The 266242-nt window shown below is 39.6% G+C and overlaps 4 protein-coding genes and 1 long non-coding RNA gene across 9 annotated transcripts in view; 3 read left to right on the top strand and 2 right to left on the bottom strand.

Moving 5' to 3' along the window:
• Window positions 1-25931, top strand: part of WDFY4 (WDFY family member 4) — a 395486-nt gene extending 369555 nt beyond the window's left edge. The window contains 6 exon segments of the mRNA XM_078150902.1: window positions 3120-3278; window positions 7690-7869; window positions 14757-14939; window positions 18671-18752; window positions 23992-24103; window positions 25422-25931. Of these exon segments, the coding sequence (XP_078007028.1) occupies window positions 3120-3278; window positions 7690-7869; window positions 14757-14939; window positions 18671-18752; window positions 23992-24103; window positions 25422-25488 (783 nt within the window). The 3' untranslated portion in view covers window positions 25489-25931.
• A 3848-nt stretch (window positions 25932-29779) lies between these two features.
• LOC110215492 (RNA polymerase II-associated factor 1 homolog) lies at window positions 29780-35181 on the top strand. The gene is made up of 2 exons (XM_078150903.1): window positions 29780-32037; window positions 33936-35181. The coding sequence occupies exon 1, from the start codon at window positions 30392-30394 to the stop codon at window positions 31973-31975; it is 1584 nt and encodes a 527-aa protein (XP_078007029.1). The 5' UTR covers window positions 29780-30391; the 3' UTR covers window positions 31976-32037; window positions 33936-35181.
• Window positions 35182-52576: 17395 nt separating this feature from the next.
• VSTM4 (V-set and transmembrane domain containing 4) lies at window positions 52577-214282 on the bottom strand. 4 transcript variants are annotated; one of them, XM_078150904.1, is made up of 9 exons: window positions 214086-214282; window positions 193603-194001; window positions 165317-165385; window positions 155684-155791; window positions 133096-133129; window positions 125690-125796; window positions 123725-123786; window positions 68817-68881; window positions 52577-56583 (listed from the first exon to the last, which is right to left on the bottom strand). In XM_078150904.1, exons 1-9 carry the CDS (start codon window positions 214138-214140, stop codon window positions 56490-56492), a joined length of 993 nt encoding a protein of 330 aa, XP_078007030.1. In that variant the 5' UTR covers window positions 214141-214282; the 3' UTR covers window positions 52577-56489. The 4 variants fall into 4 exon arrangements, 2 of the variants coding, with proteins under 2 accessions (XP_078007030.1, XP_020852738.1); XR_013485216.1 differs by lacking the exons at window positions 52577-56583; window positions 68817-68881 and adding exons at window positions 93650-93737; window positions 123509-123591; XR_013485215.1 differs by lacking the exons at window positions 52577-56583; window positions 68817-68881 and adding exons at window positions 93653-93737; window positions 107157-107277.
• Window positions 214283-222340: 8058 nt separating this feature from the next.
• On the top strand, window positions 222341-231795 carry LOC110215512 (uncharacterized). Its single transcript, XR_002326545.2, has 3 exons — window positions 222341-222489; window positions 229180-229234; window positions 231295-231795. It is a non-coding gene; the product is annotated as an uncharacterized LOC110215512 (long non-coding RNA).
• A 145-nt stretch (window positions 231796-231940) lies between these two features.
• FAM170B (family with sequence similarity 170 member B) lies at window positions 231941-242704 on the bottom strand. Of its 2 annotated transcripts, none has more exons than XM_078150616.1 (4): window positions 242374-242704; window positions 240090-240783; window positions 237915-238041; window positions 231941-232254 (listed from the first exon to the last, which is right to left on the bottom strand). In XM_078150616.1, exons 1-3 carry the CDS (start codon window positions 242489-242491, stop codon window positions 237948-237950), a joined length of 906 nt encoding a protein of 301 aa, XP_078006742.1. In that variant the 5' UTR covers window positions 242492-242704; the 3' UTR covers window positions 231941-232254; window positions 237915-237947. The 2 variants fall into 2 exon arrangements, with proteins under 2 accessions (XP_078006742.1, XP_078006741.1); XM_078150615.1 differs by lacking the exon at window positions 231941-232254 and adding an exon at window positions 232345-232416.
• Between the last annotated feature and the right edge of the window lie 23538 nt (window positions 242705-266242).

A 266242-nucleotide genomic window follows, 5' to 3' on the forward strand; every position in this document is an offset into this window, starting at 1 on the left:
CTGCTGGGAGGAGCACACTGGTTTGTATATTTCTACAGCTGTGAAGACTTAAATCCTTATCTCCCAGACATCACATTATCATAACTATTCTACATTTTATTTATGTACAAAGAAGACTTAAAAGGGACTAACAGCTAATCCCCAATGGAATGGTGGAGACTGGGAATAAATTTAACTGATGGTTATACTTTAGGGTTTGATCTTAAGCTCCTAGGAAATTCTTTCCTTCTTTATATGTAATTCTAGTTATAGCCATGTGAGATGAAAGTAGCTTCTCAGTCATAGATAGCATAGAGGTTAAAGTGTTGGGCTGGGAATCAAGAAGACCTGAGTTTGAATCTTGCCTCACATCCCTACCAGCCTCAGTTTCTTTTTCTGTAAAATGGATATAATAATAACCCTCACCTCATAGAGTTGTTTTGAGGATCAAACATAGTAATAGCTATACAACATTTTGCAAGTTTTAATGTTATATAAATATTAGTTTTTAGTAATAATAGTCATCATAGTAGTAGTATCTGGCCAAATCAAACCAAAATATTATTGGCTGATGTCTAGAAGCTAAAGGAACATAAACGATCATTAAGTACAGATAGCAGTCATTTTTCTGATCTGTGCCATTGTCTTCAGTTACAAATGTCTTTGACTTGCTCCTATTATCCTTTGAGGATTCGTTGATGTGAACCTAAAGTGACTGGGTAGCACACATCACTGAAATGCCTTAACTGATGTTACAGATAAATATCAGAAGTAGAGATTCTATTAACACTGGGGTTATGGTTATTATATTAACAGTGACTTCTGTGGCAATGCCTGAAACAAACACATTACAGTGAAAACTACAGCAGCCCTGGAGTGAGAAGCCTGGGTTTGAATCCTGCTTCTGAAGCGTTCTACCTGGGTGACATGTTATTTAACCTCTCTAGGCCTCAGTTTCCTCATCTGTAAAATACTTCAATCTCCTTATTTTTATAGAAGACACTCTCTCCTCTATGTGTCTGCCCTTCAAATATTTGAAGATAGCTAGTATTCTTCCTCAAAGTCTTCTTTTCTCAAGGCTAAAATTTCCCCACCAGTCTATACGGGGCATAAAATCAAAGATCTTCACCACGCTGGCGGCCGTCTTCTTGCCACTTTCCAGCTAATCAATACCTTTCCTAAAATGTGGTGCCCAGAACTAACTTCAATGTCCAGAACATTGATGGTGGGGGAGTTAATTAGTCCTGTAGACCCATGACATCCACATTCCTAGACACCAGGCCTCTCAATGTAGCCTGAGATTCCATTCGCTCTTCTGGTCGCCATGTCAACGTTTCTCAAGTCTACAATCTGCTAAAAGGCCTAGGTTGCTTTCAAACGAGTATCTGTCTAGCCATGCCTTCCCAATGCAGCATTTTTATACTTGATTCTTAAATATGAGACTTTACATTTATTCTCATTAAATTCCATCTTATTAGATTTAGTCTTGTTCTAGCTTATCAAGAGCTTTTTGGATTCATCCACCTTGTTTGCTATCCTGCCTACCTTCATAGGAACGATAAATTTGATGGAAATCCCATCGGTGCATTTGCCCAAGTCATGGACAAATATATTAAATTGCAGAGGGCTAAGCACAGGTCCCTGAGGAGCTCCGCAGGAGTCCTTTCCAAGTTGCCGTCTAATCATTAATGTCGACTTTTTGAGCCTAGACATTCATCCAGGGCCAATCCGCCTAAGTGCACTAATTACAGCTAGCATTAATAGAAAGCTTTAAGGCTTACAAAGCACTTTACAAACATGATCTCATTTCATCCCCACAATTAACCTAAGAGGTAGATGCCATTGCTAGCCCCATTTTACAGATGAAGAAACTCGGTCAGACAGAGGGTGAGTGACTTGCCCAGGGTCACATAGCAGGGGCAGCTAGCTAGGTGGCACAGTGGACAGAGTGCCGGCCCTGGAGTCAGGAGGACCTGAGTTCAAATGCGGCGTCAGACACATAACACTCACTAGCTGTGTGACTGGGGGCAAGTCATTTAACCCCATTGCCTAGCAAAAAGAAAAAAAAAGTCTAGGGTCACATAGTTTGTAAGTGTGTGAGGTAGGATTCAGACTCCAGTCCACTTCTCTATACACTGCTCTGGCTAGCACTAAACTAGGACCTTGAAATTTAGATCTGAAGATTAGCAATGACATTTTAAAATATCTTAATCTATTTGTTAGTTCTGAGTGCCATCAACAGTGACGTGGCACAGTGGATAGAGCACTGGGCCTGGAGGTAGGAAGACCTGAATTCAAATCCAGCCTCAGACTCTTATTAGCTGTGTGACCCTGAGCAAGTCTCTGTACCTCTGTCTCAGTTTCCTCATCTGTAAAATGGAGATAATAATAGCACCTGCCTCCCAGGATTGTTGGAAGAAACGAATGAGATAATATTTGTAAAGCACTTAGCTCAGTGCCTGGCACACAGTAAGTCCTACATAAATATTGTTGTTATTATCAACAGGCATTATACAGGGCCACCATAAGAACTAAAGCACAAACAGAGGGGAAAGAAAAAGAGGGATTCTGAGACAATAGGAGAAGAAAAAGGAGACAAAAAGCAATCCATTTATCCTAATAGTTGCTGTTTCATGTATGTCATATCATTCACATTTTTTTATATCTGGCATATGCATGTACAATCTTTTCTTTTACAGCTGTATTGTAAGCCCTATGAGGATGAGGAGGAAGGGGAAGAAGAAGATGAGGAGGAGGAGGAGGATGATAGTAATATGTTGATATGTATTAGCATGTCACTGTATGAAGAATGCTTTATCCCCGTATATCATACCATCCTCATAATGGCTTTGTGATATAGCTCTTATAATTATTATTATCTCCATTCTGCAAACAAAAAAACTGAGTCTCAGACAGATGATTGCCTATGATCCCATGAGTGTCATAGTATTTGAACTCGGACTCTCCTGATTCCATTTCCAATGTTCTTTCTGCTACATTCAGTGGCCTCCACCCCTTATGCTGGGAACTGTCCTCGACCACTTTGCATTAGGTCCGTCATCCCTCAAGACCTCATTGTGCCACCCATAGTAGGTGTTCAATATTAGTTGATGGACTCAACATGTGTTTGTTTATAACAGAGCCTGACAGCATTTGAAAGCACAGCAGATTGGGGGAACTGCCTCTGCGCCGTGTGCCCCTCACCTACCCTGGTTGTAACCTCAGGAGACAGTGCTGTGGTTTGCATCTGGGAGCTTTCCATGTTCAAAGACAAAGCGAAAGGGCTACACTTGAAACAGGTACCTATTCTAGCGGCACCCCTAGACCACCCTCCCGGCAGCCCATGGCGTTCAGGGATGCTGACAAATTCTTTGAGTCCTTGCCTGGTATCAACCCTCTGCTCCTCAAGTGGACAGAAATGTCACATGGGAAAAAGGAGGTCAACTTATGACCTTAGGTTAAAGTGACTGAACTTTCAGAGTCTCATTTTTTCACGTCCGAGGAAATAGAAGCCTAGCAGAGGCACCTTCTTTTGGCCAGACCACAAGTGTTAACTCCTATGCTAACCTGAAGGAAAGGCTTTAAAACTATATTTGTGGCATTATAGGAGGATTCACCTCCTTATATTTATGGTAGGTCATTGGAGAATAAACAGGAAAAAAACATGGAGACTTTTTTAACAACTGCATATAAAAAGAGACAACTAATGAGGAATGACTCTCAGAGAGCCAGGAGTTCACGCTTGGGTCAGAGATGCTTTCTTGTTGAGAAATTTTTTTTCTAATCCTCAGGCACATCAGTAAGAACATACGGTATTTCAATGTCTTTACCTCTGTTCTCTCATAGGCTACAGAGAATAAAGCTATCTATAATTTTAGAGTTAGAAGAGGCCTTGAAGACTGTCTAATGGAAACTCTTTGGCTAATGCAAAAATTTCTCCTACAACAATCTATAGTTGTCTAACCACTATTTGGATACCTCAAAAAAAGAGAAACTCATCTCCTTGTGTGGCTCAATCCATTTTCAGATAACACCAGGAAGCTTCTTCATAGTGGGTTGAATTCTGCCTCCCATAACTTATATTCATTGTTCCTAGTACTCCTCCTTTGGTTCTCCCCATCCAAGATAAATCTAATGCCTTTTCCAAGTAACAGCCTCACAAATGTTTGAAAATAGCTAGTACGGCCCGGTACACCTTCGCTTCTTTAAGTAAAACATCCCTAGTTCCTTTTATGATCTATGTAAGAAATGTGAAATCCCAGAGAAATCCATTGAATCAACTTTTCCAAACCATGAAACATGAAATTTTATGGCAGATTTGGTTTCCATAAAAGCAGCTTGGCTTATTAATGCTTTGCTAGGCCATGTTCCTCTCTCCTAGACACTCATCTTATGTTGTGCTTGGTCCATGAAAAGTAACATGATGACATGTGATAGATTCCAAAATGAACTGCAAAGTTGGCATTGCCCAAATACTAAAAGGAAGCTTTGGAAAGTCGAATTAGAAAATGTGTACTCTCTTACTAGCTGTGTGACCCCGGGCAAGTCACTTAACCCCAATTGCCTTAAAAAAAAAAAAAAGAAAGAAAGAAAAAAAAAAAGAAAATGTGTACTCTCAATGCTCCCTAACTTGTAAGTGAATAAGAATATTCCCAAAAGACTTCTTTGTTCCTTTCAATTGCCTCATGTTGATGGGTTGTTGTTTTTGATGTTGTTATTTTTTTTTTTTCCTGTCTGAGAGAAGCGGCCATGTTCATTACCTCCCAAAAACACTTGATTTCACTAAGATAAATCTGACATACTGTATACAGGTTGAGATGAGATACCCATTTATGGCTGTCTTCAAGGATCAAGTCAGGTCTACCTATCAGATCGCAGTGACCCTCTAAGTTATGTACTTCAGTGGAAAGGTAGAATCGTCCTCTTGCTATGCTCACCATTTTGTTCAGTATTGAAGAGGCCACTCAAAAGCACCAGTATTGATTACATAAAAATGTTATTAATCATTCTCTCTGTTGCTTAGAAAGAAAAGAAAATGGTATGGAAGTATACTAAATAGCACTATTTTCTGAGCAAAATAAAAGACATTTTATTACTTACCCATAAAGACTTTCATGATCCTATTTCTCTTAGTGACCACTAGCCATTCTTAGGGATGGCTGAAGTCACCTTTGGGAGTTTGAATGGCAATGTATAAGGAATGCTGACAGAAGTGAGCATTATTCATTGTTTAGAGTGGGAAAATCATTTGTGCCCCTATTTAAAGCACTCCCTCTCTGTTCATGTCTCTTGGCAAGCCAAGGAGATGGAGAACATGGCTCATAAGTTTCTCTTTCTGAGATGAAGATGGAGCCAACTTCTTTCCATTGGGCCTTATTTAGTACCTTATAAGTTCATACAAAGAAACAATTACCCCTTTCCTTCTGAAGAGTACCTGCTCACAACTCATTGCAAAACTTCCTTACAGAGATGGTATATCCATAGATTGGATTCCTCTTCCATGAGTCATGTGTTTCAGTTGCTAGGACCCAGTTTTTCTATACTTGGATAACATTGAATTAAATATCCCCTGCTCCTTGTGTCCCTAGCCAACCCATGGAGTGAAAGTTGCCATCTTTGTCTTGGTGTGAATTTAATGACCAGACGGTTCATTTTGGAAAGAACGTACCAAAGATTTTGTTATGAGGTCGTTGAGTTTTTCCCCCCTAATTACAGATGGACAGTTTCCGTTTTTCTAAATTTATTTGTGCCTCCCTTTGCTGGATTTACCAGCTGTTCCCAGTTATTTGCCAGTATTCTCAGGTCAGGTCAGTTCAGAATCCCCAGAACAACTTTTAATTAATGGCATATCTCCTAATTACTATAACCATTAAGAGTAGGTTCTAAAGGAAAACACTGGAAAATTGTATTAAGCCTTATTTTTTTTTCCTGTGGGATCATAGGATATAAAGCTGGAAGGGACCATCTAGATGAGATTATCTAGCCTATGCCCCACATTTTATAGATGACCCAGGTAGTAAGTAGAAATGCTGGGATTTGAACCCATGGCTTGAGTCCAAATGTAGTTATATTTCAAGTGTAGCATTATGAAGAGCAGGAGTTCTTAATCTTTTATATATCAAGGACTCATTTGGACCTTTTCTCATAATATTACTTTAAATGAATAAAATAAAATACATAGAATTTGAAGGAAACAAAATATTGAAATACTTTTGTCAATTAAAAAATAAAACCAAGTTCACAGACCTCAAGAATCCTTGATATAGAAAATGATTGATATCTTAAGAGTAAAGGTCAAGGTAGGTTTCTCTAAATTGAACCAAGCATCTGTTGCTTCAGGATCATACTTCAGCTACATTTGATTCCAGAGAGAATGTTTTGGTGAAGTCACAAACTCTGAAAAGGTAAAGGTCAGATTTAGGCCAGGGCAAGTGGGGCAGCCCTGGTGATGATGTTAGTGTTTAAATGCTACTGTCATAACAACCCAGGTAAACAGCAATATCCCGCATGTCACCGCCCATCCAAAACCACCCAGGGAAGACACCAGCATGACATTGGATACTTGGCTAACGTTCAGCAAGGCCGACACTGGAGATACTCTTATGATTTTATGCAAATATAACTAAACAGAGCAACCCCCATAAATTCAGCTGTGGCAAAAAAAAATCATTTGCACGCTAAGAGCTTAAAAGAAAACCAACAGAAGGATTCAGGACCATCCAGGAACAGGGCTGATGGAAATTAGACTGTAGACCTATAACAAATTCACAGTCTTTTCCTGTGTGTGTGTGTGTGTGTGTGTGTGTGTGTGTGTGTGTGTGTGTGTGTGTGTGTGTGTGTGTGTGTTTGAAGAGGATTTGTGTTAATTGAGGATCTTTTAGAAGACACATACATTCAATCAGCCTGGCAATATTGGAGTACACCACTTATTCCCTCTGGGTTTCCTGTTTCTCATCTGTTAAGTGGGCGTGATGGTCCTGTTAACATTTTGTACAGGGTTGCTCCAAAGAAGAACGTTCTCCCTTGCCGTATGTACTCCTGGAAATAGATGGAGGCTAAAAATGCATATAATGTCCCTCCTTGCTGCCCTGACTCCTTTCATTCACATAAACCTCTGATTCTTATTCCATCTGTTTTTCCTGGGAGTGAGCCAGCCAGAGGTTAAATTAAGAACTCCTGGGCAATAGTTCCTCACCTTCTACCCAAAGTGTAGAGGAAGACAAAATGTTTTCTCCTGTCTTCACAGCAGACCAGTAAATGCACCAGAAAGACACTAAACTCTTACAAAAATTTAACACAAATAATCTTTTTCAGAAATTCCATTCTTTAAAGTTTCCTCCCTGGGTTTATCTTCCCAGCTAAAATGGCTTTTCCAGTATAATATTAGCTCTTTGAAGGTGGGGATTATTCATTTTCCCCTTTATATTCCCCAGAGTCTAGCATATAGAGTAGATAATTAATAAGAATTAACAAAAGTCTTCTCTAAAAAGCCTTTCTTCTACTTTCTCTTCCTTCATTCAGATGTATACCTGGTAATTCTACCCCTTTCAAGACAAAGTGAGATTTTTTTTTTGTTTACATCAAGTAGATTGAGTTGAGTGTAATGGTCCCAAGAAGTGGGAAAGGTTGTCTGCTATCTATCTGGGCAACTTCATTGGGGGCCATGGCTGAAGGACTCCTCTCGTGACTTCTTGGCTTCGTCTCCCCCAGGCACTCTATGGACACACAAAGTCTGTCACCTGTTTGGCGGCTTCAATGACCTACAGCCTCCTTGTGAGTGGCTCCTGTGACCAAACTTGCATCTTATGGGACTTGGACCACCTGATGTATGTGACCCAGCTCCCCACCCACCGGGCAAGCATCTCTGCTGTTGCCATCAGTGATTCCACGGTAGAGTCTTCATTTCTCCTCTTTCTTTTGACATATCCATGAAAATTTCATGATAACTTAATGGTTGCTCTTTCCAAAGAAAAACATTTCGAGACAGTGATGAATTGATTTGGTTTTCACAGGGATTGCTAATAGTATCCTTAATGATGACAGGCTACATTAAAAGCAGAGCTGTTGGTTGAGAGACGAAGTAGAAGCATGGAGGCAGCCTGATTGTTATTTTTGATGATTTGAATCTTTTTGGGGGGCATCATGTAGGAGAAGGAGAGATGAGAGCAGTGAGCCTCATGGGCACCAGAAAGTAGAGACAGGGATATCTAGCATTTAGTAGCTTTTATATGACTTCAAGATGTATGGGTTTTATGTGACCTGGTTTGTCTTGGTTGGGTTTCTTTCACCCAACATCGATGAAAGGCAGAAACACCAGATGTGACTGATTAGGTGGTTGGCCACTCGCTGTCAGCAAGGCGTGTGTGGCCTGACTCAGCAAGCTCTGGGCTGTTTCACATACCAGAAAATTACCCACTTCTCCATTCCCCTTCCTCTGCATGCTGTTCTCAGAGAGGGGGTTCTTTCTTGATCCTTAAAATAAGAAGCATCATTCCTCAGCTGGGCAAAGAAAGAGCTTCAAGGGGTTAAGAGATTCCCTAGCTAAGCTGGGTGTCCAATTAGGTAAGGTAAGATTCCACCAAGAGGAAGACTTCTTCCAAGTTCTCAGGTTCGGCACGGAGTGTGCAGCCGCCGTGCTTAGCCCTGAATTGCACTGTACCTACACACAACATAATGGCCGTTAGGGTGTCACAGTATGACATGTGTTGCTCCTAATTCTAGTGCCTTTCCTCTGTTAATTATTCCCTATTTATCTTGTATATAGCTTGCTTTGAATTTATTTGTTGATAGTCTTTTGCCTCTTTTTGTATCCCCAGTGCTTAGCAGAGTTCCTGGGACAGAATAGGCACTTAATAAATATTTATTGATGATTGATTGATTGATTTTAAAAAAAAAATTTTTAAAGTACAATTTCAGTTCTGCTTGTATTCTTGTCACGAGTTTGGTGGCATGGCTTATGCTAAGAAACAAGTTTGGAAGTGAATACGTTAATGTAAGAAGATATTTGTTCCAACTGCACGGAAACCTTTCTGAGCTGACTCTGAAGTGACTCTGCGTCTCCCCTCCCCAAGGCTTTTGGACAGCTTCCTGCACTGGCTCTCCCTTTTTCCCCCTTCCTCTCCTTGACTTCCATCTCCTCAATCCCATAATTTCCTAAGATTTTTTTTTTCCTTTCTGCTTTTCCTGTCTTCCTAGATTGGACTTGTACATAACTTACTCCTTATCCAGAGGTTCTAGGTTCCTAACTTTTACTGTCATAGACCCCTTTGGCTGTTTGGTGAAGCCAAGAGACTCCCTTCTAAGGCTAATGTTTTTAAATATATAAAATAAAATACATAGGATTACAAAGGAAGTCAATTACATTGAAATGGTTACTAAAATATGAAATAAAATTTCATGACCCCCCCCATTTAAGAACTCCTGCGCCAACCACTGTACTATTTTCTATTCACCATGACACAGCCGTCATATGAATTCTTCACACAAAGCTCCCAGATGACAGTGAAGTCCCAGTAAGAAACACGTGGGAGATAGCAGTCTATTCTAAGGTCTGCTATTTTATCCCAGACTGGCTTCATTCATTCAAGCATGTATTCATTCAACAAATATTTATTGAGGGTATTCTATATACTTAGACAGGAGATCCTCTTTTTAGTATTATTATAACATGGAAATCCCCTATCACATACCTGTCAAGGGCTGTGGCTCCTACCTGTGTAATATGCAAATTAGATATGCTAACAAGACACCCACATAGACTATGAGGAACATGGCAACTGGAGCCATCCCTAGGACCCAAGAAGACTGCCAAAGGAAGGACAATAACTCACCACTTCCATGGTTGTAGTGCATTCCCTCTTTGACTGAGGAGAAGTAGCATAAGACATTTGGATAAAGAGAAAGTAGCTATATAGCGAAGAAGTGTGTGTCTGGGGAGAGAAGGAGACTCTTGACACTTACTAGCTGTGTGATCCTGGACAAGTCACTTAACCCTCTTTGCCTGAGCTTCCTCATCTGTAAAAGGAACTGGAGAAGGCAATGGCAAACCACTCCAGTATCTTTGCCAAGAAAACCCTAAATAGGGTCATAAAGAATCAGTCAGACACAACTGAAAAATGACTATACAACAAGTAATTGAAGACAGCCCTCATTCCCTCCTTTTCCCCAATCCTGCCCTAGATCTTTCTTTTCCAGGTTAAACATTTATGATTTCATCAATTGATCCTCATATGATATAATTTCAAGGCCCCACACCATCTCTTTGGCTTCCTCTGGACTTATTCCAACTTGTCAATATCCTTCCTAAAATGAGACATCTGTAATTAAACATAATATTCCAGACTTCTCTGGGCCTCAGTTGCCATAGCTGTAAAACAGATTCTATATTCTATTTATTCTAAGGTTCTAAGGCTACTTATTGCAAGTTGTAAGTCATTCTCGGCCTCTTGCCACATATACTCAGATCTGCAAAATAAAGATCTGCCTTATGACAGGTTTCCACTGTGTTTTAATAATGCTTGAATAAAATAACAACTGCAGATAAAACTAGTGTTGGTTTTATTCATTTCTTTTATTCATATTCCGAGATTCCTCTGAGGAATCTCTGTTATCAGGAGGGATCAATTAGGGCCTTGGCTACTGTGCCTGTTTTCAATAGAAACAGGATAGCAGACTGAAAAGTCATAGCTGAATTGGGAAGAGGAGGGGGTATGTAGTACCCTGCCTTTTTTTGCATTAATTCTGATCTCTAAGTAGCAAAGTATTTCTGGAGTAAATTTATCGAGCTGTATTCTTACCAATACCCAGCCAATCTGAACATCTTTTGCCTCTTGCTAATTTTTAAAGGCCAAAACAAGAATTCTAAACCTGTCCTCTACATCCCCACCCTACTCTTTTGACCAGGTCTTAATGAGAAGGTTCAAAAGGCAAGGTCATGGATCCATATTAAAAGACTAAAAGGAAGTCTGCACATATTAAGACAACAAGCATTTATTAAGCACCTACTATGAACTAGGTAATGGACCAAGAACTAGGGATTCAGAGAAAGGAGAAAAGCAGTCACTGCTCTGAAGAAGCTTACAATCTAATGGGGAAAACAACACGAAAACAACCATGTACAATCAACAGGATAATCACTAAGAGGGAAGGCACTAGCATTGGGGGGAGGGTGTTGGGAAAGGCTTCTTGTAGCAGGTGGGGTTTTAGCTGGGTCTTGGCAGAAGCCAGGGAACCCAAAAGATGAAGATGAGGAAGGGATTCCAAGCATGGAAGACAGACAGTGAAAATGCCTGAAGGTGAGAGATGGAGTATCTTGTGCAAGGAACAGGCGGAAGGTCAGTGTCACTCCATCACAGAATAAATGGGAGTAAGGAAAGTGTAAGAAGGCACAAAGTAGACGAGGGCCAGGTTGTGAAGGCCTCCAGCATTTGGTCAGGTATTCTATGGAAGATTGATAGGATGGAGTATATGAAGTATCACCCAGGTGTGGATGGGTTGCAGTCTATCCGCATGGGTAGAGGTAGAAACTCACCCTAATGAGAGTGCTTCTATGTTCCGAAGTAGGGTAACCTTAAAAGGATGTTGTCTTCAGACCTCTCCCTTACCGATCTGTAACTGCTGCTTGAAATTCTACTCATATCCCTTTGGATTCAGATGTTGCTCCATTTTAGAATTAGGAAGGAGGAAAAGAGGTAACACTTAGAACGTAAGCTCCTTGAGGGAAGGCACTTCTTCATTTCAGCCTCCATATCCTGAATGCCAAGTATAGTACTTGGCTTATCAGTGCTTAATAGATGAGTGTGGATTGATTGATTGAGAAGCTGAAGAAGGGAAACAAATAGGTTATATATAGAATTTCAGTTCAGGGAAGGGGCTATTTTGTTTCTGTCTTTGCATCTTCAATGCCTAGTACAGTGTCTGAAACACAAGCGGGTGCTTAATAAATGCTGTTGCATTTCTGTCTTTGTATTCCCAGTTGCTAGCAAAGTGTTTGGCACGTAGTAGGTGATTAATAAGTGTCTGTTGATTGATTGCTCCATCATATCCAACCATTATCTACTAGAAATATTTTATTGTGGGTTAGTTGATCTGGATCTTTGCAACTCAATGAGAACAAGTTTTAATGAGGAAAGGGAAGAGGAAAGATTGATCCAGAGCACAAGGCACTAAGCCTTCATAGAGGTCCGCCCTCACTGTCTAGTACAGAAGGCCTATGCCTGGAGGGGAAAGTCTGGGATGGGAGCAACAGGTTGTGCTGAAGGAAGCTCATCACCAATGTGGAGACAGGCCCTGAAAAAGGAAATGGATGGAGACAGAAGCTGGCCTTTGACTGCATTTTAGTTCTGCTCTAGGGCCCAGTTTGCTTTTTCCTTCTATATAGATATGATGCCTATTCCTGGCCAGTCACACTAGTTTGGAAGAGATCATTTCTGTGAGTGAAAGGAACATGCCATCTCTCCAATCACTTTGCTCCATAAGCCTTCAGCTGACATTAGCCAGGAATTGACAGCTGCTGTGGTTCAATTGGTAATGCAGATCTATCGGTATGTGGAAGGAGGCTGAGCCCAGCCACCATTTTTGTCTCTGGTCATTGAAGGAGGCAGCATGTGATACGGCTGCAGGTAAAAGAGGCGTGGGGGCTCAGTGCCTCCCTGTGCCCACATCCCAACCAACTGAAGTCCGTTTTCAACACTGGCAACTTGTTTTAAAGAAACCTTTGCTTCTCTGGCAGGAAAACTCTCCCCCGTGATATAGAGATCCCTGGTCCAAAAGCAGGAATGAGGACATGCTTTTTTTTTTCTTAATTCAGATCAGATGTAGGCAGTTAATATAGTGAATGACAGAAAAGTCCCATCCAGAGCACAGCAATGTGCTTTCTCCTCATCCACGTTTGCCAGTTCCTAGAATGCATCTGAGTGAAAAATTCTGATGTAAGTCCATGATAAAGGAGCTTGCGCAAAGAGTTTAATCAAAGGTCAGATAAAAGCCAACAATGCTTTTTGTCTGTTTACACATTAATAGCCTGAACAGGGTATAAAACCATCCTTTGCCATCAGAAAGAAGGTATATGGGCTGAGACTAAGCAGTCCTAGTCTCTGTAGGGATAGTTGTTTTCCCCTTTCATTGTGTGTGGTTGATTGTTATTACTGGTATAGAGTTAGACAAAGTATCAGCAGCGGACTTGAAGGTGTTTTAGGATCTTTGAGGGAGGGGAGGGTCTATAGACTCTGACTCATCGATTTCAGTGGCAAGGCAATTCCTGGTGTGGAAAATCCATTTCCCAATGTAGATTGGTAAATTTGCCTATAACTTATCTTAAAGAGCTGCTTAGGACACTTAGATGTTAAATAATTTGTCTGCGGTCACTGACGTGTCAGAGGCAGGACATGGATCCAGATCTTCCTGAAATCAAGGTCAGGGCTCCATCCCCTACGACATTCTGCTTCTCAGGATCCTAAAATCCTAAAATTAGCATTGGAAAGGACTTCAGAAATCATGTCATCCAACCCCTCCATTTTATAGACATGGAAATGGAGGCCCAGAGAAATGAACGACGTTTATTACATGGGGAAATAAGTAGCAGGCTCAGAATGTGAGTCCGCTGATTCCAAATCCAACTCTCTTTACACTGCTCCATGTTCCCTGGTCTCCTGGGTCCATGAAGTGGATGAACAGAAGAAAATTCAGTGAAACGCAGTGATGACACCCAATCCTATCCAGCAACATTAGGGGCCAAACTTTCGGTCAGTGGCCCTTCCTTTCTTCTTGACTGTGATCTCCACACTCTCTGATGAATACTTCTGGTATCATCAACTCAATAAACATTGGGGTTTTTAAAAAAAAGTTAGGAAGACCTTAGTTGAAATCTGTCAGACACTTACTAGCTGTGTGACCCTGGGCAAGTCACTTAAACTAACTCAGCCTCAGTTTCCTAATATGTGAAAGAGGGATAAAAATAGCACCTCCCTCCTAGAGTGTGAGGATTAAATGAAACATATATGTATATATACATATATATCAAACCTTAAAGCACTATATAAATATTTATTACTAGTATCATTATTATTATTTTTATTATTATTATTATTGTTATGTTATTATTCCAGCTCCAAATCCTATGATCCTAAATATTTGAAGGATTCTGTGGAAGAGGGATTAAATTTACTACATTTTAAGTCTAAAGGAGAAAATTAGGACCACTTGGCTGAAGTTAGACATGGATAAAATTTAACTCTATTTCCTCAGTAGCTTTGTTGTTCAGTCATTCACTTGTGTCCAGCTCTTCGTGACCCCAGAGACTTGTCCATGGGTTTTTCTTGACAAAGATACTGGAGTGGTTTGCTATTTCCTTCTCCACTGTGTCCCCATTTTACAGATGAGGAACTGAGGCAAATAGGGGGTAGGTGACTTGCCCAGGATCATATAGCTAATGTTTGAGGCTAGATTTAAACTCGGATCTTCCTGACTCCAAACCCAGTGTTCTGCACACTGTACCACTCCAATGATTAGAGCTGTCCAAAAATTGAATGGAATAACAGGGCTAGGAAGGGGGTTCCAGAGGTTGGATGACTACCAGTCAGGTATGTATTGGAGATAGTAAATACTGCACATTGGGGCTAGAACAGATGACCTCTGGAGTGTCTTCTAACTCTAAGCTTCACTGGTCCTGTGATCCATGCATCTGGCAGAGCCCCCCAGGACAATTCTAAAGCAGGCACACTGTTTCAGAACTAATAGTTGGCCATTTTGAACAATTAATTTTCATTTTTGTATTGCAGGGAGATATTGTCTCTTGTGCTGGAACCCACTTATATCTGTGGAACATTAATGGTCAGGCTCTGGCAAGCATCAATACTGCCTGTGGGTCACAAGCAGATATCCAGTGCTGCTACCTAACAGAAGGAGTGGACTGGGATGCCAGCAACATCATCATCACTGGGAGCCGGGATGGCATTGTCCGAGTAAGTGTGTCGTGGGAAGGACTTGGTATCCTGGCTGGAAACATTTTCGTCTCTGGCCTGTTGATATACATTGGCTAGGTCAAACTTGTGTTATACATTTAAAGTGCCTGTTTCCCTCCTGTGTTCCCAAGAGGAACAAAGTACACAATTTTGACTTAGGTGTTGAAACACAAACATGATTAATTATACAAGGAATCATAGGCGGGCAGGGCGTGCCATACTGAGGGAGGATGCACCTAGGTGCTAAAAAAAGCTTGATTGCATCATTGGGCTATTTTAGTACCTTTGCACGCGTGGTCCCCCATGCTGGAATGCCTTTCCATCTTCACGGTTGCCTTCTTTGATCCCTGGCTTCCTTCAAGGACACAAGTCAGATGCAGCTTCCTTACAGGAGGTCTTTCCTCATGCTCCCAGGGGTCCATGTTCTCATCTTCTTGAAATCACTTCGTAGTTAGCTTCCATAGTGGGTAGAGGTCTAGACTTGAAGACAGGAAGACCTGAGTTCAAATCTGGCCTCTGATACTTCCTAACTGTGTCACTCTCAGCAAGTAACTTAATTACCATCTGCCTCGGTGTCTTCATTTATAAAATGGAAATAATAGCACTTACCTCCCCCAGAGCTGTCAGGAAGATAAAATGAAATAATATTTGTAAAGCACTTTGCAAAATTTAAAGCACTGTATGTCAGATATTATTATTATTAACTATTATTGTTACTTTGCATATACGTTGTTTGTATTTGTTTGTGTACATGTTGTATCCTCCCAGGAGAATGTAAGCACCTTGAGGACAGTGATTGCTTCATTTCTCCATTCCCATTCATTATTGCTTAAGTACATCATTGCATGTAATAGGTGCTTAATAAATATTGGCCAAACTGGATTAAATTGACACAAGTGAAACGAACTGAGACCAAATTTTCATTACACGTCACACTAGCCAGGGCAAGGCTGATATTAATTCCCTAGAGCTTAAGACTCATGTCTTAGAGAGATTGCTATAAGCAGAGGCTAGCACACTGACACGCATGCGCATGCATACACACAGAGATACTCAATGTGCTAACAAGCGTTTAGATAATGATGAATCATGCAGAGTTGCTTCATGCTGCCCAATAAATGTTCCTGTGATGTCTTTTCTATCTCCTTGATTTGATGATTCAGTGAAATCTAATACATAGCAGTCTTACTAGCCCAAGGAGGGATTTAATGGCAAAGGTCTCCTTCATCTAATGCTAGTTAGAGCACATTTGCCCAGCACCTTCTCTCTGTATCACCAAAAAGATAACGAATATCGAAGAAGAAAATCCTATCAGATTTGTGATCTCACTGAGATTTTGCCAAATGTTATCTCTGGAACTGAGCCACATTCTAATGCTAAAATGAAGAACACTGTGGGTTTTAACCAGACTCACTCTTTGACCTTTTTGACTTCTTTTCTTTGTTATGTCAACTTTTTTCACTTGAAAATATGTGCCTGGGACTATATGACCTGAGATAAGTCATTTACCCTTTCAGGGACTCTGTTTCTCCCATAGGTAGAATGTAGAGGATAGATTTTTATTAATCATATAAAGTAGTCTTTTTCCTCATTGAACAGTGTGAGCACCAGTAACAATCCATCAGTGGTTCCTGGGAAATTTATTCAGACTTTCAAATAACAATAAACTGATCCTTAACTTTAGTTGTAGCTCCATCCTTAGCTCATAGCACCAAAAATTGGTCTTCATTGGCATGTTAGTTTTCACAGCTGCTCCTCCCAGCTCTGTGGCGATGCTGGAGCCTGAAGAGCATAGGGTTTTCAATCATAAGGCCTGTGTTACTTATCTCCTGTGTGACCTTGGATGAGGTGCTTTCCTCTATGCATCTCCATTTCCACCCCTGTAAAATGAGGAGATTGGACTAGGTTAGCTCACATCCCTTCCACCTCAGTGACAGAATAGCATGAGACTTCTCCCTGATTTGCAGAGATTTGCTATTGTTCAGTCATGTCCAACTCTTCGTGAGTCCACTTGGGTTTGTTGTTGGGGTTTTCTTGTTTGTTTTTGGCAAAGATACTGGGGTGGTTTGCCATTTCCTTCTCCAGCTCATTTTACAGATAAGGAAACTGAGGCAAACAGTGTTAAATGACTTGCCCAGGCTCACTCACCTAGTAAGTGTCTGAGGTTCACAATTCAATCTGCTGGCCACCTAGCTGCCCCCAAAATACAGAGAGATACCACAGAGCAATGGAAAGAGTGTTGGATTTGGAGTCAGAAGACTTGAATGTGAATCTTGGTTCTGCTACTTTCTACTTGTATGCCCCTGGGCAAGTCCCTTAACGTCTATGAGCCTCAGTCTCCTCATCTATGAAGTGGGAAGAAGGAGGTGGAATATGGGCTAAATAATTCACTTGTATGGTTATTTTAACTAATAAATCTATGATACTAAAAAAAATCTTCATGAAAACTGAAAGACAAAAATCATATCTTCACAAAGGGTAAGCACGTTTGTGCTGGAATCATGAGGCATCAACTCTCCCTACACACACATGCACACACACACATACATACATACATACATACATCTTTGGTGCAGGTTGTACTTTCTCTCTCTGGATGCAGAAACAGAATGAATAAATTCAATGACAAGCATCCATTAAACCCACAGATGCAAAACAAGATCAAGTCATAGAATTTGGGTTTTGGAAGGGTCCTCAGCACCTATCTAGTCCAGAGATGTCAAACATGGGGCAACAGCTATGGCGAAACTCTTAGGGAAGCAGGTTAAAATGTCATTGGCAAATGCTGAACAAAAAAGAAAAATACAACACGATATCGCGAATGTTTGTTTGTGGTTTTCTGAGTCAATATGGAGTCTGCAGGGATGCATTTCCAATCGAGTTTGACCCTGCAGCTCTAGTCTAATTCACAGAGGAAAGGAATCTCTCCCGTAAGATACTCAACAAAGGGCTGTCCAGTCTCTGCTTAAAGAGACCTCCAAAATGGGGGATCCATCACCTCTTGAGGCATCCCATTGGACAGCTGTAATTGAGAGAAAAATTTTCTTGAAATCGAACCTCAGTTGGTGGCTTTTTAATGTCTGCCCATTTCTCCTCCTGGTTTTGCCATTGGGGCCAAGCTGAATGCTAGCCCCTCCTTCACATGACAGCCCTTCAACTATAGTTACTGTGTCTCTCCCTACTCCTCTTCCCCATTTACTCTAAGCTAAACATGACTAGTCCCTTCGCCCATATCAGGTGAACTCAAGGCTTTTTGCCATTCTGGTTACCCCTCTCTGGACTCTCTCCCACTTACCAATATCCTTCTTAGACCATGGCACCTAGCATTTATAAAGCACTTGAAGGTTTGCAGAGCACTTTGCCTATGTTTCTCATTTAATGCTCATAACAAGCCTGTGGGCGAGGTGCTATAATTAAACCAATTTTACAGATGAGGAAACTGAGGCAAACAGAGGTTAAGTGACCTGTCCAAAGTTATACAGCCAGTGTCTGAGGCCGGATTTGATCTCATGTCTTCCTGATTCCAAGTCTAATCTTCCATCCACTGTATCACATTCATTGAACTGTCTGTGCAAATAGGGCTCCACCCCCCGAACTCAGGGCTCCAAACATGAGAAGGATGAGTGAGTCAGGCCTCCCTCAGTATCCCCTCAAACTGCATTGTAGTTGCAGTCTAGGCTGCTAAGCATGCATTGCCCCCTCACCATGCCTTTTCTATCTCTCCTGTACAGATATGGAAAACCGAACATGTGAAGACATCTGGTCACGGGGCAGGGCCCGAGTCACAGACAATGGAATCTCCAGGCCAGAAAGGTATTTGAAGTGCTAGGGCCAAAGAGCATATTCTCATATTTCCTGCTCAAATAAAAGGTCAGTCTGCCTGCCTTTGGGCTGATTCAGCTGAAAGAACAGCGCCAAATGTGAATTTAGACACCAGGTGGGCAGTGGTGGAAGCCAGCCCGTTTCCGCTCTGGGACAGTCACTCACTCTGCACATCTCAGCCCTCTTCCCTAGCCACATGGAGTGCAAAGCACAGAGTGAATCGGGGAAGAACAGACAAGAAGCCCTTTAGCATCACCATAAATTCTTAGAAGTGCAGAGAAATATTTTCTTAATAGGAATTGCTTCATGCACATAAGCATCAGAATCTTAAAAAATGTATTTTATTAGCAAGAGATTAAATCAAGCTGCTGGAATAACTCACTGTAGGTCCCCTGTTCCCAGCAGAATGCAGGATCCAGAGCTCTGGAAATGCCAGTTTGGCTCATCTGTTCACTGTCAGTAGGAAGGGCACCACTGACTCTGGCTTGACATCCAAAGTCGGCCTGGGTGTACTCTGTCTCTCAGTAACCCAAACTCACCTACACAATGTTCTGTTTCCAAAACACAGGCACTCCCCTAGGGCTAAAGCTGCTATTTAATCCAGTATGCATGCTCTCCTGGGGCCAGGAGCTCTGGCCTCTCTCAGGAGACAGGTTCCATCCAGCTGGCTGCTGTCTTGTGCAGCTGGGCTGCATACATTCATCAGGGAACCAGGCTTCAGAATTCCTAGTTCCCTTAAAGGGCCATCTCTTCCTACACAGAAGAATCATTTCAAGTCCTTTCTATGGAGAAAATATATTTCAAAGCCTTATCCTATCCCAGCCTGGCACAATTTGCCAGCTGTTATACTACACCATTCCCTCTAGGAAAGCCACCTGTGGCTTGCTATGCTGGGATATTTTGAGTGAGGCAATGCATTCAAAGCAACCCCCACCCCTGCCCCCATGCTTTTCTGCTCATTAGCTCAGATCCATAAAATCATTTGTTTTAATGACAACAACCAAAGACAGCATCTTCATAGAAATAAGATACCTCACGCCACATAACATACACTGAATACATAGCTGTGGATTTATCCTTTATCAAGAGGAAAAGGGATATTCTGTGTAGGTGAAATTCCCAGATAACCAAATCATACCCGTTTGAATGCTCAGACTTTTAAAGTTTTCTGCAGTTGTCACCAATTCTTTTTAAGCTGCGCTACATATATTCCTTCATTATAGCAAGCATAATAGGCCTAATCTAACCTTTTTTCTTGATTACTTAGAGTCATTGTGAATATCACTTACTGCTTTGGAGGGGCAAGAAAGTTTGGTCCTGACTTTGCATCTCTTTAGCAGTGAGGAAATGCTTTCTACAAACGTGTATCAGCTATTACCCTGCAACTTAGAATCTCAGAGCAGAGGTTCTTAACTATTTTAGTGGCCCCGTTTCTATTTGGGTTTGAGGTCATTCCATGAGAATATCAGCTGCAGTGAAGGTGATGCTGTGCGTGGTCAAAGCAGCTGCTCATCAGGATCTCCCATAACTCAGATTACTGTGATTTATTAAATCACAGGTCCAGTTTCTTTTCCTTATATGTTTATAAGATTTTTTTATCTCACTCCCTTTTCCAATCCTTCCTCCACACACCTGCAAAAATAGCTTTCCTGATGCACAAATCTGACTCACTCAGAGTCAACTCTGTTGTTTAAAAAAACAAAACAAAACAATAAAACTGTATCTTACCCAGCCAGGCATTTAAGACCCTTCCACAATCGGCTCTGTTTCCTTTATAGTCTTATTTCACATTTCAGGAACGGATTGTAGACCCTCCCAACAGAAAGAAGAATTAGACTTGGAAAATAATGCAAGCTTTGTTTAGAGGCATCACCCGGCTGAGATAGGAGACCAGTTATCCAGGTGTCTTCCAGAACTCTCTGTCAAAAGAAAAGCTGCTGATCATTTGATTGGTTTAATGACAAGTGCAGCCCACAAAAGGTGGAGGAAGGAATCAAGGGAATTGCTTTTCTATAGCTGATTCTCAGACTGGTCACTGGGAAACAAAGGAGGGGACTAGTACTTGGTATGGAGGAAAAGAAAGTCAAGCACAGACTGGCATGTTTCCTAGGTTTGGGAAATCAATTTACCTGAAAAGGGTCTGCGAGTCAACCGTGTGATGTGGCAGCCAAAAAACCTATTGCATCTTTTGCTTTTCTGCAATCTACGGCTATATTAAAGAAGTACAATATCTAGGTGGGGTGAGGAACATGTGGCCTCCAGGCGGCAGACTCCCCGTCCCTTGATTCTAGGACAAGGAAGAGGGTAGCCCCACGTCTATAATAATGTGTTCAGTGCCACATTTTGGAAAGTTCATCGATAGGCTGAAAAGCATCCAGAGGAGGGCAAACAACATAGTTGGAGTTGTGCGACAAAGTTGAAAATAAGCCAATTTAGCCTTGAATTAAGAAGCTCCCTAACAAGTAACACAAGTGGAATTATTTCCTCAGGAAGTGGGGGCTCTGCTTTGTCAGAGGTCTTCAAGCGCAGCCTGGAGGACCACTTGTTGGGAGTGTCATAGAGAGGATTCTTGTTCAAGTATGGGTTGGATCCCTTCCAATTCTGATGTTCTGCCTATCAATTGATCAGGCCAAATGGTGCTTCCCTGATGTCATTCTGTGTACTCTTCCAATTCTGTGCATTCATGCAGCCATCCCCATGTCAAGAATCCTCAATAGAGAGAACACAGAGAACCAGGGTATCACCAATCTGCTGCCATCATTATTTATCTATCTACCTGGTTTCTTTGCCATGGAATATATGGAATACTGTAGAAATGCCTTTTGTTTATCAGCCCATTGCATGACCAATAGTCCCAAGCTGTATTGCTTTTTATTTTTTTAATTATTTTATTTTATTTATTCTACTTCACCTTTTGACTAAATAAGGTCATAAGTTCATAGGAGTTAAAGATGACACGGAGCTTTGGGATTATCTAGTCTTACCATTTCATTTTTATAGATGAGGAAACCCAAAGGTTAAGTAGTCAAATTAATCTCTTTAAGGAAAAAAAAAAGTACCGTATTTATCTTTGTATCACTGCCCCCCCCACCTGACTCCAGTGGTGGTAGGAGAGGAACTAGTAAAGTTTATTGGCTTCTATTATGGAGAAGTAAACAATGGGATGTGGTTATAGTGTTGCAGTCAGCAGTGCAAGCTTGTGGCACCTTTTCAGGGCTGGAAGTTGGGCCAGGTTAAATCAAAACAGGCTGTTTCTTTGTGTGCCCTTTCTGGTTCTCATCAGTTTCCTCAAATGTCAAAATGTGGATAATAACTCTGTACTTATCTCACACAGTTGTGAAGATAAAATTATATCTGCATTGAAATATAAAAATTATATCTGCATATGAGACAGTATGAATTAGCTAATTAATTAATTAATCAACCATTTGATGAAAACATGATGTCATTATCTTCTCAGGCTTTCCTGGGTTTCTATAGCCTGACCACTTAGGCTGTCATTAAGCTGGTCCACACCAGCAGGGGGCCTCAGGTACACACCTTTCCTCCCTGATTGTAGACTCTGAGGTCACAGATATTCAGATGTCACTCCTATTAAAGTGATTAGTGACTGGGAGGATTTTGATGTAATGAAAGGAGGCCAATCACAGGCCAACGAAATTCAACCTAGTCAACAGTTTAGAAATAAGGAAACCAAGAGCAGAATGCCCCAACTTAGCTAATCAGGGGTCTTTAAGGTTTTATCTTAATGAAAGATCTTGCTACTTTTCCCTTAATGAAAGATTTTGCTACTTTTTCCCTCAATGTGTTGTGCATATAACAACAACAACGATGATGATGATGATGAAATAATAATAGTTTCTAGGATTTATATAGCAACGTGCTTTCCATATATTATTTCATTTGCTTATTTGATCTTTATATCAGCTCAATCCGAAAATGCAATCTATAAACAATTATGCTTGTAGCCATTCCACATATGTGCTTTTTATTTTGTGGTTATTTACATATGTGGACTGGTTGTACATTCTGTAGATTTCATCAAAGTTATGCTACAAGTATTAAAATACCATCCTTGAATCATGCATCATACCACATCCAGGTACAAAATAAGAATTCAATTACTACATAACATCCCTTAATGTATAATTCAAGGCAAGGACCAATGACATCAAGCACTCTTTCAGATTCCTTCCCTCCTTTCCCTCCCCCTTCCCCCTTATAGTAGCATTATATTCACAGTAGATCATCAGTAGGATGGGAGATGGAACTGGACCAGTGGTTTCATTAGTACTGGGAGCTCCCAGGTGAGAAAATTCACTTCACCAACACATGTCAGCACCTTCTCTGAAATTTATTGTCTTAGAGAGTTGCCTGTCACTGAGATATTAACTATCCAGGGTCATAGAACTAATATGTGTCCGATGCAGGACCAGGACCCAGATCTTCCTGACTTTGATGTCAGATAAAAGTCACACATTCTCACAAACACACAGCTCTCAGCAATCCCCTTATCTGTTATCCATTTAAATGCATTTCATAAAATTGGATTCCCATTCACAGGCTTCCCTGCACACCTGCAGATTAGTGCATGTGTGTGCTCACATCCCTGACAGTACAGCCATGGTCTAATCAGAGCAAGGATTAAAATGACCAAAATGACTTCTGTATGATTTTATCCAGCCGGATGTACCCACATCTCACTCTTCACATTTAAGAAAATAAAATTAATCCCCAAATGTAGTCATTAAAAAGATTGAAGTAACAATTATTGAGTTACATTTTTAAAAAATGTTTTCTGCATTTAATTATTGGTTCTGTTATGAGAGGATTTAGATAAGTTGATAATGCTGGCTTTATGTAATTTATTTTTACTAGGCAATTATGGACTGCATTATATCCTGGCAGCAAGGTATTGTGGGGCATCTTATTAAGCACAGAGCCAGTAAACACTGATGAACAATTTTGCTGAACTAGGCATGCAATTTAGAAAGCAATAATACACAAATCCAATTTAGGACACAATTGATACAGCAGCACGTCAGCACATGTAACTATCATAGCCCACAAATTAAATTGGGATAGCCCTTTTTGCAACAGCACAGGCCAAGATTAAATATACTTTCCCTGCCTCAATTTAACAACTTGCTGACCACAAACATAAATATGGATGTGTGAGCATGGGGATACACAGTTGTTTCTAAATGTGTGTTTTTAAACCACCCAACAGGTAACAAGTGGGAAAAGAACCTGGCTTTGTGTCGAGAGTTGGACATCAGCGTTGCTTTGACAGGGAAATCGAGTAAAAATAATCCAGCCATCACAGCGCTGGCCGTGTCCAGGTAACTTGGGGCTCTAGCAGAGGGAGTCTTTGCTAGCTCTGGGATGGCAAGTAACTTGTATCTTCTGATGATCGTCTGCGTCATCCATACAAACTGTAGGCAGAGCCCACTACTACCCCCACCCTGAAAGGATCACAGATTTAGAGCTAGAAGAAGCCTCTGAGGTCATCTAGTCCAACCCTCTCCCTTTTACAGAGGAGAAAACTGAGTCAGTTGGCTAAAGTCACAAGGATAGTAAGTATCAGAAGTGGGTAAGATTTGAACCCAGGTCCTCTAAGTGGTCCTTTCATTGTATTACCCCACTTCCTGTGGTCTTGGTTGTCTCATATTTCTTCCTATGCATGGTTGGGCTTGTTGATTTCAAGGGGGCTAATTTAGTTTTTTTTTATTCGTATGCATATATATTATTTACATATATGATATACATATATATATTCACACATACATGTAGGTTTTGTTGATTTTTTCTATTTCACTGTCAATTCCCAATGATTAAACATACACACACACACATAAAAAGAAACCAAAAAAAACTAATACACTAAACATGTTGGACAGTATATGCTTCATTCTGCATCTATGATCCACCACCTCTCTGCCAAGGGCAAGCAACTATGTTTTACCTTCAGTCCTTTGTAGTCAGTATTATTTTTTTCATTGATCAGAATTCAGAGGCATTACCTTCAGGTTTGACAGAGGGTGTTGAGGGAGAGGGTTCCCATCCTTCCTTTGGGAAGGCCTTTCATTTATCTTGCTACTGAGTAGGTGAGGACCATTTCGGAATGAATGTCTTTGACTTTTTTTTCATAATTCTTCTTATAGATTTAGGAAATAGGAAAGTAGAGGGGAGGGAAGAATAAGAGACTGGGAAAGAAAAAGAGGAGGGGGACATTATTCTGTGAGTCTATGGCCCTATCTCTCAATATTTCTCCAAAGAAAATCTATGATTGATAATATTTATGAGGCAATCAGTGGGTGGAAGTCACTATTTCATATGACGTAGCTCTTTCTGCTACCATTTCCTAAGGAGATATGAATCTGGTCTTGACCATTTCTACCACTGAAAGTTTTAAATGCTCCAGCAAGTGGCAGGAGACTACCCGTGGCTTAAATTACCCTCTATTATATACCTGTTTATCATATACCTAATTTACCTGGTAGGTATTGTGGAATGGATGAGAATCATTGGTCTCTAGGACCTATTGATTTGTGTTAGGATGTGGTAATTGACTTTGTTCTTTTTAATGTGCTTATAACCAGCAAAGAATATCCTCAGAGACCTACCTACAACTCTATAATCTTTTCTTTTCTTCCCAAGAAATCAGTCTAAACTCCTTGTTGGTGATGAGCGAGGGAGAATATTCTGCTGGTCCAGAGATGGGTAGGAAAGCATGGTGAGCATGTGGAACTATTGGATGAAAAAATTAAAAGTGATACAACCCAGAATTACAGCATGCATCGTTTCAAGGGACTAAAACAAAACCAGTGGAAGCCCAAGTTGTGTGTAATATATGACTTCCATGAGTTAGGTATTGTATTAGTTCTTTTTAATACTTGAAGAAAATCACACCATGAATATGAAGACAACATGAAATCTACTGTCTTTCCCCATGCAATACCAAACTATTTATAATGTTCTTACTCCAATAATGTATATCCTTGGTGGAGGTGAAAGTGGAAGGTGAGTGTATAAATTTTTGTGTGTTATACAATAAAACCTATGGTTTACTGGAAGCGAGAATATACAACTGGATTGCATATAAGTTATGTGGCCTCTGTAAAAGGGTATATCATAGTGAATAAAATGATGTTGCTTTCTGAAAACTAATTGGAAAATGTGGAATTGTTTTTACTTTATTATTTTCCCCCAAAATGTAGCAGTTGCATTGAGTGGATCTCAGTTGGTTTGCAGTATCCTACAATTTCCAATCCAAGTGGACCTGCTGCAAGTTTAATAGTGGCAAGGAATTCCTGAGGAATAAATCTGGCCTTCCTTTGATCATCTTTGCCAACACTGTCTCACCTCTGTCCCCAGGCTTTCCTTCTGGAACAAAAACCTGGGGCAAGTTCAGATGAGCCTATGAATCACATGAATGAAACAATGAATGAATGAAAAAAGCATGTATTGAGTGCTTACTATGTGCAAAGCATTGTGCTAAGCACTGGGGATATGAATAGGAAAGTCAGACAATCCCTGTTTTCAAGGAGCTCACATTTTAACGAGGAGACGAACACATATGGGATTTTTCAACTGTTAAGCAGATGGAAAGGTCCCAGGGTCTTTAGGGTACTTTAACAAAACATATTCTTTAATGTCCTTTTTCTGAATAAAGTCATATCAGATTCTGATACTGAACCATTTTGCAGTTCCAAGAACTGTCATTTTAGGGTTTTCAACAGATGTGACTATAGTGTCTTGCAAGAGCAGTTGTCAGGCATGATTTCCCAGGGTGATGGCTGCAAACCCTAGGCTGGAACCATTACTATTCCAAAGGCTCTTGGGGTCAGGGTCCTCGGTTGTCTTTATTAGGGTCTTGGAGAAATAGTAGTCAAGGTGGTGGGTGACCTGCTGTCACATGCTGTCTCCAAATCTTCCCCTCAGGGTGCCTTGATGCTTCATGTAAGCTGTTTGCCAACCCTATGAAAGGCAATTGATTGACAGCGGCTGAGGAGAGTTGGCCCCTTCTCTGCAAAGATTTCTCTACTTAATGATGGCTTCAGGGTCTGGAATGCAATCAAGTATGGTGGCCTAGGGCCACTGCTATTCCTGAGGCTCTTGTACTGTCTCCATCAGCATCTGGAGGGAGATGGTGTTCAAGGTGTTGATTTGGTTAATTTGGTTAAAAAATCAAGGTTAATGATTTGACTTGCCTGCTGCATGCTGTCTTCTATCCCTCCCCAAGAATGTCTCACTGCTTCAGCTAGCCTGGCTCCTCAGCTGTCCAAGACAGAATCTGATTTTACAGGTTTCATCGCTGATTACTCAATGTTGATGTACACTGTGTGCAGGGTACAAGCAACCAAATCATAGGCTTTATACCTGTGTGCTTGCACGCTCTCTCTCTCTCTCTTTCTCTGTCTGTCTGTCTCTCTCTGTGTCTCTTTCTTTCTTTCTCCATCTGCTCTCTGTGTGTCTCCTTCACTGCCACTCCTATGCATATGCACAGTCACTGCAATTTCCACCTCTCCCCCAGCATTTCCCTTAGAAAGGAAGGCAGTAGCAGATGGTAGAGGAGAGGATAAAAAAAAGGATTGTGGGAGACAAAATGAAAGGTGAAGAAGAGGTGGGATTTGAGCTGAGTCTTGAAGAAAGCCAGGGATTCTGTCTGAGGTTGGAAGGGCAAGTGCTCAAGCATGGGGAACAGCAGGTGAGACGGTGGCCTGCATGAGGAGCAGCAAGCAGGTCAAGGTGACTGGATTGTAGGGTGTGTAGACAGAACTACATCCTAAGGCAAATGAATTTTTGAAAAGCTTTAAATGGCAAACAAAGGACTTTATATTTGATCCTAGAGGCTAATAGGGGACCACTAGAACTCATTGAATAGTGGGGTGACAGGAGCGGTTCTATACTTTGTAAAATTAAGAGATCTGAGTCAGGGAGAACAAGGACACTAAAACAAGCAGGAGGTGATAAGGGCCAGAACTAGGTGGTGGCTGTGTGAGTGGAAAGACAGGGATGTACGTGAGCAAGGATGCAAAGAAAGAAAATGCAAGATTTGGTAGCTAGTTGGATATGTGGGATGAACAGAGAGAAAAGAAGAGGACAGCATTGAGGTTGTGCACCCAGGTGACTAGAAGGATACTGGGCCCTCAGCACTAATGGGGAAAACTCAGAAGAGGAGAAGGAACTCAGAAAGGAGATGATGAGTCACTTTGGGGCACGCTGCCCACGGAAGTGATAACTGAGCCCATGGGAACTTGCAATAAGAACACATTAAGGTTTTCAAGATGTTACATGTATTATTTCATTTTATTTTCACAACAAACCTGTGAGGTAGGTGCTGTTATTATCCTATTTTTTAGATGAGGAAACTAAAGCCGAGAGAGGTTTAGGGACTTGCCCAGGGTCACACAGCTAGCAAGTGTCTGAGGCAGGATTCCAATTCAGGTCTTCCTGAATACAAGTCCAGCATTCTATGCATTGCATCACCTAACTTCACCTGAGTTGAGGTTACCAAGTGAAAAAGTATTTGGAAAAAAGAGAAGCATGTTTAGGATAGGGCCTGGATGAGAGAGAAGGGAGCACACACATTTAGTGGACAAGTGACAAGGAATGGTCAGACAAGAGGAGAACCAAAAAAGAGCAGAAGAAATACCATGGTTACCATATTTGCAGATCAGGTTCCATTTTTGAGTCTAATGAAAGCTGCTGAGATACATACACACATATGTACATATATACATACATATATATGTATATATACACACACACATGCACGCACACACACATTAAGGAACAGTTTTGTAATACTGGAAAACTGCAAGAAAGAGGCTTAAAAGAGGTCAGCTTAAAAATTCCTATGCAATTGGAGGAAATAATCCAAGAAAGAATCCAGAAAGAAAAGGATTTCCATGGGCAGAGTAGAATCAGAACCAAAGCCTGAGCATTGAGAGAAGAATGCATTATGGAAGAGAAGAGCTGGGGGAGAATCAGAACTCATCACCTCTCTCCTGGACTTATTTCAATAGCCTTGATCTCCCTAACTCAAATCTCCTCATTCCAATCTATCCTCTATGCAGTGGCCAAAATAACTTTTCTGAAGTGTAGAACAGATCGTATTGCCCTAAATTCAACCATAGAATCCACGGAAGATATAAAAGAAAATCCTAGAAAATTATAAGATACAGGGACAGAGAAGAATGAAACCACCAAGCCACTCTCCATTACCCTATTCCATTTTATTGAGTTGTGAATTCAGGGCTATTAATCAATTAATCAATCAGTAAGTATTTGTTAAGTATCTTCTAAGAGTCTGGCACAGTGCTAAGCTCTGGAGAAAGTGAAAAGTCCCTGCCTTCAAAGCTTACGGCCTATCTGGAGAGACATTTACGTAAATAAGTATACACAAAACAAGGTGATTTGGGGATAGGAAAGACAGTAGCAGCCAGAGGTGGGAAGAGGGAAGGAGGTGGTCCAAGACAGGCCTCACATAGAAAGTGATGTTTGAGTTGATGCTGACGGGAAACAAGGAATTCTGAGAGTTGGTAAGTACATTCCAGGGAAGGGGTGCAGGAGGACCCAGCTCCAACCACTATAATTTTAGGGTGGAAAACCCAGTGAAAAAGAAGTTGTCGTCTTGAAGGAGTGAAGGCGTCAGATCGGATTCCCTTGTGTGAATGCAAGCTCTTTGAGAGCAGAGGCTGGTCCAGGCTTTGTTTCTGTACCCCCTATTCCTAATTTAAAGGGGCGTGGCTCAATCCTTCTACTCTCACCATCCAGCTGCGCAACATGCCAGAACGTGGCTGATCAGCTGACAAACAGCTGGTTGTGGTCTTCACTTAATTCAGTGTAATTCCCCCCTTGCTATGTGCGGGGCACTGCGCTGCACACTTAGGTTCGAGACAGATATGACCCATGAACCATGCAGTTTAATAAAGGGGAAGGACATGTACACCGGAAACCGTGATGCAAAGGAGAGGTCCGGGCACCAGAGCGAGGACCTCGCGGCCAGGACACAGGAGCGAGGAGGAGGCTCTGGGCGGGAGCTGGGAGCTGAGCGGGACCCTCACTGCGGGAGGTGGAGGGAGGCCACTCAACTCTGAGTCAGTCAATTAACGAGCATTTTTAATGTGCCAAGCACTGAGGAGGGATACAGAAATAAAAATGGACGCCTAGGACCTCGGGGCCGGCGCAGCAGCAGAAAAAGCGACGACGTGCTGCCGGCGCTACCGCCATCTTCACCAACAGCTTCTATTTGGTCACAGCCTCCGCCACTCAAGGCAATCCCGGATGTGCGTCACTTTTAGGCCTCGCCTTCCCTAAACGATCAATCTCAAACTCCGTGTTGAATTGGGGCCGCCTCTTCCCTCTCAATCATTCCCTTTCCTGCAAATCGGACCAATCATAAGCTTGGTCTTCGTAGAAGACCCACCTCCTCCCGCTCTGGCGAATCCATCGTCAGAGGGCTAAAAAAACCCAAAAAATTAAGCCCGAACTACATTTCCCAGAAGGCATTTCGCCGCGGTACTTAGTTCTGCCCTGGAGTTTGACTGGAGTTGCCGCTGCTGCCTGCTGCTGCCTGCTGCCGCTACCTTGGAGCTGCCCGCAGGAGTCCTTGTCTTCTGGTCATGGCGCCTACCATCCAGACCCAGGCTCAGCGGGACGACGGCCACAGACCCAGCACTCACATGACTCTGCAGGAGAGGTCCGGTGTGGTCTGTCGTGTCAAGTACTGCAACAGCCTTCCGGACATCCCTTTTGATCCCAAGTTCATCACTTATCCCTTTGACCAGAACAGGTTCGTCCAGTATAAGGCGACGTCTCTAGAAAAGCAGCACAAACACGACCTGCTCACAGAGCCGGACCTGGGAGTCACTATCGATCTCATTAACCCCGACACCTACCGAATCGACCCGAATGTTCTTCTAGATCCTGCGGATGAGAAATTACTGGAAGAAGAAATTCAGGCCCCAACCAGCTCCAAAAGGTCCCAGCAGCATGCAAAGGTGGTACCCTGGATGAGGAAGACCGAATACATCTCTACAGAGTTCAACCGTTATGGAATCTCTAACGAGAAGCCTGAAGTCAAGATTGGGGTGTCTGTGAAGCAGCAGTTCACCGAGGAGGAGATCTACAAAGACCGGGACAGCCAGATCACAGCCATCGAAAAGACTTTTGAGGATGCCCAGAAGTCGATTTCTCAACACTACAGCAAGCCAAGGGTGACACCAGTCGAGGTGATGCCTGTTTTCCCGGACTTCAAGATGTGGATCAATCCCTGTGCCCAAGTGATCTTTGACTCAGACCCAGCCCCAAAGGATACCAGTGGTTCGGCAGCCCTGGAAATGATGTCTCAAGCCATGATCAGAGGAATGATGGATGAGGAAGGCAACCAGTTTGTGGCCTACTTTCTGCCAATGGAAGAGACCATGCGGAAACGGAAGCGTGACCTGGAAGAGGAAGTGGACTATGCCCCAGAGGATGTCTATGATTATAAGATTGCTAGGGAGTACAACTGGAATGTGAAGAACAAGGCTAGTAAAGGCTATGAAGAAAACTACTTTTTCATCTTTCGGGAAGGTGATGGGGTCTACTACAATGAGTTGGAAACCAGGGTCCGCCTCAGTAAACGTAGGGCCAAAGCTGGAGTGCAGTCAGGCACCAATGCTTTACTGGTGGTCAAACACCGGAACATGAACGAGAAGGAATTGGAAGCTCAGGAAGCTCGGAAAGCACAGCTGGAGAACCATGAGCCAGAAGAGGATGAGGAAGAGGAGATGGAGATAGAGAAAGAGGCCGCAGGCTCAGGTGAAGAACAAGAAAAAGGAAGTGGCAGTGAAAAGGAAGCAAGTGAGGAGGAGGAAGAGGAGCAGTCAGGAAGTGAGAGTGATCAGGAGGAGAGTGAGAAGAGTGGGAGTGAAGAGGACAAAGCTGAGGAAGAGAGCAGTGAGGATGAAGCCCGAGCAGCCCGAGACAAGGAGGAGATCTTTGGAAGTGATGCTGATTCAGAGGATGATGAAGAGGAAGAGGATGGTGGAGGCCAAGACAAGGGCAGTGGAGAGGATGAAGAAGAAGAGAGTAGCAGTGATCCAGGGCCTGGACAGCACAGCCCCAGTCCCTCCTTCCTCAGTGCCAGTGACCCCTCAGCCCAAGAGGATGGTAGTGAGGGGGGCACTTCTGATTCCAGCGAGGAAGCCAGTGACAGTGACTGAGGCTCAGAAGCCCATTGCAGGCCATTAAACTGGCCAGAAGGGACTGGACCTCTCCAGCTCAGGTACCATTCTCAGGACAAAAGGAAAATACCTATTTATTTTTTTTTCTTCTTAAGCTTTTTTTGTCAATAAAGGCAATATATTTACAAGTTGGAAAAATACCCAAAATGAAAATGAGAGTCCCTGTCCTCAAAATGTTACTGGGGGAGCTATACATGTACGTTCTATCAGGAAGATAGCCTAAATGTATAAGTATATACAAAATAAATATAAGGTAATTGGGGGGAGGGGGAATCACTAGCAGGTGGGAGGATTAGTCATAAGTATGAAAAAAGACAAAAGGATTGCATAGGGCAAGAAGGGAATTGAAGATGGAGAGTGATCCAAATGTAAAGGGGAATAATAAGAGATAAGGTTGAACAGATAGATTAGAGATCGATTATGGAGGGCCTTGGATACTAGATTAGGGCCTTCCACTTTAGTTCACAAGCAATGGAACACCAGTGGAGGATTCTGAGTAGAGGTCTAATGTGATCAAGAGTGTGTGGATGAATATCAGATTGCAAAAGATGCAAGGGTGAGTGGATGATTAAGAATTGGAGGCAGATAACAGGTATTTGGCTGTAGATATTAAGGTCTCTAAAGAAAATCACAGTGCAAAGGCTGTGAGCCGAGTGCCAGGGGCATTGAGAAATGTGGAAGTGTGTCCAGGTTCATGGGAGGGTACTACAGGATGAATTTTCCAAGGTAAGCTGAAGGACTTGTAACTTGACCTTTTTGTCTTATTGAATGGGGGAGGTCAAGATTCCCTCATGAGAACTCTGAGGAATTCATTCCATCTTTCATCAGTCATTGCTGTCATTACTCAGCTAAGAAGGTTGAGAGCCTTAACCCTCAGAGACATTCACTGTCTTAGCACTTCTTTTCCTATTTGAGTTGATTCCAAGGGTATTGAGATATTTTTTGAATCAATCAATTGAGTTTTGGATATGGGATAGGGAGTTAGCTTCTTAACTGGCATGGGACAAGGGGCAGGTCAATTCCACCATAGGCCATCAATAGCTTTCCAAGAATTAGTTCCCTTTCTGAACTAAGGTTTCCTGAGAAATGACCTTGACCCAGGGTTTACTTCTTAGTGTTCTCTATAAAGAAACAGCTATCTTCAGCATGAAGTCACTGAGCCAAATAAAGCTCATTCTTCAACTACATAATGGTTGGAACCCACCCACCCCTCACCTTGTGTCCGGTGTCATCATTTTCATCATAACTTCAGGCCCTAGACCTAGCTTTATTTAGCAACCAACTCCCCTTCCTTTTATCCTACTATATACTTAAGACCATGAGTATTCTGTTTCTTAGCGCATTTATTTACAAGGAAAAATGAATATTTTAAAAAAAATTAACAGTTTCAGCAATCAAAAGTACACGTAAAAGAATTCTACCAAGCAAATAAACAAAAAAAGAGGTAATCCCAAAACTTCCTAAACCCATCCTAATCACATTTTCATAGGCTAGTTTTCTTGTCACGATACTCTATAAGGCAAGGGTCCTTAACTTGTATATGGACCCATTGGGGAGTCAGTTGAAGCTTGTGGACTCCTCAGAATAAGGCTTTTAAATATATAAAATAAAATATATAGGATTATGAAGAAAACCAATTATTTTGAAATACTGCTGTTAAAAAATTTTTTTAATGAGTTAACAGACCCCAGGTTAAGAAACTCCTGTCTTAGGGACCTACTTACAGTTAACCCAAAAGGAGAATTAGAGTTCTCCTCCAAAATACCTACTTTTCATCAGATTTGGTTTTATAATTTGAACAAAGTTCATTGTCTAAGCTGCATTCCCAGATTTACTCTCAGCTAATCAGGAAATTCTTAACAAAAGTGTACTTTGGATATGGCAACCACACAGTCCCTTTCAACTGCCACGTTAGTAATTTCCATTTCTTTTTCCCTAGGGAAAAGTATGACATGACCCAGGATGCATTCTTACGAAGATAGAGGGTACACAATTCCAAAGGAACAGAGATCATTCCCACTTCTTCCCCCAAATTACAAAGACCTTGTTATTTTTGTTGTTACAGCAACCGGCTGGCTATCTCGGAGATGTATGAAATACTTTTTCTGCCTGAGGCACTAATACACACACATCTCTCTCTCTCTCTCTCTCTCTCTCTCTCTCTCTCTCTCTCTCTCTCTCTCTCTCTCTCTCTCTCTCTCTCTGTCTTTCTCTTAAAACCAAAATCTCTAGACTTGTTCTAGATAATAGTATGGGTAGGGGCCCTGTAGTGGGTCTGCCCATTCTGGAGATGCTATTGCCCATTACTAATGGCACTAGCCTTTTCCCACCCATTCTGGCAGCCTTTTGAACCCTAACAGAACTGAAATTTTATAGCCTGAAGAAGTTTTTAGGGGAGATGTGATGGTCATCTTCAGGTATCTAAAGAATTGCCAGACAGAAGAGAGTTTATACTTATTTTTAAGTACTTCCAGAGAACAAAGATAGAACAGGAAAATTATGGAAAGATTTTAATTAAGTGTAAAGAGAAATGTCCTAATAATTTAAATTGTCTGAAAGTGGAATTATCTACTGTGATAGCTTTGTGTTTGCCACCACTAGAGGTCATTTAGCCCAGAGATTTAGTGATTACTGATCAAAGGTAACATTTCTGTTTCTTATGATAGGTTGAATGAGATGACCTCTGAGGGTCCTTTCCTCTTCCAAGCTTCAATGATTCTATGATCTTCTTTGTTTAGGAAGTAATGAAAGGTAGCATCAGTCTGGTTCTGGGATGGCCCTGCCACCAGACCTTCAGCACAGCCCAGACCTTTCAAGTGAGTGCCAGTGGTGCATGAAATGTTCCCCAGGCCAGGGAATCCTAAAACCTAGTCTTCTGAAACACTCACTTGTCTCCAATTTTGTTAATGGGTTTCACAAAACTCTTCCCCCAATTCTCAAACCAAAGGTAATTTAAGTTCACTTCAAGTTACAATAAAAAGCATGCCAGGCAGCATTTTTAGCACGTTGTTTTTTTTCTTTTGGCTGGTAGGAGGGAGGGAATGTTGTGAAATCAAACAAAAAGTTGTGGGAGGGCTGCCCCAGAGGATTGAAAGAATTTGTCCTCTCTGAGGACATAGCCAGTATGCTGTTGTAAATAGTGTGTGGCTTAGGAACAAAGGAAAATAAAATTGATTGAAAATGAACGTCCTGTATAGTTCTTTTTTGGCTACATGGGATGTCCCAACAGACCCTGAAGCGAGAGGGAAAAAAAAGCCTCTGTCCATTAATAGTTTCTTCAGGTACGAAAGTTTCAGCTTATACCACTCCAGGGGTTTTCTCCCTAGGTACATGAAAGGCCAACATCTAAAGTGCTGGGCCAAAAAACTAGGATCATCATCATTTTTATTAGTTTAAATTCAAAATGCTAGCAAACTCCACACTTGCTAGATCCAGTTCAATTCTACAAACCTTTATTAATATACTCATTATATGCCAGCCACTATTTGTTCAATTTTTCTTTTAAAGCTTAGACCTGCTATTTTACTTGTATGAGAAACTCATGATGGAGAAATTCCTTCTACTAATGCAGAAGAGTACATGATCTACAGCTTACAAGTCTTTGAATTGCCTAGAGGTGTCAAGAGGCTAAACAGCTTTCTTGTGGCCATCTAGCCAGGATGTGTTCGAGGCTAAATTTGACTTGGGTCTTCCTGATTCTGAGCCTGACCTTCTATCCTTGAGGCCTCACAGTCACAGGTTCCCCATCCCTGTTCTATCCAATAAGTGACACTCTAATGCTCTGTAGCACTAATAATGATGATAACAATAATGATAGCTAACATTTTTGAAGTGCTTTATGTTTTACAAAGCACTCCACCTATGTTATCTCATTTGACTATCACAAAAATCTACCTTGTGAGGTAGATACTATTATTATACCCATTTTATAGATGATGAAAATAGTAGTTAAGTCCTTGCCTAGGGACACACAGCTAGTATCTAAATCAATATCTGAATTCAGGTCTTTCTGACCCCACATCCAGTATTCTTACCTCCTACCTGACATATCCCCCACTAGGGAAACAAAACTGTCCCTGCCCTCGAGAAGCTTACATTCTCCCAATTTCAATCTGTAAATAAGGGAATCAATCATGAGATTTAGAACCAGAAGGATCTTAGTCAAACCTCTTATTTTGTAGATGAAGAAACAAAGGCCCGGGAAAGGCCGTTGCTAACCCGTAACTGTGCATCTCATTTGTGACAAACTTACCTAAGGCCACACAGGTAATACAGAAGTGGCAGAGCCACAGTTTGTACCTAGGACTTCTGACCTCAAGCCCAGTACCATCTACTAGGAAAGCTGAGTAGGAAGTGTAACAGTAACTAGCAAGAACTATTGCCTACAGATAATCCTTTAAAGGATAGACTTGAAATATTTCATCAGTGTTGAAGGGCCTTCTATCCAAAAACCTGGTTGTCCAATTGTATCCCAGTAGAGAAGTGCTATGGGGGCAGCAAGGTGACACAGTGGATAGAGCACTGGCCCTGGATTCAGGAGGACCTGGGTTCAAATCCAGCCTCAGACACATAACACTTACTAGCTGTGTGACCCTAGGCAAGTTGTCCAGGACCCATTGCCCCCCCAAAAAAGAGAGCAAGAAAGAGAGAGAGAGAGAGAGATGTTACTAGGGCCATTGCCTGATACAAAAGGTAGAGGTGCAAACCATTTTAGTAAATGAAGTATAAAATTGATATATCAAAAAAGGGTTTGGGTCCTATGTCTTAGCTGCTGGGCTCTCAATCACCATGGCAAACATGTGCACAGAATTCTTTAAACTGTATTGTAAAGTAAGAATCTTAATGAACACTATCATCAAGATTGTGCCTTGTCCTAAAATTAAAAGTCTTCTGAGCACCGCAAAACATTCAGGCTGAACAAGGAAACCAAAGCAGAGGAAGAGCAAAGATGTTGAGATGCATTTCTCTTCAAGATAATGTTGCCATCTCCTTTTTTCCATTCTTCTCATCTTTTCCCACAGCCTCTGTCTCCACCCACTCTGACACATACCACCAAAACCACATTACCACTTCTGTGTTTTCTTGAAGGAACAGAATGAAGCAAAAATAAAAATAAAGTGATAGAATCAGTTCTGAGGGTAGTGGGTGAGGGGGCTAGAAAGACTTTCACTGGAACAGCAATGGGGGAAGCTTACCTAGAATAAGATGGAGTGAAGAACAAGGGCCTCTATCTAGAATGAGAGTTCTGTGGAGTGCTGTTGGACCTGGAGTCTGGCAAGCCTGGATTTGGAGACATCTAAGTGTTGTGGAAGGGGCTCTGGATTTGGATGTGTGGGGCCTGTGATCACTTTCTGACTCTCCTAACTTACCTCATGTATCTTTGGGCAAATCACTTCATCTTTCTGGCTTCAGTTCTATTATTTAAAAAAAAATAATTAAATTATTTTTTAATTTATGGAATAAAACAAGCATTTTCATAACATAGTATAATAAAAACAATGACTGCACATGAAACTGCCGATCTATTATGTACAACTTGCTATTCCTTTTAAATAAGCAATACAATTATCACGTCAAGTTCTCCTAAACTCTCCATTTTAAGGGAGCTGCCCAGGCCAGCCATATTTATTCTTCTTTGGGCCTTGCTCCTGGCTCTTCACCAATGCTTTCTCCTGCCCCTGCCCTCACCCCCTTCTCAGCTCCCTTCTACATGTTCTCTTCTTGCAGTGGAATGGAAATTTCTTAAGGACAGGGACTATTTCTTTTTCCTTATATTTAGATTCCCACAAATTACTACAGCACCTGGTACGTAGTAGGCACTAAATAAATGCTTATCAACTTGGCTTTACAGCCCTTTTCAACTCTAAATCCTATAATCTCTAATTCAGGGAGGTTTTTTATCTTTGTCGGCTATTTATTTATCTTTCTATACATGCATTTATTCATTTATTTGTTTATTTTGGGTAGCACAGCCCCCTTTGGCAGTCTGGTAAAGTATGGAATCCTTCTCAGAATGATGTTTTAATGCATAAGATAAAATGCATAAGATTATAAAGGAAATTAATGATACTAAAATACAATTATAAAAATATTTACAAATGCTCTCAGATCCTATATTCCTCACAAAATTGAGTTTAGTAGTTTTGTACCCTGTGTACAAGCCTGTTCACACTCAGTGCTTTGCAAATAGTGACTAGTTTACCATTGTTCACTTACGAGAGAAAAATCCATGTAGAAAAATGTGCTTCAGACTGGGAGTTTCAAAACACGAGGCTATTCCTATCATCAACACTGGCTCTATATGGAGTTTGTATGACACTGTTCATTCCTGGTGCTTCTCTTTCTGTCTGTCCATTCCTCAATTACCTTTGTTGGATTATTTTTCCACAAATTGTCACCAAACCATCACAGCTATTCCTCAACACTCTACTTCAAATACTCTTCTTTCCCAATATTTTATTTCTTGGAGATTCCCATCAACTCCTGTAGATACAATTATCACCTCTGTGAAGATGAATTCCAGATCTATATATCTTGCCCAAGTATGTCTCTTAAGCCCCAGTCTCTCATTATTAACTGCACATTGGACATCTCCAACAAGTTATGCTCTGTATATGTCTCAAGCTTACTAAATGAATAGACAAATAGAGACATTTGGAAATCTATTCAATATCATTGAAATCTAATTTTAAAAAGAATGACATCATTCACTGATGTGAATATATGAGGATAAAGGCAGTGTGGAGTAAGCCAATAGAAAGCTGGCCTGAGAGTCAGGAAGCCCTGGGTTTGAATCCTGCCTCTGATACATATTGGTTGTGTAAGCCATGGCTATTCATTTAAGCTCTCAGCTTTCCCAGGCAACTCTCTGTTACTTTAGATTGCAAAGCAAGAACTGACCTGCATTTGGAGCATGCTAATTGGGGACTCCCTACACTAGTGAAATCAAAGGTCTAGTTGTATCACCTTACCTTTTACATATCCTTTTACTTTTAAAGCTATTAATATCTGTGATTTTATTCTCTCTGAGTAACTCTCTGTATGGGAACTCCCTCCATCCATAAAGATTGTAAACTATTGGTGACCTTGTACATAAGTCTTAGGGGTTCCCTGGAGAAGAGAATTGAATTAAATTAACCCAGTTCATTCCCACAGCCAATAATTGTCAGAGGGGGGATGTGAGTCTCAGTGTACCTGACTACAGGCTTAATACTCTATCCACTACCCTACATTGCCTCTACACTAAAAATTATCCACTGATCTATTATCCACTAATATCATGCACTGATGACCATTATGAAAAGCTTTCATATCCTTGAATAAATGCTCCTTAACTAGCTAATCACTCAACCTATATACCATACCAGTGGGTGAGGTTCAAGCCAGAAGAAGCTAACAACTCCTGGTTAATTCTAATTCCGTAATTCCCTCTGCATCAATAACATTAGCTTCTAAGTAGCTTCCTAAGCAGTTGGTGCCATTCTTCTGAGAATAATTTTTGAATGCCTTTGAGAATAAAAGAGAAATTACATTGAATGTGGCATCTTGAAAACATACAGAGATACTGGGGTGACTCAGAGAGATACACATAGGACTCCCCATCCAATGAGGCAGTGATTTGGCTGTCAATGATCTATGAATAGCGTGGCTACTGAGCTCTTCAGAAGAATTCTTCTGTGGGTTCCTAAGACAGTATGGAAATAATAACAAGAATGATAGCAGCCAGATTGTCAGGGGTGGAGGAGAGATTGAGTATTAAGGAAGCAGAGACTTCATGTAGAACAGTGTTTCTCACATTGTGCTGCAAAGAACCCTGAATCACCTCAAGTTTGCTTTTAATAAATAGTTTATGTTGTTTGTTAGTTGTAATTAAAAGGAATACTTTTGGAAGATTTTACTACTATGGTACTGCCAACCTTAAGTTCAAACTGTAGGTCTCTGCCACTGTGGAAAAGTTTGAAACCACTGATGCATAGAAAATGTTTTCAAGAATTTTAGCATGGAAAGAAAGGAGACTTGTTATGATAACCCTCTTGCCTTCAATTCCTTCTCCAATTCCTTTCACACAGCTGTTAAAATAATCTTCCTTAACAGGACCAATCACATAAGTCCCCTGCACAAAAATACACATACAAACGCATGGTGTGTGTATATATATATATGTGTTTATATTGTAGACATATATAAATACATACATATATGATAGACATATATGTATGTATTTATTATAAACTATATATATATACACATATACATACATATATGATAGACATATATGTATGTATTTATTATAAACTATATATATATATACATATACATACGTGTCTGTCTGTCTGTCTGCCCATGTTAGACAGTATATTAACCCCCAATGAAAATAGACACTGAGTTAGGCTCTAGTTGAGCAGGAAAAGGATAATGGGACATGCTGCACTTCAGAAATTGCAGTTATTCCAACAATACCAAGTTGATTCATGAAGTAAAACTCCATAATTTTGATACATGTATTCCTTTGTTTATGTAGTACGGCAAATATCATGTAGGACTGCAATCTGCAAAGAATGAGAAGGACCAGAGTAGATATTAAAAGGCTGTAGCATATTTCCAAAGATGACTATATAGAAGAGGTGATATAGAAGTCGTTATTAGAGGAACAAAAGGTCAAGGACTTCAAGAGAAATAATGAAAAAATGTAAGAATTAAAACATTAGCAGATCTCAACTCTACTAAACAGTAGTCATTACAATTATTTGGTACTTGTTAATCAAAAAGTGCGCCAAAATAGAAAAGCAAGACCTAGAAGCAAGTGAATTCAGTTCCCAGGTGTTTAATAGATGCAGGATTCCAAAGTCCTTGGGAAAGGATTCCCTGTCCAACAAGAATAGATGAAAAAGTAGAAAAGAGTTTAGCACAAAATAGGTTTAGATTAGCACCTTAAACCATAAACCATAAACCACAATGAGCTGCAAATAAGTAGGTGGTCTAAATATAAAAGGTCCCATCATTTTAAAAAGTGAAGGAGAGAAGAAAGACCTACTTGGGAGATCTTTAGTTATGCTTAAGCAAACAATGGATAGAAGACCACAAAAAAGAAAAAAATAACACAATTTTGATTACACAAAATTTAAAAGTTTTTGCATGAACAAGTTGATACAATTAGAATAAAAAAGTCAAGTTGGAAAATAGTTTTTAATATTTTATTTTTTTCCAATTACATGTAAAAACAATTTTTGACATTTGTTTTTCAAAAGTTTGAGTTCTAAAATCTCTCCCTTTCTCCCTCTCTTCCCCCTTCATTGAGAAGGCAAGCAATTTGATATAGGTTATACATGTGCAGTCATGCAAAATGTATTTCCGTATTAGTCTTATTGTGAAAGAAAACATAGACCAAAAAAAAAAGAAGAAAAATAAAGTTTAGAAAAAGTATGCTTCAATCTGCATTCAGACTCCATCAGTTCTTTCTCTGGAGGTAGTTAGCTTTTTTCATCCTAAATCCTTTGGAATTGTCTTGGATCACTGTATCACTGAGAATAACTAAGTCATTCACAGTTGATCATCATACAGTGTTGCTGCTACTGTGTACAATGTTCTCCATGGTAAGCCATGGGTCACACAGCCAATATGTGTCAGAGGCAGGATTTGAACCCAGACCTTTCTGACTCTGAGGCTAGCTTTCTATTGGCTTATTCCACACTGCCTTTATCCTCATATTTCCACGTCAGTGAAGAATGTCATTTTTTAAATTAAGTTTCAATGATATTAAATAGATTTCCAAATGTCTCTATTTGTCTATTCATTTAGCAAATTTTCTACTTTTATCCCATTCACATTCACATTATGATTACTGTGTATTTCCCCTCCCCACATATCCTGCTTCCTCTCTCCTTCCATCCTGTCCCTTTTCAAAGGTGTGTTTTGCATCTGACTACCACCTCCCCCAGTCCTTCCTCACTTTTATCAGTTTCCCCTTCTATTTTCTGCTGCCTCTCCTACTTCCCTATATTCAACTTAGCCTGTATGTTATTCCTTCTTTGAGTCAATTCTGATGAGTAAGGCCCAGTATACCCCTCCCAATTTCCTCTTCCTCTATAAAAGCTCTTTCAGCCCTGACCAATTTAACAGGTTTTCTTTACTTCTGGGGGCCATGGCCAGAAATAGTTATATAACTGAGTATGAAAGTCCTTCCAAAGGTGTCCTCCTGAGGTCAGGGGGAGAGATGTCAAATACAAGAGAGGGGAAGCAGGCAGGGAACCCAATTTAAATGTAATTGAGAAATATTTAACAAAATAAATAAAAACACAATAGAACATAGATAATGTTAATATGTGGTTTTCTAAGTCAGTATGCTGTCTGCAGGGATCCTTAGGTATTTCTATTTGAATTTGACACCCTTGATTTATGGTATTACCAACAATGCCACAGGACATCTTATCTCAATATTTAATAGTATATTGGTGCACATATAGGCCATGCTTTTTTTTCCTTCTGAAATTTGGCTCTGACAGTAGCTGACAGCAGACTAGAAGAAGTGTTTTATTTGATTTTCTTTTTTCCCCACTGTACACTTTTCAAGTTTCTAGGGCTACACATGCTCACTTGAACATTCTGCCATGACTGATGGCCCATTTGGACCCTTCATCTATTCAAACCCATTCCTTATAATGTACCACTCCATTAATTTCTCACTCCAAATCAGAAGACATATACATTCAAACTAGCATTTATAAAACTGAACATTAAAGTGAATACAAGGGATAGAATTCTCCAACACCATCTTCCGCAAAGGGGTCAATCTCCCCCAAATGCCAATCCTAAAGTTAGGAGAGGTCCTCATCCTCAGACCTGTCATGATCCTGGACTTGTGTTCCTGTCATGTTTCATTGCTGCTTCATTTTGCCTCATTTACCACTTCCCCCCAAGAACTGCTACTGCTGTCTGTTGCTGGCCCACTTCTCTACTGCTGCCATCAGCCCGAGTTTTCTTTGGCTGCCCAAGCTTCTCCTCCTTGGGAGAAAACTTTACTGTTCTTTTGTAAGGAAGATCATGTACTGGCCTATTTCTGACAGCAGTCACCATCTACATCATATCAACAGCTGTCTTTACCTGACCTCATTCCCCTTCAAAGGGAGCTACCCCAGGCTCTTAGGTTGGAGTAAGTTCCTTTCATCAGGCAAACTACACTGAAGCTTTGGCATATTTCAAGGACACTCTTAACAATCTTAGCCTTGCATTTATGCCCATTTACCTAGATCACTCACCTCCCTATACTTATATGTGGGTTCTTTTTTCTTTCATGCAGTCATATTTCAAGGGTGCGGTTTATATTCGGAGGCAGTCTATTTTCAAACCAATAGGGTAATCCCAATTTCTTTGCCCTTTCTAAACAAATCCTATTTTCCAACCCTTTAATTATGGTAATTGCTCTCTTCTGGACCCCATCTAGACTTTCCACATCCTCTGAAAGACTAGAAAGGGGAAGAGTGGTGAAACATGAAACCCTTCCAAATGTGATGTGCATGGAAGGGAAATGAATTTGCAAGAGTGGATTTAAAAAGTAGAAAGTGGGGCAGTAAAAGAGATATGTTCTCATTTCTATTTAGCTGTGTACCATAATGAGAATAATACTGGCCTAAGAGATGAGAGGCCTATGTTGCAGTCCCGGTTCTGACAGTACCTCACTATGTGACCTTAGGCAAGTGGCTTAACCTTTCTAGACCTCAGCTGTAAAACAAGGGGATTGTACTAATTCCGGGTTCAGCAACAAGCAGCTCTCTCATCATAAGCTCTTTAAATATAATATTGCTCTGAATACAGGCTACCCCCTTGAGATGAGATCTCTGTGGCTGGAAAATGTATATCACAGAATCATAAGCGTAGTGTTGGAGCACTGGAAGGTATCATCAGTACCCATATGGCCCAGCCCATGCCCAAAAGGAATCTCCACTCTAACATACCTGACAAGTGGTTGTCCTCCCTCTGTTTGAAGATCTCTAAGGAGGGGGATCCCAGGACTTCTCTAGCCATGCCATTGTATATTTGGACACTTCTAACGTTAGGAAATTGTTCCTCTTTAAGTTCAAATTTGACTCTTGAAACTTCTACTCATTTTTCTACGTTCCTTTCTCAGGGGTCAAATAGAATAAATTTATGCCCTTGTCCACGTGACAAGTCTTCAAATAGTTGAAGACAGTTATGATGTTTTCCATTTGGTCTCCTCCAGGCAAAACATGCCCCAGTTCCTCCAAACAATCATCATATGATGTGGCTTCAAGAGCCTTCTTGGTTGTTTTCTTCTGACCACAGCTAAGTGATACAAAGGATAGAGCACTTGGCCTGAAGTCAGGAAGACCTGAGGTCAAATCGAGCCTCAGATATTTATTTACTAGCTGTGTGACCCTGGGCAGGTTACTTAACCTCTATCTATCTCAGTTCCCTCAAATGTAAAATGAGGATAATAATAGTTCAAGATTAAATGAGATAACAGTTTGAAAATCACTTAACACAGGGCCTTGCACATAACAAGTTCTTAATAAATGCTTTCTTCCTTCCTTCTTGAAATATGACATACAGAACCAAGGACAATTCTCTAGAACAATGTCTGATGAAGTCAGAGTACAAGGGGAACTATCATCTCTACTGCTGGAAACTATACCACTTTTGATGAATCTCAAGACTGTATTAAATTTTGGCCTGACACATCACATTACTGATCCTGGAATCCATGAAACCCTCAGATTTTTTCTCCAGAACTACTATCTATCCATGCTCTCCCATCTTAGACTTGCGAAGCTGATATTTTATTCTCATCTTATATTTAGTCCAGTGCTCTAGCTTGTCAAGATCCTTTTGGAGCTACACTTTGTCTTCCATTATTTGCTATCCTTCACAGCTTAGCATCATCTGTAAATCTGATGAGCATTCCATCTATGCCTTTACCCATAACATCAACAAAATGTGAAATAGCACAAGGCCAAGCACAGATGCCTGGAGTATTCCACTGAAGATCTTTTGCCACCACAAAATTGAACTAAAATTTGAACTGAGGTCCACTGACTCCACACCAAGTGTTCTTTCCTCAAACCATCCTAACTCAAGTATATACTAAAAAATGCCAGTTATAGGCACATCAAGGCTTTTATACTCTGTCCTCATGGAAAAAAAGTACATCTATTATTGATCAATGCAGTATATCTGTATAGCTTTTTGGTCAAAATTAATGAATAGGGTATACTTGTATATTGATTTAACTCATGAAGCCCAAATATGTTATGTATAATAAGCAGTGAATTGATAGCTTTAGAGGCAAGTAGATTTCAGGCATAGAGTTTTCATTCTTTCTCTGTGCAACTAGAAGTACCTTGCTTGACCTTCTGTCCTTAGTTGTTGACTACATTCATTGGATCACTTTTTCCAGAGCTTGGAGGACCACACATCCTTCTTTTTACTAATTTTACTCATTCTTGTCCAGTCATTTGACTTGAGTCAAGTGACATCTGCCTTTCAAGGGAACCATTAGCTACTCTGATAGTCTCATTATACCATTACGTTAATGTGCTTTGGTCCATCCCTCAATTTCTGGGGCAATGGTAATGTATAAGAACTGGGGCCTCTTAGAAACAAAGATAGACAGATGGATAGATAGACAGATAGATTCTATTACATATTATTCAATACCTCAAAGATCTGTGATTTGGTTGGTAAAGATATCCCTTCTACATACAAGTCATTCCCCGATTGATAAATAGTCAAAGGATATGAACAGGTAGTTCTCATAGGAAGAAATTAAAGCTATCTATAGTCATATTAAAAATGCTTTAAATCACTGTTGATTAGAGAAATGCAAATTAAAACAACTCTGAGGCACCACATCACACCTATCAGATTGGCTAACATAACAAAACCAGAAAATTATAAATGTTGAAGAAGATGTGGAAAAATTGGAACACTAACACATTGTTGGTGGAGTTGTGAACTGATCCAACCATTCTGGAGAACAATTTGGGACTGTGCCCAAAGGGCTATAATAGTATGAATGCCCTTTGATTTATCAATACCAGTACAAGGTCTGTATCCCAAAGAGATCATAAAAAAGGAAAAGGACCTACATGTACAAAAATATTTATAGCAGCTCTTTTTGTGGTGATAAAGAATGGAAATTGAGGGGATGCCCATCATTTGAGGAATGGCTGAACAAGTTGTGGTATATGAATGAAATGGAACGCTATTGTTCCATAAGAAATGATGAGCAGGTGGATTTCAGAAAAAACCTAGAAAGACTTACATGAACTGATGCTGAGTGAAGTGAGAAGAATCAGGAGAACATTGTACACAGAAATAGCAACATTGTGCAATGACCATCTTTGATAGACTTATCTCTTCTCAGCAATGCAATGATCCAAGACAATTCCAAAAGATTCATGATGGAAAATGCTATCCATATCCAGAGAAAGAACTATGGAGTCTGAATGAAGATCAAAGAATACTATTTTCTTTTTTTTCCCCTTTCTCATGGTTTTTCCCTTTTGATCTGATTCTTCTTTCACAACATGACTAATGTGGAAATATGTTTAATATGATTATACATGTATAGTCTATATCAGACTGCATGCTGTCTTGTGGAAGGGAGAAGGGAGAGAGGGGCAAAAATTTATAATTCAAAATCTAATAAAAGTGAAGTTGAAAACTAAAAATTAATTAATTAATTTTAAATGCACATATCTATATCTATATCTATATATCCCTTCTATTTAAACAGGACAGAAACACTCTATGTGTGACTAAATAGATGATCTTCCCAAATTAGAGAATGTCAGTGACAGAAAATATGACCACTCTATAGTCAATCTGGCCACGATCCAAATTGAGAAGCTGAGTTAGTCTGATTTTTAGACAACAAATAGTTCATCACTGAATCATATTTGAAATCTTTTCAACTTGTTAGGAACCTATAAGAGCTTGTATTGCGGTAGCTTACCGTTGAGAATCCAGGATCACTTCTATGCCATCATAAGGCATCAGACATCATGCATTATGTTGTATTATACACAATATGAATTAAGCTAATAACATGTATAAAAGCACACAGAACACGGTGGTGTAAAATTTCTCTGGCATTAACTGAAATATACACACATATTTCAATGCTTCAATGCATCTGTAATTCCACTGTGTTGTCGACTTCCTCCAGTGGAACTGATTACAACTTGCCCATGCCTTCTTATCCTAGCAAACTCTTATCCTTGTCTTCCTGTAGACCCTTTCTTCACAAGCCCACTCAAAGTGTTGGGGACCTTCTAGATACTGAATAGGTATCACGGTTGTATATGTTCTGTGTATTAGCTTTCTCTTACTTTCTCTACATGATCTGTCCACTTCCCTTTACACTCATGCATGTCTTTGATATTGTTTTTATATAATTACCCTTGTCAAACTATTTAAACCCAGGCTGTTTCTCCATGGTCCTTTGCTTGATCTGCAACATTAATTTTGGGGGGAATGTGATTGCCTATGCTTCACAGCCATATACCATCACTGGGAAAAAATATTGGTGATAAAAAGATAAGCTTTTATTAAAGGGAGAAATTGGAACTATTAAAAACACTGAACAATTTCCAAAATTCATCCAGCACACTGTCCTATTTAATTGTGGGCCCAGTGCATTGCCAAACCATAGTACCTCTCTAACATATTTGTGAAAAATTTGCCTATTCCCTTCTGATATCTCCATCAAAGATGTCCTGAATATGTGTGTAAACTATTCTCATAAAAGTTTTAGAGGGAGAGGAAAATGTAGATCAATAATTATTGGTATTTCTCAATCTTTTTTTCACTAATGATATCTGGAACTAATTCACAAGCATTTGCTATCCTCTGCTCTTTCAGATGGCTAGTTAGTCAACTAGCATTTATCAAGTGCCTACTATGTGGGAGGCACTCTGCTAAATGCTAGGGATACAAAGAAAAGCAAAAAATAGTCCCTACTCTCAAGGAGTTCTCAGTCTAATAGGGAAGAATTGATTGCTCATTACTCTCCAAATTATATCATCTCTAACACAGACCTCCTCTGATTATACTGGATCTGGTCCAACTTTCTTCCCATCTTGTTTCCTGGAATGCCATTTCTAATCCCTCATGTAGTACATAGGATCTATGATGTTAGAGTCCAAATGTGGTGAGGCATTGTCCTTGATGGAAAGAATAATTTACTATAGTAATTGTGACAATTTTTTTCTGATTTTTCATCATGCTTTCCAGAAATAGGAGTCTTCCTTAGAGCTTCCATTCCATTGTCACTCTCATAGCCCTGGTCTGGGCCCCCATGAGGGGGCTCGGATTTCTTTGAAACAGCAGCTGTTGCCATAAGAGCTGTCTGGGAAACCCCCCACTCCTTGGTGACAAGATCACTAGCTTAGAGACCGGACCATAGAGAGTAACAATGTCAGACCAGGTCAGAGAGGTAATTAAGGAAAGACCAAGGAGAAATGTAGTCTTACCATACCTGTCCTGGAAAGGGATGCTTTAAAAGGAATATCACATCTAAATTTATAGTAAAAAGGGAACTCAGTTATCATTTAGCCCAACTCTTTCATTCTGTAGTCATGAAAAACTGTCACAGTCTAAGTGCTTCACTCAAAGCCATACAGTTAATAAAAGAGCCAGGAGCCTAGCTCAGGTCCATGAACTCCAAATCCTTCCAGTTATATTAGGTTGGTACCTGTAGTATATGATGCCATAGCATCATTGTTTGCTATTTTTGTCAGGGATCTGTACCTGAGGGCTTTACTTGTCTCCTTACCTTCAGAGTTATAAGTGAGAAAATTGTCCTAATTCCATCTCAGCTATATCTCCTTATGGTCCAGAGACTTGCTCTCCAGTGGCAATGTCCCTGGGAATTATCCATTCAAAATTAAAATCATAGAGGAAAAGGCTTTTGAGACCCTCTGTTCAACCCTACTCCCACTCTTCTTTTTTTACACAAATGAAGAAACTGAAGGTTAGAGTGTAGAAATGAAATTGTCTAAGGTCACAAAGCTAGCGAGACCAGAATCCAATACTCCTGACTGCTAGACTAGAACTCTTTCCAGAACAACATGATCTAATAAAGAAGTCTTCTTTTCCCAATTTTTCATGGACACCCATCACATCATTTCAATTCCTGGTCGGCAAGGCAGTCTCCACAGTCTCCTGTGCATAGATATTGCTTCCTAATCTCCATCGCTACAATGTAGCTCTTAGAATCCAGCAAGACAACAGAGGTCTGAGAAGGTCCAGGCAGTGCCTCTCCCTCCTAATTAAAAACAAATTTGCAGTACCCACCGCTAAGGAATAGCCACTAAATTCGGTAAGCTGAGAAACTTTCTCAAGTCCTTCAATCTAGATGCTCGAACAGTTGCTGCTTGAAGACTAGCAAACAAAAGACCAGCAGAAAGAAGGAAAGATTTGATTTGAAGGCATTAAAATGCAGCTAGGCAGCGCACATTTGTAGAAAAGCAAAGCCTTCATATTAAAAATCTGATGGAATTTATTTAGCATAAAATCAAATTTCCCTAACACAAACTTGGTTTTGCTTTTGTAAGTTCTCTAGTGTATGTCATAAGACCAAATCAGGCATCCATATGTGTGTGTACATGTGCATGAGTATATATGTGTGTTCCACATATATGTATATATACACACATACACACATATGTATGTGTATATATGCATATATACATACACATATACATATGTATGCAAATGCATGTATATGCATATTCACACTTACACACATATATACATTCACACATAGATATGCTTTAAAATTTCACTTCTGCCTTACCCTACCCAAAATATGTTTACATTCTTTTTAATGTGCAAGAGATATCTCATAAAGCAGCTTTGTCTTCTCCTTGTTGTAAAAAGCCCAAAAGGGACAATGGGCTTTCTGCAAGTATTACTACTTTGGAGTAATTTCTTTACTTGCGCTTTTGACAGTGGCATTTTCTTACTAATATCAGGGTAAATGTTACCTCAAAAATGTATTTTAAGGTAGGTACTTAAATACCTTATTTAAGGTGTTTCAGACCAAAATGATAAGAAGGTAAGCATTTGCTACCTGTCTCATCTTAGATAATTTACTTGACCCTTTGTGTCTTAGTTTCCACATCTGGAAAAGGAAGTATTTCCCAACCCCTCTTTAATTCCAGTGCCTTCCATCTGTTCATTATTTCCTATTTATCCTGTATTTAGCTTATTTGTATGTATGTTTGTTGACTGTCTCCTCCTTTAGATTGTAAGTTCCTTGAGGGCAGCGACTTTTCTTTGCACTTCTTTGTATCCCCAAAACTTAGCACAGTGCCTGACAAATAGAAGGTGTTTAATGAATGTTTACTGATTGATCAGTTGGTTAGATTGGACTAGAAAGCCTCTAAGTTCTCTTCTGGTTCTATAGCTATGATCCTATAAGATTTGAGGGAAGCTAAAAGATGCAGAAAATTTCCATTCATGGATTTCCATGACTCCCAAAATTCCTATTTTGTTTACAGGAAGCCACTGTTACAATGAAAATACATGACCTGAAGCAGAAGCACAGGGCATCAATAACATCTACTAATACATCAATTTGTTAAGGTTACCTAAGAATACATACATCAAAGCCCTTAAGTGTAATGAAGGACAGGTCGGTTTTGGTTCAGGAGAGGAGAAAGAGATAGAATCAGATTAGTAGCAGTTCAGTAGGGGAGGCTTGCATAGCCTATAGGGAACCAAGTTTATCGGGGGGAGCAATAGGTCTTAGGAGACCCATTCGATGAAGGGGATGAAATTCCATTTGGAGGTCACTAACTGTGTAATCTTAGAGGTGGAATTAGGCTCATTTGGAGTTAGAGGGAGGCAGATTTAAGCTTCATAAAAGGAAAGCCTTCCCTCAAATTTGAATTAAAAAAATAGAATGGGCTGTTTTGCATGGTGATGAGTTTACAGAATCCCAGCGTTGTTAGGGGGCATCAGAGGGTATCTACTCTAATCAGTACTTGAATCTACCCTGAAATATCACCATTACTCATGCAGCCTCTACTTAAAGATGTCCTGTGAAGGAGAAACTGTTCTCTTGAGGCAGTTTCTATCTAGAAAAGTGAAGTATCAAAAAAGAAAAAATAAAAATGAGACTTCTTATAATTAAGATAAGTTATTAACAGATTTTTGAGGTAGTGAGCTTCCTATGATTCACAGTGTTTGGCACCATCCCAGGCCCCTTTCCCCACTGAGGTCTTGTAATTCTAGGTCTGACTAAAGTGAGGGTGCCCATCATGGCCTATGAGGTCATTGAGCTTCACCAAAGTCAGAGGTCCGTGGGTCATGCTGGAGGATTCTGGGATAAAGCTCAGAGTGTCCCTCCAGAGACACTGCCATAGTAACTAACCTCGCATGGATTGATAGCTTTAATCACATAAGCAGAGTACCTTTCCTAATGATACAGAAATTAGTCTTAATGGCACTTTAGAAAAGAGAAGTGACACAGGCCTGACACAACATTCTTATCATACACAGCACCACATGCCCCACATTTGCCTTTATTGCATCTGGAAGTTATGAATCCCTGCAGCTGTGGTGGCAGATGAATCTGTAATGCAAATTTCCTCTCACTTTCAGTGATAGGCAGACTAGGGAAATTCACAGTTAGTGTGTGGGTGTGGATGTGTGGGTGTGGGTGTGTGGTCCCTGAGGGAGGGCACAACAGGATTCACTGAGGAGCGAGGACACTAGTACTGGGACCACTAGTACTGGCTCATGAAAGCTGATTGTTAAATATTCAGCATGAGCACTTACCCCTGGGGAAATTGACAAATGCTACAAATCATGGCTTGGTTTATTGTTTTGTTGGTTATCTAGATTTAAGAAAGTGATGAGGAAAATGCTAATAAAGTAAATTAAGCTTACAAATGTATCCTGTGGATCTATTTATTTATTCATTTATCTATTCATTCATTCATTCATTTATCTATCCATTCATTCATTCATTCATTCATTTATTTACTTATTTATTTATTTTATTCATTCATTCATTTATCTGTTTATTTATCTATTTATTTATTTATTCATCTGTTTATTTATGCATGTATGCATGTATGTATGTATGTATGTATTTGTATGTATGTATTTGTTTGAGAAACAATATAGTAGAGGATAGAAGGCTGGCCTTGGATTCAGGAAAGTTAAGGTTGAAGTGTTGCCTCTGACTCATAAAGTTTGTGACCTTAGGGCAAGTTACTTAACTGTACCTCTTCCACACTGGAAACTTAGACTCTACCCCTAGGTCTACCCTGGGGTATGATAGGTGGGCTTTCACTTTATCTTGTTTGGATCTAGGCTTTCACGCCACTCTAACCTTCCTACCCTTCCCCTCCCTTGCCTACTTTCTAGTACCTCTTTATACCTTGTCTTCTCTAGTATTTAGCAAAGTGCTGACCCATAGTTAGCTCTTAATAGATGCTTAGTAGATTTGTCTATCAGTGCTCCAAACAGTTGTCTAAAAGTTGTTGGAAAGGCATTGGGAGAGGAAGTCCATTACTGAGAACTCACACCTTGATGAAAACAAAGGTCCAGTTGAAAAATAGAGCAGATACGGATTTATCTTGAACTCTGAGGAAATGTTAATTGACACTTTGAAATAAAGCCAACTCTGTGTTAGAATTAGCATGTTAAAACCATAAGACACCCTACTACAGAGGGTGGAAGGGAAAAGACTGAGATTTTGTTTATATGGCAGATAGGGCTGGGAAGGGGGACAGACCAGTGACAAGAAGATTAGTGGTATCATAAGTTCATCAAAAATTAATTTCTATCCAAATCAACATGTAAAAGTTATCATGAAATTCACTCATTGAATTCCCAGTGTCTGAGCTAGAATTTGAAAGGTTTTACTAACAACATAGAAATCAGTTTTCCTTTATAGTTGTATTACCAAGGATGGTGTTGATGCTGATGGTTTTGATATTGGTGGTAGTGGTACTCTAGTCATCTGCCCACATCTGTTATCTGTTGTTTATTTACTTGGAAAAGACCCATGGAGAAGCCGTTCTCCTGCCCCCTCCTCCTTTCCCTCCTGGTGCATGCCTAATGTGATGATAGTAGGTCAAACAAGAGCTATTTCCTAACTTCTGACCTTTTACCCACAGATCCATCTCCAATGAAAACAGCTGTTGAGTTATTTGTTTCCTTTTTTTTTTTAAACTACAAATAGTTTAGTGAATGTTTTGATTTTATTTTTAGAATTGTCCCTGTAGTTTGGGTTTGAGGTGAGGACGAGAAGTCTTGGTGCCTGATTGCTATAATAAAAGCAACCTCATCTTTATTTTAGTCCCAATGAGATTATTCAACTTCTTATGTTACACTGTGTTTTAAAGAGACAGCCCAAACAGTCAAAGACCACGAACCTCCAGGGAGGAAAGAAGTGGTTGCTTATGGAAGAAGGGTAAAGTTTCCCAACCAATGTGAGGTTTTTCTAACATGTGGGAGGAGAATTGGCCTGAGGCAAGAGTGGAGGAAGCAGCTATCTATCTTGGGTTTATCTGTTCAGCTTTCATTCCCAAAAGATGACGGATGACATCACCAGCTTGATGAATTGTGGTAAATTGGATTTAAGTGAGGCAGAGCAGAGCAAAGTCATTAGCCTCACTCTCTTCCAGAGTCATCGAAGTCCAGTGGCAAGAGAAAAATCAAGATGACTGGCAATGGTCCAGCAATATCACGAAGCATGCTCTCCTTTACCCCATACATCTCTGACACTAAGTGCCGTGGTCGGGCACATAGTGAAGGCATAAGCAATGCTGGTTGACTGATTGATTGAGTGACTAATTAGGTAGACTAAAGATTTGTCATTTGTGCTATGATGGGATGCCATATAGGCCTGATCCACCTTCCACACATCTCCCCTTGTTTCACCTTTAACTCTACTTGCTATATCAAATAAATGAGCTCTTATAAACTTGTGGGAGAATACCCCCTGAAGGTTTCCATAATTTTGAAAGACCATGTTCCTCTATGTCTCAGTTACATAAATAAACAGTAACCCAGAGCCAAGTGCACTCTGGTTATGAAGTCCATAAGAGGAAGCAAGAAAAGAATCTTGTGTGGATCTTGACACAGTGAGCCTGTCCAAAGTTGACTTTCAGACTGACCTCCCTACATCTGTCCGTGTGGTTTCCCTTAGACCCTGTTTCTGGGTGTATCTCCTGGCCCTCATTGAACATATCTTGTGCAGTTTACTCTAACACAGTTCAACATACTCTTTGAGGTGAGTCAATGAAGGGGAGCCATGGAATAATCATAATTATATATTATTATAGCTCATATTGTACAGCATTTTAAGGCTTGCAAAGAGTTTCCCCACAACAATCATAGGAGGTAGGTAGTGCAAGAATGATCAGTTCCATTTTATGGGAAAAGACACTGAGGCTAAGAGAAATCAAGTGACTTGCCCTTGGTTACAAAGATGGTTAAGAGTTGGAGCCAAGAGTCAAATACAGGTCCCCTGGATCCTCCTTTCATTCTGCTCCCATGCAAAACACTATGCCTGCCACCATAGTGGAATAAGCAATAACGGCAATAGTAAATTTCAACTCAAGAGGCCAAGTCTTGGCTTCTAGCATAAGTTCTTTTGCCGTAATTGGCCAGCAGAGCTCTGACATCATCACTCCAACAAAGAAACCAACCAGTCAACTCCAGCCAGAACAATGACTCAATTTCTCCCTAAAATCAAGCCCCAGCCTACTATAGTGGAAGGAACTGTGAATTTGGAGTCTAAACTGTGACTCTGCTACTTACCAACTTAGTGACCATAGACAGGTCACCTAACTCCCTTAAGCTTCAGTTTCCTCATCTATATAATTCACAAGTTCAAGTAAATGATCTCCCAATAGTCCTGCTAGCTCTAAAATCCTAAGGTGCAACAAAATTTAGGATACTCATGCAAAAGTCATTAAAAGCCAAGTAAATTCTGGAACAGGATGTGGAGTAAAGAGGAAACTTCAAAGTAAAGGTAATCATAAAAAGCACCTTTGCCTAAGTCCCTGGTCAACAAACAAGAACCATGGGGTAAATGGGTGTGTTTGGAGCCATTTGTGATGATTTCAGAGGAATCTATCCAGCTCAAGCTATTTTGAAGCACATTTCCCCAGAAAGCTAAAATACAGTATTGATCTTTGATTCATGGCACCTCCCAGACAGATCGCATCCATTTGTAGCCCTTTAAGTGTGAAGGGATTTTAGTTTCTTGCTAAATGAAATCTCATTGTCTCCTTTCTTGGTCTACCCCTCCTCCACTACTAAGTAACAGTAATTACCCAGCCATATCTTCTGAGGATCCGCAGTGCATCCCTTGGGGTTTAGGAGAGCAGGCAATCTTGATTCTGCTTTGGGTTAAGTACGCTGGCTGAATTTCTCAGGCACCTATTTGGAGATGCACACTGATGTCCTTGGGGATCCCCGTGTTGTATTGACAATTTAATTAAAATAACTTCCTCGGGAGAACCACACTTGGTGGTATAGGCAGCTGGTTAGCACTACTCTAGGGCCTGTCTTCACACTCCACATAGCAATGCTGGCTCAGGATTTTATTCTTCAAATATTGATCCCTTATGCTCTTGAGGGGAGATGAGAGCTATTGTGTTGAATGCAGAAAATAAAAGAAAATTGGGAAATTCAAATTATCTGAATATTGATAATCACACTGGATATTTTCTAAAGGAATAGGAATTCATTCTCTTTTGTTCTAGCTTATAGGCTACCTCATGAAACTGGAATAAAGCCACATTCTTATCCCATGTTCTGCTATAAGATTTGTTCGTTAGGACACTATACAGTACTATAGGCATCATGGGAAAAATAGTGAGTAGAGAGTCAGTGGGTATTGTTATGTGGTGTAAAGAGCATAGGACTGGGTGTTACAAAACTTGGATTCTAATTCAGCTTCTTGTACTTCCTATTTTTCTGTGACCTTGAGTAAATAATGTAATTTCTATGAGTTTTAACTTTCTCTTCTATAAAATGGGCACAATAATACCTGCCTTCCTGCCCTACTGTCTACCAGACTCATTATAGGGGAAAAACTACATTTCCCAGAATACTTTGGCCTAGGGATCAAATTCTGATTGTAGAAGAACAAGGACTCTGTTGCCCATAAGGACATGTGCCCATAATGAATTTGTTGGTTGGTGAGGAATTTTTGGAAATGTGAAGGAAGAGGAATGAAGGTCTCTATCAGGTCTGTCACCCCTTGAGGCAACAGATTTTTCTGAGAAGAGTAGTGATAACAGCAGAATTTATACTGTTGGGCTTTAAATGGAAAATTTGCTTTTGAAGTAGAGCAACCAAATGACACGTCCTGGTTACAGAAAAGGTGAAGCAAATAGTGCCCAAGAAAAGTCAAGCTTGTAATGACATACGTAGAGATGGCAGCAGCTGGGAAACAGGTCATCAATGAGGCACAAATTTAGTCTTTCAGTGATGCTAAGCCAAGTCAGGATTCTTCCAGGAAGACACCAAAGCTGCTCAGACTTGGCCCGTGACTTCTTGGAAACCATGATTCATAGGGAGTCTTGTTCCCTAAAATCCTGGAAGGAAACAGGATTAAGATTGTCTTCATTTTGTTGTGGTGAAATATTTGACTCTTTCAACAATCTTTCTTACCTGCCTTCCTTAGCAGAGCGAGTCACTAAATGCCTAGAATAGAATCACCTTTAGAAATTCCCAGTTCTTAAAATGAGTGGATGGCAAAAAAAAAAAAGTGAGCCTGAAAGGCTAACTACCACTAAAGATCTGCCATACTAACCCAAATCCTTGGGGGTCTAGATATGGTTGGACCAATGAGGATTCAATGAGATCATGGATGCAAAATGTTATCTAGTTATGAAGGATCATTATATAAATGGGCTGAAACCCATTGTTTGCTGAGACGCTCAATCAGTTTAGCAGATATGATTACATTTGAGCATTTTGTACATCATTAGACCTTAGCCTGAGTCTCTTTCCATGAAAGCTTAAGTATATTCTCATTCGATATTTATTAATCATTGGTGTTACAAATTGCAACTCTTCATCAGTCATCACCTCTCATGAAAGAAAAAAAATAGGAGAGGGGAGAGATGAGCTGCTGCTTCCTCTCAGATCAGCTGCAAACAGAACTCGTGAGATGGAGGGCGACAGATGCTCCTCAGAGTGATTTGTTCCTTGCTTTTCTTAACCTCGGCCTCATATTGCCAAGGGAGCAGACTAATTGTTGACTTAGTACTCTCAATCCATAGATGAGTGGAATGCATAGTAATTGCTATCATTAGAGCAGGAGAGTCACCCTGGAAAGGGAGGGCAGAGGCCCCAGAGAGGGAAGAAGACCAGCCTCCCACAGCTTTCTACACTGGTAATTATTAGGTTTATTGAATAGAGCAGCCGGCAATGCTTCTGAGACCCGAAAATTCGGGGTAGCAGGTGTCATGCTCCATGTTTCCAGAGTTCGCAGGAACTAAAGATTATGCACCCCAACAAACATACCAGCTTACAGCACAAAAGGGTCCTTGCACAGAGTAGGCATTTAATACATGCCTGTTGAACTGAATTGTATTGAATGATGTGCTATGCTGGTATCTAAACCATAAATGAAAGACTACTGGATTTAGAGCCAAAGGACGTGGATTCGAGTCTCATATCTATCACTTACTACCCATGTGACCACAGGCAAGTTACTTCACCTCTGAACCTCAGTTGCCACATTTGCAAAAAGGATAATAATCAGAACTGATTTTAATATAGTGTTAAAACTTTGTAAAGTTCTTTACAAATGTCATTTCATTTGATCCTCACAACCTTTGCATAGGTGATCCCCTATGCCTTGAATGCACTCCTTCCACAACGTCCCCTCTTAGTCAATAAGCATTTATTAAGTGCCTACCGTATGCCAGGCCCTGGGAATACAATGGTACTTTCCTTCAAGGCTTAGCTTTAATGCTCCCTCCTTCAGGAGACTTTTCCTGAACCCCATACATGGGAGTTGTTGTTCTGTAATTTTTTCAGTCATTGCCAATGCTTTGTGACCCCGTTTGGGGTTTTCTTTGCAAAAATACTAGAGTGGTTTGCCATTTTCTTCTTCAGCTCATTTTAAAGATAAGGAAACTGAGGCAAGCAGGGTTAAATGACTTGCTCAAGGTCATACAGTTAGTAAACGGTCAGATTTGAACTCATGTCCTCTTGACTACAGGCCAGGAGCTCTATCTCTTGCATCACCTCGCTGACCATGCGAAACTCTCTCCCAAAACTATATTATATCTATTTTGTATATATTTATATGCATATAGCACTTAATCCAGTGCCTGGCACAGAGTAGGCACTTAACTAATACTGACTTGACTACTTGTTGTCTCTTCCAATAGCATATAAGCTCCCTGAGGGCAAATACTGTTTATTTTTTTTTCTTTTTATCCCCACTTCTTGGCTCATAAGTACTCAGTAAATGTTTGTTGGTTGATTAATATTAACCTAATCAGGAAACTGAGGCCAATAAAAGTAAAACAACTTACTGACAGTCACAGTTAGTGTCATAGGCAGAATTTGAACCCAAGCTTTCCTAACTGGCATATCCAGCACCTCACAATGTTGTTATGAGCATTTTGTCAACCAAAACACTGGTTGGAAAAGCATTGGAAAGCATTTTGTCAACCAAAAAGCACCATACCAACTTAAATTCAGTATTGCTTATAACTTCGTACAAAATAATTTTAAAATATGTGCTGCAATGATTTCTGTAACATGGCTGAAATGTGGAGCTATAACTGCAAATTTAAAGGCCCTAGGATATTAAAAGGACCATAATGGTCATTTAGTGCAACTCTTACCATTTTACAAATAAGGAAACTGAGGACCAAGAAAGTTAAGTGCCCTACCCAAAGGTCACACAGCTAGTAAGTTACAGAATTGGAATTTTAATCCTTATCATCTGACTCTAAATCAAGTGAGTACTGAACAAAATGATAAAATTCATTCACAGCCCTTACCCCTGCTGAATCTCTGCATGGCATGCCTAGTGGCTCAGCCATCACTAAGACCACAGCTGCTGAAAGATTAAAGACCTTACATCCTACATCTCAAGCATACACACACACACACACACACACACACACAACACACACACACACTGAATGCAGTTAGGCTTAGCTACCTTTCAGGATTAAGGAAATGACAGTACTATGGAACTCTGCTTGGGCCAGAGCACATCCGGAATATTGTGTTCTGCTGAGTTGTGGGCACCGCTGTTTAGCACCAACATTTCATTGATATGCTGAGGAGCATACAGAGAAGGAAAACAAGATGATAAGAAGCGCATGAGGTCACTTCTTATAAGAATCCACTGATGGAATTAAAAATGTTTAGCCTGGAGATGAAAAGGGAGAAAGGATAGCTGCCTTCAGGTACTAGGAAAATCTGCCACTGCAAACAGGAATTAGACTTGTCTTTCTGGGCCAGGGGTACTTAACCTGGGTTTGGTTTTTGTTTTGTTTTGTTTTAACGGTCTGGGGTGGAGGGAAGTGTCTTTGGGGTCTGTTGATAGATTTCATTGGGAACTGTAACAGGTGAAATCTGATATAACTGAGGATGGGAACATTTACGTCCTTATCCTCACTAAATTCTAACTGAAATTTAGCATTTCTTTCAGTTATTTAAAAGCATTATTCTGATGTATCCATACACTTCACCAGATTCTCAGAAGAGTTCCTGACACAGAAAAAGGTTAAGAACCCTTGTTCTGGTCCTTAAAAGACAGAACTAAGAGCAAAAGGTAAGGTTGGAAAGAGGCAAATTTAGGTTTAACAAGGAAAAAATTATTAACAGTTAAATATGTCCAAAATTCAATTCAACTTGGTTCAAGGAGTATTGATTAAATGTCTTCTATATACCAGACTTTGAGAATAGAAAAAAATAGTAAAATAGTCCCTGCCCTCAAGGAACTTGCCACCTTTGGGTGGGGGACAGTCTAAAGAGAATGGGGTTACAAAAGGTCTTCAGGGAAAAAAAAACTAGGGGCAGCTAGGTGGCACAGTGGATAGAGCAGCGGCCCTGCATTCAGCAAGCCTGAGTTCAAATCCAGCCTCACATAACACTTACTGTGTGACCCTGGGTAAGTCACTTAATCCTAGTGCCTGGACAAAAAAAACCACCCAACTATATATAATAGAGATTAGTATTTTCACATATGACTCTCAGTTTTGGTTCTACTTTGTATGTGAAAATGGGATTTGGGAGCTCATTAAATTCAGAATAAAAATACATTTTAAAATCAAATTAAAAATGTCTTTCTGGAGCTCTGAGAGAATCTATTCATTTTTGACTTATTTGATCACTGCCTATGTCTGCATCTGCTGGTAGCGTCGTTCCCTCTGGATTCAGAAATTAAGGAAATTAGAAATTTAGAATGCAGAAGCAAGAAGGCCTTAAAGATAAGGCCTTATGGAACGGTCTTAGTATAGGAGGGATTTTTTATGAAGAATGGTCAGAGTCTCTTTAAATCACCTTCTTCATACTCTGATCCAGCCACCCTGGACTCCAGAATTCCTTGTTTTCCTCTGTCAGCCTCCTATGCCCATATAACACATGCCACCTACCATGACTGAAAGAATTTCTCCCTTCCATTCCAATTTCCTCACCTCCTCATGGTACATCTGATCCTGTCAGGTTTAGAAAATCTCGAATTTTTTAGACCACTCTGTTTGAGGTCTTCTATGCACTGAATCATTTCCTAACATACTGTTACTTGTGTACATGTCTCATTCTCTCAGCTAGATTATTAACTCCTTGAGGGCAGGCACTATGCCATTAATTTTTTCCCAGTTCCTATTCCCTACATGCCTTGCATGCAGCAGATGTTTCATAAATGCTTGTTGTACAAGCTTTATGTAAGAGACTCTTGTCAGGGATTTTCTCACTTCTCTTGGATAATATCGCCCTCTGGGACTTTCTTCATGGTATCCCTACCTCTTACCCCTCCATAGACTGAACCCAACTTCTCACTTTTCTTTTTTGGAGGCAATCAGGCTTAAGTGACTTGTCCAGGCCAACTTGTCACTTGTAAACTATGATTAAATAAAAAAGAAATTGTTAAAAGAGGGAATAAAAAAAATAGAAACACTTAAATAAGGAGGCAATAGTGTCAAAGACCTACATGAATTCACAGAGTCACTTAGGAGAGCCAAATGCAAAGGCCCTTTAACTGATACCCTCCACCCCGCCTTCCCCACCCACATACATCTTGGATTTTCTCACTGTTCTCTGCTAGTCCCAGGGATGTGAGGATGGCTTTCTCTCTGTCTCGCTAGTTTCCTGTCATGTCGGCAGCACTACTGTCTGAATTTTACAGCATGGCTATCCAATGCATTCAGTGTCTCAGGCCAAATGAGGAAGAATCTCTAGGGTTCTTCAGGTTTCCATAGGATATGGGGGACCACACCTCCAGAATTCTCTTGTCTCATCAATGTCATTGCTCCTTTCTTTCTGATTCTTCACTCTCTTCTTCCTCTTCTCTATTCCAGTAAGGCTTCTAAAGCAAATGAGTTAACACATATAAAGTACTTTGCAAACCTTAAAGTAATATATAAATGATATTATTATCATTATTATTATTGTCACTTAGAGATACTGTAGAGGGAATTCCTATTCAAGTAGGAGTTGTTTTAGAAGATTTCTGAGGTCCCAATTCTGATATTTTGTGATTCAGAGTCTAAATTGTAGGTGATGCAGAGGAGATTAACTGGAGACAGTGATGCCCAGAGATGACAAATATATTCTCATTTCATAGCTCCATTTGAGCAAATGTGATTTAACAACTCCCAATCAGTAATGGAGAGTAGTCCTTTGACAGAAGCATATTCTTCATATGGCAGTTCTTCACACATGGTTACAAAACATCTTTTTTTCCAAATGTCCTTAGAGAAAGCTTTTAGATAACCAATTTAGCTTCAGCTTCAAAGAGAAGCTCCAATCAGTACCTAGCCCAATCAATCAAATAATTGAAAAGAACTTGTTAAGCTTCTTTTATGTGCCAGGTACTGTGGGAGGTATTACGAAGACAAAAAAAATCCCCAAACTCCTGCTCTCAGGGAGCTTACCCTCTATCACAGTAATGATATCACCGATAACGATGATCATTCTTGCACCACCAGATTCCTTCTTCAGACTAGAAAGCAAAATCATCCATACTGTAGCTGGTCCTACCATACCTGACCAAGGATTTTCCCCAAGGCACTGACAGTACATATATTACAAAGACTTAGAAATGGCTGGTCTTAGCATCCAATTAGCAATAATTGTTAGTTGAGAATGAAAGATACCAGATGGTTCACTACTTCCCCCTACTGTTTATCCTCCAAGGAAGAAGTTTCTCAGCTGACCTGGCCCTGCTCCTGACCCCTACCATAGATTCTCCATTAGAGAGCTGTCCCAAGGTGTCTCCCCAACCCCACTGAATGTATCTTTAAAAGTTCATTTGAGGACATGCTTTTCTGTTTTTTCAAAGTGTACTTGATAAATCTTGCCCCCAGAACCAAAACTACTAGGTATAACTCAAATACAGAGTTTGTCTTTTGGACTTTTCCCTGACATTGTCAACAGAGTTTGGACATCAATGAAGGCAAAATAAGTGGGTCTTCGGGATCCAACATTTCCAACCAGAAGTCCAGGAGGCATCTCATACATATGTCCAAAACAGGACCAATAGTCTTTCCCTACCAAACCCTCCCATCTTTCTAACTTTTTTTTGTTTCCATCTAATCATCCAGCTACAACCTCAGAAGTATACTGAACTCTTCACTCTCTTATCCGTCTTATACAATCAGCTGCCAGGTCTTGTGGATTCTGTCTCTACAGATCCCCTCATACCTGTCCTCATTTCCATTCATATGGCCACCATGTTAATTTAGATCCTCATAATTTCTCACAAGGTCTATCATAATAGGACCTTAATTAGTCTTTCTGGCTTAAATCTTTGGCTTTTCCAATACAACCTCCACATAGTTGCTAAACTAATATTCCTTAAGCACAAGTTTGACCAAGTCACTCCTCTCCTCAAAAAAGCTCCAGTGGCCCCCTTTTGCCTCTGGAATCAAATACATGCAAATTCTTTTGCTTGGCATTCGAAAGCTGGCTATCACCCGCCTTTCCAGACCTATTGTATGTTGCTCTCTTACACACATGCTATTTCCACACAAACTGGCCCACTTGGTGCTTCCCACACACAACATTTTATCTCCTATCTCCATGCCTTTGCACAAACTGCCCCTTCCCATTCCTGGATCACACTCCACTCACCCTCACACCCCATCTCTGCTTCTTAGAATCCCTAGTTTCCTTCAAGGCTACTTCAAATGCCACCTCTTATATGAGGGAATTCTATACTAATAACCTCAGTTGTTAGTGACTTCCCCTTAAGCCCTCAGAAATGTGCTCAGTGTTCACTTTGCATATGTTAGTACTGACTAATTCAGGTACATGCTGTTTCCTTCAAATAGAATGCAAGCTCCTTGAGGTGAAGGACTATTTCATTTTTACCTTTGTATCTCCAGCTCCTAGCACACAGTAGTTATTGAATGAATGAATGAATGAATGAATGAATGAATGAATGAAGCAAAGGGAATGGTTTGGTCACTTCTAACAAAATCCCAATAGTATTCAGCTTAGCTATTTGGTTATCAACAAGAAAAAAAAAAAACACATTGTTTTCAAATCATGCCTACAACCTGAAAAGATTATTAACTTTGTTTTACAACTATGATATAGCCACCTAAATAAACCTGTTGATGACCTTAACCAACGGAAGACAGCATCAATGAATTTTGAGTGGTGTCCCTCTCATTAAACCCACTTGGAATTTGACTGGATTCTACATACATGGAGCCTTTGTTATCTCATAATGAACTGGATATATATCTGATGCACAGAATGTCTATTTCCAAGAGCTGCCTTGGGCTATTGCTATGGGCATGAGAAGTGGGAGTAGCCCCTGTTGGAATCTGCTCGAGCAGGGCTAATTGTACCAAACAGAACAGTTCAGTAGAGTGGAAAATAATCTTCATATATCTAACTGAAGAAGATAATGACCTTTTAAATAACAGAAGCAATTTTATTTCAATACCTCAATTACTCTGAACTCTCAAATGTCAAAGTGCCCGGCACTTTCAAAATAACTTAATATAGACATTTATAGCACTTAGACACAGCTAGTTTCTTATCTAACCTAATTATGTGTTGTTCAGGAAATTGCAAAGCATCACAATTAATGTTATTTTTTATAGTGAAACACAGAAGCTGCCTTTGACTTTGCCCATTGTCTGACAGGCTGTGATTCATGTGGAAGTCTTAGATTCAAGCTTACTTATAAAGAGACAATGGGGCTCCACTCTCCCTATTAGAACCATCAGTCCCCAGGTTCTTAAGGGAAGGTTCCCAAATGGTGGATTTGGTGAAAAACAACAAGCCATTCCAAAAATGCCTTGTTTTGGGTATCTTGTGCAAAGAGGATCTCAGAGGCAAAAGAAGTGAAAAAGGACCTGGGTTTGAATTTAGACTTCTTAGAGGCACCATGGCATAGTGGATAGAGAACCACCTTGGGATCCAGGAAGACCTGGGCACCTATCTTGCCTTTAACACATGCTGGCTATGTGACTATTAGCAAACTGATTAACCTTTCAATGCTCCTGCCCAGACAGCTGTCTGATACTATAAATTGCTGAGAAGTTGGGAATTTCTTCATCAGGGTTCCTTATACCAATGAAATAACAGTCAACCAGTCAGTCAATGTGCATTTATTAAGCATTTATATGTGCCAGGCACTCTGCTAAGCACTGGGGATAGAAAGAAAAGCAAAAGATGGTACCTGCTGTCAAGGATCTCACTCAGATGAGATGAGGGGATACAATTGTATCTCCATCCCCCAACACCTACTTACTTCCTGTGTGACCTTGGGGAAGCTATTTACCTTCCCTGGGCTTTGATTTTCTCACTTGTAGAATTGATTGGTTGGATTTAGAACAATTATAAAAAGTCAGCAAACAATGTAGACACTCTGACCCAGCAATACCACTACTAGCATATAACCCAAAGAGATAAAGGAAAGAAAGGAAGGACCTCTGTGCACAAAATATTGAAAGCTGTATTTTATGCTGTACCAAAAACATGGAAACTAAGGGGATGCCTACCCATTAAGGAATTGCTGAATAAATTGTGGTATATGATATAATGGAAAATTAGAGCACCATAAAAATGATGAAAGGAATGGTTTCAAAGAAACTTGGGAAGGGTTATATGAGCTAATGAGTAAGAATAAAGTGATCAGAACCAAGAGAATAGTGACCCAACCACTGTAAAATAATAATAATAATAACTAGTATTTATAAAACACCTACTATGTTCCAGGCAAGTGCTTTACAAATGTTATCACATTTGATCGTCGCCACATCCCCTGAGAGGTAGATGCTATGATTTCCATTTTACAGTTGAAGAAACTGAGGCAGAGATTAAGTGACTGGCCCAGGGTCATACAGCTAGTAAGTATCTGAGGCAGGATTTGAATATAGATCTTCTTGACTTAAGTCTGTCTTCAATCCACTATACCACCCAGCTGCCCAACTTCGAAAGAACTACCATCAATGAGATAACCAATTATGGCTATAGAGGACTGATGGTAAAGTTCACTATGCACTTCCTGAAAGCGAGATTATGGATTCAAGATACAGAAGGAGGCATATTTTTGGATACTGACAATGAGTGGATTCATTTCGCTGGACTATATTTATTTGTTACTAGGGAGGGTTTTTGTTTGTTTTTTGAGAGGACAGAGGAAAATTGAAAGACAGAAGGGTATTGGTAGTGATGCTAAAGAAAAAGAAGAAAGGAAATAAAGCTGTAAAATTGAAGCATTGTTTTAATGCACGGTATAGATGAAACTTCAGAGGGAGACAGAGAAGAAGGATAGCATGGGAACTAATGTGTTGAATTTATCACATACTCATGGTTCTCGGTACAATCCTCTTTTTCTCTCCTCTTTGTATAAGGAATATTCATGTTTGTTAGTAGTTTCGAAGTTCAAGGCAACATTAACAAAATAAAAAATAAAATGAGTTGGTAGAACCAGGTGACCCCTTTAGCAGTTCTTCTTTATTCTAAGGTTATGGAGAAGCTATGATCATAGATTTAAAGTTTGAAGAGACCTTTGTTGGTCTAAAGTTGGTCAAGACCTTGACCCCTAAGGTCTCTTCCAACTTTAAATCTATGATCATAGCTTCTCCATAACCCTAGAACAAAGAAGAAATGCTAAAGGGGCCTGAGGTTGAGATATGGCATAGTCATACTATAAATTCAATTTAACTGAATTAAATACAGCTTTGTTAAGCTCCTATCACTTTGCTAGGCAATAGAGATGTAAGAACAAAAAAACCAAAATGGTCTCTACCCTCATGTCCCTACATTATATTCTTATGAATATCAAGGTTCATCCTGTAAGCTCCTTGTAGGCAGAAACACTTTTTGTGTTTGTCTTTATAACCATAGTGCCCAGTTGAGTGTATGCATATGTTAGATAATTGAATTTTGCTGTTGTTGTAGTTTGTCCTTCATTCTTGAAGAGAACTCATGACGTCATGAGGGTGATGTCTTGACTTGAGAGCGATTTGGATTTGAGTGAAACAGAATTGTGTAAATTTGTCAGCCTCACTCTCTCCTCCAGAGTCATTGGAATCCTGTGGCAAGACAAAGGTCAGGATGACTGGAGATGGCCCAGGATGCAGTGGGTGATCCCAGCCTTTCTAAATTAAGGCCTTTCTCATGTCTCAGTTTGTCTGAGGCCATACCTATTCAGTGACTAAGGGCTATTTAAGAATCGAGACAAAGATGGCCCAATTTACCATCCCAAAGATATCAATCAGGGAGGAGAAGACCTTCAGAGTTTCTTGCCACAATAGAAAACAGTAGCTATTTACACTCATTCTAAGCCATTAAAAGCTAAAAAAAGAGCCAGAAAAGCTTGGGCTGGGCCTACTATTGGCCATTTGACAGAAGCCAGAATGGTTTGGGTCTAAAGGTATAGTCAAGTAGCTCCTTTCAGTATACAATGGGCTTTTTTAAAGCCTGTTTTTCAGAGCTATACTTCAGGAAATCAAAACTGAAAATTGCCCAGGACAAAAGGAAGTTGTCTGAGCTTTTTGAAAAAAAAAATTTAAGGAGGAGGAGGAGAAAAAGAAGAATAGCATTTCTCAACTTCTGATGATTAATAACCACATGCTGAAATGAATTAAATTAAGATGCATCATCATCAAAAGAGACCCCAAAATCTGAGCCAGAGTTATTGACTCTTCCTTCTGGCTTCATCAAATCATCTTCTTTTGGGTGTTGACACCTGCCATGCAGCACTATGAATGCAGCCCCCTCCTCCTTCATTGCCCCTGTCCTATAGTAGTTACCTTTGCATTGGGGAACCATTTACTCTCTGCTGTATGAAATAATAGAGGGATGCCAAAGTAGCTCCTTTTGCCTCCCCACTCTTTTATGAAGAGAGAAAGAATCAGGCTAAGTGCTAATAACATGTAAAAGGAGGCAGACCCTGCTAGGTGAGCAAAAGACACTCCAGGGTGTAAGGAAGGCATTAGAATAACATTTAGTGAACTCAGGCAGTAACTTACTAAATGGTGCTGGGCACCTATACCTCCCCAAATGCCCAACTTATATTACACGTTTAGCTTATTGCCCTGTCAGGATTTGGCTTCATGAAGAAAATAGGAATCTTACGATGTCCCTATGGATATTGGCTCTATGCGCAGCTGTGGCTGAAACAACCAACAAAATCTTGGGCATCATCAAGAAGGGAATTGGATACAAGACAGATGTGGTACCCAGCCCTTATGTCTAGTATCCACCTTTGGAATTTGGTGGGAGATTTGGGTTGCTGAAGCTAAAAGGGGGCATAACAGACCTAAAGAAGGGACAAAGGGGGCAACAGAAGTAATGGGAAAGATAGAGGTACTACTGTCTACAAGCCCAGATTAAAACGTTGGGCTCATTCTTCTTTCTGGAAAGAAGAAGGCTGAGAGAGGACCTGATCATGGACTATAAAACTGAGGATGGTACAAATGAAGACGTGTTTGCCAAATCCTGAACAATGCACTTCCTCCTTAGCTTGGCCACTGCGAACCCTAGTTTCTTTCAAGACATAGTTTAGCTAAGGAAAACTTCACACTTCCACAAACCTCATAAACCTACACATTAAGTGTAGCTCTCAGTAGGGCTCTAAGGATGGGTAACTTTTTAGAATTCATGCCTAACATTCTTTCTGCTAAGGGGCCACAGGGGAGAAGGTGTATGATGTTCTTTCTGAAGCTCATCTTCACCATTACATGTATTCTACATAGGATAATAAATCTGGAGTTGGAATGATTCTTAGATGTCATGTGGCTCAACCCCTTCACTTACAGAGGTTACATGACTTGCCCAAGGTCACATAAGTACAAAGCAGAAAAGCTGGGAATAGGACCCAGGTTTTATAAGTCCAAATCCAGGGTTCATTTCCATTGTACTGTGTTGTCTTCTTGCTACAAGCCCCCAGTATAATGTAACTTGTGAGAAAGGCTGCTGACTTCTTGTCTTTAAATTCTAAACCACTAGAACCATGCCTTCCATATTTCTTTTGGGGATTAGATCTGTGATTTCATTGGCATAGGTAACTTGCAGAGAGGAAATTTCCTCTACCAGTGTAGATCAGCATCTTTCTTGCACCATAGTCTTAGCATTTCCTGGGACACTGAAAGGTTAAATTACTTACCCAGAGTCACATGCCTCCAAGTAGGACTGGAGCCCAGATCTTCCTGAATTCATGATGACTCTTACCTGGAACATGGTAGATGCTTAATAAATATTTTAAATAACAAATTGAATCAGAATACCAAAATAAGAAGGGTCCCTTTGAGCAAATTGAGAAGAATGAAAGAAGTACCACTTTACCAATGGGCACTATGCTCCTGGAGCTTATTACCCCAGAATGCAGATATGTTTCAAGTATATATTCTTCATATAGACTTCTTAGATCTTTGGAATATGTTGCATTATCTTTCTGATGATATTCCCTCTATAAACTTGAGAACAGAAGTTGCCAATTTTAATTCCTATGCTAGCTGGGCTCTTCCAGAATCGAGCTCTAGATCTAGGATGGTGCCTATGACCCCAGTAAGTGAATACATTTTATATGGAAATAAAACTAACTGAGTAGAATAAAAAAAAGTACTCCTTCTTGACCCTTGCCTCTGTGGTTCTCAGTGACTCCCTATCACAAAAGAGATAACTGTTTGTTTACCCAACATGGAAGTCTATGGTATCCCAGGACAGAAAACAGGAGTGTTGGTGGATATACCAATAATATGGGGAACCCATGGGTGCCTCTTGACCCTGTGAGTTAAACCTGAAGTAAAGACAAGCTCCAGAGCTTGAGGTTTCATTCTGAGGACACTTTGGTGTCTCTACCATCCCCCTCATTAGGATAAATAGTGTTTCTCAGGAGGAAACAAAGAAAATGACTGAAGAATCTCTTCCTGTTTGTTATGTAGTCCGTAAACACTCCCTGGGGCAGAGAGCGGCTGGGAGCCAGAAGTGTTCATGGTAAAAGACGTGTGTGATACCAGACACAACCCACACAAGCCTTTGAAACAACAAAGGAAGTCAGGGTGTTCATGTGGTGTGGTCTTTTTGGCAACCCATAATACTGAGATGATGTCAGTGCCTATTTAAGCTCTTCTGAAGGCCGCAGTAGTGTTGAGGGCAGGGAAGTTCTCTGTTGGCGAGCACTATTGTTCCGGGGAAAGAACCCTGAACAGGACCTGAGTTTAATTCACAGCTCTGCCTCTTCCAACTTATGTGACTTTGGGCTAGTCACATCATCTTCTAGTGGTCAGTTTATTCATTTGTAAAATGAAGGGGGTTGGACAAAAAGACCTCCAACGTGCCTTCAAGGTCTCCATCTCCAATATGATGTCATCATCTTGATGCTTTTCATGGACTTCTTTGCCCTGAATTTTCCTTCTCAATACTGACTCGTCTTCTCTCAGTTCAGTGCAATCCAAGGCCTGTTGTGGGTGTATGCGGTTTGTCCTTAAGGCTGTGTACACCAATACACATGTTTTCACCAAAGTCAATCCTCCCCCACATGCCCACACCTACATGCACACTGCCACAGAGCTTCAATTACACAAACTGTTAGACAAACTTGTTTTGTTAGGCTGGTGTTTGATGGAAACTAGTAGAGGGCGGCTACTGAAGGGATAAATATAGCGCAATGTCTTCCCTGAGCTGAAGGAATTCTGTAATGTTTGGGTCTGAATAACAGATTTGAAGATCTCACTTCTATTCCTACTAGAGAGAGAAGAAATGCCTAAGAAATCAAACCACACCAGAGCCAGAACTAGAGTGGGACAATAAGGCTTTGTCCCAGGGCACAAAAATTTATAGGATGCTGAAGTTATTTATTTGATCCTACTTTTGAAACTTTTAAAAATTCCTTTTATTTTGAAATTTTGAGGGTGCTATTAGAAATTGCACATTCATCAACAGAGAAATAACAGAACTTAGCATCTCATCAGCGATAATAGTTTAAAAAAATTAGTTAAAAATAGGAAGCTACAGACAGAAGGCTGGGGTGAAGTTCTATCCTGTCCCTCTTAACGTCCACCCTCCACTGAGATGAATTTTGTGCACCTTGGCAGCTGGCGTGATGTGCGACAGAGTGGTGGAGAAAAAGGGGAAGGGGAACTGGAGAAAGAAAAGTCGGGCTAGGCGAGTCTGAGATTGATTCTCATAAGACTGGTTTATTTTCAGAGGTTACAAGATTATATAGAAAACGGCATTGTACCATGAGAAATGATCTACAAGTGCTAATTGATAACAAACACTCTAAGCAGCTAAAGATCCTCATTATCTCATGAGAAAGTATTTCAATGCCAAATTTCATATCTATTGTTTCCCTGCCCAGTTCTTAGTATTGTCTACCCAAGTCAGCCACCTGATCTCAAGGCTGGGCATGAGTAAGAACTTAGAATCAACAAACCACAACAAATGGAGCGAGGGCAAGAGTCATGGGAGCATTTATGCCGAGGCAAGCCTCTATACGTACTGACCCCTGAAGTCTATGAGTACTTAGAGATTTTCCATAAGGACTCACCTCCCACAGCTCCAGGCATAAAGGCTTCTTGTTAGTGCTTCGAATGACTTCAAAGAATGCATCAGCTCATGCTGCCAAGTCACAAAGTTTTCCCAGATTTGCTAAAATTATATTATCATCATTTCTTCTCTCGTATTATCTCTGTATCTTCTCTCTCTCTTGCCCTACAGGTATTTCTTTAACCATTCTCTGCTGGGCTCCCTACCATAGATCAAATGAACATTCCAATAAACTTTTCCTTCTTTCAAGATCTAATTTAGAAGCCCACTTCTCCATGAAGCTACCTTGATCCACCCTCAGCTGGTTGTGATCTTCCTATCCTCAGATTTCCCATAACCCAGCACATATTTGCTTAGCACTCCTTTATCCCTATTTTTTTCCTCTGTGTACCATACTTATTTGTCTGTGTATACACATTTATACACACATATATATGTATATGCATATGTATATATATTATATTATATGTATGACTCACAAATATACCCGAATGTGTACATGTATGTATATACACATATGTGTATGTGTGTGTTCCTATGTGTGTACACGTTCTATCCCTAAGCATTAAACTGTAAGCTCTTTGAAGTTGTGAACTGTCATTTTCATCTCTGTATCCTATTGGCTAGTATAAAACACAGCCTCTTGCACATAATAAATATTTAATGGACTCTTGTTGAATTAGTTTGAACAGCACATAGGCTGTTAGGTTAGGGAAGTCATCATCAGTCCCCAGTAACTTACATATCCAGAAACCATATGCCTTTGGAGGAAAGGAGAGTTTAATTTAAGCCACAAAAGACTGGGTTTATCTAGACCAAGAGAGTCCTAAATCACGATCCTGTCCTACACAGTCATTCTCAGAATCAAGAGATTTTTTAAAATGAAATTTAAGCCACAGGAACATCCAGAGAGAAAACAGACATTTGGAGTTTGGATACAGTCATGACATAGGATCACAAAAATTGCCCACTTGATTTAAAGTGAAATTGAGTCTAAATTTGAACTCTGGTGCTCACATACAAGAACCAGAGAATCATAAGATTGTAGATTTAGAGGTGAAAAAGATCTTAGAAGCCATCTAGTCTAATCCTTTCATCTTATAGAGGAGGGAACTAAGAGTCAGAAAGGTCATCGTTTGCCCAAGGTCACATAAGTAATAAACTATGAGTGTATGATGTCTCTTCCATTAAATGTAAGCTCTTTGCAGGCAGGAAACTTTCACTTTTGTCTTTGCATTCCCAGGGCTTGGTATAGTGCCTAGCTCATGATAAACATTTAGCAAATGCTTGTCAATTGATTGATATAGTGTTCTCAGTTTTAAAAATCATTTTATTCCCAATTTTGTGTAGTAGTAGAGAAAGTATTATTAGCCATGTTATACAGATGATGAAACTGAATGTAAGTGACTTGTGCATTAAATATTACAGCCCAAATTTGAAATGAGGAGGAACTCACATCAGTAAGGGTACACCTTCCAAATATATGAATGGCTACCCATACCCACAGATTAAGACATGCCAGAGGAGACGTCCCTTTTCATTTGGAAGTGGCCATGCTTTAGTGCCCATAAAACCCACCACAGGAAGCTTCTTTGTGCTGATTATCTGATCTGGTTTTCTCTACAGCTTCTCTCGGGAATTATTTGTAGAGCTGTGGTTCTGAGTAAGATTTTGAAGTCTCTGGCCCCTTTGAGATATGTCCTAAGGGGATAAGAATGGTCTTGGAGAACAGTATCGGATTCAGCTTGCTGTGTTTGAGGCAAGAAATCATCCTAGACCAGAGGTGGAGAACATTCGGCCTCAAAGCCACATGTGGCCCTCTAGGTCCTCAAGTGCGGCCCTTCGACTGCATCCAAACTTCACAAAACAAATCCCCTTAATAAAAAGTTTTGTTCTGTAAAACTTGGACTCAGTCAAAACGCCAAACCCAGGGACCTAGAAAGCCACGTGGCCTTGAGGCTACAGGTTCCCCGCCCCTGTCCTAGACCAAACTTCCAGAAACTTGGAACAACTGATAACCCATCTGTAGGTACAAAACGTCACAAGAACACCTATTTAGGATGAAACCTCCTGACTGCCTTTCTAGAACAAGAGATGCTCTAATAGGACACATTGATACATACAGAAAGGAAAGCTGCTAGGAATCTCACACTAATAGCCATATTGCTTCAGAGCCATGAAAGTCCCAACTGACTTCTGTCTCCATCCCAGAACTCAATTGCTCTGTGTCAATCAATCAATCAATCAATCGATCAGACAACAAATACTCATTAAACATCTAATATATGCCAAGCATTGTGCTAGGTATTGAGGACAAAAGACAGAAAATAGTCAGTGCCCTCAAGATATATATGTATATATATGTATATATATGTATATATATACATATATATACATACATATATGTATATATATGTACACACACATACACACATACATATATACACACATACATATATGTATGTGTGTACACATGCATATGTGTACATACACACATATGTATTTGTATGTGTAGGATATATATGAAGAAGAGATAATTTTGGTAAGGGAACCCCTTATGAACTTCTCAGGCAGTCATTTTTAAATGCATGAAACAAAATACTTAGCATTTCAAAAGAAATAGCTGGGGTGAGAAGAGGGGATCAGGAAAGGTTTCATGCCAAAGATTCTCCTTGAGCTGAGCTCTGAAGGAAACTAGGGATTCTGAGAGACAGACCTGAGGGCTAGGTGCATGGAGGTGGGAGATGCGGTGTTGTATCTAAGGAACAGTAAGAAGGCCAGTTTGGCTTGGACCAGAGAGTGTGAGACTAGAAGTAATGTGTAATAAAGCTGAAAAGGCAAGCTGGGGCCTGGCTGTGAAGAGTTTTAAATGCTGAATATAGGAGTTTTTATTTGGTCTTGGAGCCAGTGGAATTTATTTAGTAAGGGACTGCCATAGTCCTGTGCTTTAGAAAAAGTGGCTTTGGCAGCTGTATGAAGGATGGCTTGGAGAGGGGAAATAATTAAAGCAGCGATACTAATTAGGCAAAGTACAAGTGAAAGGTTATGTAGGCCTGAATATGTCTTTAAGTCAAGTCAAAAAGTGTTTAAGTGACTCCTGTGTGCCAGGCATTGAGCTAAGGACATGTGTCCAAAGTATCATGAGGGACATTCTAAGGCCATCATGAATGTTCAATGGTCTCCATTGCTTTATGTGCTTCAGATTCTTCTGAAGAGCACTGGGGAACCTGGGTGAGGACTTTTCCAGGATGAATTATATGGTGAAGCCTGCTTTGCTCCTGTGTTCTGAGCATGTGTCTTTCCTTTTCCTAGGATCAGAATGCTAGGCAATGGGTCTAGGGGAGCTAAGTCTTGTCTTTTATGGTCTGGAAGAGAAGGCTTCCCTGGAGGGACCCCTCCAGTCTGTGTATGCCCCTTAGGGAATGGGGTTTGGGAAGAGGTCTAGAGCTGCTCAAGCTGAAGGGAAAGGTGTTCCTAATGAAGGATGGCTCCAGGTTAGTATGGATAGATTTGTGGACAAAAGTGTGATTCTGAAGCTTCAGCTATTTCCAACTGAAATTCAAAACTATCAGGAGAGATATAGTACCTTCATAAGGTCTGTAAAACCAAAGGACTGGCTGGAATCTGAGGAGCTGCAGCCAGATCCCACCTGTAACCCTTACTACCTATGGGACTTCGGAAAAGTCACTTAACCATTTTGCACCTTACTGTCCTCTTATGTGAAATGAGAGGGCTTAAATAATTGGTTTCTGATGTCACAAAAATCTCTGGAGCTGTGCTTTAATGTTACTGTGATCTCTCAGGTGGGGTTCCTGAAGTTTTAGAACTTCTTAGATGAGTATACTAGTTTGTTAGTATATTAGTTCTCTCTGTCTCTGTCTGTCCATCTGTGTGTCTCTCACTTTCTCTTTCTCCTTTCCTGTCTCTCCCCTCCTTCTTTCTCTCCTCTTTTCCCCCTACTTCCCCCTTCTTTCTCTTCACTTTACTTTCTTCCTCTCTCTCCTTAGAAGTCTAAACCAACCAATTCACCTTGAGGGGCAGCCCACACTACTTTAAACTCCTCGGAAGTTGACTTTGTCCCTCCAACACAGTCTAGAGCAGAGGTTCTTAATGTTTGGCAGTGTGGACCTCTTGTCAAATTAATGTTTTAAATACATAAAATACAATGCATAGTATTATAAAGTATAGTTCTCAAAACCTTAAACACTCCGAGTTTACAAATCCCAAATTAAGAACCCCTACTCTGTAGAGGGAAAATGTTTGTGGAATTGATCTGGGGAACTCCCTTGATCAACACTCCCTACAGTGGTGATTCTCAAACTGTGGTCCAGGGACTCTTGGGGACCCTCAAGATTCTTTCAGAAAGTTTTCAGGATCAAAAGTAGTTCCATAATAATACCATGGCATTTTTATTTCTAATACAGTAAATATTGATAAATATAATTCACATAAAAACTCTTTGGGTTCCTCAATAATTTTTAAAGTATAAGGGAATCCTGAGTCCCAAAAGTTTGAGAACTGCTGCCTTACAAGTGTTATTTAGCTCTGTGGGCATTTGTTTGGGTCTTTGAAACTCCCATGCTCAATAAAGCTTTAAAAATCATTGGACAAAAGTAACCATGGCCACTGAGTTCCCTCCCAAGCAGCGCAACTCTCCACATTGTTGGCAGATTCGAGAATCTAATAACTTTAAGTGTGCAAGAAGATTTCTTTGTTAAACACCCTCAATCCCTTAATTACACCCACTTATTCAAGTTCCACCCCCTGGTGCTTGGTTAAATGATCCTTTCCCCTCTTTGAACACTAACATATTTGAAATACACCGCAGCCTGCTCTCACAAAGCAGCCAGCTTCAATCACTACTTTACCAAACTGGCCAGTTTGGGCTCTTTCAACCTCTTCCCATAAATCCTTCCCTCTCTCCCTCCCTCCCCCCCCTCCACTGAATCATTTTGTCTCCTTTCTCTCTGCTCCCTCCAAATCTCCCCAGTCCATTTTGTCTCTAGGCAGCCAGGACAAGGCACGGTTCCCCAGATGCTGTTTAATCAACATGAGAGACCAGGCAATTCTTGATTCCTTCCTTTGGGATGCAATGCTTTTTCTTGTGGGTCTCAGAATGATAGAGGATTTTTTAAACTTTTTGGAGATGCCAGGCCATCCATGCCCCATGATCACATGGAGACAAGGGGATGTAGTAGATAGTAGATGTGCCAGGCTTGTAAAGAGTCAGGGAACATGTGGGTTCCAATCCTACCTTCAACACCAATTCCCTGTGTGATCTCGGCCATGCAAGTCACTTCAATTCTTTGGGCCTCAGTTTCCTCCTACGTTACATAAGGAGGTTGGATCTGATGGTCTCTCTGCTTCCTTTCAGTCCTAAATATGTGATCCTGTGACTACTGCAAAATTAATATTTCCCAATTTATCTGACCTGATGGGCTTTTTAAAATCAAAAGTGCCATTGCTTGATTTATCTGACCCAACCTTTAATTACTTCAGCTTCTAGTTTACCAATGATAACTTTTAATTTGGTTATTTCCTTATCAATACCCCCTTTGAAAGAGTTTGCATACGTAATTTCTATTGAGTTAGAGCAGAATGGAACAGATTCTAAATAGTCTTGGAAAATATTCCATCAGGCCACTCAGCAGAGTGTCCAGTTGCTGGCCTACTGCTGTGTCCTCTTACCCAGAAAAAAGCAAAAAGCAAACTTAGTCTATAGTGGAATTGACAGTAGAGTTTTTTCCATCCACCTCAAACCCTGTAGTATTTCTCCCATAGACTGTGTCAATCCTCTTGCCTACGATAGCTATCCTGATACTCTACCCTCTTCCAGTGAGACTAGATATAGAAGCATATGATGTAGAACTGAAAGGAAGCTTAGGGGATCCAATCAGAGCAGAAATGGATTTTTATTTTGCCCTATATACCATCATTTCCATACATAGGGATAGGGTCACCATTCTGTAATTTCATTAGAACACTGAACTCCCAGCTGAGGGAGATCTCTGCCAATGAAGGTTGGCACCTTTAATAGAAATAAGAAAAGATGTAAGGGTGATGGTTTGGGGAGAATAATAATGGGTTCTATTTGGGACATATTGATTTCTAGATGGCTCAAGGACATCTAGTTTGAAATGTCCAATAGGCAACTAATGATGCTGAAACTCAGGGGAGAGATGGGAGCTGGACATACAGATGTATGAGTAGTCATCCACAAAAAATTAAAAATTGAACACAAGGAAGTTAATGAGATCAGAAAAGAGAAGAAGAGAAAGAAGAGAGAGTAGAGAGAAGAGAGGGCCCAGGATAGAGCCTTGGAGGATAGCCATAGTTAGAGGATGTTATTCAGATCCAGCAAAGGAGACAAAGACTGAGCATCCAGACAAGAAGGAAGAGGGAAGGAGATCGGTATCACAAAAAACCAGAGAGGAAATACTATTCAGGAGGGTGAAGGTAGTCAACAGTGCCAAATGCATCAGCTAAATTGTGAGGAATGAAGACTGATCAAAGACTATCAGATTTGGCAATTAGACATTTGGTATCTTCAAAAAGAGCAGTTTCAGTTCAGAGACAAGTTCAGAGAAGTTCACCATATCGGGTGATGCCCTATAGTGAACTCTTGAAAGAAGATGGATGAGAGCTGCATAGGATAGGCTGACCCAGATAGGCTGAGATCTTGGGGCAGCTAGGTGGCGCAGTGGATAGAGCACCGGCCCTGAAGTCAGGAGTACCTGAGTTCAAATCTGGCCTCAGACCAAGCACTTGACACTTACTAGCTGTGTGACCTTGGGCAAGTCACTTAACCCCAACTGCCTTTAAAAAAAAAAAAGATAGGCTGAGATCTGCCCTGTTGAGTGAATCTCCCTAACTGATGCGATCACAAGTCCACTTGAATCTTTGAGTGAAGGATTCAAACTGTCCAATTAATTGTTAGTAATCAAAGCTGCCTTAGTGTTGGCAGCTGCCCTAGGAACCTGGAGAGGGGAGAAGAAATTCTGAAAGTTAACATCAGAGGATCATAGGAGGAAGGGACCTTAAAGTCCATCTAATTCAACTCTTCATTTTACAGAAGAGAAAGCAGAGCCCAGACAGGTTGTTTTAGTGACTTGCCCAAGGCTGGACATATAGTAAAGAAGCGGAGCTAAGAGAGTAGTCAAGAGGCCAGTGGATATCATAGTGGACAGAGTGGCAGACCTGGATTCAAATCCTGCCTCTAACACTTACTAACTGTGTGACCAAGGTCAAGTCACCCTATCTTTCTGATCCTGAGTTTCCCTGATAATAATACCTGTACTCTCTGCCTTAAAGGATAATTGTGATGATCAAAAGAGAAAATATATGCATAATGCTTTGGAAACTTTGAATCTACATAATAGTACCTTATTCAAGCTTGACTCCTCCCACAGACAGTGTATGTACATGGGAGAGTTTGCCCCTGCTTTTGGAGGAGGATGGAGGGGGGATAAAAAATGCCCCAAAGAGAAGACATAGTAAGACATCTTCCTCTGCTTTCTTTGGAAGTAGGGGGACTCTGGATGTGGGATGCTACATGTAATGTCAGACTATATACATACATTTATAAGTATATGTATACGTGTGTATATATTTGTGTGTATAGGTTGATTTTATAGAATTTTTTTTCTTTCTCTCTTTTTTGTCTTTTTGCTAAGAGATGGCCCTCTGGGAGAGAGTGGAGGGAATAAAACCGTGAGAAATGTAAGTAATTTTTTTTAAAAAAGTTATCAGTAAAGATGTATTTTTGAAAGTAAATTCAGTGCTCTTACTAATATGTATACCACAGCTGACAGGGCAAGCCTATTTCACAACATTACTTACATCCAGGCTAGCCAGGGAGACTGGCACCCTGCCTGAGGAGTGGGGCTCCAAGGTGCAACACACTGGAACCTCCAAGACAAATAAAAAATAAAGGCATTCCACCCACATCTGCCAATGAGAAACCAGTAATAGCGCATAATAAAATGCCTGTTTCTTGAGCAGCAGTCAGGACGCCCACACATTCCCTGCCACTAAAGGCATTTTCTCCTGTTTGCTGATGGAGGGCTCTTGTAATAAAGTTTAATGTGGAAGAACCAGGTGCATTTAACCAAAGCTGTAAACATCTCTAATTCTATTTAAAACCAGAGGATGCAGCACATTAACAGTTGACAAGTGGACACTTAAGCGGATGTGAACCTTAGAGAGCTTCTGGAAGGGACCTGGGCATCTTTGGATCAATGACAGCAGGAAGAGGGGGAAACAGCTCCACTCAACCCCTTGCTCCTCCCCTCCACACTAATGAGTTAGGTGCTCAAAATCTTTTCTAAATCTCCTGACACATAAAGAGACAATGATTCTTTGGATTAAAAAAAATTGACCACCCGTGGCCCAGTTTGGCCTAGTGTCCATGAAACATAGATATTAAGTAATTTCCCTGGATCCAAAATTAATCCCTTCAAAGAATTCTACCTCTTAAGATCATACATCTAGAGTCAGAAGGAACTTTCAAGGCTCTCTAGACCTACCTCCTTATCTTATAGATGAGGAAATCGAGGCCCAATAATATTACATGACTTACCTAACTTTGCAAAAGTAGTAACTATCAGAAGCAGAATTTGAACACAGATCCTCTCACTCTTTTTTTGTTTGTTTGTTTTTAGGCAACTGGGGTTAAGTGACTTGCCCAGGGTCACACAGCTAGTAAGCTTCTCACTCTTTACACTATACCATGCTGCCCCCCAAGGTCTCAGTTTCCACCTATAAAGAAGAGGTGATCTCTCAAGTCCCTAAAGTCAGAGGCAGCTGGCGTTACAGCAGATGGAGCACTGCGTCTGGAGTCAAGAAAACCTGAGCTCAAATATGGCCTTAGGCACTGACTAGGCAATCAATCAATGGACATACATTAAGTGCCTATTATGCACCAAGCATAACTGGGCACAAAAAAGAGGCAAAAGACAGTCCCAGCCAACAAGGAGTTTATAATCTGGTGGTGGAGATACCACACAAATAAATATATACTGGATAAATGCTAAACAACTAACAGAAGGAAGGCTCAAGAATAAGAGAGAAGGCTTCCTGTAAAAAGTGGGCCTTTAGTTGAGACTTAAAGGAAGCTTAGGAGGTTAATAGTTGGAATGGTGGAGGGTTCCAACTGTGGGGATAGCCAGAGAAAATATCAGGAGCCTAGAGGGTCTTGTTCATGGGTCAGGAGGTCAATGTCACTGGATCAAATAGTATGTGGTGGAGAGTAAGGTTTTAGGAGCCTGGAAAGGTTAAAAAAAAAAAGGGGGGGGGAAGAGGCAGGTTATGAATGGCTTTGAATGCCAAACAAAGGATTTTGGATTTGATCCAGGAGACAATAGGGGGCCATTGGAGCTTGCTGAGTAGGGAGGTGACATGATTGGACCTGCTCTTTAGGAAAAACACTATAGTGGCTGAATGAAGATGGGTTGACATGAGGGTCTGGTCCAGAAAGAGACTTGAGGCAGGCAGACCCACCAGCAGCTTGTTGCAGTCATCCAAGCATGAGGCGATGAGGGCATGCACCAGAGCGGTGGCCGTGTTAAAGGAGAGAATGGGACATGTATTTGAGAGATGTTGCAAAGATGAAATTGACAAGATTTGGGAATCCATTGGATATGAGGATGGAGAGGGTGAGAAGTCCTGGATGATCCTTAGGTTATGAGCCTAAGGGACTGGGAGGATGGTGTTGTCCTCCACAGCCATAGGGAAGGCAGGAGGCAGAGAAGGTTTGAGGGGAAAGATAATGAGATCTATTTTGGACATATTCATTTTAAGATGTCTACTGGGCATCCAGTTTGAGATATCTGAAAGGAGATGTGAGATTGCAGATCAGAAGAGAGATTGGGGCAGGAAAAGTAGATTTGAGAATACTCCGCATAGAAATGGTAATTAAATCACTAGAAGCTGATGAAACCACTAAGTATAGTAGTGTAGAGGGAGAAGACAAGAGGGCCTAGGACAGAATTTTGCAGGATACCTATGGTTAGAGGGCATGATCTGGAGGAGACTCCAGCAAAGGAAACAAAGAAGGAATGATCATATAGGTAGGAGGAGCACCAGAAAAGAGTGGTATCCTGAAACATAGAGTGAATCAAGGAGGAAAAAGTGATAGGCAGTGGGAGAGTCTACAGAGGTCAAGAAGAATGAGGATTAAGAAAAGGCTGTTGGATTTGTCAGCTGCATCATTTTGGATCATTACTAAGTTTGGAGAGAGTAGTTTCTGTGAAATGATAGCCACTTAACCTCGGTCTGCCTCAGTTTCTTTAACTATAAAATGGGGAATAACACCTACCTCAAAAGGTTGTTGTGAAGATCAAATGAGATAATATTTGTAAAATTGCTTAGCCCAGCTCCTGACACATAGTAGGTACTATTTCCCTTCCCCTTTCCTTCTAGCTCTAAATTTCTGGTTGTATAGTCCTATGAATACAAACTTCACAGTGAATTAGGGTAGGTACATAGGTTTTTCTTCTCAGTTCTGAAATCCTTAAAACCTTGGGAATGCCTTCAAACAGATTTTCTCATTATTTTTATTTTTCCTGGAGATTTCAAGGGTACTTGGAAGAATGGGCTGCACTCCCCTGGCATCATCTGCTCTGTCCGCTTTGCAGCTTAGACCTGCCTGTTCCCTCCTGACTTATTTCTTCATCTGTCCCAAAGCCCAGGGCAGCCGGGAGGAAATGAGCTGAAACCATTTGTGCTTCATGCATCTGCAGGGGAATCTTCATCCCCGCCAGTGAGGCAAGAGACGTCCAAATGTCCCTCTTGGCATCTGGAGCCAGAACTAGTCACATGAGGCCGTCTCCCAGGGAACCAGCAGGGGAAAAAATGATGCCATTTGGGTTATAAGACAGGCAGCATATTCTAGATCACTGGCTCTCACTCTGGTCCACAAGAGGCCTCCAGGTACATGAGGTTTCCCATCCCTAGTCTATTGTTTAGAATGTAGGATTATAGATTTTGAGTTGGAAAGACTCTGAGAGGCCAATTAATCCCAAAACTATCTCATTTTATAAGTGAGAGACTGAGATTCAAAGAGGTGGAATGTCCCACAAATATCAAAGCCAGGCTTCAAACCCATGGCCTCTGACCCCAAATCCAGCATGCTTTTCATTATACCAGGGCACTGTTATATATGGCAGAATCTAGCTTTGTTTCTGTTATGAGCTAAGGGAAGGAAGGGAAAGAAGGAAAGAAAGAAGGAAGGAAGGAAGGAAGGAAGGAAGGAAGGAAGGAAGGAAGGAAGGAAGGAAGGAAGGGAGGAAGGAAGGAAATGAGCATTTATTAAGTACCTACTATGTACCAGGCACTATACTAAGTGTAATATAAATATCTCATCTGAACTTCACAACCACCCTGGGAATTAGACACTATTATTATCCCCATTGCACAGTTGAGGAAGCAGAGGCAGATAGAGGATTAAGCGACTTGCCTGGTCACAGAGTAACTGTCTAAGGCAAGGCTGAACTTGGGTCTTCCTGACTCTAGGCCCAGCACACTACCCACTGTCTCATCTAACTGCCATGTTTTATGCACAGAAGGAAACTACAAGTGAAGGGGGTGAAGTGCCTTGTCCCGGAGTCACTGAATAACTAAAACCACGGGAGAGAGGTTGAAGAGGACTGGAAGAGTGAGGAAGGCAGGTAACGAAAGACTCTGGAGGCCAAAGAGATAGCTTTACATTTCATCTTAAAGGTAATAAGGAGCTCCTGGAGTTTCTTGAATGGGAGGAGGACGGGTAAGGGTGGAGTGTGTCCCCCTTAGATGTCAGAATATAATATGAACTGGAGTCGGAGAGGCCAGCCATCACACTACTACAATAGTCCAGGTACAAGGTGATGAGGGACTGCGCCAATCACTCAATCAGCATTAAACACCTACTATGTGCCAAGCACTGTGCGACTGCTGTGGATACAAAAAGAAGCAGAAGACAGTTCCTGCCCTCCAGGAGCTTATAGTCTAATGGAGAGGTGTACAATTTCATGGACCAGGATGATATGTGAAATGAAGGTAAGTATACACAGTGTATGGAAAACAATGACCTTGCCTCATTGCTTTATTTTGGTTCAAATTCATTTGCGTACTAAATCAGAGAGGATTAGGGGAATGTCTTACCATAAACAAGATAATTGTCTGGGACAAACAACTGGGATCTGCCTCCAAATATAATGGTTAAAAAGGAAATAATTAAACTTAGGGAGCATTCTGTCTAGCTTTTATTAGCTGAGATTGATGGCTATGATTAAAGAGCTATCAGCCTGGCCTTATCAGAGAAAGGTTTTCTAGCCATTGCACCCTAGATATTCATTCATTTAACAATAAAGTGACTGTCACATGGTAGACATCGTTCTAGAGGAAAGAGAAAACAAGTGTTTATTAAGCACCTACTAGGTATCAGACACTGCTAAGCACTTTACAGATATCTCCTCTGGTCTTCACAACTCTGAAAGAACTCTGAAAATGATTATCTTCATTTTACAGTTGAAGAAACTGAGGCAAATAGAGGCTGAGTGACTTGCCCAGGGTGGTTGTTGTGATGGCAGTGGTGGTGCTCCTTCCTTCTCAAAAAGGATCAAAGACATCACTAGGATGATGCCTTGAATTGGATTTAGGTGAGGCAGAGCTGCACACAATTGTCAGCCTCAATCTCTTCTAGGGTCATCAAACTCCGGTGACAAGACATAAGTCAAGGTGACTAGCAATGACCCAGGATGCAATGAGTATTACCTCAGACAAACCTAGGCCTATAAAAATATAGTAAGCTACTCAAGGACAAGAATGAAGTCTTATAGTTTGCTATAGGCCCTATAGGCCTAGACGGTGCTCAGTACATAGCTACTAAGCATCTGAGAGCAGATTTGAACTCATGGGCCTAGCCTCTATGCACTATGGTGCCCCCTAGCTGCCTTTGTACGTAGTACTCTGTACTAGACAATGAAGATAGAAATAAAACAACATTAACTTGTTGTCCAGGGCTCATGAGCTATGAGTCTAAGTGAATGTGGACCCACAGAGGACTTATAACCTGATGTTTTAAGTTATTCTGATGGCTTCCTAGGGGAGAGGGGAGTATTCTCACCCTATATGGAAAATAAAGGAGCTATACTATAGACCCCTAAGGTCCCCTCTACATACCTCGGCTGGGTGAAGGGACCACATGCCTAACAAAGCGTGAGCCAAGAATCTAGTTGCCACTGTATAAAGCCACCACTGAGGGACAAGTTTCCCTAACCTATAGCTTTTTTTTTTTTTGCTTCATAAGAAAGTGGTGAGAACTAATGACATAATGCCTCTAAAGTCATTTGAGCTCCATAGAGAAAAATTCTCTGCTCTTACTGTCAATTGAGACAAAAACCTCAGAAAGATCTTGAGAAGCAATAAATACAAAGCCTTAGTTTATACCTTCTTTTTAAAACAAATTGCTTTATATATTAAAAAAAATTACTCTATCGTTATGTCTTGGTAAGGAAGCACGGGGAGGAAGAATTATTCAGCGTAAGATCTACTTCCCAGCAGCTTTCCAGGTTTGTGGAAGTTTTCCCAGGTGTTATTATAGGGCTCGCATCCGTAAAGCTGCCTGAATTTCCTTCCGTTAGAAAGCACCTCATGGGAGTAAAATCTTTTGCAATGGTGCGCCCAGAAAACAAGGGAAGGGGAACGTGACAGCAAAGCTTGTGTGGGTTCTTAGAGAACTAGACTGCAAACTGGCCACATAAAGTGCTGTCAATGGGGACTCCCAACAAGGAGGGATTGGGGTTCACCAACAGTATGCTGTTTTTCTAATGGGGCTATTTCCTCTTATAGATTTTCCCAATATTTTATAGAAGGGTAATATATTTTTCTACAGCTTTGATGGTGATGCTCACTTTCGATAATTAAAGTGTTCCTTAACTCTTTGTATCTTTTGATCTGTCCTCATTCACCACAGTGAGGAAACTCATTCCTTCACTTACAAAATAAAATACTCACTTTAATCTTCTGTGTTGTTGGCTTTATAGCGAGCGTTCTTACCCTAGGGTCTGCGAACTTAAAATTTATTTTGATAACTATGTTTCAATACTATTAGTTTCCTTTGCAATCCCATATATTTCATTTTATGTATTTGAAAACATTCTGAGAAAGGGTTCAGAGACTTCGCCAGATGCCAAAGGGGTCCAAGATATAAAACATGGTTAAGACCCTCCCTGCATTAGAAACTCATTGAGTCACAAAGTTAGAAGGGATCTAGGAGACCATCTGTCTAGTCCAACTCAGACCTGAAAAGGGATCCCATCTTCTCCATGTCAGGCAAGCGGTCAACTAGCCTTTGCTTGAAGACATTCAGCTAGGGGAAACCCATGACTTCCCCAGTTATTCCCTATTTTTGCTCTGTGTATTTTGATATGTATTTATAAGTTCCTATGAGTAAAGATCGTTCCATTCTTTGTACTTGATCCCGGACACCTACCGCAGCACCTTGCACACAGTAGGTGCTTAATAAATACTTGCAAATGGATTGATGGCTAGTTATAATGATTAGGAAGTTTTCCCTCTCATCAAGTCTGAAATTGCCTCTTTTCAATTTACACTCGTTGCTCCTGGTTCAAGAGGCTTCAAGATAGATGGTCCCTAGAATTTTATATTATTCTCCAGGTGTGACATGACCAGGACAGAGGACTGGGGGACTGCCACTTGCATAGACCTGCATAAATATCCCTGATGCTTAGCACTTTGCTCCTATGAATACAGACTTAAGATCACATTGTCTCCTCTGGAAATTGTGGTCATAGCTATTAAGAAAGCTATGTTTCCTGTCTCCATTCTAGAATCATAGCACATTTTAGGACTAAAAAGAAAGGAAGATTCAGAAAGATGGAAAGGGAGTTGATTATTGTTTGTGCAATTGATAGTTCACTTCAGGAATCATTAAGCAAGGGGAACAAACATTTGTTAAACACCTACTATGTGTCGGGCACTATGTTAAACACTTAAAAAATATCTCATTTGATCCTGATTGTTGCTTAACTAGACTATCTACTGATCTACTTTTCTATTTTTTTTACAAATATCAAATAGTTTTGATGATTAGTATAAATTGAGATCTCTTAGTACTATTACCCTTTTGTTCTCATTTTTCATCATTTCTCTTGAGAGTCCTTTTATCTCTCCAAGTAAGTTTTTTTAATTGTTAAGCTCCATAAATAACTCATTTAGTAGGTTGATTCTTATAATACTAAATCTGTAAATTAATTTAGATACAATCACTTTTATTCCACTAGTGCAGTCCAATCATAAGCAATAACTTACCCTTCAAATATTTGTCATTTTTATTTCTTTAAAAATATCTTATGCTCTAAATCACTATTGATTAGAGAAATGCAAATTGAAACAACTCTGAGGTACCACATCACACCTATCAGATTGGTTAACATGACAAAACAGGAAAATGATAAATATTGGAGAAGATGTGGGGAAATTGGAACACTAATGTATTATTGGTAGAGTTGTGAACTGATCCAACCATTCTGGAGAACAATTTGGAACTATGCCCAAAGTGCTATAAAATTGTGCATACACTTTGATCCAGCAATACCACTCCTAGGTCTATATTCCAAAATGGGAAAAGGTCATTCCCTAATTGATAAATGGTCAAAGGATATGAACAGGCAGTTTTCAGATAAAGAAATTAAAGCTATCTATAAATCACTATTGATTAGAGAAACGCAAATCAAAACAACTCTGAGGTACCACATCACACCTATCAGATTGGTTAACATGACAAAACAAGAAAATGATAAATATTGGAGAAGATGTGGGAAAATTAGAACACATGCATTGTTGGTGGAGTTGTGAACTGATCCAAACATTTGGGAGAGCAATTTGAAACTATGCCCAAAAAGCTATAAAAACGCGCATACCCTTTGACCCAGCAATATCACTTCTAGGTCTATATCCCAAAGAAATCATACAAATGGGAAAAGGATTCACATGTACAAAAATATTCATAGCAGCTCCTTTTGTGGTGGCAAAGAATTGGAAATTGAGAGGATGCCCATCAATTGGGGAATTGCTGAACAAGTTGTGGTATATGAATGTAATGTAATATGAGTGTGCTATAAGAAATGATGAGGAAGTGGAATTTAGAAAAACCTGGAAGACTAGTATGAACTGATGCTGAGTGAAGTGAGCAGAACCAGGAGAACATTGTACACAGTAACAGCAACACTGTGCGATGACCAACTTTGACAGACTTAGCTCTTCTCAGCAATGCAAGGATCTGAAACATCTCCAAAATTCTCATGGTGGAAAATGCTACCTACATCCAGAGAAAGTACTATCGAGTTTGAATGCAGATCAAAGCATACCATTTGATCTTTTTTTGTTGTTTTGTTTTGTTTCTTCTTTCTCATGGCTCCTCCTTTTGGTTCTAATTCTTCTTTACAACATGACTAATGTGAGAACTTGTTAATAGGAATGTATATGTAGAACCTATATCAGATTGCATGCTGTCTTTGGGAGGGAGGGAGAGAAAATTTAAAGCTCAAAAGCTTATGGATGTGATTATTGAAGACTAAAAATAAATTAATTAAAAAAATAAAAAATGGGAAAAATGGAAAAGGACCCACATGTACAAAAATATTTATAGCAATTCTTTTTGTGGTGGCAAAGAATTGGAAAATGAGGGGATACCCATCAATTGGGGAATGGCTGAATGAGTTGTGGTATATGAATATAATGGAACACTATTATTCCTTAAGAAATTATGAGCAGATGGACTTTAGAAAAACCTGGAAAGACTTGCATGAACTGATGCTGAGTAAAGTAAACAGAACCAGGAGATCACTGTACATAGCAACAACAACATTGTGTGATGACTGACTTTGCTACACTTAGCTCTTCTGAGCAAAGCAACAAATGATCTAAGACAATTCCAAAAGACTCATAGTGGAAAATGCTATCCATATCCAGAGAAAGAATTGTAGAGTCTGAATGCAGATCAAATCATACTATTTTCTCTTTTTTTGTTGTTTTTTGTTTTTTCTTTCTCAAGGTTTTTTCCTTTTGTTTTGATTCTTCTTTCACAATATGACTAATGTAGAAATATGTTTAACATGATTGTACATGTATAAACTATATGAATTTGCTTGTTGCATTGGGGAGGAGTTGGGGAGCAAGGGGAGAAATTTAGAACTCAAAATCTTATTAAAAGTGAATGTTGAAAACTAAAAATAAATAAATTAATAAAAATAAAGAATATTTTATAATCAAATGTATGTGTTTTAAGTGTGTCTTTAAAGATTGACTAACAGATCTTTATGCATTTGTTATCATTCCTTAATTATTTCTTCTTGAATTTTATTTTTGGTATATAGAAATCCTGATGATTTGTGGATTCCATTTTTATTCTACCATTTCATTTGTTTATTTGCTAATTCTTTGGGGTTTTCTAAGTAAACCATGATGTTAGAAAATAAACAGGAATAATTCTGTCTCCTCTTCACCAATGCTTATTCCTTTAATTTATTCCATTGGTCTTATTGCTGCCACTAACACTTTTAGAAGTATGCCACCTAATAGTGGGGAGGGAGGTGGTTCTTTCTTTTCTACTCTCTATATTGGGAAAATATCTAGTGCTTCATTACTGCAAATAATGTCAGCTTTTGACTATAGACATAATGAAATTTTTTAAATGATTGCTTTCATTTTTAATATGACCATGTAAAGTTTTTTTCTCATGTTGAAACATCTTTGTATACTGACTATAAATGTGACTTTGTATTAAAAAATAATTTCTTGGATATAAATTTTTGCATTAATATCCATTAGTGATATTTATTCTGTAATTCTTTCTTTGCTTTATCCTTTCCTGGTTCAAGTATTAAGACTATATTTTTATTATAAAAGAGTTTGGTAGCATGCTTTCTTTCTCAGTTTTTGATCTTAATTTTGTTAAGTGTCAATTGCTTTTTAACATTGGAAAGAAGTCACAAGTAAATCCATCTGCATCAGCTTCCTCCTCATTGCACGTTAGCCCCCGTAGCTTTGGGTAGTTCTTTTATGGCTTATTTAATCTCATTTTCTTTAATTAACTTGTATGCATTTTCCAAATCAAATTATAGTGATCTGAATATTAAATATTACATATGTGTGTGTTAACTCGATATTTCTTTTAAATTCCTAGTTTCATTAGAACATAACTCTGTGTTGTAGTTTGTGATAATTAGTTCTCTATTTTATGATTGCCTTTGCTTTTTTTTTTAAATTTTGGCCTTTTGATTTTCTCCTCATAATTTTCTTGTTTTTCAATTTATCTATTTTCCTCTAATTTTCAAGATTTCCCCTTTTGTATTTATTTTGGGTTTCTTGTTGTCTTTTGAGTTATTTTTAAATTACACATTTACTTCATTAATCTTTTATTTTCCTATTTTATTAATATATGTTTTCAGGGAGATCATTTTTCCTCTAAGCACTATTTTAGCTGAATATCAGAAATGGTATAACATTAGGTAGTATACGTATATATATATATATATATATATATATATATATATACACACATACACATGTATACACATATGTGCATTATACATGTATATATGTATATATACATATGCACATATACATATGTATATGTGTGTATATACATGCATATGGGGCTTTAAAGTTTTCAAAGTTTTATATATCTATATATATAATCTCATTTGAATAGTTGATACTGTCTCATCACTGTCATTATTTTTCAAATAATCATTTGTTGTTTCTATGATTTTTTCTAGGTATTTCCAGACCATATCATCCTCCTCACTCCTCTCCCAATGGAACCACCTGGAACCTGCCCCTGGCTTCTCATATGTGTACTTTCATTAAATGTTGCCCAGACCAAGCCTCCACATCACTTTCTAGCCATTTTCAGACAATGCTCCCTCCCCCTTTGACTATCTTTCTCAACTTTTCCCACCAGAACCACGTAGACTCTGTCCCCTGAAATCTTTGGCTGTGCTAGGTGAGTATCCCCCTTATCTTGCTTGGAACCAAGCATGTCATTTTCTGGCCATTTAAAAATTACACGACAATGTTATTTACCCTTTCCTGCCCAAATTACCCTCTTCCCCTTTCTAGCTCTGGTGCTCTTCTCTGTGTTAACTTACTCAATTACAATGTAAACTCTTGCTTTCTTGTATTCTTGTGTAAGCACCCCTGATGCTTAGTACAGTTCCTGACACTGTGCTTAAAAATGCTTTTTCTTTCATTCATTCAATTCATAATTTATTTTCACTTTTTCTTGCTAACACCTATTGCTGGAGGCTGAACCTTATAGTTTAAATGATGCTTTAAGGTGATCTGTAGCTTTTAATTTTCTAGACCAACTTCTTTTATTAAACACTTAAGAATTAACTCCTCTGAATTATGTGATCAGTTCCCTATTTATAAAATGAAATTAACTATAATCAAGGTTCATAAATATTGGAAAAATGCAAAGGGTTATATAAATGAGACAGTTTTTCAAGGGATTAGAAATGTTAATATAGCTTTCAAGTTCCTTATCTAAAACTTCGCACATGGCTGCAAACCCTTCACTTTTTTTAAGGGAGATGACTTCTATATAGTGACAGCAAATTGAATCCAACCTCATAGTGCAGTCCTAAAGAATTGTTTTGTTTCTTCAAAGACATTGGGAAGCCCAAAAGGTGTCTGAATGCTTATATAAATGAAGGAATGCCACGGAGAGTTTTTAGTACTGTGATTATAAAACACTTGTCTGCTAGGTTATATCAAAATCAGCTCTTTATACCTGATTCATTACAAATGCATACTAACTAATTTCAATGAACTTCAGCTGGTCTTTCTCCTTGTTTCCTAGCATTCCTTTGATTCTTCTCTTTACACTTCCAAGGTTAAACTCAGCTGTTTCTGACATCTTCTATCAAACTCCCAATCACCTCATTTACCTGGCCACCATTCCCACACTTCTCTGATAACCATTTGACCTTTTATTTTTCTTTCCTGATGAGGAAAGATGTGAAGCGCTGGCTTCAACTTGCCTTGTTGAGGAGGAAATGGTGATTCTGAAGATAACCACGCAATGTGGGACCATTTTTATTGAATATTTTACTTTACCTGAGTGTGGACAGGGGAGGTGAACATCAGAGTATCTTCTGTTTAGCTAGAAATTGATTGAATCTCAGAATTGGAGAATTCAAAGAGAATGCAGAGTTATCTAGTCAAACCGGGGAATAATATACATCCTTACTATAGCACAACTTACAGGTGTTCGTTTAGTCTCTGATATAAGGCAGGGGAACACATCAGTTCTTCAGGCAATCCATGTGTGGAAAGCTTAAATAGTCAGAAAGTTGTTTTTGTTTTATTTTTTTTGTTTCTGGTATAAAACTTAAATTGTTGTCCATGTCCTCCACCCACGGCTCCTGGTTTTGCCCTTTGAGGCCAAATAAAACAAATTAAGTGCTGCCTGCATATGACAGCCCTTCAAATACTTGAAGGTGGCTATCATGCCACCCCTCAGTCATCTCTTTTCTAAGCTAACCATTCTCAGTTCCTTCAAATTTCATATTTTCCATTTTCATTTTATTCTCACAAGGGCTTTATATGGTAGATAGGTCAAAGAATAGGGCCATTTTCCTTTCCCTGGCTACTAGGCTAATGAGGGAAAGAGTAAGGACCAGATCCCAGAGGAAAATGTTTAAAATATATTATTTACATTATATACATGTTCCATGATGTAGCTCCCATCCCCAAACTTGTACAATGTTCATTCTACAATCCCTCACAACAAACAAATGCATCAGAAAAAGGTCACATTAGGAAGTCAGTTTATGCAAAGGGATCCTTCTCCTGTGAAAAATCTTGGATCTGATTAGCAAGTCACAGATCTGTGTTCTTTCTCCTTTCTGTGTAAAAAAGGATGTTGGTGTCAGGTCCAGACACCCCTTCAGCACTTGGTGAAGTACTTCTCTAAGACAGCTTGGCTAGGGTGGTTTCAGTATCGTGTCCTTTTGATTAAGGGAAATGGTCAGAGGAACTTTACATATTACATATTTCAGTTTATAACCCCAATCAATGTTGACTGTGCTCCACAGCTGAAAAGGGAAGCATGCCCCAAAGTGGCAAGAGAAAATGGCAGTGATGACTTATGTTGAGGGGCATAGCTAACAAATAGTTACATTGTATACTCACATAGACTGTCTCAGCCAAGGGGTTCCAGTCCCTATACCTATACCAATATCTCCACATCGTGGATTGGGATTGGGGCAGGGAGTATCCAAAACTATGATCCCATCAGTGTAGGGATCTCCAGGTATGAAAATTGTCTCCACCAATGCAGATCAGCAACTCTCCTGTAACTTAAAGTCTTTGAGAGTTGCCTGGGGGCGTTCAGAAGTGAAAGTGATTTGTCCAAGATAACACAGCTAGCTAGTGTGTGTATGAGCCAGAATTGAATTCAGGTCTTCCTGACTCCAAGGCCTGCTTTCTATCTGCCATAATGTGCTGCTTCATTTCCATTTTGCATATAGAAAAATAGAAGCACCAAGAAAAGCCAAAGTTCACAGTCAGTTTGGGAATGAAACCTACCCCACCCCAAGCCCACCCCCCCCAGCCCAGGGGTTTATCCACTTGAGTCCTTGGGGTCTTGGAATCAAGGGAATTATTAAGCAGTCAAAACAAAAAGATGCTTACAAAATGGATTTTTAGCTTCTAGGTGCTCTATCCACGTGATTCTGGTTCTTTGAAAACCAATTATGACATAGCTACCATCATATACTTTGCACTATAATGGCATTTCCTCTAGCTATATGTTATAGGTTTGATATCATCAGTACAGGAAGAGTAAAAAATACATTCTCTAGGTTTAAAACAAAGTCCTGGGAAAAAGGAAGATATCAGGGGGTCTGGCTGAGCAGAAGAATCTTCTCTATTGCCCCCAGAATTTGAGGAGTAAGATAACATCCTGATTCAGAAAAATGAAAGAAGGAAAGAAGGAAGGAAGGAAGGAAGGAAGGAAGGAAGGAAGAAGGAAGGAAGGAAGGAAGGAAGGAAGAAAGAAAGAAAGAAAGAAAGAAAGAAAGAAAGAAAGAAAGAAAGAAAGAAAGAAAGAAAGAAAGAAAGAAAGAAAGAAAGAAAGAAAGAAAGAAAGAACAAAAAGTTGACAGATCTGTCACGGATTCCCTTAGAGAAAAGCCTGAGGGCTGGGGCTCCTGTCTCTTTGTCAGGAGCCAATTCTGTGCCTCCTTTAAGCCCTGGGGATGCTACTGGGGAACAACTCAGAAGTGTAAAAGTACAAAGTACAAAAACAAGGACTTTGTTTCTGAGGTTTCATAAATAACGGGCCTGATGAGTATTAAATAGGACGTTGAGAAAAGCCCTGGGAGGCAGATGCTGGGAGGCAGGTTTACAACTTGTTCTCCTCAAAGAGGATCTGGGCATAGACCGTGCTGGTGGGGAGGCCCTTGGATGCCTGGTGGGGTTTAATCAGCTCCAGCTCAGCATATGTTAAGCTTTCCTCCGTGATTTTTGGCTGTAAGACAAGAACAACAATAGAGTTACAGATGACTGCTTTCTTTTGGAAAGTGCACCATCACCCGAAGAGATCTCCCTTACCCTGAAAAGTGGGGACGTGGGGGTAAGGTTGGGGAAGTGAGGGGAGCTGTATATTTAGAGGTCCTTAATACCTAATGCCTTTGACAGAGAAGTGAAGCTTGTTTATGAACCGAGACATCAGCAGTCACAATTGCAGATGAATTGATGGGAGTAAATGATCTGGCATCTGACCAGCTGACTACATAACATCTGGGCATATGACATGAAAGCATGCTGATCTCTGGAAGCGTGTGGACTGGTCACAAGTCAAACTGATCGATCAAAGTTTCTTAACCCTTCAAATGCTTGTCACAGACATTTCTTTTTGGCCTTCATTCCGTATATGAGCCCTGCCTCCACGAATGAAGGTGGGGAGGGAGTAAACATTTATTTCGTGCCTACTGTATGCCAAGCATTGTGTTAACTGCCTTACAAATATTTAATTTGATTCCGAATGATGGAGCAGTTTGGTTTTGCCTTAGGAATTATGGAATCTTAGCGTTGGAAAAGACCTTAGAGAGGTCACCTGATCCAACTTCTCACCCAATTCAGGATGAAGATGATGATGATGATGATGATGGTGAGAATGATAGCTAGCACTTAGATAACACTTTAAAATTGGCAGCCTACTTCATATTTCATTCAATTTTGTTGGAGTCCTTCCCCAACAACATAATGGGTCACATTTATATACTGTTTTATAGTTTGCAAAGCTTGTTCCTTAAAAAATCCTGTGATGGAGATAGAAAAACTGCTATCCCTATTTTACCCATAAGACAAATGAGGCTTAGAGAGTTTAGGCGATTTGGCCCAGAAATCACTCAACTAGCAGGTGGCAGAGCTGGGGTCTGATCCCAGGTTTGGGCACTGCAGTTCTAGTTCCTTTCACTCTTTCACTCTGACTTTCTGGTGACATCTCTGATAAGTGGCGAACCAACTTCTCTTGAAAGCTTCCACTGGCAGGGAACTCATTTCCCCGCAAAGTAACCTATTCCATTCCAGGGCAGCTCTAAGCTGGAAAGTTTTTCTTTGTACTGAACTGAGATCTGCCTCCCTGCAAATTCCACTCACTGATTTCATCTTCTTGATCCAGGCAGAGCAAATAATGATGATTGAATTCTCTCCTGGGTTTTCTGGGTGACCCCTAAGAAGTTACATGACCTTTGAAGTTTCCCATGTGTTCCAAGAAGGCAACAATGCTGATTCTAGCTCTAAGGACTAAGATTGCACCTCCTGTTCTTGATCTCCTTGTTCAAGGCTACTTTGTGAGCCATTCACCCAAAATGGCCCCAGAATTTGATCCTTCTTCCTCACTATCTTATGCAACAGAGCTTTCTCTGAATCGCTGTTTCATGGGTAAAATTCACTCTCAGGGGATAACAATTTGCCACCATTGAGGAGACCCGGAAGAATGGGCTGCGGTTAGATTAGTTCTCAAAAGATATTCCAAAGCTAAATATTTAGAGCAATGCAGTAAATACATGGTACCCCATTCCAATCCATCCTCCACCCAGCTGTCAAAATTATTTTCCTCAAGGGGAGGTCTGGTCATGTCATTAAACTCCAGTGGCTGCCTATTACTGCTAGGAAAAATAAAATAAAATCCTCTGTTTGGTATTTAAAGTCCTTCCCAAGCTGACCCCTACTGTCCTCCACATATCCTAAGATTCAGTCACACTGACCTATTTGATGTCCCCCACACAGGGCACTGCACTTACCAATTATAGTCTTTTCACTTGCTACACCCACTGCAGGAATACTTTCCCTCCCCATCTCTACCTCCTGCTTTCTTTGAATTCCTTTAAGCCTCAACTTAAATCCCACTTTCTACAGGAAGCTTTTCTTAGTCTTTCCCACTGCTATTGCTTTACCTCTTAGATCATATTCAACATATATTTAATTTGATCCTGAATGATGGAGTCATTTGGTTTTGATTTGGGAATTATAGAATCTTAGAGTTGGAAAAGACTCTAAAGAGTTCATCTAGTCCAATCTAGATAATTATGTGTTTATGGTAGCTAGGTGGCACAGTGAATGGAGTACTGGGCTTGGACTCAGGAAAACTCATCTTCATGAGTACAAATCCGGCCTCAAACACTTACTAGTCGTGTGACTTTGGGCAAGTCACTTGACACTGTTTGCCTCACTTTCCTCATCTATGGAATGAGCTGGAGAAGGAAATGATCAACTATTCCAGTATCTTTGCTAAAAAAAATCCCAAAATGGGGGTTATGGAGAATCAGACACAACTGAAATGACTGAACAATAACAAATGTATGAATATGTGTGTATGTTAATATGCATGTGAATATATACATATATATACACATACACACATTCATGTACATGTGTTATTACAAGTATATACAAGTGCACATATGCATATAATATTACATATTTAGGTATTTTGTGTATATATAGATATTTGAGTGTTGTCCCTCCCATTAAAGTGTAGGCTTCTTGAGGGCTATGCTTTTACCTTTCTTTGTATCCCCAGCACTTATCACTATGCCTAGCACTTAGTAATTGTTTATTAAATGCTTGTTAACTGATAAACAGACCAACTATTTGAGTTATGGATTTGAGCCTCCTAAATGAGGTCTTAGGCTGAGTGGTACAGAGAGAGAAGCCCTGGTTTTGTAGTCAGTGGACGTGGGGTCAAATGCTGGCTCTGCCACTAACAAGCCAATGGAGCCTCAATCTCTTCAACTGTACAATGCTCAGGGGTTGGGGGGGGGGGTTGAGTCTGAGTGAGGTGACCTTGAAAGACTGTCTCTTCCATCTCCAAATTTCTGATCCCATGATTCCAAGAGGCAGTGTCAGAGTTCTCAAATCCATTTGATTCAACATTTACAAAGTATCTACAGTGGGCCAGTCACTGCCCTAGTGACTTGGGGTATGAAGGAGCAAAATGCCGTAGTCCCTGCTCTCACTGAGATTATACTCTACAAAGAAGAGAAAGGCATATTCATTCATACAGTGTATAGTTCAGTATCCAGCTCAGTGTATAGTAAAGTAAGATGGGGCAAAGGCTAGGTCTAGACAAAAGGCTCCAGGTAAATTGGAGAATGAAAAGAATGCTGGGGACAGAGAGTGAAGGGAAGATGAGAAAGTCTTCACAGCGGAAAGTAGCATCTGAAAAGAACCTTAAAGCAAGAGAGGAGGATTTGGAAGATCTCCTTAGCAATTGTCTTTGCTCTTTGTGACCCCCATTTGGAGTTTTCTTTGCAAAGATATTACAGTGGTTGGCCATTTCCTTCTCTAACTCACTTTACAGATGAGGAAACTGAGGCAAACAGAATTAAGTGACAGCCCAAGGTCACACAGCTAGTGTCTGAGGCCAGATTTGAACTTATGTCTTCCTGATCCCAGGCTCAGCACTCTATCTACTGTACCATCTAGCTGCCTCTTAGCAATTAGAGCCTTTAAAAAGTGGAATGAGATGGCTCCCCAAAAGCCAGTGGGTTCCCCTTCCTTGGAAATCTTTAAGTGGAAGCTAGGACACATAATTTGTCAAGTATATTAAAGTGGGGATTACTTTGAGTGAGGATGGTTCTAGCTGGCCCCCAAGGTCCCTTCCAACTCTTAAATTCAGGGACTCTGTGAAAGGGAGATATGAAGAGAAATTACAGTCCAGGGATGAGATGGGGGTGGAGATGGGTCTACATCAATGCACTGGCTGGTTTAGCTTTTTGTTTTTGCTTGTTTCTGAGGTGCTGTCATTTTCTGGCTCATGTTCATCTAGCCTGGTGTTCTTGCTAAAACTCAGGACACTCAAGTGGCCTTATATCCTCAACATATACATGTTTTCATCGAATTATAGGACATCAGGAATCTATTCAGTGAAGTTTAAAAAAAAAAGTACTAAAATCAAAACCCCTCAAGGACTAAAAGCTTTCATTTTTCTCCTTGCAATAGGAATATAGAGCAAACTGTGTATCAGAATGCCACCTGGGTAAGTGAATGAAGCCCAGACACATAGAAATTGAGGGCTGGGGGACCAACAGCAAGATTTCCCCATCCAACCAGCCAGCCTACAGTTGTAAATTTCTGAAACTTCACAGGATGGGATCATTATTCTTTCTTTCTTCTCCCCGCTTTGCTTGTCTTTTGTTACTAAAACCATTTTCCATTTTTCACTCACCAACTCAAGCCTGTTTACTGCCTGCTTTTTGGGTTAATTACATCTGATATTATAATGATTCCATTTAGAAATACCACGTGTCCTAAAATAACCACCTAACACCCAACTCATGTAAATTTTAGAGCCAAGATTTATGAAATCATATTGTCCAGGTGTTTTATTCTATTACATGGAAATTGCATTGTTTGGTAGTGGAGATTATCTGTTTATTCTTACGTTATTCCATTATGTTTGGATATGAAAAATAACACTAGATTTCTCAATACAGGTCACTGGGCTAGCTGGGCTGATGTGTTGTTTTCATACATTTTTATGATGTTCCTATAGTAAACATAATTTAATAAAGCCAAAGCACACTAAATAAATAATTGCATCTGGAAAAGCAATAAAAACAAATAAAATTAGTACTTTCATAAGTGGGAAAGGTACTTCAATTACCGCTACCAGCAACAACATACCATAAAGTGCGTAGAATAATTTCCCTTATGCATATTTCTAGTGTGTAATAATTTGATTGAAAATATGAGGAAGCTCACAGGAGGTTCACAGTTGTGAAGTGCATACAGTTTCCAGCAAAAGATGTGTAATAACAATCTCTGGAATCTTGGAAGCAACAATCATTTTTCTGATCGGCACCCGTGGCTATGGTTATCAACCATGTGTTTAATTACATTTTCCTAGCATGGTTAACTGCAAATAAATTCCTAATGGCCAATGAAAGACAATAGAGTTACTTCACTGCCTTTTACCCACTTTCCTCCTTTTTCATTATTATTTTGTCAGTGGAAGATTTGGACCAATTGGGATGTCATTTACAAAGGACCATTGCCAAAAAGTGAGTCTGAACTGTATACAGAACTGTGGATTAAAGCAAGAGTTAGGAAAGAGAAAGGTCAATTATGAAGGTTATCTAAATGGAAAAGCCAATGTCCCACTTTCACTTACCACCAAGCTAGGCCGCACAGTCTAGTGTATCAAATGGGTCTTTGAAGCCAGATATTGATTTAGAAAACCACAAATTAACCTTATTTATGTCATAGACCTGAGTTCAAATGCAGTCTGAGACACTAGCTGTATGACCCTGGGCAAGTCCCTTAAGTCTATTTGCCTTAGTTTCCTCATCTGTAAAATGAACTGGAGAGGGAAATGGCAAACCACTCCAGTACCTTTCCCAAGAATACCCAAATGGGGTCATGAAGAGTCAAACACTACTGCAATGACTTAAGAACAAAGAAAGTTTTTGTTTATTTTGTTAAACATTTACCAAGTACGTTCTAATCTGGTTCCAGAAGCACTGGAGAGTTTTGATGACCATAGCCAAGAGTCTGATGCGTCTGCTCTAATGGATACAATTGAAGGCCAGACTAAGCTGGATTTTATGATGTCAAGGTGTCATTTTCATCCATCTAGCAATCTAAAAGATAGATAGATAGATAGATAGATAGATAGATAGATAGATAGATAGATAGCAAATTGGTCCATAGAGATGACTAGCAGTTTATGTGAGTTCTGATCTTACCCATCCATGACATTCATAACACCAGGTTCACCTCTCAGTGCATGACTTAGGAGCTAGTTTCAGTTGTATCTGATTCTTCATGACCCCATTTGGGGTTTCCCTGGCAAAGATACTGGAGTGGTTTGCCATTCCCTTCTCTAGCTCTTCTACAGATAAGCAAACTGAGGCAAAAAGAGGGTAGGGCTGGGGTCACACAGTTAGCAAGTGTCTAAGGCTCAATTTGAACTCAGGAAGATGAGCCCTAATTCCAGTCAGGCCTGGCACTCTGTCTGCCGCACTACCTAGCTGCTGAGCTAGTGAATAAGACATTTCTAAACACAGACTACAAAATTACCTAACTCAAAATGACCGTTCACTAACCCTCTGACCTCCTAAAGACTGCGGATGGACAGAAGATCAAAATGACATACACGCCAAACAAGTGATGACTCCTAAGCTATAGTCTCATAACAAAATGCTTTGTGGTTTTCATTATACCCCCTCACAGGGCAATTTTAAAATGGCAAAGATGTGTCCTCAAAATAAAAGATGTGCTCTCCTATACAAAGCACTAGAAATGACCTATTTGGTGATAGTTCCTTAAAGGAGGTGCCTTATCATCATAGGTCACTTGTACTGACACAACCCCATTTCCTTCATAAATCCATGAATCTTAGTGTTTTCCTTTCTCTTAGCTTTCAATAGAAAGAAAGCAGAATGTTTTTAGTTAGTTTCATTTCTTATTCCTCATATTTACAGTTATCTCACGGCAATCCTGTTTAGCCTTACATATGATCTAATTCTCATACCAAATCACATTTTGTCTTCATAAGCTCATAGGTTAAGACTTGAAAGGGATGCCAGAGGTCCTCGAGTCTTTCTTTTGACAAATGAGGAAAGCTAGGTGGAAGAATGAACATCTCTTCGTCGGAGGGCTTAGAGTCAGGAAAATTTGAGTTTAATCTTGCCTCCAATGCTCATGAGCTATGTGATCTGGGTTGAGCTACTTAATTTCCCTTGGGCCTTGGTTTCCTTTTCTGTAAGCTGGGAGGGTTAGACTTGATGGTCTCTAAGAGCCTTCCTAGCTCTCAATTTATGATCCTATGAAACTGAGACCCAGATTGGTTAATGACTTGCCCAATGTCACACAAGTGGTAAGTGCCAGAGCTGGGATTCAAACGTAGGTCTTCTGATTACAAATCCAGTGTTCTTTCTACAGAACCATGGGTTTTTTTTCTAATTATTAATGCATCTTTGTCAAGAAGGTATAATCAGGTCTTCAGTTTATTTTTATTATTTTTTTTAATTTCTTTGGCAATTGGGGTTAAGTGACTTGCCCAGGGATCCATAGCTAGTAAGTGTTAAGTGTTTGGTCTGAGGCCAGATTTGAACTCAGGTCCTCTTGACTTCAGGGCTGGTGCTCTATCCACTGTGCCACCTAGCTACCCCTAGGTCTTCAGTTTAGATAGAGAAACAGAGACAATGAAAAGGGAATCACTTGTCTACAGACCAATGAAGAATCTATAGTGGATTCAGGAACAGAGTTCTCCTAACTGCTGAGTTCAATCCAATTTCAATAGGTGTGGAGACAATCCCATAATCAACTAAAGAGTCATCTGGCTAGTGGTTGATTGAAAAGGCACCAAAAGGCCCCATAACAGGCTGTAGAATCTAAAGCTATTGTATTTCTGGATGGCTCCTGTAAAAATGTAAATATGTCATTCCACTAATAAACACATTTCCTGACTCCAAAACTGAAAGACAAAGTTTCCATATTGAGAGATGTTAAATCCTCTCATGCAGACATATGAGATAGATAGACAGACAGACAAAGAGAGACTGATACCAAAGGAACAGAGACACAGAAACTGAAAGACAGAGACAGATAGAAAGCTAATCAGAGACAGAGTGAGACAGAGACATAGATACAGAAAAAAGAGACAGAGAGAAAGGAAGAGAGACAAAGAGAAAAAGAAAGAGGCAGTGTCTGAGAGTGACAGAGAGACAAGGAGAAAGAGAGAGAGAGATGGAGATACAGAGACAGAGAAGACAGAAAGAATGAGTGAGAAACAGAGAGAGAAAAGAGAGGAGGAGGAGAGGAGGGTGAAAGAGAGATGGAGAAAAGGAGAGAGACAGAGAAAGACAGAGACAGAGAGAAGGATGGAAAGACAGAGACAGACAGGAGAGAGGGAGAGAGAGAGAGAGAGAGAGAGAGAGAGAGAGAGAGAGAGAGAGAGAGAGAGAGAGAGAAGGAGGGAGGAATGGAAAGATGGAGAGAGAGAGGGAAAAAATAAGTTTTTCTTAAAGAATCCTACAAAATGTGCAAGTTGAATTAGGCTTCAAGAATGAAAGCAAAATACAATTGCTGGCCCATGCAAGTCTTAAAGCATTGAGAGTTCAGTTGGATAATACCATTATGACAGCAACCGATCAATGAATAGGACATAGGAATGTTGATGTAACATCACCCTCATATTTGAAAACGGGATTCCAATTCTACAGAGTTGCACTATCAGGGATCTATGTACCCAGGAGAGAATTGTATATTATCTGAAGTAGACTTCCCCTCTCTTCCCTTCCTCCCCCACAAGATAAGTGCTCATTTTTTATTCAACAGAAAAGCACCTGGTAAAAACCACCCCTCTGACAACAGCCACTACCCACAAAACCTGCTGCCAAATAAGTCCACTTTGGGCAGCCCCTTTCTTGATAGATGGACCTTAATAGACTTTCCTAAAAAGCTCTCTCAGACACCACTGAGAAAGCCCTCTCATGCTCATTTATCAGTCCAATAAGAATCAATAAGAATAAGGTATTGATATACCTTGATTTAGAGTTCCAGGTTGCTCACCTTCCTTGCCAGTCTCTATTTGGTTGAAAGAAGGAACATTTGTCTTTTATATGAGAAGGTTTTAGCATCAGGGAAAGGAAGAAGGATGGCGATAACAGTAATGTTAACTAACATTCAAAGTTTGCAAAGTGCTTTGTAATTACTCTCCCCCCTTCCCACCTTAGGGGTAGGAGATATCCCTATTTATCCTAGGCAAGCCTGGATGCAGACATGGGGCTACAAGCACACAGGTGAAGGGAAAACTGTTCCCTCAGAAAGGATGAGGTGACAGTGTTCTTAAGTGCCTTTAAGTCACAACAAGTTTCTGGAATGTATAACCATTGAATCAGTTGAAATACAAGGTCCTGCCATTGATAAACAAGCATGCCACCTTCAGTATCTAGTTTATTGGTGTTCGCTGCTACAGAGTATTCAGGGAAGTATGGCACATAGATATCTGAATATAGATAAGGATGATTGTAAGTAATTCTACTCTGTGTGATTCATGAATCTTATGCTATATAAATTAGGTAAACCATACACACGTGCAATACAAATTTGGTGTCATCTGCAGGGACTGCAAACTTTTTGACTCGGGGGAGAATATAATGAGGTATTATTTCTCCTTCCCCACCCTACTCGTGTGTCATAGGTGACTGCTCCAGGAACAACCTCTTTTCTGTCCCTTCCCTCTTTTATTTTTCCCAATGATTTCTTAAAGCTGCTAATTTCCACACCACGGCTCAGTAGTTGTGAAGGAACATAGGGAATGAGGACAAAGGGATAAAGGGTATCTCTAAATCTCAAGACTCAGTGGAAAATGCAGAACAAGTAGAAAGCACCCCATTTGGGAGTGGGGAGAAATTCACCCTAACTTGTTCAGGAGTGGAAACAGAATCTTGTTTGAACAGCAGTAGTAGTATTTGCTACAGTGATGGCAAAAATCCTTTGTTTAAAGGACGGATTCATGCTATTCTCTAGGGAGAAGGGGCAATTGCTGAGACTAATGAAAGTAAAGAGCCCAAGCCCATAGCCATCCTAACCTTGGAGGTTACAGAACACTAATTAGCTAGACCAGCTGCTTAAGAACTGATCCTATATTTGGGGAGGATGGACAGTTGCATTTATGGCAGGAGAGATAAACAGCCATGAGCAATAAAGGTAGGACCATAGAAATTAGTAAAGAAATAGAACCATGGCAATGAGCCCTGAACCCTGCTATAATCTCACCCAGGGCCATACTATGAGTTATTGAGATTATAAAGATCTTTATGGGGAGAAGAGGAAAACCACCAGAAAAAGGAAGTGGATTCTTTCACCTCTATAGACAAGCTTAAGTGTGTCATTTATATGTTCATTACCATGTAAATAGTAGCTGTTCTATGATTTTTTGTTTGTTTTATTAGCCTGAATGTTTGTAAGGGAAGCTAATGGACACCCTCAGGGGTGGGTTGGCATATATTGATATATACAGGTGTGTCTCTTTTCCAGCTAGAGCAATTTTAGACTCCTAAGAGTACTCCTCTACTTCCCCTCCCACCCTGATGGGCTGCTTGGCTGGGACATGCAAACTAGCTATTTTGAGAAAGCATTAGAAAACCGTGAGCCCATGAAACCTGGGTTGGCCCCAGGCCCCAGGATGTCTATGTGCTAAGGTTGAACCCACCCAGAGACCTGGTTTCTCCTATATCCCAGCAACGTTACCCAGTGACACAGGTAGAGTTCAGTTTCAGTCCCCTGACACTCATTCCTGGTTCCTTATTAGACAGTTCAGAGAGGGCTCTCATTTCAGTGGTCCTGACTGAATAAAGTCCCCTTTATTGCCAATTTGACTCTGACTAAAAACTCTATATAAGTATCAGCACTGAGTGGCTTTCAGCACTTCAATTAAAATATAAGTGGGGATACTGAGTACCAAACACGTCTGTGGTGCCCTGTTGGCATCTCTTCTCCACCCATAACTGCAACACCTATATAGAAACGTTGCCCTTTTGGAATAACGCCACCCTCTTTGCTTCTGTAAAACTGAACAGGGGTGTTGACTCTGTTCCTAACATCCTTGTCATATGACACTGTGAAATCAGAGGTAGAGGTAGGATAATAGAGAAAGGAAGAGAAGGAAGGAAATAAGCATTGAATAAACACCTACTATGTGTGGGACACTTGTTACAAATATCTCATCTGATCTTCATAGCAACCCTGGAAGGTAGGTACTATAATCATCCCCATCCTATGGTTGAGAAAACTGAGGCAGAGAACAGTTAAGTGACTTGCCCAGAGTCACCCAGCTAGTCTGAGCCCAGGCTTGAATTCAGATCTTCCTGACTCCAGGAAGCACTCTGTCCACTGTGACACCAGCAAGCTCCCTACTAGTGAAATTATGAATCCGTAAGAAGGTTAGTAAAGCCCATCTACAGTAGAAATTAAACACAGTAGAAAGTTTTAGAGCGCTGGATAATTTAGCTTGAAAGGGACATACGAAGTATGTCAAACTGTAACTTGTGAAAACCATAGGCAGTAACTCAATTCAACAAATATTTGCCAAGCAGCTGCTATGTGCAAGAGAGAAAGACCTAAAGGAACTTTTGAGGGTAAACTTAGCCATTTAGAGCTTTACAAGTCATCAGCTAAATGGATGTTTTTGAATAGGATACCAAAATTCAATTATATATAATGTCATTAAGCAAAGTACTGATACTTGAAACCCTTCATAGTCCCACTGTGATAAGTCGGATGATCTAATACCATAATTCATTTTTTCTGTATCCAGTGAATCTGCGACTGATATGCTAGATTTAATTCCCAGATGCCCCACAGAAGCACTTTTACTGGAAGCATCATTCAAGGGGATGTTTATGTTTAGGAAGATAGAAATTGTTTCTTGATTACCTAATTCTACATAAGGTCTGTGCTAAGTGTCTAATATGAAATACTTACCTGCATCAGTGTATCTCAGAGGAATCTTGTTCGTATGGGGAAGTTACCTGTAAAGTTTAATCTAAGTCTAAATAAAGTTAAAATAGCTGTGTCGGGTATTGTGATCAAGTTATTTCAAATCTCCACCATCTTCCAGTTTCCTGGTAATGAAACAAGTTAGTTCTGGGAGTTTGCTTCAGACTTAGATTCTTAAGCTTTCTTGGTTTTCTAAGCCCTCTGGATTTCACTAAGTACATGAATTAAGGAGGTGATGATTTTTCTGTATTCTACACTGGCCAGACCATGCCTAGAGTATTGTATTCATTTACAGGTATTTACAATGTATGAAGGACATTGGTAAACTGGCAAGCATCCAGAGTAGGGCAACCAAGATGGTGATGTACCTCACATTCACACCATATAAGATTAATGGAATGAATTGACTTTGTTTGCTAAGGAGAATACTCGAGGGAGATATGTTAGCTATGTTCAAGTATCTGGAAGGTTTTCATGTGAGAGTGGTGGACTTTTCCTTGGCTCCAAAGGAGCAGAAAGAGCTATAAATAATCAGTCAACATGTATTTATTATGTGCCAGGCATGGCACTAATTACAGGGAATACAAAGACAAAGGTGAAAATGGTCCCTGACTTCAGCAATGGAGGGAAATCTCAAATCAGCAAATTTAGCCTTGATGAAAGAGGGGGGAAAACTTTTGTACAATTAAAGTAGAGTGGACCACCTCAGAAGGTAATGCATTCCTCCTCACTGGAGGCTCAATGACTTCTTGAGCATGTTGTAGATGGGTTTTGTTTCAGAAACAGTTGGTGCAAGACGGCAACTGAGTGTCTTTCCAACTCTGAAATGCTATAGTTCTATTCTACTAGTGAATCATTTCAAACTAAGTAAATTAGCATTTATTAAGCACCTAACATGTGTCCAGCACTGTGCCAAGTGCTGGGGATACAAAGAAAGGGAAAAAAATGTCCCTTCCCTCAAAGAGGATCTCCCCCATTAGACAGTGAACTCCTTGAAAGCAGGGATGGTCTTTTGTCATTTAGCTCAGTGCCTGGGACATAGTAGGTACTTAATAAATAAGATTGATTGATATTGATTGATTGATTGAAAGAATTTGCAATCTAATGAAGAGAGACAATATGAAATGACTGTAAAAACAACCTATATATAGAATAAATTAGAGATAATGGGGGGGGAGGGAGAAATTAGCATTAAAAGGGTCTGGGAAAGTGAGGTTTTTAGTTGAGACCTGAAAGAAGCCAGGAAGAAAGGAAAAGAGAGAGAGCATGACAGCAGTGGAGGACATCCAGTGACCAGAGTCAGGAGATGGAATGCCTTGTGTGAGTAATAATGAGAAGGCCAGTCTTCAAAAAGTACACAGAGGTGAGTATGGCATAACACTAGAAAGCTATGAACAGGCCAAGTAATGGAAGGCTTTGAACGCCAAAGATAGTATTTTGTCTTAGAAGTAATAGGAAGCCAATGGAGTTCAGTGAAAAGAGAGGTGACAAGATCTTAGACTTCTTTCTCCAGTTAGATTCTAAGCTCCTACTGTCTCCTTCTTGGTTAGATCCCCATCCAGAGTTGACCATAGTATTGAGCTCACAGTAGACAAGCAATAAATAATTGATTTTTTTCTGATTAACAACCAGAAGTTACATAAAAACTGATAGATACCTCGTTCAAACACTCAAGTGGCTATCTGATCTTTTTGACTTAGAAGTTTCCTGCATATGTGCAAACTACATCCCTGGTACAATGGAACCCCTGTGGGATGTGGAGTCAGAGAAGACTTTGGTTCAAATCAATGTGCTTTTGGACAAATCACTCAAGCTCTCTAGATCTCAGTTTCCTCATCTATAAAATAAAGGAATTGTAGTAGATAGTCTTTTAAGGTCTCTTCTAGCTCAAAAATATATGGTTCTATCATCCTGGCAGGAAGAGATCACTCACTTGTTTGTGAGGCATGAGCCTGCTTCTGCGGAAAAGTAGTTGCAAAGTTGTCTGCCTTGACAGTTCACTTGTCTGACGCTGAAGTCTGCTAAGAGTTTCTAAAAGAAGCAGTTCCTCTGACCTAGAGTTATGAGACAACAGTTGGTCACCTTGAATGTGGCAAATAGTTGGATGCTGGAGCAAATAGAGAGCTATAGAATGCATATATGTTGTATATATTCTATATATTGATGCCTATATGAAGACTTGAATAGATGGTGAGCTTTAAATTACCAACTAGGGAAATACAAAGACCAGAACTTTTCTAGATTGTGGGACAAATGTAATTTATTTGATAATAGACAGAAGATGAAAATTTTATTATTAACCATAAGCTAAGATTAGATAATTGTCAGAGAGAACACAGAATCTGGGAGGCAGGAGAATCAGAGAAGTCATTGAAAGCTCAGTGAAAAAATGAGTGAGAAGCAGAGTGGGAATGAAGAACTTAGCAGAGGTAGGATCAATTCAACTCAGAAGCCATGTTTAAGGAATGTTTACAGATGTTTCCTGAGATAAAGAGATGATACTGAAATTTGCGGATCCAGAGTAGTGGGTTACTCCAGGTGTGTGGGTTTTCTTCACTTGTGTGCCTTTTTAGCAAACCACCGTAAGTGGATGCCTACTCTTTCACAGAGATACTGAAAGTATGGATGGGAGAATGTGACCCAAGTTTATATGTGAATTGGGATGTATTTATTATTCCTGCATTTCCTTCCATATAAGAACCCTGGCATTGTAATGACTTCTTTTTTGCCTTACTGTCAAGTCAATAGCAACAATGAAGACCCTCTAGACTGGCCCCATCACTGGAATGCTGGAATCCAAGCTGGTTTTCTATTTAATTTGTGCCCTCACAGTCTCTTCAACCAATCTGAACCCGATTTTATGGAATGTCACTTCATTTCATCTAGAGCTTTGAAGCACTTTACCCCTTCCTTAGCTGTATCCATCTGCAGTCATCCTGATCTCTGTCTTGCCACTGGACCCAGATGGCTCCAGAGGAGAAAGTGAGGCTGGTGACTCTGCACAGCCCTCCCTCACTTAAATCCAATTCACTTGAAAGTCATGGCATCTCTTTGCTGATGTCATGGTCCTCTTCATGAACAAAGGACAAACAGCAACTGCCCTTCCTTACCAAAGGCACCGACTGCATTCTGGAGGGCTAGACCAAATGAGAATACAACAGCTAAATGCTATTAAACACTCTATGTTGTAAAGATATGTTTTACCCTGTACATGACTAAGTTGTTACTTGATAGGTGGAAGGATTTTACATTTTTGTGAAAAACAAAAAAAAAATTCATATAACATGTTCTTTTTTTTTTTTCCATTCTAGAAGGTTCAGGAGCAAAAAAGTCCCTCTAAAAATCCATGATATTTGAGAGAACAGAAGAAAAGGATATGACTACAGAAGCTACAGTTATAATATTTAACAATCTATTACACATAATTACACATACATATATCTGCAACTATGTATATAGATATGTGTGACTCTATACACACATAAACATGTATGTGAATATATGCATATGTGTACATATATACACACATACATGAAGTTTTCACAGAGAACTCTTTACATCACTGAAATTACTGATCAATCTAGGCCCTGTCATTATGTCCTTATCCATATATATGTATGTATATAAATATGCAACCATACATATATATATACACATATATGCATGTATATACATACACACATCTATGTTGTACATACAAATAAACACACATATGCAAGTCAAGTCAATAAATACATATTACGGTCCTAATATGTGCCAGGCACCATTCCAGGCATTGGGGCACTGTGCTAAATGGTATCTATATTTATAACTATCTATATTATATCCATATCTATCTATATCATATTTATATCCAGGGACATGTTGATAAACGTTCAACAATCAGCTCTCCAAGAAAAATAATACATATACAACACACTTTGAAGTATACTTTGCGTTATTAACATATTCCCCATCACTTTCTTAAGTCTAGACAATGAACAAAGCAATAAATCAAGCCCTAATTTTTAGCACTTGCTGATTTCCCAAGGTGTGGATTCTCACAACAAAAATTAAACAATCAGCTCTCATGAGCCTGTACAAGCTGATTCTATCACATCATTGAGACATATCTATCCTTATCTATATAGACATATACATAGAGAACAACATGTAGCTGTAGGGAGAAAACTCTTCCCACTAATTCAGAGGATCATGTGCCATGCCACCTCTGGTCTTGGTGAGTTTCTTGGGGCACTGAGAGATAATATGACTGCCAAGGGTCACACAGTCAGTATATGTCAGAGATGGTATCTGAACTGAGGACTTCCTGACTTGTGCTTTCTTACCTCCCCTGGATGCCTCTTAGCCTTAATCTTACCTCTCAATAGTCCTAGCCTGGGAATTGCTAAAGTATAGAAGCTGTCAATCCCTACAGTCACCACATTTACTTGGGGTCAAATATATTTCAGTGGGACTTAGCTTAGCAATCATTTATTTATCCCTTCTCATGTACAAAAACCCTGGACAAAGGAAGAGGTAAGGAAGGGAAAATGGGATGAAGTTCCATACCCTCAAGCAGCTAAGAGAGATGAGGCATTCTCAGAAAGTTTTGTGGTGTGTAACAGAACATCATTGCAAGGGCACATAAGAGGTGCTCACAGATGTGTGTATTATGGAGGCTGGGAAGGACTAGGCCATTTCCAGGTGTGTGGCAGGTGCTAGGTCTGTATAAAAAGAGATTAATTAACCCACTCCCAAACCATAAGCCTTAGACACCCAAGCCTCTATCTCCGAAGAGAATTCGAGTGTCAGATTATGTGACTGAACGGTCATTCTAGAATCTTTCAACAGAAAGGTCAAAAATAAATGAAAGTCAGCTGTTTCTGCTTGCTTGTCAAAAACCAAGTAGGTGATGACCTCAACATTAGGAGTGATATTCATTCAAATTTTGGATTTAGCAGGGAATAGAACCACTCAATCTCCAGTATTTGCTTATAAAGATCAAAATATGTTCACAGTGTTCTGTTTTTTTCCCCCAAATTATGTTTTATTTCTAGTGCATTCTATTTGAGATAGAAAATGTCTTTTAATAATAACTCTCATATACTGCATGCTCAAAAATGAAGTTTTTTTAATTAAATAGGTTTTTAAAAAATCAAATGTGAGCACAAATGATATTGTTTCATGAGATTACAAAAATAAGAGACAGCGAAAAGAATTTTGAAAAAAATGATTTCCCAGCAGTGCATTGAACACAGCAGCTAAACTCTCAATAAGAGAAAATAAGTTAGCAAAATTCTACCCACTGGAAATGAGAAACTGAAACAGGAGCCGTTACACCAAACATCAACAGCAAATATACAGGAGAAAGGAATCCTTGGCAGAAAAACACCCCAACTCCTGTTATAGGGAAAAGATCACCAGGGTTCATTCAAGCACCATTTCTACAATTTACTAGTTGTATTACTTTGGACAAATTCATTTAAATTCTCATATTCTCAGTTGGCAGCTCAGGGAATAGAGTGCCTAGCCTGGAGTCAGGAAGACAAGTCTTCCTGAGTCCAAATCCAGTCTCAGACACTTACTAGCTATGTAACCCTGGGCAAAGCACTTAGCCCTGATTACCTCAGTTTCCTCATCTGTAAAACGAGCTGGAGAAGGAAATGGCGAACCCCTCCAGCATCTCTGCCAAGAAAACCCCAAATGGGGTCACAAAGAGTAGGAAACAACTGAAAACAACTAAACAACAAATTCTCAGTTACCCTCATCCCCTTCAGTAGGGATAATTATATTTGTGCTGACTATTTCAGAGAGTTGGGCTTATGAAAATGATACCAGGTGATAAAGGAATGACTAGTCCTGGTCTATAAGGACAGATAATGGAAAACGCCTTTTTCCTCATAGAAAATTAAGTCAACAAGTATTTATTTAGAACTAGGGCTAGAGTCCTAGGCCTCCTCTGACCTCAATACTGAACATATCTGTGCGTGCTTCTCTTTTATGCCTAGCAGGTACCAGTCATTTGAGGTGGGGAACTACTGTGGCAGAATGGTGCACATAATTCCAGACACAATTGCTGCGCCCCTCTGTTTTGCAAAGCTTTTTTCTTTGTTACAAAGGATGGGTGTGCAGACATGGGGATAGAATTGGTAAAGAACAGACAGGGAAAGAACCATAGTGTATAATAAAAGAACATTATCACTTTGATACTTCGAAAAGCTATCAATAAAATTAGAAGATGATATTATAGAAGTAAATAAATTACTTTATGAATATGAGCTATCATCATCTCAACCCATGGCCATTGTCAGCAGCTAATAATTAATTGTTCATCTAACTGCATGCTATTATTCAGAAGTATTCAATCATAAGCCATGTGTTCCCCCCAAAGTGTGTGTAGACAAATGTGTGAATGTTGGGGTGGGGAGGGAATGGCTAGAGGTGAGGAGATTAATTTTAGTATTCTTCTACTCAACAAAATTCCCAAATTAAACTTCTTTCTCATAATTTGAATATGCATTATTTGAATACTTCTGTAAAGTTCTCTTCTAGGTCTTCCTGGAGGTTATAAATTCAATTTTCTTCCATTAAAATTTATGTTTGATCAATAATCAGTGAAAAATATAATAAATCCTTAAAAGTAGATAGTATCTTTCACATTTTCACCTGGATATCCTAAAAGCATCTCAAACTCAACATGGCAATAATGTTATTAATTTTATTTCCCTTTTCCCCAAAAAGTCCCCATCCCTTAGCCAAATTTTCCTATTTCTGTTGAAAATAATAGCCTCTGAATATTTGACCTTACTTTGAATCTCTCCCTTATAGCTCTGGCCCAATCACTTCTACACACAGTGGCCAGATTAAAATCTCTAAAATAGATCAGATCATATGACTTCCCTACTCAAAAATCTTTTAATATTGCCTCTGGTAATAATAATAATATCTAGTATTTACACAGCACTTTAAGGTTTGCTAAACACTTTACAAATATTGTCTCATTTGATTCTTGCAATACTCCTGGTGAGGTAAACAATAGGATAAAATACAAACCTTCATCCTGGCGTCTAAAGTCCTTCATAATGTGGCTCTCCATTACCTTTCCAGTTATTTTATATTGATGTTCTTTGCACTCTGTTTTAATCAAACTTGCCTCCTGGCTCTTCCCTGACCTCCTATGTACTGACTCTAGACTTTGTATAAGTGCCTCCCCTCTCTTTCTTGACCTCTCTTTATGAACTTCCTCCCCTCCGTAGGAGTCCTATCTGTTCATGATCACTTTCTTTAAAGTGGCTTTCTATTACTTTGTACAACAGTTTATATATAACCCCACTAGAATGTAAGCTGCTTGAGGGCAGGAACTATTTTCTTCTTTATTCTACCAGTACCTAGTACAGTGCCCTGTAGGTACAACGCACTCAGTAAATAATTGTTGAATTGACATACTCTTTCATAAGATCAAAATACTATATTAACCTTCCATCTTACTCTGTGACCCCATCTGGGGTTTTCTTGGCAAAGATACTGGAGTGGTTTGCCATTTCCTTCTCCAGCTCATTTTACAGATGAGGAAACTGTGGCAAACAGGGTTAAATGACTTGTCCAGGGTTATACAGAGACTAAGTGTCTGAGACCAGATTTGCACTCAGGAAGATGAGGCTTCCTGACGTCAGGACTGGTGCTGCACGCATTATGGCGCCACCTGACTGCCCACGTGCCTTGAGTACTGGAGATTAAATAAATTAACAAACTGACCCAAGATCCCACAGCCAGTGTGTTAGAAAAGAGACTTGAAGTAGCACATGACTCTGAGGCCAGTGTTTTACACAAGATGTATCACTGCCTTTCCTTTATCAGTTGTAACTGCTTAGCAATATGTAAGGATGACTTGGTAATCACTTCATGAGTCCTAGCAGGTCTTCAGTACATGACCCATCGTGCAGTGAAATTCCAGGGTTCCTGTGAGGTCCAGAGGAAGCGTGACTTCTCTCTGCTTCTGAGTCTGAAACAGGGAAAAGCTGACTTCTCTGGCCACTTCAGATGCTAAGAATCTTATCTCGCCTTTGTAGTTTTCCATCCCAGAAAAGATCACATTCTGCTCAAAGCCACTTGGTGCCACTCGTTTGTGGCCTGTGGAACCATCTCTTCCTCTCCCTTATTTTCTGACTCCTTCATCTGATGAACTTTCCTTGAATCACTATCCGTTTCAAGATTCCAGCATCTATTCTTCCTCTCTCTGCCGCCCCACCCCCTACCCCAATCTATCGACATACATAACTCCCAGTGACAATAATGTGAAATGCATGTGTACCAAGGGGAGCATAGAATTTTTATCTCTGCTGAAATGGTACCAATCCGATAGAAGGAAGTTGTTGGGGTTTTGTTTTCTGCTCTTTTGCTTTTTTTTTTCCCAAAGCTTTTACTCAGGGCGACGGATTGCGTGTTTGCGTAATGGTGGTGGGTTTTTTTTTCTTTTTAATTTTAAATCGAGATTATGTACATATTTTATGCAGGTTAATATATCCTTTTCATGTAAAATTTAACTGAAGCCAATTCTAACACATTAACGACAACAAGAGAAATTCTCCAGCTTATTATAAACATCCTTCAAAAAACCTGAAATGCATGTCCTCTGGAAATAATTTTGCCAGTATTTAGATTATTATTAAAATCTTCTCAGAATACTAATGTTGGTGTCTAATGTGCCTTAAAGCCCCCTTTCCCCGCCCCCTGCTTATGATAGTGAAACTCTTTTCTGGCCCTGGTGGTACATTCTCTATGTCTAGAGCATAGCGACTGAGAAGAAGAGATTTTTCCCACAACCCAAGCAAGCTCTAAACTTGATGAGAGAGCTCCATTTATTCTCACTTTCCTGAGATCTAAGGCCACAACTGAACACAAACTCACTGTGGGGAATGATGAATTGAGTTCATTCTGTGTCTTTAACTCTGACAGACCAAATGATAGCTCAAATTTCCTGTTGATGTTTGCTGAAATGTGAGGTGATCCTGGGAAAGGCTGTATCTGCCACAGCATCAAAGATTTACAGACTACTGGAATTGAAAAGAACCGCTATGGTTTACCTAGTCGGGCTTCTGGCTACCAGGTGGGTTAGACTATACATACAAGAGCCATATAAGATAGGTTATTTTCTGTAATGTTACTGATTTCTAGAGATGAACATCTACAATCTCCTTTAGAAGCATTGTTATGTGTTCTTTATGTAAAAACAGTTTCTTGATGTCTAACTGAACTCTTACTGCAGATTAGGGCTCGCTCCTCTGTCTTTGGTGAAAGTGGTAACATAATGTATCCCTGTTTTATAAACATTCCTATTCTCAATGATGATATTTAAGTGTTATAGATTAGTCCTTATTAATACCAAAAAAAGTGACTGAGAGAACATTAATAATAACCAGTCTATTTACCCATTCTCCTAACTATACAAAAATCTTTATGAGAGTCATCTAGATAAACATGCATTGAAGCCATTCTCAATGAGGGTATTAGTAGGAAAAAGCACACTTTCATAAGTAATGTTCAACAATGGGCCACCCAGTTACTGTTTCAAGATTAATTGACACATGCAGAGAATATAAGATCCTATTGTGTTAATTATTGTTGATCACAAAAATAATAAATTCAGTATAACAAAATGCTGCCTGTTGTTCTTTTACAACAAAATGTATCTGATCCATAAAGCAAAATTATTCAAGATTTCAATGGAAATAACCCTATTTATCAATTATTTGATAACAAATATCAGGGAAGAAAAAAAAGGAGATGTACATTTGGTAAAAGTTCTCATCACTACAATGGAGATCTAGCAAAGTCCAATTTGACAAGTGATTCCCTATGGATGGTGTGGTCTTGTAGATGGACAATCTTGTGCTAACTGCAACAATCCCTAAACATTTCACAGGCTTCTGGAAGAAATCTATAATCACTCAAAGAAATTTGGCCCATCCATCCACATGGAAAGACCAGGTGGATGAAGAACGTCTACCAACCAGATTTCACCATGCTTTTAGATATACATGCTTCAGAACCCATCCAACATTCCGTATATCTGGGGAAAATAGTGCACATGGATTGCAAATTGGGCCCATGGCTGTACAGAAGGAAAAGAGCAAGCTGGATTGCTTTCAGGAAATTATAAAGCACCTTTTCTGACTCCAACCTTACAATGAACAGGCATCATCTAGCTGATGTTTGACATTAGAATGTTTGGTCTAGAACAAATTCTAGATAAATTCATCAACTTTAACTAGTCATTCAGATGGCTTGGTAGTAGGCATAAACAGCCTTCTTCACCCTCTTTTCTAGACTGATGAACTCTATCAAATCCAATTTAATAAATACTGATTATGTGCCTTCTCAATACAAGGCATTGTGCTAGGAATTGAAGATACAAAAGCATGTGACTATATGTGATTTTTTTCAATGACATAATTCCTACCCTGTAGGAGCTTATACTCTAGTAGGGGGAGGGGAATAACAGATGCAGAGGAGCAAAGTATAACAAAAAGTTAAGACAAATTGTTCTAGGAAAATCTGAGGGAGAAAGCACTTTCAGCTTTGTAATTAAGGGAGGCTTTGTAGAGAGGGAGGCCCATGAGCTAGATCTGAAAGGCAGACAGAAGTGCAAGGGCTAAGAGGAAGAAGTGAGTTCCAAACTCAGGAGAACATAAATCTAGGGTTCTTAAGCACTTTTTGTTTGTATGTGCCATATGTGCCATGGGCTCAGGAGTGCGCTAGAGCCAGCTCACGCTGGCTTAAGTGAACCAGCTGTTAAATTTTCCACGTGAGTTTTTACACCTGGGAAATCAGCAAACACTACAAATTAGGGCTTGATTTGTTGCTTTGCTCATTTTTGAGACTTAAGGAAATAATGAAGAAAAAGCTGATAATGCAAATTATGTCTAAAAGTATGTCGTGCGTGTACTTTTTCCCCCCAGAGAGCCTACTGTTAAACGTTTACCAGCACACTCCTGAGTAGACCCCAGTGGAAGTCTGGTGAAACCTATGGACTCCTTTTGAGAATAATGTTTTGAAGTACGTAAGAGAAAATACATTGGATTAGAAGGAAACCAATTATTTTGAAATACAATTATCAATAAAAAATTAAAAAAACAAGTTTACAAACCCCAAGTTAAGAATCCATGATAAATGAATGTATGGAGACAAGAGTTTTTGGGGTGAAATCAGGGGACAAGAAGTAGGGCTGCTTTGACTGCACTAGAGAGTAAGCAAGGTGGTGCCATAAAGCACAGAACACTGGGCCTGGAGTCAGGAAGACCTGAGTGAAAATCTCTCCTCAGATACTTACTAGCTGTGTGACCCTGGGCAAGTCACTTGACTTCTGTTTGACTCAGTTTCTTCAACTGAAAAATGAGGATAATAACAGCACCTCCCTCCCAGAGCTGTTGTGAGGATTCAATAATATTTATAAGATGATAAGCATAGTGCCTGGTATGTAATGGGTGCTAGATAAGTGCTTTTTCCCTTCCTCTCATTCTTCCTAGAAGTCATGAATGGCAATACATGAAATGAAGTTGGAAAGAAAAGTTACAGGCAGACTGTGAAGGCCCTCAAATGACTAATTAAGGAGTTGTGATTTCTCTTACGAGTAATGGGAAGCAGTTGAAGATTTTTGAGTTGAGGACCTCCATGGCCAAATTGATACATTAATATTATTTTGACGTGAAAGATGAACTGGAAAGGGGAGAAACTGGAGTGAAGGTGACTAATCAGGAGGTTATTTCTTATCACACTCTAGGCAAATGGTAAGGCTCTGAATAGGGGTGAAAGCAGTTTGCCCTGAGAGTAGAACCAAGAGAATGTGGTGACTAGATGCATGTGGGGTGAGTTGGGGAGAGAAGAATTTGGGGAAGAACAATAAAAGATGAGTTCTGGGTCATGAGCCTGGATTAGAAGAGGATGATAAATTATGAATGGCATTAGGTATTTTAACAGCAGCATTATATTGTTGACTCAACATTGCCTGACTTCCAACCTTTTATCATTGTTAACTAGTTTTTCACCAGATACTCAAGATAGCTTTAAAAAAAAATGGGCATTTATGAAAAACTTCACCTTGTTTTTTCATGGACCTGATAGGTATACACATAAAAGTGACCAGGTGTGGCCTCAGGAGAAGGGCCAATGTCAATGCTTGCCCCATCGCACACCAGGACACCAAGACCATGCTCCATATATGCTTATGATGGACTATCTATCTAATTGATCATTTCAGACGGCTTGCTTCTCTCCCAAGTTGTTGGCAATTTGATTCAATTCAACCCAACAAATAACTATCAAGCTATCATTATGTTCAGTGGACTGTACCAGGTGCTATGAGAGATACAAAGCTTAGACCTCACCTTACATTGGCCATGGCTGAATAAGGCCAGAATTCCCAATTCTACTGTATTTTTTGCAGTGCTATGCCAGTAAATGATTAACAACTGGCTCTCGGGGGGGGGGGGATTCTATATACCTGACATACTTTTAAGTTTATTCTGCATTATGAACATTTCTCCATCTCTTTCTTATCAACAAGACAATAAATAAAATTCTGGTTTGTAATGCCTGCTAAGTTCCAGGGTGTAAATGCTCACTGAAGATTGAACAATCCACTCTCACTGAAAATTTAACAATCAACTCTCATGAACCAAGTTGAGCTGGTTCTAGTACACTCCTGAATTTGACTTCAAAGACATTTCCTTCCTACTTACCCCCATTAAGATCCAGGATCATAGATTTATAGCTGACACATGCTTTAGATTCCATGGAGTCTATCTCTTTAATTTCACAGATGAGATAACTGAAAGCATCTGAGGCAGCATTTGAACCCAGGCTTTCCTGACTCTGTTCCTTACGTATCTATACAATGCTTGTATCTCCAGCACTTTGTATAGTGCCTGGCACATAGTATGGACTCAATAAATGTTTATTGACTATTGACTCTCCCCTGCAACGTTTTGCCTCTCCGTCAGCGAGCTGGGGATGGGGCTAAACAAAACAATGTTCTATAGTTCTTGTCAGATGGACAAAAACTTCAAGCAGTTTATGCTGTAGATTTTAATGCATTTCATTGTAATGGTCTTCCTGGAAAGGCTTGGGAGCCTATAGGTTTGAAATGATTGCTTCACGAGGGGCCTCCATCCACACCAAGCACCAGGAGGTTTGACAAAATTCATGGTCATAATGACCAGTCCATTACTTTACTGATGATTGTAGGTCTCTCTCCCCTTGCTTCCATACAAATGCCTGGTCTTAAGTCAGTAGGTATGAGTCAAACCCTTCTCTCTCTGAGATAAGCATGCTTTTATCGTAGATGGAGATACCGAGATACCAAAGTGCATTTCCCGAATAATAGTTTGTTTAAAAAAAAACTTTCCTGTAAGCTGAGACAACACTAAGGGCATGATTCCCATCAGTATGTGGAAATGCAGTGAGTTCTGTGCTCTCCACGCTGCTTTTTCAGTTTATTATGGGATACTCAGGACTTTCCATTCCCTCCACAAGATACAATGAAATCTGGTTCCTGCCACTTACAGGCTTGTAGTGAAACTCATGCAAAGTGTCAGATAAAGGGGAGCTGTCATTGCTATTTATCCTTGTTTCACAGCTTTTAAAAGCTAGTTTGTTTGTTTTTGCCCAGATACTCAAGATAATGGAAATAATTGTTTTTTCTTCCCTTTCCATAACTCACTGAATCCATGACTGACCTTTCAAAAAAGTCACCTTTCTGTCTTCTATAGTTTGTCTTATACCAAGGAAGTAGTTATTGTGTTTCCCAGAAATCTAAGTGTGAATTTATCTGACAGAGGAAAGTATGTAAGGGGTGGGGAGGGGTTAGATGGATCAAAATACCTTGATCTCTTAAAAAATAAAGAAATAAACAACAACAACAAATCAAAAAAAAAAAAGAACCCAAACCATAACTTTGGGGGACTAGTGAGGCAACAGCCTCCTTTTTGCATATAGGCTTGTCTCCCATGGTAGTGGACTGTCAGGTGAGTGGGTATCGCCCCTCCCCACTTGTCCAAGTTTAAAGGATCACACAGGTCCTGCTGGTTCAGAGAGTAATAAGCTACATAGGCAGCTAGACTGCACAATGGATAGACTGTGAGATTTGGACTTAGGAAGTCCTGAGTTCAAATCCTGCCTCATATACTTAGTGAGTGGGAAAGTCCCTTAAATGTTCTCAACCTTAGTTTCCTCATCTGTAAAATGGGGATAATAATAGCATCTATCTCCCAAGGTGTTTTGAGGATCAAATGACATGACGTATGCAATGGTGCTTTGTACTACATAAATGTAGGTTATTATTTCTGTTGCTATTATTATGCATCTCTTTGCCCAGACTAAGCCCATGTCATTGGGCTTTTCTGGACCTTTTTTGGCCTCTTGGCTCAGGGACCATCCTGGGATCTTTTTGCTTTCTTCTTGCTGACTTGCTCTCTAGAAGGGTGACCAGTGGCACAATGGATAGAGCACTAGGCTTAGAGTCAGGAAGACCCGAGGTCAAGTCTAGCTTCAGAAACTTCCTAGCTGTGTGACCTTGACAAGTCATTTGACCTCTGTTTGCCACTAGAAAAGGAAATGGCAAAGCACTTTAGTATCTTCGCCAAGAAAACCCCATGGACAGAGAGATCCACAGGGTCATAAAGAATTGGACACAACTCAACAACAACATCCTTCTCTAGTGTTTGTTAACAGGCCTCTTGGGTCTATTCCTTCTAAGATGCTATGCTGACAACCTGGTGCTACTCTCCTCCCCTCCACTGCTCAGACTTACCTGTTGTTTCTAGCCTTTTGTACACTATCAGCTTTCTCCATATTCTTATACAGCATGAGATCTCACTCCCAACCCTAATCTGGGTCTAACGAAATCTCATCTTTCAAGATCTCCACTGGTGCCATAGAAGACTCATGTCCAGTCCATGTTGGGTTCTAACACTGGGTGGGGCCAAGCTGAATAGAATGTAGCATCCCTACCTCCCAATATGAACATTGATCTCTCTTTACAAAATCTAGGCATGTTATTGTTGCCTTGTTTAGAGGACGCAGACAGATCTTGATAATTTTAGTCAACGAGGTTGCCTCCAAGATGGTTGAGTATTATGAACTCTTGTTGAAGGATTGGACTGTGGTCTGTAAAAATACGATAACAGACCAGCTTAGTATTTGTGGGACCTTTTTTCTCTTTCTCTGGTTTGGAAGAAGGAGTACCTCAGTGCATGTATGTTTCAGGGCCAGGAAGAAAAGAGGAGTTTGAGGAAGCTGTGTGTGTGTGTGTGTGTGTGTGTGTGTGTGTGTGTGTGTGTGTGTGTGTGTGTGTGTGTACATATACACAAGAAACTGATAATGGCTGCCTTGGAGCAAAAGCACATGGGGAGTTGCATGAGCTTGCCCAAGACCCAAGAATAGACTGTCTCAGCCCAAGAGACATCAGTCAGTTAGGACATTGATAAGAGTTCTTACAGAAGCACATGGCTAAAGCAGACATATGTTTGCCTACTTAACGTGAGTAAAGAATATATCAACAACATTCCTGAGTAATGCCTTTCTTAGGGAAATAAGACTGACTGCCCATATAGTTCCTGAACAATATTTTCTTAGAAGGTGATCATCCATGTGGCCCCGAAGCTACAGGGACACTGAAATTGACCTACGACTTGGAGAAGCAAGGAATTTGAACCTTGCTACATTTTCCCTGGGGCAGCTAGGTGGCACATTGAGGCAGCTAGATGGTGCAATGGGTAGAGGCCTGGATTTAGAAAGACTCATCTTCCTGAGTTCAAATCCAGTCACAGACACTAACTTTGTAACCCTGAGCAAGTCACTTAACCCTGTTTACCTCCGTTAGAGAAGGAAATTGCAAGCTACTCCAGTGCCTTTGACAAGAAAACTCCAAATGGGACCACGAAGAGTCAGACGCAAATAAAAAAAAAATGAATAAATGAACCATATCCCTACTTTTACAGTGACTGATTTGCACAGTGCAGGTCAGATAGGAAGAGGATTGTTTGTCCAGCAGCTCCCAAGCTAGTTCCATCCCCTTGGATAAAGTATGCTTATCTCCTGCTTGCTCTCCCTGGTACAAGTCTCTCCCTATTCTTGTCCATCTCCTGCTCAGCTGTCAAAGTGATTTTCCAAAAGTGCCCCTCTGACCATGTCACTCCCCTACTCAATCAACTGGGATCCGATGACATTGGCCTCCTTGCTGTTCCTTAAACAATACAATCCATCTCCCAACTCTGGCCATTTTCACTGGCTGTCCTCCATGTATGGAATGCTCTTCCTCTTCATCTCTGCCAGGCTTCCCTGTTTTCCTTCAGATTGCAGCTAAAGTCCCCCAAAATCCCTCAGCTAAAGCCAACTTAAAGACTTCTACAGGCAGCCCTTCTTAATTTTAGGCCCTTCCCTCTGTTATTTCCTAATTATCCTTTATAGTTTGTTTGTATGTCGTTGTTTGCATGCTGTCTTCTTCATTCGATTGTTAGTTTCTTTTCTTTATATCTTCAGAGCTTATCCCAGTACCTGGCACGCAGCAGGTGATTAGTAAATGTTTATTGACTCTAAATCATATTATGGCTCTAGGAGTCTTGGTGGGGTGAGTATTGGGGGATGGGAGTGACAGAACAAGTGGTAAAGAGAAATTCACTAGAATAACAAAGGGCTGCTCTGATAGAACGTCCCAGTTTAGTTTCCTTCCAAGGACAGCTTATAGGCTATGTCAATACTTTATGTGTTTTCGTATCTCTCTATGCAATTTTGTGAATATTTTTGTGTATATGCATTCCCTTTAGCTATATACTATCCTACTCACATGTGTTATATCTTTGGATGCCTACTTGGGAGCTAACACCCTGTCATCTACATCTGTGGACATATAGGCAGCAGCCAAACCCACGCCATATTTGGAGATTTTACTGATATGGACCGTAAGTGGGTTCAACAAGCTGAAATCTTCCCTTTTCTGGTCAGCCCCCAGACCTTATCTGTTAGCATAGAGGTCTAGAGATCTTTGGACCATGGATATTAGACTAAGAAACAAGCATATAAATCTTAAACTAAATGAACAATGCTGCACAAACCCCTAACAGCTTTATCCCATAAGTATCATTACATCATACCTCTGTCCCCATCTATTGGGACCTCCAAAAAGGTAAAGCCTTAGAATTATTTTTCTAAAGGTTCTTGCCAAGGTCTGTTAGGGCCAAAAGGTAGCTATTGACTGTTGTTTCAGCAGACATCAAGACTTATTGATCTAAGAGGTAAATATTGATTAAGGCGAAACTAAGGTCAATACTTGCCTCTTGGGACAATAAATCTTAATGTTCACTAAAACCTGCAAACACTACACATAAAAATTTTGTGTACTATGGGTTTGACTCTGGAGTCCTTATAGGGAGTGGAAGCCCACAGGTATTGTCCAGGTCCTGGCCAGTTCTATCTAATACGATGAGACCTCACCAATGTACTTTGCTTTGCATAATTGAGAAGCTTCTGAAAGGTTGCGTGTAAAACAAATATTTCTAAATAAAATGACAATTGAAATGTATTGGGCAATTTGACAGTAAAAGAAACCCTAACATAAATAGTTTTGTTAAATAAAGAATTCTTTTTAAAAAAAATAAGAGTGGGTCTCCCTCTTTCATTGATGCTATAAAATGTAGGCCTGATCCCACTACTGTTCAGCATGGAGACTTTTCCTGCCCTATTTTCAGCTTAGGCTGGTTCATCCTTCCTTAGACAACTAGGCAGCCTGCTGCTCTTGGAGGTTCCCTCTGTTAATACTACACTAGTGTGGACATTTGATTTTCCTCATGAACTGCATCTCAGAACTCCTGGACTGAAGAGATCCCATAGTTTCAGCCTCCCTGCCATCTGTGATTATAGGCAGGTACCACCATGCACAGCTAAGAACTGATTTTTCAGAACAATTAATCATCAGGGATCTTCTGATCTACCTTCTGTGTAAAAATTTCCATACGTTGTGTTTACTTAAAGAAAGATATATCTGCTAAAGGTTTAGCAAATATACCTGAAACTAGAACCATTATTTTGAATATGTCTTTTTAGTATATATCTAAGTAGTAGAGAGTCTGGCAAAATTATATTTTTAATATTTCATACTTTCAAAGAGGTCAAAGCTTGCTTCACCTTAAATGGAGAGAGACAGACAGACACAAGATGACAGAGAGACAAAGAGACAGAGACAGTGCTATGTTTGAAAAGAGGGCCAGATTCAGGGTCAGAATTCAAGCCCTATGTCAGAAAGAATCCCACCTGGATGTAGGACAAGTGGTGCAACACACAGGCTCAAGGAAATGGGACAAGGATCATATCAGAAGCTGAGGGCAGCCACTTCCCTGCAAGTGTAAGCAAGAAAAGGACTGACTACCATTTTGTTAATATTTCTAAGTTGATAAAGACACCATTCACTTCTTTGAAAACACTGAAAACTTGAGGTGAAAAATAAAAATAAGAAGCAAAACTACTCACCAGAATAACTTTTCTTTGTGGTTTCAGCAACTTTGGTTTGTGGAAAGCATTAGCTATTGGAGCTAAGGAAACAAATAGACAAATTAGTCTGCCAACCTCACTTAGGAGTTGGAGAAAATACATGCAGTTATCATTCCAGACCATGCCCTCCTTTCCTCTGCCTGGTCAAATATTCATAGGAACAAACAGGCCTCTTCATCAAGTCACGTCATGTGCCAATCCACTATCTCAAGTGGCTTTATTTTCTTAAAAGGTACAGGACATACCATCTTCCCAACTTCCAAATTCAATATGGAAGCTCCCTCTATACTGAGCGTATGCTATAAATAGGGTCAGAGCATAGACACACCCACTGAGGACAAAGGAAGTAAATTAGCCTTTGCATCAGAATCCTTCTTCTCACATTGTTCCTTTATAGCTCCTTCTGTAATCTACCTTTCTCACAAAGGTGATATCTGGAAAGTGAGCATCGCCTGGCCTACCAATGAGTAGAACTGGAATGAGCCAAAGTACTGAATTTGGAATTAACCCAGAATGCATTTGTCTATCTATTTCTTCACTTTTATTAAATTATAATACTGGTCTTTCCCCAGAGCATGCTGGAGGAAGTAACACTAATAACTTCACCTAATAACTAATAACTTTAATAAAACATAGAACTTAAAACTTTTTTCAAAATACTTTTACATACATTATTACAATTGATTTTCACAGAAGCCCTCTGGAGAATGTAGGGGATATTATCCCCTTTTCTTTATTAGCCAGACTTGTGATTTTATCAATGTAAGGAGCTTCCAACATGGAAACTCCCTTTCCTGAGGCATATCAGCAATGCATCTGTCTTAGAGAGTTGTTGGGACCACAGAAATGTCAGAGAATCATAGAAGCACAGATTTAGAGATAGAAAGGCACTTAGAGGTCATCTAGTTGAACCTCCTCATTTTAAATATGAGGAAACTGAAACACAGAGAAATTAAGTGACTTGCCCAGGGTCATGGAGCTAGGAAGTGCCTGATATAGGATTTGAGCCCAAGTCTTTCTAATTTCAAGGCTAGTCTTTTATGTATTAGGCCATGTTGGTTCTAATTCCCATTTTAAAAATAAGAAAACTGAGGGTTCATAGAGATTAAGTCAAATTACCCATCATCACAAATGAGTTAGGTTCAAAACCAAACCTAAAACAGCCTCAGACATTTAATAGCTGTGTGACCCTGGGCAAGTCACTTAACTTTTTTTCTTCAGCCCCTCATCTGTAAAATGAGCTGGAAAAGGAGATGACAAACCACTCCAGTAACTTTGCCAAGAAAATTCCAAATGGGGTCATGAAGAGTCAGACATGACTGAAATGACTGAACAACATGGACTAATTATTACAGCAAATGTAATGTAGTGGAGTGGATAGAGCTCTAGAAGATGTGGGTTCAAATCCTTCTTCTGGAGCTTAGTAGCTATGTGACCATGGGCGAGTCACTTCAACTTTCTGAGCCAACGATAACTCTCCAAGACCATAAGTTACAGACAGGTCATGATATGCAGGGGAGGAGGAAGTTCCCACCCTCATGAAATTGCAGGTCCTGCACAAAAATTATGTAACCACGGGTATAATTACAAGTCCTAGGCAACCATGAACCTCCATGATGTTGCCATATTTATAAAATTGATTCCTTAATGTCTCTAGTACCCACTCCCACAGGGCTCTCCTGAGGCTGAAATGAGGTATGTATATAAAGCCCTTTGCAAAGTTTCAGGATGTATGTACATTTCAGCTCTTGTTATCATTATTACTGAGGTACTGGCATATTTACTATAGACCTTCAATCTACAGCTTCTCTATGCCTTCTTTCAATCCAATTCAAAAAACATCTATTAGTCAGTGCTTACTATGTGCTCATGGGAAAAATTCCAGACAAATTTTCAGGGCTTTTTGTGCTTTGAGTTTGTGAAGATTCACGTCCCTCTCAGTACCTTTGGCAGGAACTGCAGGAGGGACATCAGGCTTCTCTTTCCTCTTGTTGGTCTTTTTTGGTTGGAGAGGTGACAAGCTTGTCACACTGGTGACTGTCTCCCCTGAGCTGTGAAGAGAAAGACTCCTTGTGAAGCTCCTGAGCAGCCAGGCAGGAAGGAGACAAACCGACTGGGAGGCAGAGGAGACTGAGAAAGAGACAAAGAAACAGAGATAGATAGGGAGATAGGGAGGAGAGAGAGAAAGGAGGGGGAGAGATGAAGAAAAGAGAGAGAGGGAGGAGAGAAAGGAAGGAAAGAGAAAGAGGAGAGAAAAAGGCAAAGGAAGAGACAGAAGAGAGAGAGAAAGAAGGAAGAGTGTAAAAGAAGAAAGAAAAGAGGGAGAGATGAGGGAGAAAAAAGATAAAGAAACAGAGATTGACAGAGACAAGGAGGAGAGGGAGAAAGGAAGAAGAGAAATAATAGAAAGAGCACAAGTAGAAATAGAAGAAGGAGAGAAAGGAGGAAAAGAGAGAGGAGGAAAAGAGTAGAGGAAAAGAGGGGAGGAAGAGAAAAAGACAGAAATAGAGGCAGGTAGATGGAGGAGAGATAGAAAGGAGAGAGAGAAAATGAAAAAAGAGAGAGGAAGGAGAGCAAGAAGAAGGAGGAGGGAGAGAAAAAGACAAGGAAACACACAGGGAGAAAGAAAGAGGAGAGAGAAAGAAGAAGGAAGTAGAGAGTGGAAGGGAAGAAAGAAGGAGGACAGGAAGGAGATAAAGGAGGAAAAGAGAGGAAAAAAGGGAGAAAGAGAAGGGAGAGCAAGAGACAAAGAAACAGAGACAGACAAGGAGACAGAAAAAAAGAGAGAGAAAGGAGAGCGAAAAAGAACAGAGTAGAAAAAGAGGACAGCAAGAAAGGAGGGGAAAAGAGGAGAGAAAGAGAAAGAAGGGAGAAAGAGGAGAGAGAAAGAGATAAAGAAACAAAGATAGGGAGACAGAGAGAAGAGAGAGAAAGGAGAAAGAGAGAAGAGAAAGAAAGAAATGGACAAAGAGAGAGCAGACAAGCCCTCTCCATGTCTACACCTGTTTTCCCAGCAGTATGACTCAACCTGCCTGATTTGTGCTAAAGAACTAGGGATCCCAGTTATTCTCCATATCCCTCCAAGGCAGGTTAGGATCATTCTCAACATGGGGTATGGTTATTACTCGGTTATTACTCCTGATAAAATGCAGAGTCATTGTTTTGTCTCCTATCCTACCTGACATGTCCCACCATCTGTTTGCTTCATGTCTTTTTATAAGGTATAATAACTATCTTGGCTATGCGTCCTTGAGGAAACTGTTTTTAAAAGGCTTAGATCTGCACACAACGACAAATCATTCTATCTGGTCCTCACAACAACCCTGTCAAATAGATAGCATGGCTATTATCATTTCCCTATTTTAGAGAAGAGGAAAATGAGGCAAGTAGCTCACAGCACAGCCAAGACTCCAAGTACAGTGCCTTTTGGTTAACTGAACACTGTGATCAGAGACAGAGATTAAAAATAGGGGCCCAAAGAGATCAACTGAAGGAGGGAATGACAAAAGAAAGTGAGGCGATCAACTTAAGAACTTGGCTAAGTGAGCTTTTGTAATCACTTTACTCCTCAATAGTCTGAAGGCTTTACCATTAACTAAATCCAGCACTCTAATATAAAAGCTTGCTCTGGTATAAGAGGACCTGGGTTCAAATTCTCTCTCTAATGATTATTACTTGTGGGATTTGGGGCCAGCCAACTAACCTCCCTGGGGCCTCAGGTTTCCCATGTATAAAAAAGGGGATCGGTCTAGATGGCCTCTGAGGGCCCTTCCACCTCTATAATCCGATTCATGCCTCAGATCAACCACTTACTAGCATCATGACTTTGGGCAAAATGCCTAAGCTCTCTGAATCTGCTTCCTCTTCCAAAAAATGGGAATAATAATGCTGGTGCTCTTTCTTTCATGGGGTTGATGCGTCCAGGAGAATAAAGTCAGTAAAGCACCTTTTAAGCTGGAGAGCTATACATTAATTATTTATTTGTTAGTCTTATAATTGTTATTACTGATTCTAAGATACGATTTCACTGAAGTTCTACTGTGATACCTAATTCCAAACCTATAGGTCCAAAACTGATTAGACTTAGAGATGCCCTTGGTTTCTTAAAAGCTCTGCCTGTGGAGTCACTGGCATAGCCCACCAAGCCGGAAAAGCTTTGAGCATGGGCTCAGTGACAGGCTACATATCTGTTAACCTAGGAATGGCCTAGCCAGGTTTCAGAGAGATTCTTACCCAGGTTAACTGCAGAGTGGTGAATTATTTAGATGAAGCAACTTTCAAAGAACAGTTGCTCAATCAGAGAGGACTTGCAATCTGGTGAAGGGAGTACCCCTACACACCAAATTAAAGGTTGTTATAGTACCAAGGTCTGATTATTACTGTTCTGGATCAAATTAAATGAAGAAGCAGAACAGTGTAGGTGGCAAAAAGTGTAGTCAATTCCTAGATTTGATTGTGTTAGGAAATTAGGCATGAGCAGCATTAATAAGTAAGCTTTATCAATTGGGCTTAAATACACAGCAAAGCAAATGTTGTGTAACACTATTCATTTATTCAATAAGCATTTACCGAACATAATTTTTATGTAAATAGTATCCTATTAAGCATAGGGCTCTGAATGAACTAAATGACTACATTTGCCATTGATTACACCCTCCAAATTCTAATCAAACTGACCTGTTTGCTCTTTTCCATTCATAATATCTCAACTCCCACCTCTGCACCTTTGCATAGGCTGTGTCCCATGTCTGGAATTATCTCTCTTCTCACTTCTGCCTCTTGGAATCCTTAGCTTCTTTCCATTCTCTCCCCTGCCCCAAATTAGCCCATATTTTGTATTTACTTCTCTGTATATGTTCTTTCCCTCTCAGTAGAATGTAAGCTCCTTCAGCACTGAAATTAGTTTCTGTCTTGGTATTCCTAGCATGTAGTATATAGTACCTGGCACATATTTGTACTTAATAAATGCTAGTTGAATTGATTTGAAATATTATTTCTCTATTTCTTGTTAAAAGGAGAGAAGGGAAGGGAAAGGAATAAGTATTTATATAGCTCCTGCTATGTGCCAGTGCTAAGTGTTTTTACAAATAAATATTATGTAACTTGGTTGCACTATATCATGAGAAGAGGAGAGGAGAGGAGAGGAGAGGAGAGGAGAGGAGAGGAGAGGAGAGGAGAGGAGAGGAGAGAAGGAGAGGAGAGGAGAGGAGAGAGAGAGAGGAGAGGAGAGGAGAGGAAGGAGAGGAGAGAGAGGAGAGGAGAGGAGAGGAGAGGAGAGGAGAGAGGAGGAGAGGAAGGAGAGGAGAGAAGGAGAGGAGAGGAGAGGAGAGGAGAGAAGAGAGAGAGAGAAAAGAAGAGGAGAAGAGAAGAGAAGAGAAGAGAAGAGAAGAGAAGAGAAGAGAAGAGAAGAGAAGAGAAGAGAAGAGAAGAGAAGAGAAGAGAAGAGAAGAGAAGAGAAGAGAAGAGAAGAGAGAGAGAAGAGAAGAGAAGAGAAGAGAAGAGAAGAGAAGAATGGAGAAGAGGGAAAGGGGAGGAGAAGGAAAGAGGGAGAGGGGAGAAAAGGGAGGGTAGGGAAGTTTCCAGGCCTACAGGGAAGTTTCCTACCTACTGTGGGTTTAAGTTGCTTCATCTTTAAATGAGGGAGTTGAACTAGATGATCTCTAAGGCCTTTTCCAGCTCCAAATCTACGATCCTAAGAGACTCTCATCTGTAAAATGGGGGCACTCAACTAGAAGATGCTTAAGATCCCTTCTGGCTCTAACCAGATTAAACTATGATTCTCCAACCACAGAACTCCTGTGAGTTTTGATTTTTCGTTTCTGCTTCCATCCTGAGGCTGTCATGTGCACAACTGAACATCACAGGGGCACACAATTCAAATCGTTATCCTCAGTGCATCTTAATCCCACCATCGCAACAACAATGCTTGTGAGCACACTTGGCTGACAAACAGCATGTCTTTGTGTCTTGGGTTTCCAATAAAAAGGAAGTGAGGGTATTATCTTAGGGTCCAAACAGTGTGGTATTATGTCTCTGACAGGAAAGGGCAAGCTTCTCTGGAGGGAGTTGGGAAAACAAGCATGGATGGAAACTCCCTGAAAATGAGGGTGCTTGGTTAGCTGGAGAGAGCTGCTATTTGTGGGTAGTTTATTTTTAACATCATTGCCTGATGTTTCTCCTCTCCGGGCTGGGGAAATGCCAACACACTCCATATCCAGGGGGCTTGCATTTGTGGGGTGGACAAAAGCCTCAGGGATTCCTTCCAAATCTTGAGCACTTTCCATCCCAGAAGGATGTCAATTGCTTTGTGCCCTGTTTCTTTCCTCTCTGAATTAACATCCTTCCACTGCAAATCTTAGTGTAATGTAGAAATGGGGAAAGATGAATCATCCCCCACCCCAACAAAATCTGGTTTGACTTCCAGATTCTCAAATGATCTATAAGAACAGCCATGATGATGATGATGATGACTCTCCTTCCCATGGTGCTTTTAGATTTAAAAAAAATATTTCCCTAAAAATAGCAATTTGAACTTTGAGAGCCTCAGTACTATATACCATAACATTAAAAATTGTATATGAAAGCATAGAGACAGTATGGGTTAGAGCACTGAACCTGATGTCAGAAAGAACTGGGTCTGAGTCTGATTGCCTACTTAATGTCTGGGTGGCCACAGGCATATCTCTTAGCCTCTTTCTGCTTTGGGCAACTCCCTTGGATTTATCTACCAAGTCTTAGATGGACTCTATTGTGTTGGTGGAAGGAGTGACCACACCTAAAGTTCCATAGGATGGCAAAATCACAAATTGTCTGAATATGAGCATATGAGAGCATAGGAAATCTATGAGACTAGACCGCATTAAGATTAACTAGTGCAATGGAAAAAGGGCTGGATTTGGGGTCAGGAGACTTGAATTCTGTAATCTCAGGTAATGCAGTTACCCTGAATCTCAGTTTCCTTATCCATAAAATGGGAATAACACTTGTACTTTTGACCTCAGAGGGTCATTGTGAGGAAAGCACTTTATAAGCCTTAGAGTGCTGTAGAAATATGAACTAATGTGAATTATTATCATTTCTTGAGGTACCATGGTACGGTAACTAGAGAGCTAGACTCAGAATCGGGTTCAAGTCCCAGTCCTGAACTGCCTATGGGCTGTGTGACCCTGGACAAGTCACTTAATCACTCAGTGTCCTACACAACTCTCTAGGCCTATGAATTACAGAATAGTTACTGATCTCCTGTAGTAGAAGTGTCTCCAATGTGAGCTCCCAATGAAATCACAGATCCAAACCAGAAGTTAGTATTTCTTTGATGAGGGGGGAGGATGACTTTGACAGTGATGATTTCATGAAACAAAATAGACAAAAATGTCATATACATATCATATATATCATATATATATATATATATATAATATCATGTGTGTATATATATGTATGCACACATATATATGTAGTATTTATATCTGGCTTTCCGCTTTTTAGATATTTTGATTTTTCTTCCAGATCATTCTTTTTTTTTCCTTCTCTAGCCACAGTTCATTTGGGTTATGACTGATGGTGGTCAGTAATATTCCTCTCACTTTTCTGTCTTAAGGAGGAAACAAAGCAGGCTAAAGCCCTAAGGAGAGATAAAAAGTTTCTTGATTCTGTATTATGCACTGTGATTAGAAGCAAACTACTCAGCAGCCTCAAGTCTTCATTGCTCTTATGCCCTTGGTGTGCTGGGATAATGTCAGCCATACTTGACATGATCATTTCAGAGGGGAAAAAATCCTTTCAATATTTCCCACATCCTTAACATGCTCTAATCTCAATCATATTGAAAAGAGTGGGCAGAAAATACAGTTAGACTTTTTCAATCTCGTCTTTCTGGTCTACTTTTAAAGACTATATTCATAAACCTTCTGCCTCTTCCCCCCAGCTGCCTTTCACTTGACCTTCAGAAAGGAAGACTCATATTACTGAGGAGATCTTGAATCCACTGAAGTGACAAAGTTTCTTGGAGGAAATAACAAGGTCCATTCAAAAATTGTGCCAATACTCAGTAACCCGGCCTCTCAACACTTCTGTGATATCATTGCAGTCTGCTTTGTAGTGTGTTTGAAATCCTTTCACCTTGTTTCTCATTTTACCATGCGTCATCACAAACTGCTCTTTCTGGGTGGGATCTCGCAAAGAATGATGCTTTTCATTTCTGGCTCCCTACTTGGTGATTAATATCAGGACTTGGAAATGTCTGAGAGGATTAGATAAAAGGTTCTTGTGCATTGTTGCAGAAGGAGAGCTCAAATCAGGTCAATTCAATAAGCCAGGCATTATGTTAGGGCAACAAAGAGAAAAATGGTAGTCCTTACCCTTGAGGAGTTTACATTTTGTGCAGGGGTATGTTGTACTAGGAAAATGAAACATACACACAAGCAAGTAAATCCAAAGCACATGCATGGATATTTCAAGAGGAAAAGGGTTCTTATAGCTGTGGCATCAGGAAATGTCTCATGCAGGGGGTAGCACCCAAGTTGTGATTCTTGGGAAGCTAGAGGTCAACTTCATTGTAGGAATAGAACACTTTACTGTTGGGAAGAATGATGCCATTATGGAGGAGATCCGTGGAAACATCATCCCATGCAATGGTAAGGGAAAACCAAGAGATTTGATTCTCAGATACCATAGATTCCCATAGAAGTCTTCTTTGCTAGAACTTTGAGTAGTGGGGTTATAGTATCCTGAGGAGTCCCCACAGAGCATGTCTACTACTTCCAGTCCTGCCTCCAGTCTGACCTTCCACTCCACTCAGTGAAATGAAATCCCTTCCTACCAAGTGTCATTTGTGACCCTCTAAATGGGACAACTTCTGCTCCCTACTTGTATATTGCCTTTCCCTTAGAATCTTTATTCCTTGAGTTTTCCCCTACTTTTATACTGGGTTGAGGCATTGCATTACCTGGAAGGGATAAAGGCCTTTGGGTGACTAGCATTTTAGCAAAGACTCAATTATTTGATTAATCCAATATGAGCTACTACCATATTGCAGAAAGCATAGTACCCAGGGAATGGAACACAGGACAGGGAGGTTTTAATGAAGGTAGGGAGAGAAAGTAGGATATAGAGCCAATGAGACACAATGAACACTACATTGCATTGTAGAGGATAACCCAAAGAATTAGAAGCTGAGAGCAAATATGTTTGCAGGGCATATGTTTCTGTGTACATGCTTAGAACATCATGAGAATAATATGCAGGTCTCTTAGGCAGAGATATGAGTAAAGCCAATTTTGTTTTAATAGCAAAGGAAAGTAACATGATTCTAGGTTCCCTGGTTGGAAATAGGAAGAAAACAGTCCTACCTGTTCTGGGGGCATTTCACCAAATAGTGTTTCACTGTGAAAGGAAAAACAAAACAAAACAGAAGACTGTAAATAAATGCTATTTCATAACTAAGTGTTTTAGGAGTTACCAGAGATTCTGGGGCTTGGGGAAGCTGCTTGTATCATTATCACTAGACAGTCAGTAGTTATGGGGTCCTATAGGGCACATCTTGTGCTTACCTCTGGCATAATGGAAGTGGGAGGTGGGGACCTAGCAACCATTCCTTGAAACCAATGGAATTGTGATGTCGAAACTCAAGTCAGCAACTGAAGAAGAGTCCCAGAAATCCACCCAAACTCCAAGGACCAATTGTGTCAACAGGAATTCTCACATGAGGAAAATGATGACCTAGATGGAACTCAGCTATGATGTTATGCATTGTAAAGTGTTTAGTCTATCAGCCTCTTCCACAAGTGGGGCATCAGTTATCAAAGAGTTCTACCATACAGAATGCTGCCTTAAAGCATGTATCCTGTCCATACTAACTGTTTTAGAATATGCTGACTCCTACGAAACTCTGCAGCACTTTAAGTTACTTATCGTCACGGGGCCTCAGTCACCTCATCTGTAAAATAGGAGGGTTGCATTAGATCAAGGGTTCTTAATCTGGTGTCTATGAACTTTAAAAAATGTTTAGTCATTTTTCAGTCATGTCCCAACTCTTTGTGACCCTGTTTGGGGTTTTACTGGCAAACACACTGACGTGGATTGCCATTTCCTTCTCTAGCTCATTCTACAGATGAAGAAACTAAGGCAAACAGGGTTAAGTGACTTGCCTAGGGTCACACAGCTAATAAGTGTCTGAGACCAGATTTGAATGCAGAAAAATGTCTGATATGTAGCTGTATTTAACTATAATTGGTTTTCTTTTGAATTCTGTGAATTTTACTTCATGCATTTAAAAAGATTATCCTGAGAAATCTACTGGCTTCATTGGATTGCCAAAAGGGTCCATAACACAATAAAGGTAAGAAATGCTGTTCTAAATAATCACTAGGTCTTTTTTACACCTACAAATCCTATGATTGTATCATTTATCCCTATGTGAATTCATCTCATAAGATTTGGGCCATCATTTTAGCCTGTCAAGGTCTTTCTGGACACTAATCCTGTCATTCAATGAAATAGCTCTCTGTCTCAGCAACAGGACTCTCACAGAATTGATAAGCATGGTACGTAAGTGGAGAAGCAAAGTGTGAGATAGCAGACACTTTCCTTCCAGTTGAAATCAATCCATTAATCAGTTCTCTTCAGATATTGTTGTTTAACAAGTTATGAGTCCACCTAATTGCGCTATTATCTTGTCAATATTTCTCTATCTTTTCTACCAGGACATAAAAAGAAACATTGGCAAATTCCTCATCAGAGTATAAACGGATTTAATGTATGGTATCCCATAGCATGGAACATGAGAGGAGCAGGGGCCAGATCCCAGGTTTGTTGCTTTTATTTCTTGGTGACTTTTGGTAAGTCATTTAACTTCTTTGATCCTCAGTTTTTTCATCTACAAAATGAAGGGGCTTGGCAAGATGACCCGAGGTCTCTTCCAGCTCTCAAACTCTTATCCTTGATCTGCCCATTCAAAAACTTTGTCCAAAAGAAAATTAGACTAAGTTTGGCATGACTTGTTCTTAGTGAATCAATGATGCCTTCTAATGATCACTGCTTCTTTTTCTAGGCATTCCATTTCTATTTCCAGGTTCTTTTTATTTTAAATCCATTCTAGAATGTAAGCAGGAATCTACAAGAGAGAACCTCAACATCTAACCTCCTTGGTAATATTCCCACTGTCAAATGCAACATTTTGCATATGATTGTTTTTAGCAAGTAGAAATGATCTGAATGTTTGACAAAGGAAATCGTTTTTTAAGACTATAATATTATATGTGAGATCAACAGCTGAGGTCAAAACTAAGAAAGAAGAAAAGAAGCCAAAAAAATTCTTAAAGAAGGAAAATGCATAATCTGAAGATGGCTGTGATTTACCTCTATGCATTTCTGATCTGTATCTGTGGATGACACATGATTTTAAGAATTTCAAATGTTTTATAAGTTTAACTTTTTTCTATAGTACTGTGAATTCTGCCCTTTAAAAAATCTCTTTGAGAAATGATTTGATTCTGTTAACTGGCTGATTTGATTAAAAGGAACCTTGTGAAAAGGACTGCTAATTTAGAAGAACTTCCATTCTAGGAGATGGGTTTTTTTTCCCCTTAATAGTATTTTTCTTCCAAAAGATAATTTCCAACATTCATTTTTGTAAAATTTTGAGTTCCATATTTTTCTCCCTCCTTCCCTTCCCTCTACCCTCCCCAAGACAGCAAGCAATCTATATAGATTATCCATATACGATCATGTTAAACATATTTCCACATTAATCATGTTGTGAAAGAAGAATAAGAACAAGAGGGAAAAACCACGGGGAAAAAAAAAAGTGAAAATAGTATGCTTTGATCTGTATTCAGATTCCATAGTTCTTTCTCTGGATGTGGTTAGCATTTTCCATCATGAGTCTTTTGGAATTGTTATTGCTGAGAAGAATTAAATCTATCATAGTTAATCATTGCATAATGTTGCAGTTACCGTGTACAACGTTCTCCTGGTTCTGCTCACTTCACTCAGCATCAGTTCATATAAGTATTTCCAGGTTTTCTTAAGTCCATCTGCTCATCATTTCTTATAGAGCAATAGTATTCCATTATATTCATATGCCACAGCTTGTTCAGCCATTCCCTAATTGATGGGCATCCCCTCAATTTCCAATTCTTCACCACCACAAAAAAAGCTGCTATGACTATTTTTGTACATGTGGGTCCTTTTCCCTTTTTTGTGATCTCTTTGGGCTACAGACCTAGTAGTGGTATTGCTGGATCAAAAGATAAGCACAGTTTGGTTGCCCTTTGGGCATAGTTCCAAATTGCTCGCCAGGGTGGTTGGATCAGTTCATAACTCCCCCAACAATGCATTATTATCCTAATTTTCCCACATCTTCTCCAACATTTATCATTTTCCTTTTCTGTCATATTAGCCTATCTGATAGGTATCAGGTAGTACCTCAGAGTTGTTTTAATTTGCATTTCTCTAATCAATAGTGATTTAGAACATTTTTTTCATATTAGAAATAGCTTTAATTTCTTCATCTGAAAACTGCTTGTTCATATCCTTTGACAATTTATCAATTGAGGAATGATGTATATTCTTATAAATTTAACTCAATTCTCTATATATTTTAGAAATGAGGCCTTTATCAGAAATACTGGCTGTAAAAATTATTTCCCAGTTTTCTGCTCTCCTTTTAATCTTGCTTGCATTTGTTTTATTTGCACAAAACCTTTTTTAATTTAATGTAATCAAAATTATCCACTTTGCATTTCATAATGTTCTTTATCTCTTGTTTGGTCATAAATGCTTCCCTTCTCCATAGATCTGACAGGTAAACTATTCCTTGCTCTCCTAATTTGCTTATGGTATTATCCTTTATGTCTAAGTCATGTACCCATTTCAACCTTATTTTGGTATAGGGTCTAGGAGGTTTTTGAAGCTTGGATAAGTATGAGGGAGTAGGAAGTTACTTGAGACACAGGGTTTATATAGGGGGAGGGACCAAAAGAGGAAGAGGAAGGCCCATCTTCTGGGAATGGCCACAAGGTGGCAGAGTGAACACACATAGCCACTCCCTGCTGTCCCAAGAAAGCAATCTATAGACCAGGGAGATGGGAGGTTAGGGGAGATTCCCAGAAGCTCCCTGTGAATTTAAGATGGTTGGCAAGTCTACCAAGGGAGAACCATCTTAGCCTCACTTCTTCCACATCAGATTCCTATATTGACAAAAAGACATCTTAGGTCTCTTCCAGAATTAACATATAACTAGAGTGTTTGACTAGCATTGCTGTAGAGAAGTTAAAGGGATATCACATTGAAGTGTGGTGTTTTTATGGGGTATGAGACATTAGACAAAGCCTGTTGGCAGCACCCCAAGTCTTGTGGAGACGTAGTAAATGTTGCATAGGGATGTAAATTCAGGAGGACTAGGAAGGTCTCCCTGACCTCTCACCCTGCCTACCCATCCTATGTACATATATATATATATATATATATATATATATATATATATATGTGTGTGTGTGTGTGTGTGTGTGTGTGTGTGTGTGTGTGTGTATACCATATACACACAAATACATGTATGTGTGCACATGTATATATATATTTCCCTCCTTCATCTATTAAATGATGTCGGGATACTTTTAGTGGGAGAAAAAGCCTTTTATTCCATAATCAGAAATTATGATTAAAATACAAATACTCTCAGAAGAAAAAAAACACATTAATTTTTTTTTATGGGTTCACAGATTTAGAGCTAGCCAGTACCTTGGAGGTCACCCAGTCTAAACACCCAACCTCCTTTTTTTCCTTTTTTTTTTTAACAGATGAAGAAAATGAAGCTCATAGATGTTAAGTTATCTGTCCAAAATTATGTCACTTTACACAGCTAGTTAGTGGAAGATCACAGATTCAAACCGATTCCCTACTTTCAAATCCAGTAGTCTTACTGCCCACTAACATCTGGTTCTTTCTTGTGATCAGTCTTTGATTGGAAAAGAAAGAGAAACCCCAAGCTAGGAGAAACCATTACGTAAGCAGGTGGGTTAGGGGAGAAGGATTACAAGCTGAGGGGACACAGAAAAAATCAGGGGAGCCAAAGAAAAATTTTGAAGGCTTCCCAATCTTGCTGAGGGCTGGCCCCATCCCTAAAACCAGGGTAACCACTATCTAAACAGCCCTTCTGAGAAATAAATCAGACAGTCAGGCTAGCAAGAGTAGTCATGAAAGGAAAATGCCCTTTGGATTTGTTAATTAAACAAAAAGGATGAGAAGTCATCATAGAAAAGAGACAGTTAGGTCTAATGAATAGAAAGATACCCTTAAAATCAACAAGACTTGTTTTCAAATCCTACCTGAGAACATACTGTCTGAATGTCCCTGGGCAAGTCACTTAATTTTTCAATGCTAAACAATTTCCCAAGACTCTAAATTGCAGAGGTGTGCATCTGCATTAATATAGGAAGATTTTGCACTGAAAGATCCCAAAAGCAAAGAAATCACAGGTCTAGTTCTTATATGTTTCATGGCAGAGCTATCAGAGACCTCTTGATTCAAGCTTTTACAGCCAAAGGAGCATCGATTTTGACATAAAAGACTTCTTGAAGTAACTCTTGGAGGAAAGTGACTACTCTGCACTTTGTCCTTGCATCTTCAACACTGACCACCAGACCTGGTAATCAACAAGCATTTTTCATTAACTGATTTCCATCAATCAATTAAACACCTACTATGTGCCAGCACTGTGATGGGTGCTAAGATTGCAAAGATAAAATGAAATGCCCTCAAGGACTTTACATTCTATCAGGAAGATAACATGTACACATATGCAAGTATATACATAGTAAATACAAGGTAATTTGGGAGGGAGAAGGCACCACCTTCTGGGGGATCAGGAAAAGCTTCATGAAAAAGGTGGTCCTAGAGCTGAACTTTGAAGGAAATAAGCAATTCCAAAAAGTGGAGCTGAAAAAAGAATATTCCATGAATGGGCGACAGCATCTACTACTTTGCCAGGCTTTATGCTAAATCCTAAAAACACAAAGACTAAACCAAAATAGTCCCTCCCCTCTAGAAGCTTTCATCTGCTCAAGGAGATGACATGTACATATATAAGAATATAAAGAATACATGTAAGGTTGCCGGGAGAAACATCAACAATCTCAGATATACAGACAATACTATTCTGGTGGCAGAAAGGGAAGAAGAATTAAAAAGCCTCTTGATGAGGGTGAAAGAGGAGAATGTAAAATCTGGCTTGAAGCTTAATGTTAAAAAAAAAAAAACTAAGATCATGGCATCAGGCTCCATCACTTCCTGGCAAATAGAGATTGAAGAATTGGAAACGTCATCAGATTTTATATTCTTGGGTTCAAAGATCTTTGCATATGGTGACTGCATCCATGAAATTAAAAGATGCTTGCTCTTTAGAAGGAAAGCTATGGCAGATCTGGAGAGCATACGAAATAGCAGAGACACCTTGCTGACAAAGGTCTGTCCTGATAGTCAAAGTTATAGTTTTTCCAGTAGAAATGTAAGGCTGTGAGAGTTGGACTATAAAGAAAGCTGAACACCATAGAATCTATGCTTTCAAATTGTGGTGCTGGAGTCTGCTGGACAGCAAGGAGATCAAACAGGTCAATACTTAAAGAAATGGATGCTGACTATTCATTGGAAAGACAAATAATGAAGCTGAAGCGTAAATACTTTGGCCACATAATGAGAAGATGGGACTCACTGGAAAAGACTCTGATGTTGGGAAAGATTGAAGGCAAAAGGAGAAGGGGATGGCAGAGGATGAGATGGATAGATAGTGTCATGGAAGCAAGAAATATGAGCTTGGACCAACTTCAGAAGATAGTGGAGGACAGAAGGTCCTGGTGTGCTATGGTCTGTGGCGTCGCAAAGAGTTGGACATGACTGAACAACAACAGTGGTGGAGAGAGTGGCACAGCTGCTGTGAGGAAAGACCTCATATAGAAAGGGACTTTCAAGCTGATTCTAAGAAGCAGAGGGAAGGAGCAAGTCTTCCAGGGATTGGAACAGCCAGCGTTAAAGTAAGGAGCCAGATGATTGAGTGTCTTGTGTAAAGAAGAGCAAGAAGGCCAGTTTGACCGGACTGTGAACTATAGGAAAAGGAGTAATATATAATAAAATTGGAGCCAGGGCTTCAGATGCCAAACAGAGGGGTTTGTATTTGATCTCAGAGGTAGCAGAAACATAGTAATGGTTTAGCAAATGTTTGCTGAATTGAATTCAAGGGCCTCCAGTTAAACACCCCCATTTTACAGATGAAGAAACTGAGGCCCACAAAGGCAAAGTGACTAGCCCAAGGTGACAAATATGGTAATCAGTCAAGGGAGGATTCAAACCCAGGTCCTCTGACTTGATATCTATTGTTCTGTCCATTATGCCACATTACTTCTCATTCAACATTCCCCTGAAGGGAAAATTACAATTTCCTTCAACCTCCCCTTCCCCATGCCCCATCTTCTGCACTTTTACTTCAAGAGGGGTTTGTGTGTTTGTACCAAAGATGACATCTGCTTGATCAAGTTTCATATAATTCCTCTTGAGTGATTTTTGAGCAGAATACCAAGCACAACAGTAGGGTTTTCCTCACATTGATCCAAAGAATGATGGATCCTGTTGACCAGTGTGTGTGTTTAAGAAAAGAAAAGAAAAGTGGAATCCGCAGTACTAGCATCCTGTGGTTGTTCTGCTGACCACCAAGGCTTTACAATACAGCTGGATATGGAAAAAGGACTCCCCAAAGTCTCATGGTAGGAGTTCCATCAGTAACTTTTCACATCTGTTTAATTTCTGAATCAAAAGCCAAGAGTCTGAAACCAGCAGTGTGGCAAACTCCGCTTGGCATCATCTCTACACCCAGCCCTGTTCTTTCCGACTCAAACCATCATGAGTAACAAATAAACCACAGAGTTGGACCAAAGCTGACACCACCAATGTTGTGTGAAGTAAGGCACAAAGGAGTGTTACAGTCATGGAGTATTCAAGCTGGAAGGGACCTCATACCATAGATGAGGAAACTGAGACAAACAGGTAAGATGACTTGACTTTGGACACCCAGCTAGTAAGCATCAAGAGCAGAGATTCAAAAAGAAGACTTCCAATCCAATGCTGTCTCTACTACCATTTGTAGTTTTTCCTCTAGGACTAAACTGGTTCTGCAAGAATAAAACAGGTCAACCACATATGTGATTTTGAAAGTTATTTCTTCTTCCTACTGCGACCATCCTTAAGGACATTCATGTATGGTTCATTCAATAGTTTCTGAAATTTCTCTAGCATGCAATACTCTTACTAAATTGACTTACTGTTCCTCAGGCTCCCTTTTGCTGTTCCCCATACATGACAGTTCTTCCTTTATCTGTGTTCCCTGTTACGTGTTGTCCTCTTAGCCAAGAAGGCACTCCCTCTTCACCTCTGCCTCTTAGAATTGCTAGTTTCCTTCTAAGTTCAGCTCAAAGACTGCCTTCTTTGATCCATCCTGCCTCACATTTGCTAAAGCCTTCTCCCTCCCAAATTACCTTGCGTATACTATGAATATATGCTTGTACATATATATGCGCGCGTATATATAATGTATGCATATGTATGCATACATACATACACACATACATATATAGATACATATACATACACATATGTATATATGTATATGTGTGTATATATATGTATGTGTATATGTATACACACACATGTGTATATAGTTTTCCTGGTAGAATGTAAACTCCTTGAAGGCAGGCAGTGTTCCATTTTCATACTTCTATCCTTAGCACCTGTCACAGAGCCCATAGATAACAGTTATTTAATTGATTTTCGAAAACTCACCATTTCATCTATGGTCTCACAAACTGCTCACCTTCCCCCCAGGCATAAAATACATACCCTCCTCACTTTCACCCCTTAGAATCCTTAACTTTTGTCAAAGCACAGCTGGCGTCACTTCCTCCAAGTCATTCCCAATCCCTCTAGCTGTTCTCTCTTCCTTCAAATGATCTTGTGTTTTTATTATGGTGTATGCTCCAGTAGAATGTAAGTTTCATGAGTGCAGGGGCTATTTATTGTTATTATTTCTGTCTTTGTCCTTATATCCCCAGTGACCAAGATAGTACCTTGTCCATAGCACATACTTAATGAAATTTTCCTTAATGAAGCAGAACATGCTTAAGAAGGCAGTGTGGCATAATGGATAGAGTTGGCCTTGGAACCAGGAAGACTCAAGTTCAAGGCCCATCTCTAACATGTTGGCTGTGCAACCTTGAGCATGTTACTTAACTTCTAAGTGTCCCAATCACCTTTCTAAAACCAAAAGTTGAAGAGAAAATGCAGCCTTCCATTGGTAGAGGGAGTTTTCTTATTCAAAAGTGCCTTATATGACTTAAATTATAGGTCTAGATCCTTCCCTTATACTTACGTATAAGGAGAAAAGAATGCCAATAAGCACCTTCTAACATCTTTATGAAGAAGAAGAAGAAGAAGAAGAAGAAGAAGAAGAAGAAGAGGAGGAGGAGAAGGAGGAGGAGGAGGAGGAGGAGGAGGAGGAGGAGGAGGAGGAGGAGGAGGAGATGTTGGTTGGGCCCAGAAGGAAACATAGTTTAAATAAGATGGAAGCCTTACCCTAATTGAGCTTGTCAAATACGACCAGAAGTGCCCCACTTTCTTCTCCCATCCCACACATGTTATATAAAGGTTCTTGTGTGCCCACACAGGTATCCTGTGATAACTGGATGAGAGCAGGTAGAACAAGACCTTGGTTTGAGTTCTGTGTCAACTATTTCATAGCTATGTGACCTTGAGTTAGACTAGGAATAATACCAGGAATGCTCAGGCTCAGAATAGACTAAAAGTGGTGAATAATGCTAATGACAGGGAAAATATAGTTTTACCCAGGGGTGGAGAATCTGTGTCCTCGAGACCATATGTGGCCTTCTAGGTCCTCAAGTGTGGCCTTTTGACTGAGTCCAAGTTTTCTAGAACAGATCCTTTTATTAAAGGGATTTGCTCTGTGAAGTCAAAAGGCTGCACTTGAGGACCTAGAAGGCCACATGTGGCTTCCAGGATGCAGGTTCTCCACTCTTGGTACCTATATTAGGGAAAAGGGTAGCTAGGTGGTACAGTGGATAAAATACTGGGCCTGGAATCAGGAAGACTTATCTTCACAAGTTCAAACCTGGCCTCAAGACATTTACTAGCTGTGTGACTCTGGACAACTTGCTTAACCCTGTTTGCCTCTGTTTCCTCATCTGTAAAATGAGCTGAAGAAGGACATGACAACCCATTCCAGTATCTTTGTCAAGAAAACTCCAAATGGGATCACAAGGAGTCAGACACAGCTGACACGGTTGAACAATAACATATTGGGGAAAAGAGAAAGATCAAAGAAAGAAAGGAAAAGAATGATGCTCCAAGTGGATGGGAAGATGATAGCGAATGATTCAGAGAGGGAAGAACTACTCAGCTCTCGTTTTGCTTCTCTTTTCTCTGCTAAGGCAAAGGAAAAGCAAACAAAATGTAACTAATGGAGAATTGGTAGGGATAGGAACTGGACCTAGGGCGGTTCAGTGGGTAGTGCCTTGGGCCTGGAGTCAGGAAGAACTCCATTCAAATCCAACTTCAGATGCTTTCTAGCCACTTGATCCTGGACATGTCATATAACTGCTGTCTGCTTCGGTGTTCTCATCTATGAAATGAGGATACCAATAGAACCTAAATCATGAGATCGTTTTGAGGATAAAATGAGATTATAGTCGTAAAGCATTTTAAAATCTTAGAGCATTGTATTAATGTTAACTATTCTTGTTACTATGACACTGACATTGCATTCTCTCAGGTGAGGAAATTCACTTTACCAAGGCAAATCAGCCCCTTCTTTGCCATTGATAGTCTATGAAAGCCTCCTAGAGCACTGAGGATAAGAGACTTGCCCAGGGTCACATGGTCTGAAAGTATCAGATATGGTACTTGAACCCAGGTCTTCTTGGTGCTGAGATTTTCTTTCTGTCCACTATATCAATCCCAAAGTTTATAGGCAGGAAAATTAGGGAGAAAGTATAGAAATAAAACACCTTGATCAGTTCAAATCACCTAATCAGAATGAACTACATTTGCCAGGGTTCTGAAAAAACTGGTAGAAATGACTGCTGACCCATTTTCAGTAATCTTTGAAAGATTTTAGATAACTGGAGAGGTCCAGCATGTTATAGAAAAGAAAATGTGCTAATTTTTTTTTTGGGGGGGGGAAAGGTGGGGGGAGGGAGAGAAGGGCATATTACCAGAATGTATTATTAAAGGGATGGTTGAACATCCAGAAATGGAAGTGACTTTACTTTTTTTTTAAATAGTTATTGAAAAAAAAATAAACCAAAAAAAATAGTTATTGTGCTAGCAGACCAGCATGATTTGGTAGACATAGTTTCACTAGATTTCAGCAAAATTTCAGCAAAAAAAAATCTCACACTGTTCTACTGAAGAAGAGAGATATGGGCTAGATGAAAATGCAGTTAGGTGAATTCAAAGCTGGTTGACTGACTGAATTCCAAAAGTTTAGAAGGAGGCTTCTAGAGGAATGTCCTAGGTATCTCTCCTTGGCTCTGTGTTGTTTAATTACTTTATCAGTGAATTAGATGAGAGGGCGCAGATGGTATCCTTGTCAAGTTTACAGATGACACAAAACTGAGGGTAACTAACAGGATGGAATCCAAAGGTCTCAATAGAATATGAGGAAGAATAGAGATTTAATAAGACAAAATTTAAGTAATAAAAATGTTAAGTCCCACAGTTGAGTTCTGGGTGGTGCAGTGGATAGAGTACTGGGCCTGGAGTCAGGTAGATTCATCTTCCTGATCAAATCTGTCCTCAGACACTTACTAGCTGTGTTACCCTGGGCAAGTCACTTAACCCTGTTTGCCTCAGTTTCCATATCTTTAAAATGAGCTGAAGAAGGAAATGGCAAACCACTCCAGTATCTGTGCCAGGAAAACCCCAAATATGCACATGAAGAGTCAGACATGCCTGAAAATGACTGAACACCCACGGCTGGGTTCAAAAATCAATTTCATAAATAGGAGGTAGGAGAGGAGTGTTGGGAAAGGTGATGGTAGGGGTCATGGTGAACTGCAATTTCAGTTAGATTCAACAAGATATAGTAACTATAAGCTAATATGATATATCCATCATTAAGAAAAGCATTGGGTATACAATAAGAGAGGCAGTGGTCCTTCTGGGCTCTGCCCTGGTCAGATTACGTCTAGAATATTGTGTTCAATTCAGTTTTAGGAAGAAGATTGATAAAAGAAAGTGGAAAAGGAGGATGTCCAGGATGTATAGGCCCTCAATGCCATACCACAAAAGGATTGATCAAAGGAATGGGGTATATTTAATCGGGAGTAGAAAAGCTTTAGTGGAAAGATTACAGCTGTCTTTAAATATTTTTAAAGCTATCATATGGAAGGTGAATTATTCTTCTGTCTGACCTCAGTGGGAAGATAGGAGCAATGGACAGAGGTTGTTGAGTAACAAAATTAGATTTAAGGTAAGGTATTATTTTTTTACACCTAGAGCCATTGAGAAGTGGAATGAATTGCCTCAGGATGGAGTAGGTTTCTTATGACTGATATCTTTAAACAGAGGCTGAATGACCACTTGTTGGGAATATTTTAGAAGGTATTCTTGTACAAGTTAGGATTGGAGTAGAGGGCTCTGAGTTCCTTTCCATTTCTGAGATTCTGTGACTCTTGTTTCTGGGATGAGGTGATTTCTAAAATTCCTTCCAATTCTAAATGTATGATTCTTTCTTCCAAAAACATAAACAATAAGTTATTAATTTTATTAATGACTTGGACAAAGTCATGAATGGTATAGTTATTAAAATTGTTGTTTGCCAACACATAAAATTGACACAAAGCTGGGAGGGATAGTTAACATGCAGGATGACACTGTTAGACTCCAAGAAAATCTTGACAAGTTAGAAAAGACTGACTGTAAAGTTCAACCTAGGCAAATGAAACAAGAAAGTAGAAAAGACAGCAAGAAAAATGGATTTCCTTTATCCTATTTGCTTAGATCAGAGACCCAATTTGACCTCCTCTATACAATAAAAAGTAGCAAACTAGATATTCCTTTGTAGAAACACTTAGGGGGCAGCTAAGTTGTGCAGTGGATAGAGTGCCAGGCTTGGAGCTGGGAATGCTCGTTTTCCTGAGTTCAAGTTTGGCCTCAGACACTAACTAGCTGCGTGACCTTGGGCGAGTCACTTAACTCTATTTGCCTCAGTTTCCTCATCTGCAAAATGAACTAGAGAAGGAAATGGTAAACCACTCTAGTATCTTTGCCAAGAAAACCCCAAATGGGGTCATTAAAAGTCAGATAGGACTGAAGAAAAAAAAAAACCTCAACAAACATAAATACCCGAATCTGGTATTTTCCTGTGAATAGCTTAACAAATCAATTAGATTAACTTTTTGGCTGACTAATTACAAAATCAACGTTCAATCATTAAGACCACTTAAAAGGAGGATTCAAATGAATAGAAGTCAATTCATAGACAAAGCCTGTACTAGGGAAATAATATATACATACATATATACATATATTGTATGTATGTGTGTATATACATATATGTATATATAAATATTCATACATACGTATATATACATGCATATATATATATATATATATATATATATATACATATATATTCACACACACACACACACACATAAACACACATAAATACAGTTAAAACAGTTCTTCTGGCCATCTCAGAGGGGCATGCTACATTTAGTACAGTGTCTTGCAAATAATAATCACACAGTCCACATGTGTTGAATTAATTCCTCTTCTGGGCTCCAACATTTCTTGGCCATGGTACTTGGTGTTTTAGCTGCTGTAAATGTTCAAGTTGACACTTCTCCATAAAACCTCACCTCTGGTGAGGCTCCCCTGGTCTAACTAGGCAATAAGGAGTTTGCAATTATGTTGCAGGGAGGGAGAAGAGTTGCCTTTTGCTTGCTATCTTACTTTTACTGAGCAGCAAGCCTAGAGGAATGGATAGAGGGTTTGTCTTAAAGTCAGGAAGGCCAAATTCAAGTCATGCTTCTGACGGTGACTAGCTAAGTGAGTATGGACAAGTCTTTTGATCTTAGTCCCCTGGGAAACTCAATAAGACTATAAAACTATAGTGGAGTTGCTAAATTAAATCATTAGTAATGGAGTTTCCATAGGATTCCATGTCTATGAAATCACAGGTCTGAAATAAAGAAGAAAAATGAATTTGTTCCTACCAAGAGCAACATTACCCAGCAGTATATGAATAACCTTCAAAATGACTCATCTTACCAAAAACAATGATCCTTGAAGGAAGGGATTATCTCAGTTTTCTATTTAAACCCCCAGAACTCAGTACACAATAGGTGCCTATCGAATGCTTATTGAATGATCAAATTGTCTCCTCTTTATCACTCAGTTCTTCCCAGCAGGGAGAACTAGCAGAATGACTGACATTTCAATATTCTTTCTACCCTCACCCAAGCTGAACACTGAACACGAAAGCAAAACAGCAACCTCCAGGTTTCTTTGAGCCTATGAGTTTCTCTTAAGATGCTTACTAAGAGTCAACCACTGCAATTCAGCACCTCTTGGTTAAGAGAGTTAAGGGAGTTGGAGTCCCTATCTAACATTGAGAGATAAGATTTAGAAATTGTTAGAAAATATTTATAGCAGCCCTTTTTGTGGTGTCTAAGAACTGGAAATCGCAGGGATGACCATTAATAAGGGAATGGCTAAACGAGCTGTGGTATATGATTGTAATGGAATATTACTGTGCTATAAGAAATGACAAATAGGATGATTTCAGAAAAACCTGGAAAGACTTACGTGAACTGATGCTAATTGAAGTGAACAGAACCAGGAGAACTTTATACACAATAACAACAATATTGTTTGTTGAAGAACTGGGAATGACTTAGCTGTTTTCAGCAATACAATGATCCAAGACAATCCCAAAGGACTAATGATGAAGCATACTATCCACCTCCAGAGACAGAACTAATATTGTTTAAATACAGACTGAAGCATGCTATTTTTCACTTTCCTTCTTTCTTTCTTTTCTTTTATTTGAGTCTTCTTGTAGAAAATGGAATATGGAAATGTTTTACATGAAAAAAAAATTGTTAGCTCTCCTATTTGCTGAATTCCCACTCTACCACAAGGGTGAAAAAGATGAAATGCTGACATATTTTGTGTGGGATGGCTGCAACCACAATAAACAGAAGAGTCTGTATTTTATTAGGATCCAAACTGAAGTCTTCTTTCGAAGACAACTTGCTTGGGAAAACTTGAGGAATAAATCATGGAGGCCTGTTGGACACAATATTTTGTATTTTCCAACATGACTCATAGTTACAAAACCCATTAACCCATAATGAGGAGATCCTGGTATTATTGGCACTCAAGGAAGAACACAACAAGCTTTATTTGCATTGAAAAGGAATTAAATAACATGTTTTTGCTTGGCAAATCAACAGGTGTGTTCAATTAAAAACAAATCTACCCTTTAAAATAATGTATCTAAAAAACAAAATTAAACTGGCATTTAAATAAAAACAACAAAGAGGGGAGTCTATAGAAAGAAATGTGCCAGCACTTTGGGCTTAGCCTTGGACCTCCTTTGGCCTCTTCTCACACTCATCGATTTGGCCAAGAGTAGGCATAACCACTGTAACAGCCTGTTCAGACAGAATTGCCAAGAAGGGTTTGAGCAGATGGGATTGAGGGGTAAACACTGACTTCCATTGGTATTTGTAAATATCAACATAGTTGGTAAAAATTAAAACTGGATTCTCTTCTGTTTCAGGAACTATGAGCAATGTTTCAAGGTGCCAGGAAAATATCCCTCTGCACAGACTCAAGCTCTTAGGTATGAATTAAATAGCGAACATCAGAAAGACATAGGAAATTCTATATTCATCCAGGTCCTAATGGAGTCCCTCATCTGCTCAGGACATATAGCACCAGCTTCCAAGACAAGACTTAGAAGACTCTTCAGCGATTAAGGGGTCATATCTGGAGAATAAAATTAAGGGATGAGGGAGGATTATACTCAGAGAAGAAGAAAGGGAGAGGTAGAATGGGGTAAATTATCTCACAAAGAAAAAACAGAAAAGAAAAGTCTCTTACAGTGGAGGGGAAGCAGGGGAAGGTGAGAGGGAATGAGTAAATCTTATTCTCATAGGATTTGGCTTAAGAAGGGAATAACATACACATTCAATTGGGTATGGAAGTTTGTCTTACCCTACAAAAAAAAAGGGGGAGAAGGGGACAAGAGAACAGGGGGATGATAGAGAGGAGGGCAGATTGGAAAAGGGTGTAATCAGAAGTAAATACTTCTGAGGAGGAACAGGGTCAAAAGATAGAATAGAATAAATGGGAGGGCAGAATAGAATTAAGGGAAATAGAGTTAATTTTTCACAACATGTCTACTATGGACGTGTTTTGCATAACTGTACATGTACAACCTATATTGAGTTGCTTGCCTTTTCAATGAGGGTGGGTGGGTGGGGAGGGAGGAAGAGAGAAAATTTGAAACCTAAAGTGTTAAAAACATATGGGTTTTTTTTAAGGCAATTGGGGTTAAGTGACTTGCCCAGGGTCACACAGCTAGTAAGTGTCAAGTATTTGGTCTGAGGCCGGATTTGAACTCAGGTACTCCTGACTTCAGGGCCAGTGCTCTATCCACTTCGCCACCTACCTGCCCCAAAAGCATATGTTTAAAAAAAAAAGTTTTCACATGCTATTGGAAAATAAGAAATACAGGAAATGGGGTACAGAAGTCTATCCTGCCCTACAGGAAAATAGAAGAGGAAGGGGCTAAGAGAAGGGGGGAGAGAAAGAAAAGAGGACGGACTAGAGGAAGGGATATTCAGAATGCATGCCATCTTGGGGTGGGGGGGAGGGTGAGGCAGGGTGAAAATTTGGAACTCAAAATCTTGTGGAAGTAAATGTTGAAAACTAAAAATAAATAAATTTATATAAAAAAGTAAATAAAAGAAATGCCAAACAACAAAAAAAAAAGACTCTTCAGCTAAAGGAAAAATAATAATTGAGAATAATAATAATAAATAGTATTTATATAGTGCTTTAAGGTTTTCAAAGTGCTTTCTATCTATTAATTCATTTAATCTTTACAACAATCCTATGAGGTAGGTGCTATTATTATTTCCATTTTATAGATGAGGAAACTGAGACACATGTAGGTTAAGTGAATTGTTCAAGTTCACATAGCTAATGAGCAATTCAGGCAGGATTTGATCTCAGGTCTTCCTGATTCTAAGTCCCACATTCTATCCATTGTTCCACCTAGCTGTCACTTACCCACTGGATCCAGATTTCTCCCTCCACCACTCCAACCAATTGAGTTGTTTTCAGTACAGGGTAGATTAGCCCAAGTCAAGCTTGCCCAGGAAAAGTGAGACATCTCATATCAAAAGGCAGTACTTGATAGGAAGCTTCCATGGACATAGCTCTTCTCTCTGGGAGCCATCCTAGCTATGGTGTCTAGCTTGATCCCAACTACTGTGGCTTCTCTGGCTCCATCTATGGCACCTTTAGCACCTACCTTTCTGTCCTGTCTTACCTCCCCATCTGCAACCTTTCTTGCTCATCCTACTTGTTCTAATCAATCAACAAATCCTTATCACATATCTACAGTATTCTGCATTGTGCTACGTGCTGGGGTTACAGAGACAAAAATGAATCAGCGAACAGTCCCAGCTCTTAAGGAACTGACGTTCTATCAGTAGAGTCCTAGTCAAGATTGCTACACTGGCCCATGTGACAAGCCCCTGTTCCGTTCTCTGAGTTTACTGATCTCACCTCCTGCCTGTCTAATCCCTCAGTCTAATCCTCCACCTTGAACATTCGTTACTGATACCTGCCAGACTGACCTTACCTGGCCCCAGCCCCACCCTACACCATCACAGCTAAACATCAGTCTAGCTAGTTGGCAAAGTTCTATTCCCTTAAAATGTCAGGAATAAAAGGATCTCTAAGAACAAACACAGCTGAAGATGACTCCCAACCCTGGTATCTAATCAACATTTATGAAGTGCCTTCCCTGTACAAGTTTCTGGGGATGCAAAGACAAAATGGAGAGCTGTCCTTGACCTCAAGGTGCTTACGTTTTGCTGGAAGTAGGGGTAAAATATAGACACAGATATTCATATGCATGGTCATTCGAAGAGAAGGGAGACAGTACTATTGGGAACAGGAAGTAATGTCCTGTTGGAGGAAGAATTTGAGCTAAACCTTGAAAGAAGGTAGGGATTCTAAGAGGTAGAGGTAGAGGTAGGAGATGGGGAGGAATGTATTCTAAACAGAGAAGATAACTGGACAAAATTGCATGGAAATGGGCCATAAAGCAATAAGTTTGGGTAAAAGCAAATAAGGTTGTAGGACACGTCGCGGGAATAATGTATGATAAATCTGAAAAGGGAGGATGGACCCCAGACCATGAAAAGCATGTCTAGTGGAGGAGTCTGTTTTTATCTTAACAATAATAGAGAACCACCTCGAGTTCTTGAGCAAGACAACCACCTGGCTGTGCTTGTGCTTTAGGAAGATGATTTTGGCTCTCATATGGAGGATGGATTGGAGAAGAGAATGCCTGGAATTTGGCAAATCTAATTAAAGGACATGCAACAGTCTAGGTCTAGGCAAGAGAAAATGAGGGCCTCAACTAGGGTAGTGTGAGTCGCTATGTGAATGGAGAGGAGACATAAGAGAGGGAGAGATATGTTGGAGCAAGACCATTTCTCCATACTGCCTTACACTGGAACATTTCTCTTCCTCGCTCGCCCTCTCTTCGTTCCATCTGTGAACCTAAACACCATTCCCCCCTTCCCAAATCCTAATATTGGCTAATAAGTATGAGTAATTTCAAGGCAAAGGAAATGGAATGTTTTGAAATGAGTGTCACCAACTACTAAGCCCCTTGAAAGTCCCCTCAGCATCTCCACAAGTCTTATCTACCTACTCATCTCCCACTCATTAAATCTGCTTATTATAAATATTAGAATTAAAAATAAATAAGCAGAATACCCATTTCTTGTTAATAGGAACATGGATTCAAGGCTAGAAGGAATTTTAGAGCTCATCTGTTCTAAATCCCTGGATTTTAATGCTATCCATTTATATCTAATTATTAATGTTGCAACAACCTACACACATAAATGGGTTGTATTCCATATCGCTGGAGAGAATACCCCTCCATGCAGGAGATCCCAAATCCGTCTGATTATCTGAGTATTGCAACAATATTGTTGTTATTTGTTACTATTTCTAATTGTAAACGTATCATTTTCCAGCCACATTTGGTACATAGTAGGTCTTTGTGGGCTAACCTGGGATACTATTTAAAACACTTTTTAAAGGGAAAGTCATTTTGAAGTCCAAGCTTATCAACTTTTGGAACATAATGTGCTTGCCAAATGCATTTGAGAATATACTGAGTCCTAATTAATCAAATATACAGCTGTGACCAGGTGTTAGCTTAGAGCATATGTTCTACTTATTTTTTTTTAATCAAGAAATCAAGTGGTCTCAACTGAATTATTCCTAATTCTTTCACTTTACTTTAAGGACCCATGATTTTATCAATATGGCACTCCACTCCCCAGCATGGATTAAAAGCTCTCTGCCTTACTGGAAATGGCCTTTGGAGGATGTATTCCATTAATTTGTTTATGTTATTAATAGCACCTAAATTTGCATTTTTTCACCAGCAGCACATGGTAGGCATTTAATAAATGTTATTGATTTGGATTGACAACTTAGGGATTCTCTTTAGGTATCATAACACACACGAGTATACTATTCTAATTCAAATTCCTTGAGGGCAGAGACAGTCTTACTTTCATCATTTTATCCTTAGTCATTAGAAGAGGGCACATAGTAAGTGCTTAATAAATGCTTTTTCATTTGTTTATTGATTTAAAAAAAACCCAACATATTTATTAAACACTTATGATGTATAAAACACTAGGATCTATAGGTGTGATTTTTCTGCTTATGTGCTCAAATACAATGACCCTTGAGTTCCATTTTGATTGAGTATTGTCCACCAAGAAAGAAACAAACAAACAAAAGATTTCTAATTAGGTCAGTTTTTTACAGGAAGTTGAACTGCAACACACCAGTGCAGTATGTGCTCTCTTCTGCTTCTGGTCCCCATAATGGCAGCTTCCTGAGTACCATTGAATGTAGTAGGACTTCTCACACTATCTCCTATCCTCTGTTGGAAAATTCAACATCATTACCAAAAATTAGCTCTTTAGGAAGTTACTTCAGTTATTCAATGGCTGAAGTGTCCTTAAATTTATAGGTATAAATGAATAGGAAAAAAAATCATTGCCTCCATGCTATTCAAACCAGCAGAAAACAAGAAGGCAGAGCCGAATGCCAAGTTCAAAATGAGTAACAGCTGAGTGAAAAATCTCTTAAGGAAAAAAAAAAACCTTTAGAAAGGCAGAGACTATTTCTGAATCATGCCATGCCGTTGCTGTGAAGAGGGAGTGTAGAGACACATAATATGTTTGGTGAAGTTGGACCAATAAAAGTGAGTTGGAATCGCTTTTGAGAAATGGATGCTGTTTGGAGTTGATATTTTCAAGCAGGTTTATTCTGGGCAGGTGTTGGGCAGAGATGATGTTACTTCAAGAGCTGATGCTGTTAGATACAAAGTTAAGTGCACATGACAACCTCTTTTCTGATTTTGAGCCCTTAGGTAAGGAAAAGTTGGCCTGGCTCTCAGCATTTCCATGCTCCCCACTCATTACATTCTCTGCTGTCTAATACTTGGGCAGGACTGCGACCCCACTTAACTCTCCTTGGACAATCTGAGGCTGTCCAAGACCAAAATGTGCCTGGTATGCATTCCTCTTAGGAATTCCTCTATGACAATCAAACAACTTTAGCATCAGAGAAAAGCAGAAAGGAAATCAAGAAACATTTAAGTGCCTACTATGTGCCAGGCACTGTTATTTATTCATCTATTCATTAATTCCTCTGTAAAATTAATAAATTAGACCAGATGACCTTTAACATCCCTTTTGGATCTAAATCTGCTATCCCAGGATCCTTTGGTCTTTCATCAAGTACCCTTAATAGATATCAAAACAATAGATATCAAGATACCCTTTATGTACTGGGCCCCATACTAAATTCTAAGAGGGATGCAAATATGGATAAATGATGTCCCTCACCCTAAGAAGCTTATAAGGCTTGAGACATACAAACACAGAAGTAGGGTACTGAGCAGTTAAAAAGTGATGAATTTGGAACTAGATGACCTGGGTTCAAATCTCACTTCTAACATTTATTTTCTATGTGATCTTTGGGCAAGTCTCCTTTACGGACTTCAGTTTTTTCATATGTGAAATGAGTGGGTTGGACTAGGTGACCTCTAAGTTTCCTTCCAGTTAAATTTTGGATCCTATAAAAGCCAATAAACAAAGCAATAGCACTGAGGCGTTCAGAGGAAGAAATCTCTGATGACATGATTAGGGCAGAGATGATGGTCACAGAGGAGATGGTGTTTTAGCTGGCTCCTCAAGGATGAATACGATTTTGTAGGAGGAGGTGGGTGGGCAAGAACACTCCTACTAAAGAGGAGCAAAATAGTAAAAGTGGTCAAAGGCAAGGCTTATCCTTAAAACGGCAGATCACAGAATTTGCCTGAAATATGTTAATAAGGACTTGAAACTCATGTGGCAGGGGTGATAGAAAGAACGGAATAATTAATAGGACTTGGTGACATTATATATTGGGGGTAAGAGAAAGAAGACAAAGTGGATTGTGAGTTTCTGAATATGAATCAGGAAAAAAGAAGTAGAGTAGTCAGGTAGAACAGCTATTTTCAAGGGAAGATAATCAGGCTTTGTGTTGTGATTGTTGTTGTTATTTTGGTGGGGCAGTGTTAAGGCATATTCAGTTGAGAAGCCTACAAGATAAATAGGTAGGAATGCTAAAAAAAAATGTCGGTCTAGAAATTGGGATTTATGGGCTCGGAGTTTAAAAAGAGCCAACAACATAAAGGTGGTATTAGATACTGCAGGAGTAGATAAAATTGCCAAGGGAAATACTGGAGAGAGAGAGAAGAGCAGAAGGCCACAGACAGACCTCAAGGTGGTAGCCACACTTAGATGTGCACTTGGGCACCAAAAAAAAGGAAGGAAAGGAGTCAGCAGAGAAGCTGGAGGAGACCCAGGCTAGTAGAGTCACAGAAGCAATGTGGGTCTGCTCGGTGGTCCTCGAACCCAGCCCTCCATCTTCTCACTCATGCCTTCTAACTGGCTTCACCGCCATGCTTGGAATGTCCTGGGTTTCCCTGGCCTTCTGCAAGACTGAGCTCAAATACCACCTCCTACAAGAGACCTTTCCTGATCTCCCTCCTCAACACTAGTGCCCTTCCTCTGACATTATCTTCCAATAACATTCTTTGTATTTTGTATATAAATGGAATTTCATGTTCATTTTCCCCTATTCCTCACCTGAAGGTAGGACTGTATTTTTGTCTTTCTTAGTATTTCCAGCACTTATCCCTGTAACTAGTATACAGTATGCTCTTAATAAATGCTTGTGACTGACTGAGAAGCCAAGGAAGGAAGGAATTCTGAAAAAGATGGAGGTGGTCAGTGTTCAACTATGTTCACATTTTCCCTTGGAAATCAAAGGGATGAGAAGCAATCTTAGCCTCAAATTCTGCTTCCTCCAGTAGTCTACTCATTGAGGGATAAAGTTATCCCTGAATCACTATGGGTTTTTAAACAGAGCTGTGCTTTACCAAGAGGCAAAGTGACATCACCTGCCTTTCTGGACTTTACAGGTCCAGTTACAAACCTAATGCTTCCACCCCACAGACAGAAGAGCTTGCTCAATGGCCTTTACCTCTCGACTTCCTCTTGTTAAGCAGAGACTGGCAGAGAATGATCAACGTGAAGAGAAGGACGCTGAGAATCCCAATGCAGCACACAAGGACAGCATACATGTAGAGATCTGAAAAGACATGACGAAGAGGTCGTTAGGAGGCCTGCAGAGGTTAAGGGACACCATCTCCCAGCGAGGGAAATCACAAGCTCAAAGTTTCTGAATGAAGCATCAAAAAGGGGGGGGGGAGACAGAGAGAGAGAGAGAGAGAGAGAGAGAGAGAGAGAGAGAGAGAGAGAGAGAGTGTGTGTGTGTGTGTGTGTATACACCCGTACTCACAGATTGTTGTTTGGTCCTCTTTGAGAACAAAGGACAAACAACAACAGCATACATCTACATACACACATATTACAATTATATTATGAATATATCTTACAGTAGTTTTGATATTTAAATATGCATACATGCACACATAAACATGCATGTATACATATAAACACATATGTGCTCTATAGTTAAAGCTTAAAATTACCCAAAGACTTTTGTGATACCATATCCATGTGCGTATCTCTATGATGTTTATGTATGTATGTGTATGTATGCGTGTGTTCCTGAAATTCCTAGGGCAGTTTTAAATTTTAAATATAAAACGTATTTATGCATATGTGTATGCAATACATAAAATGTGTATATATTCCTGCTAATTATATAGTTATTACATAAAACTAGAATAAGGGTATATTATTTATATGTAAAATATTGTTTGGTCATGTCTGAATCTTTGTAACCCTGTTTGGAGTTTTGTTGGCAAAGACACTGGAGTGGTTGGCCATTTCCTTCTCCAGCTCATTTTACAGATGAAGAAACTGAGGCAAATAGGGTCAAGTGACTTGCCCAGGGTCACACAACTAGTAAGTATCTGATGCCAGATTTGAACTCAGCTCTTCCTGACTGTAGGCCTGGAGCTCTATCCACTGTGCCATCTAGCATTACAGGTATTATTATCCCCATTCCACAGACTAGGAAACTGAAGCTCAGAGAGACAAAGAAGTCTTCTCAGAAGGAATCAGCCCATAAGTTCCAGAGGCAGGATTTGAATTCAGTTCCTCCTGATTTCAAGTCCAATACAATACCACATTCTTTCCCTTTCTCCTCCAAACCCCTCAAAGAAAATCCTAGGTTTTTAGCTGAGCTGAACCATTTACCAGAAAACAAACCCAAAACCTTGAACTCAAATGTGTTTGCATAGACATCTCTCTCTCTCTCTCTCTCTCTCTCTCTCTCTCTCTCTCTCTCTCTCTCTCTCTCTCTCTCTCTCTCTCTCTCTCTGTCTACTGCAGCCCTGCAGACAAATGTAGAGTAGGTTTGCAGAACTGATCAAAGAGTTAGAACTGAGGCATGATAGCACAGATATTTTTTGTGACTCCATTGCAATGTAAAGCTCAGAAATAGTTGGAACTTGTAATCTGGCACTGAAGTGCAACACAATACTAACTGGGAACATCCTGGGAATGGAGTAGGGGTGATAGGGAGACACATTAGCCAGTCAGGGACAAACAGAAGAGCTAGAGCCCCTGGGCACAGGTCCTAATGAGCAAAATATAACCAGGAAAGGGATTTCTAGAGGCATATGGCAGCCTCTTACCTGATGAGGTTACTCAAGGCAATATGCAGATGGTGGGCATAAGGTCTTGATGAAATAAACTCCCAAGAAATGTCTATCGGTGACTGTCTCCTGGCACTTTAGGGATATACTATGGATACCAAAGGGTCATGAGGGCTCTAAGCTGTGGTCTGGCTTTTGCATTTAGGAGGGAGAGAGAACCTAATCTGGGCTGAGTGAAAAAGGATAAAGGCTAGCTCTAAAGTCTAACTATTCTTAGCATTTTAGGATCATAGATTTAGAGCCCCAAAGGACCCTGGGGGTCATCAACTACAACTTCTTCATTTTATATATAAGGAAATTGAAAATTAGAGAGGTGCCTCAAACTAGAGATTTGCCCAAAGTTACACAAAGAGGCAAAGGCAAGAATAAAATCCAGTCTTTCCTGTACTCTTTGCCTTTTATCATAGGATTTAACCTCTCATTTGACTGACAAGGAAAATGAGGTTTATTAACTTAACCATTTCCATGATTCTGTTGGCCTGGAAATCCTCATGTTACCTATGGAGGGTATTTGTTCCCTTTTCAAGGCCAAGGCCAACACCAAGGATCCTAGCTCTGCTGGTCGAGGTGAGAAGTGACAGTCCTTCCTTTGTCCTAAGTAATCTGACTTGATAGATTTAAAAATAAAGCTTTCCAAAGCTGGCTCCATTCAGCCAAGTAACGGGGCCTTCCTGGCTAAGAAATGCCAAATAGACAATTTGATGAAATTGTCCCCTTTTCAACTAGTTGTTTTGGAACCATGTAGACAAGGCCAGAGTGTGTAGGTAATGAAGGGAAATTCAGTACCCTAGGGCCAGGAAGGAACTGATGACAAACACAAGAGAAGACTGTTTCAGTCTCCATGTTATAAAGCAGTCTGGGCAGGGGTGGGGAGGATCTTTACCCCATTGCCCAGAACAACTGATGCTGGACAACAGATTTATTTTCCCTCTTGCTGCCAACCAACTCCCATAAAGCAGTGCATCTCTGTTGGAGCAGAATAGGGCTAAGCTACTGTCACTTTGCCCAGAATATAGAGTGTGGGCCCATTAATCAGAGAACACTCACAGAGAGTGCTCTGGGGTTCAGCTATAAGTTCTTGCTCTGTTCCAAGCCAGGGCAATTATTTTCAGGGACAAAGTCAGAAACCAAACAACCACCCCACCCACCATGACCCCCTGCACTAGAAATGTAGGGTAGAGTAATAAGTACTGGATTTGAAGTCTGAAGATCTGAACTCAGAACTTCCTGTATCTTAGACCTTGCAAGAAAATTATTTAACTTTTCTGTTTCTTAATTTCCTAATCTGTAAGATAGGGATATAATATTTACTCCACCTACTTCATGATGCCATTGTGAATTTCAGATGAGCAAATTCATGTGAAATGCCCTAAAAATCTGTAAAAGGTTATATCAATGTAAATTGCTACCATAAGTAGCATTAGAATAGCAATATTCTACCATTATGAGCCACCCTTTAGTCTTAGCATTTGTTTTCTTGTATGACATCGATAGGATTTAGTATGACACTTGAACTTCCAAACCAATGGGGCCATGGAGTCTTCTGAGCTTGTGCTTCACTAGCCAGGGCACTCAGTGTAAATGGGGTTTTGTAGTAATTCATTTTGGGATTAACTTTAAAGAATATTACATTTGCCATCACACCAGTAATTCCTTCTCCTTTCCCTATCCTCATCCCCACACCCCCAATGCTCAGTACCTTATTCACTGACTCCACTTACTGCCCAGTCCTTTGTCATTAATTTTCAAAGGGCACAAATGTAATTTTAAAACACAATTGCAAACAGCCATGCAGAAAATATCCACCCATCATTGGCCTCCCTGAAGCAGATGTTGGGCCTAGAAATTTTGTACAGGGATTCATGCATGACTAGCAGGAGGGCAAGGGGACAGTAGCCCAGCCCCATTTCACCCCAACAGAGCTGCAGTGCTTCAGGGAGGTTAGTTCGCAGAAGGAAGGGGGGGGGGAATCTCTGTTGCCCAGCAACACTTGTTCTAGGCAAAGGGGTAAAGATTCTGTCCCTCAGGACTGCTTTATAACATGGTGACCTAAACATTCTTTAACCCAAAGGGCAGCAACCCAGATTCTAACCATTTGCATAAGCCAATTTGGAATAATCAAGTGAGGATTTTGCTGTCACCCAGGAATGAGAATTCCAACAATGTGGACTTCATATAGAAAATGCCAATACCCTACATTTCATATTTGAAAATGGAGAACATGGATGCTTAGATGAGCTCCATGTATATCAATGAATCTCTCCATGTCTCTCAGATTTCTTATCTAGCTTGTAATATCACCTCTCTCAGGGCGAAATATTTGAGAAGTATCCCGAAGGACTCTGACATCTCACTAACAAAAAGTCTAACAAAGCTCTCTCTGTGCTAGAGGTTCACATCCGGCTGAGCTAAGCCCCAGAAGGAGAAAGAGAGATATATATCAGCAGCCCTTAGCCTTCCCATCCAAGTACAAAAGGGCAAAGGTGCCCTGCATCAGTCCAGTTTGTTAAAATTACAGCAATGATTTTGCTAGTATTTTGCTTGGGTTAAAATAACAGAAATAAGTTGCTACTGTACAAGTTTTAATGAGCCAGCATTCTGAAAATACTGATTTTAAACTATTAAGCATATGTGTTTGATTTTTTTTTCTTCTGAAAGGCCCTTAACTTCTATTGGCATTGATTCTCTTTGTAAGGATTAGAACATAAGGTTAGTGGTTTTTGATAGGGACTATAGTACAATGATTTATAGGTAACACATAATTTACCAACTAGATGATATAGTGCTGGGCCTGGAGTCAAGAAGACCTGAGTTTAAATCTAGCCTTGGACACTTTACTAGCTGTGTGAGTCTGGACAAGTCACTTAACCTTTGCTTGCCTCAGTTTCCTCAACTACAAAATAGGAATAAAAATAACACCTCCCAGAATCGTTATGAGGATCAAGTGGCATTACGATTATAAAGTGTTTGGCACATAGAGGTCACTTAATAAATGTTTGTTTCCTTCTTCTTTACCAGAGAGAGTTCAATATAAGCTTTATTTACACATGTATAATCTGTATCAAGTTGATTGCCTTCTCAATGAGGGTGGGTGGGGAGGGAGGAAGGGAGAAAATTTGTAACCCAAAGTTTTAAAAACAAAAGTTAAAAAAAAAATGTTTTCACATGCAACTGGGAAATAAGATATGCAGGAAATGGAGTATAGAAATCTCTCCTGCCCTACAGGAAAACTGAAGGGGAAGGGGATAAAAGAAGCCAGGGAGAGATAGAAGGGAGGGCAGATTAGGAGAAGGGGTATTCAGAATGCATGCATTTTGGGGTGGGGGAGGGACGAGATGGGGAGAAAATCTGGAAACTCAAAATCATGTGTAAGTGAATGTTGAAAACTAAAAATAAATAGATTAATTAAAAAAACAAAAATATATAAGCTTTACTTAGTTGAGTTTTAAGGTGTACTCAATATCCTGATTATATTACATTGTAGAGATAGAGACTAGATCTGTGATTTCATTGATATGGAGGCATCCTGGGTTATGATACTTCCTCTATCACTGGAAGGTAGCACTTTCTAGTCTTAGAAAACTGACTGAGAGATGACGTGATTTGTGCAGTGCCACACAGCTGGTATGCGTCAGAGGTGAGACTTAAACCCAGGCTGCAAGGCCAGAACACTGCCATTCTTCCTCCCTTTATCTCTCTACTACATGAACTTCTAAATAGGTATTTGTATTTTCTAAATAAGCAAAGGCACTGATGTAGAAAGTAGGAGAAGACAGATCTTCAACAGACTCATTCTATGATGAAATAAAAAGGAAACGACACAATGAAACAGCGCTGGTAGGCGTGTGGAGAAGCAGGTATATTCATTCAATGCCGATGGAATTTCAAAGTTGTAAAATTGGTTCAAAGAGCAATCTGACAGCATGTAGTAAAAGTCCCCAAAATAAGCATAGCCTTTAACCCAACAATTCAATTGTTCTAAATATACCTGGGAAGTGTTATCAACAACAATCAGTTATACATTCAAAGATTTTCATGGCTGCACCATAGGTGATTTTAGAGAAGGAGAAACAAACTCAAAGCCTAATAACAAGGCAATGAATAAATAAATCATGGCACATAAATATAATAGAATCCAATCATGTCATTAAGATCAACAACATGATGAATACAAAGAAACATAATATAATAATCTCTATGAAATAATGCAAAGTTGATTTTTTAAAGTAGAACGCACTGCAAACAAACTACAACCATACGAAAGGAATAAAAAATGAGAATGAATGAACACAAAGAATCCTGATGGGAACTTTGGTGAGCTGAACGAATTATGGTTATGTTTTATCCATTGAAATTAATTCATTGAAAATCAAATATTTACTAAGAAATTTTAGTTGGTATTGGTGTTCAATACCACTTTTAATCAAACAATTATTTGTAAATAAGTAAGCAAATATAACAAACTCTGGCTGCTTCAGTTTTCCTATTGCCAACAATAATAATAATAATACTTTCTACCAAATCAGCTACCTGGAAAGTAATGGAATATAAGGTCTGCCTCCCCTCCACACACACACACACACACACACACACACACATACACACACACACACATGCACACATTATTTGGTGGAAAATCTGCATTCTTGGTTGGAATTTTTATTTCACTGAAAGTGATAACAAGAACATTCTGAATTGAAGTTATCATTGAGGATTATGCAAAACTGAAATCTTACGGCTGATCCCTCACAAGAGAGCTAAATTAAAAACAAAGAGAAAGATTCTTAAAATCTTTGGACCCAAGTCCAAACTTGGGCAAAGTTCTATTGGGACAATTTAAAAAGACCTTCCACTCTCCATAAATAAACTGCCAAAAAATTTACTCAGATAAAAACTCAGTATTTTCCTAATATACATTTCAATTTTTTAAGAAAGTAAGAAAAACCTAGTATCTCCAATATACTTCTGCCAAAACTCAGAGATAGAGAGATATCATTTTAATTGACATAATCCCTATCTTCTGGAGTTTACAATTTAGTGGAAGAATAAAAAAGTATACAGACTATGGTCTGGACTATAGATCTTCTACCTCAGAGCCAATGTGTGCAATGGAGACAGCTGACTCCAGCCTTGTCCATCTCTTCTGGCGACATGATTAGAAATAGCTGGAGTAATTTGTTTGACTCAAGCTAGCTTCAAGGCAAAGATTAATGGAGAAATGAGGGGGGAGGAGTTTTCTACTTTGAACTCTATTCCTAATTAAAAGTGTGTGAGATATGCCATTAAATCAATTGGAGATGAGTCAAAGGATTTCCACATAGTGATGAGAGCTCAGATGAGGTTAGATTAGCATAACTTTAAGGTGGGCTCAGCCAACCTGGCTTCCTGACTTCCTCTAGCAGCACTCCACAACTCAGACATTGATGAAGGTTGTAGGAGTTATCCACAGCTGACAATTAGCAAGACAGAGGCAAGGGAAAGAGAAGGGGCCAAGGGTGAAGGTGAGTGTAGCTGATCCAAGGGTGATGAGTGGAAATGAAGGCAAAACAAGAGTGATAGACTGATATATGAAACAGAGGTAATGACGATCTTAGTACAGTACCTGGCATATAGTAGGCACTTAATAAATGCTTTGTTGATGAATGTGAAGAATGAATACAGAAGAGTAAGAGGATAGGAAATATACAAAAGTTGACTTTTGTTCAAATCAGGGGATTTTGTGGTCTTGGAGGTGGAACAGTTTCAAATAATGGGAAGGGTAGAAGGTGTGATAAATATTATATAAACATGGAGGTCATAAGTACTGAGAAGACTGAAAAGGAAAGAACTCTTGGAGCACAGGATAACAACCAGTGATCCTAAGAAATGGGCATTCCCTGATTTCATGGCTATCTCATGAACTCAGTGCCAAAGTTTTAGAAGTATAACATGTGAATATTGAAGTTACTGAAGATAGTTTTGAATGATTAATGTTCACTTGAATAACAGACATTGCTAAAAGAAAATCTACAATGTACTATTTCCTAATCACAAAATTCAACAAATTCAACAACAAACATTTATTAAGCATCTATTGAATGCAAGCACTATGTTATGCATTGGGGATACAAAATCAAAACTGAAACAATTCTTGACTTCAAGGATATTATATTCCACTGGAGGAGATAATCAAACATTCATTCAGCAAACACCCAAGTTGTATCCACTCTAAGCCAGGTACTATTCTAGAGATATGGAAGGAAAAAATAGCAATAATCACTGTTTTCAACAAAGAGAGTGTAAAGGGAAGTAATTTCAAATAAGGAAAAGTAGGCTAGAGCCAGACAGTGAAGGCTTTAAATGTCTAATGCAGGAATTCGTACTTTAGCCTGGAAGGAATAAGGGATCACTGAAGAAATTCACTGAACAAGAAGCAGAATGATTGATTGTTCTTTAGCTCTTAGGAATAATGCTTTCTGTGTTTTGTTTGACTTCACATGTAAAACTGATATCAGATTGCCTTCTCAGTGGGTGAGGGAGGGCCAAAAGGGAAGGAGAGAATTTGAAACTCAATATTTTAAAAAACAAATGCTAAAAATAAATAAATAAATGTATGGATGCATGAATAAATGAATAAACGAGCAAATAAATAAATGGGAAAAAAGGAATAATGCTTTGGTAGCTGTGTGGAGAATGGACTGAAGTGGGGAGAAACTTGAGGCAGGGATACCAATTAGAAGATTATTGGAATAGTCCAGATGAGAGGGTATGAGGGCCTAAACTGGGTTTCAGCACTGTGAGTGGAAAAGGGAGCACGGATACAAGAGATGTTGTGCAGGTAGATTTGGTAAGATTTAGCAACTAAGTGCATATGGAGGGAGTGAGGGAGAGAAGAGAGATAGATATGACTCCAAGGTTGTGCACCTTAATGACTGGAAGGATTGAGGTGTCCTCAACAAAAATAGGGAAGTTACATTTGGGGAAAAAGATAAATTCTCTTCTGTATATGTTGGGTTTGAGATGCCAATGTGATATTCAGTTGGAAATTTCTAATAGGTAATTAATTATGTGAGGCTATAGCTCAGAAAAGTATTAGTGTTAAATCATTTTTCAGTTGTGTCCAACTTTTTGTGACCCCATTTGGGGTTTTCTTGGCAAAGATGCTAGAATGGATTGCCATTTCTTTCTCCAGCTCATTTTACAGATGAGAAAACTGAGGCAAACAGAATTAAGAGACTTGCCCAGGGTCACACAGCTAGTCTGAAGCTAGATTTGAACTCAGAAAGACAAGTCTTCCTGACTACTCTCCTGGAGCTCTGTCCATTGTGCCTGAAAAGTATAAATATGGCAGACTAAAGAGGCTGAAGCCCATCATATAAGGGAAAAAAAAAAAGAATTGGTTCTCTCATTATTGAAGTCATTTGTAGGTCACTTATGACCATATCATGTAAATATTTTATAATAATAATTCATCTTGCCTTTTTTATCAACCTCAGTGATTTCCAAATTGAACTTCAAATTTCTTTTGAAATCCATTAAAGTCTCTTGAAAGAAAGTACTGTCATGGAGAACATATTGGAGTTCTGGGGTATAGATTTAGAGCTAAAAGGGATATTATAGGCTATTGAGTACACTCTCCTCACAGATGGGGAAACTGAGGCTAAAAGAGGTTAAGCAACTCACTTGCCTGGGGTCACATAGCTAAAAGTGTCTTAGGCAAGATTTGAACTCAGGTCTTCCTAGCTCTAAATCCAGACCTCTTTCCACTGTGTAACCTAGCAGTCAAGCACTATATAAATGCTATCTCATCATCACATCATTGTTATCATCATCTTTAAGTTTGAAACACACTCTTTCATACTGTCTGGGTGCCATTTAACAGATATCTAAGTATAGGCAAAAGGGAAGATAAATATGGTTGCCATAGTAAAACTGAAAACCTAGATTTCTGATTCCCTTTCTTATCCATGGTTGGTGCCATTTGATTGTGAGGGTAATTGATACTTTACCTTCAAAAAATGCCCAGGTCTCTTTCTTTTTCTCAAAAGTGGAATCATCTGATGCTTTGGGAGAAATCACTAAAAAAAAAAAAGGAAAAAAAAAGAATTAACAAAAAGCACTTGAAACCCAAAGGAATAGCCTTGATGCCTTCTACCATAGTAACAGGAAGGGAAGTCAATAACTAACTAGAATAAATCTAAGCCCATCTTCAAAATATATCAGAAACACCACCAACAATAATACCAACTTAATATTTATGGAAATCCTCTCTTTTTTGGTATGCAGTGATATATTTGTTGTTGTTCAGTGTTTTCAATCATGTCCAACTCTTTGTGACCCCATTTGGGATTTTCTTGGCAAGGATACTGGAATGGTTTGTCATTTCCTTCTCCAGCTTATTTTACAGATGAAGGAAACTAAGGCAAATAAGGTTAAGTGACTTGCGCAGGGTCACACAGCTAGGGAGTGTCTGAGGCCAGATTTGAACTCAGGAAGATATTCGTGACTCTGGTCTTGGCATTCTGCCCACTGCACCACCTGGCTGCTCTGTAAATTGTTTCACAAAACTTAAATGACTATATTTAGAAGTTTCAGAATTGCAAGGAATTCCTCATTAAGTCCAACACATACTGAAAAAAAAAAACTTCACTACAAAAAACTCCATCAGTGATCATTCAACCTTTGCTTTCAAGTCTTCCAATAAGTAGCAACTCACTGCTTCCCAAGTGGACTCATTCTCCTTTTCAATAGCACTGCCTATTAGGAAACTTCTCTTTGCCTCATGGAAGCCTCCACACACTGTTTCTAGTGCTGCCCTCTTGGACCAAGCAGAATAAGTAGAATTCCTGATTCAGTTTTGTTTTGTTTTTTTAAATCCTCGAAGACAGCCACCGTAATTCCGCTACTCTGCCTCAATCTTCTCTTCTCCAAGGTAACCATCCACATTTCCTTTGACTGATCCTCAAAAGGAATGGACTTGGAAGCCTCTCATCATCTTAATTGCTTTCCTCCAGAAAGTCTCCGGCTTATCAATAGCCTGCCTAACTATGGTGCTCAGAACTGGAAACAGCCCCTCAGACGAAGTCTAACCTAAGCAGTCTAAGCAAGGCTTTCACTGCCTCATTTCCAGAAGCTTTGCCTTTCTATAGCATCCAAGATCCCATTAACTTTAGCTGTCATATCACCCAGCTGACACGTATGGAACTTGTAGCCTGCTAACCCTCCCAGACCTTTTTTAGGAGAAAGTGCCATCCCACCATAAACATAAACTATTGCTGCTGTTCTTTACTTGCCAAAAGATGCCCCTGTGTCTGAGGCATATCTAAGCTATCGAATCAGAGAAAAGAACAGGATCCACCCACCGCATAATGAGAGGAGTTCACCTTGAAGTGGCTATACTGCTGGGAGAGTCTACTGGAGAATGGATTAGTTCCTTCCTTCAGAACGCATTGAGACAGTTATACTTGCCAATCCCCTTCCCCCTTCAAGTCAGACATAGCAGACAAAGGAAATGAGATTGGAAAAAACAAAAGAGATAGAGGAGATGTATGGAATGTTCTTGGGCACCAAAGAAGAATAGAGTCAGGGGCACCTATCTCATCTTACGTAGTGCAATCTGTTAAGGCCAAACCTCATTTTCAGTGCCAGCATTGCTCACTGCATCCTTTCATTCAGCCTCAAGCCTTACACACTGAGACAGTGTCTCTCTCCTGCACCCCTCCCAATAAGGTCAAGACCAGGTTGAGAGAATCTATGCGGTTTTAGATAGAAGAATAAATTTTAAAATAATATTCTAGGCCTTAACAGGAAATGTGAAAATCCTGCTATGTTTTCCAATCCCTCGAAGCAAAGCTGCACTGTAAAATCCTAGCCCCCCAAACCAAAATCTAGCTACCTATTTGTTGAGAATATATGAGAGAAATAATATATGCAATAACAATAATAAATAGTAGTTATATAGCACCTATGCACCAAGTACTGGGCTAAGCACTTTTTACAAATATTATCTCATCTGAGCCTCACAATAACCCTAGGAAGGTAAGTGCTATTATTATCCCCATTTTACAGGTGAGAAAACTGAGGCAGACAGAGATTAAATGACTTGTCTAGGATCACATAGTAAGTGTCTGAAGCTAGACGGAACTTGGGACTTCCTGAAGAATTATCCAGTAGAAGAAGGATGAAGCTTATACTGCCTGGTCCCAAAGGGATGGAGGAAAGTTACAAAGATGAAATTTTTATCCTATCAAAGAAGGAAGAACTTCCTAACAATAAGAACTACCCAAAAATGGAACTGGTAATTTCAGAGATCAATGACTTCCTGGTCACTGGGGTCTTCAAGCAGATGTGGGATAACCACTGGTCACCTGAGGAAGACAGTGAGGAAAAGGCAGGCTCTGTAGGCATTGGCCCTAAGCTTAAATCCTGGTTCTGTCATTTATTATCTGTGTGACCTTGGGCAAGTCACTTTGACTCTGAGACTCAGTTTCTTATCTGTAACATGGTGGACTGAATTATATGACCTCTGCGATCATTAAGTTTATAGTCCTTCTAATTTTTGTAATTGTTCTAAGTAGATTAAATTAGATAACTTAGGGACTTGCAACGGTCTCACTGATCTTCACTAAAACACCCTTTGAAGGTTAAGCATACCACACTGGCTCCTGCAGGTCGTTTAGACCACACTGTCCACTCTCAGCCAGATTATTCTTATGGCAAAGTGAATCAGCATTATTTTCTGCTCACCCAATTTAAATTATTTCTAGCTCCAAGCACATTGAAAGGGGCTTTATCAAAGGTTGTATTAATCCTTCACTTTCATTTTGAACACCAGGGAACAATAATTTTTCTCCCTTCTGCTGTTTGACTTGTGTAGAGGCATTGTTGGGCATAGCGAAAATATGGAGAGGCTGAAAATAATTACAGGAGGTCATGTTATGAGGTCACCTGGCTTATGAGTTCTAAGCCTTTAGGGAATCACTTGTGGCCCTCTCTTGCTTTCTTGCTGTGTTACAGAATAGAGGATCCAGTCCTTTGTGAATGAGCTCTCAGAGGGCATTTGCTCTTCAGCCTAATAGCTATGACAATCCTTGTACAAGACAAGGCTTGTTTCTACAAGCTGAGCTAATGAAAAGGAGGGGCACGTGGAGGGAGCACGTTCTTCGGTAGGCGGGGAACACTTGAGTGGTCTAATCATCAGAGCTGACATTTATACAGGGATTTTCTGTTTGCAAAGTATTTTATATGCATTACCTCGGTTGATCCTTGCAACTCAAGGCAGAATGTAGAAAGGAAGGTGGAAAGGGTCCTGGATTTCTTGTTATAGGACCTTGGTTGAAATTCTGGATCACCTGTATGATCTTGGAGAGATTGACGTAACCTAGCTGGGCCTTGGTTTCCTCATCTGTAAAATGAGGGGACTGAGCGGCTTTGAAGATCCTTTCTAGTTCTAGACCTGTGATCTTAATGCTGAACTTGTAGCTAATAATAATATAGCGCTTACTATATACCAGGCACTGTGCTAACCGCTTTACAATTGTTCTCTGATTTGATCCTCACAATAACCATGGGTAGGTGCTATTATTATTCCCATTTTACAGTTGAGGAATCTGAGGCAAACAGAGTTAAGTGACTTGTCCTAGGTCACATGGCTAGGAAGAGCCTGAGACTGGATTTGAACTCAGGCCTTCCTGACTCCAGGCCCAGTGCTCTGTTCACTATGGAGCTGCCTTTTGTGCATGCTGTTATTACCCCATTTTACAGATAAGGAAAGTACTATAAGAGGCAGCACAGTACTGTGGAAAGAACTTTGGATTTGGAATCAGAGTTCAAGTTACAGTTTTGTTACCAACTACTTATATGGCCTTGGGTAAATCACTTAACCTCTCTGGGCCTCAGTTTCCTGATCTGTTAAATGAGGGGATTGGACTAAATCTTTCAGATCATAGCCAGCATTCATATAATACACTAAGGTTTGCAAAGTACTTCATATATGTTATCAGAGGCAGCTAGGTGGCAAGTGAGAGCATTGGCCTTTCAGTCAGGAAGACCTGAGTTCAAATCCAGCATTACAAGATACCTACTAGCTCTGTGACCCTAAGTAAGTCATTTAACCTCTGTCTGCCTCAGTTTCCTCAACTGCAAAAAGGAGATCATAAATATTACCTATCTACCGGGGTTGTTGTAAGGCTCAAATAAGATAATGTTTGCAAAGCACTTAGCACAGTGCCACAGGGCAGGTAGGTGGCTCAGTGGATAGAAGACCGGACCTGCAGTCAGAAAGAGTCATCTTCCTGAGTTCAAATCCAGCCACACACACTTACTAGCTGTGTAACCCTGGGCAAGTCACTTAACGCTGTTTGCCTCAGTTTCCTCATCTATAATATGAGCTGGAGAAGGAAATGGCAAACCATTCCAGCATCTTTGCTTTAAAAAATGGAATCACAAAGAGTTGGATATGACTGAAAAACAACTAAAAAAGAACAATATAGCAGAGGGCCTGGCATGTAGTGGTACTTAAATACTTGTTTTCTTCCTTCTTTCCTATATTGTTTGGTCCTCACAACCACACTGGGTGGTAGATGCTATTATTATCCCCATTTTATAGATAGGAAAACTGAGACAGACGTTAAGTGCCCCTCCCAGGGACATACAGCTAGCAAGTGTCTAAGGCTAGATTTGAATCGCCCTCTTCCCAAATCAAGGTTTAGCACCATTATATCACCTTACTTTCAAAACACAACCCCAGCTGTCTTTCAGCATTTTAATTATCTGAATATTAGGCACCCATGCCTATAATGCTCCTGCCTTGCAGTGGCCTGACTTCAGACTGGTTCTCATTAAGCAAAAAATAAATATATGACAGAACCAAAAGGCATTACTGAACATCAAACAGCTGGTTTTCTTTCATATCAGTTGTCCTCCAGAGATGTAATGCACACATGAACCCCAACTGGAATTGTACACAAGTTTTAAACCTCCATAGTGGTAGGTCTTAGACAAGAAAGGAAAGCTATAATTTGAGGTGAAAAGGGAAGGAGTAAACTCTCTTTGATAAGCAACGCTTCCCCGATATCTCTGTAAATGTACCTTGCACAGACAACATGGTAATCTGTGGGACGATGGAAATAGAACATTAAAAGCCTGAGGGGGCTGGAAGGGGCTGAAGCAAAGGGAAGTGCATAAAATGCTTTGATGGAACATTTTGTCAGCCCAAAGGAAAAGTTGCTGAACTTTCAAACCACAGGATGAGCCGGGCTAAGACTTTCTTAGTTACAGTAAAATGCATGGTCCCTGGGCTAAGAGCAGCTGCAGACCTAATGGACTCAAATGCTTCAGGAATTAGAGGCTACGTAGCCTTGGGAACAGGACCCAAAGCCCCAGTCAGATTTCAATTTGTTCTGCTCTACCTTGTGGTGTAGTAGCAGTCATTGGAAGTCTGAATCAGAGAGAAGGTAATGAAAAACCTTTCATCTCCAGCTTGCTAGTGCCATATGTGCCATATAACATGGTGGATTTCTATTTAATTTCTTGTGATTTAATATTCCACCTGAAAAAAAGAAAAGAGCGCCAGCATTTGAGCCAGGAAGACCAAATTCAAATCCTGCCTCTGACACATACTGGCTGTGTGACCCTGGCCAAGTCACTAAAGCTCTTGATTCTCTGATTATAAATATATTTATATATAAAATATATTATAAATATATTATATTATATACATGCATATATACATATATTATATTATATACATACATCTATTATATATAATATATTATGTAACATATTTTTATATTTTTTTATATATTTGTTGTGTTAATATATAATATATGTTTACAAATTAATGTATAAATAAATATAATTATAAATTGGAGGGAAGGTACAGACTTGTGCTGGTAGAGTTTTCTCAAATAGGAGTTCCCTATACTAATGAAATCAGAGCTGTAGTACCTATCCTTAGCATCATATGGAAAAAAATAATAAATTGTTTTGTGAAGCCAAAAGCTAAATTCATGGTTTATTTCCTAGTTGTATGAATTTAGGTGAGTCATTTGACTTGCCTGAACCTCAGTCTACACAACTATAAAATAGGTATATTAACACTAGTACTACCTAACTCACAGGTTTGTTGTAAGAATAAAATAAAATAATGTCTTTAAGGAGAGAAAATATGTTATGATGGATAGATGGCCATCCTAGTTAGAAAGACATAGACTCCAAATCTTGCCTTTGATACATATGACTCTGTGACTATAGGCAAGTCACTTCATCCTGGAATGCTCCCAGACAATTCCAGAAGTCCAAAAATTACAGAGGAGTTGCTGAGGTCTTCAGTGGTGGAAGGAGTTTCCACATGGGGAAGCCGGCTGACAGTTCCTATCCAGCCTCAGACACTTACTAGGTGTATCACACTGGGCAATTCACTTAACCCTTGTTTACCTCAGTTTCCTCATCTGTTGTTGTTAAGTCTTTTTTAGTTCTGACTCTTCATAATCACATTTGGGGTTTTCTTGGCAAAAACACTAAAGTAGTCTGCTGTTTCCTTCTCCTGCTCATTTTATAGATGAGGAAACTGAGGCAAACAGGGTTAAGTGACTTTCACAGGGTCACACAGCTAGCAAGTGTCTGAGGCCAGATTTGAACTCAGGAAGATGAGTCTTTCTGAATTCAGGTCCAGCACTCTATCCACTGTGCCATCTATCTGCCCTAGATATGGTGTGACCAGATGGGACCTCATCTGTAAAACGGAAATAATAATAGCATCTACCTCCCAGGATTGCTGAGAGGATCAAATGAGATAATTATTATAAAGCAGTTATCACAGTGCCTGGCACATAGTAAGCACTTTATAAGTCTTAGTGATTATTATCAGATCAAATTATAGGTTTGAACAATAACAACAACAAAAGGTAAGTTTTGTGAACTTTAAAGCGCTGTATAAATATCTTCCACTGTTATTATTTATCTCTCAGGACTGCTGAGGGAGAAGGGAGACTTTTTGGTCATTTTCTAGAGTGATGCTGCCCAGGGTAAATATCTTGGTATGAGCAGTGCGGCCTTGTGAGGGAGCAATGGGGCACATGTCACCCACTGCTATGGAACCAACTGGAAAGGACAAGACCGTGGGACACCCGCTACTGCCACTCTGGGAAAACTTGGTTGGAACTGCTCTGACTAATGCAACATTGCTAAAGAACACAGACAGGGAGACAAACCAAGTGACAAAGTGGCTTTGATCAGCCTTCTTTCCATAGGAAAAACCAAGCGAAAAAACGCCAAGCCAACAGACACGTTTTTTTGGCAGCCTCTGCGGTGAGACCCAATCTTGAGAGAGGTGTGAAAAATGAGAACCTTGTTTCCTGCCTCAGAAAATTCCCACGAGTTCCATGGGAAGGGAATCTACTGCCCCGTTTTACAGGACTGTCACAGACAATAGCCCGTCGTGTTCTTCCAAGAAAAACAACTTCCAAAGTTAATTCGACCTCAGTGGGCTTCAGTCTCTTGGTGAAATATAATGGTTACATAAAGGACAAGGTCACAATGCAGAAAAAATCAGGGCTCGGTCTTAGAGGAAGGGAAAGTGAGCAGTCACATAAAAGATGCAATTTCAGAGGTATGGGGAAAGCCCCTTATTTTCCACTTCCTCACCTGCTCACCGAGCCAAAAAAGTCCTTGCACAAAGAACAGAGACCTTCAGGCTCCAGTTAGAAATAAGGGTTAAAATGCAAATGCCCTTGGTAGAAAGGACAGGGTGACAAGCCCATGTGACACTGTCATTGAGTGGTCAGATCCTTGCCTGAGAACAAGTTTTACGAAACAGAAGAGAAAGATTGTGAGGGAACAGGGTGTCTAAAGGAGTACTATGGAAATATTATACATATATACATATATAAACACACATATATGCATGTGTGTATACACACTGCATACATATATACACATATGTACATATGTATATTTATTTATATGTATTTGTATGTATGTATATGTATACGTATATATGTATCCATATATATGGAAAGGGGACTTTGGAAGCTTTGCAGACATGCTTCTTCTACTTCAGAATGTGCATCCCAGGGCATTTTTCTTCCCTAATGCCTAATAATTCCTCAGTAATTACTTGCTAATCAGGTACTTAAGGAGTTAATTAGCTTCACTGGAAAAACTCTTTAAATAAATCCAATAGGAGAAAACCCAAGTTTAAATACACACACACACACACACACACACACACACTCACCAGCAACCTCCATTTTACAAAGTATTTTCTTTTAATGCTGAAGGATTAGGCATTAAAAAAACTATGGTTCTTTTTGAAAGCCAAAAGATTCGTTTACATGGTGAGCTACCTCCCTGCAAACACACATTGTGCTCCTATCTAAATCTGTGTTTGCGTTTTTCCACTACTTGAATAGAAAGTAACCTAAAAAAAGAGAGACTTATAGAACCATCTGGGCTTTAGTGAGAGGTTAAGTGATTTGCTCAGGGTCATGTAACTAGTACGTGTCAGATTCAGGATTTGAACTCGGCTCTTATGAACCACAAATTCTGCCTTCTATCTACCACGCCAATGTCTCCAAACATTTTGGATGGTGCTTTCCTATCAGTGAAGAACCAGAAAAACAAAGCAACAACACTTTTGAGCCTATGTCCCAACATATACTTATTTATAACCAATGCATGGACTACTATACTAGTAATTATGTCCATTAGAAAATTTAGATAAGAGAAACTTTAAACCAATGAGCTAAAGATGAAATATTTGATGCTAGAGTTAATAGGGAACCACTGAATTTATTATTCATTTATTGTATTATTATTATTATTATTTTATCATTAAAAATTTATTGTTAAGGGAGTCACAGTCACACCTGCACTTTAGAAATAAAAAAATGGCAGCTTATGGAAAATGAATTGGAGTGGAGAGAAATTAAGGCAGGGAGAGCAAATGAAAGGCTATCATAATAGTTCAAGTGAGAGCTTGAGGGCCTGGATGAAGAGGATGGTTATGTGAGTGGAGAGGAGTAGACATAATCAAGAGTAGTTTGCCATTTCCTTCTCCAGCTCATTTTACAGATGAGGAAAGTGATGCAAACAGGGTTAAATGACTTGCCCAGGGTCACACAGCTAGTAAATGTCTGAGGCTAGATTTGAATTCAGGAAGATGACTCTTCCTGACTCCAGGCCAAGTGCTCTATCCCCTATGCCACTAAATCACCCCAATATCTTTGCCAAGAAAACCACAACTGAGGTCATGAAGAGAAGAACATGAAACAACTGAACAACAATGAGTTCCTTTGGGTTGTGAGAGTTGTTCAGGGAGGAATAGCACCTCTGGTATGAGGGCATGCTGAACAGCTTTGGGGGCTCTTCATCCACCTTTAGTGTCCACCTGCACCCAACTCTCACCTGTGGCTCCAAAAAGCTGTAGCATATGCAGCGACCACTCCCCAGTAAAACCATCTTGGCAGATGGACTAAACCAGGTGAAGGGTAACTGCTGGGCCTCAAACCTGTTAATGAGTTAGGAGGATGTCCACCCCAAGCATGTGAAGACTTCCCCTGGCGGAATGGATGGATGAGAGCAATGTGTTCCAATGGCCATGAAGGTGGCTGGAGTAGGCACTGTGGAGCACTTAGAGCTTGGTCAGACACTGAAGACACCAAGGTCATGCACTGCACCCCAGGCCATCACCAGTCATCTTAACTTTCATCCTACCTTTGGACTTTAGTGACTCTGGGAGAAAGAATGAAGCTGAAGACTTTGCACAGCTCTTGCCTCATTTAAATCCAATTCACATACAAGTCAAGATATCATCTTTGATGTCACTGGTCCTTTGAAAACAAAGGATGAATAACATACCCAAGAGGGGTTGTGGAGATAGAGAGGAAGGTCAAAGTTTGCCAGCTGACCAGATACGTGAGATGGGAGAATGAGAGAAAAGGATGACACCAAGCTTATAAACCTGGGTGACCATGAGGACAGAGGTACACGCCACACAAATGGGTAAGTTCAAAAGAGAGAGAGATTTTGGGAAAAGATAATGTGATGAGCTCAACAATGCCGATCCCAATGCATCCATACCTATTCATTCTGTGCGATTCACTTGTCTTACCCAAAATGGTAGACAATCCAAAATGGTGCCCTAGGGGCCGGAACACGTTAGCATGCCTTCCTAAATGATTAATTACCATAGAGTGACTTTGGTATTAGAGAGAATTTCAATCATAATGTGATGAAGAGAAGTTGAATGATGTAGCAGGTGGAGCACTGAATCAGGACACCAGTGACTAGAATTCTCATCTCAGTTCCACCTTTAATTAGCTGTTTGTTAGCTTACATGTGATCTCAGGTAAGTCATAGCACCTCTCTGGGCCTCAGTTTCTTCCTCTGTAAAATGAGGGGATTAGGCAATATGATCTCCAAAGTCCACCCTAGCTCTTACATGCTATGATTTTATTGCTCTATAATCTACAAAATAACAGGGGTTGGATTAGATATTTCTCAAGATGCTTTCCAGCTCTCCAAATTCTGATTCTGTGAAGACGTGGATAGTAATATAGTGGCATCCAGTGTCCAGAAATGCAAGAGAGCACTTGAAAATTTATTTTATGGCTTAGGGACAAAGCACAGCTCACTTTTTTTGGATAGAGAGTGGGAAGGAGAACTGGATAAGAGCTGGTTGGGGTAGGTAAGACCATGGAGAAGGGGTGGTTCAAAAAACGTCAGGGGGGTAGCTAGGTGGCGCAGAGAATAGAACACTGTCCCTGAAGTCAGGAGGACCTGAGTTCAAATCTGGCCTCAGACACATAACACTTACTAGCTGTGTGACCCTGGGCGAGTCACTTAACCCCATTGCCTAACCAAAAAAAAAATAAAAGAGAAGTCAGGAAATAGCAACAGCTAATTGGCCTTTAATCCTGCTTCCCTTTGGTTATCTCATACAGAATATAATCAGAAGCATTGACCAGGAGGATGATATCATGCTAACATGCTTTGTCTACAAGTTAAAGGTGGTTTAACTTGGTTTATCTCTTTGTAATGTTGTGGGACAGTGAGTCACAAATCTTCCTGAAATGTTACCCTACATTACCTCTGTGGTTTTTGTTCAGTTGTTTTTCAGTTGTGTCCTGCTCTTCATGACCCCATTTGGGGTTTTCTTGCAGAGATAATGGAACAGTTTCCCATTTCCTTCTCCAGTTCATTTTACATATGAGGAAACTGAGGCAAACAGGATTAAGTGAGTTGCCCAGGGTTTCATAGCTAGTAAGTTCCTGAGGCCAGATTCGAACTCAGGAAGATGAGTCTTCCTGACTCCAGGCCTGTTGCTCTATCCACTGTGGCACCTGGACCTGGAAGTTCCCTATACCAATGAAATTACAGGTCCATTGCCCATCCTTCTTCCTTTCCTTTGGGTAAGCTGAACTTGGACAGCTCTAGTTTTCGCAGAAGTTAATCTCTTCATGTTATAATCCCCAAGTGATGGACTTGGAGCCAAAGGGCTTAAGTTCACAGCCTAGCTCTGACAACCCCTTTGGACTTCATTTCCTCATCCTCAGAAGAGAACCAGAGGGCTTCTAAAGTCCTCTCCAGTTCCAAATCAATGATTTTATCATCTTTCTCGGTGCTCAGACACCCTGAGTTCCTTTATGAAGTACTTTGCACAAATTCAATGATATAATGATATTGGCTTTGTTGCTAAGTCAAAATGAAGTTTGATATGAACCTGTATTCTTAATTCAAATACATTCAATTAATTTTTCCCTCCCACTTCTGCCATTGGAGTCTGTTTTCCAAAGAAAAAAGAAATACTAAGATATGAATATAAAAGATGTTTCTGTGATATTTATAGCTGAACAAGGGATCTCAGGGGAGAGATTAAAGAAATCACACAGCTGCCCTATGTCCCTAGAGAAATCCCATGGCATTCTTTATCATCATTTGGACTTCCAAGGACTCACCAGAGCTCCATCTCTATCTTATCAGTCACCCATCACTGTCCCCTCCCTTTCAGCTCACTAAGAAGTAACTCAAGAGAACTTTCTCTAGAGATTTCAGAAAAGCCACATGTCAACAGAACCTCTGGTTGACCTGGAACATCTGGTGAGCGAAGTCCATTCTTAACCACTCCTTCCTTCCGCAGTCAGCTGATGGCGTATTTGTAAAGCACAAACGAATGACATTTCCTCTCAGAACAAAGTTCTCAGAAAAAGAAACAGGACTCTAAGAGTGACCCAGTTACTGAACAAAAGAACTAGTTTTCATTCTCTGAAATAGTTTAAAAATAATAGATCTTTCAAGTTTGTAACTCATACTTCCCACATCTGTCTTTATGATGGTAACCTTCTCAATCTCTGTAGATGGATAGATAGGTAGATAGAAAGACAGACAGATAGATAGATAGATAGATAGATAGATAGATAGATAGATAGATAGATAGATAGATAGACAGATAAACAGGCAGACAAAACATTTGTTAAGCATCACTGTGGGCTAGTAATTGTACTAAGCAATAGAGACTCAGATACAAGTAAGCAAGATGGTCCTTTTGCTCAAAGAACCTCCATTCTAATGGGAAAAAATAACACTGATGTATGCTGGAAGCCATGGTGAAAAGGGGAACAGAATACCTATGCAGGCACATAGTAAAGCAGGAGCAAATGAACACCTATAATATGAGGAAACTGAGGCTCAGACGGGGTTAGCAACTTGCCCATGTTCGCACAGCTCCTAAGGTCAGAGGTGAGTCTTGAACCCAGCCCTCTTAGCTCTCTTCACTATGCCATACTGCCTGCCCTTCTTCTGTTAATGTTTATGCTTCTCAGATCTTGTTCTTTGCATGTTTTAAAAGCACACTTCTCTGCAAAAGTATCATTCACAGTTACTTATCCCCCATAGCATGGGGTTCTAGCTGTGCTTTCCCTCCAAGAAACAGCCTGGTGGCTTGAACTGTTTGCAACTTGTTAGCAAATGACTGTGTGGCCTGATTAAGGTTCTAGCGGAATAGTCTTGTCCAGGGTCACACAGACATATGTGTGTATCACTTTTCAAATCCTAAAGTTACATATATGCCATATGATATGTATGTTTAATTTTAAATGACATATACATATACGCTTATATACATATGTAGGAGTTAAAACTAAAAAAGATCTCAAAGCCACACTTTCCCAAAATCTTGACTTAGCCTGTTATCACTCTCTTTGTGCATTCCAAGGAAACAACACTAGAATGTCAAGATGTGGCCTCAGAGGAGTTAAATTCACATCTCAGCTTTATCACTTACCAATGAATAAATCACTAAGCATCTTAAATGCCTATGGAAGATACAAAAACAAAAATGAAACAGTGAATGCCCTCCAGGAGCTTACAGTCTTTCAAGGAACCAGCATTTATACTTACAAGTGTATAGGAGATCATCCATAAGTCTAAGCAAATGCTGAGGCCAGCATCTGGGGGGCACCATGGGAGGCGTCACATTGCAGGTAGGCTGGGTTTTGAAGAAAGACAGGAATTCTAAGGAGGAGAGAGATGAGGAGGGGGTGTATTCCAGCCATGTCCAAAGGCACCGGGATCAGAGATGGAATGAACGTCAATTCCAGAGTAGCAATGGGCCAGTTTGGCTGGACCTAAGAGTATTGGGAGGCCACAGTGCCATAAGTCTGGAAAGAACCTTGGAAAGTTTTTAAGAGCCAAACACAAGAGTTTTCATCCTATCCAAGAGTCAATGGGGAGCCACCAGAACTTTTAGAGGAGGAGGTCAGATCTGTATTTGAGAAATATTGCTTAGAGACCAGCATAGAGGATGGATCGGGAAAGGAAGAAACTTGAGGCAGGGAGACCTATTGAAAAGCTATTGCAATAATCCAGACAAGTCATTTTAGCTCTTGGGGCCTCAGTTTCCTCATCTATAAAATGAAGGGTTAAGATTATTTGTTGTGTTCTGTGGTACCTTTAAGTTACCCTAAGATCCTCTAAATCCAAGTTGCTTAAACAAAAGATTCTTCTCAACTCTTTTCCAACCCAGATCTAGAATTTAGAAGCAATTTTCTATTCTAAATAGAAATTAATCTTCCTGCTTTAGGAAATGCCTCCATGTCCCTGAAAGTGCTACCAATAGAAGCAATGCGTCATGTCTCTCTGTCAATTGCACTAATATTTCATTCTTACAATATGCAAAATATACTAACCAATTAAGTTTTTATTTTGGCTTGAAAACATGTCAGTGTTGCTTCATTGTCCCTTTTTGAAGATAATCATTTTAGGTAAAACATGAAACAACAAAATATTTACAATCAAACATCCAAAGGGCCATAGGGAAATGACCTCTACCTTGGGTCTACTCTATGTTTACCACCATCATCAGAACTTTACTACTGACCTATGCAAAGTTAACACCCTGGAAACAGTCACTTAAAGTACCACTGGAAGAAATTAACTCAATAATTCCATTGTCTCTGGAGACACAGAACAGATAATTAGCAATGAGATTTACAAAGCATTTACTGACCGCTTAATTAAGCGTGCATCATGATGTTTAAACTGTCAACAGGTCCAGACAAAAATAAAAATAAACTGATGACCAGAATGTAACTCAAGCTCCGCTTAAAATAATTCTTCCTTGTACACTTCCTAACTCCTACCAATACAACCACTATCACACCACATCCACTAGAACCTACATGTTCTAGTGTCCAAGGCAGGCAGGAAGGAAATAAGCATTAATTAAGTGCCTACTGAATGCTAGGCACTGTGCTAACTGGTTTACAAATACTATCTCCATGTAGGTGCTGTCATTAGTACCATTTTACAGCTGATGAAACTGAGACAGATAGAGATTAAGTGACTAGCCCAAGTCACACAGATAGAAATTATCTAAGGCTGGATTTGGACTCAGGTCTTCTTGACTTGTTGGCCTGATGCTCTACCATTTTACCACCCTGTTGCCTCTGCAGGAATGTGGTCTTGGGAGCAACACAAGCAAAGTTGAAATTTGATGAAATCGTCTTGATAACTTCGAGGCAACCTGGCAGAGTGGTATAGAAGAGACTTTGGAATCAGAAAGACCTGGGAACAAGTCTTATCTCCAATACATACTGGCTCTTTGACCACGGGGCAAGTCACTTCCCTCTGTGTGCTTTGGACAACTCTCTAAGATGGTAAATTACAAAAGAGGGGCTGATCTTATTGGCAGAGGGCATTTCCACATGAGTAATTCACCATACCAATGGCATCACAGGTCTGGCTGCCCTCATAGGCTTCCTCAACAGTTAATAATTCAAGATACAAATGCCAGATTCACTTCAACTGTTGTAGACAACAATATATTTTGGCCTAAATAAGACTCCATTTCTCCATTTCCCTTTGTATTTCAAGGTGTGGCCAGTGTTGAGACTAGGCCCAACTATTAAGGCTACAGATAGACTGCTTAGTCTGGTCTCTGAATACCAGAGGCACACACACAAACACACACACACACACACACATGCACACACACACACACACACATGCACACATGCACACACGCATGCCAACTCTGCTATATGTCGTGCTTCTTCAGGTTTTCATTCATTACCATTTTTATCATCTAGATGTGGCAGCAGAATTGTGTTGTCCCCTCTGGGGAAATATATTCTAGATTCCAGAGTCTAAAATAAACAGGAAGAACAATGAAAAGAAAAAGGAGCTGAGAAAAATAAATGGAATGAGCCCATGCCTTTAGAAATAAGTGCCCCAGCAGGGTTAGATGCCTTTCCCAAAGGCAAATTGCCCAGGCCATTAGACAGAGTTCCAATTTATTTCTGCTTCTGCCACTTGCTGGAAAACTCACATATTTCAGTTATACCACAGGATACTTGAGGAACATGCTTATTGTCTCCTGTGAAGAGTCCAACCCTGTGTCCTGGAACCTTCTATGATAGAACTAGACAAGTCCTGAGTCATTATCAGATCTAATGTCCCTATTTTACAGATGAGTAAATTAAAAAAAGGAAAGTGATGCCTGAGGCCATATAATAAGGCAATAACGAAATCTAGACTAAAATGCAGGATTTCACATTAGCTTTAGCAATAAGAGAAGAAAAAGAAATTGAAGGCATTAGAATAGGCAAAGAAGAAACAAAGCTATCACTCTTTGCAGATGACATGATGATGTACTTAGAGAATCCTAGAGAATCAAGTAAAAAACTACCTGAAATAATAAACAACTTTAGCAAAGTTGCAGGCTATAAAATAAACCCACATAAATCATCAGCATTTCTATATATTACCAACAGCAAGAGACAGAAAGAGAAATCCCATTTAAACTTACTATAGACACTATAAAATAATTAAGAGTCTACCTCCCGAAACAAACCCAGGAACTGTATGAACACAATTACAAAACACTTTTCACACAAATAAAATCAGATCTAAATACTTGGAAAAACATCAGTTGTTCATGGGTAGGCTGAGCTAATATGATAAAAATGACAATCCTACCTGAGCTAATTTACTTATTCAGTGCCATACCAATCAAACTACCAAAAAATTATTTTAGACTTAGAAAAAATAACAAGATTAATTTGGAAAAGCAAAAGGTCCAGAATATCAAAGGAACTAATGAAAAGAAATGCAGGGGAAGGTGGCCTAGCAATTCCAGATCTTCAATTGTATTATAAAGTAGCAATCATCAAAACTACTTGGTACTGGCTAAGAAATAGGGAGGTGGATCAGTGGAATAGGCTAAATATACAAGACACAGTAGTCAATGACTATAGTAATCTATTATTTGATAAACCCAAAGACCCCAGCTTCTGGGATAAGAACCCACTCTTTGAAAAAAACTGCTGGAAAAACTGGAAAAGAGTATGGCAGAAACTAGGCATAGACCCAAATCTCACACCATATACCAAAATAAAGTCAAAATGGGTTCATGACTTAGATATAAAGGCTGGTACCATAAGTAAACTGGGAGAACAAGGAATAGTTTACCTATTCTATGGAGATCAGAAGAATTCATGGCCAAACAGGAGATAGAGAACATTATGAAAAGCAAAATGAATAATTTGGATTGCATTAAATTGAAAAGTTTTTGCACAAACAAAGCCAATGCAACTAAGATAGGAAGGAAGGTAGAAAATTGGGAAAGAATTTTTATAACCAGTCTCTCTGATAAAGGCCTCATTTCTAAAATATATAGAGAATTAAGACAAATTTATAAGAATGCAAGCCATTCCCCAATTGATAAATGGTCAAAGGATATAAACAGACAGTTCTCAGATGAAGAAATTAAAGCCATCTATAGTCATATGAAAAAATGCTCTAAATCATTATTGATTAGAGAAATGCAAATCAAAACAACTCTGAGGTACCACATCACACCCATCAGATTGGCCAACATGACAAAACAGGAAAATGATAAATGTTGGAGAAGATGTGGGAAAATTAGAACACTAATACATTGTTGGTAGAGTTGTGAAATGATCCAACCATTTTGGAGAACAATTTGGAACTATGCCCAAAGGGCTACAAAAATGTGCATACCCTTTTGATCCAGCAATAGCATTTCTAGGGCTATATCCCAAAGAGATCAAACAAATGGGAAAATGACCCACATGTACAAAATATTCATAGCAGCTCTTTTTGTGGTGGCAAAGAATTGGAAAATGAGAGGATACCCATCAATTGGGGAATGGCTGAGCAAGTTGTGGTATGTGAATGTAATGGAATACTATTGTGCTATAAGAAATGATGAGGAAGTGGAATTTAGAAAAACCTGGAAAGACTTATATGGTCTGATGCTGAGTGAAGTGAGCAGAACCAAGAGGACTTTGTACACAATAACAGCCACGTTATGTGATGACTAATATTGTTAAACTGAACCCTTCTCAGCATTACAAGGATCTAAGACATCTCCAGAGGCCTCATGATGGAAAATGGTGTCCACATCCAAAGAAAGAACTATGGAAGTTGAATCGCTCTCACTTATTTTTACTTTCTGTTGAGTTTTGTTTCATCTTTCTGATGGTTCCTCCTATTGGTTTTAATTTTTACTTGCAACTTCACTAATGTGAAAATATGTTTAATAGGAATGTAAATGTAAAGCCTATATCAGATCATGTGCCGTCTTGAGGAGGGTGGGGGGCAGAAAGGGGGAGAAAAATTTTTAACTCAAAAGTGTATGGAAGTGATTGTTGATAAATAAAAATAAATTTTAAAAATTTTTTAAAAATAAAATGCAGGATTTCAGAAGTAGCTGCTTATCGTACTATACTTTCTAGGGTTTAGCTCAGGATAGGAGAGATGATGCATTGTGATGCACACTGGGACTTGAAGTCAGAAGATCTAGATTTGAGGACCTGATAGGAGGGACTGTGAACTAGTTAACCAATTTCTATGAGCCTCCATTTCCTCATTTATAAAATGGATATAATTATATTTATACTATCTACCCAATAAAATTGTCATGAGGAAATATTTCAACAGGTCTGATATCTCATCAAAGACCTCCCAGTGGGGCAGACTGATGCCCATCTCAACTTCATCATCCTCTAATTTCTTATGCTATTATATTTGGATATGCAAATACATGTACAGGCTCTCTCCCCTGCCTAATCTGTAAGTTTCTACAAGGCCAGGTCTAGTTTCCCTTTTTTTTTCTTACCATGACTGATACATGGTAGACATTTAATAAATGGCTATTGATTAATGTATGTTCATATCTGCTCCCATAAAAACCCTGCACAGAGAATCTCCTCAAAACATACAAGGCTCTTCATTGGGTCACAACATTTCCTGAATACCACACTACCATCTTGATGTCTTCCATTGACTATACAGCCTAAAATAAAAGATGGGCTGGTCTCAAGTCAAAGTACTGGATCACAACATTTTTAGAGCCTTTCATTTATTTTAGTCAAAGTACTGGATCACAACATTTTTAGAGCCTTTCATTTATTTTAATCATTTTTTCCTGGCTTTCTCAATCCTTTTTTTGCCACAGTATTTTACACCTTTCAGAAACCAAGAGACAACATGGAGCTACCTCCGAATCCAGAAAACCTGGGTTCTAGTCCTGCTGCTAACATATACTGATTGGGTGACCCTAGGCAAATCCTTTAACTTCTAAGTATTCCCAGGTAACTGAGACTACAAGTTGCAGAATTCTCTTCAGGAGAGACTTTCCTCATCTGAAAGCACCTAAATTATTGAAATCACACACACAGAACAAATAGATATTGAGAAACAAGTCACATTCTTCTCTAGGAGAGCAAGCTTCTATTTCCAGCTCTGTAATTTACTCTGTAAGTAACCATCAGTAAATCACTACCCTATGGTTCAGTTTCCTTTTTTCAAAAATGCTCCTGCCACCTGCTTCCAACCTACCTATTAGGAAGGTGTAAGAATTCCTCTGTTAGAATGAAATTAATAAAATATGTATAGGAGGGGGGGAAACCCCAGGATCACCTACATGGAATAAAAGGTCTCTTCAAGGCAGAAGACTATTGGCTTTCCAATAAGCATCTATGAATTTGTAACTTCATACCAGCTATCCACCATACTGGAGATGCATGAGCTTTTCCATGAAGTTAAATGGACTGGCTGAAAGCAACAATATCACTCAGAGGAAAACACGATACATTCCCCAAGGAATGTATTTAACTCATTTCATTTTGCTGAAATGTTAGCGCCAGTATCATTCAACATAATTTTGTTATTTGGCTCAGTGCTACTTCTTCAACTGTGCTAAGCCTGTCTCCTAAGACGCCTTTCATTCCCCTCTCATTTTTGCTCCTTTTCTCCAGCTCAAACATAACTTACTGGAACTGAGGTACCTAGAACTGAATACATTAGAGCAGTTATGGTCTCATCAGGGCTGTAGAGGAGGAATGATCTCTTTCTTATTCAGGGATGTGAGGCCAATTTATACTCAGACCAAAATGGAATAGATTTTCATGGGGGAAGTAAGGGAGTTGGCTGCCATATCACAATAATTTACCATCCACAATCACTCTTAGGTCTTTTTCACTGTGACAGTTTTTCAAGTTTCTGTTGCCTGCTGAATGTCTACTTGAGACTATTTTTTCCCCAAATGCTTTCCACTGCCATTTTACAAACTGAATTTCATTTTGTTATTTCCTGCCTTAAATTTTTTACCTCTCTGGATCCACTCTTATTATGTATTTCAGTCCTTACTTGTGTTAACATCTCCCCGTATAGCATTCTCTGAGAAAATGTTCAGATCATGTTTACTCCCTTTTCAACATTGCTGATAAAATTCTCTAGTGAAATCAGACCTAACAATGACCACCGTAGTTTCTCCTAGAGATGTTCACCTCAATATTTGTCATTCATGATTATATCTATCTACTCAATGATTTTCTTATCCAAAGACATAGAAAAATTATCAAAGCCACAACTAGGGCAGAGTGATTTGGACTTTAACCCAGACCATTGAAATCACTTAACATGATCACTCCTTTGATAGGAGAGACTCCACCATTAGAGGTGGAGTCTTAGCCTTACTTGTGTCATGGACCCTTTGGACAGTCTGATGAAACCCATAGACCCTTTTTCAGAATAATATTTTAAGACAAATAAAATAAAGCAGGATTAAAGAAACAGTTATACTGATATATCAAATTTTTAAAATTTTTAAAAAAGTTTGTAGATTCTAGTTTAAGAACCATTGCTCTATAGTAACTTGTTTCCTCTCCCAAGTAACCAAATTCATCTTAATTATTTTTTGTATTATAGTCCATTTAGAGATAGGAAGCGTACATGTGTGATACATTTAAGAAACAATATAACATAGTATATCATTTGGGTTAATGGTGTCATGTAGCAGAAAATCCTGACTTTTGAGTGCAAGAGTCTGGGTTCAAAGCCCATTTCTGCTACCTATAGGAACTTTGGAAAGTCACTTAATTTCTCTTATCCTCAGTTTCCCCATCTATTATGTGAGAACATAGCAAGATGAGCTCACTAAGGTCCCTCCCAAAACTTGAAAGGATGGTTGGGTATGAACTGGCAGAGGAGAGGTGGAAGTACTTTCCGTGTAGGGACAATAGTTTGAGGACTGACTATTTCAAAGTCCCACCTAGAAAGGATATATCTAGTCAAAAATACAAGTGCTAAAAGAGAATCCTACAGTGCACAAAGCACTGGATTTAGAGACAGAGAACATGGGTTCAAATCCTGGCTTTGCCTTTTAGTATCTGTGTGACCTTTGGCAAGTCAGTTAACATCTGTGGGCCTCAGTCTCCTAACCTGTAAAATGAAGGGGGCAGAGCTACATGACTTCTAAATTGCTTTCTAGCACTAACACTATGATGATGGAATGGATTGTTTTATATGTATATATGTATATGTGCATGTATACATATATATGTGTGTATGTTAATGAATATTTAATTGCTATGAACTCATTTGCTCCACTGGGAACCAATGGATGAATAAATTGAATAGCCATTATCCCTGACATCTTGGAGCTTATGTTTTGTTTCATTTTGTTTTATTTTTTAATGATACAGAAGACATAGAAATGGCAGAATAATTAAACAAAATACTCATTTGGTGAGTAATTCCGTTGCGTGTCAGAGAAAATGGATTCATGCAGTAGAAAGCAGGACTGAGTTCATATCAGGATATGGAAGAGGAAAAAGCACGTGGATTAGAGAAGTGAGTGTCCAGGGGAATTCTATGTCAGACAGCATGGGGTCAGCAGAGTCAAGAATTTCTCTAATCCATTTCTTTCTAATCACACCACTGCTGCTCAGATACTTCTCCATCACCTCTTGCCTACATTACTAATAGCCTTCTGACTGATCTCCCAATCTCACTCTTCTCTCTCTTCAATCTACCCTTCATATAGATGCCAAAATAACCTCCCTAAAGAACAAAAGTCACTCCCCTACTCAAAAACCCCCAGTGGCTCCCCATTCCAGCTAGAATAACATATAGATATAGATATAGATATAGATATAGATATAGATATAGATATAGATATAGATATAGATATAGATATAGATATAGATATAGATATAGATATAGATATAGATATAGATATAGATATAGATATAGATATAGATATAGATATAGATGTAGATGTAGATATAGATATAGATATAGATATAGATATAGATATAGATATAGATATAGATATAGATATAGATATAGATATAGATATAGATATAGATATAGATATAGATATAGATATAGACATAGATATAGATATAGACATAGATATAGATATAGACATAGATAGATATAGATATATAGATATATATACACACCATAGATAGACATTTAAGATCCTTCACAACATGGCTCTGATCTATCTTTCTAGCATAATTTTGTACAATTCCTCTCCATGCATGCTACCATTACACTGCATAATTGACTGTTCCTGAATCTCATCCTGTCATCATCTGCCTGTACTATGTATTTGCACAGGCACCTAGGTGGTACAGCAGATAGAGACTTGGATCTGGTATCAGGGAGACTGGAGTTCAAATCCTGCCTCAGATATTTGTTAGCTTTGTGACCTTGGATAAGTACTCAACCTGTGTCTGGTAAAATGAGTATAATAATAGCCCAAACCTCACGGGGTTTTTGTGAGGATGAAATGAGATCCCATCTATAAAGCACTTTTCAAATCTTGAGGCATTACATGAATGCTAACTATTATTGTTATTGAAAACCTTAACGTGATACATAAATGATAGTTGTGGCTGTTGCTGGTGTTGTTGTTGTTATATCTAACAAACACTAAGGTAGCAGAATGCCGACAGCATTGGACCTGGAATCAGGGAGATCTGATTTTGAATCCTGATTCAGACATTTACTAGCTGTAGGACCCTGGGAAAGTGACTTAATCTCTTTCAACCTCAGTTTCCTTGTCTGTAAAACGGAGACAGTAGCAGCTTAAAGGGTGTGTAGATCAAAATCTAATGAGACAACATATTAAACATTTTGCAAATCTTCAAACAATATAAATATTATTTTTATCGTTAGTATCTCTACTTAATGAAGTTTTTTTTTCCCTTCAAGCCTTAGCTCAGTTGTTTTCCCAGATGCAACCTTTCCTAACCACCACCTCCTTTCAATTGTTGGTACTCCCTTCCTTCCTTCAATCTTCCTAGATCCCTTTATAGATCTCACATTTGCCCCTGCATGACTTATCTTAAATCAAACATCACACATGTTCTACCCTTCAACAGAATGAAGGTAAGGATGGTTTACTTTTTTTTAATATCCCTGACATCCAGCAAGGTGCCAGATACAGAAAAGGAGCTATTGAAGAAAATGAATTAATCTGAATTTTTTTGAAGGAGATGGATTTTACAAAGCTAAATGAATAATGGAAAGGAAAGGCTCTCATCAACTAGCTTCAAGTAGACATTCTAGGAACTTTGGAGGGGAAAAGAGAATATATAGTTTGAGCAAATGTGCTTAAGAAGAAGAGTCAATTATGAGGAAAATCGGGATGCCTAATTTCCATGCCTGAAATGCACACCTTCCTCACCTCCACCTTTCAGCATCCCTAACTCTCCTTTGCATTCAGCTAGTGTACCATCTCCTACCTAAGAGAAGTTTTTCTGATCTCTTTACTTACAAGTATATTCTCTCTCTCCTTAAAAGATCAGATATCTACTTACTTGGTATGTTCTGTAGACACTCCAGTAGAATTTCAGCTTTTTTAGGGCAAGGATTGTCAGGGTTTGTTTTTTAAGTTCTGTTGCTATATCCTCCGGGCCTAATGCAGTGCCTTACACACAGTTAACACTAAATGTCTGTTGGATTAAACAAGAGAAAAAGATAAAGCTGGTTCAGACAAATGGCTGAAATTTCAGAGGCTTATCTGAATACAAAGAGGGAAGTATGGGAAATTCCTGGGTAAGGAAACTTACTCCACCAATTCAGGTCAGGACTTTCATGCAACTTACAGTCTTAAAGACTTTCCTAGAGGAGTGGTTCCCATTGAAGGATAACTTGAACCCACTGGGGATTCATGACAGTGGTCCCAGGGGTTCCTGCTAAAAAGTCTTTAAAGGTGACTTAAGCAGTAAGTAATTATGAAGAATATCATGAGTAGTAAATTACCCTGGGGGTTCAAACACATTTTTAGTTGTTGTTAAAAAAAAGTTCTTGGAGCAAAAATGTTGGGAACCATTGGTCTATAGAATGTAGAAAGAAAGTGATTTGTCTGAGGTCCCAAAGCCAGTATATATCAGAAGTAGAATTTGAATTTGAATCTTTCTGGCTCCAAGACCTACTCTTACTGGACCATGTTATTTCTTTTCTCTGAAGAATAAATCTAAAATTTCATTTCATCAGATAGAAAGAGTGGGGAGGGGAGAAGAAAATAGTGAAGAAATGGTGAAATAGTACTTGGAAAAATAATTGGGTTGGTTCTCTCATTCATTCATTTCTTCATTTGTTTTGGACCAGACCCATGATTTCACTGACACAAGAGATTTCTGACAAGGAAAGTCCCTCTACCAAGGGACATCAGTGCCTGACCTGTAACCCACAATGTTGCCTGGAGCACTAAGAGGTTAAATGACTTGACTGGGGTCACATAGCCAGCATGTGTTAGAGGTGGGACTGGATCCCAGGTCTTCTTGACTCAAAGCCAAACCCCCTAGTTACTATGCCAGATCACCTTTCACATTGGGAAATAGATACCATTTTAATGTAGCCACATTCACATACCTCTTAAACAGGGATCTGTTTGCAAAGCACTCAGATAACAAAGTTATCTCCTCTGTAGTTCATGACATGGATAGATATCCCATGGCTCACTAAACTGGCTTCTGGCTTTTTACTTTGAGTGACCATTCTTTTATTCCCTTTATAAGATTCTTACGCGAACTGACCTCTAATAAATGGGGGAGGGGGAGAACTGCTCATCTTCAACTCCTTATTTTTAAAATTACCCACTCTGACTTAGCTCATGTGATGATTAAAGGGCTCGTAAAATACAAACCTGTATAGTAAGCCCAGCTTTTGGTAAGGAAAGAAGGTCATAACCCAAGTAAGAAATTGGCAGGGTAAAGGGTAAAACCAGTCGAGGGCTGGAAAGAATCATTGAATCCAACCCTCTCATTTGAAATGTCATGTGGAAGAAGGAGTAGGCTTATTCTACTTGACCCACAGGGCAGAACCAGGAACAATAAGTAGAAGTCTCAAAGAGGCAAATCTTGGCTTGAGGTCAGGAGAAACTTCATCACAATTAGAACTGTCCAAGAATGGAATGGGCTGCCTCAAGAAGTGGTAGACTCCCCCTTACTGAAGGTCTTCTAATAAAGGTTAATCAACCACTTTTGATGAGTGTTAGTAGTAGGGAATATTTTTAGGTAGCTGGTAGGAGTTGGACTAGGGTGGTTATTGATGTCCCTTCCAACTTGGAAATTCAATGATTCTGTGATTGTACAAATCTTAAAGAAACAAAAGCCCAGAATAAAGAAACTGCTTACCCAAGGTCACACAATGAGGTAATGATGTAAGGCTACTATGCTACCCATGTCTCTTGACTCTCAGTTTAGTACTTTGCAAAATCCACCTTTCTCATGGTTGGTAGTCTGGCCCCAGAAGTGCCTGATGAAAACTATCACTAATGAGCCATTGACAGAGCTATGAAGATCACCCCCTTCCAATCTATGAAAATTCCTATTTAATATCATTTCAGGACATTTATGACATTCTTCAAATCCCAGGACAATCAATTCACAAACTTTTAATAAAAACTTAACTAACTTTGGATTTGCCCGGATATGCCTGGACAGCCAAGCACTGAGCTCAGTACTCAGAACAGAAAAAAGATAAAAAGACAAAAATACTTCCTCAAGGAGCTTACATAGTAATGGAGCATGGGGTAGACAAAATGTAAATAGATTAATACAAGCTACATATAAAGGAGAAGGAAAGACTTCAGATGTTGGGGGAAAGAGACTTCTGCAGAAAGGGGGCATTTGAGTTGAGTCTAGAAAGAATCCAGAGATGTCAAGAGACAGAAGTGAGAAGAGGACAAAAGAAGTGAAAAGAAACATAGAAAAAAATGGAGAGAAGTTTAAAGCAATGGGGTGGGAGAGAAATTGGGGGAAAGAATGAAAGCATAAGAAAGAAACTCAAAAAAGGAAGACTTCAATTGCCATTAGAATTCCACAAACTACCTAAGGCTATATGCACAATGGAGCATTTATCCAAATAGCTAACTGGAGTGAATCTAAACTTAAATCATGGAAAGTAAGTTCTCATTGAACAATGGACTGGATGATTGCTTTGAGTGAATGCAGAAGGCTCTAATTTGTTCAGAGAAGTCGTTGCCAAACTATTCAACATATGGCTCTAGTACATACTTTAATATAAATAAAGTAGATAAACAGGAAGCTATTTTACAAATTACTTTGGGAAATGCCCCCCCCCTTCCATAACAACCAGCTATATGATTTACTATCCTTGATGGTGGAAAGATATGTGCTTGTATTGAAACTCAGTTGTTTAATGAATTTATGTTTACATAGGGAGAAAAATTCTACAACTGTACATTGGATATGAGCCTTTGCTCAAGGCCAATAGAGCCAGAAAATTCAAAAGGAAAATTAAGTTTGACTGCTTTAACATAAATGTCTTCATTAACAAAAACTCTCCATTTGAAAAAATGATTTCTCATCATAAGAATTATATATTTATTCAATTTTATATCAAAATAAAATCCCTTCACTGTTTTCCATGTTTTTACATACATAGAATCAAAGTAGGTAGATTGTCAGTTTCTTCTTGGGCATCTCCTGACCTGGGTAACCTACAGCATGATTAATTTCCCAATAACTCAAGATGTAACTTTAATCAATAAAGAAAAATATTTCTCCTATTCATGTTCTTATATTATGAAAAAAAGTATTCCTCATTAACAAGGCATTTTCCTCTAAGATGTCTAAAATACTTTATACATATATTATTGTTTCCATTTTACATGTAACATGGTTGAGGCAAAGGAACTGTATGTGTTTCTCTTCCTATTTCCATATTAGCAAAATTCAGGGACTGAACTTAGATGGTCTCTAAGGTATCTTCATATGGGTAGTTCTTCTTTAGCTCTTGACTAAAGGATAGAACTGTTTCCCAGATGTTCCCAGTGGGCTAAGCTACCAGCTGAGATACATTTCATAGAAATGACATTAGTCAAAATGCAAATCTGAAGATAATTACTAAAACTTAATTCCTGAAGCCCTTGTTGCATTACTAGGTCAGTGGTCTTTTCCTAATGGGATGCCATCTCAACCAAACACAAGCCAACTCCACAATTATTGATTGCAATTTACAAACTAACCCAACCATTAAGATAAAGGACTATTCACCCGCATGCCCTCTCCTCCAAAAGAACAAACAAGCAAATGAACAAAAAAAAAATGTAGATGAGCTGTGTGTAAGAACTCAAACTGAGCAAATAATTATTCAACTCCGAATATAGATTGTGAGGTCCTTGAGAACAAAGACTATCTTTTGCCTTTCTTTGCATCCCTAGTGCTTAGCACAGTGCCTGGCTCATAGTAGATGCTTAATAAATGCTTATTGACTGACTGAATTTTATTCTGTTCAGAAGATCATGGCACAGCGGACAGAAGGCCTGCTTTGGCATCGGAAAGACTTGAGATCAAGTCCCATCTCTTACCTATTCTAGCCATGTGACCCTCGGCAAGACACTCAACTTCTCAATGCCCCAGGAAGTTAACTACCTAAGACTACAGGTATAGGTGAGTTATTCTGTGGGGGTATTTTACGCACTGATCGAATCATAATGTCCTAAGGACAACAACAAAAGATCCAGGATCTCTGTGAACTTTACTCAGTTGCCCTCAGTATCCTTTTAACCTCAATAATTGTTTCGTGGACCCAAAATCAAGCAATCAATAAACCAGCAAGCGTTTATTAAGCGCATACTATGTGCCCAGGAATTGTATTACATGTGGGGGGGGGGGCGGTTCAAAGACAAAACAAAACAATTCCTGCCCTCAAGGAGTTTGTATTCTACTGGGGGAGGCAACAAGTGTTCATGTAGGCGTATGCAGAACATACAGTGGTGAATATTAAGCTTGGTTCCTCCCCCACCTAGGTCTCCCTTAGTAGGCACAGCAAAGGAAGAGTATTGTTCTAAGAACCACAGAAACAAAGTGCAAAATGATACAGTTCCTGCTTTTAAGAAGCTTACGTTCTATTGGGCAGATACAGCACAGACACCGTTGGTCCTTTGCCGTGATGTGGCCCTGCCCCCACTGTGCATTTGTCTCCATAGGGCCAGAGTCTTCCTTACCTCTGATTTCTGTAGCTGCCGTACCATTGGACCACGTGGTCCACTTACTCCTGTGTTTGCCGACCTCATGGACTTTGCATATGTACCTCCCTTGATCTGTTGGTTGAAGGTTTAAAACAGAGAGGCTGTACACTCTCCCATACCTTTCTTCCAGGAGACGAAGTCTCTGACGGTTAAAACTGCGGCTATAATTTCCATAGTACTGAACCATCCTCAGTCTTGTCATTTTGATCATTAGCTTCTCCTGTGATGGAGATAGTGCAAAGAGCCAACGAATAGCCAGGAAATTGTCCTTCCTTCTTTTCTGGGAAACATGACAAAAAAGGGTTGCGTTTTCTCCCTCCAGATATTGGACAATTGGTCCTGGTGAGACTGTTACATTGAGGGCTTCACAAACATCTGCAAAGAAAAAGAGAGTAAATAATAGAATTCAGTCCTGTCCTTGTCTGGAGTCAGCATGTTTTTATACAACGCTCTTGGTATACAGTGTCACTTGATATACAGTTACAAGGATTCATCATCCAGATTAACTACAATATACAGAGACCTCAATTCATTTCAATAATCATTTATAAGCACCTACCAGAAGGAAAGCATCATTCTAGGCGCCAGAGACACAAGCATAAAAAGGAAACAGTTACTGTTCATGAAGAGATTACATTTCACAGGGAGAGGTATATAGATAGACATATACTGTATATGTGTATAGATAGAAGAAAGGAGAGGGAGAGAGAGAGAGAGAAAGAGAGAGAGAGAGAGAGAGAGAGAGAGAGAGAGAGAGAGAGAGAGAGAGAGGGAGGGAGGGAGGAAGGAAGAGAGAGAGAGAGAGAGAGAGAGAGAGAGAGAGAGAGAGAGAGAGAGAGAGAGAGAGAGAGAAAGAAAGGAAGGAAGAAAGAAAGAAAGAAAGAAAGAAAGAAAGAAAGAAAGAAAGAAAGAAAGAAAGAAAGAAAGAAAGAAAGAGAAAGAGAGAAAAAAAGAAAAGAAAAAGAAAGAAGGAAAGGAAGGAAGGAAGATATATAGATAGAATAAAAAACATACATCCAATATCAATTGTCACCTAATGCTGAAAAGTAAATTACTCTCAGGATTTTGAGTCTCTTTGGGCCTCAGTTTCTTTCTCTGTAAAATGAGCGAGTTGACTGGAGGATCATTAAAGTCCCCTTTCACCTCCAACATTAAAATATACTTGGAAATGATTTTGAGGATGACGTGTCCAGCTTCCAAAACACCATCTGGCCTAATCGGGACAGAAGATAATGTAGCTGCCATCTTATTCTTTCCTACCCTAGTCATTGCAACCTCCACCAAGGCCCTAGAGCAATGATCAACATGTGTTATACAACAAATGGATCAAGTAAAACCAGATGCATCATGCAAAGGAAATAACAACCACCATGAAAAATCCTAAATAGGCTTTCCGATTTTTTCTTCTAATTCATAGAATCATAGCCTTAGAGCTGATAGAGACCTGGGAAGTCATCAGGTCCAATCATTTCATTTTACAGGTGAGGAACTAAGCCCCAGAGATGTTAAGTCACTTGCCCAGGGTCACACAGTTGCCAGTAAGTACCTCGGGGAAGATTTGAACCCATATCTTCCCAACTGCCAAACTAGTGCTCTACTCACTATATAATACTGCTTTGCAATTAGCATTCCATTCTCCCCACTTCTTCTAAGCAGTGCAAAACTAATAATGCCCATCAAACTAGAGTTTTCTGCATTGTGACCAGATGAAGGATTCAAGAATTCTTTAGTGTGTCCCTGCCACTTCATAAAATCATACTTTAAAGATGGAAGAATCTTTAGGGATCATCTAATCCAAGGGCTCTTAATATTATTTGTGCCATGGAACCAGCAGCATGCCAGAGCCAGCTCCTACTCGTTTGGGGACAGCCCATTGTTAAATTTTCAAGGTGGACATTTAGAAATCTGCAAATGCTACAAACGAGGCCAGATTTATCATTTTGTGGATTGTCTAGACTTCAGGAAGTGATAGAGAAAAAGTTAGCAACAAAGATTAAACTTTAAGATGTGTCCCGCATACTTTTTTGGGGGAAGAGCCAGGTGTTAAACATTTACCAGCAAACCCGTACATGGATTAATTTGGTTGTCTGGACCATGTCTTCTCAGACTAGAGTTTTTAAATAATTGAAGGGAAGGCTAGGTTTCAGTTACAGGTTAGTGGAAATGCAATATTTCCCCCATTCAAGTCCTCAGAGGCAATCAGAATGAGGAAATTGAGATCCTCAAGGTCTGAATCAAGGTCCTTTGACTTGTCTTGCCTCCAAGCCTTCTCTCTTTTCTCATATGCCTCTAATTTTGTGGATGTCATCAATTTTTACAGATGAAATAAAAGGAAGGGGGGGGGAGAAATGTTAAGCATTGCTAAAATTCAGGGAACGGCAATATAAGCATAATCTGACATTTGATAAGAACTACAGATCAACAAAGGCAAACTGTCATCATTTCATAGGCAGATGTACACCTGAGAGTAGGAGGAAATTCTCAGAGCATTTTTGGATGTTCGCATCTCATATGACTTCCCATGATCTCAGAGGGGCAGAAGAAGAGTCAACTGGGAAATAAAGGCAATTTCCCTTCCAGGATCCATTCATGATTTAGAATTCTGATCCTGGCCCTTCAAAGGCATCAGTTTCTCAAATTCTAAATAGCAGAGAGATCAGACTAATTGACCTATAAGATCCATTCTAGCTTTAAAGTTCCAATAACCAGGTCACAAGGAGGAACACAGGGCCAAGCCAGACTGGAAAAGGAAAGACTTGAACCAAGGTAAATGCTTGGCTGAGATCATGGGTTGCCAGCTAGCACAAACCTCAAAGGGCATCTTGTCTAACCCCCTCCCTCCTCTCAGAGATGAGATAACTGAGGCCCAGGGACTTTATCCTGGTGGACGTCTTAAACTCAACATATCCGCATCTGAAGTCATTATCTTTTCCCCTGATCTCTCTCCAATTTTGACCTTTGAAGACTTGAGGATACCACCATCCTGCCAGTCACCGAGGTTTGAAACCTAGATGTCATCCTTGACTCCTGGCTCTCTCACCCCTCCCCCATATCCAACCTGTTGTTAAGTCCTGTCAATTTTACCTTTCTAACATCTCTTTAATATGCCCCACCTTTCTTTGACAATGCTACTGCCCTGGTACATGCCCTCATTACCTCACTCCCAGACAATTGTAATAACCCACTGTTTGGTGTCCCTGTCTCAAGTCTTTCCCCACACCAGTTCATCTACTACTCAGGTGTAAAATTAGTCTTCATAAAACACAAGTCTATCCATGCCACTCCCTATTCAATAGACACCAGTAGCTCCCTGTTATTGCAAGGATCAAACATGAAATTCTCTGGCATTCAAAGCCTTTTGTAACCTGGTCCCTCCTACTTTTCCAGGCTCCTTACAACTTACTCACCCCCATACACTCTGTGATCCAATCACATCGGCCTTGTCCCTGCTCCTTGTCATGTCATCTCCTGCCTCTGAGCATGTTCCCTTGTCCCCCAAACTTAAAATTTTCTCCCTCCTCATCCCTGCAAGGTTTCTTCAAGGAGTCTTTACTGATCTCCCTCACCACTAGAGCCTTCTTTCTGTTCATTATGTACATCATACCTAGGTGTTTTCATGTTGTCTCCCCCCATTAGACTGTAAGCTCCCTGACAGCAGGAACTGTTTTGTTTATTTAGTTAGGGGTTTTTTTTTTGCCTTTCTTTGCATCTTCAGCTCTTAGAATAATGGCTGATACATAATAGATGCTTGTGGGCAGCTATGTGGCTTATTAGATAGAGCACTGCACCTAGAGTCAGGAGGACCTGAGCTCAAATCCAGCCTCAGACACTCACTAGCTGTGTGACTCTGGACAAATCACTTAATGCTGTTTTCTTTGGTTCCTCATCCATAAAATGAAGTAGAAAAAGAAACGGCCAACCAATCTTTGCCAAGAATCTTTGCCAAGAACACCCTATATGATATCACAGAGAGTTGGACATGACTAAAGTGATTGAACAACAACAATAAATAGATGTTTAATAAATGCTTGTTGACTAACTTTCCCAAAGGCACACATGGGCAGAACAAGGATTGGAACTCGGGTCTTTTAACTCCGAAGCCAGCCCTCATTTCTTTGTACCAATCTGACTTTAGCAAAGAGGACACATTACTGAGACAGAATAGGAACTGGAGAGAAGGGGGATAAAAGAAAAAGTGATGAGGAGAGATTTTTGTGTGTAGTGTTAGGGGGAAGGAGTGGAGAGGAGGGAGGATTCTTGAAGTCTTCCTCCTGCTCTTTGTAATTTCAGACCTTTATGTTCAACTACCAGAGGACTCCATAGCCACTGAGGGTGGTCCTCTCTAAAGCAGCTGCTATAACTAAATAAAATCAGTAACATCTGGAAAGCTACAATTTATAGTCAAGTTGTCTTTATTATATCTGGCCATTGCATATTTTAAAAAGCAATAATGCAGCATTCTAAGCAAAGAAAAATCCATTAAAAAAAACATCCATTCTAATTTCTGCCATTGTTAGCCAGCTTGGAGGGGAGGAGGGAAACAGTCATTGGTGCCAGCTATTTTCCTGACCAAAAGAAAAAAACAAGATGGAATTCAAATGCAGAAGAAAAACTTAATGATCAATTCGATTGCAGGCTCTTCCAGGGCAGGGTCCACGTCTTATGCTCCTCACAGTGCCTAGTCCAGGGCTGTATGAGATGAATAAACACCTACAGGCTAACTACAGGGCCAGAGCAAAAGTAATGATATTGAATCATGATGCTGTTATCTAGGCATGATGACTGGATCAGTCCTTTTATCATGATAATGCTCATGCACTAGCTGCCTCTACTGCCTCTATTGCCTCTACTCACTTATTCAGTCCTTACGTCTTTATAATAAGACTTTGGCCCACTACCATTCTCCTTAAACAAATGTCTCCAGGTCACCAGTACCTCAACCTAGCTTCAATCCTCACCTTGCTTGACCCCCCTGTAGGACTAGTAATTACCCTTTCCTTCCTGATACTCACTTTTCCTTGGCCTCCATGATATATTCTATTGGTTCTCCCCACGCCCTTCTCTTCACTTCTCTGTTTCTACTCCACCTCTCTCCTCTCCCACAGTACAAATGTGTGTGCATGTGTGTGTGTGTGTGTGTGTGTGTGTGTGTGTGTGTGTATGCATTACCCAAGATTCTGGGCTCAACCCTCTCTCCATCATTCCGAGCACTTTCTTCAATGGTGAATTTATCCATTCCAAAGGCTTCAGCTATCACATCTATATTGATGACTTCCATATCTGTATCTCCCAACTCTAGCCTTTCTTCTGAACTCTAGATATATGTTTCTAGCTGTTTTCTAGACATTCCTGCTTAGATGTATCACTAACAAATTGTATTCCAAAACCTGCTGGGTGTTTTTCCCTCCTCTGTTTCTGTTAATGACATCACCATTCTCCCAGTTAGTCAAGCATGAGACCATGGAGCTATCTCCTTCATTATCCACATCCAATCAGTTTCCAAATCCTATTGATCATGCTTTGAATGGAGAATTCCCTACTCCTTTCCATGTACTTTTTGACCCAAGGACATCAGCTGCCATGTAATTTGTCTTCCAACCTTGTGCATTTTCACTAGCTGTCTCATACCTGGAATGCTTTCCCTCCTCATCTTCATCTCCTGGTTTCCTTCCAATATCAGCTAAAATACCACCTTCTTGGGGGCGGAGCCAAGATGGCAGAGTGAAAGCAGTGACTGGCTTGAGCTCTCCCCCAACCCCTCCAAATACTGATAAAAAATGGCTCTAAACAAATTCTGAAGCAGCAGAAGCCACAAAAAGACAGAGTGAAACAAATTTCCAGCCCAAGACAACCTGGATGATTGATCAGAAAGGTATATCACGCAGGGCTGAGAGTGTGGGTGCGCAGGCCACAGCGAACTTGGAGCAGGCCTCAGAGGACTGAATCACAGGCGGCTGTGGCTGTTTCCAGATTCCTCAATCCATGAATGCCAAAGACAATTTAGAAGGTCAGTGGGAAAAGTCTGTTTCTACAATACTGAGAGAGGAAGGCGGGGTCTCAGCTCCATTCCCCAAGAGGGGGCCTTGGTGGGGCAGCTGCTTCCCGAGCTTCCAGCCCACAGACTCAGGGGATATCCAGTGGCTGATCAGAGAGGGATTGCAGGGATCTCTTTGCCAGTGCTGAGGCAGGAATCTCTTGTTTTGCCCGTGTTTGGATCTGGGTCACAGTTCTGGGCGATGGTGCTGGGGTGAGGAGGAGCGCTGGTGTGTAGGAGCTTGTAGTGGCAGTGGAGAGGAACCCCTCCTCAGAGTTACAGGACAGAAAGCAGTACTTATGGTCACAAGCCAGGAAAGGAGTAAACACCTTGCCCCTTATCATACCACCTTGGAAGAACTGAAAATTTACAGGTCCCTACAAGTATCTCTGAAAACAGCTGTACAAACCCCTGAAGGTTGGGACAGTGCATTCTCCACATTGGAAACAGACTCTTACCTTAACAAAGAGTTTAAAACTCAAGTAATTGACCAGGATCATAAGCAAGCAGTGCAAAAAGAGTCAGACTATATTATCTTACTTTGGAGACAAAGAAGATCAAAATATACAACCAGAAGAAGACAACAAAGTCAAAGCTCCTACATCCAAAGCCTCCAAGAAAAATATGAATCAGTCCCAGGCCTTGGAAGAGTTCAAAAGGGATTTTGAGAAGCAAGTAAGGGAAGTAGAGGAAAACTGGGAAGAGAAATGAGAGTGATGCAAGAAAACCATGAAAAATAAGTCAACAGCTTGCTAAAGGAGACCCAAAAAAATACTGAAGAAAATAATACCTCAAAAAATAGCCTAACCCAAATGGCAAAAGAGGTCCAAAAAGCCAATGAAGAGAAAAATGCCCTAAAAAGAAAAATTAGCCAAATGGAAAAGGAAGTCCAAAAGATTACTGAAGAAAATACTTCCTTAAAAATTAGAATAGAACAATTGGAAGCTAGTGACTTTATGAGAAATCAAGACACGGTAAAACAAATGCAAAAGAATGAAAAATTAGAAAACAACATGAAATATCTCACTGGAAAAACAACTGACTTGGAAAATAGATCCAGGAGAGAGAATTTAAAAATTATTGGACTATCTGAAAGCCATGATCAAAAAAAGAGCCTATACATCATCTTTCAAGAAATTATCAAGGAAAACTGCCCTGATATTTTAGAACCAGAGGGCAAAATAGAAATTGAAAGAATCCACAGATCTCCTCCTGAAAGAGATCTCCAAAGGAAAACTCCTAGGAATATTATAGCCAAATTCCAGAGTTCTCAGGTCAAGGAGAAAATATTACAAGCTGCCAGAAGGAAACAATTCAAATATTGTGTAAACACAATCAGGGTAACACAAGACTTAGCAGCTTCTACATTAAAGGACCACAGGGCATGGAATATAATATTCCGGAGGGCAAAGGAGATAGGATTACAACCAAGAATCACCTACCCAGCAAAACTGAGTATAATCCTTCAGGGGAAAAAATGTTCATTCAGTGAAACAGAGGACTTTCAAGCATTCCTGATGAAAAGACCAGAGCTGAATAGAAAATTTGACTTTCAAATACAGCACTCAAGTGGAACTTGAAGAGGTAAATATGAAAGAGAAATCATAAGAGACTTATTAATATTGAACTGTTTACATTCCTGTATGGAAAGATGATATTTATAACTCATGAGACCTTTATCAGTATTAGGGTAGTAGGAGGAAAAAAATTATATATATATATATATATATGTATAGATATGAATAGATAGATAGATAGATAGATAGATAGATAGATAGATAGACAGACAGACAGACAGACAGACAGACAGACAGATAGATAGATAGATAGATAGATAGATAGGTAGGTAGATAGATAGGTAGATAGATAGATAGATAGATAGATGGCACAGGGTGAGTTGAAGATTAAGGGGTCATATCTGGAGAATAAAATTAAGGGATAAGAGAGGATTATACTCAGAGAAGAAGAAAGGGAGAGGTAGAATGGGGTAAACTATCTCACAAAAAAAAACCAGAAAAGAAAAGTCTCCTACAATGGAGGGGAAACAGGGGAAGATGAGAGGGAATGAGTGAATCTTATTCTCATAGGATGTGGCTTAATGAGGGAATAACATACACATTCAATTGGGTATGGAAATCTGTCTTACCCTATAGGAAAATAGGGGGAGAAGGGGACAAGAGAGCAGGGGGATGATACAGAAGAGGGCAGATTGGGAAAGGGGGTAATCAGAAGTAAATACCTCTGAGGAGGGACAGGGTCAGAAGAAAGAATAGAATAAATGGGAGAGCAGGATAGGATTAAGGGAAATAGAGTTAGTTTTTCACAACATGTTTACTACGGAGGTGTTTTGCATAACTGCCCATGTACACCCTATATTGAGTTGTTTGCCTTTTCAATGAGGGTGGGTGGGGCGGGAGGAAGAAAGAAAATTTGAAACCTAAAGTTTTAAAAACACATTTAAAAAAAATGTTTTCACATGCTACTGGGAAATAAGAAATACAGGAAATGGGGTACAGAAGTCTATCCTGCCCTACAGGAAAATAGAAGGGGAAGGCGATAAGAAAAGGGGGGAGAGATAGAAGAGAGGGCAGACTAGGGGAAGGGATATTCAGAATGCATGCCATCTTGGGGTGGGGGAAGGGTTGAGATGGGGTGAAAGTTTGGAACTGAAAAACTTGTGGAAGTGAATGTTGAAAACTAAAAATAATTAATTTATATTAAAAAAATAATAAAATAAAATAAAATAAAATACCACCTTGTCCAAGAAGTCTTTCCCAATCATCCTTATTTCTAGTGTCTTCTCTCTGAGATTATCTTCAATTTATCATAGATATATACATACATACATATGTGTATGCTTACACACATATGCATGTATTTCTGCATGTATATATGTATATATATGTACTTTATTTGTACATAGTTGTCTGCATATTATGTCCCCCCCCCCAAGTTGGGTTGTGAACTCTTTGAGGGCAAAGATTGTCTTTTGCCTCCCTTTGTATCACTAGTGCTTAGAACGATACTGACACATAGTAGGCACTTACTGAATGCTTACTGACTGGTTGACACAATGCCTGATAAATAAAAGGTGCTTAATAAATTAATGCTTGTTGACTTGATATTATCTGTTATGAATGCCCCCTCCTGTTCATCCTCATTATCACCACCTATATTAGGCCCTTATTGCTTTTTACCACAGCTATTGTAATTACCACCTCCTGACTCATTTTCCTACCTCTAACCTCTTTCTTACTCCAATCTATTCTATAAAACATGGTCAAATTAGTCTTACATCACTTGCCTGTTCAAAAATCTTCAGATTCCCCAAAGCCTACTCCTATCAATATTCTAAATTTCTTTGTCAAGTAATTAAATTCCTTCACAATCTGACTCCAAATAATCCTTCCAGCTGTATCTCACCCTGCTCTCATTCAAATGCCCTATACTCTAGCCAATATTGAATACCCGTTATTACTCAGAAATTCCCAACTCCACATCTTTGCTCTTTTGCAATCCTATTCATCTATCAAAGCTAAGTCCAAATGTTACCTCCTTACATGACTTCTTCCCAGTCTTCTCAACCAAAAGTAAGATTTCCCTCTTTTAAACTCCCCTAACACTGGGTTTATATCTCTCTTATAGCACATACCTCATTCTGCATTGTATTAGAGTTTAAAATAAGCACTTAGCTTAAGTCCCCTACTAGAGTAAAATATAGGCTGCCTCCTAAAATGGGATTTATTTTTAAAATCTCTCTGTCTATCTAATGTACATATGCATATGTGTATATATGTATGTGTATATAAATGTGTGTATATATACATATACATATATGTATGTGTGTATATCTCTCTATATATACATGTGTATATGTGTGTGTGTATTGTACATGTTATATATATATATATATATATATATATATATATATATATATTATATATGTCTATCATCTATCAGTATAGCAAGCTCTCTGAGGGCAAATGAAGTATCTTTTTATTTTTTTTATAATGCCAAGGCTTGGGTTATTGCTCTGCATATATTACTCAGAAAGATCCTTGTTGAAAGAGTGAATGTACTCAATCTTGTGTTAAAAATGCATTGTTTCACACTAATGCATTGTTAGTGGACTTGTCAACTGATTCAACCATTCTGGAGAACAATTTGGAACTATGCCCAAAGGGCTATAAAATTGTGCATACTCTTTGACCCAGGAATACCACTACTAGGTCTGTATCCCAAAGAGATCATAAAAATGGGAGAAAGACCCACATGTACAAAATATTTATAGCAGCTCTTTTTGTGGTGGCCAAGAATGAGAAATTGAGGGGATGCCCATTAATTGAAGAATGGCTGAACAAGTTGTGGTATATGAATGTAATGGAATACTATTGTGGTATAAGAAATGATGAGCAGGCAGACTTCAGAGAAACCTGGAAAGACTTATATGAACTGATACTGAATGAAGTGAGCAAAACCAGGAGAACATTGTACACAGTAACAGCAACATTGTGCGATGACGAACTTTGATAGACTTAGCTCTTTTCAACAGTGCAATGATCTAAGACAACTCCAAAAGTCTCATAACGGAAAATGCTATCTATATCCAGAAAAAGAACCATGGAGGCTGAATGCAGATAGAAGCATACTATTTGCTCTCTCTCTCTCTCTCTCTCTCTCTCTCTCTCTCTCTCTCTCTCTCTCTCTCTCCATTTTGTTTCTTCTTTTTCATAGTCCCTCCCATTCATTCTAATTCTTCTTTACAACATGACTAATGTGAAACTATATTTAATAACAATGTATATGTAGAGCCTTTATCAGATTGCATGCCATCTTGGGGGAGGGTGAGAGGGGAGGGAGGTGGAAAAAATTTAAGACTCAAAAGCTTATGGAAGTGAATGTTGAAAACCAAAAATAAATTAATTAATTTTAAAAATTTTAAGGGGCAGCTAGGTGGCACAATGGATAGAGCACCAGCCCTAGATTCAGGAGGACCTGAATTCAAATCCGGCCTTACTAGCTGTGTGACCCTGGGCAAGTCACTTAACTCCATTGCCTAGACAAAAAAATTTAAATAATAACTTTTCAAGTTGCATTGTTCCAAATATAGGCTTTACTTTATTCCCAAATCTGGTTTAAATAAAGCTTAAGTTTGGCCTATAATCACATTATTGCTCAGTATATGCCAACAGATAAATAGATTATAGAGATAGAAATAGAGAACTATGGAGCAAAAGTAGAGAGGAACCAGGGAAAGTAATTGTGTAGGGTCATGGGTGTACATCTGGAAGGAACCTCAGAGACCATTTAGTCCAAACCCCTTATTTTATAGATGAGGTAACTGCTTAGGGCTTATATATGCATATGTTAAATATGCATATATAATATGTGATATATATATATATGTACATGTGTATATACATACATATATATGTGTGTGTATTCTCTCTTAGGGGATAATCTATACTTAAAGGCAATCTACTACCAGAACAATATGAGTATATTTCATGGGTTACATCAAAGAAATATATAATTGAAAAAAATAGTCTGATTACAAGGGAAAGTAAGGAGTAATCTATGGGCAGATCATGTGGCCTATTGATATCCTTATGTTATTAAGAGAAGACAAGGAAGGCCTCCGTACATTGCTTGGACCCCCTAGGGAAAAGTTAGGGAGCACATGGGCAAGTGTTACCCAGGTTGAGACAGTCATGAATGGTTTGCAGCATGCAACCCTAGGTCACATACTGAAGTCGGATCACACGTAGACCCCCTGAAGTACTGTAGTCTAACTGAGCGTGAGCTTTGTTGGCAGGATATTGGTGCATGATGACATCAGCATGGTTTTGTATGCCCTGAAGTCAGAGTTCTGCACGTGTTCCAGGAGTTACCTGGTGAGTAACTCTCAGGCTGTGCCCTATGGGCACATGTCCCATTCCTACAGCTGCCCCAGGAGCTTAGCCATTGGAAAACCTCACAGAGAAGCAGCTGCTGGTTTCCAGGATTTTAAGTCACCCCATAAAGGGCTCCCTGCTGGAGATAGGGAGAGCTGACAAAAGCAGGAAATTAAAACAGTATGGCCGGGATGATAGTGCAGCCCCAACACTGCTCACCAGCCTCTTCCCATTAACACTGCATGAAAAGCAAGATTATATATAGTGACTGAAAATATGAGGCTCCCTCAGAGGAAACCAGATTCAATTCTCAGAGGCCATCAAGATTCTTGTAACAATCAGGTCTCAAAGAGCTTCACACCTCAGGTGAATGGGTGCAGGCATCAATGCTGAATCACCTTATAGGAAATAACCTTGCCATTGCTTTGCGCCAATGCAAAAAAGAAAGTAGCATCACAGTAAGAGAGTGCTTGACTATAGTCCAAAGGCTTGGGTTTACTTCCTTCCTCTTGGGAGACTGTGGTGGACTGCAGGGACAGAATGCTGCATGTTCTGTCAGACATGATTGGTCTGCCCATTCATTTGGTTTAATTGCTTTCCTTCCTCACAAGAGAGAGTTCTGAGGGTAGAGACAAAAATGACAATAACTTGAGGAAAAAGGAAGAAGCTCCACTAAAACTGTTTTTTTTAAAGTTTGTGTTTTACTTCTAGAGATGCCACTCACCAGCCACATGCATGTGAACAAATTGTTTAAACTCCCTAAGCCTTGGTTTACTCATCTATAAAATGGAAATAATAATGGGTACCACCTACCATGTGGAATTATGAAAAATGTTCTTTGCAAATGATAAAGCCCTATATAAATGGGAACAATTATTCCTATGGCTAGTGTTTCCATAATTAAGTTTCAATTGATCACCCCAAGTTCCCAGTTCCCTCATTAAAGGAACAAATATAATTATCAGAAAAAACCTTTAACCTTCTTAACTATTCACATCTACTCTCAAAATGTTTGTAACTGTTCCATCCAACTCATTTATTCAACATTTACGGTGCTTTACATGGTAAATGTTGATGGAAAAAAAAAAGACCTTGGATGAGGCTTGGTACCTCAGCTCATGGACTTTATAAGCCAATAGAAGGAATAAAATGAACCTACAGATAATTATTTTTTACAATAATACACGATAAGTGCAGCAAGGAAGTATACATTCTTAAAAGTTATATGAGGTCTGAAGGGTAAAATCTCATAGGATGACAGATGTAGAGTGAGAAGAAACCTTTCAGCACAAGCCTTCATTTTAGAGATGAGAGAATGGGGGTTCAAGGGGGGTGAGTGACTTGTCTGAGGTCTTATAAATATTAAGTAGAAGAATTGGGATTTGAACTCAGGACCCCATTACCCTAAATTGAACAAACACTCTTTTCACTGCACCATGGAGTCTTTCATAGGTTGGTAGCTCCAGGGGGAATCAGGAAAAACTTCCTGGAAGTGGTGGAAGTAGAGTGAAATCAATGAATTCCTCTGAATAATGTAGCTATTAATATGCTAACTATTAATGTTTTAAGATACATAAAATAAAATACACAAACTTAAAAAGGAATAGAAATATACTGAAATACAATTATAAAAAAAATTTTTTTAAGTTCATGGACCCTAGGGTAAGAACCCTTGAATTAAAGAATGAACAAGAATTTAACCAGTGAAAAGAGGGAGGGAAGACTTTCCTTTCTTTCTAAAGAGAAAAGTCTCTAGAAGGGACTGGAGTCAAGAAAGGCCAGAAAGAACCAGGAGATAGAGTATTCATTGCTGACTGGTGTGAAGAGAACGTTGAAGGGGAATGTGAGATAAAGGTGGGAAATCTGGATGGTACTAGATTGTGGAAGGCCTTGAATGCCAGGATAAGTAGTCTGAACTTTACTCACTTAGGCAATAGGGAGGCCGTAAACACTTTTGAGCAAAGGAACAACATGACCAAATCTATTAATAAAGGAGATTTTTCTTGCCCCTCTCCAAAGCATGGGGAGAGAGAAAAAATAAGACAACCTGGTATGAGGGTCTCACAATAATCAGGGCAGACAAGGGTTAAAAACATAAGCTAAAACCTTGAGTACTGGACTCTCGTTCCTGAATAACCATTCTAGTTGTGTGGGTAGAGAGCAATGGGTCAGTAAGATAATTCTGTTTGGTGTCATGATAAAGGCCAAGCTGGAACAAACCATTGATGTAGGCAGGGATTTTTGGTATAGCTCTGGTGCAGCCCTGACTCTTCAGGCAGAGATCCTGAGTTCAAATCCCATTTGGGACACTATGCGAGTGATCTTCAGAAAGACACTTGACCTCCTTAGCCATAATTTCCTCATTTGTAAAATAAAGGACCAGATGGCCTCTGAGACCTTTTGCAGTCATATCTATATCTATGATTCATATTCACAGGCTACCTAGAAACTGAGAGAGACAGAGAGAGAGAGAGAGAGAGAGAGAGAGAGAGAGAGAGAGAGAGAAAGAAAGAGAGGAGAGAGAGAGAGAGAGAGAGAGAGAGAGAGAGAGAGAGAGATTTTCCCTCCAGCTCAGCCTCTAGGCAAACGCACTCTTAAAACCCTCTGCTCTTTATTTTTAGTGCCTTTATTGCTAATGTCTCTCTGGTTCCTGAAAGGGACATTTATTTCTGTTTTTCTCTTTTGCCTCTAATATTCCTATCAATTGTAATAGAGGAAGAAACTCCTTTCATTTCTCCAAGACAACCTCGCTGATGCTTAGTTGCTCCTGAGAATGGTTTGACTCCCCTTATAGTCACGTTCCTGGCTTCACGTAAACCTTGAAAGAGCTTCAGGAAAAAGAAACAACTATTCAAGCATCAGCCAACCACAAAACCTTCTACAATGAGAGGCAGAAGAAGGTGGCTAGAAGATGGTAAGAAACCTAGTTAGCACCAATGTAGCTAAACTCCCTTCAGTTCTGTGCCTTCCTCCTCCAGACTCATTATGGGTAGCAGTGAATATTTTCTGAGCACTCCTCTTCCTACTACTAATAGCCAGCACTTATGTATACTTTAAGATTTGCAAAGTGATTTACATATGCAAGTTATCCCCAAAGAATTAGTAGCTTAAAATAGCATTAAGACTTTTGGGACACCCTATATTATCTCATTTGATCCTCGTAGCAACCCTGCTAAGTAGGTGCTATTATTATCCCCACTTTTACAGATGAGGAAACTGAGGCTGAAGAAGGTTGAGAGATATGCCCAGAGTCACATAGCTATTAAGTGTCTGAAATAGGATTTGAACTCATCTTCCTGTCTCCATTAGAGTCCAGGACTTTACCCACTGAGCACCTAACTGCCTCTGCTGTGTGCAGCATCCTGTGGTAGAGCTAAAGAGGTTCAAGAGATGTCCTCAGCCTTGAAGGACATTACAATCTAGTTAGAAACACAAGAAATGGACTCTAGTCCCCGGGATCTGTGGCCTTATTACTGGTACAGCCCAATCATGTTTGCCCATCCTATTTGACCCTTGACTACATCCTCCCATAAGTCAGTCAATCAGTCCATGAACATTTTTTTTAAGCACCTACTATGAGTCAGGGGCACACAGAAGGTCTGACCAATGTACTAGAGGCTTTCCTCACTTTCCCTTCATATCTCAAGGACATCAAGAGCAAACAATTGTTATCCATCAGTTATCTCCCAATTTCATCTATCTACCTATCTATCTACCTACCTACCTACTATCTATCTATCTATCTATCTATCTATCTATCTATCTATCTATCATCACCTATCTTGAGTCAGTATGGCATAGTAGATATAGAGCTTGTCTTGAAGCTAAGAAGACCTGGTTCTGCCTCTGACCTATACTATTTATAGGACCTTGAGCAAATCACTCACGTCCCAGTGCTCTAGGCAACTCTCTAAGATTGTAAATTGCAAAGCAAGTGCTGACCTGCCCTTAGTAGCAGGTGTTTCATACCATGCTGGTGTAATAATCACAGATCTCATTCCTATCCTTATGTAGGAATCTCTTAGCTAGACACCTCAAGAGGACAATGAATTGGGTCCAGAATTAAACCGGAGGAGGAGTTGGCCACATTGCCTTTGGGCAATTGCCAAGTTCTTTTAATAACCTCAAATTCCTCAAAGAAACAAAGGTCCATGTTTTTGATATAAATAATCATCTGGTGTTGTATGGCTGGGAGACACAGAAGATTTGGACACATGAGAATAATGAACAATTCAAGGAATCTCATTCTGGAAGAGTGCAGAGAACGGGACTGTCTGAGAAGACTTCTTGGAGGGACAGTGTTTAGATGAAGAATAATGGACGGTTCCGTGCAAAGGGAATGGCATGAGCTCAAAAAGACAGAGTAGCATGTTCAGGGAGCTGGGTATATCAGTTTGGCTAGAGTTTGTGCAGAAGAGTAGTAGTTTTATGTGCTGGGAAATCAGATTGGAAAGGTAAGTATGGGTGAGATCAAGAATGGTTTTGAATAATAGACTAAGGAGTTTGGACTTTATCCTGTGTTAATCCACAGCCAAAAGAGCACAGAAGTGAGACAATTAGGTAGTGAGCCGACATAGTCTATTTACTGACAGGGAGGAGTGGAAGGCATTCTTCTCTCCTCCCCTCCTCCCTTCCCTCCACCTCACAGGGAAACTGGGGAGGGTGGGACAACCCACTTTATTCACAGGTGAATAAATGAACAATAAATTGAGTTCATTTTGACTTTGCATTTTCATAACATTTTTGCCTTTTTTTCCTGAATTCAACTTTACTTTTGGATCAGGACTTCTTTCCCTAACACCTGTTCGAATTCAGCTGTTTTGGCATATGAGGTTATTGGAGTCCTGCAGTAAAGCACATTCCATTAAATTCGGTAAGGGCCAACTCCCCAGCTGCTCCTCCACAAATCTCATGTCGTCCCCTCTCCCTCCCCAGATCCACAATCTCTCTGGGTTTCCATTTGTAACCAAATATGTTATCACCCAGTGTGCTTCTACCCAAGGTAATGAATTCCTTCAAGTATTTCAGTCCGTATCTCCTCTCCTCAGGCTATGTTCTAGTTGGCTCTTTACCTAAACCCCAGAGGTAGCTACATTTCAGCAGTGACTTCCATGCCAGGATGTTTTGGAACAAAGTGATATTGCTGATGGAAAGCCAGACAATAGTAAGCCTGCTACTTTTTAGAGTTTCACAACCAAAATAAAAATCACTGCGTAAAGAAAGGTTATCAAGTTTATTCAGGATTATTATCACTTTAAAAATAAGTGCTTTGTTCACATCTTTTGAACATTTCAATATACCTAGAGATCTCAAAGCACTAAATCTACATTTATATCAAATACATTCAAACATTCATGGTTGCTGCAACTAGCTATTGACTTCTCATTTCCCCAACCAAACCTCATTGTCCCACCACCCAGTTCCCACTAGGCACCGGATGCCCCTTGCCAGTTGGTCACTGACCCCTAAGTCTCTACCTCGGCTTGAGATATCCCAGAGCCCTAATCCTCTTTAAACCTCGGACCCATTACCCTCTTGGTGGGGGAACCATCTACCCTTTTATTATTCTTCAACATCCTCCTGGCCTTTCCATCTGCCCTCTATTTTTCCTGCCTCAATATGACCTGGTCTTCCCATCTCCCATAAATTGAATATAAAAACATGAACTTTCCTTTATGTGCTGTCTCCTGAAATTAGAATAGGAACTCCTTAAAAAGAGGGAATGTTTCCATTTTCTATTTGTATATCCAGTGTTTAAAACAAAACTTGGTACATAGTGTTTAATTAATGCTTTTCCTTTGTGCTCCATCCCATCACTAAAAGAGGTGGGCTACCTTAGGCACAGGTTCCTGAGAGAGCTCTGCAAAGGAGGCAGCTGACCAGATTAATCTTAAGACCTTGTTAAATAAGAATAGTTTCACCACTTTCAATTGTCAAATCTCTCTCTCTCTCTCCCTCCCTCCCCCTTCTTTCTGTCCCCTTCCTCCCTTTCTCCCTTCCTCCCTCCTTTTCTTCCTTCTTTCGTCTCTCCCTTCCTTGCTTCCTTCCTCCCTCTTTTCCTTCCTTCCTTCTTTCCTTACTGACTTTACATTTACATTCACTTCACAGTCAATCTGTTGCCAAGTTTTGCCATTTCTACTTTTACAACATCCCTTGAATATGTCCCCTTCACTCACACAGCCACCGCCATGGTACAGGTTATCACCACCTTCTACTACCATATACACATACATATACATATACATATACATATACATATACATATACATATACATATACATATACATATACATATACATATACATATACATATACATATACATATACATATACATATACATATACATATACGTATACGTATACGTATATGTATATATGTATGTGTGTGCATGTGTGTATATGTAGGTATATGTATGGTAATACACAATATACATATGTTTATGTGTATGTATATGTATGATAATCACATCACCATATATATGATAATCTCAGAGAAAAGACACTAGTAGAGAAGAGAAAATAATCTAATATATCATCATATATATCATATTAATATATATCACAAGTAATATGTATGACAATCTCAGAGAAATTTTACATTTGATCCTGGAAGTAATAGCGAGCTATTGGAGATTATTGCATAGAGTGGTGATAGAATCAGGCCTGTGCTTTAGGAAAGCACAATGCCTTTTCTCCACTACTGCCTTGGCTCTGAGATTATCATGTGTGTGTGTATCATATCATATATATTAAATTATAATATATATCTGTATTATAATATTGGAGAAAAGGCACTAGTGGGGGAATAGATATACATATATCTATATATGCAGATACATATACATTCACCTATGCAAGTGTATGCATGTATATGTATATGAGTGTATATGTCTATATAATATATGCATACAAATATCATGTATGTGCAGTCATTTCCATGTTGTCTCCTCCTTTAGTATGTGAGCTCTTTGAGAGGTGGGCTCCTGTTTTTGCCTTTCTTTGTTCCCACTGCTTAGCACAGTGCCTGACATACAGAAATCACTTAATGAATGTTTGTTGACTAACTGTCTTGTCTTTCCTCCCTCCCTTCTCTCCCTTTCTTTTCTCCTTTCCTTTCCTTTTCTTTCTCTCCTTTCCTTTTCCCTTCTTCTTCTTCTCTTTTCCTCTTCCTTCCTTCCCTCTGTATTGAAAACAAAAACAGAGATCTGGACACTAGGACAGGCAATAAATATACAGACAAATTAGCAAACCAGAGAAAAATACCACCTTCTTTTTCCCATCCAAAAGGCAGAGAGGGTGACAGACAAGGAAACAAATATGGGAAGATATTACAATGTCTGGCCCAAACCCACTTTCAGTATTCCCTTCAGGCGTCTGAGTGTGGTGTACAATTGAACCAGATTTTCCTCTGGGTCTGCAGAAAGTTGCAAAATAATCTTTCAGAATAAATCCTCTCTAGATCACAAGAATGTCTGCGGCTGGCCCTTCTGTGTCCCTTTAAACAGTCACCAGACTCTCTCACTCTCTTGTCTTAAATGCCTCCAATAAACAAACTTTTCCTTTCTGTTGTTTCACCAGGAGAGCCAGCCAGCTTGGAAGCCAGCTTCGTGACAGCTTCTCCAAATAGAAAGTGCACTCAGAGCCTCCTCAAAACAAGAAGAGAATGAGGCAGCAAGGGAGCCAAGGGAAAGAAAAAAAGGGAATTTAAAAAAATGTTTAATAGTCAAAAGCTCAGATTACAAGAGGCTCCGAGGCCAACGCATAGGTCTGGGTTGGGGCATCAAAGGGAAAGTGCTGAGAAAACATCACATGAGGAGCATGGGCAGGCGCCCTGGGCCCACTTGGGGGGTGGGTGGGCGCAGTGCTCTCCCACCGGGCAGGCGCCTGCCCTCCTCTGGCTGGTGGGTTTGGGAGCTCAGCAGGAGGCTGGCTGGGCTCCTGTTCTAAGTCTTGTAACGCGCAGAGAAGTGTTCTGCTGTCCTGCTTACCCTGGATCCGGGGGAAGTGTGCCCAATCTGCGTTAAGATTTCAGGGGAGACAGAGTTGAGCATCACCTTTCCCCCCCAACTCATCTCCCCGCTAGACTTGGGAGAGGGAAAGATTCTCTCTGTCCAGCAGTCAGCGAGTGGAAAGAGGAGGACTGAAGAGTGGGAGGGGTGAGGGTCTGTTCCCCTCCCTTCACAGGGTCATCTTTGGGAGCAAAGGAGTGGAGACAGGAAAGACATGAAATCCAAAGTAGCGCCCGGCAACATCACTTCCCACCAGCCCCAGGACAAAGTCCTGGGACTTGCAGAGGCGTTCTCCAGTCCTCGGACAGGGAAAGAGGAAAGCTCCCAACTGCAATCCCGCCCCCGCCCCACCAACTCCAAGCCCTGCAGCTCCCGGCAAAGAGGCGCCCACGAGCCGCTCTGGGTAAAGCCTGGAGCCCCGGCTGCCAAAGTTGCTCCAGCAAGTTGCGCCCGCGCTGGGCCGGCTGCCGCGCCGCCACTGCGCCGCCCCAAGTCCGCTGCCCCTGCCCCTGCCCCGCTTACCCGGGACCGGAGCCCGAGCCGCCAGGAACGCCAGGGCCAAGGCCAGGAGCCGCATCTCCCCATCCACTGCCCAGCGGGACTGGAGGAGAAGCGCCGCAGCTTCCTCCCTCGGATGGACCGACGGAGGGACGCGAACCCTCCTCCTGCCGCCGCCTCTGGCCTCCCTCCCCACCCCCTTTCCCCCCACGCACGCCTCCTCTCCCTTCTCTCTCCCCAGCCTTCCTTTCCCCTCCTCCTTTTCTTTCCCTTCTCTGTCCCCGGCCTCCCTTTCTCCTCCTCCTTTTCCTTCCCTTCCTTTCCCTTTCTCCCCTCCTCCTATTTTCTCCCCTCCTTTTCTCTTCCCCACTCTCTCCTCCTCCTTCCCCTGCCCTAATGTGTCCGCTGTACAATTTCCTGCACACCCAGCAATCTGGAAAGTTTCCTTTCCCCACCCCAGCACCCAATCATTTGATATTGAAAGGGGGGTGGGGAATTAGGGGTTGCCGTGCCTAGAACTTTTGTGGGAGGTGAGGCCGGGATAGAGCATTTAATCCCCAACCGCAGCTGCTGGGTCTGGCGGGAATGAGAGTGAGATCCGCACAGATGACCTGCCTATCACTCAGGATCTGCAGTCTCTGGGCACAAAAGCTCTTTTGTGATGGTCAATGAACAACTGGGAGGAAGTGATGGAGAAGGACCTTCTGTAATCCAATTCTCATTCCCCCTTTCAGACATGGGTGAAGAGAAACTCTAGAATACACCTTCCCTCTGTCCCGGAGATCTGGAAATTGTGGAATTAGCAGGTTCTTTCGCAGCCCAGGTGCTTGTGGGGTTAGGGCAAGATGTCCCTACTTCTCTGCCTTGCAGAAACTCAGCTTTTCTTCATGGTGCTCTGTGAAAGCTGATGAAGAGTTTCCAGTACATGCTGAGAAGTTTAGGGGACACTCTGGAACTGTTCATCCTCACTATAATCTCCTCCTAACTGTAAACCAAGTTGTTGAGCCAAGTATCACAAGGACGCAAAATTGTGTTTGTGTAGGCGAGTGAGGATGGGAAGGATAAGAGTGTAAATTATCTACTTTGGATATTGAAAGCTAACTACTACACCCAGAAGTGCAGCAGGGGACTGAACCTGGCCTTAATCCTAAATCAGGAGCTGAAAGATGAGTAAACTAAGGAAGACAGTAAAATAAAGATTTATTATAGATCAAAAGGGGGCAGCCAGGTGGTGCAATGGATAGCACCCATGCCAGGCCTAGAGTCAGGAAGACCTGGATTCAAATACTAGCTATGTGACCCTTGGCAAGTCACTTAACCCTGTTGGCCTCAGTTTCCTCATCTTTAAAGTGAGCTGGAGAAGGAAATGGCAAACCACTCTAGTATCTTTGCCAAGTAAATACCAAATGGGGTTATGAAGAGTCTTAAACAACTGAACAACAAAATAGTATATAGAGGAAGAACTAGATTCAGATCCTACCTATAGCCATATACTGTGTGACCATTGGCAAGTCACTTAATTTCAGTACCCCAGTCCAATAAGACTATAATTAAAGCCAATTGTATTGATAATCTGCATAACAGATTGCAATGGGGAGGTTTCCCAAGCTAATAGAGTCAGTATCCAACACCAATCTCCCCCCTTTCCACCCCCAAAAAAACTGTTAGTCATATGACATAGGGATGCTGGATTATCTACATTTTGCATCTGCTCAGGTTACCTACCACGGTACATGGAGGAAGATCTAGTCAAAACGTACACTTGCTAGCTGTATAACCCTGGGCTAGTCACTTAACTTCCAACAGTCTCAAGAATGGGGATAATAGCATCTAATAGGGTTGTTGGTTAAGATCAAATGAGATAAGATATGTAAAGTGCTTTATAAACCTTGAAGTGCTGTGTTATTGCTATTATTGTAGTACGTATTAAATGAAAAAACTTTGCAAAGGTTTACTATAACATGTGCTCTACAAGCCATTTTTTTCTCTATGTTGTTACCCTGATGGGATATAAGCTTCCCCAGCACAGAAACTGTTTCTTTTAAGTCTTTGTTTTCCCATTGGCAGACACAAACAAAGCATATTGTAGTTGCTTAATAAATGCTTAGGGATTGGAAAGAGACTAAGTAACAGGCCTATTACAGAATAACCTACACACAGCTTTGGCTAACAAATTCCCATTTCAGTTAATTCCAATTTTGGGTCCTGTATTCCAGGACTGAGAGGGACAGTGTGACCTAATAGAAGAGAAGGTTGTTCTTAAGTCATGTAGACCTTAACTGAAGTCCTAGCTTGATATGTGTTAGCTGTAACTGTAAGTAAGAGATGAGTTTCTGACCTGCAGTGTTTCCATGTAAAGAGTTCCCTTCACTGATAAAATGACGGGTTTAAACACACCATTTCATAATGGAGGTAGGAAAATAATCAAGAAATAGCTTGGATCTCCTTCAATAAAAAGGGCTGAACTTGGTGTCAGGGGAGCTGAGTTCTTGTCTTCGCTCTAACATTACCTTAGGAAAGTCATTTTATCACTCTAATCCTCAGGTTCTTCAAAGGAGGAAACTGAAGTCAAGGGAAGGAGCTAGACACTGTCTAAGGGGCTCCTTTTCAATGGTTCTGTGGTTACAAAGTGTGTTCTTTGCAGATTTAAGAAACATCATGTCATGGCTGTTTGGCTATATGCTTTCTAGGTTAGGAGTGTGTGTGTGTGTGTGTGTGTGTGTGTGTGTGTGTGTGTGTGTGTGTGTGTGTGTATTTAACAGGATCTATGATTTCAATATAATAGGGAGGTCCTGATGAGGAAGAAGGTATGTGGCTTAGTGGATAGAGTACTGGACCTTAGTTCAAATCTGGCCTTAGATACTTACTGGCTGTGTGATCCTTAATCTCCCTCAGTTTCCTCATCTGTGAAATGGGGATAATAATAGCAGCTTCTTCCCTCAATTGTCATGAGGATAAAAATGAGAGAGTTGTAAAATACTTTGTATACCTTAAAGCATTATAAACATGGTATTGTTATTATTACTTCCTCTATCAATTCAGATCATCACCTGCTCAGCAACTTATAGTCCTAAAAAGTTGACTGGGGCACTGAGCAGTTAGGAGACTTGCCCAGGGTCACATAGCCACTATAAGTCAAGGGGTAAGACATGAATCCAGATCTTCCTGACTAACATCACTTTTCTATCCACCGTGCCACATTGCCTCTCTTCAGGTTTCATTAGCTTCCAAAAGCAGTGTGCTAGCCAGCTTTTGTAAGCACTTGACCATTTTATCTTTAGGGTGTTATAATGTGCTTGTTCTTTGCAGGGCCCACCACGTATCCTAACTAGAGGCAACATACATGTAGTGCCTGATTTACAATCAGGCAGCTTAACTAAAGTGTCTCTTCTTTTCCCTGCTGTTCCCTGGTCCCTTGGATTGTGTCCAGCATCGGGCTTGAATCTGACTTTTAAAAAGATTTGACAAAACTTAGAGACATTTTTTCCTTCAATACTTCGACAGGTTTGGGCCCCTATCCAGAAGAACAAAAAATTAATTCAAATTTTATATGCACGTACTGTGAGATAGGAATAAAAAGGTGTATATGATATGCACTAGATTTACAAGCTCATGAGAGTGAGATACATACACATAACTGTCATTCGAAATCACTTCAGGAGTGGGCAGTTTTAAAGAGAGACTTAGAACATCTTAAAAAGACCTGTAATGAGGAGATATAGCCAGAATGGCAGAGTCTAGGAAGAAATGCAACTGAGCTCCTGTCCACCAAACTCCTCCGAACAGACCCAGAAAATGGGCCAGACTGAATACTGATGGGGAAATCCAGAAAAAGTCACAGTGAGTTCTTTGTTCAGCCCAGGTCAGCCTAGGGAGTCAGACAGAGAAGACTGTGGACACTGGGGACCAGTGCAGGAGCACATGGTATATAGAGCACTCCAGTGCCCAGGGAGAGACTGTGCATCAGGGCAAAAGGAAGTTCCGGGTCCATACTGGGACATCTCCAGGCCTGTACAGAGGACCAGGAACAGGTGCAACTGGAAGCTTTGTTGCCTACCATCCGTTTCTGTGCCACAGACCCAGGGAAGACTGAGAAGGGGATCTGTGCACAGGAGTGGCATTCCCAGGTAGAGAGACCCTGGGCAGTATACTGCTGAAGGGGGAAATTCAGAAGCAAGCAGCTGTGGTTTGGCCCAGTCCCCAAGAGAAGAACTGGATCTAGAATCTGGCCATGTCTACAGAGAAATAGCCAGGGCAGGTGTCCTAGACCAAAGGGGAGCCTACAGTTTGGCCACCCTGAACCAGCAGAATTTCCCAGCTGGCTGGTAGAGACTGAGTCCAGCAGTCTAATATTATTGCTTTGGCTAAAATGCTACTTTCAGAGCTCAGACATGGGGTCAGCAATCAGACTTTGCCCTGGATTATACCACTTTAGGAGCACTAAAAGCTTGCAATTTTCCATACCCAGAGAAAGAAATATGGAGTCTGAATGCAGATGGAAGCATTTGCTCTCCTTTTCCATTGTTGTTTTGTTTTATTGCCTTCATTCTCATGGTTCCTCCCCTTAGTTCTAATTGTTCTTTACATGATGACTAACGGGAAAATGTGCTTAACATGAATGTATATGTAGATATTATATTACATTGTATGCCATCTTGAGGGGAGGGAAGAAGTGGGAGGGAGAGAAAATGTAAAACTCAAAATCTTATGGAAGTGAATATTGAAAACTAAAAATGAACAAATTAATTTTTAAAAAAGCTTACAATTCCTCAGTCTGTCCCAGAGATCCTATGATAACACAATACTCCATACTCCAAGAAAGCAACAGCAGGACCAGACCAGACCTTTCTTCTAGGTGTGCAGTACAGCTTAGCCCTAATATCAAGTCCTAAGTCAGAAAGTAGGCTTAAAGAATGAGCAAACAAACAAAAAAGAACCCCACTATAAAGAGCTATTATGGTAGCCAGAAAGCTCAAGATAGACACTTAAAGGTAGAAAATGACTCCAAAACACCTGCAAGCAAAGTCTCCAAAAAAAAAAAAAAAACCTCACACACAGCATGAGCACAAATTTAACTAGATTTCCTGGAAGAAATAAAGCAAAAAATTTGAAGAGTTTAAAAAAATATATATAAATAAAATGGCAGGGCTTGAGGGAAAAATGGAAAAGGAATAAGCATTATGAAATAAATAATTGGAAGGAGAATTAAGAGCTTGACACAAGAGGTACAAAGCTTTGCCCAAGCAACAAACTCCCTGAAAATTAGAATGGACCAAATTGAAACCAATGTATCCATGATACAGCAAGAAATATTAAAACAAAGTCAAAGGATTAAAAGAGAGAAGAAAGTTAGAGGTATCCCACAGAAAAAGCAACTGACCTGGAAAACAAGTCAAGAAGAAGAAAAAATTTAAGAATCATTGAACCATATGAAACCCATGAACAAAAGAAAAAAAAATATCCTAGACATTATGTTTGAAGAAACATAAAAGAAAACTGCCAAGATCTCTTAGAATCATAGGGATATGAAATGAATCTACCAGTCACCTCCTGAAAAAAATCCCAAAAGGAAAACCTCCAGACATCATAGTCAAAATCCAAAGCTTCCAGGTCAAAGAAAAAAAAATACTACAAGAGTCAGAAAGAAAGAATTCAAATACCGAAGAGTTACAGTCAGGAGCAATAATGATTTAGTAGCCACAATCATAAAACAATGGAGGACTTGGAATACATTATTCCAGGAATCAAAAGATATAAATTTACAGCCAAGAATCACTAACCAGAAATGCTTGTGACTTTTAGAAAATAGACAGGATTGACTTCTCTTTTGGGTACAAAGTTTGTTGACATGTTATAACTGGGAGAAGAATGATGATTTTGCTTCTCGTTAACATTTTCTCTACCTATAATACAAAAAATAAATAAAAATAAACCAATGCTTTCCTCTATTCCTGAAACAGAAATATGTATCCATTGTCTATTTCATCTAGTTTTATGTAATTCATTTTACAAGATTCTTTACTGCCTCCTTATCCCTTTGTATTATCTTTGGACTAAGAGAAGTCATATGTTTTAAATAATCAGCAAAAGAGACAGAAATATGAAAAAAAAAGGAATAAACTATCGAAATAGGAGCTAGTATTTACATAGCTCTTTAAATTTTGCAAGGTGCTTAACTTATGTGATTTCATTTGGTTTTCACAACGCTGTGAGGCAGGTATTATTATTATCCCCATATTATGAGTGAGGAAACCCAAGATTGAGATTGTGACTTATCCAAGATCACACAGGTAGTTTCTGAGGCAAGATCTGAACTACACTCTTTCCTGCCTCCAAGTTGAGTGTGTTACATGCACGTCCCTAGCTCTGTAGGACCATAGATTTAGAACTAGAGGAATCTGAGATATCATTTACTCCAATACCTTCATTTTATCAAATGAGGAAACTGAGACCCAGATCTATTGAATAATTTGCCTAAGTTCACGTAGATAGTAAGTGACAGAGCTGGGGTTTAAACCTGTTATGGGATTAGGAATTTAGATCTGGTTCAAACCTCTAAGGCCATCTAGTTCAACCTTCTAATTGTAGATGAGAGAAAATTGAGGCCCAAAGCGGTGATAACTGGCCCAGGTTCGCACAAGAAGTGACAGAACCAACATTCAAACCTGTATTATCTAATTTGAAATCCAGACCTTTTTCCACTATACAATTTTGCCTCTCTGTGGTGCTCAAGAGAGCAGCTAGTTGGCACACTGGATAGAGCACCAGGTCTGGAGTCAGGAGGACTCATCTTCCTGAGTTCAAATCTGGCCTCAGACATTTAGTAGCTGTGTGACCCTGGACAAGTTACTTAAACCTGTTTGTCTCAGTTTCCTCATCTGTAAAATAGGAGAAGGAAATTGCAAACCACTCCAGTATCTTTGCCAAGAAGACCCAAATTAGGTCACAAAGGGTTAACACAACTGAAAAAAAAATGACTGAAAAGAGTCCTTTACCTTCAAATCCAAACTGTTTTCTGCAATGACTGATGGGGAACTGATAAGGAAGAGTACATGAGCCTACTATACAGAGCCCTGTGGAGGAAAAGGGAAATATGTCATCAGTTATAAAATTACAGATAATATCTTTCTCTCTAACAGCTGAAAGAAATGGGATCTATATTCCTTCTTACAGGCAAAAAAAATGAAATTATAAACATGATAGGCACTATTTACAATATACAAAAGGCATTTCCAGGTTGGCCTCATTGGTTATGCTTGTGGTCTGATGTTATAATAAGAGGTTGGTAAATGACAGCCAGAGGGCCAAATCTAGCCTGCTTTTTAAAAAATGTAAAGCTATTCTTAACTCCCAGGCCATACAAAAACAGGCAGTGGCCAGGACAGGATTTGGGCTACGATCTCTAGTTTGCTGATCTATTATATATAATAAAATTTTAAAGATGAAGGTGTTAAGGGTACTGGGCTTCCTGACTGGGTTGAGGGTATGCTTAACTCGAATGATACAGAAAGGGATTGGCAAATTCACTAAGTAGATTTAGTTGTAAAGAAGGCTTCACACAATTCCTCTCTTCTCCCACTATACACACACACACATACACACACATAGTGTAGAAGGGATTCGTGGTCCAGGTATGGGTTAGACTACATGGTCTCTGAGGTTCACTAATTTCAAGATTGAAATATACACACATATATAATATATATACCTACATATATATGTACATATGTATATATGTAAAATGAGCTGGAGATATGTATATATATACATATACACATGTGTATGTATATGTGAATATATTATCATCAAAAATTAATTTCACACTTTTCTGTCAAATCAGAAATGAAATTCACATATAGAAATAGTACCCAAAAGGTGAAATACTCTCAATGTAAAATGGGTGTTTCTGTTTAGCTGAGCAGGAGTTCCTTTATATTTCCCCCTCTCTACTGCCAGCCACTTTGGCTCTCTCCTATCCATTTTTTTATGAAACAAAGATTCTTAATCAGTTTTGTGCAATGTACTCCTTTGGCAGTCAGGTCAAGGTAATGGCTTCCCTTCCAGAATGGTGTTTATAAAAGTGTAAAATTAAAAAAAAAACCATAGAATTACAAAAGGAAACTAATTATATTGAAATAGTTATCAAAATATGTATTTTAAGTTCACTGACACCAGTTTAAGAAACCCTTCCCCAGAGCCATGCCTGGCTCTCATCAAGTTAGGCACAGAATGTTTATAGAGTCTCCTTAGGGACAACTGATGCTCTGGTGACCATGGTTACAGGGGCCAGGCTTATAGTTCCTCAAATGATAGTTGAGTTGGAATGATTATAAAAATTTTTGTTCTAAGGCTGTGCTTTGTTATTGAAGAATCTAAGGACACCCAGTCTCCTCGAAAAGGGAAAGTAAAGCGAGGAAAGTGAAAAACAGTGAGTATCTCAAGGGATCATCACATTGATTCCAAGTTTATTCATGAGTGCCCCATAGAGTAGAAGTGAATTAGAATCTAAGGCTCAGACAATACCTTCTACATGAAGCCTTGCCTTATTCTTCCCAATAGCTCATGCCCTCTTTCTCCAAAATATACCTTTTAGTTTTATCATACATAGTTTGTATGAATTACACGCATGTGTACAAGCGCACTAAAAAAGAACTGAACTAGATACCACTGTGGTACTTTCTAGTTCTGACACACTCCTATCCTAAAGTGGGTCTAAAGCTTAATTTCATGTTGAAAATAGTTGCCTTGACTTGTATCTCAAGTTTCTTTTTTCTCCATATCCCTAGACAATATAGTGTTTGAGTGGAAGAACAAAGTTGCAGCTTTACCCTCTACATTTCTTGATGATTTTACCACCACTTCCACTACCACCACTATTACCACCACTTCCACTACCACCACTATTACCACCACTTCCTGCCATCTCTTGGATGTTTAGACCATTCTCCCACCTCTGTTTATTGAAGCTGTCCAAAACAGCATTGAATCTTGTCCCACCCAACAATTTATGTTGCTCCCTTTCTTTAAAATCTGTTCAATTCTACAGATACATATTAAACTCCTGCTAAGTATAAGACAGGGAGCAAAGCACTGGGGAAAGGGATCCAACTTGTGATCTCATTCTAGGTATAGGTATAACAAATTCCCAAGCGAGGAAATTCTTTCTACCAATGCAAGTGGGTGCTTTCTCTAAAAAGTTGGCTCCCAGAGCACCATGAAGGTTGATTTGCCCAGGAGTCACACGACCTAAATATATCTAAAGCACTGCTTTTTGGCTTTAAGGAGAGGTCTCTATCACTATGCCACAAGAGAAAAGCAATCCTTGGGCTTAAAGAATTTATATTCTACTGTCACAATTTATATGGAGATGAATATTTACCTAAAATACAAGTTAATATGAGGAATGAGAGCACTAACTGAGACAGCCAGGAGAGGCTTCCTATAGGAAGTGGACCTGAGCTATACCTGACAGAAGGCTCTAGAGGCTAAAAGACAGAAAAGAGAACAGGTTATAGCCCAGTTTGGCTAGATCATAGAATGACTAAAAGTGAATAATGTGAAATGAGACAAGCAAATTAGGTTGGAACCAGGTGGGGGTATTTCATCCTAGGACCAATAGGGAGATCTGACAGACCTTGTACAGGGGAGTGGCAAGGTCAGACAGGTGCTTTAGGGAGATTATTATGGTAGCTTCGTGGAAGAGTGAATAAGGGAGAGATTTGAAGAAAGTAAAACAAGTATGATGCTGTTATAATATTCTGGAGATGAAAGAACGAGGGTCTGAACTAAGACTGTGTTCAGGAAATAGGAGAGGAAGATGTGAGACATATTGTGGATATAAAAGTAATTGGCTTGGCCAATAAATAGGTATAGGGGAAGGGGAAGGGGAAGGATTGAGAAAAGGAGAAAAGTTGAAGTTTTGGGGGCCTGAGAAACTGGTAATGCCTACACAGAAGAGGGGAAGTCTGGAGGAAGGGAGAGTTTTAGGAGGGAATATGAGTTCTGTTTTAGGCAAGTTGAGTTTGAGATGTCAATAAGAAATCCAGCTGAAACTGTTTAGTTAGTAATTGGTGATGTGGGACTGAGAGTTCAGAAGAAAGCGGAAGTCTACACATGTAGAATTTGGAAGTTTTCTGTGTTTAGACCTTGTGTGAGAGGCTCCCTCCTCACATAAAAGGCCCACATGCACTTTGTGGACCTCCCAGTTCTCTTGATTATAGCCTTACCCAGATGGCCTGCAAACTTCAATATCTGACACCAATCTGAGAGTAATCACTAGCTCACTTTATAAGAGCTCAGGCTCCCAAGGCTCAGAACTTGAACTTATTTACAAGTTAATGGAAGCAGATTGGTAGGACTCTGATCTGAGCCTGTAGAAATCAGTGATACAACCCAAGAAACAACCCTCCCCAAGAGACCAGTACAATCTGGTACATGGCATGGCATGACTCTCCCTTCCGTGCTCTACAAGCCAGCCAAAATAGCCTTCTCTCTCTTCCTCACACAAAATGCTCCATCTCTCATCTCTGTGCCCATATTTTGGCTTTCCTCCATGAATGGCATTCCCTTTCCTCACTGCCATTTCACAGAATCCCTGTCTTCCTTCAATAATCAAGCATTACCTTCTACATGAAGCCTTTCCTGATCTCCTTGCCTGAACTTCTTCTCAAACTACCTTGTACTTTGTACTTATTTGTATTTATTTACTTTACATTCATTCGATTTATGCCTTCTTTGTTAGAATGTTAAGTTTCTTGTAAGGATTGCAGCACTCATAAAATTTGTATCCCCAATTCTTGGCATATAGTAGACACTTAAACACTTGATGATTTATTGATTGATAGCACTGCACCTGGAGGCAACTAATAGTACAGTGGGGTCAGGAAAACTTATCTTGGTGAGTTCAAATCCAGCCTTCAGACACTTACTACATGTGTGGCCCTGAAAAAGTCACTTAACCCTGTTTGCTCCAATTTCCTCATCTGTAAAATGGACATAATAATAGAACCTACCTCCCATGGTTGTTGTAAGAATAACATTTTCAAAGCACTATATAAATGCTGGCTATTATTTTTAATCCTCCCTCGATCAATTCTGTACCTCCATTATAATCTTCAACCTTCTTTTGCATATGGTTTTCACCATATTTCACTGCATCATTTCACTTCAAAATCAAGCAATAGTGTGAGTAGTTTTGGGAATATCTCTTTCTTACCATGAAGGAATGCTCCTGTCACTAATCTCATGTAGGCTTATGGTGAACCACTGTTGCTTTCTTCTCTCTCCAAGCAACCAGTTGGTGCATCTCCTACTCATATCAACACTTTCTGAGTGTGGAGTTTCAAGGGATCACTTGTACTTCTTCCCTGATTGATACTCCATCTCTACAACAGAGCATTTAAATTACACAAGACTGTTTCCAAAAAATATTGAGAAAAGAGGGTTGGAGAGTACCATGTCATCCCAGCAAGGCTACCTAGATGTTGGTAAATTGGAGGAAATTATATTCCCAAACTGTATGATTAAAGAAAATCATTGACCATACAGTAACTGATGAGGTTACCAAGGGAGAAAATGTAGAGAGAGAAGAAACAAAGGCCTAGGCCAGAGTCTTTTTGTTACATCCACACAAGATATAGACAGTCATCTAGCAAGTGAAACTTCTCAATCCTGGCTTACGCTCAGTATCTGCTCCTAAGCCTGAGCCATTAAGTGCTGCTAGAGGAAGTCACAAAATCATTGTAACTAAGTTCTAGACACTTAAAAAAACTACATTTTTTCTTTTTTTGACTTTTTTTCATTGACATACATTTATTTCATATTCCTCTAACCTCTTCTCCCCTTGCCATTGAAAAAGAAAAACAAGCAAACAAACAAAAAACAAAGCTAGTAACAAATATTCAGTCAAACTCCTTCATTAACCATGTGTAAAAACTTACATCTCATTCTGCCTCTTGAGTACATCACCTCTCTCTCAGGATGCAAATAACATTCTTCATCATTAGTCCTCTGGAATCATGGCTTGCCATTGTATTTATCAAAGTTCTTAAGTCTATTAATATTGTTGGTCTTTACAATGTTACTGCTATTTTATAATTTTTTCTCCTGGTTCAGCTCACTTCACTATGTCTCAGTTTGTACAAATCTTCCCAGATTTCTCTGTAACCATCCTTTTCTTCATTTCTAATAACACAATAATATTCCATAATATTCATATACCATAATTAGTTCAGCCATTTGCCAATTGATAGGTATCCCCTTAATTTCTGGTTATTTGCTATAACAAAAAGGACTGTTTAAGTATTTTTGAATATATGGGTCCTTTTCTTCTTTCTTTGATCTCTTTGGTTTATAGGCCTAGTAGTGCCACCATGCAGTCAAAAAGTATATACACAGTTCAGTGACTTTTGAGGAATAATTCCATATTTACTTTCAGGATGATTGGATTGATCTATAGCTACACCAGCAGCATATTAAATGTTATCTCCATATTCCTGCTCATCCCAGTTGAATCCTCACCAATGTATAGCAAACATGGCTGTTCCAGAATTTTTCTTCTCTCTTCAAGCCCCCAATTCTACCTTCACCCCCATCTCTTTCAGCAGATGATCTGTGCTTCCATTTTAATGATAGTTCAGCCATTTGTCCTAAGTCCCTTCATCCCTCAGTCTCCACACCTCAGAAATTTTCCAAAATTTTCCCCATCTTTTGCTCCTTTGCTAAACTCTCAGAGAATTTAGTGGCCTTCCTTACCAATGAAAATCTCTACACTTTACTTAAATCATTCTTTCTCCTATGAGAACTTACCTTATTGATCATTTTCATCCCCAGTCTCTTAAATTCAAACTCTGCCTATCTACTAGCTCCTTTCTCACTGTCTGGAAACATTTTTAGGTCTTCCTTATCCTAAAAACAAACAAACAAAAGAAAACCCTTTCTTAATCCTATCATCTCTTCAAGATATTTTTTTCTTCCCTACTTCACTGTTAAGCTAGTAGGAAAAGTATTCTATCTCTGCTCACTGCTTCATTTCCTCACCCTCTTAATTCTAGCCTTTAAACCTACCAACCCTTCAATGACAGTTTATGTCATTTATGTCATGAGTTTATGCTCAACCTAATGATTTTTTTCTCTCATTCTCATTTACCTTTCTTCTTCATTCAACACTGTTAACCATCCTCTCTATAGGTAAAAAAAAATAGTAGAACTATAAGATAGAGGAGGCTTGGCATGGCAGCAGTTCATGTGGGAAAAAATCTGGTTTTAATTGACTGAAAGCTTAATATGAGCCAATAGTATGATGCAGCATCTAAAAAATTTAGCACAATATTGAGCTGGCTTAATAGAAACACAGTGCCTTGTCCTAAGAAAATGATTTTCCTGAAGTACAGGTCTGACAACGGCCCTCCTCTATTCAACCAACTCCAATGACTCCCTATTGCCTCTAGGATCAAACAGAAACTCTCCTGTTTGTATAGCATATGGATGGAGAGATGGCCTCAGAGTCAGGACCACTGGATTTAAGTCCTGCCTATGACACATACTGGCTGTATAATCCTGGCCAAGTCACTTGTTCCTCAGTGCTATAGGCAACTAAGACTACATATTGCAGAGAAGGTTCTGAGCTGCATTGGAAGGGGGATTTTCCTCACCTGGGAGTTCCCTAGACCAATAAAAACAGAGGTCCAATTCCTATCTATCTCTATCAAAACCTGCCCCACCTTGCCTCTCCAGCCCTATGACAAACTATGGTGCTATTTCTTATACGCAACGCTTCATCTCCTGGCATCATGCTTTTGCCAAGGCTACCTACTGTTCCTAAAATGTAGTCCCACTTCAGGTCCATCCCTTGGAACTCCTAGTTCTTTCAAGACCTTGCTTAAGAGCCAACACTTACATGAAGCCTTTCATGATCCCCTAGTTGCTTCTCTCCTCCCAACTACTTTGTATTTATTTTGCATTGACTCATCTGTCTACATCATGTTTCCAAAGGAGAATGTAAATTCCTTGAGAACAAGTTCTGTTTTTTACTTTGTATCCTCAGAATCTAGCACAGGGTTCTGGTATGCAGATGGTACTTAATAAATGCTTGTTAGGCATGCTTGTAAGATTTTTGGGTAATCTAGAGCTATGATGTAAAGATATAGTTAGCTCTGTAGATAACAATCAGTATAAAAATATAGACTAGAACAATGGGTACAAAAAATCAGCCTCACAAGTTGATGGGTGAGGGGCATGATTGGGCAATAGTTCATGAGGAAAAAAAGATCTAGGGTTTTCATAAACTGTATACAGGGCACAAAAATGAAAACTGAGTTAATAGTGTGACATAGCAACAAAGCAAGCTAACATGAAATAAGGCTGAATTGAGAGGCATAAAGCTGTTGCTGGTTATGCTTCATTTTTGAAGAGGATCAATGACATAAAGTAAAGAATGGGGAAGGTATGCCATCCTGTTATCATACTCTGCCCTGAGCAGACTCCATTTGGAATAGTGTGCTCAGTTCTGGACACCATATTTTAGGAAGGATATTGACCAGGATGGTGAGAGGATGTGAGACCATATTATATAAGGATAGATGGATGGAGTTGAGGTTATTTAATTTTTTTTTTGTTTTTTGGGGGTTTTTTTGGCTAGGCAATGGGGTTAAGTGACGTGCCCAGGGTCACACAGCTAGTGTTGTGTGTCTGAGGCCAGATTTGAATTCAGGTCCTCCTGAATCCAGGGACTGTACTCTATCCACTGCACTACCTAGCTGCCCCGAGGTTATTTAATTTTGAAAAAAAAAAACTTAGGGAGTATGTGATAACTATCTTCACATATTTGAAAGCCCAGTTAGTAAAACAAAAATTGTTCTCATTTATGTAGTACTTTAAGTTTTGTAAATCACATATGATTATCTCATTTGATCATCACAACAGCCACAGGAGGTAGGTTCTATTATCTCCCTTTTACCAATGAGGAAATTGAGAAAGACATAGTTTAAGTGACTTGCCCAGTCACTTAGACAGTTAAAGTGTCTAAGGTGTAATTTGAATTTGGGTCTTCCAAAATCAAGAGTAGCAACATCCTCTGTGACACATTGCCTCTCTCAAAACTTGTTCTGTTTGACTCCAGAAAGAAGAGCTAAGAAGAATAGATGGAAGCTATAGAAAGACAGATTTTAGCTGAGGTAAGAAGCAACTAATAATTAGAGCTGTCCAAGGGCTCTTACTGGGCCAGGAGGTAGGTGGGGCCCCTTTGCTGAAGGTTGTTAACTGGAGGGTGGATAATGATATTGTAAAAAGAAGCCTTGGTCAATTACAGGTAGGACTAGACCAAAGATTCACAACCTTTTGTGTGTGATGGACCCCTTCAGCAAGAGTTTGATGAAGTCTAGGGACCCATTCTCAGAATAATGCTCTTAAATGAATCAAATAAAATATGTAGGAAACCAATTATAATGAAACACAGCTACCAAAATATTTAAAAACAAATTTATAATATACCAATACATATGTTTCTTATATTAAAATATTACTTAACAAGGTAACAAATTTTAAATGAAGGCAAATTAAAGTTAAATTTATTTTTAAATGAAAGTGTGAAACTGTTATTTAAGATGAATAAAGAATAAAAAAATAGGGCATGTTTGAATAAGAATAGCAACAGGCATGTCATGTTGGACATCCAAATAATTTTCAACAGTGAAGTACATTGAAAATATATTTTATTTCTATTGGTGACAAAGTTACAAGTATTGCTAATGTCACTGTGGTGTATTGCTTACATTCATAATTGAAGGAAAGGCTAAATTTCAGTTAGAATTTAGGAAAAATAAAAATGTGGTTTTTCTTCTATCCAAATTCATGGACTTCCTGAAGTCTACAAATATCAGCTTAAGACCTCTGGACTAGATAATCTCTGAGTCCTCTCACTTATGAAATTCTGTGAAAACAACTATGGGGAAGGGGGTAAGGAACAGTGGGAAGTGTGAATTATTCTAAACTCAATAACTCAAATTCCCCTAGGGTGGTAGTTATAGAATAGAATCATTCTATATGACCCTGATAACTAATCCCATTTTATTCTCTCAGAGGGAAACCAACGTATAATGTGCCTTTTTCTTTTTATATTGCAATCACTCCTTGATCTTTCCTCCATAGATTCCTCCCATTTATGAAATTTAAAAAAATAAGCAAAACCAACCAACTCAGTGACCATATCTGACATTGTACACAACATTACTTACCCACAGTCCCCCATATTTCTACATTAGAGAGCAAAGTATGTTTCATCTGTTTTCTGGTAGCCAAGATTAAACACCGAATTATAGGGAAGAAAAGACTGGAAACTGCTCTTCTAATAGATGCTTAATAAATGTGTTGGTTCAGCAGTTGGCTAAGATGCTTATCTCTGACACTAAATGGTAAAAGTTGTTTATTTCTCTTCTCAACTCTCCCAAAAGGGGTCTGCTCTGGGAACTAATGTGATAATGTCAGACAGGCCACTGTTGTACAAAAGTCACCAACCAGTGTTCCACAGCCATACTGGCACCAAAAGACAGGAGGAACATGGATCTGATGAGTCATTAGTAATTTAGTGTAAATGAGTTTAATGCCTTATCGTGCCTCCCAGGATGTGTATTTTATATGGCTTTATGTATATTTTAAATATTTATATTTAGACATTTTATTTATATATTTTTCATATAAATATGTATGGTATTTATATTTTAAAACAGGACCCTGTAGGCACCAAGGAGACAGCTTATCATCCAGGGTCAAGAATAACAAATAGGTGTAAGTCTAAATGTAGTAATAGGTTCTGAGACTGTAGGGCTCTGTATGGGACTGGAGGTTTGGAGAGGTGTCTCTGACATTGAGCTATGGGTCAGGGTGTGAGAGATGGAGAGAATGAGTCATGAGTTTAAACCAGCCATTTATGTTAACATCAGATTCAGGCCAGTACTTGCTTTTTGCATGGGTTCCTGTAATCTAGACTAGGCCACATGTATTTTGACCTGCTCCATCATTCTTTTTAGCCAGAAAGCTCCTGTTGGACAGTTGTGCAGCCTGGATCTCATGCCCCCTCTTTTACTCTGCTGTCCATTCCACTTCTGCAGAAAGCAAAAGATGTTTCCTGCCTAAAGATACTGCTGGGATCATCTTTGTGTTCCTCAGTTCTCTTCACCATCCTCCTAGATCTGGTGATAATCAGAAAGATTGATCATTATAATTCATTCATACGCAGGGACATTGTCCTTTGGCAAGGAGGAAGAGGAGGAGGAGGAAGAAGAAGAAGAAGAAGAAGAAGAAGAAGAAGAAGAAGAAGAAGAAGGAGAAGAAGAAGAAGAAGAAGAAGAAGAAGAAAAAGAAAGAAAGAAAGAGAAGAGAGAGAGAGAGAGAGAGAAAGAAAGAAAGAAAGAAAGAAAGAAAGAAAGAAAGAAAGAAAGAAAGAAAGAAAGAAAGAAAGAAAGAAAGAAAGAAAGAAAGAAAGAAAGAAAGAAAGAAAAAGTTATATGTAGGACCAAGAGCTGTTCCCCAATAGATGTCATCAAAGGATATGAACAAGCAGTTCTCAATAGAATTGCAAGCTATAAATAGTCATGTGAAAGAATAATTTTAAAATGTAAATTAAAACTATTTTAAGGGTCATGGAATCAGATATTAAGAGCTATAAAGGACATTAGAAACAATTTAGTCCAACTGCATAATTTTACAGAAGAAGAAACTGAGGCATGGAAAGATTAAGAGATGTATCTAGCACCCATGCTTAAGATGAGTCATCAGTAACTTAGTATAAATGAGTTTAATGCCTTATCATGCCTCCAAGGATGTGTATTTTATATACCTTTATTATATATCTCATTATGCATCTAGAGTTCTAGTCATTCTTTCACTTCATATTCAATAAATTAGCAAAAATGATGGAAAACGAAAATAGTCAAGGCTGGAGAGGCTTAGGAAAGACAGAGACACTAAAATGCTTTTATACAATAAGCTTCTTGAGGGCAGGAATTATTTTATTTTCATCTTTGTAATCACAGCACGTAGCATAATGCATGATACACAGCAGGTGCTTAATAAACAAGTGCTTGTTGATTAGACCCCTTCCTGTGCTCTATGGTTAAGCCAAAATGACCTCCTTGTTGTTGTTCACATACAATAATTCACCTCCTATCTTCATGACTTATGGATTAGGTCAACCATTCTGGAAAACAATTTGGAAATATGACAAAAATGTTATTAAAATGTCAATATCCTTTAATCCTGAGATCCCTCTGTTAGGCAAATACCTTAAGAAGGTCAAAGACAGAGTGGCCCCATATGTATCAAAATGTTCGTGACATCATTTTTTCGTGGTAGCAAAAATCTGGAAACAAAATGGATGCCAAATAATTAAGCAACAGCTATACCAAATTGTGATAAAATAATATGCAAGATTATTACACTATATGACAGTTATAAGGGGTTCCAAGAAGCATAGGAAGATATACGAAGTAACAACTGAATGCTGGGCAATTATAATGACTAAGCTACAATCAGCTTATGGAGAGTGAGGACGATTTCATTTTTGTCTTTGTAATCACACCACTTAGCACAATACCTGACACACAACACGTGCTTAATTAATGCTTGTTGGTTACTCTTCTTCCTGTACTCTATTATGATTAAGCCAAACTTCACACAACAGTCGACTTCCCATTCTCTCTGCCTTTTCAATGGCTATCTCCCATGGCTGGAATGCCCACCTCACTTCTGTCTTTGAGCATCCCTTGTTTCCTCCAAATCTCTGCTTAAGTAGCATTTTCTTTGTGTTATTTTCTAATACCATCCCCCTCCCCCCACTAGCTGCTAATATCTTCCCAAATGACCTTGCATTTATTCTGAAAATGTTTTGAATATACCTGTTTATGTACATGTTGTCTCTCTTGATGGAATGGAAGCTGCCTGAGGGCAGGGAGTGTTCCATTTTTGTCTTTGTATCCCCAGCACCTAGCACAGTGCCTGTTACATAGTAGGGACTTAATAAATTCTTGTTGGTACCAGAGAAGACATAAGAAAATTCACTTCTATTCTTTAATTGAAAAGATGGGGAACTCTGAGTATGGAATATTATAAATAGTTGTATTATTTCAGTTGTTTTGACTGAGCTTTCAAAAAAAATCTTTATTATAAAGGGAAGAGTCACAGGATACGGGAGAGGAGGGATATATTTGAAAATAAATGTGATATAAAAATAAAATTAATTAAACATAAAAAACCCAGGTGTAATGGGGACAAAGCCCTATTTGGAATGAAAAACAGGGTTTTGAAGGTACCTGTCTAAGTGGTGGTACAGAGGAAAAGCAACTTCTGTAGCAGAGTAGCATGAGGCTACATGATCAGCACTCTTGCTTTATCACCATCTCTTCCTAATTCTTGTATTGGCTCAGGATGGAGGAATTACGATAAGTCACATACAAACAACAGTCCCAGGTAATGAAGCTACTCAGTGGTACGATTTAAGAGATGTTAGAGGAAAGTCTTACTTCCCAAAATTATCACACACACACACCCCAAAAAAAGATGCTAGAGTTTTGGAAATCCCACTGTTTACAAGTCATTCCTTTGGGTTCCTCTGTGAATGTAAATATTGATGGGATAAGATGGGATAAAAGATTGATGGGATAAGAGCCAAAGGGCATTAAAATATTTTAAACTAAAATGACTAGTGGACCCATCAAACACTTTCCTTTTTGTCAAGGTAACCAGGATAGCTGTATAGTACTGGGTATTTAATGTTGGTGCTGGTGGCTGGGGGAGATAGAGTAAAGGTGTTAGAAGGAAATAAACACGAAAAAAAAGAAATAGGACCGACTGCCAACTTGGTCAGTTTGTCCAAGGTCAGTCCTGCCTAAGCAATCTGGGGAAGGAAAACATCTGGCTCTCTCTTATTCCACATGATTCCTAACATATATTTAAGCATGTTTAATTAATCCTATAGCCCAGGCCAGCCCTAAGCAAATGACAGTAATTCACATCTATATAGTTCTTAAATGTTACAATATGTTTTCCTTTAGCAACTCTGTGAATAGGTAGCACATACCCATTTTACAGATCATAGGACCATAGACAGACAAGCAATATACAATCTATCAATGGGCCCACACCTGAAGCCTTTCTAGCTTGGCAAAACCTGCCAGAGCTTGTACTCCAGTGGTATAGCTTCTTTGAGCCCAGACTCTCCTCAATCAATGCACGAACACCTATTAAGTGCCTACTGTGTACCAGGCACCAGAAACAAGATCAAAGAATGAGACATTCCCTATTCTCAGAGCTTTCATTCTAATGGGAGGGGCGACAAGCACGTGAATACGTATACATACAGCACAAATATAAAGTGAATACATACAAATCCATAAAAAGTAGTTAAATACAAGGTCATTTGGGTGGGAGGACACTGGCAGTTTGGAGGATGGGTCAGGAAAGATGTTTTTCAAAAGATGGCAAGTAATAAAGAAGAGAAAGACTCTTTGAGGCAGAGGTAAGGAGAGTGTACATTATAGGAATGCGGAATGAGCAAATGCAAAGGTGTAGAGATAGGAGATGGAGAGTCATATGCAAGGAACAGAGACTACATCAGACAGATCTAATCTTATTTCTAACAAGCATCTGTGGTTGACCACGTCCTCATATTTTTTCTGGAGTCCTTCTGTTTGTGACATGACAGCAAAGGACAGATTTGTTAGCCATACCAGAGAGTGAATTTTCTTAGCCTCCCAACCCATTTTTGTGGTTTTTGTGTTCTAAATGGGGACATAATCACAAGTTATTCCCCTATTTCATAACTCTATTTCCAAGGACACAATTACTATAAACTTAGGGCCTTTTAAAATCTGCCTACCGCATTAGTCATGAACCTAATATAGTGAGAGCTAGGGTTTTTATACATACATGTGTGTGTGCATATATATATATATATATATATGTATATATGTATATGTATGTATGAAATACGAGTTATCTACATAGAAATGATCAATGACACTACTAGGTCTTTTTTTTAAAAGATGATTAGGGAAAAGAGGAAAGAATCTATATGTTCTAAAATATTTATGGCAGCTTTCTTTGGGGTAGCAAAGAACTATGGAGAAGCCCATCAGTTGGGGAATGGCTGAACAAATTGTAGTGTATGATTGTGATGTAGAATACTATTGTGCTGTAAGAAATGATGAGCTCAATGATTTTAGAAAAAACGTAGATAGATTTGCACAAAATAATGAAGAGTGAAATGGGCAGAATCAAGACAATGTTGTATGCAGTAAAGAGCAATGTTGTTTTAAGAATTGCTTTGGTGACTAAATCATTTTGACTATTATACATACCCAAATTAACTGCAAAGGACATATGAAAGAAGACACTATCTGCATCCAGAGAAAGAACTGATAAATATAAGTATGTATAGGATGATTTTGCATATATGAGTATATGCATGCATATGTGTGTGTGTGTGTGTGTCTAATGGTAATCATCCTTAGGGTTGGAGGGGAGGGAATAAAAAAGAAAAAAAAAGAAATTTACAAGAAAACTATTACATATTTAAAAGGAATAGCAAGTTGTACATAATAGAATTGCACTTTCATATGCAATCATCTCCTTTTTATTATATTATGTTAAGGAAATGCTTGTTTTGTTCCATAAATTGGAAACAAAATCACAGATTTTTTTTAAAATGGAGGGAAAAAAAGAAATGATCTTCAACCCATGGATGCTGATAAGGCTATCAATAGAGGAGGAGGAGGAGGAGGAGGAGAAGGAGAAGAAGAAGGAGGAGGAGAAGGAGAAGGAGAAGGAGAAGGAGGAGGAGAAGGAGAAGGAGAAGGAGAAGGAGAAGGAGGAGGAGAAGGAGAAGGAGAAGGAGGAGGAGAAGGAGAAGGAGAAGGAGAAGGAGAAGGAGAAGGAGAAGGAGAAGGAGAAGGAGAAGGAGAAGGAGAAGGAGAAGGAGAAGGAGAAGGAGAAGGAGAAGGAGAAGGAGGAGAAGGAGAAGGAGAAGGAGGAGAAGGAGAAGGAGAAGGAGAAGGAGGAGAAGGAGAAGGAGGAAGAGGAGGAGAAGGAGGAGGAGGAGGAGAAGGAGGAGGAGGAGGAGGAAGGAGGAGGAGGAGGAGGAGAAGAAGGAGGAGGAGGAGAGAGGAGGAGGAGGAGGAGGAGGAGGAGGAAGAAGAAAATAGAAAACAGAACATAAGATAGAACCTTGGAGAAAACTTCTGTGCTAAGATGAGAATTTGTCTGATTCAGCTGGTAGCAAACCAAAGTAACCACTTCCCTCCAATGGACAGCACAGACCTACTCCCACTGCCTTAGAGCCACCTTCAGACACATTCCACCCTGGGACCACTATCATCTTTTCCCCTGGGCTAAGCATCAGTTTCCTAGACAAGCTGACCTGACCTACCCTCATTCTATTGAGTGTTGGAGCACTTGACGAAATAATGCATTATCTTAGCCATGCCCATTGACTGCATCTCCCTACATATGATATTCCAGATCTCCTCCACTTGGCTCTCTTCAGCTCCTTTCTTACTATCTGAAGACCTCAGCTGCTGTGAAAGAACCATTACAAGAAACAATTATTATGCTAGCATACTCCTGGAGTGGTTAGTACCACAACACTGAGACTCCAGGAAGTCCAAAAAGTCATGTGCTCTGGAGACCCCAAATGACTCTTGATTAATTTCCCCTTCAAGGAAACCCAGTAGAAAGCAGGAATTGGAGAGTACCCTGAAATCTCTTTTTCCTCTTCAGTCAGTTCTAGACAGAGCCTTTACTTTCTTGCTTTGTACTTCTGTCTCTCATACTAATTTACATAATCATTCATTCTTTTACTCAATAAACTCCTATGACTTTTAATTGCCTCTAGTATAAGATATAAATTTCTCTGTTCTGATTTTAAAGCCCTTTATAACCAGCCCCAACTTTTTTTTTTACACATTCTCATAATATATCGCTCCTTTTTTCCAGTTCAAATCGGCCTTCTCTCAGTTCTTCACACATAACAGTCTCTCTCCCATCTCCCATTTAAAACTGACCATCCCACATGACTGGAATTTATTCCTTCTTCACCTCATCTGATAGAATCACCCATTTCCTTTAAGACTCAGATGAAATAATCACCTTTTTCTCTACATTTCCCCAATCTCCAGCCTTCCATAACTATATTGTATTTCGTTATCTTGTATTTATTTCGTATTTATTCTTCATATGTGTACATTTGTATTTCTGTGTGTGCATATATTTATATATGTTCATATATGTATATCTTCTCCTCTATTGCATGTAAGCTTCTTAAAAGTAGACTGCTTCATTTTTTGTCTTTGTCTTGCCACCACCCAGGACAGTGCCTAATATATAGCATTTGATAAATGCTTGTCAATTGATTGGTTGACTGCTGAGGGGTTTGGAGATTGCCACTCAGAAATGGATCATTTATAATTCAAGGACAGTCACAGCACTACCTTCCTTATTTTATTTTATTTTTTTTAGGCAATTGAGGTTAAGTGACTTGCCCAGGGTCACACAGCTAGTAATTGTCAAGTGTTTGGTCTGAGGCCAGAGTTGAACTTAGGTCCTCCTGACTTCAGGGCCAGTGCTCTATGCACTGCACCACCGAACTGCCCCAGCACTACCTTCTTTAAAGCAGCATTCTCACACCAAGAAGTTTCCTCATGTTTTACCCCAGCTGACACTCCTGTTCCAGACAGACATATTATAGACTCAATGTTTTACCAATGTCCCCTCCCTATTGTCCCCATCCCTTCACTCCTTGCACTCTTTCCTCTCCTCTCACAGCCTTCTCATTCTCATCTCTTTTTTACCCTCCCTCTCTCTCACCTTCTCTTGACTTCTTGCTTCATTCTGTTTTTCTTAGCTCTGTTCTCGATCTCTCTGCTGATCCATTCCCTTGGAGATGACATAGGACTTCCTAGAACACTGCTCATTTGCTGTTGTTCCTGATAAGCTAAAAGACAACAATGATACACGTGAAACAGTTTTAATATTTCAAAACCCTGGGAATCAGACAGATCTTGCAAATATTTCTGTCATTGCATAAGCATATTCTTTGTGGACACCCCCTATTTTGGCCTGAGCCCTGAAATAAGATGGGCAGACTATAATAAGACAGACGTGGCATTTGAAATTGCAAATGCAGTCTACAGATCACTCATAGCAATATAGCAATCCACAAGTAGGATTTCTTGTCCACGTAAATAATTGGTGACATTTGGTCATTAAAAAAAGGAAAGACATTATTTCATCAACATCTCTTACCATTCAAGTTCTGGTAAGATTTGTTTTCCTTGAGGCTTTCTTTGGGTGGCATGACAGAAAGAAAGGAGGGGGAAAGGAAGATACATGGTCAGCTGGATCTTTTGTCCAATCAAAATCATCTCAGTCCCCAAAAGGTTGGTCTAGTCTAGTCTAATTGGATCCAATCCAGTTTTTGGCTATTGCAGAGATCCTAGTTCAAGGCACATGGAACATCAAGCTAAGGGAAGGAAGGAACTGACAGTCTTACTGCCTCTTACAGGTATTGATGTTTTGCTCATCATGATGATTAACACAAGGAGGTTTTCTCCCTTGCCTCTATGCACTCAGATCATTTCTTTCTGATCTCTCATTAATGCTGATTTAAGGAAAGAAAATGTCCTTCCCATATAAATTTTTTAACTTTCAATGTCAATTCAAGGGTTAAGCCCAGGGAAAGTCCAGTGGACAGGGATCTTGTCTTGTTTCCCCCAGCCCAATATCATGACTGAAAGCTGCAATTAACAATTTTTTGTTTCTCTGTTGGACTCACTAGTTAGTTAGCTAGTTAGTTAGTTAGTTAGTTTTCCTGGTATGGCTCCTTTTTCTTTCCCTGTCCTCCTCCTTCTTCCTCTCTCTTTTCCTTTCCTGTACCAACTTAGTAATCTCTGTGAAAGAGAGCACATCTCTGATCCTTAGGACCATGATGGGGAGGATCATTGGCTCATTCTTCTTCTCCCTTTTTTCCCCAGCCATTCTTCAAATACATTATAACAACATCCTTCAAGGCTGCAATTCATGTCATCTTCTACAGGAAGCTTGAATTGATTCTTCCTAAGTCATTAATGATGTTCTTCACCCCTCAAGCTAACACCACACACACATACATAAGTATGTTCTCTCTATATGTAGATATGCTGCATATGTGTATGATTGTTTATATATACATATATAGGTATATATGTATATATATACATATATATACATATATACATATATATATATATATATATTTAAATGTATTCACCTATGATGATAGCTGTAACATAAGGTAAGGTAAGGTAATGTAAGCTTTTTAAGATATTTTTTTTGCCTTTGTGTTCCTGAAACCTACCATATTATTAGACACAGAGGAAGGGAAGGCAAGGGAAGGCAAGGGAAGGCAAGGGAAGAGGAAAAAAGAATATTAGCTTCGTATTCATACTGGAAATGTACCTAAGGAAGTCCTGTGCTCCCTTACACTGAAATTCAAAGTATCTTCCCCTCAGATAGCTGCTTAGTCCTCAGAGAGAGATGACAATTCAGAGGGCCCCTTTCTCTACAACTTCCATGATCTTTGAGAAGTTTTCTTCCTTCCCCTCCACTTTGCCCCTTTTTTCATCTCCTCATCCCCTTTTATTGTCTTTTGTCTTTCCACTTTCCTCTTCACTCTCCTTATTTATTTCTATGCTGTCAGTTCAGGAGGTGATTATGATAAATCAAAAGTGTCATTGGCAAACTGGGCTAGGGGCAGCTAGGTGGCACAGTGGATAGAGCACCAACCCTGAAGTCAGGAGGATCTGAGTTCAAATCTGCCCTCAGACATATAACACTCACTAACTGTGTGACTCTGGGCAAATCACTTAACCCCCCCCAAAAAAAAAAAAAGAAAACCGAGGTGACCACAGGAGGTGTTACAATGGGAAAAGTCCCAGCTCCCCAGACATATGACCTCCAGCTTACTGCTTATCTCTTTGAGACCCAAACAGCATTATATGGCACCTGCTTGGCTCACTACTATGGGCCTGGCCCTGATCCTGGTCCTCTGGCGCTTGATGCAGTAGTTGATTCTGAAACTGTCTTCTCTGAAGCATTTCCCGGTAGAAAATGTGACAGCTGAAGCCCTCCTTGATCCCGTGCTGGGCATGGTGTAAGAGGCCTTCCAAGTTGGGAAAGATCCTGCAACAGGCCAAGCAGCGGAGGCCATAGTTTGTGGTGATCAGCCAGTCAGGCGTTTCCCTCATCTCTTGGGTACAATCTGATGGGACTGGTGTCTCAGACTCTTCAAATTCCTGAAAGGCATCTCCCTCCCAAGGATCAATTTCACTGACCATGTCACTAGTAGAAATACTTTCAAGGGGAGAGCCGGCCCTCCTCTGCCTCTCAGGGAATTCAGCCTCCCTTACCCGAGGCCTAATACCAATTGGCTCAAACCCAGACTCTGTCTCCCAGGCCACAGCCACACCCCGAACCGTCTGCACCCGGGTGTAAAAGGCATACGTGTTTTGCTGAGACTTGTTCTCCTCTGGGTTGGTTATTGAAGAGAAGCAAGAGTAATACTGTGAACAAGACTGGTAGGCTGAGAGAGTTCTACTCCTCCCCTGCTGACTGTGAGCCTTGAACTCTAAGCCAGCATCTTGGGCTATGCTTATTGAAGGTCCAGGGACGGGTGCACATTCTTCTTCCTTCACATCTCCTATAGAATGAAATTAAACTATCATCAATTTCCTTTTACACAGTCAGTCCACTCACATTTGTTATGTGTTTACCTAGTGCCAGGCACTGTGCAGAGCTCTGAGAATACAATGCAAAAGGAAAAAAATGATGCCTTACTCTCAAAGAGCTCACATTCTAACAGGGAGACGCCATCTACGTGAGGCATTACATCCAAGATGAATGCAGAGTAGAAGAACGCAGACTTAGAGGGAAAGGCACTAGCTGCTGCAGGAGGTGATGATTGAGCTGCATCTGCAGAGAATCCTGAAACTAAGGGGTCAGATGAGAGAGGCACGGGGATCAGCCAAGGCCAAGACAAGGAGGGAGGAGATGGAGGATTGCCCACGAGACATAGCAAGTCAATTAGTGTGGTTGGACCACACGGTGCATTCACGGGAGTTACGTGTTGAACAAAACTGGAAAGATGGAAAGGAGTCAGGTGGTAAAGAGTTTTAGATAATCAATATCAGACTTTATATTTGATCCTAGAGGTAAGAGTGAGGCAGCTAGGGGGTTCCATAGTGAACACAGCCCTAGGCCTGGAGTCAGAAAGCCCTGAGTTCAAATCCAGATTCAGATATATATTTATTGCAATTAGTAGTAGTAGTAATAATGGTAGTAGTAGTAGTAGCAGCAGCAGCAGCAGCAGCAGCAGCAGCAGTAGTAGTAGTAGTAGTAGTAGTAGTAGTAGTATGGACTCAAGTTCAGGCCTTTCTGATTCCAATATCACAATTAATGAGAAGTTAGGTACTGATTCTGGTGTGTCATCAGTGAGTTATCTCACTGGACTTAGAGTCAAGGGATTCTCTGTCTTCCATTTTCTTGCTGGGTAATTTTGGAAGATTCACTTTACCTTTCTAAGCCTCTGTTGCCTCATCTGGAAAAAGAGGAAAATAATTGCACCTACCTCACAGGGTTATGGTGAAGAGAAAATGGTATAACGTACGTAAAGCTCTTTGTAAACCTTAAAGTACTATTTAAACATGGGTTATTTATCAATTATCATGACTGAGGTTGGTGGTATGGATCTTATTTCACATTATTGTTGTTGTTGTTATTGTTGTCATCCAAAGCCTCCTGAGAGTTTCAATCTCCCCTCCCATACCTTTGACTAGGGAGGGGTGGGGAACCTGTGGCCTTGAGGCCACACGTGACCCTCTAGGTCCTTAAGTATGGCCTTTTGACTAAACCCAAACTTCACAGAACATATCATTTTATTAAGAGGATTTGTTCTGTGAAGTTTGGATTCAGTGAAAGGACAACACTTGAGGACCTAGAGGGCCACATGTGGCCTCGAGACCATAGTTCCCCACTGCTGGACCAGGGTAACTAAGCCTGTATCACTACTGAAAGAAATTTCAACTAAGGAATAAATTCTTATTTATGCATGCAGAAAGATTGCATCAATGGATCCACCCAGATAACCTTGTAAGAACTGTTCTCCTAAAAGAATAATCATTTTCATTGTCACAGAACCTTTTGACATGGGTAGACTTCAATGCCTTTCTTTCCACCCCTGACATCCTAAGAAATCAGCTTTTGCTCTGCCCTGAGCTCTGTTTCTTCTTACCTGCCTGCTTCCACAAAGGTACCCAGTTCACATCATCCAATTCCTCGGCAGGTTGGCATGGAGCCTTGCTGTAGGGCAGATCCTTCTCATTCCCAGTATCAACATAATGGCGTTTCATGATTAGCAAACTTAACAACCCTTGGCAAGGTCCTTAAAACCACCTGATTCCCTTCTTCCCTGCTCTAAGTAGGTTCTCAATGTTCTTGTAGTTGGTGGCAGGTTTGCCTCTGCTCCAAATATGTTGACTCACAAGGATGGACCTAGGCAGTAGCTCTCAGATATTGCTTCAGTCTGAGCAGCTGTTAGGGTCCAAATGGTCACCAAGGCCCCTGAAGCGTTCTGTGACCTCGTCAATGACATGGGATGGTTCTGGGACCTCAGGTGAAGATCAGACATGGCAACAGCAGAAGCAATCCACCTCGGCAACAAGGGGAATAAGCATTTACCAACTTGGTCTCAGGCTTCCATTTTTGAGGAAGATGCACACATACCACTAAAACAAATCATGTGCTTGCACAATAACAATATAAAAGTGCTCATGACTTGAAAGATAAATGAATAAATAGATAGAAAAATAGATAAATTAATGAATGAATAAGTAAATGGATGATGAATGCACAAATGAATGAATGAATGAATAAATCTGGTAGATGGAGGAATAGATAAATGAATGAATAAATATGTAAATACAAATAAGGAAATAAATGAATTTTAAATAGATGTGAATAGAGAAATAAATGGATAACAGAAAGAAGGAAACAAAGAAAGAGGAAAAAGAAAGAAAGGAAGGAAAGAAGGAGAGAATGGCTTGTTTTTCATTTTTCAGAGTATGATATCCTAATTTATGGACCTTTATGTAGATTTTCACAACAATCCTTTAAGATAGGCCCTATAGGGTACTAACATCTCCCATTTACAAATGAAAAAATGAAGGCCTAAAGATATTAAGTAATTTACTTAAGATCACACAGTTTTTAAGGCAAAGCTAAGACCTGAACTCAGATCATCTAATTCCAAATTTATTGCATACATTATACTGCTTAAATAATTGGATATTATCCAGTGATTGATGGATAACTAAGATAATAGGTTATACAAACCTCATCCTAATTAATAATTTTGAGCTCTCCTCCTATACCTTTTATTAGCCATCCTAACATGTGTTAGAATTGTTCCGATAGGATCTTCATCTTTGATGAATTGCCTTTCTCCTGTGCTCACTTCATCAAACTCACCAATCCCTGTTGAGTCTTAATATCTCCCTTTTCTTGTGCTTATACTGCTATCACATCAGCTTAGATGCCTAATTACCTCCCATCTGGAATACTACTACAAACTTCTCCAAGTCAGTTAGTTCAGGCCTCTAAATGAGGCCAGAAGCCAGCATGATTTCCAATATCCTGTAGGAGCAAAGCAGGGAACAAAGCAGGCTCTTTGGTAGGTCACTGCCCATGAAGGGGTTCTCTGTGTGTGTGTGTGTGTGTGTGTGTGTGTGTTGGTCCAGGGGGAAAGCAGTTGGAGAGTGAAATCTAGGAGTTCTGAAAGTTTGATTTCCAAAATTTAGTGTTGGGCAATCAAGGAGATGGAAAGGAAGCAGATGCACCCAGAGCCTTCCAGGATGCCTAAAGCCAGCTCAGTCTCCAAGATACACTAACACTATTTTAAGAGTCTTTTTAAAAATTTTATTGGCCTGCAGACACATCAGGAGACCCTGCCATGCCTCTTACAGAGGAGATCCAGTCCATGATGACTAAGGTAAGAACAAAGACAGAGATCAGAGATAGGTCCCAGGCTGAAGGCTATGCACTTTCCCATTAAATCCATGTTGGGCCTCCATGGGATATGATGGCCTAACACGTGGGTGAAGAACACAGACTCAGCAGTGATGTCTGTTTCTCTCTCTGTTTCTGCAGTCTTTGGTGTTGCAGATGTCAGAAGGGCCTTCTATTGGAAACCGGCTATTGGTGACTTGTTGAAGAGACAGGATTTATTTGTTTGGTCCGTGGTCAGTGACAATGATTCTCAGATGGCACATAAGTTAGATCAGTTTCTGAGTATCAATGACAAAGTGGAATACTTCAGCTGTGAAGTGGTGAGTATCTGGGTTAGGCCTTGGGGCCCTGAAGGCTGAAGAAGGAATCAGAAAAGCTATCTGCCAAGCACCCACTCTAATCAACAATACCATAACAGAGCTCTGAATCCCTGTCTAAGCTCAGTGTGGCCGCACAGTGGTATACAAAAGATCCTCACAGAACTACCTCTGTGGACTTCAGCCTGGAGGAAGGTTATCAGAGTCCGTCACAGTTATATCAAGGGAAAAAGTCAACTCCCAGTTGGTGATGGCGCAAGTAGAAAGAGATGGAGAGAAAACTAAAGCCAAGGTCTTCATTGGGCCACCAGGTGCTTGAAAAGAAGGCTTATTCTAGGTCCTGTTCCCTGTCCCAGGGAGAACGGGGAGGAGAACCATGAACAAACTCTCCCATTCAGAATTGCCCAGAGCATCAGCAACAGAATCTAGCCTAGCGAGAAGACAAGACTCAAGGCTCAAGGGCCAGCCACCCAAGTGGGCAAGATAGGGCAGAACCTGGCCCCTTCATAAAGTTCCAATCTGAGAAGTGAGCCTAGAGTAATCAACAGAAAGAGAAAACCCCAAATGCAATTAATAAATATTACAACTGAAGAAGAACCTGGGGGGAAAACCAGAAAAATAGAGTAACTTTACAGTAAATACAAGTTAAGCTTAGGAAAAAATGGCTCCAAGAATGGATGAAGGAAATTAGACAAGAGATAAAAAATCAAATTAGCACTCAAGGGAAAAAAATAGAAAGACTGAATGGCTTAGAACAGAAGACAGAAATCATAACCCAAGCAGTGGATTCACTAATAAGAGATGAGAGCAAAGATAACTCAATGGGGGGAGACAGTTCCTGTATGTTAGCAGCTTACAGGAACATTTTTTACCTTCAGGTTCATGAATATGTTCTAAATGACTGAGGTTGCTAGAGATCTTATCTATAAATAAAGAATGGGTTATAGTAATTTTGGCACTAGTCATTCAGTTGTTTTTTATTGTTTGTCCTTCATTCTTTAAGAGGACCGTGGTATCAGGAAGGTGAAGCCATGACATGTGAGTGAACCAGATTTAAGTGAGGGAGGGCTGTGCAAAGTCACCAGCCTCCCTCTCCTCTGGAGCCATCTGGGTCCAGTGGCAAGATATGGATCAGGATGACTAGAGATGGACCCAGATGCAACGGAAAACCTTGGCCCTTTTAAGCTAAGGTCTTTCCCAATTCTCAATTAAAAACCTAGACAACTGATAGACTATTTAGCTTACATTTATACAGACATGCTTAAAATATCTTTAACTTCTCAAGACTTTGAATGGAGAAATGGATGGTTGACTGCATCATATCACAAAGAGTAGAAAAGAAAATTTCATCCAGTAAATATCTGAGCAGAAAAGGAGATGGACTGGTCATGTTGTTCATCCTTCATAACAGAAGAGGACCAATGACATCATGATGTTGGGGTCAAACAATGTATCAACTGTGGCCGATCAGTCCAATAAGAGCTCAGAAAGCTCTATCACAAGTTGGGCACAAATAATCCAAATATTTGAGATGGAGATGTCTCCAGATTTGCGCATCTCCTGTTTTCCTCTTTGCTACTGAGATTCTGCCTTGCTCAAAGAGCACAGTGCCTTCTTTAATGCAGGCATGCCATTCTGGGCCAGTGTCTCCCATGCCTCACAATCAATTCCAAAGTTCTCAGAGAGATCTTTAGAGTGTCCTTATTATTGCTTCTTCTGACCTCCATGTGAGCATCTGCCTTATGAGAGTTCTCCATTAAAATAGCCTTTTAGGTAAATGTACATTTGTCATTTAAGTTACGTGGCCAGCCCAACACAGTTGTGCTCTCTGCAGTACAGTCTGAATGTCCGGCCATTCAGCTCAAGAGCAGACCTCAGTGTCTGGCACCTTATCTTGCTAGGTGATCTTCAGAATCTTTCTAAGACAATTCAAGTGGATGCAGTTCAAATTCCTGGCATCGCTGGTAGACTGTCCAGATTTCACAGTGAAATGTGTGAAATGTGTGAAACAATGAAGTCAGCACAATGGCTCTGTACACCTTCAGTTTGGTGGGCAGCCTAATGCCTTTTCTCTCCCACATTTTCTTTTGGAGCCTCCCAAACGCTGAGCTAGTTCTGGCAATGCGTGTGTCGACCTCATCATCCAAGTAGACATCCCTGGAAAGCATATGGCCAAGAAAAGTGAACTGGTCATATAATAGGGGCATAGAAGGAAAACAGATGGACAGCCTGAAAGGGGGAGCTGATCCCTGGAGGATTTGTGGGAAGACGTGAATAAGAATCACATGAGATGTGAAACCTGGCTGGGCCGAAGCCTGAACTAGTAGTTGGAGTACCCTGAGCAATGGGAACACAGATGCATTGAAATATTTTCAAAACAAAAAAAACAAAACGAGGCACTTTCAAAATCATTTAAAATCCCTTTGCTTACAAACAATGTGCTCTTTGGAATGATTCCTATTCCTTAATGTCAGGCACAAAGTAGAATTCTCAGTGACACTTTGTTAATCTCCATTTATATTATTGTATACTTGAAAGTAATTTAAGTATATTTCTTCACAAGAATTTTATTATTCAGACCTTCAACTGGCTATGGCTAACATTTTTAGGCCCTCCCCCTTTCTCTACCTAAATTCATATACATTATTCAAAATTCGGGATGCTTAATTAACAATATCTATAATTAGAGGGTTGTTGTGAAGAAAGTGCTTTATAAATCTTAAAGTGCTATAGAAATGTGAATTCTTAACATAGGATAATAAAATAATAAGACTAAAAATTCAAGTTGTAAATGGTAGATGATTTTAGATTCGTTGAATTGGAATTCATTGAACTGGAAAGGATCTCAGAACAATATTTCATGGAGGGGGAAAATGTCTTACTTTGAAAGAAAATGTTAAAACCTTCCAAAATGTTAAAAACATATCCAAGAAAAACTATTCTGGAAGGAGAAATATATTCAGAAATACAAAATATGTCAATAAAAATTAATATAAAAATCATAATGTAATATTTGAAAAATAACTGGCCTCCTGGAATTTATAAGTCAAAAGACAAGCATCCCCCTTTGGTCTTGAAAGTGATTTGGGACTTGAAATCTTTGAGCAGGAAGAAGGACTTTAGTCACTCCTAGGAGATCTTAAAGGGGAAAAAACTGTAAGAGATAGGCTGAGAGGAAGGAGTGGGAGAACTATTTCCCCAGCCTCCCCTGGGACCTAATCTTCTGAATGAGAAAGCATTGAGGGCACAGGCCAATGACTAACTGAAAAAGTCAAAAACAGAAATTGTAGAGAGTGTGAGAAAAGCGCCAACAGACCCTTGTCAGCATCTCAGAACAGAGAATTCCAGCTGAAGCTATTGGTTGTTTTTGATTCCTTAAGGACCATGGGAACTTTTTAAAAAAATACTCTTTCCCTATTTAGGAAATAGACACTGTATGACTCTTCTTGCTTTTTTAACCTGAACATTTACTGATTCTTCATCTTGCCTCAGATATAGAAAGGCCAGGATTTGCTGGAGGTATATTTTTAAAAAAAGTTAAATTAGATCAGAGAGTCAAATTCTTCTCTAAATGTTAGGAATTTTCCAAAATGGGAGCTCTGAGTTATCATGATTGAACTACTAACTTCTCAAGTAATATAAACTGCATAAAACAGCAAAAGATGATGATGATGAAGAAGAAGAAGAAGAAGAAGAGAAGAAGAAGGAGAAGAGAAGAAGGAGAAGAAGAAGAAGAAGAAGAAGAAGAAGGAGAAGAAGGAGAAGAAGAAGAAGAAGAAGAAGAAGAAGAAGAAAAAGGAGAAGAAGGAGAAGAAGAAGAAGAGCAAGAAGAAGAAGAAGAAGAAGTAGCAGTAGTAGTGGTGGCCATGAGGACCTGAAGGCCATCATTTTGCTTGTAGAATAGAAACAGAACTGGTAGTTGCACTAGACTATGACAATCAAATCTTCAGAGAAGAGGAGGAGTAAGGAAACAATGGTGGCCAAATACTCCATAGCAACACTCAGTGGTGGCCTTTGGATGATAACCTTTTGAACCATACCACCTCCCTAAAACCTCCAGTGTCATGGGTGGGCCACAGTCCAATGAAATTAGGGTCCTTGAAGCATTAAAGGATTTGAAAGTATTGGAACATTTTTAGAACATTAAATTAGTTTGAAATTCGGGGCTTATTTTTAAAACTAAATTATCTCATTCCATCCTCACAACAGTCCTGTGAGGTAAATACTATTATTATTCCCATTTGACAGTTGGGGAAATGAAGGCAGGCAGAGATTTAAGTGACTTGCCCAAGATCACACAGCTAGTTAAGTGTCTGAGGCTGAATTTTGAGTCAGATCTCCCTGATTGATAGACCCAGCATTCTATCCACTATACCACCTAACTGCCTGAGACACTTCTTATATAGGAGGAATTTTTTTTTCCTAAAGAATCTAGCTCCTGGACCACTGTTTTTCTCTACTCCTCCACTTGATTTCTGGTTTATTTAAGTATTTAGAATAGCGTGTTGACTCATGGAGAACTTTGGAGAGTTGAGGAGGTAGGGAAGCAGGGCTGCCATTCCAGAGGCCGTCCTGCCCCAATATATTTCAGCTGTGTTGTAGCTGTTGGTCCTGCCTTGCCAGAAACATCCTTGCTTCGTTTCCAAAGCCAGGAATGTTTGTACTTTAAACTGGGGTGGGGGGGGGGAAGGCCTCACTCAGCACTTTCCCAGGACTCTTGACTACAGTCCAGCCTCATTTCTCATGTTGCATTGGAGGCCTCTAATTCATCAGGAATGCCTGAAGCTAACTTTCTTCAGCCTTATCTTTTCTTCCAAGACGTATCACACCCCACTACTCCCATTTTGCTGTGTTGAAAAAAAATGTTGACAGGAAATAATTTTCTCTCTGCCACAATGGGGAATAGAGATGCTATGTTTGGTCCCAGCCTGTGTCCAGCTTGGGATTTCCTTAGGCACCCAATGAGAACAGAATTCCTTAGGCTGTCACATAAAAGCAAGATTCATCTGGTTCTCCCTGACCCCAGAAGACTGAGCTAGGAACAAGGATCAAATATTGAAGAGTGGTAGATTTTGACTGATGCAAAGAAAAGCATTGCTGGCAATTAGAGTTACTAAGAAGTGGAATGGGCTCCACCATGAAGGACATGGGTCTTCCCTCACCAGAGGCTCTTACTCGGAGGCTGGATGACAGTTCTATGTGGATGTTGCAAAAAGATTTTTGTTCAGGTGAAGTTAATCTTAGGTGAACTTTGAAACCTCTTCCAGCTCAGATAGTCTGTGATTCTACAATATCAAATGGGATCAAGTGAGATAATATATACAAAATATTTGGTAAATCTTGAACACTAGAAAGCTATCAGTTATTTTATTACTGTTATCTTTTTTTTTACTTTTTTATTCTGAATTCAATAAATATTCCCCAAACATTTCACTATAAAAAATAAAACATAAAAAGAAGACTGTATTTGAAACCATGAATCTTTATTCCATACAGCTTGGTTTTTGTTTTTGAGGTTTTTTTGTTTGTTTTTGTTTGTTTGTTTGTTTGTTTAAGATACAGGGTGTTCTAAAAGTTGTAGTGCAGTTTGAAGTTTTAATAGCTTGAAAGTGCTGTAAGACTTTTGGGACAGCCTGTATATAATAGGTAGGTATAATGCCATGCATATCTGTGATGTCTGTTAATGGGGGAGGGGGAGGCTGGTGGATTGCTTGAGCACAGTTCTGAGTTGGGCTAAAGCCAGTTGGGTACCCACATGTAATTCAACAATAATATTGTGAGTCTCTAGAAGGGGGGCGCACCAAGCTGTCCGAAGAGGATCAAACCAGCCTACATTAGTAAAATAATAACAGCTTAAATCTTCCATACCAACCAGAATTGACCTCAGGTCCATGAATGCTGCACTTCCAGCCCTGATGAGATAGAGAGACCCATATTCCAAAGACAAAAATATGTAATAAATTCAACATGTTACATTTGAAACATCTCCTGTGCTTCCTTTCAAATATCCTCCTGTTCCGCTATGCACAGTTTTTTTTCTGAATGTCTCAATGCTATTTAATTTTCTTCTATCATGCTAGTTCCCTCTCCACCTTGCCCCTTCAAACCCCAATTAAAACAGAAGGAAAAAAACTTTGTAACAAATAAATATAGAAATGAAGGGAGGGGTGGAGGGAGAGAAAGGGGAAGAGAGAGAGGGAGAGAAAGAGGGGAGGAAAAAAGAATGAAGGAAGGAAGGAAGGAAGGAAGGAAGGAAGGAAGGAAGGAAGGAAGGAAGGAAGGAGGGAAGGAAGGAAGAAGGAAAAAAGAGAAAAATCCAAACAATGGCAACATCTGAAAATGTATGCTTCATTTTGTACTTTGAATTCATTGCCTCTCTGTCAGTAAGTGGACAACATGCTTCACCATAGGTTCCCTATGTGCTTGGTCATTGCTTTGATCAGAATTCTTAAATCACTCTGTGTCTTTTAATATATTTTATTTTCCCCTCAATTACATGTTAAAACAATTTTTTCAACATTTAAAAAAAAAGTTTTGAATTCCAAATTCTATCTTTCCTTCCCCTCCCCCCTCCCTGAAATGGCAAGCAATCTGATATAGATTATACATATGCAGTCATGTCAAATATTTTCATAACATAGTCATTTTGTACAAGAAGACTCAAATAAAAGAAAAAAATGAAATAAAATTAAAAATAGCGTGCTTCAGTCTGTATTCAAATAATATCAGTTCTTTCTCTGGAGGCAGATAGTATGCTTTATCATTCATCCTTTGGGATTTTCTTAGATCCTTGTATTGCTGAGAATAGCTAAGTCATTCATAGTTCTTCATTGACCAATATTGTTCTTACTATGTTGACTTCACTTTGCATCAGTTCATGTAAGTCTTTCCAGGTTTTTCTGAAATCATCCTGCTTGTCATTCCTTATAGCACAATAATATTCCATTACAATCACATACCACAGCTTGTTGAGGCATTCCCCAATTGATCGGCATCCCTTCAATTTCTTATTCTCAGTCACCACAAAAAAAGCTGCTATAAACATTTTTACACAAATAGGCCCTTTCCCCCACCCATTTATAATGTCTTTGATACAGAACTAGCAGTGGTATTGCTGGATCAAAGGATATGCATAGTTTTGTAGTTCTTTGGGCATAGCTCCAAATTGCTCTCCAGAATGGTTGGATAAGTTCAAAACTCCACCAACAGTGCATTGTCCCAGTTTTCCAACATCCATCATTTTCCTTTTTTGTCATATTAGCCCTTCTGATAGGTGTGAGGTGGTACCTCAGAGTTGTTTTAATTTGCATTTCTCTAATCAGTATTGATTTAGAACATTTTTATATGACTATAGATGGCTTTAATTTATTTGTTTGGAAACTGCCTGTTCATATCCTTCAACCACTTATCAATTGGGGGATGACTTGTATTCTTATAAATTTGACTCAGTTCTCTGTGTATTTTGGAAATGGGACTTTTGTCAGAGATACTTATTAGAAAATTCCCCCCACCCCAGTTTTCTGCTTTCCTTATAATTTTGGTTACATTGGTTTTGTTTGTGCAAAAACTTTTCAATTTTGTATAATCAAAATTATCTAATTTACATTTTGTAATGCTCTCTATCTCTTGTTTGGTCATGCATTCTTCCCTTTTCCACAGATCTGACAGACAAACTATTCTATGCTCTCCCAGTTTGCTTACAGTATCACACTTTACATGTAAATCACATACCCATTTTGACCTTATCTTGGCATATCATAATATGAGAAGTAAGTTTATACCAAGTTTCTGCCATGCTATTTTCCAGTTTTCCCAGTATTTTTTGTAAAATAATAAGTTTTTGCTCTAAAAGCTTGGATCTTTGGGTTTATTATGGACCAGATTACTATGATCATTTACTATAATGTAATTTGTACCTAATCTATTGCACTGACCCACCACTCTATTTCTTAGCCAGTACAGTAGGGCTAGACTGCCTTCCTTCACTTTTTTTTTATTGATTCCCTTAATATCCTTGACCTTTTGTTCTTCCAGATGAATTTTGTTATTATTTTTTCTAGCTCCATAATTTTTTTGATAATTTGATTGGTATGGCACTGAATAGATGGATTAATTTAGGTAGAATTGTCATTTTTATTATATTGGCTTGGCCTACCCATAGGCAATTAATATTTTTCCAATTGCTTAGATCTGACATTATTTGTGTGAAAAGTGTTTTGTAGTTGTGTTTGTAGAGTTACTGGGTTTGTCTTGGTAGGTAGAATCCCAAGTATTTTATATTGTCTACTGCTCTTTTCAATGGCATTTCTCTTTCTATCTCTTACTGTTAGACTTTGTTGGTAACATATAGAAAAGCTGATGATTTATGTGGGCTTATTTTGTATCCTGCAACTTTGCTAAAGTTATCAACTATTTCAGGTAGTTTTTTAGTTGATTCTATAGGATTCTTTAAATATACCATCACATGATCATCGGCAAAGAATAATAGTCTTGTTTCCTTATTACCTATTCTAATTCTTTCAATTTCTTTTTCTTTTCTTATTGCTATAGCTAACATTTCTAGTACAGTATTGAATAATAGGGGTGATAATGGGCATTGTTGCTTCACCCCTGATTGTATTTGGAAGGATTCTAGCTTATGCCTAGTACAGATAATGCTTGATGATTTTATATAAATGATTTTAGATAAATATTACGTAGCATTTTAAGGTAAGCTCCGTTTATTCCTATACTCTCTAGAGTTTTAATAGGAATGAGTGTTATATTTTGTCAAAGGGTTTTTTTCTGCATCTATTGAAATAATCATGCAGTTTCTGTTGATTTTGTTATTGATATGGTCAATTATGCTGATAGTTTTCCTAATATTAAACCAGCCCCATATGCCTGGTATAAATCCCACCTGGTCGTAGTGTATGGTCCTTGTGACATATTGCTATAATCTCTTGGCTAGTATTTTACTTAAAATTTTTTTCATCAATATTAATTAGAGAAATTGGTCTGTAATGTTCTTTCTCTGTTTTGGCTCTTCATGGTTTAGGTATCAGTACCACATTTGTGTCATAAAAGGAATTTGGTAGGGCTTTTTCTTCATCTATTCTTCCAAATAGTTTATATAGTATTGGCATTAATTGTTCTTCAAATGTTTGGTAGAATTTGCTTGTGAATCCATCTGGCCCTAGGGATTTTTTTCTTAGGAAGTTTCTTGATGGTTTGTTCAATTTCTTTTTCTAAGATTGGATTATTAAGAATTTTATTTCTTCTTCTGTTAATCTTGGTAATTTATATTTTTGTAGACATTCATCCATTTCATTTAAATTGTCAAATTTATTGGAATATAATTGGGCAAAATAGCTCCTAATAATTCTCTTCATTTCCTCTCCATTGGTGGTGAATTCACCCCTTTCATTTTTTATATTAATAATTTGGTTTCTTCTATCCTTTTTTAAAATGAAATTCACCAATGGTTTATCTATTTTATTGGGTTTTTTTCCATAAAAACCAGTTTCTAGTTGCATTTATTAGTTCAGTTCATCTTCCTGAGTTCAAATCCTACCTCAGACACTTATTAACTGTGTGATCCTGGGCAAGTCACTTAACCCTGTTTGCCTCAGTTTCCTCATCTATAAAATGCTGGCAAAGGAAATGGCAAATCACTCCAGCATCTTTGCCAAGATGGGGCCACCAAGTATCAGATGTGACTAAAATAGCTCAACAACAACAAATGATATTACAAAGAAAAATTAATTTGAAAGACGTTGTAACTCTGGTCAATACAATGACCAACCATGATTCCAAAAGACTGAAAATGAAGAATTGATACCCATATCCCAAAATAGAAGTGATCAATTTAAAATGCAAGAGTAGACCTGCATTTTAGCACATGACCAACAAAGGAATTTTCTTTGCTTGACTATGAATATTTGTTATGAGAGTATTTTTTTGTTGTTGTTTCTGCTACTCAACTGGGAGGAAGGAGTGGAAGAGAGAAAATAAATGTTTATTAACAGAAAAACATAAATTTAAATTATAAAAAGTCCTCTATTCCATTAAATCTCATTTTCCAACTGTAAGATTATGTTCAACTTTTCAGGATAAATTATTATTGGGTGTAAGCTTATCTCTTTTTCCTTTTGGAATCTTGTATTTTAAGATCTTCTTTCACTTATAGTAGAACCTGCCAGGGCTATAGTTACTTGGTACTGAATTTTTTCCTTCATGCTGCTTATGATATTTTTATTTAATATGAAAGCTCTGGGTTTTGTCCATGGCATTCCAGGAGTTAATTTTTTTGATGGGAGGGGGAGGGAGTTCTTTAAGTATATGATTGGTACATTATTTTCATTTTCACTTTGTCCTCTGGTTCTGGGCAGTTTTTATTTGTGATTTTTGAAACACAATGTACATTTTTAAAAATTATGTTTTTAATGGAGTCTGATGATTCTTAAATTCTCAACTTTTTAATGTCCACTGTTTCTGATAACAGATACCTTATATTTTCTTCTATCTTTCAATCTTTCAATTTTGTTTTAATATAACTTGTCTCATGGAAGAATTGACTTCAATTCGATCTGTTGCAATTTTCAAGAAATCCATTACTAGGGTAAGATTTACCACTCTCTATTCTAAACTATTTATTCCGATTCTTTCCTTAAGAGCTTTTATTTCAACTATTTTTCTTTTGCTTTATTCTTTCCATATATTTATATGGTCCTTGTGGAAAATCCAATTTCATCTTTGCAGTTGCTTTTCAGTTACTTTCTTCTTCAGGATTGGAATTTTGGTTATCTCTGGATCATAATTCATCAGTTAGTGCTTTCTGTTTACTCATAATTTCAGCCTTAGTTCCTGAAGTGGGGTTTTGTACCAGGTCCAGACTCTGCAACATCTTGTGCTTTAGGATGGAGTGGTTGGTCTGGCTTGGTCTCAAATTCTCTGAGTCTCCCCTCCCCTGCTTTAGATCTTTGAGGTTCTGAGTGCTATGCTTTTAGGGGCTCTCTAAGTTGTCTCAGGACTTTCTGAGCCTGAAATGTCCCATTCTGAGTGCTCAATTCTCAAGGATAATTCTCAAGGGTAGTTGGAATGCTACCTCTTCCATCAAAAGTTTCCTGATTCCCCAGTAGTTGATGATCTCTCCTCTCAGATCACACATAGCAATTTGTTAGTATCTCCCAAATCCACTAAGCATAGTCTTTCAAAAGGGATTTTTTAGGGCAGCTAGGTAGCGCAGTGGATGGAGCACTGACCCTGGATTCAGGAGGACCTGAGTTCAAATCCGATCTCAGACACATAACACTTATTAGCTGTGTGACCCTGGGCAAGTCACTTAACCCCCATTGCCCAACTAAAAAAGGGGGGGGGGATTTTTCAAAGAAAAAAGGGAGGTGGCTTCATATTTCTCTTCTTTCAGACCAATATTAACCATCATAATGTGAAGAAAGTGCTTTTCAAATATAAGCAAATAATAATAATTATAGCTAACTTTTATGTAGCACCTACGACGTGCCAGGCACTAGCTTAAGCACTTTACAATTATTATCTCTTATTTGATCCTCATAATAATCCTGGGAAGTAGGTGATATTATTATCCCTATTTTACAGATAAGAAAACTGAGGCAAACAGAGGTTAAGTGATTCAGTCACACAGCTAATAAATGTCTGAGGTCAGATATGAGCTCAATGCTTCCCGACTCCAGGCCCAATGTTCTACCTATTATACCACCAGATGCTTCCAGTTAACTTGAAAAGTCAATAGAAAGAACTATTTTCCAGTCTTCCTCAAGTGTGAGGAAGTGTGTGAAGATTTACCTTTTCCCCACCTCCTACACACTGGGTTTGATTCCTGTAATTTGTGCAGGATCTTTTCAAGCTGGCCACCCAGGAACTCTGGGCACTTATACCAATGGTAGTTAGCAACATGGCATGGTCAAAGAGGGAGGGAATCCTTTGGCTTGGCTCTTAGGAATGTCCCTGGCAATCCTGCTGTCCCACAGTCCTGGCCTGGTTTTTTATCCAGGCTGAGGTCCCTGCACTTTGGTAAATAAGCAAATTCAAATAAATTCCTGGACACAAGAAACTGCTGCTTTTCCAAGCTCACATTTCTTCGGAAAGTGATCTCAGCTTTGAGAAATGACCCATGTACTTTCAGTTGCCATCCTTGCAGGCAGAAGACTCTTAGCAGACCACTCATAATAGGTGCTATTTCTGGCTCTGACATAGATTTACTTGGAAAGAGACCAAATCATTTCCTGCCTCAGTTTCCTCGTAGCTAAAGTATGATATTATCACCCCAATCTTTAATACAATTAAAACAAACATTTATTAAGCACATAGTAGACTTTGGGAATACACAAATACAAATGTGGGGGTAGGGAGAGAGAGGGAATAAACATTTATATGGCACCTACTATGTGTCAGGCACTGTGCTAAATGCTTTTTACAACTCTCATCTCATTGGATCTTCACAACAATTTTGAGCAGTAGGTACTATCATTATCCCCATTTTAAGAAAATGAGGCAACCATGTTAAGTGATTTATTCAGGGTCACACAGTAAGTGTCTGAGGACAAACTTTAGCTCAGGTCTTTCTGATGTCAGCCCCAATGCTCTGTCCTCTCTACCTCACATGAAAAAGTCCTGTACCTCAAGGACCTTACACTCTTCTAAGGGATAAATCGTGTGTACTTTCTATTAGCGAGCAGAGCAAGATAATTTAAAGAGCAAGAAAGCAGTAACAAATGGATCTGGAAGGCTTTGGTGAAGGACGTGATGCTTGAAGCGAACACTAACTTCTGCCTCAGATTCCTCAATTGTAAAATAGGAATACCTCCCACCTCCCAGGGTGGTTGGAAGGATTGAATGGAATAATTTTTTGTAAAGTGCTTAGCAAAGTGACTGACATATAGTTGTTGTTCAGTGGTTTTTCAGTCATGTAGGACTCTTCTTGACCCTGTTTGGGGTTTTCTTGGGTGGCTTGCCATTTCCATCTCCAGCTCATTTTACAAATGAGGAGACTGAGGCAAACTGGATTGAGTAACTTGCCCAAGGTGACATATCTAAGAAGTATCTGAGGCCAGATCTTAACTCAGGAAAATGAGTCTTCCCGACTCTGTGCACTATGGCACCATCTAGTGCCCATGCTGGCTGGCACATAGTAGGCACTTAATACTTGGTTTTTGTTGTTATTGACCAAATCGGCTGGAACTGAGAGTATATGTGAAATACAGTTGGAGAAATAGGATAGAAGTACATATGTCCCATGTCAAGCCCATTCGGAAATTGCCTGCATTCTCCACTAGGGCATTTCTTGGTAAATTATTTTCTGCGTATACCTGACGCCCAAGGGTCAAAATGAATTTGTGCATCTTCCAAAAATGCCTCCTTTGCTTCCAGGAATTCATTTGTATTCAGGGAGAATATAGAGTAAATACAAAGTACATTCATAGTATAACTCCATAGTAGAATTAGAATGATTTATTTTTACCACCACAACTAAAATTGTTGTGATATAGTCCTGAGTTAGATTTGAATTGGCTTTTGCTGGCATATTCCCATCCCCCCTCTCTGGACAACAGTGTGTGGGTTTTCAGGACTGAAATGTATAAGTCATTCTAGGATAGAGCCAAGGACCTGTATCTATCCACCTCCCCAAAAGTCCCCTCATAGCTCCCTTAAATATGTTTCAGAGACTGGAGTTTAGAAGGAGATTTTCATCCCCTTCCCTGGGTTCCTCCTCCCTCCCACTCTTTGAATGATGAGATGGGATGAGCTCATGGTCTGGGGAAATGGCCACAAGGAGACAGAACAGTGTTCCATCCAAAAAGCACACAGCACCAGTGAGTGGGCAGCAAGTGAGCTGTATTGTTTTCTGCCTCTGTAATCCGAAACAAGTAAGTATTCATTCTAGCTCAATTACCAAGAGGGAAAAAGAAGCTGTGTAAATGTTTATGGAAAAAGAGGAGGTTGATGTTTATTCAATTCTTAGGGATAAAGAGCAGCCTTCTTTAACAGGGCCGTCTAGAAGTATCGTCTGATGGTCAGAATATGCCATTGATTCAAAAGAATGGAAAAGGCCTTGATAAGGTCATCTGGTCCATTCGCCTTCCTTTAAGAAGACAATCTCTAAACCAGTGATGAGAGGAAGTTCTGGTCCTAGAAACATCAGCTCAACTTTAAAAAAGCTCATCAAGCGCCACTTAGGTACAAGACACTCTGTCAGGCACTGGACGTACAAAAACAAAAATGAAAAATGATGCCTGCTCTTAAGGAGCTACTAGGATTCGTATTACCATAGGGACCTGAAGACCCACCAAAGAAGGACATTTTTGGCCTCTAGAACAGTGGTCTTTAAAATTTTGGACCTGGTCATCTGGAGGGCTGAGCCATTAGCCTAAGGGATGCGTGATTAATTAATATGGTGGCCAAATAAGAGGCTTTATCTCCAACAGAACCAGACCATTCCCCCAGTCATTATTATCCAGTACTCTCACACCGAGCCTTAGGTTGTGCAAGCTTCCAGCTTCCACTCTAGGCCTGGTGGGCGTATTATAACCTAATCTGGACCTGAACATTTGAAACAGCAGTTTCATAGATGCCATGGGGAAAATTTCTCTCTCCCATCTACCCACAGTAAACCCACACCCTTTCCCCAGATCACCTAACACCTGCAAAAGATGCTCCATGCCTGACTCTATAAGACAGAGTAAAACCTTTCCCCATCCATCACCATTTGAAGTGGGACAGAGTGACTTAGTTGTGCAGCATGAGCAGTCATGGGTGTGTTATAATCTACTTCGTTTATTACTGCCATCCCCCAAACCTATCTTACTTTCAAACTTCCCTATTACTGTCAAGACCACTGCATTCTTCTAATAACCAAAATTCCCAACCTCAGTGCCAGCTTGACTCACGGGTATTGGGAGGCTCAAATGAGATAACAGATGTAAAGTACTTTGCAAACTTTAAAGAGCTTTCTAAAAGCCAATTACCATCATTACCACCACCACCATCATCATCACCACCACCACAACCACCACTATCATCGTCACCACCAACATCATCATCATTATCATTACTACTAGCATTTATCTACAGACAGCAGACCTCCAATGATGACTTAATTCCCTGAACCTTCTATACTCCTGTGCTCAAGCAAAGTTTCTAGAACAACAAGGCAGGGAAGGTGGCTGGTAAATGTTTAGCAACTTGACTGGAGGAGGGTTGTCCTATGCATACACACTTTTAAGGTTAGTATGCATTAGAAACACTTTTTAAGTCTAGACCTAAATCAATATAATGACATGTCAAGCCCTGATTTGTAGTCATTGCCAATTTCTGACATGCCAATTATATGCTAGCTGGCCCCAACAAACCCCTTCTCACTGCACCTACCGCACTTGTTGCCAAAGTTTTTCTTTTCCTCTTCTGTATCTTTAGCATCTGTTTCCTTCTCTCTGCCTACACAACCAACACCTTAGAGCAGGTCCTCACTACTTCTCCCCCAGACAATAGCCTCCTCATTAGTCTCCCTGCCTCAAGTCTCTCTCCTTCCTATCCATCCTTGGCTGCCAGTGATTTTCTTAAAGTGCAAATCTAACAACATTAACTCCTCTACTCAATAAATTCTAATGGCTCCCTATTGACTCTAGCATCAGTTAGTGTTCCATTTTTACCTCAACCTTTTAAAATGTCTATTTGGGAGTTGTTTTATTAAGTATATAATTATTAGTATAATTAGTACAATCAAGTATATAATTAACTAGCAAAACGGTGATTATTCAATGAGTACAATAACACAATTAGTAAAATACTTCATAAATGTATTTTGGGGTGTGAATTCCAAAATAGTTTATTGATTGGAATTCCGATCAAAATTTAAAAAATGGAGACTATTCCACTTGCATTCAAATACTGCTTCTGAAAATTACTAGCTGTGTGACATTGAATGAATCACTTAACCTCTCTGTGCCCTAGTTTCCTCATCTGTAAAAAGACAGGATTCAACTCAATGGCCTATAAGGTCCCTTCCAGATATAAAACTATGTTTCTATGACTTCCAGAGCAACGGTGCCAAGCTCAAATAAAAATAGGTTCCTGCAGGTCACCTATTGACTTAGAAAACTATAAATGAACATTATCCATGTAATCTTGCATTTTTATTTATTTTGTTAACATCTCCCAATTACATTTTCATCTGGTTCTGGCTGTACTCCAGAGTTGTGGGCCAGAGGTTAACACATTTGCTCTAGAGGATTCTTATTTAGCAATTAATATAGAGGGAAGGGCTCTTTCTGACACATCTCCTTAGGAGCTCCAACCTCAAGCTTGTAGCACCAAAGTGTCAACAGCTGTAATTCTGAATTTTGTGAGAAATGCACTTTCTAAATCTTAAAACACTGTGTAAATGTGAATGATCATTTTTGCTGTTGTTGTCAGGAGGGAGGACTAGTAGAAACAAGGCAGTAACTGCACTTTTAACATCCCTCGTTTGTGTTTTTGAGTTTTGCAAAAGGTCTGGACCCAGCTACCAACAAGCAGCTTCTTATGAAGGTAAAAAAGGCAAGAGTTGGCAAGTTACTGGATACATGGGATAAGGGAAGGTGAAGAATGAAAGATAAGGCCACAGTTATGAACCTGGAACACTCACAGAATGGTGGTGCTCTCCTCAACAGAAATAGGGATGTTTGAAAGTTTTGAAGGAAAGATAGTGAGTTCTGTTTTGAGCAAGTTGAATTTTCAATATCTGTATTGTTTTCATTGAGATTTTCATATAGTTAACCTTTGTGCACAGTTATATTCAAATAACACTGTCTTCAAAGCAAGAATTCATACAACCAGCCTACATAATAATGTTAAAGTGATTAGCAACCATCCAGATTGAAGTAGTACCTCATAGTGCAGAGAGATCTGTCTTGCCTTGCAGTCAGAAAGGCCTGGGTTAAAGTCTTACTTCCAACCCTAGTTAATTGACCCAGGAAAGTCACTTAGCCTCATAGTGCCCCAGTCAATGCTAATACCGTGAGTTACAGAACAGTAGCTAAACTGTGACACTGAGGAGCAATTTGATATAGGTTATATATGTGGAATCATGTAAAACTTATTTCCCTATTAGTCACAGTTGTGACAGAGGAAACAGACCAAAAGGAAAAAAAAACCACATGAAAAAATGAAAATATTATGCTTTGATCTGCATTCAGAGTTCATTAGTTCTTTCTCTAAATGTGTTTTTTTACAGCATTTTACATCATGAGTCCCTTGTAATTGTCTTGGATCACTGTATTGCTGAGAAGAGCTAAGTCATTCATAGTTGATCATCACATAATGTTGTTGTTACAGTGTACAATGTTCTGCTACTTCTGCTCATTCCACTTTGCATCAGTTCGTATTGGTCTTTCCAGGTTTTTCTGAAATCTGCTTACTCATCATTTCTTATAGCACAATAGTATTCCATTATATTCATATACCACAACATGTTCAGCCACTCCCCAGTTGATGGACATCCCCTCAATTTCCAATTCTTTGCCACCACAAAAAGAGCTGCTATAAACACTTTTATACGTGTGGGTCCTATTCCCTTTTTTATGATCTCTTTAGGATACAGATCTAGAAGTGATATTGCCGGGTCAAAGGGTATGCATATTTTTATAGCCCTTTGGGTGAAGCTCCAAATTGCTCTCCAGAACGAAGGAGAAAGGGGAAGAAGAAAATTTCCCCATTTAAAATTAATGTAGAAAACATAAGCAGTTGCTCATCTCTAGCTAAATCATGTATTTAAAAAATTCCCTATGTGTAACAGCTACTGTTTAGAGATAAATAAGTTGGATCGAATGAGTTATGACTAATATACAAAGTATATTATAGCCTAATGAACTGTCCTGTTGGTCTGAATATAAGCCCAGCTTTCCCCTACCCCTGCTTATTTAAAATTTCAGTGAAGCCTATAGTCAGTTTTTTTTCTGTGTGTGTGTGTGTGTGTGTGTGTGTGTATTCCTTTCAAAGAGATCTTATTTTATGTGTGTACCAGTATTAGGATGCATGTGGTAATTATTTCAAGAACTGACCTATTCTTTCCTCTCCTCTCTTCTCCTTTCCTTTTCCTTTCCCTGTTCCTCCTTAATCACCCTAATCCTCCCTACAGTCTGCTCCATTCTCCTGCTCTCCTCTCCTCTTCTCTTCTCTTCTTCTCTCTCTCCTATTACCTTTCCTCCTCATTTGATGTTATCAGTAATAAGAAAATATCACTCAAATTTTATTTGGAAAGATTCCTTATTTTGTCAAGATTTTTAATTTCATTTAATTATTGTCAGGTTTTCTAAAATTCTTTTCCCAGACTTTTATATTTGTCAATGTTTCGTTCAATTTACCACCAGCATATTTGTCTTGTCTGAATCCAATTTTTCTTTTGTGATTTACAAGTCCTTGTTATGCTATAAAAATAAAAATGAAATGGTAAAGATTTTGAAGTACCTTCTGAATCATCAAAGAGAGATCCCATTGTATTCAGTATTGTTTTGGTTTCAAATAACATTTCATTGTATTCTAATTCTATTTTTAAAATGTTATTAAATATTTGATGGTCAAAGTACTATGTCCACATCCCACCTTCTGCAGGAGGCCTTCCCCATCTCTCTCACCCTTCCCCCTCCTTCCTTATGTTTCCTTTTGAGATTACTTTCTAGCTGTTCTGTATGTATCTTGTATATGTGGTAAGTACTCTCTCTGGGTTCATTCTCTCAGTTAAGCTGCTACATGTCTCCTTCAGGATTCTAGAGGTACCCTGAAGATTTGGGGCATCTCTTTTCTAATGCTATTGACTTGAGACTCCAACGGTTGTGTTCCCCCACTGTTAGTACCCAGTGACTAGTGCCCCAGTTCCATTTAATCACATAACATCAATCACCTTTTACCAATAAAAGGGATATTTACTTCAAAGATATGGCAAGAACAAATAAGGGATATTTACTTCAAAGATATGGCAAGAACAAATGTACTAACATTTTCTCCCAATGCCTTGGGAGCATATCCTCCCCTATACCACATCAGTGCCACAAAGTTTCAGGTCCAATTGTATACTGAAGATAGATCCTCATCTCAGCTGCTGCTGGGCTGGATCCTGGAGGTCTAGCCCTACTCTGCAGGACAATAATGCTAGAATGACTCTAAAACCCAAAATGGACTAGACTTCTGGATTTCTTTATGCTGGATACTAAGATGATGAAATGCTAAGAAACTCCCTTTCATGACCTTTTTTTGAAGTTCACAAGGTCACAGTCTCTGATTCCTTAGCCTAAAATGCAGGAACAAATAAAGGCAAAGGACCAAGACCCATGAACGTAGGCCTTATGGTGTTGGGACCAAGATCTCTCTCCTTATATCTCCATTGGATACCGTCATCAAAAGAGTCAAAACAAGAACAGAGGTCCACCCAGAGAGCCAATGCCAATTGCCTTTTGAAGTCATCTCGAGTTCTGGATCTACAACTGCAGTCAATCAGAGTCTTCTGTCCATCACATGGTTAGTAGCCTGGAACCAGTTACAGAATGTCTACACATGTTCTCAATGTTACTCAAAGGTTCTTCCATTAAGAAATGCACCATAGTGCACAGAGATCTAGGCATGGAGTCAATCTGGCCTCAGACAATGACTAGATGTGTAACCCTAGGCAGGTCACTTAACCTCTGTCTATTTCAGTTTCCTCATCAGTAAAATTAGGATAATAGCACCTACTTCCCAGGGTCATGGCAAGGATAAAATGAGATAATATTTGGAAAGTACTTAGCAAACCTTAAAATGCTATACAAGTGTTAGCTATTATTCCATGACATGTCATCATGTATCTCTCAGAAGCAGGGTCCCTGACCTCTTCCATGTTGGGATTAGCATCAGAGATGCTCTGAACATGTGCCAATCCTGTTATGGATGTAAATAGTCATTTGTGTATTGTCTCTTCAATTTGAGCTCCTTGGGGACAAGAAAGGTGGACAGATAAGATATTCTCACTGTGGCTCCAACCTTGTGGGCAAAGCTCACATGGAAGTGTACAATTTACCAAGCCAAGACCCAGACACTCCATTCTAAGATACCTGCTAAGCAGGACCAGAATATTGCTTTACTTAATATTTCTCCTTGAGTGCTGCAAGTGGGAGCTAAAGTCCAGGGAGATTGAGATCCTGAAAGTAACAAGCCACATAGAAAAATGAAAGGATTGCTGGGAATTCAGTACCCCAAAGGACTTCCTGGAGCAAATTTGGGTCCCTGGCCTGCCCAGTTCCTAGAGTCTCTCCAGGAAGACATAGACTCATGCCCATATTCCTACAGCCTTTTTTTTAATTGCCTACAGCCTACCAGAGAGAAAGAAACTATAAATTGCCTGGGTTTGCTATGAAAATGGGGGATGGAAGAAAGAGAAAATGTTATGATAGGAGAGGATGGCCATGGAATTCATCATCACCTGTCCAGCATTAGCCATTGTAGCTTGATGAGTGAAAAGGGATATCTCTCAAATCAGCCATGCTCAGAGTCTGAAGGATCTCTAACACTGCTGGCTTGATACCTACTCTAATGCTACTCCATCCTAAGTCATCACCATCATCCATACCTATTCTCCTTCAATGAACCAGAACTCTGAAATACCTCTCTCTGAATACTGCTTCCTATCCTTCTGTCTTTCCCTTTTCCTCCCTATTCTAAACCTTCAAGTCACTTCATCTCTTCCTGCTCTTCCAGTCCATCATCCTCACTCTGGCCTCACTTGCTCCTTCTATCACTACTCACCCCTACACACCCTCATCTTCAGTCTTTCTTCATCTATTGACTTTTTACACGTCACCTACAAACATACTCAAGTCTCTTCATCCATAAAAGAAATAGCTTCCCTTGAGCCCATCATCCCTTCAAGTTATTGTAACAAAATCATAGCTCTAGAACTGGAAGGAAACTTAGAGGCCATCTAGAAGAACTCCCTCATTTTTCAGACAAGGAAACTGAAGCCCATAAAAGGTTAAGTGATTTGCCTAAGGTCACAAGTTGCAAGGATAGGACTTCAACCAAAGTCCTATGACTCCAATGCCAGCACTCTTTACTATGCTACAGTGTGTCCTATAACTCTTCTCCCTTTCAAAAATTCCTATAAACCACCTCCACTGTTCACCTCTACTTTTTCACTGCCCATTTACTTCTCAACTGTCTTATAGTCTATATTCTACCCCTATAATACACTCAAAACTACTTCTTCCAAAGTCAGTAGTGATCTGATTTGGTAAGTTTGATGGCCTTCTCACATTTCTTGATCTGTCTGTAGTTTTTGATATTTTTAACCCCATGCCTCTTCCTGGATACTTTATCCTTCTTCAGTCTTCATGATACTGTTCTTCTCTGTTTCTTCTCTTCCTCATCTGTTTCTTTTCTGTCTTCATTGGTGGATCATCGTTCATGTTTGACTCCCTAAATATGGATGACTTTTAAGTCTCTGTCCTATTACCTCCTCCTCCTCCTCTTCTTCCTCTTCCTCTTCCTCCTTCTTCTTCTCCTTCTCCTTCTCCTTCTCCTTCTTCTTCTTCTTCTTCTTCTTCTTCTTTCTTCTTCTTCTTCTTCTTCTTCTTCTTCTTCTTCTGCTTCTGCTTCTTCTTCTGCTTCTTCTTCTGCTTTACTTCTTTTTCCTCTGCTTCTTCTTTGTCTTCTCATCTTTGTCTTCCTCTCTCTCTCTCTCATTCTCTCTCTCTCTTTCTCTCCCTTCATAAGCTTTTATGAGTTCAATTACTATCTTAGGTAGACGATTTACTGATC

The sequence above is a fragment of the Phascolarctos cinereus genome, unplaced genomic scaffold (assembly GCF_003287225.1).
Source record: "Phascolarctos cinereus isolate Bilbo 61053 unplaced genomic scaffold, phaCin_HiC Scaffold_3;HRSCAF=262, whole genome shotgun sequence".
Taxonomy (NCBI): Eukaryota; Metazoa; Chordata; class Mammalia; order Diprotodontia; family Phascolarctidae; genus Phascolarctos; species Phascolarctos cinereus.

Excerpts from the sequence above, each read along its gene's own strand:
- LOC110215492 (XM_078150903.1), top strand. The coding sequence starts at position 30,392 with ATGGCGCCTACCATCCAGACCCAGGCTCAGCGGGACGACGGCCACAGA.
- VSTM4 (XM_078150904.1), bottom strand. The coding sequence starts at position 214,140 with ATGCGGCTCCTGGCCTTGGCCCTGGCGTTCCTGGCGGCTCGGGCTCCG. Across the intron at positions 165,386-193,602 it reads GGCAGCTACAGAAATCAGAG|TGATTTCTCCCAAAGCATCA; the intron begins GTAAGGAAGACT and ends TTTTTTTTTTAG. Across the intron at positions 155,792-165,316 it reads GACCTGGGCATTTTTTGAAG|ATCTCTACATGTATGCTGTC; the intron begins GTAAAGTATCAA and ends ATGTCTTTTCAG.
- FAM170B (XM_078150616.1), bottom strand. The coding sequence starts at position 242,491 with ATGAAACGCCATTATGTTGATACTGGGAATGAGAAGGATCTGCCCTAC. Across the intron at positions 240,784-242,373 it reads ACCTTTGTGGAAGCAGGCAG|GAGATGTGAAGGAAGAAGAA; the intron begins GTAAGAAGAAAC and ends TTCATTCTATAG. Across the intron at positions 238,042-240,089 it reads CATAGTAGTGAGCCAAGCAG|CTTATCAGGAACAACAGCAA; the intron begins GTGCCATATAAT and ends GTTGTCTTTTAG.